The sequence below is a fragment of the Artemia sp. Qi Xiang Cuo genome, chromosome 9 (assembly GCF_049724085.1).
Source record: "Artemia sp. Qi Xiang Cuo chromosome 9, ASM4972408v1, whole genome shotgun sequence".
Taxonomy (NCBI): domain Eukaryota; kingdom Metazoa; phylum Arthropoda; class Branchiopoda; order Anostraca; family Artemiidae; genus Artemia; species Artemia sp. Qi Xiang Cuo.
In genome coordinates, this window is record NC_142802.1 from 43,982,767 (window position 1) to 44,222,799 (window position 240,033).

Sequence of the window (240,033 nt, forward strand, 5' to 3'; positions counted from 1 at the left end):
ATGAATTAGAATCATGGGAACGTATTTTCATCGTATTTTGCGTATTTTCGTTGGAAAACACACTGAAAAGCCATATTAAGAGCTATATTTGTGAGTTTTTCGTTAACTTGATCTAACTGTTAATTCCATATGTTTTGCGATGCCATAAGCTTCCTTAATGAATGATATGAACTAGAGTCATGGCAACGTATTTTCATCGTATTTTGCGTATTTTCGTTGGAAAAAACACTGAAAAGCCATATTAAGAGCTCTATATCTGAGTTTTTTAATTACCGTTCCATTTGTTCAGACAAGCCTTCACCAAGCTCCGGCTAGTATCTGAATTGGTATCATGGGAGGTTATTTTGATAGTTTTTTTCATATGTTATTTTTAAATACCTATGTATATACTTTTTAAGTTCTTTCGTTTTGTGGTGTTAAATGACACTACCAGTTTTTTATCACAGCCTTGACATCGTTACTTGATGAATATAAATAAGAATCATTGTAATGTATTTTCATCGTATTTTACGTTTTTTCTTTCGAAATCATACTGATATTCAAAATTAATTGCTCTATCTCTGATATTTTGACTGCCAACTCCATGTGATGAGAAAACCCGGGCCCTCACTCCTTGACGCGAGGTCAATTAGACCTTCCTACTGGACCTCCCTCATGATTCTAATGATTTTGCATCCTGGGAACGTAGGTTCATCGTATTTGGCGTATTTTCGTTGGAAAAAACACTGAAAAGCCATATTATGAGCTATATTTTTTAGATTTTCAGTGATAATCCCATTTTGTTAGCCAAGCCTTAACCTCCCTAATTGAAGGATATGAATTAGAGTCATGGGAACGTATTTTCATCGTATTTTGTGTATTTACGTTGGATAAAACACTGAAAATCCATATTAAGAGCTATATTTCTGAGTTTTTCACAGACAATCACATTTGTTTAGCCTAGCCTTAACCTCCTTAATTGAAGGATATAAATTAGAATCATCGGAATGCAATTTAATCGTATTTTGCGTATTTTCGTTGATAAAAACTCTGAAAAGACATATTAATAGCCATATCGTTGAGTTTCTAACAGAAAATTTCTTTTTTTTCGCACAGCTTTAACCTCCTTAATTTAAGTATATGAATTAGAACCATGAGATCGTATGTTCATCGTATTTTCGTTGGAAAAAACACTGAAAAGCAACATAAATAGCTCTATTATTTAGTTTTTCACAGAAAATTAGATTTTTATCGACAAGCCTTCACCTCCCAAATTGAAGGATATGAATTAGAATCATGGGAAGTATTTTCATCGTATTTTGCGTATTTTCGTTGAAAAACACACTGAAAAGCAATCTTAAGAGCTATATTGTTGATTTTTACAATTAAAATTCCTTTTTTTCGCCAAGCCTTGACCTCCCTAATTGTAGGATATTAATTAAAACCATGGGAACGTATTTTCATCATATTTTGCGTATTTTCGTTGGAAAACACAATGTAAAGCCATATTAAGTGCTATATTTGTGAGTTTTTCACTGAAAATTCCTTTTTTTAGCCAAGCCTTGACCTCCCTAATTGAAGGGAGGTCAATTAGACCTCCCTAATTGACCTCCTTAATGATTCTAATGAATTAGAATCATGGGAAAGTATTTTCAACGTATTTTTCGTATTTTAGTTGGAAAAAACACTGAAAAGCCATATTAAGATCTGTATTTGTTAGTTTTTCACTGACAATTACGTTTGTTTAGCCACTCCATGAAACCAAGAATTGAAGGTAGTTATAATATCAGACACGACAATACAGCAAGTATGATACATATTTAGTATTCTGATTTTACAGTAATGACATAGTTTTTTTATATTTTTCTTTGGAAATGACGCTTAAAATCCATGGTAAGAGCTATAACTGTATGTATTTCACAGATAAGTCTATTTGTGTTGCCAAGCTACACCCGTACGACTTGACGAATATTAATTCTAATAATGTGTATGTCTTTTAATCTTATTTTGGGTATTTTCGTATGAAAAAAACACTTAACTGACCTATCCAGTAATATATTTGTGATAAGTTAACGAATAAGTCAATTTTTATCGTCTCTACTTCACTTCACTATTTGAATTAAATGAAAAAGAATATGGAGAAAGTAGGTTCATCTTATTTGCCGTATTATCCTTGGAAAACACACGGAAATGACATATTAATATATATATTTTTTAGATTTACTCTTAAATTTCATTTATTTATACAAGTCTTTACCTCCCGACTTGAAGTATATGACATAGAATCATGGGAACGTATTTTCATCGTATTTTGCGTATTTTTGTTGGACAACACACAGAAAATGCATATGCACCAATATAAGGTGTAGTTTTTCACTGGACATGCATCTGGTTTCGAAAAGACTTGGACTTCCTTAGAGCAGGGAGTCCAATAGGACCTTTACCAGTTAAAAGACTAATTAATCTCATGAAGTCGTCCCCGTTAACCAAAGGTTCATCTCATGGTTTTGTCATGTCATGGTTATTTTCATGTCGTGTTTTGTCATGGTTTACCATTTCACAGTTACATTCTCTTGATTTTTCAAAGTTTATTTTGAATTTCTTTCGTGAAATGCAAGAGTTGGAATATTTTAGTAGTGTTTTGTCATGGTTTACCTTGTCACAGTTACATTTCCTTGATTTTTCAAAGTTCATTTTGGATTTCTTTCATTGAAATGCATGAGTTAGAATATTTCAGTAGTGTTTTGTCATGTTTTACCTTGTCACAGTTACGTTCTCTTGATTTTTCAAAGTTCATTTTGGATTTCTTTCCTTGAAATGCAAGAGTTGGAACACACACACACAAACACACACACACACAAATACACACACAAACACACACACACAAACATACAAATATGTTACCAAATTCCACACTATTGCACAGAAATACCAAAACCATAGGTTAGGTTAGGTTAGCCTATGTACGCGCGCGTACATAGGCTAACCTAACCTAACCTAATCTATGGTTTTGGTATTTCTGTGCAATAATGTGGAATTTGGTAACATATTTGTATGTTTGTGTGTGTATGTTTGTGTGTGTGTTTGTGTGTGTGTGTTTGTGTGTGTGTGTTCCAACTCTTGCATTTCAAGGAAAGAAATCCAAAATGAACTTTGAAAAATCAAGAGAATGTAACTGTGACAAGGTAAAACATGACAAAACACTGCTAAAATATTCCAACTCATGCATTTCAATGAAAAAAATCCAAAATGAACTTTGAAAAATCAAGAGAATGTAACTGTGACAAGGTAAACCATGACAAAACACTACTGAAATATTCCAACTCTTGCATTTCACGAAAGAAATTCAAAATGAACTTTGAAAAATCAAGAGAATGTAACTGTGAAATGGTAAACCATGACAAAACACTACTGAGATATTCCAGCTCTTGCATTTTACGAAAGAAATTAAAGATGAACTTTGAAAAATCAAGAAAATGTAACTGTGACGAGATAAACCATGACAAAACACTACTGAAATAATCCAACTCTTGCATTTCAACGAAAGAAATCCAAAATGAACTTTGAAAAATCAAGAGAATGTAATTGTGAGATGGTAAATCACGACAAAACACTACTAAAATATTCCAACTCTTGCATTTCAATGAAAGAAATTCGAAATGAACTTTGAAAAATCAAGAGAATGTAACTGTGACAAGGTAAAGCACAACAAAACACTACTGAAATATTCCAACTCTTGCATTTCACGAAAGAAAATCAAAAAGAACATTGAAAGATCAAGAGAATGTAACTGTGACAAGGTAAACCACGACAATAACACTACTTAAATATTCCAACTCTTGCATTTCAACGAAAGAAATCCAAAATGAACTTTGAAAAATCAAGAGATTGTAACTGTGCGAAGGTAAACCACGACAAAACACTACTGAAATCTTCCAACTCTTGAATTTCAACGAAAGAAATTCAAAATGAACTTTGAAAAATCGAGAGAATGTAACTGTGACAAGGTAAAGCACGACAAAACACTACTGAAATATTCCAAATCTTGCATTTCAATGACAGAAATCCAAAATGAACTTTGAAAAATTAAGAGAATGTAACTGTGACAAGGTAAACCACGACAAGACACTACTTAAATATTCCAACTCTTTCATTTCAACGAAAGAAATTGAAAAAGAACTTTGAAAAAATCAATAGAATGTAACTGTGACAAGGTAAAGCAAAACAAAACACTACTCTTTGAAAAATTAAGAGAATGTAACTGTGACAAGGTAAACCACGACAAGATACTATTGAAATATTCCAACTCTTGCATTTCAAACAAAGAAATTCAAAAAGAACTTTGAAAAAATCAAGAGAATGTAACTGTGACATGGTAAAGCACAACAAAACACTACTGAAATATTCCAACTCTTGCATTTCAACGAATGAGATTCAAAATGAACTTTGAAAGATCATGAGAATGTAAATGTGACAAGGTAAACCACGACAAAACACTATTGAAATATTCCAACTCTTGCATTTCAACGAAAGAAATTAAAAATGAACTTTGAAAAATCAAGAAAATGTAACTGTGACAAGGTAAACCACGACAAAACACTACTATAATATTCCAACTCTTGCATTTCAATGAAAGAAATTCAAAATGAACTTTGAAAAATCAAGAGAATGTAACTGCGACAATGTAAACCACGACAATAACACTACTTAAATATTCCAACTCATGCATTTCAATGAAAGAAATCCAAAATGAACTTTGAAAAATCAAGAGAATGTAACTGTGACAAGGTAAACCATGACAATAACACTACTTAAATATTCCAACTAATGCATTTCAATGAAAGAAATTCAAAATGAACTTTGAAAAATCAAGAGAATGTAACTGTGACAAGGTAAACCATGACAAAACACTACTAAAATATTCCAACTCTTGCATTTCACGAAAGAAATTAAAAATGAACTTTGAAAAATCAAGAGAATGTAACTGTGACAAGGTAAACGACGACAAGACACTACTGAAACATTCCAACTCTTGGATTTTACGAAAGAAATTAAAAATGAACTTTGAAAAATCAAGAGAATGTAACTCTGACAAGGTAAACCACGACAAAACACTACTAAAATAATCCAACTCTTGCATTTCACGAAAGAAATTCAAAATGAACTTTAAAAAAATCACGAGAATGTAACTGTGAAAAGGTAAACCACGACAAAAACACTACTTAAATATTCCAACTGTTGCATTTCAACGAAAGAAATCCAAAATGAACTTAAAAAAATCAAGAGAATGTAACTGTGACAAGGTAAACCACGACAATAACACTACTTAAATATTCCAACTCTTGTATTTCAACGAAAGAAATCCAAAATGAACTTTGAAAAATCAAGAGAATGTAACTGTGAGATGGTAAACCACGACAAAACACTACTAAAATATTCCAACTCTTGCATTTCAATGAAAGAAATTCAAAATGAACATTGAAAAATCAAGAGAATGTAACTGTGACAAGGTAAAGCACAACAAAACACTACTGAAATATTCCAACTTTTGCATTTCAACGAAAGAAATTCAAAATGAACTTTGAAAAATCAAGATAATGTAACTGTGACAAGGTAAAACACGACAAAAACACTACTTAAATATTCCAACTCTTGCATTTCAACGAAAGAAATCCAAAATGAACTTTGAAAAATCAAGAGAATGTAACTGTGATAAGGTAAACCACGAAAAGACACTACTGAAATATTCTAACTATTGCATTTCAACGAAAGAAATTCAAAATGAACTTTGAAAAATCAAGAGAATGTAACTGTGACAAGGTAAAGCACAACAAAACGCTACTGAAATATTCCAAATCTTGCATTTCAACGAAAGCAATACAAAATGAACTTTGAAAAATTAAGAGAATGTAACTGTGACAAGGTAAACCACGACAAAACACAACTGAAATATTCCAACTCTTGCATTTCAACGACAGAAATTCAAAAAGAACTTTGAAAAAATCAATAGAATGTAACTGTGACAAGGTAAAGCACAACAAAACACTACTTAAATATTCCAACTCTTGCATTTCACGAAAGAAATTCAAAATAAACTTTCAAAAATCAAGAGAATGTAACTGTGACATGGTAAAGCACAACAATACACTACTGAAATATTCCAACTCTTGCATTTCAACGAAAGAAATTCAAGATGAACTTTGAAAAATCATGAGAATGTAACTGTGACAAGGTAAACCACGACAAAACACTACTGAAATATCTCAACTCTTGCATTTCAATGAAAGAAATCCAAAATGAACTTTGAAAAATCAAGAGAATGTAACTGTGGCAAGGTAAACCATGACAAAACACTACTGAAATATTCTAAATATTTCATTTCAAGGAAAGAAATGAAAAATGAAATTTCAAAAATCAAGAGAATGTAACTGTGACAAGGTAAACCATGCAAAAACACTACTGAAATATTCCGACTCTTGGTTTTCATGAAAGAAATTCAAAATGAACTTTGAAAAATCAAGAGAATGTAACTGTGGCAAGGTAAACAACGACAAAAGACTACTGAAATATTCCAACTCTTGCATTTCAAGGAAAGAAATCCAAAATGAACTTCGAAAAATTAAGAGAATGTAACTGTGACAAGGTAAACCACGACAAAACACTACTGAAATATTCCAACTCTTGCATTTCAACGAAAGAAATTCAAAATGAACTATGAAAAATCAATAAAATGTAAAAATCCAAAATGAACTTTGAAAAATCAATAGAATATAACTGTGACAAGGTAAACCACGACAACACAACACTGAAATATTCCAACTCTTGCATTTCAATAAAAGAAATTCAAAATGAACTTTGAAAAATCAAGAAAATGTAACTGTGACAAGGTAAACCACGACAAAAAAATACTGAAATATTCCAACTCTTGCATTTCACGAAAGAAATCCAAAATGAACTTTGAAAAATCAAGAGAATGTAACTGTGACATGGTAAACCATAACAAAACACTACTGAAATATTCCAACTTTTGCATTTCAACGAAAGAAATCCAAAAAGGAATTTTGAAAAATCAAGAGAATATAACTGTGAGATGGTAAACCACGACAAAACACTACTGAAATATTCCAACTCTTGCATTTCAAGGAAAGAAATCCAAAATGAACTTTGAAAAATCAAGAGAATGTAACTTTGGCAAGGTAAACAATGACAAAACACTACTGAAATATTCAAACTCTTGCATTTCAAGGAAAGAAATTAAAAATGAACTTTGAAAATTCAAGAGAATGTAACTGTGACAGGGTAAACCATGACAAAACACTACTGAAATATTCCAACTCTTGCATTTCAAGGAAAGAAATCCAAAATGAACTTTGAAAAATCAAGAGAACGTAACTTTGGCAATGTATACAATGAAAAAACACTACTGAAATATTCAAACTCTTGCATTCCAAGGAAAGAAATTAAAAATAAACTTTCAAAATTCAAGAGAATGTAACTTTGACAAGGTAAACCATGCCAGAACACTACTGTAATATTCCCACTCTTGGTTTTCATGAAAGAAATTCAAAATGAACTTTGAAAAATCAAGAGAATGTAATTGTGACAAGGTAAACCACAACAAAACACTACTGAAATATTCCAACTCTTGCATTTTACGAAAGAAATTAAAAATGAACTTTGAAAAATCAAGAGAATGTAACTGTGACAAGGTAAACCATGACAAAACACTACTGAAATAATCCAACTCATGCATTTCAACGAAAGTTATCAAAAATGAACTTTGAAAAATCAGGAGAATGTAACTGTGAGATGGTAAACCACGACAAAACACTACTAAAATATTCCAACTCTGGCATTTCAATGAAAGAAATTCAAAATGAACTTTGAAAAATCAAAGAGAATGTAACTGTGACAAGGTAAAGCACAACAAAACACTACTGAAATATTCCAACTCTTGCATTTCAACGACAGAAATTCAAGATGAACTTTGAAAAATCAAAAGAATGTAACTGTTACAAGGTAAACCACTAAATAACACTACTGAAATAGTACAAATATTGAATTTCAATAAATAATTTCAAAAAAGACAATTGAAAAATCAAGAAAATGTACCTGTGACAATGTACAACATAACAAAAACCCTAATTAAATATTCTAACTCATCAATTTCAACAACAAAAATCCAAAATGAACTTTGAAAAATCAAGAGAATGTAACTGTGACAAGGTAAAGCACAACAAAATACTACTGAAATATTCCAAATCTTGCATTTCAAAGACAGAAATCCAAAATGAACTTTGAAAAATTAAGAGAATGTAACTGTGACAAGGTAAACCAAGACAAGACACTACTGAAATATTCCAACTCTTACATTTCAACGAAAGAAATTCAAAAAGAACTTTGAAAAAATCCATAGAATGTAACTGTGACAAGGTAAAGCACAACAAAACACTACTCTTCGAAAAATTAAGAGAATGTAACTCTGACAAGGTAAACCACGACAAGACACTACTGAAATATTCCAACTCTTGCATTTCAACGAGAGAAATTCAAAAAGAACTTTGAAAAAATCAAGAGAATGTAACTGTGACATGGTAAACCACGACAAGACACTACTGAAATATTCCAACTCTTGCATTTCAACGAATGACATTCAAAATGAACTTTGAAATATCATGAGAATGTAAATGTGACAAGGTAAACCACGACAAAACACTATTGAAATATTCCAACTCTTGCATTTCAGTGAAAGAAATTCAAAATGAACATTGAAAAATCAAGAGAATGTAACTGTGACAAGGTAAAGCACAACAAAACGCTACTGAAATATTCCAAATCTTGCATTTCAACGAAAGAAATACAAAATGAACTTTGAAAAATAAAGAGAATGTAACTGTGACAAGCTAAAACACGAAAAGACACTACTGAAATATTCCACCTCGTGCATTTCAACAAAAGAAATTCAAAATGAACTTTGAAAAAATCAATAGAATGTAACTGTGACAAGGTAAGGCAAAACAAAACACTACTGAAATATTCCAACTCTTGCACTTCACAAAAGAAATTCAAAATAAACTTTCAAAAATCAAGAGAATGTAACTGTGACATGGTAAAGCACAACAATACACTACTGAAATATTCCAACTCTTGCATTTCAACGAAACAAATTCAAGATGAACTTTGAAAAATCATGAGAATGTAACTGTGACAAGGTAAACCACGACAACACAACACTGAAATATTCCAACTCTTGCATTTCAACGAAAGAAATTCAAAATGAACTTTGAAAAATCAAGAGAATGTAACTGTGACATGGTAAACCACGACAAAATACTACTGAAATATTCCAACTCTTGCATTTCACGAAAGAAATCCAAAATGAACTTTGAAAAATCAAGAGAATGTAACTGTGACATGGTAAACCATAACAAAACACTACTGAAATATTCCAACTTTTGTATTTCAAAGAAAGAAATCCAAAAATGAACTTTGAAAAATCAAGAGAATATAACTGTGAGATGGTAAACCACGACAAAACACTACTGAAATATTCCAACTCTTGCATTTCAAGGAAAGAAATCCAAAATGAACTTCGAAAAATCAAGAGAATGTAACTTTGGCAAGATAAACAATGACAAAACACTACTGAAATATTCCAACTCTTGCATTTCAAGGAAAGAAATTAAAAATGAACTTTGAAAAATCAAGAGAATGTAACTGTGACAGGGTAAACCACGACCAAACACTACTGAAATATTCCAATTCTTGCATTTCAAGGAAAGAAATCCAAAATAAACTTTGAAAAATCAAGAGAATGTAACTGTGGCAAGGTAAACCATGACAAAACACTACTGAAATATTCCAACTCTTGCATTTCAACGAAAGAAATTAAAAATGAACTTTGAAAAATCAAGAGAATGTAACTGTGACAAGGTAAACCAGGACAAAACACTACTGAAATAATCCAACTCATGCATTTCAACGAAAGTTATCCAAAATGAACTTTGAAAAATCAGGAGAATGTAACTGTGAGATGGTAAACCATCTCGAGAATGTAACTGTGACAAGGTAAAGCACAACAAAACACTACTTAAATATCCCAACTCTTGCATTTCACGAAAGAAATTCAAAATAAACTTTAAAAAATCAAGAGAATGTAACTGTGACATGGTAAAGCACAACAATACACTACTGAAATATTCCAACTCTTGCATTTCAACGAAAGAAATTCAAGATGAACTTTGAAAAATCAAGAGAATGTAACTGTGACAAGGTAAACCACGACAAAACACTACTGAAATATTCCAACTCTTGCATTTCAATGAAAGAAATCCAAAATGAACTTTGAAAAATCAAGAGAATGTAACTGTGATATGGTAAACCAAGACAAAACACTACTGAAATATTCTAACTCTTGCATTTCAACGAAAAAAATTAAAAATGAAATTTCAAAAATCAAGAGAATGCAACTGTGACAAGATAAACCATGACAAAACACTACTGAAATATTCCAACTATTGTTTTTCATGAAAGAAATTCAAAATGAACTTTGAAAAATCAAGAGAATGTAAATGTGACAACGTAAACCACAACAAAACACTACTGAAATATTCCAGCTCTTGCATTTCAATGAACGAAAACCCAAATGAACTTTGTAATATTAAGAGAATGTAATTGTGACATAGTAAACCACGACAAAACTCTACTGAAGTATTCCATCTCCTGGATTTCCACGAAAGAAATTCAAAATGAACTTTGAAAAATCAAGAAAATTTAAAAATCCAAACTTAAATTCGAAAAATAATGAGAATGTAACTGTGAAAAGGTAAACCATAACAACAAAACACTGAAATATTCCAACTCTTGCATTTCAACGAAAGAAATTCAAAATGAATTTTGAAAAATCAAGAGAATGTAACTGTGACATGGTAAACCACGACAAAATACTACTGAAATATTCCAACTCTTGCATTTCACGAAAGAAATCCAAAATGAACTTTGAAAAATCAAGAGAATGTAACTGTGACATGGTAAACCATAACAAAACACTACTGAAATATTCCAACTTTTGCATTTCAACGAAAGAAATCCAAAAATGAATTTTGAAAAATCAAGAGAATATAACTGTGACATGGTAAACCACGACAAAACACTACTGAAATATTCCAACTCTTGCATTTCAATGAAAGAAATCCAAAATGAACTTTGAAAAATTAAGAGAATGTAACTGTGGCAAGGTAAACCATGACAAAACACTACTGAAATATTTCAATTCTTGCATTTCAACGAAAGAAATTAAAAATGAACTTTGAAAAATCAAGAGAATGTAACTGTGGCAAGGTAAACCATGACAAAACACTACTGAAATATTCCAATTCTTGCATTTCAAGGAAAGAAATCCAAAATAAACTTTGAAAAATCAAGAGAATGTAACTGTGGCAAGGTAAACCATGACAAAACACTACTGAAATATTCCAACTCTTTCATTTCAACGAAAGAAATTAAAAATGAACTTCTAAAAATCAAGAGAATGTAACTGTGACAATGTAAACCATGACAAAACACTACTGAAATATTCCGACTCTTGGTTTTCATGAAAGAAATTCAAAATGAACTTTGAAAAATCAAGAGAATGTAATTGTGACAAGTTAAACCACAACAAAACACTACTGAAATATTCCAACTTTTGCATTTTACGAAAGAAATTAAAAATGAACTTTGAAAAATCAAGAGAATGTAACTGTGACAAGGTAAACCATGACAAAACACTACTGAAATAATCCAACTCATGCATTTCAACGAAAGTTATCCAAAATGAACTTTGAAAAATCAGGAGAATGTAACTGTGAGATGGTAAACCACGACAAAACACTACTAAAATATTCCAACTCTTGCATTTCAATGAAAGAAATTCAAAATGAACTTTGAAAAATCAAAGAGAATGTAACTGTGACAAGGTAAAGCACAACAAAACACTACTGAAATATTCCAACTCTTGCATTTCAACGACAGAAATTCAAGATGAACTTTGAAAAATCAAGAGAATGTAACTGTTAAAAGGTAAACCACGACAAAACACTACTGAAATATTCCAACTCTTGTATTTCACGAAAGAAATTCAAAAAGAACTTTGAAAAAACAAGAGAATGTAACTGTGACAAGGTAAACCACGACAAAAACACTACTTAAATATTCCAACTCTTGCATTTCAACGAAAGAAATCCAAAATGAACTTTGAAAAATCAAGAGAATGTAACTGTGACAAGGTAAAGCACAACAAAAAACTACTGAAATATTCCAAATCTTGCATTTCAAAGACAGAAATCCAAAATGAACTTTGAAAAATTAAGAGAATGTAACTGTGACAAGGTAAACCAAGACAAGACACTACTGAAATATTCCAACTCTTACATTTCAACGAAAGAAATTCAAAAAGAACTTTGAAAAAATCCATAGAATGTAACTGTGACAAGGTAAAGCACAACAAAACACTACTCTTCGAAAAATTAAGAGAATGTAACTCTGACAAGGTAAACCACGACAAGACACTACTGAAATATTCCAACTCTTGCATTTCAACGAATGACATTCAAAATGAACTTTGAAATATCATGTGAATGTAAATGTGACAAGGTAAACCACGACAAAACACTATTGAAATATTCCAAATCTTGCATTTCAACGAACGAAATTAAAAATGAACTTTGAAAAAACAAGAGAATGTAACTGTGACAAAGTAAACCACGACAAAACACTACTATAATATTCCAACTCTTGCATTTCAATGAAAGAAATTCAAAATCAACTTTGAAAAATTAAGAGAATGTAACTGTGACAATGTAAACCACGACAATAACACTACTTAAATATTCCAACTCATGCATTTCAATGAAAGAAATCCAAAATGAACTTTGAAAAATCAAGAGAATGTAACTGTGACAAGGTAAACCATGACAATAACACTACTTAAATATTCTAACTAATGCATTTCAATGAAAGAAATTCAAAATGAACTTTTAAAAATCAAGAGAATTTAACTGTGACAAGGTAAACCACGAAAAAACACTAATAAAATATACAAACTCTTGAATTTCACGAAATAAATTAAAAATTAACTTTTAAAAATAAAGAGAATGTAACTGTGACAAGGTAAACGACGGCAAGACACTACTGAAATATTCCAACTCTTGTATTTTAAGAAAGAAATTAAAAATGAACTTTGAAAAATCAAGAGAACGTAACTGTGACAAGGTAAACCACGACAAAACACTACTAAAATAATCCAACTCTTGCATTTCACGAAAGAAATTCAAAATGAACTTTAAAAAAATCACGAGAATGTAACTGTGAAAAGGTAAACCACGACAAAAACACTACTTAAATATTCCAACTCTTGCATTTCAACGAAAGAAATCCAAAATGAACTTAAAAAAAATCAAGATAATGTAACTGTGACAAGGTAAACCACGACAATAACACTACTGAAATATTCCAACTCTTGCATTTCTACGAAAGAAATCCAAAATGAAATTTGAAAAATCAAGAGAATTTAACTGTGACATGGTAAACCACTACAAAACACTACTAAAATATTCCAACTCTTGCATTTCAATGAAATAAATTCAAAATGAACTTTGAAAAATCAAGAGAATGTAACTGTGACAAGGTAAACCACAACAAAACACTACTGAAATATTCCAACTCTTGCATTTAAATGAAAAAAATCCAAGATTAACTTTGAAAAATCAATAGAATGTAACTGTGACAAGGTAAACCACAACAAAAACACTACTGAAATATTCAAACTCTTGCATTTAAACGAAAGAAATCCAAAATGAACTTTGAAAAATCAAGAGAATGTAACTGTGATAAGGTAAACCACGACAAGACACTACTGAAATATTCCAACTCTTGCATTTTAACGAAAGAAATCCAAAATGAACTTTGGAAGATCAAGAGAATGTAACTGTGACAAGGTAAAGCACAACAAAACTCTACTGAAATATTCCAACTCTTGCATTTCAACGAAAGAAATCCAAAATGAACTTTGAAAAATTAAGAGAATGTAACTGTGACAAGGTAAACCACGACAAAACACTACTGAAATATTCCAACTCTTGCATCACAACGAAAGAAATTCAAAAAGAACTTTGAAAAAATCAATAGAATGTAACTGTGACACGGTAAAGCACAACAAAACACTACTTAAATATTCCAACTCTTGCATTTCACGAAAGAAATCCAACATTAACTTTGAAAAAATCAAGAGAATGTAACTTTGACAAGGTAAACCACGATAAAACACTATTGAAATATTCCAACTCTTTCATTTCACGAAAGAAATTCAAAATGAACTTTGAAAAATCAAGAGAATGTAACTGTGACATGGTAAAGCACAACAATACACTACTGAAATATTCCAACTCTTGCATTTCAACGAAAGAAATTCAAGATGAACTTTAAAAAATCAAAAGAATGTAACTGTGACAAGGTAAACCACGACGAAACACTACTGAAATATTCCAACTCTTGCATTTCAACGAGAGAAATTAAAAATGAACTTTGAAAAATCAAGAGAATGTAACTGTGACAAGGTAAACCATGACAAAACACTACTGAAATATTCCAACTCTTGGTTTTCATGAAAGAAATTCAAAATGAACTTTGAAAAATCAAGAGAATGTAACTGTGACAAGGTAAACCACAACAAAACACTACTGAAATAGTCCAACTTTTACATTCAAACAAAATAAATCCAAAATAAACTTTGAAAAATTAAGAGAATATAACTGTGACAAGGTAAACCACGACAAGACACTACTGAAATATTGCAAGTCTTGGCTTTCAACGAACGATATTCAAAATGAACTTTTAAATATCAAGACAATCTAAAAATCCAGAATGAACTTTGAAAAATCAAGAGAATGTAATTGTGACAAGGTAAACCACGACAAACACTACTGAAATATTCCAACTCTTGCATTTCAAGGAAAGAAATCCAAAATCAACTTTGACAAATCAAGAGAATGTAACTGTGACAAGGTAAACCACAACAAAACACTACTGAAATATTCCAACTCTTGCATTTCAACTAAAGAAATCCAAAAAAGAACTTTGAAAAATCAAGAGAATGTAACTGTGACAAGGTAAACCACGAAAAAACACTAATGAAATATTCCAACTCTTGCATTTCAGGATAGAAATTCAAAATGAACTTTAAAAAATCAAGAGAATGTAACTGTGACATGGTAAACCACGACAAAATACTACTGAAATATTCCAACTATTGCATTTCAACAACAGAAATTCAAAATGAACTTTGAAAAATCAAGAGAATGTAACTGTGACAAGGTAAACCACGACAAAACCCTACTGAAATATTCCAACTCTTGTATTTCACGAAAGAAATTCAAAAAGAACTTAGAAAAATCAAGAGAATGTAACTGTGACAAGGTAAACCACGACAAAAACACTACTTAAATATTCCAACTCTTGCATTTCAACGAAAGAAATACAAAATGAACTTTGAAAAATCAAGAGAATGTAACTGTGACAAGGTAAATCACAACAAAACACTACTGAAATATTCCAACTCTTGCATTTCAAAGACAGAAATCCAAAATTAACTTTGAAAAATTAAGAGAATGTAACTGTGACAAGGTAAACCACGACAAGACACTACTGAAATATTCCAACTCTTGCATTTCAACGAAAGAAATTCAAAAAGAACTTTGAAAAAATCAATAGAATGTAACTGTGACAAGGTAAAGCACAACAAAACTCTACTCTTCGAACAATTAAGAGAATGTAACTCTGACAAGGTAAACCACGACAAGACACTACTGAAATATTCCAACTCTTGCGTTTCAACGAGAGAAATTCAAAAAGAACTTTGAAAAAATCAAGAGAATGTAACTGTGACATGGTAAAACACAACAAAACACTACTGAAATATTCCAACTCTTGCATTTCAACGAATGACATTCAAAATGAACTTTGAAATATCATGAGAATGTAAATGTGACAAGGTAAACCACGACAAAACACTATTGAAATATTCCAACTCTTGCATTTCAACGAAAGAAATTAAAAATGAACTTTGAAAAATCAAGAGAATGTAACTGTGACAAGGTAAACCACGACAAAACACAACTATAATATTACAACTCTTGCATTTCAATGAAATAAATTCAAAATGAACTTTGAAAAATCAAGAGAATGTAACTGTGACAATGTAAACCAAGAAAGTAACACTACTTAAATATTCCAACTCATGCATTTCAATGAAAGAAATCCAAAATGAACTTTGAAAAATCAAGAGAATGTAACTGTGACAAGGTAAACCATGAAAATAACACTACTTAAATATTCCAACTAATGCATTTCAATGAAAGAAATTCAAAATGAACTTTGAAAAATCAAGAGAATGTAACTGTGACAAGGTAAACCATGACAAAACACTACTAAAATATTCCAACTCTTGCATTTCACGAAAGAAATTAAAAATGAACTTTGAAAAATCAAGAGAATGTAACTGTGACAAGGTAAACGACGGCAAGGCACTACTGAAATATTCCTACTCTTGGATTTTACGAAAGAAATTAAAAATGAACTTTGAAAAATCAAGAGAAAGTAACTGTGACAAGGTAAACCACGACAAAACACTACTAAAATAATACAACTCTTGCATTTCACGAAATAAATTAAAAATGAACTTTAAAAAAATCACGAGAATGTAACTGTGAAAAGGTAAACCACGACAAAAACACTACTTAAATATTCCAACTGTTGCATTTCAACGAAAGAAATCCAAAATGAACTTAAAAAAATCAAGAGAATGTAACTGTGACAAGGTAAACCACGACAATAACACTACTGAAATATTCCAACTCTTGCGTTTCTACGAAATAAATCCAAAATGAACTTTGAAAAATCAAGAGAATGTAACTGTGAGATGGTAAACCACGACAAAACACTGCTAAAATATTCCAACTCTTGCATTTCAATGAAAGAAATTCAAAACGAACTTTGAAAAATCAAGAGAATGTAACTGTGAGAAGGTAAAGCACAACAAAACACTACTGAAATATTCCAACTCTTGCATTTCAAAGAAAGAAATTCAAGATGAACTTTTAAAAATCAAGATAATGTAACTGTGACAATGTAAACCACGACAAAAACACTACTTAAATATTCCAACTCTTGCATTTCAACGAAAGAAATACAAAATGAACTTTTAAAAATAAATAGAATGTAACTGTTATAAGGTAAACCACTACAAGACACTACTGAAATCTTCCAACTCTTGCATTTCAAGGAAAGAAATTCAAAATGAACTTTGAAAAATCAAGAGAATGTAACTGTGACAAGGTAAAGCACAAAAAAACACTACTGAAATTTTCCAACTCTTGCATTTCAACGAAAGAAATCCAAAATGAACTTTGAAAAATTAAGAGAATGTAACTGTGACAAGGTAAACCACGACAAAACACTACTGAAATATTCCAACTCTTGCATCACAACGAAAGAAATTCAAAAAGAACTTTGAAAAATCAATAGAATGTAACTGTGACACGGTAAAGCACAACAAAACACTACTTAAATATTCCAACTCTTGCATTTCACGAAAGAAATCAAACATGAACTTTGAAAAAATCAAGAGAATGTAACTTTGACAAGGTAAACCACGATAAAACACTATTGAAATATTCCAACTTTTGCATTTCACGAAAGAAATTCAAAATGAACTTTGAAAAATCAAGAGAATGTAACTGTGACAGGGTAAAGCACAACAATACACTACTGAAATATTCCAACTATTGCATTTCAACGAAAGAAATTCAAGATGAACTTTGAAAAATCATGAGAATGTAACTGTGACAAGGTAAACCACGACGAAACACTACTGATATATTCCAACTCTTTCATTTCAACGAGAGAAATTAAAAATGAACTTTGAAAAATCAAGAGAATGTAACTGTGACAAGGTAAACAATTCCAAAACACTCCTGAAATATACCGACTATTGTTTTTCATGACAGAAATCCAGAATGAACTTTTATAAATCATGATACTGAAATTTTGACAAGGTAAACCACGATAAAACACTACTGAAATATTCCAACTCTTGCATTTCAACGAAAGAAATCCAAAATGAACTTTGAGAAATCAAGAGAATGTAACTGTGACAAGGTAAAGCTCAACAAAACACTACTCATACACTCAAGCTCTTACATTTCAACGAAAGACATCCAAAATTAACTATGAAAAATCAAGAAAATGTAAAAATCCAAAATGAACTTTGTAAAATCAATAGAATATAATTGTGACAAGGTAAAGAACGACAAAACACTACTGAAATATTCCAACTCTTGCATTTCAAGGAAATAAATCCAAAATTAACTTTGACAAATCAAGAGAATGTAACTGTGACAAGGTAAATCACGACAAAACACTACTGAAATATTCCAACTCTTGCATTTCAACGAAAGAAATTCAAAAATAAACTTTGAAAAATCAAGAGAATGTAACTGTGACAAGGTAAACCACGATAAAACACTATTGAAATATTCCAACTCTTGCATTTCACTATAGAAATTCAAAATGAACTTTCAAAAATCAAGAGAATGTAACTGTGACATGGTAAACCACGACAAAATACTACTGAAATATTCCAACTCTTGCATTTCACGAAAGAAATCCAAAATTAACTTTGAAAAATCAAGAGAATGTAACTGTGACATGGTAAACCATAAAAAAACACTACTGAAATATTCCAACTTTTGCATTTCAACGAAAGAAATCCAAAATGAACTTTAAAAAAATCACGAGAATGTAACTGTGAAAAGGTAAACCACGACAAAAACACTACTTAAATATTCCAACTGTTTCATTTCAAAGAAAGAAATCCAAAATGAACTTAAAAAAATCAAGAGAATGTAACTGTGACAAGGTAAACCACGACAATAACACTTCTGAAATATTCCAACTCTTGCATTTCAACGAAAGAAATCCAAAATGAACTTTGAAAAATCAAGAGAATGTAACTGTGAGATGGTAAACAACTACAAAACAATACTAAAATTTTCCAACTCTTGCATTTCAATGAAAGAAATTCAAAATGAACTTTGAAAAATCAAGAGAATGTAACTGTGAGAAGGTAAAGCACAACAAAACACTACTGAAATATTCCAACTCTTGCATTTCAACGAAAGAAATTCAATATGAACTTTGAAAAATCAAGAGAATGTAACTGTGACAAGGTAAACCACGACAATAACACTACTTAAATATTCCAACTCTTGCATTTCAATGAAAGAAATCCAAAATGAACTTTGAAAAATCAAGAGAATGTAACTGTGATAAGGTAAACCACGACAAGACACTACTGAAATATTCCAACTCTTGCATTTCAAGGAAAGAAATTCAAAATAAACTTTGAAAAATAAAGAGAATGTAACTGTGACAAGGTAAACCACAACAAAACACAACTGAAATATTCCAACTCTTGCATTTCAACGAAAGAAATACAAAATGAACTTTGAAAAATTAAGAGAATGTAACTGTGACAAGGTAAACCACTACAATACACTAATGAAATATTCCAACTATTGCATAACAACGAAAGAAATTCAAAAAGAACTTTGAAAAAATCAATACAATGTAACTGTGACACGGTAAAGCACAACAAAACACTACTTAAATATTCCAACTCTTGCATTTCACGAAAGAAATCCAACATGAACTTTGAAAAAATCAAGAGAATGTAACTTTGACAAGGTAAACCACGATAAAACACTATTGAAATATTCCAACTTTTGCATTTCACGAAAGAAATTCAAAATGAACTTTGAAAAATCAAGAGAATGTAACTGTGACATGGTAAAGCACAACAATACACTACTGAAATATTCCGACTATTGCATTTCAATGAAAGAAATTCAAGATGAACTTTGAAAAATCATGAGAATGTAACTGTGACAAGGTAAACCACGACGAAACACTACTGAAATATTCCAACTCTTGCATTTCAACGAGAGAAATTAAAAATGAACTTTGAAAAATAAAGAGAATGTAACTGTGACAAGATAAACCATGCCAAAACACTACTGAAATATTCCGACTCTTGGTTTTCATGAAAGAAATTCAAAATAAACTTTGAAAAATCATGAGAATGTAACTATGGCAAGGTAAACAACGACAAAACACTACTGAAATATTCCAACTCTTGCATTTCAACGAAAGAAATCCAAAATGAACTTTGAAAAATTAAGAGAATGTAACTGTGACAAGGTAAACCACGACAAGACACTACTGAAATATTCCAACTCTTTTATTTCAAGGAAAGAAATCCAAAATTAACTTTGACAAATCAAGAGAATGTAACTGTGACAAGGTAAACCACGACAAAACACTACTGAAATATTCCAACTCTTGCATTTCAACGAAAGAAATCCAAAAATAAACTTTGAAAAATCAAGAGAATGTAACTGTGAAAAGGTAAACCACGATAAAACACTATTGAAATATTCCAACTCTTGCATTTCACGATAGAAATTCAAAATAAACTTTCAAAAATCAAGAGAATGTAACTGTGACATGGTAAACCACGACAAAATACTACTGAAATATTCCAACTCTTGCATTTCACGAAAGAAATCCAAAATGAACTTTGAAAAATCAAGAGAATGTAACTGTGACATGGTAAACCATAAAAAAAAAACTACTGAAATATTCCAACTTTTGCATTTCAACGAAAGAAATCCAAAAATGAATTTTGAAAAATCAAGAGAATATAACTGTGAGATGGTAAACCACGACAAAACACTACTGAAATATTCCAACTCTTGCATTTCAATGAAAGAAATCCAAAATGAACTTTGAAAAATCAAGAGAATGTAACTTTGTCAAGGTAAACCATGACAAAACACTACTTAAATATTCCAACTCTTGCATTTCAAGGAAAGAAATTCAAAATTAACTTTGAAAAATCAAGAGCGTGTGACTGTGGCACGGTAAACCACGCCAAAACACTACTGTAATATTCCAACTATTGTATTTAAATGAATGAAATTCAAAATGAACTTTGAAAAATCAAGAGAATGTAACTGTGGCAAGGTAAACCATGACAAAACACTACTGAAATATTCCAACTCTTGCATTTCAACGAAAGAAATTAAAAATGAACTTTGAAAAATCAAGAGAATGTAACTGTGACAAGGAAAACCATGCAAAAACACTACTGAAATATTCCAACTCTTGGTTTTCATGAAAGAAATTCAAAATGAACTTTGTAAAATAAAGAAATGTAATTGTGAAAAGGTAAACCACAACAAAACACTACTGAAATATTCCAACTCTTGCATTTCAACGAAAGAAATCCAAAATGAACTTTGAAAAATTAAGAGAATGTAACTGTGACAAGGTAAACCACCACAAGACACTACTGAAATATTTCAACTCTTGCATTTCAACGAAAGAAATTCAAAATGAACTTTGAAATATCAAGAGAATGTAAAAATCCAAAATGAACTTTTAAAAATCAAGAGAATGTAATTCTGACAAGGTAAACCACGACAAACACTACTGAAATATTCCAACTCTTGTATTTAAACGAAAGAAATCCAAAATGAACTTTGAAAAATCAAGAGAATGTAAGTGTGAAAAGTTAAACCACAACAAAACACAACTGAAATATTCCAACTCTTGAATTTCAACGAAAGAAATTCAAAAATGAACTTTGAAAAATCAAGAGAATGTAACTGTGACTCGGTAAACCACGATAAAACACTATTGAAATATTCCAACTCTTGCATTTCACGATAGAAATTCAAAATGAACTTTGAAAAATCAAGAGAATGTAACTGTGACATGGTAAACCACGACAAAACACTACTGAAATATTCCAACTCTTGCATTTCACTAAAGAAATCCAAAATGAACTTTGAAAAATCAAGAGAATGTAAGTGTGACAAGGTAAACGATAACAAAACACTACTGAAATATTCCAACTTTTGCAGTTCAACTAAAGAAATCCAAAAATGAACTTTGAAAAATCAAGAGAATATAACTGTTAGATGGTAAAACACGACAAAACACTACTGAAATATTCCAACTCTTGCATTTCAATGAAAGAAATCCAAAATGAACTTTGAAAAATCAAGAAAATGTAACTGTGGCAAGGTAAACCATGACAAAATACTACTGAAATATTCCAATTCTTGCATTTAAAGGAAAGAAATTAAAAATGAACTTTGAAAAATCAAGAGAATGTAACTGTGGCAAGGTAAACCATGACAAAACACTACTGAAATATTCCAACTCTTGCATTTCAATGAAAGAAATCCAAAATGAACTTTGAAAAATCAAGAGAAAGTAACTGTGGCAAGGTAAACCATGACAAAACACTACTGAAATATTCCCATTCTTGCATTTCAAGGAAAGAAATTAAAAATGAACTTTGAAAAATCAAGAGAATGTAACTTTGACATGGTAAACCACGACAAAACACTACTGAAATATTCCAACTCTTGCATTTCAAGGAAAGAAATCCAAAATGAACTTTGAAAAATCAAGAAAATGTAACTCTGACAAGGTAAACCATGATAAAACACTATTGAAATATTCAAACTCTTGCATTTCACGAAAGAAATTCAAAATGAACTTTGAAAAATCAAGAAAATGTAACTGTGACATGGTAAACCACGACAAAACACTACTGAAATATTCCAACTTTTGCATTTCAACGAAATAAATCAAAAAATGAACTTTTAAAATCAAGAGAATGTAACTTTGATATTTTAAACCACTACAAAACACTAATAAATATTCCAACTCTTGCATTTCACGAAAGAAATTCAAAATGAACTTTGAAAAATCAAGAGAATGTAACTGTGACATGGTAAACCACGACAAAACACTACTGAAATATTCCAACTCTTGCATTTCAAGGAAAGAAATCCAAAAATGAACTTCGAAAAATCAAGAGAATGTAACTGTGACAAGGTAAACCACGATAAAACACTATTTAAATATTCCAACTCTTGCATTTCACGAAATAAATTCAAAATGAACTTTGAAAAATCAAGAGAATGTAACTGTGACATGGTAAACCACGACAAAACACTACTGAAATATTCCAACTTTTGCATTTCAACGAAAGAAATCCAAAAATGAACTTTGAAAAATCAAGAGAATGTAACTGTGAGATTGTAAACCACGACAAACACTACTGAAATATTCCAACTCTTGCATTTCAACGAAATAAATCCAAAAATGAACTTTGAAAAATCAATAGAATGTAACTCTGACATGTTAAACGACGATAAAACACTATTGAAATATTCCAACTCTTGCATTTCACGAAAGAAATTCAAAATGAACTTTGAAAAATCAAGAGAATGTAACTGTGACATTGTAAACCACGACAAAACACTACTGAAATATTCCAACTCTTGCATTTCAACGAAAGAAATCAAAAATGAACTTTGAAAAATCAAGAGAATGTAACTGTGACACGGTAAACCACGACAAAAAACTACTGAAATATTCCGACTCTTGCATATCAACGAAAGAAATCCAAAAATGAACTTCGAAAAATCAAGAGAATGTAACTGTGACAAGGTAAACCACGATAAAACACTATTGAAATATTCCAACTCTTGCATTTCACTAAAAAAATCTAAAATGAACTTTGAAAAATCAAGAGATTGTAACTGTGACAAGGTAAACCATAACAAAACACGACTGAAATATTCCAACTTTTGCATTTCAACGAAAGAAATCCAAAAATGAACTTTGAAAAATCAAGAGAATGTAACTGTGAGATTGTAAACCACGACAAAATACTACTAAATATTTTAACTCTTGCATTTCAAGGAAAGAAATCCAAAATGAACTTTGAAAAATCAAGAGAATGTAACTGTGACAAGGTAAACCATGCCAAAACACTACTGAAATATTCCAACTCTCGCATTTCATGAAAGAAATTCAAAATGAACTTTGAAAAATCATGAGAATGTAACTATGACAAGGTAAACCACAACAAAATACTACTGAAATATTCCAACTCTTGTATTTCACGAAAGAAATTCAAAATGAACTTTAGAAAATCAAGCGAATGGAGCAGTGATAAGGTAAAGCACAACAAAAAACTACTGAAATATTCTAAATTTTGCATTTCAACAAAAGAAATACAAAATGAACTTTGAAAAATTAAGATAACGTTACTGTGACAAGGTAAACCATGACAAAACACTACTGAAATAATCCAACTCTTGCATTTCAATGAAATAAATTCAAAATTAACTTTGAAAATCAAGAGAATGTGAAAATCTAAAATGAAAAATGAAAATAAAGAAAATGTAAGTTTGGCATGGTAAACTATAACAAAACAATCATTAAATAGCCAAACTTGTGCGTTTCAACAAAATAAATCAGAAATGAGCTTCGAAAAATTGAGAGAATGTAACATTCTCTAGCTAAACCACAAAAAAAAACCACTGAAACATTAATAGTCTGGACTTACAACGAACTAAATTCGAAATGAACTTTGAAATATCAAGAGAATGTAATAATCCAAAATGAACTTTGAAAAATCAAGAGAATGTAACTGTGACAAGGTAAACCACGACAAACACTACTGAAATATTCCAACTCTTGCATTTCAACGAAAGAAATCCAAAAATTAACTTCGAAAAATCAAGAGAATGTAACTGTGACAAGGTAAACCACGAAAAAACACTATTGAAATATTCCAACTCTCGTATTTCACGCAAGAAATTTAAAATGAACTTTGAAAAATCCAGAGAATGTAACTGTGACATGGTAAACCACGACAAAACACTAGTGAAATATTCCAACTCTTGCATTTCAACGAAATAAATCCAAAAATGAACTTTGAAAAATCAAGAGAATGTAACAGTGACACTGAAAACCACGACAAAATACTACTGAAATATTTCAACACTTTCATTTCAACGAAAGAAATAAAAAAATGAACTTCTACAAATCAAGAGAATGAAACTGTGACACTGTAAACGACGAAAAAACTCTAGTGAAATATTCCAACTCTTGAATTTCACGAAAGAAATCTAAAATGAACTTTGAAAAATCAAGAGATTGTAACTGTGACAAGGTAAACCATAACAAAACACGACTGAAATATTCCAACTTTTGCATTTCAACGAAAGAAATCCAAAAATGAACTTTGAAAAATCAAGAGAATGTAACTGTGAGATTGTAAACCACGACAAAATACTACTAAATATTTTAACTCTTGCATTTCAAGGAAGGAAATCCAAAATGAACTTTGAAAAATCAAGAGAATGTAACTGTGACAAGGTAAACCATGCCAAAACACTACTAAAATATTCCAACTCTTGCATTTCATGAAACAAATTAAAAATGAATTTTGAAAAATCATGAGACTGTAACTGTGACAAGGTAAACCCCGACAAAGCACTACTGAAATATTCCAACTCTTGTATTTCACGAAAGAAATTCAAAATGAACTTTAAAAAATCAAGCGAATGTAACAGTGATAAGGTAAAGCACAACAAAACACTACTGAAATATTCTAAATCTTGCATTTCAACGAAAGAAATTAAAAATGAACTTTGAAAAATTAAGAGAATGTAACTTTGACAAGGTAAACCATGACAAAAAACTACTGAAATAATCCAACTCTTGCATTTCAAGGAAAGAAATTCAAAATGAACTTTGAAAATCAAGAGAATTTGAAAATAAAAAATGAACTTTGAAAAATCAAGATAATGTAACTGTGACAAGGTAAACCACGACAAAACACTACTGAAATATTCCAACTCTTGAATTTCAAGGAAATAAATCCAAAATGAACTTTGAAAAATCAAGAGAATGTAACTGTGACAAGGTAAACCACGACAAAACACTACTGAAATATTCCAACTCTTGCATTTCAACGAACGAAATTCAAAATGAACTTTGAAAAATCAAGAGAATGTAAAAATCCAAAATGAACTTTGAAAAATGAAAAGAATGTAACTGTGACAAGGTAAACCACGACAAACACTACTGAAATATTCCAACTCTTGTATTTCAAGGAAAGAAATCCAAAATCAACTTTTAAAAATCAATAGAATGTAAGTGTGACAATTTAAACCATGATAACAACTTATTGAACTAGTACGAATTTTTAATTTCAACTAAAGATATCCAAAAAAGAAATTTGAAAAATCAAGAGAATGTAACTGTGAGAAGTTAAACCACAACAAAAAACTACTGAAAGATTCCAACTCTTGCATTTCAGGAAAGAAATCCAAAAAGAACTTTGAAAAATCAAGAGAATGTAACTGTGACATGGTAAACCACGACAAAAAACTACTGAAATATTCCAACTATTGCATTTCAACAACAGAAATTCAAAATGAACTTTTAAAAATCAAGAGAATGTAACTGTGACAAGGTAAACCACGATAAAACACTACTGAAATATTCCAACTATTGCATTTCATGAAAGAAATTCAAAATGACCTTTGAAAAATCAAGATAATGTACCTGTGACAAGGTAAACCATTACAAAAACACTACTTAAATATTCTAACTCTTGCATTTCAACGACAGAAATCCAAAATGAACTTTGAAAAATAAAGAGAATGTAACTGTGACAAGGTAAATCACAACAAAACACTACTGACATATTCCAACTCTTGCATTTCAAAGATAGAAATCCAAAATGAACTTTGAAAAATTAAGAGAATGTAACTGTGACAAGGTATACCACGACAAGACACTACTGAAATATTCCAACTCTTGCATTTCAACGAAAGAAATTCAAAAAGAACTTTGAAAAAATCAATAGAATGTAACTGTGACAAGGTAAAGCACAACAAAACACTACTCTTCGAAAAATTAAGAGAATGTAACTCTGACAAGGTAAACCACGACAAGACACTACTGAAATATTCCAACTCTTGCATTTCAACGAGAGAAATTCAAAAAGAACTTTGAAAAAATAAAGAGAATGTAACTGTGACATGGTAAACACAACAAAACACTACTGAAATATTCCAACTCTTGCATTTCAACGAATGACATTCAAAATGAACATTGAAATATCATGAGAATGTAAATATGACAAGGTAAGCCACGACAAAACACTATTGAAATATTCCAACTCTTGCATTTCAGCGAAAGAAATTAAAAATGAACTTTGAAAAATCAAGAGAATGTAACTGTGACAAGGTAAACCACGACAAAACACTACTATAATATTCCAACTCTTGCATTTCAATGAAAGAAATTCAAAATGACCTTTGAAAAATCAAGAGAATGTAACTGCGACAATGTAAACCACGACAATAACACTACTTAAATATTCCAACTCATGCATTTCAATGAAAGAAATTCAAAATGAACTTTGAAAAATCAAGAGAATGTAACTGTGACAAGGTAAACCATGACAATAACACTACTTAAATATTCCAACTAATGCATTTCAATGAAAGAAATTCAAAATGAACTTTGAAAAATCAAGAGAATGTAACTGTGACAAGTTAAACCATGAAAAAACACTACTAAAATATTCCAACTCTTGCATTTCACGAAAGAAATTAAAAATGAACTTTGAAAAATCAAGAGAATGTAACTGTGACAAGGTAAACGACGGCAAGGCACTACTGAAATATTCCTACTCTTGGATTTTACGAAAGAAATTAAAAATGAACTTTGAAAAATCAAGAGAAAGTAACTGTGACAAGGTAAACCAAGACAAAACACTACTAAAATAATCCAACTCTTGCATTTCACGAAAGAAATTCAAAATGAACTTTAAAAAAATCACGAGAATGTAACTGTGAAAAGGTAAACCACGACAAAAACACTACTTAAATATTCCAACTGTTGCATTTCAACGAAAGAAATCAAAAATGAACTTTAAAAAATCAAGAGAATGTAACTATGACAAGGTAAACCACGACAATAACACTTCTGAAATATTCCAACTCTTGCGTTTCTACGAAAGAAATCCAAAATGAACTTTGAAAAATCAAGAGAATGTAACTGTGAGATGGTAAACCACGACAAAACACTGCTAAAATATTCCAACTCTTGCATTTCAATGAAAGAAATTCAAAATGAACTTTGAAAAATCAAGAGAATGTAACTGTGAGACGTTAAAGCACAACAAAACACTACTGAAATATTCCAACTCTTGCATTTCAACGAAAGAAATTCAAGATGAACTTTGAAAAATCAAGATAATGTAACTGTGACAAGGTAAACCACGACAAAAACACTACTTAAATATTCCAACTCTTGAATTTCAACGAAAGAAATCCAAAACGAACTTTGAAAAATCAAGAGAATGTAACTGTAACAAGGTAAACCACGACAAGACACTTCAGAAATATTCTAACTCCTGCTTTTCAACGAAATATTTCCAAAATTAACTTTGAAAAATCAGGAAAATCTAAGTCCGACAATGTAAACCCCAACAAGACGCTCCTGAAATATTCCAAAACTCGAACTTCAATGAAATAAATTCTAATTAAAACTTGAAAAATTATGAGAATGTATCAGTGTCACAGTAAACCCCGAACAAACACTACTGAAATATTCCAACTCTTGCATCACAACGAAAGAAATTCAAAAAGAACTTTGAAAAAATCAATAGAATGTAACTGTGACACGGTAAAGCACAACAAAACACTACTTAAATATTCCAACTCTTGCATTTCAAGAAAGAAATAAAACATGAACTTTGAAAAAATCAAGAGAATGTAACTTTGACAAGGTAAACCACGATAAAACACTATTGAAATATTCCAACTCTTTCATTTCACGAAAGAAATTCAAAATGAACTTTGAAAAATCAAGAGAATGTAACTGTGACATGGTAAAGCACAACAATACACTACTGAAATATTCCAACTCTTGCATTTCAACGAAAGAAATTCAAGATGAACTTTGAAAAATCAAGAGAATGTAACTGTGACAAGGTAAACCACTACTAAACACTACTGAAATATTCCAACTCTTGCATTTCAACGAAAGAAATTAAAAATGAACTTTGAAAAATCAAGAGAATGTAACTGTGACAAGGTAAACCATGCCAAAACACTACTGTAATATTCCAACTCTTGGTTTTCATGAAAGAAATTCAAAATGAACTTTGAAAAATCAATAGAATGTAACTGTGACAAGGTAAACCACAACAAAATACTACTGAAATATTCCAACTCTTGCATTTCAAGGAAAGAAATCCAAAATGAACTTTGAAAAATTAAGAAAATATAACTGTGACAAGGTAAAGCTCAACAAGAAAGTACTGATACACTCAAGCTCTTGCCTTTCAATGAAATACATCCAAAATTAACTTTGAAAAATCAAGAGAATGTAAAAATCCAAAATGAACTTTGAAAAATCAAGAGAATTTAATTGTGACAAGCTAAAGAACGACAAACACTACTGAAATATTCAAACTCTTGTATTTCAAGGAAAGAAATCCAAAATTAACTTTGAAAAATCAAGAGAATGTAACTGTGACAAGGTAAACCACGACAAAACACTACTGAAATATTCCAACTCTTGCATTTCAACGAAAGAAATCCAAAAATAAACTTTGAAAAATCAAGAGAATGTAACTGTGACAAGGTAAACCACGATAAAACACTATTGAAATATTCCAACTCTTGCATTTCACTATAGAAATTCAAAATGAACTTTCAAAAATCAAGAGAATGTAACTGTGACATGGTAAACCACGACAAAATACTACTGAAATATTCCAACTCTTGCATTTCACGAAAGAAATCCAAAATGAACTTTGAAAAATCAAGAGAATGTAACTGTGACATGGTAAACCATAAAAAAACACTACTGAAATATTCCAACTTTTGCATTTCAACTAAAGAAATCCAAAATGAACTTTAAAAAAATCACGAGAATGTAACTGTGAAAAGGTAAACCACGACAAAAACACTACTTAAATATTCCAACTGTTGCATTTCAACGAAAGAAATCCAAAATGAACTTAAAAAAATCAAGAGAATGTAACTGTGACAAGGTAAACCACGACAACAACACTACTGAAATATTCCAACTCTTGCATTTCAACGAAAGAAATCCAAAATGAACTTTGAAAAATCAAGAGAAAGTAACTGTGAGATGGTAAACCACGACAAGACACAACTAAAATTATCCAACTCTTGCATTTCAATGAAAGAAATTCAAAATGAACTTTTAAAAATCAAGAGAATGTAACTGTGACAAGTTAAAGCACAACAAAACAATACTGAAATATTCAAACTCTTGCATTTCAACGATAGAAATTCAAAATGAACTTTGAAAAATAAAGATAATGTAACTGTGACAAGGTAAACCACGACAAAAACAATACTTAAATATTCAAACTCTTGCATTTCAACGAAAGAAATCCAAAATGAACTTTGAAAAATCAAGAGAATGTAACTGTGATAAGGTAAACCACGACAAGACACTACTGAAATATTCCAACTCTTTCATTTCAAGGAAAGAAATCCAAAATAAACTTTGGAAGATAAAGAGAATGTAACTGTGACAAGGTAAAGCACAACAAAACGCTACTGAAATATTCCAACTCTTGCATTTCAACGAAAGAAATCCAAAATGAACTTTGAAAAATTAAGAGAATGTAACTGTGACAAGGTAAACCACGACAAAACACTACTGAAATATTCCAACTCTTGCATCACAACGAAAGAAATTCAAAAAGATGTTTGAAAAAATCAATAGAATGTAACTGTGACACGGTAAAGCACAACAAAACACTACTTAAATATTCCAACTCTTGCATTTCACGAAAGAAATACAACATGAACTTTGAAAAAATCAAGAGAATGTAACTTTGACAAGGTAAACCACGATAAAACACTATTTAAATATTCCAACTTTTGCATTTCACGAAAGAAATTCAAAATGAACTTTGAAAAATCAAGAGAATGTAACTGTGACATGGTAAAGCACAACAATACACTACTGAAATATTCTTACTATTGCATTTCAATGAAAGAAATTCAAGATGAACTTTGAAAAATCATGAGAATGTAACTGTGACAAGGTAAACCACGACGAAACACTACTGAAATATTCCAACTCTTGCATTTCAACGAGAGAAATTAAAAATGAACTTTGAAAAATCAAGAGAATGTAACTGTGACAAGGTAAACCATGCCAAAACACTACTGAAGTATTCCGACTCTTGGTTTTCACGAAAGAAATTCAAAATGAACTTTGAAAAATCAAGAGAATGTAACTGTGACAGGGTAAACCACGATAAAATACTACTGAAATATTCCAACTCTTGCATTTCAACGAAAGAAATTCAAAATGAACTATGAAAAATTAAGAGAATGTAACTGTGACAATGTAATCCACGACAAAACACTACTGAAATATTCCAACTCTTGCATTTCAATGAAAGAAATCCAAAATGAACTTTGACAAATCAAGAGAATGTAACTGTGACAAGGTAGACCACGACAAAACACTACTGAAATATTCCAACTCCTGCATTTCAACGACAGAAATCCAAAAATGAACTTTGAAAAATCAAGAGAATGTAACTGTGACAAGGTAAACCACGATAAAACACTATTGAAATATTCCAACTCTTGCATTTCACGATAGAAATTCAAAATAAACTTTCAAAAATCAAGAGAATGTAACTGTGACATGGTAAACCACGACAAAATACTACTGAAATATTCCAACTCTTGCATTTCACGAAAGAAATCCAAAATGAACTTTGAAAAATCAAGAGAATGTAACTGTGACATGGTAAACCATAAAAAAAAACTACTGAAATATTCCAACTTTTGCATTTCAACGAAAGAAATCCAAAAATGAATTTTGAAAAATCAAGAGAATATAACTGTGAGATGGTAAACCACGACAAAACACTACTGAAATATTCCAAATCTTGCATTTCAATGAAAGAAATCCAAAATAAACTTTGAAAAATCAAGAAAATGTAACTGTGGCAAGGTAAACCATGACAAAACACTACTGAAATATTCCAAGTCTTGCATTTCAAGGAAAGAAATTAAAAATGAACTTTGAAAAATCAAGAGAATGTAACTGTGGCAAGGTAAACCATGACAAAACACTACTGAAATATTCCAAGTCTTGCATTTCAAGGAAAGAAATCCAAAATAAACTTTGAAAATTCAAGAGAATGTAACTGTGGCAAGGTAAACCATGACAAAACACTACTGAAATATTCCAACTCTTGCATTTCAACGAAAGAAATTAAAAATGAACTTTGAAAAATCAAGAGAATGTAACTGTGACAAGGAAAACCATGCAAAAACACTACTGAAATATTCCAACTCTTGGTTTTCATGAAAGAAATTCAAAATGAACTTTGTAAAATCAAGAAATGTAATTGTGACAAGGTAAACCACCACAAAACACTACTGAAATATTCCAACTCTGGCATTTCAACTAAAGAAATCCAAACTGAACTTTGAAAAATTAAGAGAATGTAACTGTGACAAGGTAAACCACGACAAGACACTACTGAAATATTCAAACTCTTGCATTTCAAAGAAAGAAATTCAAAATGAACTTTGAAATATCAAGAGAATTTAAAAATCCAAAATGAACTTTGAAAAATCAAGAGAATGTAACTTTGACAAGGTAAACCACGACGAAACACTACTTAAATATTCCAAATCTTTTATTTAAAGGAATTAAATCCAAATTGAACTTTGAAAAATAAATAGAATATAACTATGAAAGGTTAAAAAACGAAAAATAACAACTGAAGTATTCCAACTCCTGCATTTCAAGATAAGAAATCCAAAAAAGAACTTTGAAAAATCAAGAGAATGTAACTGTGACAAGGTAAACCACGATAAAACACTACTGAAATATTCAAACTCTTGCATTTCACGATAGAAATTCAAAATGATCTTTGAAAAATCAAGAGAATGTAACTGTGACATGGTAAACCACGACGAAACACTACTGAAATATTCCAACTCTTGCATTTCACTAAAGAAATCCAAAATGAACTTTGAAAAATCAAGAGAATGTAAGTGTGACAAGGTAAACGATAACAAAACACTACTGAAATATTCCAACTTTTGCAGTTCAACGAAAGAAATCCAAAAATGAACTTTGAAAAATCAAGAGAATATAACTGTGAGATGGTAAAACACGACAAAACACTACTGAAATATTCCAACTATTGCATTTCAATGAAAGAAATCCAAAATGAACTTTGAAAAATCAAGAGAATGTAACTGTGGCAAGGTAAACCATGACAAAACACTACTGAAATATTCCAACTCTTGCATTTAAATGAAAGAAATTAAAAATGAACTTTGAAAAATCAAGAGAATGTAACTGTGACACGGTAATCCATGCCAAAACACTACTGTAATATTCCAACTCTTGTATTTCAAGGAATGAAATCCAAAATGAACTTTGAAAAATCAAGAGAATGTAACTGTGGCAAGGTAAACCATGACAAAACACTACTGAAATATTCCCATTCTTGCATTTCAAGGAAAGAAATTAAAAATGAACTTTGAAAAATCAAGAGAATGTAACTTTGACAGGGTAAACCATGACAAAACACTACTGAAATATTCCAAATTTGCATTTCAAGGAAAGAAATTCAAAATGAACTTTGAAAAATCACGAGAATGTAACCGTTACAAGGTTAACCACTAAAAAACACTACTTAAATAATCCAACATGAGCATTTCATGAAATAAATTAAAAATGAAATTTGAAAAAATCAAGAGAATGTACCTGTGATAAGGTAAACCACGACAAAACACTACTGAAATATTCCAACTCTTGCATTTCAAGGAAAGAAATCCAAAAATTAACTTTGAAAATCAAGAGAATGTAACTGTGAGATTGTAAACCACGACAAAACACTACTAAATATTCCAACTCTTGCATTTCATGAAAGAAATTCAAAATGAATTTTGAAAAATCAAGAGAATGTAACTGTGACAAGGTAAACCACGACAAAACAATACTGAAATATTCCAACTCTTGCATTTCAACGAAAGAAATCAAAAAATTAAATTTTAAAACTCAAGATGATGTACCTCCGACTAGTTAAAAGATTATAAAACATTAATGATATACTCTAACTATTGCATTTCATAAAATATATTCAAAATTAACATTGAAAAATAGTTAGAGTGTAACAGTGACATGACAAAACAAGACAAAAAACCACTAAAGTATTCCAACTTTTGCATTTCAAGGAAATAAATCCAAAAATTAACTTTGAAAAATCAAGAGAATGTAACTGTGAGATGGTAAACCACGACAAAACACTACTGAAATATTCCAACTCTTGCATTTCAACGAAAGAAATCCAAAAATGAACTTCGAAAAATCAAGAGAATGTAACTGTGACAAGGTAAACCACGATAAAACACTATTGAAATATTCCAACTCTTGCATTTCACGAAAGAAATTCAAAATGAACTTTGAAAAATCGAGAGAATGTAACTTTGACATGGTAAACCACGACAAAACACTAATGAAATATTCCAACTTTTGCATTTCAACAAAATAAATCCAAAAATGAACTTTGAAAAATCAAGAGAATGTAACTTTGACACGGTAAACCACGACAAAACACTACTGAAATATTCCAACTCCTGCATTTCAACGAAAGAAATCAAAAAATGAACTTAGAAAAATCAAGAGAATGTAACTGTGACACGGTAAACCACGAAAAAACTCTAGTGAAATATTCCAACTCTTGAATTTCACGAAAAAAATCTAAAATGAACTTTGAAAAATCAAGAGATTGTAACTGTGACAAGGTAAACCATAACAAAACACGACTGAAATATTCCAACTTTTGCATTTCAACGAAAGAAATCCAAAAATGAACTTTGAAAAATCAAGAGAATGTAACTGTGAGATTGTAAACCACGACAAAATACTACTAAATATTTTAACTCTTGCATTTCAAGGAAGGAAATCCAAAATGAACTTTGAAAAATCAAGAGAATGTAACTGTGACAAGGTAAACCATGCCAAAACACTACTAAAATATTCCAACTCTTGCATTTCATGAAACAAATTCAAAATGAATTTTGAAAAATCATGAGAATGTAACTGTGACAAGGTAAATCCCGACAAAATACTACTGAAATATTCCAACTCTTGTATTTCATGAAAGAAATTCAAAATGAACTTTAAAAAATCAAGCGAATGTAGCAGTGATAATGTAAAGCACAACAAAACACTACTGAAATATTCCAACTCTTGCATTTCAACGAAAGAAATACAAAATGAACTTTGAAAAATAAAGAGAATGTAACTGTGACAAGGTAAACCATGACAAAACACTACTGAAATAATCCAACTCTTGCATTTCAATGAAAGAAATTCAAAATGAACTTTGAAAATCAAGAGAATGTGAAAATCCAAAATGAACTTTGAAAAATCAAGAGAATGTAACTATGACAAGGTAAATCACGACAAAACACTAATGAAATATTACAACTCTTGTATTTCAAGGAAAGAAATCTAAAATGATCTTTGAAAAATCAAGAGAATGTAACTGTGACAAGGTAACCCACAACCAAACACTACTGAAATATTCCAACTCTTGCTTTTCAACGAAAGAAATCCAAAATGAACTTTGAAAAATCAAGAGAATGTAACTGTGACAAGGTAAACCACGACAAAACACTACTGAATTTAAGTATGTTTCATCACATTCGAAGACATGTAAAAAAAAGTTTTTTAAAAAATATTGGGGGGGGGGGTTGGAGGGAGGATGGAGGGATAGGGGTTGGAGGGAGGGTAGAGGGATAGGGTTGAGGGATAGGGGTAGGACTTGGGGCCCAATATCAGAAGAAATTGTTTGTCTAGTATGCATCTCAAATCATCGTGGTATGCATATTCTCATGATGATGCCATAAAAATGCCCCGAAACATGTCACTTTTAACACCTATCAAAAATCCAATTGATAAATCGAATGTGCTTGAACTTGTTTCAGCTCAATGGAATGAACCTGTTACGATATTGTGACACTTAACATCAGTTGGGCAATGTCCCAGAAACAATTCATTGGATGTATTTCTAAAATCATATTATATTCAATGGCTTGTTGACTCATTTGATTAACGTGTCGTTCTTTTACCTTAGGAAATAAGGAATTTCATAAATAGGAAACGAACAACTACCATGAAAACATCACGCACTTTGAACAGAGATCAGCACGAGTTTTCACGGTAGTTGAATCCGGTCAACACACTGTCTGCTTGTATTGGCGGTAGTACTGTGCGCTTGAAAGCATTGTAGCTATATGGTGGGACTATCCGCTTGTAATCGTTACAGCTATATGGGGGGACACTCTGCTTGAATAGATTGAACCATTACTACTGGCATATAAGGTTTTTATAGAAGGCGTTGTCGTAGAAACTTCAAAACAGGCACATTCAGTTGGAAATTCAAAGGGCTAGTGCCCTTTTTAATAGTCGAAAGTGATTGGAGGGCAACTAGCCCCCCCCCCGCCCATCATTCCCCCAAACGCTTCCACTCAAAATTTTGAGATAGCCATTTTGTTCAGCGTTGTTGATTTCTAGATAGAGAATATATTCTTGAGGAGAACAATCCCCCATAACGCTCAGGGCAAGGGTTATAAGTTATGCCCTGGGTGCATATAAGTAGTAATCAATGTTATACTTTGCTTACTCTATGTTCCATCCTGTGTTATTTGTCCCACTTTACATTCCATGGCACCTTTCCAGTGCATGTACCAATGGATCTGGTTTGGTGGGTATAATCTATTCCTTGGCACCTTTCCAGTGCATGTACCTATGGATCTGGTTTGGTGGGTATAGTCTGGTTTGATGGGTATAGTCTGGTTTGATGGGTATAGTCTGGTTTGGTTTTTCCAAGAGAGTGATTATTTGACATTTTTGCAAAAAGGGATAAGGAATTCGCAAATTGGACTCTATGAACGATATTAATTAATGTTTTGAATAATAGGAGTGTGAATTATTATAATTAGTGATTGGATTGTATGACGGTGGAGAAAAAAAGGATTAAACTGATTAACAGTTAAGGTAACACCGAAGGGGTTGTTAACTCAAGTAATTTGTTACTTGACCTAGCTTTACCTCTCCGATTTGGTCTGTATAATACACAATTAACTTTTGAAAAGTATTGTAAATTTAAAATAGGATCTACCGTCCCCTTTGTTCCCTCATTTCTTAGGAACAGGAGTGGTTAGGAGAGGGGGTGGGGGAGTGAATTTTGGAGGTAACACATTCTAAATGAGAAATCGTAAAATAGCCGAGACAATGAACAAGTCCCAATATGGCAAGTATTTAGTTAATATAATGCTTGGAAGAGAAATTAAGTTTTGAGGGGGGTGTAAAAATGGTACTTATTTAATATCCCGGTAAAAATACGACTAGAAATGCCTCAGGAGAAATAGACTATTGCTTCTTTCTGAACTAATCAATATTCCTTGACAAATATTTTTTTTATTTTTACTGTATTGCTATTATTCAAAACATTGCATTATCTATGCCACATCAAACTAGCGAATAATTATCGTGGCTTTTTATTTTTTAAATTTTTTTTTAAGTTTAATTAATAAAATAAAAAATTGTTTAATTTTAGATTTGGCTAAGCTATATTTTGACTACTTTATAGGACGGGCGGGGGGTGGGGCCAAGTATTCAGTTAAAATAAAGCTAGGAAGGGGGAAATTAAGTTTTGAGGGAGGTGTAAAAATGCTATTTATTTAATATCCCCGGTAAACATTTGACTTGAAATGCTTCAGGAGAAATAGACTATTGCTTCTTTCTGAACTGTCTGGGGAGTGGGTGGGGGCAATTATTTAGTGAAAATAATGGTAAAAAGGGGGAAATTAAGTTTTGAGGGGGGTGTAAAAAATGGTACTTATTTAATATCACGGTAAACATACGACTAGAAATGCTTCAGGAGAAATAGACTATTGCTTCTTTCTGAACTAATCAATATTCCTTGACAAATATTTTTTTTATTTTTACTGTATTGCTATTATTCAAAACATTGCATTGTCTTTGCCACATCAAACTAGTGAATAATTATCGTGGCTTTTTAGGTGTTCAATTTTTTTTCTGTGTAATTAATAACATAAAAAAATGATGAAATTTAGATTTGGCTAAGCTCTATTTTGACTACTTTATATGAAGTGAGGGGGGTGGGGAAGTATTCAGTTAAAATAAAGCTAGGAAGGGGGAAATTAAGTTTTGAGGGAAGTGTAAAAATAATACTTATTTAATACCCCGGTAAACATTTGACTTGAAATGCTGACCAAAGACTATTTATATTCTTGTTAATTTTCGTTCCCCCAATTTTTCAAAGCGGATGTTTACAACGAATGATGAAACTAGCGTATCCAAAGTGATTTTATCTTCTTGACACAGAACGTTCCCCCAAAATTTCACATCTGTTTTGTACAAATAAGAGGACACTGGCCCGACCAAAGAGTATTTATATTGTTGTCACTTTTTGTTTCCCCAATTTTTCAAAGTGGGTGTTTACAACTAAGAGGAATGGCAGAAGGATGTATTAGCGAAGTTATAGTGGAGGGCGAGTTGCTAGCGAAAAACCCGTGTGGGTGATTTAAAAAAAAAAAAATTTTAACAAGAAATGACTGAAAAGTGTTTTGGGGGAGACGGGTTTATTGCCAGAAGGATGTATTAGCGTAGTTATAGTGGAGGGCGAGTTGCTAGCGAAAACCCCGTGTGGATGAGTTGAAATAAAAAAATTTAACAATAAATGGCTGAAAAGTGTTTTGGGGAGATGGGTTGATTGGCAGAAGGATGTATTAGCGAAGTTAAAGTTGAGGGCGAGTTGCTAGCGAATAATCTAAGCTAATAGGGGTTTTTGACCGTAAACTCTAGTTTTTTGTAAGAAATTTATGGAAAATACAATTCGTTGGTTCATAGGTGACACTTAACTCCAATTATGGATCGAAAAATAAACTATTTCTGTAGAATCTGAGCTAATAAGGGTTTTTGACCATAAAATCTTGTTTCCTGTAAGAAAATTTTGGAAAATACAATTTTCTCGTTCAAATGTGAAACTTAGGTCCATTCTCTGGTTCAAATGTGGAAAAACCCGTGTGGATGAGTTGAAATAGAAATTTTTTAACAAGAAATGACTGAAAAGTGTTTTGGGGGAAATAGGTTGATTAGCAGAAGGACGTATTAGCGTAGTTACAGCGGAGGGGGAGATGCTAGCAAAAAACCCGTGTGGATGAGTTGAAATAAAAAATTTTAACAAGAAATGGCTGAAAAGTGTTTTGGGGGAGATGGGTTGATTGGCAGAAGGATGTATTAGCGAAATTATAGTGGAGGGCAAGTTGCTAGCGAAAAATCAAAGCTAATAAGGGTTTTTGACCGTAAACTCTAGTTTTTTGTAAGAAAATTATGGAAAATACAATTCGTTGGTTCCTAGGTGAAACTTAAGTCCAGGTATGGATCGAAAAATAAACTATTTCTGTAGAATCTGAGCTAATAAGGGTTTTTGACAATAAACTCTAGTTTCCTGTAAGAAAATTATGCAAAATACAATTCTCTCGTTCAAATGTGAAACTTAGGTCAATTCTCTGGTTCAAATGTGAAAATTAAGTCCAGTTTTGGATACTCATAATAATGAGGAATGACGATTATAATTTAAAATTTTTTTTTCATAAAAGCATACTATTTTTTTTAAACTTCGAAATTATTCAACCTTATTTTTTTTTTTACGTATCTTAAAATGACCAAATATTCTTAAGGCTCAAACAATTGTACTCTGTGATCGGTCAGAGACACAGTGTGGCTTTCCCACTGGTATTCTATGTCCGGATATCGACACTACCTAGTCTATTGCATGTATTAAATCAGTATTTTTTACGCAGTAGAACGATAAACACATAAGTCATATCTTTTAAAACAGTGAAGATGGAGCATTTTAATAAAGTGTGTTCACATGTCAATGTTATTGTAGCATTGAATGCTGACAAGGAGAAGTATTTAAACTATGAAACAAGTAAAAATGGTAGCAGAATTGGAAATGTAATTGTGAATTGTCATGACAGTAAGGAATTTAATTTCTTAGTAGTACCAAAAAAATTCAACTCTTGTTAGGGTGGATATGCAAGAGTATATATACAGAGATGATAGCACTCAAAGAGAATACCAACATAAAATAATGGTTGATGAAGAGGGACTTCTTTTTGCCAGTGCTGGTAGTAACATGCTACCTCTTGTTGCACCCCATCGTAAGCTTTTGGGTATTAGCATTAAACGGATGATCAAAGAAGACATGCATACTCTTATAGTAATTTCATAAGTCATATCTTGTCGACGTGCAAAAATTGTTGCCTTTGTAAATATAATGGTGTAATAGACAGTGAAATTGCCGGAAAAATAAAAAGGGTATTTGAAGAAAACATGACTAAGGAATATAAAAGATCAATCGATGAAAAACAAAGTGCCAGCAAACGTCACTGCCATTAATCAAACAATTAATGAACCAAATAATAGCAAAGATGAAGTGCATATTGAACATGTGGATGACCCCCCATTAGAAATGTGTTCACATGCTAGTGTTATTGTAGTATTGAATACTGACAAGGAGAAGTATTTGAACTATGAAACAAGTACAAGTGGTAGCACTATCGGAAACGTATGCGTGCGTTGTCATAACACTATGGAATTAAATTTCTTTGGAGTACCAAAAAAATTCAATTATCCAAATGGTGGATATGAGAAAGTATCATTTCCAGAGAACTTAATACTCAAAGAGAATACCAACATAAAAATAATAGTTGATGAAGAGGGACATCTTCATGCTAGTGCTATAGGTAACATGCTACCTATTGATAGAACCTTTCTTCAGCTTTCAGGTATTGGCATTCAAATGGAAGCAAAGAGGAAAAGAAAGGCCTACTCTTCTACTAATATCATAAACCATATCTTTTTTACGTGCCGAAACTGTTACCTGTGTAAAAATATTGTGATAATAGACAGTGAAATTGCCAGAAAAATAAAATGGGCATTGTCAGAAAATATCACTATGGAATCAAAAGATGAAACGATGAAAAACAAAGCACCAGCAAACGTTACTGGCATTGATCAAACAGTCAATGAATCAAATAATACCAAGGACGAAAAGCATATTGAGCCTATTCATGAGACACCAGTAAAAATTGTGTATGATTCAAAATGGAATAATGATTATTCTACTGATTACGAACTAAGAGAAGACAATAACTACAATATCAAGAGAGAACATGGTGAACTATTTTATGGAACAGATTCAAAATGTCCAAAGTTAATCAGTGATAATAATAATGTATCATAATATATTTTTGTATTAAAATTCTACATAACATTATTTCATTAAAAATATTACATTGTTATGTGTTCATTATTTTTTAGAGTAAGATAGCATATCAAGCGTTTAGAATGTCTATTAAAACATCAACGATGTAAGAAAATGAATTTGCGTACATATATTGTGAAACACATGGGATAACATTGTCAAAATCTAGGTACCAGAATGAAAAATTGTAGGTAAGCAAGTAAGCAAGTAAGTAAGTAAGTAAGGAAGTAAGTAAGTAAGTAACAAACTCTTTCTTGAATTAACCTCTTGGATACACAATACAGATATGTACATGCACACGGAGACAACACACACACACACACAAACATACACACAAACACAAACACACACAGAGAGAGAGAGAGAGGGCACACACACAGAGAACACACACGCACAGAGACGACACACACACACAGACCACACCACACAGAGAGAAGAAACGACCACAGAGATGACGCCCACACCCAGACAACACACAAACACACACACAGAGACGACACACACACAGTAACGACACACACACACACAGAGACATGACACACGCACAGAGAGAAGACACTCACACAGAGACGACACACACACACACAGAGACGACACACACACAGAGATGACACACACAGAGACGACACAGAGACGAGACACACACACACACACACACACAGAAACGACAAACACACATAGACACGACACACACACACAAAGAGATGACACAAAAACACACAGATACGAAACACCCATAGACACGATACGCGCAAAGAGAGTACACACACACAAAGACAACAAGCAAAAAGAACGACACGCACACAGAGACAACACACACACACAGAGAAGACACAAACACATAGCGACGACACATGCCCAGAGACGACACACAAACATAGCGACAAAACACTCACGGATATTACATACCCACAGAAAACAAACACGCACATAGATGACACACACAAAGACAAACCAGACACACACACACACGTAGAAACCACAAACACAAATAGACCCGACACCCACACACAAAGACACGACACACACACACACAGATTTTAAACACACAGAGAGGATACACTCTCAGCGTGGACACACACACACACAAAGAAAAAAACAACAGAACCCACGCACAAAGAGACAACACACACGCAAAGACGACACACACACATAGCAACGACACACGCACTAAGACGACACACACTCAGAGACGACACATACGAACAGAGAGAACACAAATGCACAGAGATTACACCCACATACACACAGAGACGACACACACACACAGAGAAATTAAACAGACCCGCGCTCGTATGAACCACACAGAGATACGGCACACCCACAGTGGCGATGACAAAAAAAACGCAACTACAAACGCCCACAAAACACGCACACACACACACACACACAGAGAAGACACACGCACAGACACGACACACACACACACACAGAAAACACACACACAGAGACGACACACACACATAGCGATGACACACGCACTGAGACGACACACACACAGAGCCACTGTGTCACTGGCGCGCCACTCTAAGTGAACCTAGATCAACCCAACTTTTTGGATATCTCTCTCACTATGACTCTGTTTGTGTGTCGTCTCTGTGGGTGTGTCGTCTCTATATGTGTGTCGTCTCTGTGGGGTTGTCGTCTCTGTTTTTGTGTCGTCTCTGTATGTTTGTCGTCTCTGTGTGTGTGTCGCCTCTGTGTGTGTTTCGTTTCTGTGTGTGTGTATATGTGTGATCTCTTTGTGTGTGTTGTCTCTGTGTGTTTGTCGTCTCTCTGTGTGTGTGTGTGTGTCGTCTCTCTCTATATTTGTCTCGTCTCTGTGTGTTTGTCATCTCTGTGCGTGTGTCGTCTCTATGTGTAAGTCCTCACTTTGAGTTTGTCGTCTCTTTGTGTGTGTGTGTCGTCTCTGTGTGTGTGTGTCGTCTCTGTGTGTGTGTGTCGTCTCTGTGTGGGTGTTGTCTCTCTGTCTCTGTTTGTGTGTGTGTTGTCTCTATGAGTATGTCGTTTCCCTATGTGTTTCTTATCTGTGTGTGTATCTCGTCTATTTCTGTGTGTGTCGTCTCTTTGCGTGTTTCTCTTTTATGTGGGTGCGTCTCGTCTCTCTGTGTGTGTGTGTTGTCTCTGTGCGTGTGTATAGTCTCTGTGCGTGTGCCGTCTCTATGGGTGTTTCCTCTATGTGTCTGTGTCATCTTTTTGTGTGTCTTCTGTGTGTGTGTGTGTGTGTCGTCTCTGTGTGTGTCGTCTCCGTGCGTGTGTCATCGCTATGTGTGTGTGTCGTCTCTGTGTGTGTGTTGTCTGTGTGTGTTTGTCGTCTCTGTGCGTGTGTCGTCGCTATGTGTGTGTCGTCTCCTCTGTGCGTGTGTCGTTTCTATGTGTGTTTCGTCTCTCTGTGTGTCAGTGTCATCTCTGTGTGTGTGTCGTCTCTGTGTGTGTGTCGTCTCTGTGCATGTGTCTTCTCACTCTGTGTTGTCGTCTCTGTGTGTGTGTCGTCTCTGTGCGTGTGTCGTCGCTATGTGTGTGTCGTTTTTGTGTGTGTGTTGTCTCTGTGTGCGTGGTGTCTGTGCTTGTTTTCTTTGTGTGTGTGTGTGTCCTCTCTTTGCGTGTCTCGTCTTTATGTGTGTGTCGTCTCTGTTTATGTGTGTGTCGTGTCTTTGTCTATGTGTCTTGTATCTATGTGTTTTTCGGGTCTATGTGTGTGTGTGTGTCTAGTTTCTGTCTGAGTGCGTAATCTCTGTGTTTATGTATTATCTATGTGTGTTTGTGTTTTTATTCTCTGTGCGTTTTTAGTATGTATGTGTGTTTCTTATATGTGCGTTTGTCGTCGCTATGTGTGTGTGTCGTCTGTGTGTGTGTGTGTTGTCTCTGTGTGCGTTTCGTTGTTTGTGCTTGTTGTCTTTGTGTGTGTGTCCTCTCTGTGCGTGTATCGTCTCTATGTGTGTTTCGTATCAGTGTGTGTGTGTGTGATCTCTTTGTGTGTGTGTGTGTCGTCTCTATGTGTGTTTGTCGTTTCTGTGTGTGTGTTTGTGTCTCGTCTCTGTGTCGTCTGTGTGTGTTTTATCTCTGTGTGTGTGTGGTCTCTGTGTGTGTGTGTGTCGTCTCTGTGTGTGTGTCTTCTCTCTGTGTGTGTGTAGTCTCTGTGCATGTGTCGTCGATGTGTGTGTGTCGTCTGTGTGTGTGTGTGAGTGTGTGTCTCTCTGTGTGTGTGTCGTCTCTGTGTGTGTGTCGTGTCGTGTGTGTGTGTGTGTCTCTGTGTGTGTGTGTGTGTGTCGTGCTGTGTGTGTGTGCGTCTCGTGTGTGTGTGCGCGCGCGCGCGCGCGTGTGTGCGCGCGCGTGCGTGCGCGCGTGTGCGTGTGCGCGCTGCGCGCGCGTCGCGCGCGCGCGCGCGCGCGCGCGCGCGCGCGCGCGCGCGCGCGCGCGCGCGCGCGCGCGCGCGCGCGCGCGCGCGCGCGCGCGCGCGCGCGCGCGCGCGCGCGCGCGCGCTGCTGCTGCTGCTGCTGCTGCTGCTGCTGCTGCGCTGCTGCTGCTGCTGCTGTGTGTCGTGCGCGTGCGTGCGCGCGCTGCGCGCGTGTGCGTGCGCGCGCGCGCGCGCGCGCGCGCGCGCGCGCGCGCGCGCGCGCGCGCTGCTGCTGCTGCTGCGCGCTGCGCGCGCGCGCGCGCGCGCGCGCGCGCGCGCACACACGCGCGCGCGCGCACACACACACACACACACACACACACACACACACACACACACACACACACACACACACACACACACACACACACACACACACACACACACACACACACACACACACACACACACACACACACACACACACACACACACACACACACACACACACACACACACACACACACACACACGCGCGCGCGCGCGCGCGCGCGCGCGCGCGCGCGCGCGCGCGCGCGCGCGCGCGCGCGCGCGCGCGCGCGCGCGCGCGCGCGCGCGCGCGCGCGCGCGCGCGCGCGCGCGCGCGCGCGCGCGCGCGCGCGCGCGCGCGCGCGCGCGCGCGCGCGCGCGCGCGCCGCGCGCGCGCGCGCGCGCGCGCGCGCGCGCGCGCGCGCGCGCGCGCGCGCGCGCGCGCGCGCGCGCGCGTGTGTGTGTGTGCTGCTGTGTGTGTGTGCGCCCCTGTGTGTGTGTGTGTGTGTGTGTGTGTGTGTGTGTGTGTGTGTGTGTGTGTGTGTGTGTGTGTGTGTGTGTGTGTGTGTGTGTGTGTGTGTGTGTGTGTGTGTGTGTGTGTGTGTGTGTGTGTGTGTGTGTGTGTGTGTGTGTGTGTGTGTGTGTGTGTGTGTGTGTGTGTGTGTGTGTGTGTGTGTGTGTGTGTGTGTGTGTGTGTGTGTGTGTGTGTGTGTGTGTGTGTGTGTGTGTGTGTGTGTGTGTGTGTGTGTGTGGGTTGTCTCTGTGTGCATGTCTGTATTGTGTATCCAAGAGGTGAATTCAAGAAAGAGTTTGTTACTTACTTACTTACTTACTTACTTACTTACTTACTTGCTTACTTACTTACCTACAATTTTTCATTCTGATACCTGGATTTTGACAATGTTATCCCATGTGTCTGACAATAGATGTACGCAAATTCCTTTTCTTACAACATCGATGTTTTAATAGACATTCTAAACGCTTGATATGCTAGCTTACTCTAGAAAATAATGAACACATAACAATGTAATATTTTTAATGAAATAATGTTATGTGGAATATTAATACAAAAATATATTATGATACACTATTAGTATCAATGATTAACTTTGGACATTTTGAATCTGTTTCATAAAATAGTTCACCATGTTCTCTCTTGATATTGTAGTTATTGTCTTCTCTTAGTTCGTAATCAGTAGAATAATCATTATTCCATTTTGAATCATACACAATTTTTACTGGTGTCTCATGAACAGGCTCAATATGCTTTTCGTCTTTGGTATTATTTGATTCTTTGACTGTTTGATCAATGCCAGTAACGTTTGCTGGTGCTTTGTTTTTCATCGTTTCATCTTTATATTCCATAGTGATATTTTCTGACAATACCCTTTTTATTTATCTGGCAATTTCACTGTCTATTATCATATAATTTTTACACAAGTAACAGTGTCGGCATGTAGACAAGATATGGTTTACGATATTAGCAGCAGAGTAGGCTTTTCTTTTCCTCTTTGCTTTCATTTGAATGCTGATACCTGAAAGCCGACGAAAGGTTCTATCAATAGGTAGCATGTTACCTATAGCACTAGCATAGAGATAACACTCTTCATCAACTATTATTTTTATGTTGGCATTCTCTTTGAGTACTAAAATCTCTGGAAATGACACATTCGCATATCCACCATTTGTATAATTGAATTTTTTTGGTACTACAGAGAAATTTAACTCCATGGTGTCATGACAACGCACGCATACGTTTCCGATAGTGCTACCACTTGTACTTGTTTTATAGTTCAAATACTTCTCCTTGTCAGCATTCAATGCTACAATAACACTAGCATGTGAACACATTTCTAAAGGGGGGTCATCCACATGTTCAATATACACTTCATCTTTGCTATTATTTGGTTCATTAATTGTTTGATTAATGGCAGTGACGTTTGCTGGCACTTTGTTTTTCATCGATTCATCTTTATATTCCTTAGTGGTATTTTCTGCCAATTCCCTTTTTATTTTTCCGGCAATTTCACTGTCTATTACAACATTATTTTTACAAAGGTAACAGTTTCGGCACGTCGACAAGATATGGCTTATGATATTACTAGAAGAGTATGCATGTCTTCTTTGATCTTCCGTTGAATGCTAATACCCGAAAGTTGACGATGGGGTGCAACAAGAGGTAGCATGTTACCGCAAGCACTGGCAGGAAGATTTCTCTCTTCATCAACTATTATTTTTATGTTGGTATTCTGTTTGAGTGCTATCACCTCTGAATATCTACTCTTACATATCCACCCTAACAGGAGTTGAATTTTTTTTGTACTCCTAAGAAATTAAATTCCTTATTGTCATGACAATGCAAACATACATTTCCAATAGTGCTACCATTTTTACTTCTCTCATAGTTTAAATACTTCTCCTTGTCAGCATTCAATGCTACAATAACATTGACATGTGAACACACTTTATTAAAATGCTCCATCTTCACTTTTTTAAAAGATGTGACTTATGTGTTTATCGCTCTACTGCGTAAAAAATACTGATTTAATACATGCAATTGACTAGGTAGTGTCGATATCCGGACATAGAATACCAGTGGGAAAGCCACATTGTGTCTCTGACCGATCACAGAGTACAATTGCTAGAGCCTTAATAATATTTTTTAATTTTAAGATACTTAAAAAAAAAAATAAAGTTGAATAATTTAGAAGTTTAAAAAAAAAGTTTGTTTTTAAGAAAAAAAATTTGAAATTAGATCCATCAGTCCTCATTAATTATGTATCTCCAAAACTGGACTTAAGTTTCACAGTTGAACTTGAGAATTTACCTAAGTTTCACATTTGAACTAGAGAATTGTATTTTCCATAGTTTTCTTACAGGACACTAGAGTTTATGGTCAAAAACCCTTATAAGCTCAGATTTTACAGAAATAGTTTATTTTTCGATCCATACCTGGACTTAAGTTTCACTTATGAACCAACGAATTATATTTTCCATAATTTTCTTACAAAAAACTAGAGTTTACGGTCAAAAACCCTTATTAGCTTAGATTTTTCGCTAGCAACTTGCCCTCCACTATAACTTCGCTAATACATCCTTCTGCCAATCAACCCATCTCCCCCAAAACACTTTTCAGCCATTTCTTGTTAAAAATTTTTATTTCAACTCATCCAAACGGGTTTTCACTAGCAACTTCCTCGCCACTACAAAGTCGCCAATACGTCCCTCTGGTAATCAACCTATCTCCCCCAGAACATTTTTCAGTAATTTCGTGTTAAAAAATTTTTATTTCATCTCATCCCCACGGTTTTTACCATATTTGAATAAGAGAGTCGACTTAAGTTTCACATTTGAACGAGAGAATTGTATTTTCCATAATTTTCTTACAGGAAACTAGAGTTTATGGTCAAAAAGCCTTATTAGCTCAGATTCTACAGAAATAGTTTATTTTTCAATCCATACCTGGACTTAAGTTTCACCTATGAACCAACGAAATGTATTTTCCACAATTTTCTTACAAAAAAATAGAGTTTACGGTCAAAAACCCTTATTAGCTTAGATTTTTCGCTAGCAACTCACCCTCCACTTTAGCTTCGCTAATACATCCTTCTGCCAATCAACCCATCTCCCCAAAACACTTTTCAGCGATTTATTTTTAAAATTTTTTATTTCAACTCATCCTCTCTGTATTTTCGCTACCAAGTAGCCTACCATTATAACTACGCTAATAAATCCTTCTTTCATTCAACACATCACCCCACAAATCATTGTATTTATTGGATTTTAATTAAAAATTTTTATTTGAGCTCATAAACATGGATTTTTTACTAGCATCTGGCCTTCCACTATAACTTCACTAATGCGTCCTTCCGCCATTCATCTTAGTTGTAAAAAGCCATCTTGAAAAATTTGGGGAACGAAAAATGACAAGAATATAAATACTCTTTGGTTGGACCAGTTTTCCCGTAGTTTCAAACACCCGCTATGAAAAATTTGGGGATCAAAAAGTGAGAAGAATATAAATCTTCTTTGGTTGGGCCAGTTTCCCCCTTAGTTTTAAACACCCGCTTTGAAAAATTGGGGGAACGAAAAGTGACAAGAATATAAATACTCTTTGGTAAGCATTTCAAGTCAAATGTTTACCGGGTTATTAAATAAGTAGCATTTTTACACCTCCCTCAAAACTTAATTTCCCCCTTCCTAGCTTTATTTTAACTGAATACTTGCCCCCATCCCCCCCCCTCACTTCATATAAAGTAGTCAAAATAGAGCTTAGCCAAATCTAAATTTCATCATTTTTTTATGTTATTAATTACACTGAAAAAAATGTAACACCTAAAAAGCCACGATAATTATTCGCTAGCTTGATGTGGCATAGACAATGCAATGTTTTGAATAATAGCAATACAGTAAAAATAAAAAAAATATTTGTCAAGGAATATTGATTAGTTCAGAAAGAAGCAATAGTCCATTTCTCCTGAAGAATTTCTAGTCGTATGTTTACCGGGATATTAATTAAGTACCATTTTTTACACCCCCCTCAAAACTTAATTTCCCCCTTTTTACCATTATTTTCACTAAATAATTGCCCCCACCCACTCCCCAGACAGTTCAGAAAGAAGCAATAGTCTATTTCTCCTGAAGCATTTCAAGTCAAATGTTTACCGGGGATATTAAATAAATAGCATTTTTACACCTTCCTCAAAACTTAATTTCCCCCTTCCTAGCTTTATTTTAACTAAATACTTGCCCCCACCCCCTCACATCGTAAAAAGTAGTCAAAATAGACCTTATCCAAATCTAAATTTCATCATTTTTTTATGTTATTAATTAAACTGAAAAAAAAAATTTGAAGACCTAAGAAGCCACGATAATTATTCGCTAGTTTGATGTGGCATAGACAATGCAATGTTTTGAATAATAGCAATACAGTAAAAATAAAAAAAATATTAGTCAAGGAATATTGATTAGTTCAGAAAGAAGCAATAGTCTATTTCTCCTGAGGCATTTCTAGTCGTATGTTTACCGGGATATTTAATAAGTACCATTTTTACACCCCCTCAAAACCTAATTTCTCTTCCAACCATTATATTAACTAGATACTTGCCATATTGGGACGTGTTCATTGTCTCGGGTATTTTACGATTTCTCATTTAGAATGTGTTACCTCCAAAATTGACTCCCCCTCCCCCTCACCTACCCTCCCCAGCTCCTCAGACATTGGGGAACGAAGGGGCCGTTAGATCCTATTTCAAATTGACGATACTTTTCAAACGTTACTTGTGTATTATACAGACACTCATTGGAGAGGTAAAGCTAGGTCAAGTACCATATTGCCTGAGTTAACGAACCCTTCGGAGTTACCTTAACTGTTAATAAGTTTAATCCTTTTTTTTTTCTCTGCCGTCATACAATCCAGACACTAATTAGAATCATTCACACTTCTATTATTCAAAACATTAATTAATATCGTTCATAGAGTCCAATTTGCGAATTCCTTATCCCTTTTTGCAAAAATGTCAAATACTCACTCTCTTTGAAAAACCAAACCTGACTATACCCATCAAACCAGACTATACCCATCAAACCAGATTATACCCACCAAACCAGATCCATAGGTACATGCACTGGAAAGGTGCCAAGGAATAGATTATACCCACCAAACCAGATCCATAGGTACATGCACTGGAAAGGTGCCATGGAATGTAAAGTGGGACAAATAACACAGGATGGAACATAGAGTAAGCAAAGTATAACCTTGATTACTACTCATATAAGGTTTTTATAGAAGGCGGTGTCGTAGAAACTTCAAAAAAGGCTCATTGGTTGGAAATTCCGAGGACTAGTGCCCTTTGTAATAGTCGAAAGTGATTTGAGGGCAACTAACCCCCCTCTCACGCCCACTTTTCCCCAAACACATTCAATCAAAATTTTAAGACAGCCATTTTATTAAACGTAGTTTTAAGTTCTGGAAATTAAGTCTTTGAGGATTACAACTCCCCCAAAGCCCTCAGGGTAAGGGTTGTAATTTAATGATTCTTCGAATCCTTCATATTATTTCTTATGGAAGGGATGCTCGTATAAAATTTAGAGAGGGCTTATTTGATTGAAAATTGAAAGTTCTTGTTCACTTTTTAAGAGTAAAAAAAGATTGAAGGACAACTAGCCCCTTTCCGTCCTCCACGCCCTAAATGCATCAGATAAAATTTTTGAGATAGACATTTTTTTAAAATAGTTCAAAGTTCTGATAACAAAAAAACTCCGGTGTCGACACAGCCCACCAGGGCCCAGGGGTAGGCGTTGTAAGTAATGCCCTGGGGCATAACTTATTAAGGGGGGTTTATAACTTATGGGAAGGGGTTTTATATGGGAAGAACACATAGGATATCTATTATAATTATCCAATGATAAGGTTAAAATACATACTCTGTGATAGATGCAAAATTGCTTTGGCACCCAAACTCCTATTAAGGTCAATTCCAAACAGTCGTGATCCCTTTGTGTCGGCCAGTGGAATGGTCTAAGCCCCCTTTATGGAGCTATTTTTTCAATCCACTCATTGTTGTCAATCGCTGTCCACAAGTTATGCAAGCTGTCTATTGTTCATATATAAGGTTTTTATCAAAGAGGTAATCGTATAGACTTTAAAAAAAGCCTCATTCGATTTAAACTGAAAGTTCTAGATCCGTTTTTTAAAGAATAATCGGACAGTAAGCACCCCTCCCCATGCCATAAAAACTTGAATCTTTTTGCAATCAAAAACGAACAAAAATTAATTAAAAAAAACTTTCCGAAAAATAATTTTTTCAAATAAAATTAAAGGCAATTTTAAACTTAAGCTCAAGAGATACAAATAACTGTTAAAATTCAAACTGAAAACGACCAGAAATTACTATTAAAGAATAAATGAAACCCAAAACGAACAGATATTAAATAAACAATCATAGCAAAAATATATAATAAGTAATAATATAAATGAATAAATAGATCTTAAAGCGAGTAATGCTTAGATTGAACATGAAAATCAAGCTTAAAACGAAAACAAATATTTTGCTATTAAAGTATAAATGAAACTTAAAACGAACAGAAATTAATCGTCTCACTGCAGAAGCCTAAAACCTAGTGCGTCATTGGCGCTTTACTGAAAACAATTCTTTGAAATATTTTCACTTTTGTAACTTTAAGAAATACAAAATTAATTAAGATTTTAGGGAATAAATATCAGTTTTAAGTTTCATTTATACTTTAATAGGAAAATATTTTTTTTCGTTTTAAGCTTGATTGTCATATTCAATATAAGCATTACTCGCTTTAAGATCTATTTATTAATTTATATTCTTACTTGTTGTATGTTTTTTGCTATGACTGTTTATTTAATTTCTGTTCGCTTTGGTTTCATTTATTCTTTCATAGTAATATCTGGTCGTTTTGAGTTTGAATTTTAAAAGTTATTTGTATATCCTGAGCTTAAGTTTAAAATGGCCTTTACTTATCTTTGAAAATCTTATTTTTCGGAAATTTTTTTTTTTAATTAATACTTGGAAAAACGGTCATTAAAAAAACGCATAACACTTGGAAAAACCACTTAGATGAAACATTACATTTACTTTATAGATCTTTTTTTTATAGTTAACAAAATTGCCAGATACCTCGCTATTCTTCTGTAATTTTTTAGTAACCATATACCTAGAAAGAATTGTTTTCTGACTTCAACTAACGAAGAAACCAGTTTGTTCTCGAGTTTTACACAGCGTAAACTTGAGTGAGTGGCCCATAATGCATAAGTGCCAAAACTCCTTCCTCCTACGGAAATTAGAAAAATAAAACTCAAAAAAAAATATCAAATTTCGAAAGCCTTACTTTCCACGGGGGGGGGCTATTTTCCGGGGGGGGGAGGTATTTTCCGCAGGTGGTATTTTCCTCGGGGGGGGGCATTTCCCGGGGGATATTTTCCGCGGGTGGTATTTTCCTCGGGAGGGAGGGGAGGGTCTTTTTCAGAAGGCATTTTCTGGGGGGGGTAAATGCCGGCCACCCTCTAAAGGTGTGGCTGTTGCACCTTTCAACTATGTTGAACAAAATGGCTATCTCAAAATTTTGATTAGACAATTTATTTTTTATTTTTTTTTGGGGGGGAGGGGGTCTTGGGAAGGGGGCTAATTACTTTCCAGTACTGTCATTTGGGGGGAGGGGGAAGCGGGCAGTTTTCTACCCCGAACTGCTTGAAAACAAGGTCTACACTGTCCAGGTTTCTATTAAAATGTGTATGAAGAATGGTGCATAATTTGGCGCTGCATTAGGTGTATTCGAGCATTCAATCATTCTAATGAAAGGGCTATTACTATTCGATTCTCATACCACGAGAGGCTACGGGAGTTCCCGAAGGCAAAAAATGGCACTTGTGGGGATTTGGCTCTCCTCCAATCACTTCCGACTCTTAACAAAAATACTAGGATTTTCAATTTCCAATCGATTGAGGCTTCTCCAAAATATCTACGACCAGACTTTTCATACGAAGTAGTCGGGGAGAGGTATATAAATGTAAAATAAAATCGAAGATGTAGCGGCTTTAGTCCTTATAATCTGGGGGGAGGGGCAAGGTATACCATAGGATTATAAAAATATAACATAAAAAATTAATGTCAGATGGCAGAAAACCGGGGGGGGGGGGGCACTCTGCCCAGTCCTTGAACCGCTATTGAATTTAAGAAAAAAATCTCTTCACTTAGTCAGTGCTAAAACGTTGCTTCTGATGCAGAGAAAAATTAATTTAATCTCTAACCAGTGGCGGATCCAGGGCGGCGAGGGGGCACGCCCCCCCTAGCGTAGTCTAAAGTAGTGTAATTTACTTAATTAACTCAAGTTTGCGTTAATTAAACTTGCTCCTAACGCAAGTTTATTGGATCAATCTATTTTGAGCCCCTCTCACTAAATTTTTTTTTATCGGATCGACCTATTTTGCCCCCCCCCTCCCTAAAAAAATCCTGGATCCGCCCCTGTCTCTAACAAAGTGTCAAGTATATAAAACATTATGGTGATCGCGCGCATAACTGTCATAACAATAATTTATTTGAGGATCCATCATACTCAGTTAAGTAGAATAATACAAAAAAGAAAATACGTCCGAAATTTCATTAAGAAGAAATATTAAAACATACTCTAGTTCTTGTTTTTTCGACAGGAATGCTTACAGTTGCTGACATATTCATAACAATTGACTATTTTTTTATATTTTAATGTACATTGTTCTGTTTGTGAAATTTTTTCGTTGTTTCGTTTTTATTCTATATACTGATTCCACACCTAATTGAAAATAAAAATGCTGCATTTTTACATGACAATTTTCAACTTCTCTTGCAGGCTTCGCCTTCGCGCATTTTCGCTTCAGTCATCCGATAGAATTATCCGCTAGGTGGCTAGACCAATCAGTAAGCTTCAAATCTCCTTTGTTTAGGCGCCATTTTTAATATGATGAAATCGTTCGTCTGTTAAGTAGTCTGTAAAATTCTGATGAAAGGTCAGTTGAAATTGAAGAAATGTGAAGTAATAATAGCTTAAACAGCTAAAAACTACAAATCTTATTTTTAATATGATTATTCGCTCACATAGTGTCTAGTTTTAGGAAGTCATGCTGTCTTACTGCTCTTGCCACAGGAAAACAAGTTAGTTTATCAAAAGATGTTGTGTGATGACAGTGTTGCTGTAACTAGCCGAATTACGCTAGTAAACAAAACCTTTTAAATTTGGATTAAGGCCATTTGATTTTGGACCCTACTGCAGCCTAGTTGGTATAAATTGATGCTTCGGCAATCAATTATTCTTAAATTGAATAGGTTAGTGAATCAAGAATGATTGCACCCAGGAGGCTAGGTTTTAGGTAAAGTTCTACCAAAGACTTACGCATAAAGTGAATATACTGCTTGATGCCTTTTTTTATGCTGATTATTAATATAGTAATCATTTCTATCAGAAATGAATTTCAGCCCCCCCCCCCCCATATATATGACAATTCAGGGTATAGCCTATATTTCTACAACCTAACCCTGAATTGGCATATCGGGGGGGGGGGCTGAATTCATTTCCAATAGAAATGATTATTATATTTGTAATCAGCATAAAAAAAGGCATCAAATGGTGTAGGCCTAGGCCTATATGATTTTGTAGAACTTTACCAAGTTAGATTTTTAGAATCAGAAGACAATCAGCTTTCCATTAATATGCGAATAATACTGATACACTAAAAAGATATTTACATCAAAATAGGATAATTGGTAGGCCTATTTCCAAAAAGAGGTCTTTCTTTGTAAGTCAATAAACTAATCATTTTCAGTGAATAATCTTAAATAATTTTAATAATAAACATGTTGCTGCATAGCTTAGATTTTTAACTATTCATTGGCCTATACAAACCTTTTCAACTCTAATTTGATAACAAGATATGAGGTTTTAAGTTTTACATAATTTTGCTCAATTGGATACTGGTCTTTTCATTTCACTTGCTTGTCAAAACATAGACCACACATTGGATTTATGATGACAAATTACTCCCACTGGGCTGGCTCTAGTGAGAGATGATTGGGTCTACACTTGCATTGTGTCATACTGTAGTAAAAAAGGGACAGTCCAAAAACCCATTGCTATTTTTCCAAAATGCCAAAGAAAAGTGGTCTTTCCCAAAAAGAGGTCTTTTACCCTACACCATTCAATGCCTTTTTTTATGCTGATTACAAATATAATAGTCATTTCTATCGGAAATTAAATTCAGCCCCCCCCCTCTACGTGCCAATTCGGTTTGGGATTAGGCTAGGTTGTAGAAACATATAGCCTACACTGAATTGTCCTATATAGGGGGGGGGGCTTAAAGTCATTTCCAATAGGAATTATAATTATATTCGTAATCAGCATAAAAAAAGGCATCATGTGGTATATTCACTTTATGCATAAGTCAATAATATGATTTGGTAGAACTTTACCGGTTTTATTACTTTGCTTGGTAGGCTAGGCCTAGTTAAATGGGGATGAACAGAACACTGGGTGCAGTAAATTTTTTGTTATTCATATTATTGACTTACAAATAAAGTTTCAAAGTTTCATTTGTGAAGTTTCAAAGATATGCAAATACATCTCCTAACTAGTCTATAGAGACATTCATATGGTCTAAAATTCAGTAAATATTTACCAAATCATATTATTCACTTACAAATAAAGTGAATATACCACTTGATGCCTTTTTTATTTATTTATTTATCAGTACCAAGATACAGTAAGCTTTAACAAGCTTGTCACACTAAACAATTATAAAAAAGTCTATAACAATGTCAATGACATAACAAAAACATACAGTAGCTGAAAACATTGAAAACAATATTACTGAAACATACAATAGCATATCAACTTAACTGAAACATATCTGTTAATAATTGAAACCTACCAAAAAGTAAGCTTACAAAATAACTGAAAACACACTGTCACAAATCAGCTAATACATCTAATCTCAAAATGGATTGTGATAGGACCCAGTATAGAAATCTGTAGAGGCTAAACTACTTTTGAAAGACTGGACCATGGTACTTGCAACTATTTCTGATGGAAGTAAATTCCAAGTCTTCCACACTCAGCTAGACAGACAGTTTTGGCCTAATCTTTTGTGTGAACATGGTGGGTAAATTTTGTGTTGGTGTTGACGGGTACTACTGTATTCTGTAAAAGTGAAAAAATGAGTTGGTGTGGTATTATCAATATTCCTAACGATGTGGAATGTATTTATTAGGTCGGCTCTATCATGTCTGAACTGGAGAGAAGGCAACTGTAGTCTTTGCATTCTCTGGTGGTAAGGTAGATGACTCAGGTATGGTATGAGTTTGGTGGCCCTACGTTGAACTCTCTCTATCTCTCTTATTAAGAGGATACTATACTGATGAGCAATACTCAAGTACTGGACATACAGTGGATACATAAAGTGAAATCAGTGAATGAAGATTAAACTTAGAAAAAGTATGCCTTAGAAGTAGTAATTGGTAATTCACCTTCTGGGTGATATCCAATACATATTTATTAAATTTGAGACTTGAATCAAAACAAATCCCAAGGTCATGAACATATTCCACACTTGAAATTAATTTACCAACAATGAAGTAATGGTAATGTCAAGGGAGTCTATGCAAATAGTGCACAGCATTGCACTTGGTTTCATTAATGAACATAGAGTTTGCAGTACATCACTGGCCCAGAGCAACCAAATCCTCTTGAAGTAAAGAAATCTCATGTTCACTCATGACTGACCTGTAGATTTTTTACATCATCTGCAAACATTTTTATGGTTAAATTCCTAACAACGCCTGGCAAATCATTGATAAAAAGGCAGAAGAGTACTGGCCCAAGACAACTGCTTTGTGGAACTCCACTTATGACGGACATGGATAATGACAGAGCATAATCTACTGCAACTCCTTGGGTTCTATTTGTAAGATAATTTGTTATCCATGATTCAGTTTATGGGCAATACCATAACGTTGACATTTATTTATCAGAAGTGGAATGGAAATTTTCTCAAATGCTTTGGAAAAGTCAATATAAATACAATCAAACAAAATACCATTATCAGCCATCAATTGAAAATCATGAATCACCTCAAGAAGTTGTGTGTTACAAGATTGTCGTTTACAGAAACCATGCTGAGCAGAATACCATAAATTATTTTCCTCAAAATATGCCTGGATTCTACTCACCACAACAAAAGATTGATGTATTTGAAATTGGTCTGTAATTATTGAAATGGGACTTTGAACCATTCTTGTACAATGGCCTAATGATAGTTCTTTTCCAAGCTGAAGGACATTCACCAGATGAGAGACAAAGATTAAAGAGATATGTGAGTGGTCAAGCAAGCACTGATGTAAGTTCACTTAACATCACATTGGAAAATCCGTCAATATCTGGTATTTTTTCTCGATCAAGATTTCGGAGTGTCAGATAAACCTGCTGGACTGTAAACTCTGAATCATCAAATTCTTTTGTTAAATCTGGAGGAATAAACTGAGTGTGTGTTTGAGTAAAAACTGAACCGGAAGTGGATGATGGGGATTGTGAAACTTGATTCCTTCTCATATATTTCCAAAATCTTTTTGGGCAACTTTGGACTGATGCTATAACATTTCTCTCCACCTATTGACGATTTAAACGAAGGAATTTAGTTGCTCTATTTCTAGCTCTTTTATAATTTAACCAAGAATCTAAGGTTTTAAATCTTAAATGATCACGCCACGTATCACCTTTTTCTTTTAGCATTTGTCCAATATACCAAGGAAGGATCTGTCTATTTTTGAAAAACTGTCTACTAGTATATATTGGTACATATTGATCTTTACCTTCTATAAGGGCCTGCTTAATAAAATCAAAAGATGCATCAACAGTAGCATTACATTGCTGTAACTCCTCTCGTATAGAAAAAGATGAAATATAATCTGAAAATGCAATGTAATTTCCTCTATCATAATCATATTTGGGAGAATGATTTGGAATATCAGAACAACCTACCACACAATTTAGTGATATCACCAATACCAAATGATCACTTTTTCCTAGTGGTGGCAAAAACTCAACACTAGCAACATCATCTGGTGATTTTGTAATTACACGGTCTAAAACTGAAGGGGTTGAATTAGTGCGCAAATGAGTAGGGTTTTGAATGTGCTGATACAAATAATGCTCATGTAAAATTTCTAGGAATTGATTTTCAAATGACTCATCAGAAAGTTGTGTTGTACTCGATGTCCTATCAATAGAAGGTAGGTTAAAGTCACCAACTACTAGAAACTTAGAACTAGATAAAGAGACAGTGGATAAATACTGCAATATTTTTCTATTATTAAGTGAAGACAATTCACAAACACTAGGACTACGATAAATGGCTACAACTCTAAAAGTAATTGAGGACCCGGGTAATTTCACATCAACTACCAGGGCCGTATCCAGGATTTTTGTTCAGGGGGGGTTTTACTAATTGTTGACTTTTTTTTGGGGGGGGTTACTAATTTTTGACTCAGTTTTCGACTAATTTTACTGATTTTTACCTAGGTTTTACTAATTTTCGACTTATTTTCGAGTCGGTCGAAAATTTCGGGGGGGAGCCAAACCGGGTAACCCCCCCCCCCCCCCTGGATACGGCCTTGTCAACTACTAAGGATTCACTTATAATTGAAGAAATTGGGTCATTAACTTCAATATACTTTAATGAGGCATGAATATAAATGAAAATTACACGCTTATAATTAGTATTTATAATGAGATTATAATCAGGCACTTGCTGGAAAAATACATCTGGGTGCTGGCAGTTCTTTGGTAGTGATTCTGTAATAACAATAACATGGGGTTTGCGGGTTGATATTAGGGCTTGAAATTCATCAATTTTTGTAAATAAACAGTCTGCGTTTGTATACAGAACAGATAAATTACTTTGTTTGTTAAAACTATATAGAGGTAGGGAATACGGTTTTAAAGGGCCATTCTGTTCTTTGGGGTAATGACTCCCTGTTTTAGCACGTTTTTTATCACTATACAACCATTTTTAATTCCTAAATTTTGCTCACCAGCAGCAGCTCTTTTCTTGATTTCTTCTACTAATTCTTCTTCTGTGTAGCCAGTCTTCTTTTGAGGTATCAGCATAGAAACGAATGTCTCCCTTTTTAATGCGGGACTGTGTTAGGATGTCAATTTTAGATTTAAAGGAACTGACTGAGAACAGTAATGGATCTGGTCGATTGGATGAGGTGGGAACATTTGAGTTGGGGTTAGTGCTTGTCAGCCTTTGCAAATTGGTCACTGCACCTACATCAATTTGAAACCTGTTTTTAAGAAAAACAGGTAAGAAAAACATTGGAAAATCCATCAATATCTGGTGCCTTTCCTGGATCAAGATTTTGGAGTGTCAGATAAACCTGCTGGACTGTAAACTCTGAATCAACAAATTCTTTTGTTAAATCTGGAGGAGTAAACTGAGTGTGTGTTTGAGTAAAGACTGAACCGGAAGTGGATGATGGGGATTGTGAAACTTGATTCCTTCTCATATATTTCCAAAATCTTTTTGGGCAACTTTGGACTGATGCTATAACATTTCTCTCCACCTATTGACGATTTAAACGAAGGAATTTAGTTGCTCTATTTCTAGCTCTTTTATAATTTAACCAAGAATCTAAGGTTTTAAATCTTAAATGATCACGCCACGTATCACCTTTTTCTTTTAGCATTTGTCCAATATACCAAGGAAGGATCTGTCTATTTTTGAAAAACTGTCTACTAGTATATATTGGTACATATTGATCTTTACCTTCTATAAGGGCCTGCTTAATAAAATCAAAAGATGCATCAACAGTAGCATTACATTACTGTAACTCCTCTCGTATAGAAAAAGATGAAATATAATCTGAAAATGCAATGTAATTTCCTTTATCATAATCATATTTGGGAGAATGATTTGGAATATCAGAACAACCTACCACACAATTTAGTGATATCACCAATACCAAATGACCACTTTTTCCTAGTGGTGGCAAAAACTCAACACTAGCAACATCATCTGGTGATTTTGTAATTACAGGGTCTAAAACCGAAGGAGTTGAATTAGCGCGCAAACGAGTAGGGTTTTGAATGTGCTGATGCAAATAATGCTCATGTAAAATTTCTAGGAATTGATTTTCAAATGACTCATCAGAAAGTTGTGTTGTACCTGATGTCCAATCAATAGAAGGTAGGTTAAAGTCACCAACTACTAAAAACTTAGAACTAGATAAAGAGACAGTGGATAAATACTGCAATATTTTTCTATTATTAAGTGAAGACAATTCACAAACACTAGGACTACGATAAATGGCTACAACTCTAAAAGTAATTGAGGACCCGGGTAATTTCACATCAACTACCAGGGCCGTATCCAGGATTTTTGTTCAGGGGGGGTTTTACTAATTTTTGACTTTTTTTGGGGGGGGGGGTTACTAATTTTTGACTCAGTTTTCGACTAATTTTACTGATTTTTACCTAGGTTTTACTAATTTTCGACTTATTTTCGAGTCGGTCAAAAATTTCGGGGGGGATTCAAACCGGGTAACCCCCCCCTGGATACGGCCTTGTCAACTACTAAGGATTCACTTATAATTGAAGAAATTGGGTCATTAACTTCAATATACTTTAATGAGGTATGATTATAAATGAAAATTCCATGCTTATAATTAGTATTTATAATGAGATTATAATCAGGCACTTGCTGGAAAAATACATCTGGGTGCTGACAGTTCTTGGGTAGTGATTCTGTAATAACGATAACATGGGGTTTGCGGGTTGATATTAGGGCTTGAAATTCATCAATTTTTGTAAATAAACAGTCTGCGTTTGTATACAGAACAGATAAATTACTTCGTTTGTTAATACTATGTAGAGGCAGGGAATACGGTTTTAAAGGGCCATTCTGTTCTTTGGGATAATGGCTCCCCGTTTTTGTCACTATACAACCATTTTTAATTCCTAAATTTTGCTCACCAGCAGCAGCTCTTTTCTTGATTTCTTCTACTAATTCTTCTTCTGTGTAGCCAGTCTTCTTTTGAGGTATCAGCATAGAAACGAATGTCTCCCTTTTTAATGCGGGACTGTGTTAGGATGTCAATTATAGTTTTAAAGAAACTGACTGAGAACAGTAATGGATCTGGTTAATTGGATGAGCTGGGAGCATTTGAGTTGGGGTTAGTGCTTGTCAGCCTTTGCAAATTGGTCACTGCACCTACATCAATTAGAAACCTGTTTTTAAGAAAATTTTGTAAGAACTCATTGGTCATTGGTTTGGGGTGGAACACCATATGCAACTAAATTCATACGTCTTTTCAGTCTGTCATTTTTTTGTAGCACCATCTTTTGAACTTCAGTTTTTAGCTTATCAACAATGGTATGATTGACCATTTCCTCAACATTGGCCATGGACACCTTAGATGAGATAATATTTTCTAGACTCTGAACTCTAGCATTAATACCTTCAAGAGAGGTACGAATTTCATTTTGAAAACCAACATGCATAGTTTTCATTTCACTACAGTGCTCATTAAGAGCTGACTTCAGCAGCTGGGGAAGTTCTTGCTGGGCTGAACCTCTAGATTTACACATGGGGCATACCCAGGTGCTACCAAGTCGGTCATTCATTTTTACAAAGATATCATATTCAGAAGAGGACATTGATAGGCATTGTGCACATAACCATTGGTCACATTTATCACATTGTATAGCACAGGAACTGTTGTCAAGTAAACACCAAGCAACAGCACATTTATCAATGCCTTTTTCAGGAGTAATTGGTTTCTGACGTTTGTTACTTTGTGGAGGGGGTATCACACTGGTAATAGGCTACTAAACTGGCTGTAATTTCAGGACTTCCAGCAGGTGTGCAGATTCTATAATCAATAATCAAGTATACTGAAGCCACCACAACTATAGGCTACTAGGCAGCTGTCACAACTATAGGCTACTAGTAAACATAGCCAGCAATAATGCTCTTTCCAAATATAATACTCATTTTTGTTGGAAATGAATTTGACCCCCATCCCTATATATACCAAGCCAGGGTTTATATTTGCACATTAGGGGGGGGGGGGTAAATTTTATTTCTGATGTAAATGGGAGGTAAGTTTAAACTTTAACCCCACCCACCTAATGTGCAAATATATACCATGAATTGGTATATATAGGGGTGGGGGTAAAATTCATTTCCAACAAAAATGAGTATTATATTTGGAAAGAGCATAAAAAAAGGCATCAAATGGTATATTCACTTTATTTGTAAGTCAATAATATGATTTGGTAAATATTTACCTAAAATTCTTCTCAAATATCTGGAATTGCATTTTTAAGACTAAAACCAGAGAAAAAGGAACTGAAAATTAAGGTATAGGCTAGTGTTATTTTTTTCAAAATTCCAATAGGAGATGAGGTGAGATATGAGATATACATTTATTAAAAAAGAAAACAAACACTATTCGCCTTTCGCCTGCCAAGAAAGGCAATAAGCTTGAAAGGACAAGCGAGGTTATCACTCTCAGCTAATTAAACCTGTCAATTAGGGTGAAAAACCAGTATCCAATTGAGCAAAATTATTTGAAAATAAAACCCCTCACACCTTGTTACCAAAGAGAAATTGAGAAAAATTGTATATAGGCTATTGATCAATAGCTAGATATCTAAGCCATGCCTCAATATGATTATTAGCCTATTAAAGTTATTTACGATCAAACACTTAAAATTATTAGTTTATTGACTTTTTTTGAAATACCAATTGTCTTATACGAGTATTAGGGCTGTTTTTTAGCACTAAGATCTTTCATCTTTCTGCAAAGATTACCATTTTTTCTACTCATCTTTGTTCTAAGATCATACAGCTCACTCATGTTATCAAAAAGCACAAAAGACGCCCTCTTTCTGCCATATAGAGCAATGATGAGAGAACTTTGATGATATACTCATCATTGTTGTCAGACTGCTGATCAGAGCAGAATGATGAAAGATGTTTGCATAAAAATTACAAAAGATGTAAGATCTTAGCACATTGATGAGTGAAAAAACAGCCCTATTGATGTTTATATCCTTTCAGTTTTTCAGTTTTATTCACATATTAAGAGAAAGCTAATTTTCTTCTGATTCTAAAAATGCAGCTTTTATTGCTTGATATCTATTCTAGATCACAAATATTAAATAATATTTTTTCTTTTCAATCACTTTTCAAAAAAAGAGACCACATTTTTAATTTATGCTGACATTTTTGGTGAATTTCACCAAGAAGGTGGGGCTCTTGTTACTACCCTTACATTGCATCATGCTTTAGTAAAATGAGGGTGGTCCAAAAACCTATCTCTATTTTTATGGGGTGCCCAAGAAAAGTGGTCTGTCCCACGCCTACTGCTCATATTTGAAATTTGGCAGATTAAAGGTTATGTTTAGTTTAGCTACTTGCTTTTTCTTATTTATTTCTGTGATTCAATGTGGTAACATAGACAAAATGTGACACAGCCCTAAAAACAGCATGATTTTGAAACAGCCAAAATAAAAATTTTAGAAAAATAATGACATTCAGGTAAGAATGTCAGCAAAAGTGTTTTTATTTTGATTTCCTTGATGCATGAATAAAATGGTATAGTAATAAAATTCTTACAGTAGGCCTAGTCTCGGCTGAAGATTCTTTGGGAGATGGAACACAGCAAAAACACAAGATTGGCCCCATTTCAACCTCTTTCCAAATGTATAGGTTGCTATCTCAACAGCTGTACCCCCCCCCATGATAGAGGCAGATATAAAGATAGACTATTTACAAAATGAAAAAAAAAACATTATAATAACAACGCTTTTACTTTGTAATATATAAATATTTGTTGAATCTTATTTTCAGGGTCTCTTTCACTTTAGTCCACATTTTTCAAGTTTTGTGTGTAGTCTAGAGCAGTGAACAGCAACCTGCAGCTTGCAAGATGTATGCAGCTCTTTTGTCATCCAAAAATGGGTCTTGAAAAAATCTTTTGTCATACTTATTATGAATGTTTCTCAATCAAAAAGAGCTATAAGAAAAAAACAAATATAAATTCAGTGAAGCTTATTTTTCACAAGCCTGTCATGATGAATAATTGAGAATTAGAGGTTCTCCACATAATTCATATTCAAATGCTCACAGCAGCATATTTTAAAGTTTGCAGCAGAACTTTGGTATATAGTACATGGGTAATATTGCTGCTTTACTTTTGCATGCATCATGTCCCATTCTGCTATGAAATTGCTTATGAGAGAATTGGTGCTTGAATTTTGCTGTGCAAAGAATGAGAGAAAACAGCTTGAGGACCAAGGTGATCAATGGATTTGAATTCTGAGGTGTACTAGGTTTACTTGTGCAGTAAAGCACTGTATTTGACATCAGTCAAATCTTATTGATTGCTATCAGTTTGGTGTTAAGTTGAAAATACACTGTATTGTGTTTAACATTATGAGGTTTGTTTTGCAAAGGGCTTTGACCTGCTTCAATACTGCTTTCTAGGGCTATAATGAAAGAAAGATTGAGGTGGCTGAGGTGGCTAGATGTTAGTAATCTTCAAAAAGCAGATGAAGATTTGCTAGTTGTTTTTCCAGAGAAATGGCTTACAGATTGTTCTGGGTACCCGACTGACTGACTGTGTTTCAAACAGTAGGCTGTATGAAAAATGTAGTTCAATACTGCTTTCTAGGGCTATAATGAAAGAAAGGTTGAGGTGGCTGAGGTGGCTAGGTGTTAGTAATCTTCAAAAAAAATTTACCAGATCCCAACCCAATCAGGGTGGAAAAATAAGTTTATAAAAATTGTTGGTTTGATTCAAGGGCGGATCCAGGATTTTTTTTTCAGGGGGGGGGGTTACTAATTTCGGACTCAGTTTTGGACAAATTTTACTGATTTTTACCTAGGTTTACTTTTTTTTCAATAAAAGTACCAAAAAAGGGACTTTCAATGCTCCCCCCCCCCCAAAGAAAAACACATTTTTTAAAATATGGTGGGGTGTTTGGTGTTTGGTTTCCCCCAAACTAACAACAATTGTGCCACATGTCCCTCAAATAGTGCCAGATAAAGCCCTGAGTAACATCTATAGGCCTATTTGTATTTTTCATTTCTTGAATTGTTGTCTCTTTGCTTATGGGCTTTTCATTCTTAATCTATTCAATATCAATACGTCATTGAAAAAGAATGTGAACAGTTGGATAAATAAAATATTCAAGACTTGTTGAAAAACATTGACATAAATCAAAGGAAACTTGAAAATCTGATTAGTTAAAACTTTTTGTGTATTATTGCGTAGAAATTTTATTATTGTGGTATTTTTTTGTACTTTTGCATGCAGCCATCTAGCTCCATTGGGAGGTTGGGCAAAACGAATGAACTTTTAGAGGTTTTGCAAGTTCAGGGTGCTAGAATAGGTTTGAAAAATTATGTTAAGAAGACTAAGTCACTAAGGCTAGGAATAAGTAAAGATGAAAAGGTGACATTGTGTAACGAAATGATAGATCAGGTGGTTAGCTTCATTAACCTTGGTAGTATTATTAGTAAAGATGATGGGAGCAGTGAAGATGTTAAAAGTAGAATAGCCAAGGCTCAGGGTGTTTTTTCACAGTTCTGCAAACCAAGATTAGAATATTAGAAGCTACAGTAATGACAGTGGTCAAATATGGCTCTGAAGCATTGGTGCTCCAAAAAGCGGATGTAGATTTGTTATTTGTTTTCCAGAGATATTGCCTACAGATTGTTCTGGGTACCCAGCTGACTGACTGTGTTGCAAATAGTAGGCTGTATGAAAAATGTAGTTCAATACTGCTTTCTAGGGCTATAATGAAAGAAAGGTTGAGGTGGCTAGGGCACGTTGTGTGGATGAAGGATGACAGATTACCGAAGATTGTTCTTTTTGGCCAACCGTCTAGGGCTAAATGGAAAGCAGGTCGTGCATATCTGTGTTGGCCTCAGGCGGCTTGGTACTGTGGTGAGTTGTTAGTAGTAGTAGTAGTAGTATTGGAAGGGTGGGGTGATTGGGTGCATTGTTGCAATGGTGATCACTATATTGTTGCCGTTTGGGGAATCAAACGGCACTATTCTTCTGTTTTTATAGGGTTTCCTTTGGAACAGCCCACAGACTTGGCTGAGAAAACCTGAACTAGATTTTCTTTAAAATACTCATTCAAATGCATAATTACTAGAAAAGTGAGAAAGATGTAAATATTTCAAATGTGGAAACATTATGGGTAAATATATTGTTTCAAAACATCAAATGCAACCATTGAAAAACATGGACCAAAGTGGAATGGATCCTGAAAATATAATTAATGTAAGTCATCTGCACATTATTCAGTAAGAATTTGTGTTATTTCAGGAATTTTATAGCCTTATCAGGAATTCCTTATTAAGAATTTTATCAGGCTGTGTGTAGCCTTGGCTTATATCTACCATCATTTGAGGTTGTGTGCACTTGTTATGACAGGGAAGATTACATTTGGAATTGTGGGGAATTGAATGGTACTTCTCTTTTGCTATTATATTATTTGTAGTTCAATAGAGGAACCTTGGTGCACACTTACCCTAATTCCATTTTGAACTCTGTTGTTACTTACTTTTTTTAAAACTCAACTCACCAACATGTTTGTCATGCAAGTTTGTTAAATTCATAAGCCATTTTTTAATCACTTACGAATATTCAATTACTTTTAAACTTATCAGTATATGCACTCCTGATGACAGTGCGATACATCAAAATTCTCTTCTCTCCTACCACAGTTCATATAATTATCCAGTAAGCTTATCACAGATCATTTTTTGTCTTCGTTCTCGGTGCGAACAAAAAGCTCCTCCCACTTTTTTGTGCAGTTATTAATAGCGAATTTCCACTTGTTTCCGATTGTTTCGCGTAAAGTGCATTATTCGTAATAGCGGGTTTCCACTTGTTTCCGATTGTTTCGCATCTGACTTGTCTACCCGTGAAAAGATCTGACGCCGCTTATGTTTCTATGTTCTCTGGAGGACTCGCACCCCGGTCCGGGTTTTTATAATGGGTGAGATAGGGAATGATCATACTGGATAATTATATGAACTGTGTCTCCTACACTCCCACTCAATTATGCAAGAGTTGATAATGCAGTGGGAAGAACACTTGCCTATGGCCATGGTAACATAGGTTCGTATCTTAGTTGAGACAAGTTTTTGTTGTAGAAAAGACTTTCTAGTCTTAGAAAAGAGTAATATTATGAGTTTTTTAAAGTAGAATAAAAAATAGAAATTTTTTTCTGAGAATCCCTTCATTTTCACTTATCACAGGTTTTTGAAAAAAAAAACTTCTTTTTTTAGTTCATTTTGAAAACGTGTTTAAGAAAAAAATTACTAGTAGAATGAATATATCAGATGGAAAAAGAAAGAAAGAATAATACCCTAAATAATGAAAACCCATTAAATATGTAAAGTGTTGTAGTCTGGGATTAAGGGAGCTGGGGTGTGATTGTGATGGTAATGATTATTACATTTAAAAAGAATATTAAATGGTATACTTCTTTCTTTCTGGTCTCTTTTACCAAAAACAAATGGAACCATGTGTCACCATACACTTTTAACCCCCTTTTAGGGCTCAAAATTGGAATCTGGAATGATAGCAATTAGCATGTTTGGAAAACGTGTCAAAAGACACATTGACTGATATGTTCATATTTTATCTGGTAAATTAATTGATAGCTATGCAAAACAGATTATATATTAGTTACATATCTAAAATTTTATATATATATATATATATATATATATATATATATATATATATATATATATATGTATATATATATATAATATAGTACCCTGGCACGGCTACGCGGTAGGCTTGTATATATTGATTCTTGTTGTCACTTGTCTTGTAACCGCAGACAATGAGAACTTTGTTGCTTGTCTTCTAATCACAGACAATGTTCATCTTGATGTAATGGTGTCACCATAGGTTTGCTATAACCACCCTGGGAAAAATACGAATTATTCTTAAAGCTGTGACCTATTTATATCGTTTTTGTGGCCAGAAATTTTGATATGCCAGTTTTAAGAAAAAAAAACTAACAACTATGTAGCTGATTTTGAGGCCAGGACCCTGCACTCGTCACACAGAAAGCTTGAATATATTGATTCTCGCTGTCGCTTGTTTTCTAACTGCAGATGAAATGTGAACTTCTTGATGTCTTGGCATCAGATTAAGGATTGATGCCACCGGGGTGGGAAAACTACTAAAAACCATATAATTCTAATAAAAAGATGTGTTCAATAAATACACAGTTTCTTGTATAAAGGGAGTATATATATATATATATATATATATATATATATATATATATATATATATTCGTTATTTTTTGTTTTAAGTCATGTGGTGTCAAATAAGCAATAATAAGTGAGTTACGAAAGTCTGACGTGAATACAATTCCTCCTTTCTGATAATGCATCAAAGAATCATCCATTTTATAGAATTCGTTTTCTTCTGGAACTCGTTGTGATTCTCACTTTCGTGAGATCATCACGTTGTGATCATCACTCGTTTGTGATGTATTTGTTGTGATACTGGTTGTCAAATGTCTTCTAGCTGCTGATCTTGCCTGTGCTTCTTTTTCTTGCATCATTACCTCTGACTTTTTTCAGTTGAATTAAGAGATTCTGTTGTGAATTCAAATCCTACTCCCTGCTGGTTCCTTACAGACACCAAAATAACACGTTCCTTATTCAATTGCAATTTTCTGTTAAGTACTTTGTCATCTTGTGTAATTTTGAATGCATCATAGATAATAAAAACAATACGACCACTCCTGGGGCAGAAATGGTGCAATTTATGCTCTTGAAATGTGCTTATAAGTATGACGTCACATAGGATGTTATTTTCCGAAATAAATGCTCTAAACAAATTTTCTCAAAGTCATGACCCCTCTAAATTGTTCTTACAGACCAGAAAATCCCAGAATGCTAATTTCCCCCTAAATTATTACTTGTTTAAAGAGTATATATATGTTTATATATATATATATATATATATATATATATATATATATATATATATATATATATATATATATATATATATTATACTTAATTACTAGTCAAAGCATCATAAAAGTTTTGCCTTTAACCTAGGATTTTGTATTATATATATTAACTACGTGTTATTTTTACTTAGTCTTCTTTGCTGTGCGGATGGTATATGTCAAGTATTTCATTCAGACTTCTTGCTGCGGGCCTTGCAATGGTCCCAGCTCTTAGTGAACTACAACAGGAATTAAAAATCTCATCTCCAAACCATATCATTGATTCAAGTAAACTTGATATTGTAGATATTGGGAAAACGCAGTTGAACCTTGATTTTAGGCACTGTGAATATTTCCATACAATTCGTGAACTAAGGCATTCAAGCAAGGAATATCCATGTTTAGATCCAAGAAAATTGAATGGAATTCTTAGTCCTGAGAAAGAAAACTGTAATGGTGAGCCCCAAAAACTGATCAGTGTGGATACAGAAATGTGCTTGAATGAGAATAAAACAATAAGTAAATCCATAACCATGGGTCATATTGAAAGAGAAATGAATGAAAATTCTGAAAGGAAACGTGAAGACCACAGTGAAATAGACAGGTATCTTGAAAATATGGACTCTATCAGTGCACCCAACCATGTTGACGATATTTTGGATGTCATTGTTGATCCATCTAAATTCGAGCCTGCATCATCACAAGATATACTAGCAGTTCTAGATAGTCTTAATACTCCTCCCCTATCTTGTGAAAATGGAGATACTAAAGATGAACCTGAAGGAGTTGCAGAAAAACAAGACAAAGATGTATGTGTTTCTAGTGAAAAATCATTAGTTCAATACGACCTTAACTCCAAGCACATGGAGCTACTTGAGCGGAAGAAAAAGTTAACTGCCAGATTCAGACGGATTGCTGTACATGAAACTTTAAAGCATATCTCCTCAGAAATGAAGCTGTTCATGCACTATACAGAAAATAGTTCAAGACTGAAAGAAATCCGTGAGAAAATGTCAAAGTTTGGTCAAAATGAGTGTAATATTAAAGATACAAATGAAGAATGTAAGCTCCGAAAGTACCAATATTTTGGAGCTGGAAAGTGTAAAAGCAAAGAAGAACCAAAAATGGAAGTTAAATTAAATGACAAGATTGGGCGAAATATTAAGGATGTGTCTGAACGGTGGCTGTGGAACTTGAAGTCACTTAAAGTGACAAATGACAATTATGCCACAGATAGCAGCTCCGGTGGTGAATCTGATAACGAGGATGATCAGTTTTTTGATAAATGTGATAAAAAAGAAGGTGAAGGCTTGCAAAAAGAAGACCTCTATAGAGTTCTGTAAGTCGTTACTTTTTTATATTTTGGAAGTTTTTCCTCCCCAAATGCTAATAAAAAAAATACATCACGATTTGTAATAAGTAATGGCTAAAAGCACCTAATCTTGTTTCATTTTTATGTGGATTTTCTCAATTAAGGAAATAAAGCTTTTTTGTTAATAGTATTCAATTATTTTAGGGCTGGCCCCTATGTTCGTCTTGCCTATTATAATATCTTTTTACTTACATTACACATATTTTGTTGTTGTAATTGGAGGCTGCAATCTAAACTGTTTATGATTGTGAGGTCGAATATGTCATTGTCAGTGCCTGCTTGATCCCAACAACATTACCTGGGATTGGAATGAGGCCTATAACAAGAATATTATTATTAACGCAAGCATTATGTTGGCAATATTTTTTCTTCTTTTTTCATATGTCTATCTATCAGTCTAGATAGACAAGGTGATTTTTTTTTCTTTTTTGACTTTAAGAATTGTCCCCCAGAAAATAACCTTAAGAAACCCAGAGTACTGCTAAAAAATGGGACTTACTGCCAGTGCAGTTTATAAAGGAAATCTAGATTATGGCAGTGTGCTTGTTTGAGCAGTTATGTTTCATTAGAACAAATTCTCCTTAATTTCTGATAAAACATCTTTTTGGTATTTTTGTTGAAAAAATTGCTCCTGTCCCATAGATTTTGAAAAGTAATTTTCTTGTATTTACTTCATTAAAAAAAAAATATGAAAAGAGAATCCTTGTATCCCACATTTTTGTAAATTGGTGCCTCCAATTCTTGGCCTGAAGTTTTCTTTGGGGCTCTTTGTAATGTATCGATGCTTTCTACTCAGTGGACCATTAAAAACCTCTATAAAATACTGTAAAGCTGATATTAGAATGATGTATCAAACCAAAATCATTTAAGTGGAATGAACTGTAAACAAAGAGAAGACACATGCTAATTGTTACTAAAACCCTCAAAGACAGGATTTTTTTATCAATGCTTATGCAAACCTGTTTATGGTGATTTTAATGAACTTATGCGGACTGTTTGTTTTTTTTTTTTTTTTTTTTTTTTTTTTTTTTTTTTTGTAGTGATGTTTGTGTTCAAAGATGCAAGTTTGGGTAGTAGTATGACATGGTCAAGGTCTATAAAGTAGCAACTATGAACAGTTCAGTCTGATGCAAAAGATTTTCTGATAAAATGAATCCCTTGTAGCTGTTTATAGTAAAAAGAAGCTTTCCAAACAAGCTTTTTTCATATTTGAAAGAAAGTAGTTTAGCTAGATGGATTCAACCTTCTGGGGCTAGGCAGATGTAAAGCATTCTTTCAGCACTCTAAGAGAGTACATGTGCAAATGATCAGTTAGCAAGGAGGTTAGTCTCAGAGGAACACAAATGATTATATTTTTGCATCTTCATAACAACCTTGGCTAATACAGCATCAACAATAAAACGAGGGAACAGAAGTGGGATTTATAAGGCTGTAACTTTGCGGTTACGAAATCTTATATCGAATTCTTCACATAGTTGTTTGAGGTAAGGGGAAAAGACAAAGACTTTGTAAAAAAGAAGAGAAGTGTTTGAAGAGGAGAATCACCAACGTTGGCGTCTTGGTATTGAGGTGGGTATCCCAACACTTTCAGCTGTCTGGACTGCTATTGTACAAACCGAACATGCTACGTCCTCCATTAAAGCCAATTCCAACTAAATTCTTCCCGCGGATAACTAAATCAGACTTCCCGCGGATAACTAAATCAGCTTCGCCCTGTGCACGCCTGACCTGCAACTCCTTATATAACTGCTCTTTTCTGACGGTCAGTCTTGGAGACATCATTTCGGAACTGAATCGTACCTTGCCCTTTTCTTTCGTAAGACTTGTAAAATCTGCTTCTTAGTCTTGAAATCTGAGACTGAGAATAATATGCGAACAGGCCTTTTTCGGTATTGGTAATTACAACTTAGCTTTGCTGACTCCTCAGACGACGGACATTAGAGACGCTTATGTTAGGGAGCTCATAATCACTCGCAAGGTATTTTTTTATGTAAATTTCATTATTTGTCTGAGGGGGAACACCAAAAACAACAATATTTAATTTGCGACGCTGACGGTCTCTATCATCTGCAACCATCTGTTTAACTTTGGTTTCAAGCTGCATCTCAAGATCTTTTTCAATGTCTGAATCTCCGACTCAACCAAATTCTGAACAGAGTCCTTGTCAAACGAGGGAGACTGATCAAGGGTTGCAAACTTCTTTCAACATTACCAAAACGGTTTCCAATGTCAGATGTTAGCTGTTCTCGCAGTTCGGCAAATGCTTCTTTCACTGCATCTTTAACTTTGGTGTCCACTTCATTTACTGCACTAAGAGTTGACCGAAATGGTTTTTGAATATCGTCCAAAGACGCCCCACCTGCACAAAGAAAAGCCGTCAAAACACAAGTTGTGTTCCGCTATGCAAAAAGTGGGGTAGCATAGTAGCAATTTTACTTACCAGTTGTCATGGCCTAGTAAATTTGTTGGCAGATTTTGTCTGAAAATACCAGTGCTTCCTCTATCCCCGAATTTTAGTGGATTTTCCCAAAAATCTGTCTGCTCGAAAAAAAATCGGTTCCTCCGAAATCCCCTTTCTTTCAGGGTTGCCACCCCTAATGACTTATCGCTAGTGACAATCTACCCCTAGTAAATATCACTCACTTAACTTGACATATTTGTTTCACTACTTTCCACAGTCTGGTTACGTTCAGTGTTATTTTGAGTATCGATGCTTAAATTTTGTTTCTTTTGGTATTCTGTTTAATTTTCAAAAATCTGAATATATAACAGAGTTAGATTGAAAAACGATTTTAAAATGAAAAAGGGAAAGCATGGTACCTATGCAGAGAGAGGGGAAAGGATTTCATGATAGGTGAGGAGATATTTTCATTATTCAGCTATAAGTTAGATGAACATACCACTCGACAACTTTTTTTTTATGCCCTTTCAAAATATAACCGTCGTTTTACTCAGAAATTAAATGGACCCTATAAGATGATACCTTTTTCTCTGGCTTCCGTAATTTAGTTTGAGTCTTATATTCTTTTATTCTAGGTTTTGGGTCTGAATATATAAGAGAGTTAGATTGAAAAATTATTCTAAATGACTACAAAAAGATTTAATAGGCCTAAGAGTGAATAAAAAAATTATTCACTTTGTAACTACAAAAAGATTTAAGAATTTCATAACTTCTCTTAGGTATTAAAGAAAGTTAAAGCATTACTACAGTTAGGATTTATAATTAAACTATTTTATTAGAATTTGAAGTGAAATAAGGTTGAGGTTTATGATAAAGGTTGAATACTGTTAGTGATGTTGTCAGGTTCGTCATCATAGCCGACAATATTTAGGCTATACATCTACACCCAGTAGAAAACTGATCTTGACATTTAGCACCAATGCAATGCTATTATAGGGCTAATTTGTTTCATTCTTAATATTAAATTTTTCTTGGACAGTTAAAAACATAAAAAAGGGAAAATGATGTGTAAAGCTGCAATAAAAACGGCCATTCATTGATAATCTGGCATGGAATGCCAGGAATGAAATTAGCCGAGTAACTTCTACCTTTGCCTAAACAACTGGAACAGTAGGAGTCAAATCACCATCTTCATCAAGTACATGTAATGTTTTTGAAGAAAATGGTAAAGAGATTGTAGACAGTTTTGTTTCGCCATTAAGATACCTGTCAATAAATATTGCACTTTCTTTCTAAATATCCCAGAGTCATGTCGAGTAAAGTAGTAGAAACAAAGTTTACGCAGCTTTCAACCCGATCAAACGTAACCACATTAAGTATGAGATATGGTTTGCTGGATACTCGAGCAAAAGAACGGAATGACCAAGGGAATGAAAATTATCCACTAAAGAATTGAGAGAGATCTTATAAGTGTAGGACCTAGGCAGATATTCATTACCTTAAAGCTAGCAGGGGGGGATAATGGATAACAGTGTTGCAAACAATTACACATAAGCTGTTATAGTAAAGCTCTGCAGAATGTTATAATCAGTTAATCTTAAGTAGAACTCATAAATCACGGGTCTCTTTTAAGCATAGTGGAACAAGTAGTCAGTACAACCGAGTCATCACTATAACTCAAGTTATACATACATAGAGAAGCCAATTTTACAAACAGTATCTCTGGAATTCATGTAGACTATGGATAACAGAGCTTTCAGAAACTAGTGATTCCACATCCCCAACCCTGTTTTGCAGAAGCCTAAGTTAGGATTTATTTGAGATGCTTTGTATAAGCTGTCTTATAGTGCTCTTTGTACGACGCTGAGTAATAAACATTTTTTTGTAGACCAGAGAGAGCTGTATGGCGATGGGCAGAGGAACGGTCAGCTCTTGCATCTCGATGGGTATGGCTCAAAACTCGTGTTGCTGATCTGGAAAGGAGTATAACGTGGTATTCAAAACTTGAAAAGTAAGTTGAGTGTTAACATCTTTATTACATCTATTTTTTCCATCATTCTTCCTAGAGAAGATGAATACCCAAAAAACTTATCTGATGGTTCTTTGCTCATCTTGAACGTGTTAAAATTTGCCACCCTGAAACGAATATATGGCAGGTCAGTTCCTAAGTAGTGTAGGGTAGATAGCACAAAACATTTATATCTTCATACCATAATGTCATTTTTGTTATTGGGAGGATGGGAATTCCTCCCAAACTGTTGAATTGTATACATCTATGCTAATGGATTGAAGAATTGTATGGTTTTATCCATTAAAATCCATAGTGCATACAGGCCAAAATTGCTTGGGCTCTTAGGGCCAGTCGTTTGAATCGATCTTAAAGAGAGGGGACTTCACGAGTTGGTTAGGCAATGATCGTAAAAACAAAAAAAAACAAAAAAGTTTTGCGATTATTATTAGTGTTTATGGGGCAATCACTTGATGATAAACAGAAAATCATAGGCAGCGCAATAGCGCTGCCTAAGTAAGAGCGATTTGGACATAATGTGTTATTTATTTGTTTTTCTTTTAGATCGGGGCACTTTGTATAGACGGAGTTGTCGTAGAAACCTCAAAAGGGGCTCATTTGATTGGAAATTGCAAGTTCTAGTGCCCTTTTTAATAGTCGAAAGTGATTGGAGGGTAACCAGCCTCCCCCCCCCTCCCACGCCCATGATTTCCCCAAACACATCCAATCAAAATTCTGAGATAGCCATTTTGTTAGCATATTTGAAAGGTCCAGTAATTATGTCTTTGGGGATGACAATCCCCCACAGCCCTCAGGACAAGGACTTTAATGTATACTAGTTGACCATCATTAACAGCATAAAACTACCACAAATCACCATCAATAAATAAATTAAACTCAAAATGAGCAAAATTAACATGAGTAGGTCTGACAAACCCCATGCCTTCTCAAGACCAGAACATAATTTGTACTTTATTGAAACCACATTTTAAATATTTTCACTTTTTTTGCTTTAATAAATTAAAAATTCTTAAAACTTTTAAGTAATAAATGTCTGTATATGTATATTAAACTGGCAATCCACGGTCCTTTTTTTCAGTAAAGTGCAAATTATGTTCTGGTCTTGAGAAGGCGTGGGGTTTGTCAGAATTACTCGTGTTAATTTTTGCTCGTTTTGAGTTTGACTCGGTCATTTATTGAAATTTCTGTCCGTGTTGAGTTTCAATTATTTATTGATGGTGATTTGTGGTAGTTTTACGCTTGGTGTTCTAAGTACAATTTTAGGTAGCGTGTCAGTTTTTTTTTTTTTTTTTTTTTTTTTTTTTTTTTTTGATAAAAAAATTTATTGGCGATTCTTAAGTTTTGAAAAATTGGAAAATGTGGCGTTAATCGCTGGCAGAGAAACAACTAAAATATCTTACTACCCCAGCACTCTTGTCTGCAAAGGCAACCATAAGTTTCTGCAGCACTTCAATTTGCCCTTGTAACATAAATCTAGTTTGCTTTTCTCGTTCTTAAATTTGGAAAGGGTGCCTTTTTATTTTTGTCGTTAGTGTCTATCACGAAACATGGGGAAGAGTTCAGGGCAAGCTCTGTTATCAATGGGTATCCTAAGTCGTTGTATTAGTCATAAATCATAGATAATAACGTGTATTTTTTCTATTTGTTTGAGATCAAACCACTCAGCTTCTAATAACAAAAATATAATAATTCTACATAGTTCTTGTTAGCTGTTAGACTTGGATTAAAATATTGTCAAGTAATTCTAATCCTTCCCAATTATCTCATCAGGGAGTATCGTCAACACTGGCTAGGTTTTCTATTGTTTCTTGTTTAAACTGTAGAAATATAAAGATGACGATGTTGAGGTATAAAGAATGCGTTTTTCATTTATTAGCAGCGTGGCTTTTGTTTTTTGTTTGCCGTTTTTGCTTTCTTTATGTCATTATTTTGTATTAAATAGAAAAGTGTTTCCTAAAAAAAAGAAGAGTAGAAGGGCAATATTAAACAATTTTAGTAATTACTTACAAGTGTAGAGTAAACCCTGTCAATATCCCACTAATTCCTTTTTGAGCGAAACTCAAAAAGGAATCCGAAGACAAAACATTCACATAAAAGGAGTCTAAATTTTACTATGATTCGGAACATGGGAAGTTTTGGAAGTTATTGGTATGAGTAAATTTGGAGAATTTTAGAAAATGTGGGAAATCTCAAAAGAGATCGTAGTGAAAATTGTACTATTAAATTCTGGATACTCAAAAACCCTCTAAAAGAATTATCAAACCCCTAATTACAGAAATATCAGATTCGGTGTTTTTCATTTCATGTGTTTATATTTGTTTACTGTTGTTCTTTTCAAATAGAAAAGATCGTTACTTTGTTGGATCAGTGATCTTATTTTCGGAAACGGTCTCGTTTGAACTAAAATCGCAATTTCTCAAGGATATAAAACAAAAAGTAAAGACCAATATAAAAACCGAAAATAGGCAGTAGGTGAATTAAAACAAACAAAAATCAAAATGAATCAATTCAGTTCTTAAAAAAGTTCCAAGAGTTTTTTTTTTATTATACAATTTTACTATTTTAAAAGAACAGTATTTTTATTTGTCAGAATCTGTCCGTTTTTTGTTTTTTTTTTTGCACTGACTCAATCGGCAACATGGACATTCCGCTTTTCTTTGTGCGGATATTGAGAATCCTTGTATGACTCTGTTTCAGACAAAACGCAGATATGTCTACAAATTCTACCAAAAACTTAGTGTGAATGGCATCGAGGGGCTACAAGCCCTATTTGTAACACCATTCAAAAACATAATTGTTCAAGCAATTTTGGCTACAACAAGGTGCAACCTGCCCACCATTTCTGCTAGAATGCACCTGAAGAATGGTCAGTGTGTATAATTTGGAACTGCGTTGATGGCTGGTGGCTAAAAACAAAAATAAGGATTTGGGGAATAATTGGATCAATTAAGTCAGAAATTTAATTTATGCAAACAAACCTCTCAACCCCCTAAGAAAATCATGTTTTATTTTAGATTGATACTGGTCTCACGTATATCCCGCTTTCTCTCTTTTTCTAACTATCTTTTACTCTATCTGAAATGCGTGTGGCTATCTCAATTTTTATTTGGTGGGAGGGGGTGAGATCTCAAAAATTTTTATTTTGGGCCACAAGTTTACTTAATACAGGTATAATTGAAAACTGAGAGGCCTATATATGACCGTAAGAGGGGAGCGGTCCCTGACTGGTGTGGCTTGATGGAGAGCATGACTCATCCCTCCTGAAATGGGATTCTTTTTATATAAATGTTAGCCTTTAAATGCATTTAGTTCTCTGAAAAGGGAGGCTAGATAATAAAAAACATGACCCCCCCCCCCCCTCCCATCACCTGTGTCTGCAGATATGCTTGTAAGTATGGGAGTTGAGTGATAAATTATACAGTTTTCCCCTCCCTCCCTCCTGAGATAGTGATATCTTTATATGGATTGTTACCTGAAAATAATCTAGTTCTGTGACAAGAGAGGCTGGGTCAAAAATATGACCGATTTCCCCACCTGTGTTTGCAGGTATTTTTGTAAGTACAATTTTCTGTTGCCAAGTGTTGCCTATGCATGTTTTTATATTTTAAACCAGTCCTCTCCAAAGGATCTGACTTGTGCGCTTTCGTGAATAATAAGCTAGCTACTTTTGACTGTTCACCCTCTGTCCTATTTTTATCGAAGTTCTTCCTGTAGCAAATTAAAAGCTGAAAAGCAAGAAGTTCGCCTTGGACCTTCTTGTGATTGTGAAGCAAGTTCCAGTCGGGTACGTCCTATTCTCAAGTCTGGTAAATCGTTCCAACGTCGCCGACTAGTTCAAAGTTCTATCAAGACAATATCAAAATGTGCTATTTCTTCTAAACAGAAAAAACAGAAACCAGTGAACTGTGGCTGTCTCCTTGAAAAAAGTCCATGTTTTTTATGTGGTGGTGAAAATAAACAGATTAAAAATGTGAATCGCCGTGATTCTGCAAGGCTAAGGATTTCAGAGATAGACGGAGCTTTTCATCCAGTTTTGTCTGCAAGAAACGGTAAGTATTCTTCTACCATGTATATTTTAGATCAATCTCAACATATGATAAGTTTGCTTTTTTGGAAGGGTTTGGGCAAGTTGATGTCAACAACAGATATAAGTTGCACTATGGAAAGCTAACATGACATTACCAAATGCGTAAAATTTTGAACTCAGATAATAAAACTCATAGGAATGGATATATAGCTCAAATAAGGGTCTGAGAAAGTTTTCAACCTCAAACCGCTACTCCCTCCCTAGTTGTAATGTCTGGAAGATTTTACAAAAACTGGTTGTAACTTTGAACAAAACATGGCTGAGAATCCAGCCTTTAAGACCTTTATTCAGAGAATTGCCTATCTTTGCAGCCTTGCAAGCAGAGAAGCGGTGAATTCATGAATTTCAAGATCTTTCCTGGATCGTTATTTGAGATGTACACCCGCTTTTGAAAGTTTAATTCATGTAGTAAAACAACTGTTGATGTTGGTAAGCAGTGCGTAAACCGTAATTGTATTAAAAAAAAAACATCCCGGCCCTAATTGGGTGGTGAATCCATTCTAGGAGGTTTTATTCGTTTTTTCTCAACTTTTGAGGTTTGGAGAATAGCCAAAAACGGGAATTTACCTCTCCCCCCTTCTTGAAACTTAGTATATTAAACCTGAATGTTTCAAAATTCTCACTTCTAGCTCTTCTAATGGGAGAGAATATGTTAAAGCTAACAGTTAACATAAAACAGAACATGAAAAGATTTTTTTCAAAAAATAGTGAACGCAAAAGTATCTATGGTATATTAGGGGGCATATAGGATTAGGACCAGGATTAGAGGAGTAAGTAGGTTTTTCAGCCCTGGGTGGTAAAATAAGCTTTTTCCGCCCCCTCCTATTAAACTCTCCCCTTGGGTGGACCTCCACAATTATTTATTGTGTTTTCATTGTGTATACTACCTGCTCCTCACTGGGCTTTGGCTGATCTCTAAAAGAGTTTAGCCGAAAAAGACTTTCCTTATATATTACGTAAATTAAAGGATGATAGACCACTCCAAAGAGTTGCCAACGCCTCAGTCGATTTTTGCCGATCTTCGAAACTGTTTAATGGAAAATAATATGTCTTAACTTAGTTGCTAGGTCATAATATATATATGCTAAATCATTGCTCTCATAGAACAAATCAGAGGCAACACTATAGCGTTGTCTATAATGAAGGCCATATGGCTTCAATGTTCATTATTATTTTCCAGAGACACTTAATATGAAAGGGGTAGTCGTATAAACTTTGGAAGAGGCTCGTTCGACTGGAAATGGGTTTGATCCCCCCAGCCCTCAGGGCAAGGGGTATAAGTTATGCTAGTTGCCCATTGTTAACATATAATTTTCATGGAAGGGGTGGTCGTATAAAGTTTGGAGGGGACTCATTCGATTGGAAATCGAAATTTCTAGTGCCCTTTTTAAGAGTAAAAGTTGATCAGAGGGTAACCAACCAGCCGCCTCATGCCCTTTTCCCCGAAATCCACTATATGTCTTGAACAGTCTTTGAAACAACAAATAAAATTAAACGTGAATATTTGATATATAGTGATATTATATCTGGAAGCTTATCAGTTCAAGATTTTATTTCACTGTAATTTTGATTTTCAATGGTGTAATAAGTAATTTGTAATATAATTCGTTTTCAATAAACTACCAATGATGCAACACTTAGGGAAGGGAACAGTAGTCAAACTCTTGTTTGTAATGATTTCTGCTCATTTTAAGCTTGATTTGCATTCAAGTTAAGTTTTAGTTGTTTTAAGAATTGTTTATTCCTTTATATTAGTACATGTTGTATGTTAGTTTATTATTTTTTTTTTATTTCTCTTTGTTTTGGTTTTCATTTATTCTTTAATAGTAATTTCTGGTCGTTTTGAGTTTGAATTATTATACGAATTTAATTCTGCTAATCTTAAGTTTAAAATGGCCTGTACTTTTCTTTGAAAAACTTTTTTTCGTAAATTTTGATTTTATTATCTTTACAAAACAATGCATAGATAAATCCTGTTAAATTTAGCAAATATATGTATAAAATTCGTAACCAAGTCCACCTCTAACGATCTTGATTTAGTATGGTCTAAATAAAAGACAAATGCCTTTGTTTGTGTCTGCTATGGGAAGGTAATTCTGCATTCTTCAAAATCGGCAATAATACTAGCCAGGGTCAGGGGCGGATCCAGGATTTTTTTTGTGTGGGGGGGGGGGGGCGCAAAAGAGGTTGATCCAAAAAACTTGCGTTAGGAGCAAGTTTAATTAGCGCAAACTTGCGTTAATTAAGTAAATTACACTACTTTAGACTGTTAGGGGGCGCCCCTCCCCCTCTGGATCCGCCACTGGCCAGGCTTGTCAAAAGATTCGCCACTATCGGTCAAAACGTTTCTTTTGGTGCCATTTAGAAACTCAAAGGGTATTACAAAAAGTGTCACATTTCATTAGAGGTACTTTTGACAATGGAAATACAGAGGGGAGCTGAAATGGTATCTGGTAGAGTTTTAAAGGCCCACTGAAGGAATTTTAGGCTAGTCATTTTACATGAAAAAAAAATGTCAAACTTTGAACAAAGTGCCACACAAATGGTTTTGTACATCATAAAGTTCAGAAAAATCTGCAAAATAGCATAATAAAACTCCATGAAAATCTTAAACCAGAAAATGCACGCATATAGATAACTATCAAAATCGAACATACAGGCCTGAATTTTAGCCAAGAACCAAAAATAGGTGTTTTTGCTTTGAACTGGTTTTAAGGGTCTTTTACGATATATTCTAATCTGTTGAGAGTGAATATCAGCTTTAAAATTTCTTTGTACTACAATTTCTACCAACGCCCCTCCCCCAAAGAACAGATGAAGTCCTAATCTCATCGAAAAATGCCTGAGCATTTTCATTTCTTCAAAAATGTTTTGGAATGTCATTTTATACATTATCTTAACTGCTGAATTAAACAAAGTTTATCAATGGAAAACTTCACAACCTCAAATTTGCTTAGCCGAAACTTCTTAGGCCGCCCGAATTGATTCAAAAGTCCAAAAACATGTTTAAAACATCACGCATTGGAAAACTTGAAGCTGTGAAGTTATGAGAAGTCCCAACAAGGCATCTCTCGCAAACACCATCTATGAAAGGTGCTTCAATTTTAACCCAATGCCCTCAGCCCTTCTCGCCACCAGTGATCGAGGATGATTACATCACCAGGTACCATGGCAAGTGGAGCTATTTCATGGGACTCTTGTGAAAACTATGTGACTTGCTTGAGGCAGGAATTCAAAAATGAAGTTTTTGTTATTGAATCTTTTTCAGATAGCTGATCGACATGGGGACATCTCAATCTGGACTCTACTGCTTAAGGTTGGCACCTTGAAGATGGCGAATTTGTGTAATTCATGGCAGATGCAAAAGCCACACCAGAGTGGATGCTTAGTTCCATCAGAAGGTGCGTGTATGTTGAGTTGTCAAACAAAAATATAGCTCGTGTCGAAGATGTGGTATACGGTCTGCTATTGGCTGTCCAGAATATTTAGGCAAGAACTACAGGAGCATAAGATCAGCAGAACCAAGACGAATGTGAAGCTGAAGCAGTATATAAGCATAAATTCAAAGCAGAGCAATCAGCACTCTTATTCTAATTAAGGATGTGATACCAAATAGTTTTAATCAAATTTGTTTCTTACTTTTTACGCGTTCTGTAGTTTTTTACTAGTCATATTCAAAGTACAGCTTCCTTTTGAAATATTATTTCTGAACTCCAGGTAACCAACAGAATGGGTAAATCACACTGCTAGTGTTGGTGACGAACTAAAGGCTGGTTATTGGGTTGAGATTTGATTACACGGCTGTTTACACTTAATTTTCTTGTCTCATATGTGCAGTTTAGGAGGAAACTGTTCTCATTTTTTTTTTTTTTTTTTACCCTAAAAATATGCTTCGGGCATTTGGCTCAATTTTTGGGCAGCCTGAAAAACTTTTACTGTGAATTTTATGTCGTTGGGTTTTTCATGCCAAATTATGTGTATCTCAGTAGGTAAGATAAGGTACAGAACGATATTCCAAAACATTCTTAAGAAGAGTAAATTATCTGGCTCTCCCCCAATGGAATTTGGCTTTTTTGTGTTCTTTTGGCGCGAAGATTAAGTCTAAAGCAATTTGGGAAATAATAGAAACTTTTCAGTCTGGATTCTACCGCTTAGGGTTGGTACCTTCAAGAAGGCGAATTTGTGTCGGTCATGACAGATGCGCACCATGGTGGCTACTTAGTGTCATCAGGTGCACGTGTAAGTTGGGTTGTCAAACAACAAGGCAGCTCATGTTGAAGATCTGGGATATGATTCGCTACTGTCTGTTTAAAATGTTCAGCCAAGAACCACAGTAGTATAGGACCAGCAAAACCAAGATGAGTGTGAAGCTGAAGCAGAATAAAAGCATAAGGTCAAAGCACAGCAATTGGCGCTGTGATACCAATTAATTTCAATTAACATTTTTGGGGGGGCTTCTTCCCCATGGAATTTGGCTTTAATATGCTTTTTGGATGAAAGTCAAGTCTAAAGCAATTTTAAGCTGATATTTGTTCCAAGCAGGTCTGGATACATGATAAATGACACGGTGAGGTCTGAATGGAGAGTTAGCACGCTCTTCTTGAAATTTTCTCGAAACTAGCTCCCTACTTACCGTTTTGTGTAATCCATGGCTATGTAAGCACGAGCTAGTGATTGCATTATATTATTGTTAAATTTCCCACAAAAACTGAATTGTAGCGCACCGTTCTTTTCCTATACTTTTTGAAAAAGTGCGAATTCATGAAGATAAAAAAAATCCCCCTTCATGCCTCCTGAACGAAATCTTGTGTGGGGTCCTGTATGTTTTACAGTTTTGATAACGTTTGACAGTTGACTTCTTCAATTATATCCAAAATTTGTCATTTGGGAAATGTTAAATCATAGTACGATGCAAGCTAATGTATCTCAGTTTTATAGTTGTTTTTTTTTTTTGTTCTTTTTCAGAAATGCCACTGAGTATTCATATTGATTCGTTAATAAATACTGGAGAGTGGCGAACTTTAGTAAGAACTAAAACTTTATATGACACAGTCCTACATAGAAGTCATCCTCCCCCAGAAGCCTTGAGCTACCGACCTGAAACACCCCCGCCTCTAACTAAAACGGACTATAGGCGACAGCTGAGTAAATCATCTGGTTTACTCTATTCATATCTCGATAAAGGTAATATTTTTTTTAATGACATTTGTGTACTTTTTTTTGTGCTTGGTCTGTTTATTATTGATACTGCTTAGTTGTGAGAGAAGGGATCTTGGCGGATAAGTTACAGGTAAAATGTTCCTATTTTCCTAAATTTTTCTAAAACAGTCCTTATTGTTTCCTAGCAATGATAGAATTAAAATTTTTTATAAATATATAACTTTTTATCCTTGTATGTAGCCGAGAAAAATAAAACTAATACGTACAACTATGCCCTAAAGACAAATTGCCGCCACCCCCCTCCACCAAAAAACAAACGGCGAAAAGGAGTCACTTCGTTTGTGTCATGGGTCTCATATTTAGGCATAGTTCATTTCACCTTATGTAACGCCATTTGACGTTGGGGTATCGACTGTAGCATTGCTGAAGAAAGTAGAAAATTTATTATATCCCAAGAAGTCCGTTCTATGAATTTCTAAGGCCATCTTAATGGTTGGACCTAGTTAGAAGAAGTTGTTTAAGCTCAACTGCAGCTACGGATGTTCTGATATCAATTTCTGAGTTAATCAAAATTCGGCCAATCATTTGCCATGTCATCGTCGGGCATTTTTATTTAATTTAATTTTTTTTTTTCTATTAGGAGTTCTGTGTCACAGAGCTTGTGGGAATAAGAGCATAGGGAAGTAAAGAAGGCATAAAACTATGAAGAAAGATATGCTGAAGCATGTGCAGCATGTTTGTAAATCAAGTGCAAATAAACCAACTGGTAAAAAAACATCCCTATTTATGTAGGATTATGCAAAACGAGCGCTTTACTCGAAGCACAGAACCTGAAACTGAAAACATAAAAAACAAGAGCACTTTATTTTATACCGTGAAAGACATCCTAAAGCAACTCTGTTTCCACTGTATAAACAAGCTATATTGTTTCGCGTTTTGAGTAAAGCAATATTTTTGTATAATCGTACTTGGGCTGCAGTTCGAGGCAGCAATGCTGCTGAGCCCGTGGACGGTAAGTTATAACATGGTAGACAAATGCTGAGTCTCAAAAAATATTTGATAGACTTGCCTAAATTTGATTTACCTTATTTACCTGAACTTGTTCGGGTGAAATTTATATCCCATGTGGTAGCTTGCTGGAGTAGTCATCGAAAAGCCAAAGAGCAGAGAAAGACTTCCGTCAATCAATATTAGACCACCAAGTTTATCATTCCTGGCACTGGCAGGGTTAAGAATTTTGTGCTTTGACGAATCTCCACGTTATGAAACTTTGAATCTAGCCCATCAATCGAAAAGAGCCTCCTGCTACACACCTTAATGCAAGTCCTAGTATGCCTTTTTGTTTCTTATTAATTAGAAAAAACTTTTTCAACAAAATAATTTTTTTTAAGTAAAGAACTCCATTAAACCAAAAATGAACAAAAATAGAATCAAATAATCTACCAAACATACAACTACCACAAATCAGTATCAATAAATAAATGAAACCCAAAACGAACAGAAATTAAAATTAATAACAGATTGAAACTCAAAACGAGCAGAAATTAATATGAGTAGGGTTTTAAAACCTTATGCTTTCTAAGAGCCGGAATATAATTTGTGCTTTACTGAAAAAATTTTTTTAAATGTTTTCATTTTTATAACTTTAAGAAATCAAAAATTAATGAATATTTTAAAGAATAAATATCAGCTTATTTATATTAAACTGACAATGCACATTTTTTTTTTCAGTAAATTCATTTGAATTTTTTTCAGTAAAGTAAAAATTATATTCTGGCTCTTAGAAAGCATAGGGTTTTAGAACCTTTGCCCTGGGGGCTGTGGGGGGTCTGTCATCCTCAAAGAAATAATTTCCAGACCTTTAGACTACGTTGAACAAAATGGCTATCTCAAAAATTTGATTGAATATGTTCTGGGAAATGGTGGGCGTGAGAGGGGGGTTAGTTGTTCTCCAATCACTTTCGACTATTAAAAGGGGCACTAGCTCTTCTCAATTTCCAATTGAATGAGCCCTTTTTGAAGTTTCTACGACAACACTTTCTATAAAAACTTTATATGCCTCCAGGGTATAGCTTGCAACCCTTGCCCTGTGGGTTGTGGGGGGGGGGGGGGGTTGTCATCCTCAAAACATAATTTCTATCTGGAAATCAACTACGTTGAACAAAGGGCTATCTCAAAATTTTGATTGGACGTGTTTGGGGAAATGGTGGGCGTGAGAGGGGGTTAGTTCAATCACTTTCGACTATTAAAAAGGGCACAAGCCCTTTCAATTTTCCAATCGAATGATCCCTTTTTGAAGTTAAAAAGGGTTAAAAAGGACTATAAAAAACCTTATATTGCCCCAGGGAATAAATTACAACCCTTACCCTGAAGTTTGTGGGGGGGGGTGTCATAATCAAAGACCTAACTTCCAGAACTTTCAACTACGTTGAAAAAAATGGCTATCTCAAAACTTTGATTGGATGTGTTTGGGGAAATGGTGGGCGTAAGAGGGATGGTTAGTTGCCCTCAAATCACTTTCTACTATTACAAAGGGCACTATCTCTTTCAATTTCCAATCGAATAAGGCCTTTTTGAAGTTTCCACAAACACTTTCTATATAAAAAAACTTACATGCCCCCAGGACATAACTTACAACCCTTGCCCTGAGGGTTGTGGGAGGGCTTGTCATCCTTAAAGACCTAATTTCCAAAACTTTCAACTACGTTGAACAAAGTGGCTATCAAAAAATTTTGATTTGTTTGGGGAAAAGATGGGCGTGAGAGGGGGTTATTTGCCCTCCAATCACTTTTGACTATTAAAAATGGCAGTAGCCCTTTGAATTTCCAATCGAATGAGCTTTTTTTCAAGTTTGTATGACAAAGCTTTCAATAAAAACCTTATATGCCCCCAGGGTATATAACCCTTGTCCTGAAGACTGTGGGGTGAGTGTCCTGCTTAAAGATATAATTTGCAGAAATTTCAACTGCGTTTAACAAAATGGCTGTCTCAAAATTTTGATTGGATGTGTTTTGGGAAATGGTGGCGTGGAATGGGTGTTCGTTGCCTTCCAATCACTTTCGAATATTAAAAAGGGTTCTAGCCATTTCAATTTCCAATCGAATGAGCCCTTTTGAAGTTTCTACGACAACGATTTCAATAAAAAAAAACTTATACCCCCCCCCCCCAGGGCATAACTTACAACCCTTGTAAGTTAAGCTTGTAAAGGGCACTGACCCTTTTCATTTCCAATCGAATGAGCTATTTTTGAAGTTTCTACGACAAAGTTTTCTATAAAAAACGTTGTATGCCCCAGGGCATAACTAACAGTCCTTGCCCTGAGGGCTGTGGGGGAGTGTCCTCCTCAAAAGCATAATATCTATATGGAAATCAACTACGTTGAACAAAATGGCTATGTCAAAATTTTGATTGGATGTGTTTGGGGAAATGGTGGGCGTGAAAGGGGTGTTAATTGCCTTCCAATCACTTTCGACTATTAAAAAGGGTTCTAGCCATTTCAATTTCCAATCGAATGAGCCCTTTTGAAATTTCTACGACAACGCTTTCTATAAAAGAAAACCTTATATGCCCCCAGGGCATAACTTCCAACCCTTGTAAGTTACGCTTGTAAAGGGCACTGGCCCTTTTAATTTCCAATCGAATGAGCTATTTTTGAAGTTTCTACGACAAAGTTTTCTATAAAAACGTTGTATGCCCCCAGGGCATAACTAAAAGTCCTTGCCCTGAGGGCTGTGAGGGAGTGTCCTCCTCAAAAGCATAATTTCTATCTGGAAATCAACTACGTTGAAAATAATGGCTGTCAAAACTTTGATTGGATGTGTTTGGGGAAATGGTGGGCGTAAAAGGGGTGTTAATTGCCTTCCAATCACTTTCGACTGTTAAAAAGGTCCCTAGCCATTCCAATTTCCTATCGAATGAGCCCTTTTCGAAGTTTCTACGCGACGTTCCCTGGTCTAAGAGAAAAGAAATAATACATTGTGCCAACATCGTTCTTTACTCAGGCAGCGCGATTGCGCTGCCTATGATTTGTATTTTTGTAATTAAAACCGGATAATTTTGGCATATTCCTTGTTGTGTGCTTGACAACATACCATGGCTTGCCACACACAGGGTTGCTTCTAATACTAATTAACCAGGGAGCGTCGCCCTTATCCTTTCTCCTATATTGTATTTCTTCTAACTTGTTCACTCGAAATTTGCTTATGAGATGTTTTGCCGTGACTTAGACAACTATAACTTTATAAAACTGTTCCAATTTTCCAAAGTAGTTACTTGCATTCTTGTACAAAGGTAAATTTTACAGGGCGGAGGGGCTCAGGGTATTTTTGTGAGTGTAGAAGGTATCGGATGCCATAAGTACTATCACTAGGTTGTTATATATGTAACACTGATTGGGATGTGTATATGTTTTAACCCAACTTCATTGGAGGTCTCTGTAATTGAAACTAGGTTAATTTTAGCATACGTTTTTTTTTTTTTTTTTTTTTTTTTTTTTTTTTTTTTTTATTATTATTATTATTATTATTATTATTATTGCCCTTCCATGACACAATTCATTTGGCTATTCATATATACAAGCTTTAATTATTAAATAATCAAAGGATGTTGCTCCGGCTCTTTGTATCATTTATCATACATTGGGCCGTTTTCTGACTTCTTTATATGTAATTAGCCAGATATCTTACCGTGACATAGGACAATGTAACTTTATATAAATTTTGTAAAAAAAAGTTCCTTGCATTCATGTATAAAGATGTATTTTATGGGGAGAAGGGTCAAAGTTGCTTCTTTTTTCGGGGTGCGGTTGTGTCTGATCTTTGAAAGTACGGTTGTAGATATTAATTTTCAGTTTATAGATGTTCTATTTTTCAAGAGTGAGGGCGGAGGGGCTGGAGGTGATTTTAGTGAATGGAGAGGGAAAATGCGGACCCCGTCTCCTCCATGTAAAGGTACAATTACCATTCGGTTTGGGCTGTTCTCATTGGAATGCATGTATGTTTTTAGACCATCATTATACCAGTTTTTCAACGTAATGGTTCTTTTGTTAAATCTCGAAGGACTTCCCCTGGTACTTGTCTGTTAAACGGAACGCACTCAAGAATTACCCTGTATAACAAACATTTAACAGAAACCGGTGTCCCTTCCTGGATTGGTTATGATTTGCTTATTTTGAATAAGGAAACTACGATGTATGTATATTTTTATTAAATATTCAGTATATGGCAGCGGTTAGGGGTTGAGTTAGATATGTAGTATAACTTGTTCTGTGCGGCCTGTTTTTCACAAATCTTTATCATAGCTTCCATAATTTTAGTTCTAAAGTATTATATTATCATCATATTTTGGTATATTTCATTATGATTAACCTAACTTCACTCATTGAGTGTGATCCGTTTAACAGACAAGTGTCCCTCCCCTCCCTCCTCTCAGTCCTTTTTTCCGCTGTGTATAGACTGAGCGTCACTAAGTATACAGGTTCTGGAAATGTTATGTTTCAGCAAGCTTGATTGAAGATTTGGAAGACAGGCATTTCTGCGTGTCGCATTAAAGGTGACAAAATTCGTGTTAGAACTACGATGATTGTTGAGAAAGGATGTTAAACTTCGTATTTCCCTTTGTGAGGCATTTGCTCAGCCCTTTTTATGTGACAAAGTTAATTATTACTTTTTTTTATTTTTAGGTAGCAAGAGTCACACTCAGTTAGATAATTTGGATTCTGATGCAAGCTGCACTTCTTCGTCATTAGCAGTTAGGGAAAAATTACAACCTAGTGACTCCACCCGGCATAGGAAGAGAGTATTTGGTAAGCAATTTCTCAACACATCTTTATGGATTTTAGTTGTGAATATTATGTTTAAAGATAATTTTTCAATATTAACTTTTTTGCAAGTTTTTTTTTTCAATTTCGTCTGGAAGTTTTGCTACGTTTGCTTTTTTAAGAAAGTCTTTAGACATCAGTCCCTCTTGACAGCCCAGATAGTCATTATTAGATTCATTCCATATTAGAGAGCTTCAGCACGTGTATGAACATCTAGATTTTATAAGGCATCGTAAGCTAAAAGGGTAATTTTGCATTTTTTGTACTTGGCTTTCTCATTGTCAGTACCTGCAGTTTTTTAGTCATTGAAAGTATGTTTACAAACTTGGCTTCTATAAAATTAAACGTAAAATCGATTGCGTAAAGAAAAAACTGCCTTTAGTTGATTGAAACTCCTAAGAATTATGTTTATGACAAGTTTACGACTCACTAAAAAATAATTCTGGCATTGGCTGCCGATCGGCTGGCAAACTGGTAATTTAGCTATTTGTCAATTTTTTTTTTAGGCAAGAACATTTCGCGCAAATTTTATAAAGATTAATAACAAACATGTTTCAACTATTCAAATAGGCCAATGTATTAAAGCAAATAAATTAAGACAAATGAGTATGGAGAGAAAGAGAAATGCAGCGCGTGGCCGTAGACAAGATTGAGGATCTAGTTTGAACCTTCCCCCTCAAAATATGAGAAACTTCACTGGGGTAAAGATCTATAAATGGCTTCAAGAACTAACTCGTCTCCCTCGAATTAAGTTTTAGGCACTTGTCTGTTTTGTATGCTAGTAAACTCTTGGACACTTTAGTATTCCTCATAATGGCTTTCCAGGGGGCTCATACCTATCCAAACAAAGACTTTTTTAATGAGTACACACTTGGACTAATTGACGACCTTTTGGAAATTTTTTGGGATGATTTTCATTAGCCTAAATCAAAAGGAGCTATATGTGTTAGGAAAGTCAATCTTTAAAGTACCAAGGACACCAAAATGAAAACACATTTAGCCCTCTTAATCTATTTTAGGTCTATTCATACCTGAAAATCCGGGTTTCCTACGAGTTTTTGTTTAGCTGTTATTAGCATTTTTAGTTTGAATAACTTCGCAAAACAGTGTTGTCAATAATAAAACAACGATAAACTTCGGAGCTGAATAATATTAGCGAAAACTATTTCCTACGAATCCGACACTGTTTTTCATTTGTGAAAATTCAAATTTACAAAATCTGTTGATTGTTATATATATATTAGTGAAAATACATTTTGTGGAAAAAATATGACCTCAAGTTCAGAAAGTGACTATTCTGATGTGTCAGAAAATATAAGCGCTAGATGGTATGCAAGATACCATTTCAGGATACTTGTTCCAGCTAGACCCCGACGCCGTGCCGGCGGATCGACCAAACGCCGCCGACGAGAGGCTTGGCGCCACCGAACTGTCGTAATTCCAACGGCGCGCCGCAGGCACGCCGCCACCGACAGAGGCGGCGGCGTTCGGTCGATTTCAAATTAATTTTGCGGCAATTCCTTATTGCGTAAACCGCAAATTCGGAGCTATTCCTTCTTGTGTGGTTTAGTATTTCGATTTTCCTGATTAGAAACCAAGCAGGGCTTGTACTATCCCCGAATTTTCGGGTATTTCCCCGAAAATCTATGTGTCACCCCGAAAAAAAATTTGGTTCCCCGAATCCGCGAAAACAACGCAATCACGGTGCCACCCCTGGCAATTTATCACCAGTGACTTTCTCTGCCAAATATTACTTGGCATACCATGATTCTTCACTAGTCTCTTGTTCATTAATTTTTGTCTCTTTTGTTACTTTGCATAAATAAGAAAAAGATGTAATTGCCAATATTGCAATATACACAGATCTTCATATGTTGACAAAAATCAGGATCGTCTTTATGAAATGAGTTCAAATCATTTCGAATGCAGTTTCCCAATCGTTATTTCTTACATCGTTTGTAGTCAAGAATTTTATTTTCAAGTTGAATCCCAAAAAAAACCATCTATTCTGACAAAATTTAGCTAGATACTACGCGATGTACAAGTTTTGGTAATTAAAGATTGAACTGGAAGTTACATCAAACATATAATTCAAAAATACGTTGTAAACTATTGACTCTAGGAGGGGGATAGGGGTATATCATTTTTATTTGATAATGCCTCATTTTTTTTATTGAAAGCGGGGATGCCAAAAGGTTAATTATTTTTTTCATTTAAAATGGAGACAGAAGAAAATGATATCAAATTCCCTAGGAAACCATTGAAATATTTTGATAGACTCAAGGCCCCCCATTAGGACTTGTTCATTGTCTTGGGTATTTTGCAACTTCTCATAGGCTCCTGGCCTAAATTGGCTGTTGTGTGTGCCCCCTGTTAATTGTATTCTTTGGATCTTATTGAATGCCACGGCAAATCTATGACTCAGTTTGCCAATAATTTGGGGTATATCTGAGTAATTTTGACATTTTTGTTGTTGTCTTTGTACCCCCTTACTCATACCCTCAATTTTTTCAAGGAACACTAAGCTTTTTAACGTTATTTTGCATGTTTGTTTGAACCATATAGTGACCTAGTTAATTATTAAGTAACTTATTTTTCTAATGAAAGCTGAGACAGAATCCTATGAATGTGGTATCCAGAGGGGGGGAAGTATTAAATTTAAATGATAATATCTCGAATTTTTTTTTATTGAAAGCAGGGATCACCAAATTTTTTTTTATAATTTAAAGCATAAACGTTATTTTATCAAGGTGGTATCCAGAGAGGGGGGGGAGTAGTGAGCTATAATATTTAAATAATAATACCTTTATTTTTGTAAAAGAACGGGTGCCAATAAGTTAAATATTTTTGTTATTTCAAGCACAGACGGTATCCTATCAAGATAGAATAGAAGAGGGGGGGGGGGGCATAGGGAGCGATTATATTTAAGTGATAGTACATTGATAGTACATGTTTTTAATACAATATATATTTTTAAGAATCCAAAAGAGCACAAAAAAAAACAATCAATATCAAAGTCACCCATTTCAACTGTTTTTTAAATGTGATAGGCAAAGGGCATTATAAAAAAAAATTAAGCTTCTAAGTTCAAAGCTATATTCAAAGTTTTCTGATTAGCATAATTTAATATTAAAATGGCCTGGCCAAAAAAATAAGACACACTTATAGTCATAACTCAATTGCAAATCCATATATTGCTAAATTTATAGAGACTCCCTCCCCCCTCCCTCACTCCATAATGGTGAAAAATATACCCTGAATTATAAATCAAATCAACAACATATTTTTGGTATATAGCCTAGACTGCAGTTTTCAACAAAATTTAGCGTTTCAGCACAATTCAAAATAATAAGTATTTTTCATGCTATTTTATAATTATATAATCACTGTACGGGGACAATTAATTTTGAGCCATGAAGGGGCTAGAAGACTCAGAACAGCCAATAGAAACCTAGTAACCCTATGCTCAAAAATTTGCTTCTTTAATTAACTGGCTACGGAGAAAAATAGGTCATATGTAGCTGACTAATGTTTGAAGCTGACTTAGGCTATATATTTCCAGATTAGGGGGGGGGAGTAAAGCATAGGCGAATGGTATCAACTTCAAAGTCTAATAACCATAATAATTTATTTATTATGAAGTAACTAAGCAAGAGTCTTTTATTCAGGCTCATCACTAAACAAAATATAACCCAGTTGTGCTGATGATCTGTATCTGGTAATTATGTCAGTGATTCCAATCCTCAAAATGTAAATGGGTCAAAAATAACCAGTAAGCAATGATAAAATAAAAATTAGTAAACTAGAAATATGAAGGTGTTATTCAAATTCTAACTGAGGTAACTGCTCCACCCCTTCAAATTTGATACCACAAAATTATGTGGCCTAATATTGAATTAAAATACGCAGTGTAAATTGGCAAATACAGACAATACAATATATATTGTATATGATTCATAATACAATAATATATATTACATAATAACAATGACAGATAATGATCTAATAGTATTGATTTATTTAATCAACATTTGTCATTCCGAGAAGCGATGACTCTCTAATTTTGTTCTTAATATAATTCCTGTTTTGTTCCACTAAATTTTTTTGGTACTGTTCTAATATATGGGCAACATGCAAGAATGCAACTTGAGAAAAGCCAAGAACAGATAACATTACCCAGTAATTTCCTATCTTATGCTCTATAAACAAGGGGTTTGTCACTCCAGGAACTATATTCAAGCTTTATTTTTTTGGGGTTTAGGAGGAAAAAAGGTATCTAGGTTAGTTTAGGTTAAGTATTTATTATATGTTATGCTTTACCCCCAACCTCCTAATGTGCAAATATACAGCCAAAATTTGTTTCTAAACTATTATATTTTTATCCTATTTTGTTTTATTTCACTAGCATTAACCAAACTTCACTTCTCGCATGTTCCCCAGATATTAGAACAGTACCTTTTTTTCCTGCATTGCTTTAGTATAACAGTGTGACATCCTTTTCACTAATAAATACCCATAATTTTTTGAAGTCCTATTGGATATATGTTCTGAAAATTCAATCAATTATTATTATTGTTGCTGGTCTGCCTGTGAGTATTTGATGTTCATATGTCAGTCCTAAAACTCAGCTGCCCTTGTCTGAGACTATAGGCAGGCAGACCTTATGTCACTTGTGCACATGCAAATTCATGCAACTTGTTGTGTCAACTAATTTTGAATGAATTTTGTGTTAGTGTAAATGTCTGAGCTTATAAACTGGGTTGCCTGTCTCAGACTTTAGGCAGGTAGACCCTATGCCACTTGTTCGCACACAAGGCAAGGCAACTTTTCAGTGAACCAATTTTCAATTAACTCTGTTTTAGTGTAACTGTCTTGGCTTACAGATCTGGTTTTCTGACTGAGGACTGCAAGTCCATGTGAGTTAGTGGTCATGTTAATCCTAAAACTTGGTCAAATTACCTTAGACTCTAGGTGGACATGCCTGCTTGGAAAGTCTGCTTGAATTATAATAGAGATGACTAAGATTTTTGGGCTGACTCACAACAGATAATGTCTATGGAACTTGCTGATGAAGAAGCATCCTAAGCCTAATTTTCCTGTCCACATAAATTATCAAGGTTGGCTAAGTTTTAGGATTGATATGTGACCACCAAGTTGCCTGAACTGCGATTGAAACTATGAAAAGCCATCTGTATGACTTTGTTGTTTTCTCTATGTATCAGTGGGATAATGTAATTTCTTTTGTATGACATTTTAGTGGATCATATATTAAATAAGAAAACCAAAAAGCATTCTGTATAACTTTATTCATGTTTCTCTATAATAATTTGATGTTTAAAAAGTCATAGAGAAGACTTTATATCATTCTCCATGTTTAAAGGAAACACAATAGGCTATTGCCTATTGTTTTGATTTTATAGTGCTTTGTATATAAGAGTAAATGACAATATTTGTTGCTTAGAGTATAAAGAACCAATGACTTTAATAGGCCTAGTCAAACAGTGCTCACCCAAGTAGGCTAATTTGTATTTCTAATATAAAAAAAGAATAAAAGGTATATGCTACTATTATATAGTAACTATGAGGTAGATTTATATCAAAATATTCAAGCAAATCACACAGCCTACTAGGTGTCTTACCTTAGCCTACATAAGGTAGGCTATCAGTGGAAGTCATTAGGTCTTTAAAACTACCAATAGGGTAGCCTATATATTGATACTTCCTTTTAGAGTCATTAATATTTACCTTTAAACTGCTTCATGGTTAAAAGATCCTGGAATGCCAAAAATCCTAGTAACATCAAGATAGGCCTAGTCTAGCCAAGCTCTTTTCAAGAAGCATTCCTTAAAAAGTATTTTTCAAAGAAAAGAGCTCTGCTAAACTAGGTTCCGATTTCTGTTTTACCAGAACATACAAGAAAACAACACTTTCCAAGGTTATACGCTAATTTATTTTTTTGGGGTCATTTTCTGCTGTTTAACAGCACACGTTCTTTATTTTTGAAATTGGCCACGAACTTGCGTATTGGAATACATTATGTGAACAGGGGATCTTTCTCCTTAAAAAATGAATTATCGGTTTTTCACACTAATTTAAGACGTATATGGCTGTGTAAGTTTGCAATTGACCAATTTAATGAATTAGTTTTCATTTTAGGTGTCCTTGGTACTTTAATATTTTGGGAAAGGCTAAGAATGTTGAGTTGAAATTTCCATGGGTCTTGGAAGGGAATTAAGGGAAGCTGGGAAATCTGAGATGGAGGGCTCTGGATGGTGAAAGGGCGCTTTATATTTTGTTTTTTCTGATTATAAAAAAATGCACGCTATTAACAATTAAGGGGAAATATTCTAAAAAGACAAAAAGAGAAGCCACCCTCAAAACTCGATTGATTTGGTTTTTTCACGTATGTATTCACTGGGCCGAGGGAATTCGGAACACACTTCCTAGTCCCCGTCTTTGGGAGGGGGTAGAGGAGTCTACATTTTGTTGATTTAAATTTGTTTGTTATTTTGCTAATGACTAATTATGGCTAGTTAATGACTTTGTTTTGTCAAAAAGTTACTTTAGTGTGCCTAAAGTTATTAGGCCTACTGGTCACAGAATATGGAACAGATTATTTACCTATAACAATATACCTCTGAATCAGAGTGAACGTAGTAGTGTTGACTTAGCAAAGAGCGATGTGTCTCCCTTGCGTTATTATTATTTTTTCTTTTTGGCTCACTTTGTAAAGAACTCGTGGTCGTAAAAACTAGGCACCTTGCCTTTAAGAGCAAACTTATTGCAGTCAAAAGTGACCAGAGGGCAACCAGTGCCCCTCTAATGTTCACCTTCTTAGACTAATGGCGTGGGATCAACACTGAGATTTCACTGCGATTGGTCTAAACTCCAAAGTGCACCTTTTAGGGGGATATGTTTAGTGCTACCTTATACCGGGTTTGGATCGAGTATCTTGGTCTGATGTGTCTGAAAAATGTCGAAGCCCGATATTACGATACGATACTCTGTACGAAAAATTGTAAAACAACGAAGAAACCGTCTGTTTTTATGCTGGCAATTAAAATGAACAAGAAAGGACAATAACTATGAAACCATGGGAAAAACTTTTTCATGGCTACAAGCTGTTAAGAAATAATAGATCATCAGCATTGTCTGCGCTTAGTTTATTCCTTATTTTGCCTATTGGCTTTCCCATCTTAGAAAAAAGTTGTTTCAGTGGGACGGACATTGCGGAACCCAAAAAAGAAAACTGTAGGAGGATCGAACACTCGGTTTTGTTTTTCTGCCAAGTAGGTGGATCAGAACTCCAATCTTGAATTAGCTTACTCTATGTGTAAGTCTACAACGCTACAAGCACTAGACACATGTTTCGGAGCTGCAAGTTCGTATGCCTCTACGACTTTGTCTTGGCGGTTCCAGGGTCCTTTTTTTGATTGGATATATTCCCAGTTTCCTTGCAAACGAAGCCTGGTCAGATTCTGAATGGAGCATCTCTAATAATTTATTTTAGACTATTAAATGAGTTGTCAAATAAAATGTTCATTTATCTAAATCTGGAGCCAAGATAAGTTACGTATCCCTGGTGTGCAAAATTCAATAGTCCCTAATGGGTAATCCATGGTTTGGGCGATTAGATGTCGCAAATTGTCAATATCAGCTACCAACTCTTGGACGACTGCTTCCTCGGTTATTTTCTTCTTCAGCATACCGATACTTGGCATTTTGAATTCTACGCTTTTCACAGTTTGGTGTTTTGACTGTTGTCTGGCGAGATTGCTTCTTTTCGAAGTTTGTTGCTGGCGAGAGTATTGTGCCAGAACAACAGGATAATATCTCTGACGTTCTGAATCAAAGATTGAAATTCTGTGCATTTATTTTTTTGTGAGTCAAATATAAAACCAAGGTCAAATCAGTTAATCATTGATTAAAAATTTATGGTTGGATGTTTGTAACCAAGCTTGAATCGATTAATAATGCATAGCTTTCTTTATAGCCTTGTCGGGTTAAAAAAGGGCCAACTTCTAAAGATATTCGTGGGAGTTCAATCTGCCATTTGATCTTTTTGACCTTTTCTTTTCTGATATCTGACAGGACCGAAATAATACAACAAAATTCAATGGTTTTCCAAACATTTATTGGTCTTAATACGCTAAAAAGACAACGCACACGCATAGCAACAATAGATGCAATGTATTACCCCTGTATTGCATAAACATTTGTTGATATTCTGCGTGAATAAAGAACAAACAAAACGCAACTTACTTTAGTTTTCACGATTAACTAAAAACCGAGGTTTTAGTCAGCTGTTTCAAAATGGGCTTTCAAAAGAAGTTTGAATGTAAGCGTTGGATTTTGACATGTGATGTTAGTTGTAACTTTTTAGTTAAAAACGTAATGAAAACAACGCGAACGTATTACTCGTGGTGATCTTGGTTGTCGGGATAACTCTAAGGCTCAGGCCGAGTGCTAACTGCGCATTACGCTGAGTGGTAAGCATAGGTGCTAGGCTTCTTTGGACTTGACCAGCTAAAGCAGTAAAAATCTTTAGCCCAAATCAAATCTACTGCTTTGACTAATTGTATCATTTTTTTTTTAAGTTTATCTAATGTTTTTACGCTAATTCTCGCCCGTTTGGGCTGATCAAATTCGTTAGTTAGACAAGCGCAATATTTACTAGCTTGGCTCGTAAAAATTAACCCTAATGATAGAAAGTCTTTATTTTTGTATCCGAATTACCAATATCTTCCAAAAGTTTTGTTCCACCGATGCGATACCACTGAGAAACGATATATTTTATCGTATCCATTATCGGACACCATTAGGCATTACCCAGCCAGTCCCAGAGGCAAGTGCCCCTAAATATGGAATTGGTCCATTCTACATAGACACATGTCAGAGGGACCGTTCTAGTTTTACCCGAGCAAAGAGCCACTTTAGAGGATTTATCTTCTTTTTTTCTCACTTCTTATGAAAGGAATGTTGTAGAAATTTAGGAGGAGGCTCATTTCGTTAGGAATTTGAAGTTCAAATAACATTTTTTAGAGTTGAAGCTGCTCAGAGGGTAACCAAGCCCCATCCAGTGCCCATTTTTGCTACTCATTCTCCACTTAACCCCGGAAGACTTCTATCAAAATATTTAGATAAACATTTTGCTCGGAATCATTCAAAAGTCTAATGGAGATGACAAGACATCCGCAGTCTCTAGGTGATGGCCATAAATAATGAAAGTCGGCAATCGCTTGTAAAATAAATTTTTACAGTGAAATAAAGAGGGGCGTGTTTGATGTTGCCTGTTTGATTGGCTCTTAACTTTCAGTAATCGCTAAATGAGCCAAGAAAATTATATATTTTGTTTGGGAGGGGTAGAGTGCTGGTGGCCCAGAATAGTCCAGAAAACTTCTTGTCCTGGCTAGTGACTTCTTACCTGACTACCCAACTTCTTGCCCCTTGAACTTACATCGTTTTGTCCGTGATTCAAAAGGAACCTAATATGAAAAAAAAAAATTATTTATTGCCACCCTAATCCGTGACAATAAATAAATTGATTTTTTGTTTAATTTGTCATATAATAAGAATTCAAAAACCAAGAATATGCTGGTTCCCAATCAAAACTAGACATATTTATCAGAGTATAAACTCTTCAAGTTCAAAATTTGGTCCAGAAAGTAGGCTATTTATTCTGCTTTGTGGGAATTTAACGGATGGTAACCACCTGGATAATACTATCTCCAGTGCCTTAAACCATCATTCCTAATATAAAACTTTCTTTTTTTTTTTTTTTTTTAAGAATAAAGTATTAATACATACAGTTTTCAAATGATGTAAAGTTTTGGAGTTTACTACCGTTTGGGAGGTTGCACTTAAAAGTAAGAATATAAGTGTAAAATTGACCGTAACTTAAATATATTTGATAAGTGATGTCAAATGACCAAATTTGAATGCAAATTGGGGGGGGGGTACAATATTAAAGATGGGGGTAGGCCCAAGAAGGTCTTATTTATTTTAGTTCTAAATCTATCAAAGTACACATTGGCAGTATCCACAAGAAGTTATAATGACATTAATTCCCACACCCAGATTGAAATAGCTTAATAAAATCACATTTCCCCCATACTCCTAACCTTCTCTGAAAGCCTCCTCGTTGGAGGAAGAGTAGTGAAGGTACGCAGAAAAACTCCTAGTGCTGAAGTCTATCCTAAATGAAATAGTTCCCCCAAAAACCTTGGACCTCATGAACCACTATGAACCCCCCAGTCAAAACAACTATATTTGAAAATGACTTGACAAGGCCTTTCTAATGATGTCACATAACTATTTTTGAACGTGATAGTACCAAATTAGAGTGACTGGCGTATTAAAGAGGCGGATTTTATTTTTGATATTCAGCAAGCGACACATCGTTTGAAAGCTCTCTGTCTACTAGACATGATTCTAGATTAATTTCTTGCATCCACACTGAACGGATCAAATTCCTCATGCCTCCAACCTCCTATCAAACCTTTCCACCTCAACCAAAAATAATGAATAGGCAAAAAACAATCCTGGGATTAACGTCTTTCCCTAATGAAATATTTTTCATTTCCCAGGAACTCATTGGCTGTATCAACCGCTGTTCCTGCCAAATTAAGTGCCTTCCAAAAAAGGAATATAACAAATCCAATTCCTGTCATAGAACTCTCGGCAAGAACAACAGCTTTTGAAATACACTTGTCGAGAGCTTTCAAATGAAATGCCACATGATATATTTGAATCACAGTTCCTATAATTATCCAGTAAGCTTATCGCAGATCATTTCTGGTCTTCGTTCTCGGTGCGAACAAAAAGCTCCTCCCACTTTTTTCTGCATTAACGGGTTAATCTGTTTCCAATTGTTTCCAACTAAGCGCATTATTCGTAATAGCGGGTTTCCACTTGTTTCTGATTAGATCACAGTCCGACTCGTCTACCCGTGAAAAGATCTGATGCCGCCTATGTTTCTATCTACGAAAACGTTCTCTGGAGTACTCTCACCTTGGTCCGGGTTTTTATAATGGGTGAGATAGGGGAAGATCATACTGGATAATTATATAAACTGTGATTTGAATATAGTATGATATGCAAACATTAGGGAAGCTGTGGAATTTCACAGAATGTGTGTTTTATTTTTAGCTAAAAAATGTCAAAGCATGTATAATTTAAAAACTCTTGTTTTTAGATTGAAAGATTTGTCAACAATAGCTGATAAAAATCAACCTGATAACTGAGGTTGTTTTCCCTGAAACTGTCATAATTTGAACGGAAAAACTTTAACTAAATTGTTGCTTCACTTGGCAACCAAAAACTCAAATTTTATTAGCCGTCATGTTTTAGCCAAATAACAAGGAACACAAATAGGGGATTGATTTGTGTTTTTGTTGATCAGTGAAATAACCATAGAATTAAAGCTTAAAATGGAACGGGGAACAGCAACTGTCCCTAAATTGAAGTCAACTTTACCTTACAAAATTACTTATATTCCTAGCATCAGGGTTGCATCGTTAGGTTTGAACAATAACAACCTAAGATAGTGACATTCACTCTGTATTGCATCCTCTTTTGTTTTAAACCAACAATTTTAGGCAAAATCATCATAGATCTAAAGTCGTTTATCTGATTACTTCTAAAGTTGTAAGAATTGCATCATCCCCTCTTAGGCAGGACCCTATCTTGAAAATCAATAATATACATTCTCACTGATATGGCTTCTAATATAGTAGTTCACAGTGCCTAAGTAAGACTGGTCTTTATCTTGAAATTAAATAAATACAAACATATAAGTTTTTTCAACTGAAAGTAAGGAGCAACATCAGAACTTAAAACGAACAGAAATTATTGTGGATATGAGGGGGCTGCCCGTTCCTCAACCCACTTTCTTTACGCTATATTATTAAGTTATTTAACTATACATATCATTAAAATTAAAAGTCCCTTGTGTTTGATCAGTATTTCTTAAAGAATTTTGACAAAAAGTTAAGTATTAACGTAAAGAGCGAGGGTTGAGAAAGGGGCAACCCCCCTCATATACGAAATAATTTCTGTTTATTTTAAGTTTTAATGTTGCTCCTTACTTTCAGTTGTTTTTTAAAATTTAAGTTCTGACTGTTTTTTCAAATCATGCCGTGAAATCCCAATCCTTGACCTCCCGCGTAGAATTTACTCTGGAAATTTTTTAACGGAATATTCTCACCCGCAGAAATACCCTCCTAAAAGTTTCTATGTATTTTCTAATAACAGATTCTGCATGTGAACCATCGGCGTAATTGCGTAAATTACGGTCCTCTCCCCAAGACTATGGGGCACCGTGTCATCCCAAAAGGCATAGTCATTGTACTTTTCAACTGTGCGGAATTAAATGGCTATCTCAAAATTATGATCGAGAGTTGCGGTCACTATTGAGCCGAGTCGATCCCTACTTAGAGTTCATTACCACGAACTGTTTGAAATACATAACAAAGAATCAGTTTAAGGTCAATGCCAAGAAAAGTGTAAGATAAGGACTGATGCAATGCATGTTTTGCAAGACAAGAAGCAATTATCAAGATGAAGAAGGTTCTAGTGAAGTATCTTTTGGAAGCAAGACATGAAAACAAGAAAAATGATAAAAATTTAACCCAAATGCTGATTAAAATCAAACATGGAAACAACCCTTGGCTTAAATGTGTATTCTGGCCTACTTTTAACACATTTACATAAAAATTCAGAAAAATGGCTGTTTTGGCAAGTCATGTTTTACAAAATTAAGATTTTAGAGATCATTGCTGTTTAATTGAAGTTTCCCTAATTTCTTTTTTGTCTTGAAATACTTCCATCGCAAAATAAACTGTAGAATAACTCAACCACTGAAGAAAACGCTCTAAACGTTTAGAAATGCTATTTTACATTGAGGAATAACCATTTATGCCCTTTATTGGGGCCTTATGTTTAGCATAGATTTTATTTTGTTTATTTGATAATGTTTATCTTATGATTTGCATGGTAACTTTCTAGAAACCGTGCTCTTCTTAAAATAAATACTCTGCTAAATTATATACATGTTAATTTAATCCGAAATACCTATAAAAGCCACTTACAAAGGTGCTTCCTGTTTATTGAAAATTCTGTTCACTTTTTTTAGTAATGTCTTCTTGAAAACAGCCTATATACTAGGTATCGGCTTTTGTAAAGAAAATACTCTGGATATACAGAAATATCTTTAGTATATTCAGAAACATGTAAATATGTGATTCTTAAAGAGTTATGCTGCTTATCTGAAGCTTTGCTCATTTATCAAGGAGGGAAAACGAGCTTCAATTTATGACTGTATTCTGGAAGCAAGTTCGTAGCAAATTTTAAAAATCAAGAACGTGTGTTACTAATCAGCAGAAAATGAGCCGAAAAAAAAAATCAGTTTATAATCTTAGAAAGTGTTGCTTTCTTGATTGTTCCGGTAAAAGAGAAGTTGGGACCTAGTTCAGCAAAGCTCTTCTTTGAAAAATAATTTTAAGCTATGCTTCTTGGAAAGAGCTTGGCTAGGCTAGGCCTATAATTGATGTTACTAGAATTTTTGGCACTCCAGGGTCTTTTAACTATGAAGCAGTTTACATGTAAACATTGTTGACTCTTAAAGAAAGCATTAAAATGTAGCTATTGCTAGTTTTGCAGAATCAATGACAACCACTGATACTTCATGTAGGCTAAGGTAATATACCCAGTAGCCTGTGTGATATGCTTGAATATTTTTTTATATATCTACCTCATATTTATTATATAATAGTTGTCTATACCCTTTATACTTTTTTGTTGTATTTTAAATACAAAACACTTTGACAAACAACATCAGTTAGCCTACTATCTTGCCATAACAGCAAATTAGATTCAGAGCTGTTCAGTTGGGACAGGGCAACCAGTGCTGCTGTCCTGAGTGGCAATGCAGAGAGTTTGCCTGTTTTGATCAGATTTTCACTTAGACTTGGCACTATTAACCCTAGGAACAACCGTGATTGCATTCGAAAAGTAGATAGTGTGTCATTCTGGGCCATTTCAGAAGAGATTTCTTCTTGTTTGAATAATAAATAAGTTTTACTCACAATAAAGCATGATGGTAAAAATTTCAGTTCCAGCAATTCTTGACAAGTAACATTTCAAAAGTGTAATAGTTCTGCATCCAACTTATTCTTGTACTTGAAGGTAGTTTAAATTAGCATAAGAATAATAGGCTGATGATCTGTAAATATTATTTTACCTCAAACAGTTTTTAGTAGGAATCTGTAAGGAGTTAGAAACTTTTGCAAACAATAAATACGTATTTTTAATAGAAATTAATACATCAAAAGAATTGTCTTTTGATGCTGATTCAAAATATATATATAGGACATACAAGATTCATCAAGCTTAATGGTGTCTATAAAAAGCTATAAGCTTGAGAAAATTTGACTGCTCCGGCATATCGGAGAACTATTATAGACATTTCAAGCTTCCATCTTAAATTTAGGGTTTTTCCAAGGAAAAAGATTATGGGTGCATGTTTTTTGTGTTTTTATTTTGTTTTCTCCATGAGTAATTGCATCAGACTAGTGGTCTTTGATTGTTGGGTTAGGGGTCATTTGAATGGAAACTGGATTTGTAATGCTGTTTCAGTGACTAAAAAGATTATGCAATCACCAAAATGTGGTTGTTTTGCAAAGAGGGCCAAATTTGCCATTGATTGTCAATTCTGAGAAAGCACATAAATTTACAAGCTTTAAAAAATTCATAGGGATCTTCTCAGTTGCCAAGAATGTAAAGCAGTACACTGGGGCATTTGTACATGAAAAGTAATCAGTTTAGTCCATATTAGAGAAACACTAAACATAGGCATTTATTATCTTAATCCTTGTCTTAACTAAGTTGATTTACAAGATTTTTCATGAAATTATATGCAGCAGCATATGATTATGCATCAGCTATTAAAAAAGATGGTTGGTGGGTATTGTGTAGGGGGGAGGGGTATCACATGTTTTAAAGAATACATTTCAATGCCTAAATTATCTAGCTCTCCATGGGCCTTCGCACAAGTATAGGTAAGAGTGTATGTATTGGGGGGATGTAGGAATTAATCTCATCTTACTTCATTTAAACTAAGCCTGAATAAGGTTGCTTTGGTAATAGAAGTCAATTGTTGGTTCAATGGGAATGCTGATTTTTTTACTTGATAAACAAAATGGGCTGTTTAACATGTATGCTTAAACTAAGTATTCAGACCCTTTCAAATCTTTCTCTGATCTCTTGTTAAACAAGTATTAACTAAACTGTTAAATCGGAAATTATGCTTTAGGGTATCAATGTACTCTAACACAAGACAAATATTTGGTAAATTTGCAGTTTACAACATAATTCAGGTTAGATGAAGTTGAATGTATCGCTTGTTTTTTTTTTTCATTCTCTTTTATAATTCAATAATAACTTCTAAATTTACCAAATGTACCGTTGATTGTCAATTATGAGATAGCAGATCAATTTATGGGCATTGAAAAATATATATAATCCTTGTCTTATCTAAGTTGATTTTTGGAGCTCCAAAGGTGCTCCAAAATTATAATTTTCCCTTTGTAAGCTAATGATCAAAATTGTGAAATAGGCTACCTGCATTTATGTAGGCTATGCCTAATTTAGATAAAATGAAGCAATTGGGTTATGCCTAAATTGCTTACCATGATGATGAACCTTTAAATAAACTTCTATACTCCTTAGGAATCGTGTTATTGTCATCTTAGATAGAAGCTACATGCGTTGTGACAAGGGGCTGGAACATATATCCTGAAATGGTAACGTACATACCATCTAGCAATTGGTCACTATCAACTGCATTTTCTGACAAATCAGAATAGTCACTTTTAGAACTTGATGAGCTTATATTTATTCATTAGGTAGATTTTCACTGATATAGGAATCAACAGATTTTGTAGATTTGAATTTTTACAAATGAAAAGCATTGTCAGATTCATAGGAATTAGTTTCCGTTTCACAGTTTTCTTCTTTTTTTTTTCGTTGGCAACTATTTGCAGTAACCTCGGGTTTTCAGGTATAAATAGGCCTAGGATAGATCTAGAAGACTAAATATGTTTTCATTTTTGCCACAAAAAGGAAAAGTCATAGTAGAAAACCTTAGTAGGCTCACAGATCATATTCAAGATGCTCTAGATTCCATTTAAACTCTAGCATTTGAATTTGCTTTCAGTCGCATATTCTTAAAGTTTCATATTTTACAAAAAGTTGGAATATCTTAAGTCTTGTTCACAGTTACATAGCTCTCTTGAATGAGGTACATAGGCCCTGTATTCAACAGAGCTAATTGCAAATAACTTCTTGAGAAAAGCTTAATTATTATGCTCCATTGGATGCGGTTTTCAACATCAAAATGAATATTCTTTAAATTCTTTAAATAAAAGTCGTGTGTCTTGGAATTTTTTTTTAGAATAAATGAAAATGTTTTGGACCTCAGTCAAGGCCTCAACCTAAAAACCTTACCCTGAAACAGAAAATTTACACCCGGTATGCAGATTCATTCAAATGGTCTATTGTGAAATCACTGGAATATTTAGCACCTTGGTTGGTATTCAGTTAACAAGAGAATTAGATGTATTTTACATTCTTCATAAAATTGTTTAGAAATCTGGTTATTAAGAGAATACTTACATTTAATAAACTACTCGTCTAACAAAAAAAAAAAAAAACTTTCCCAGTATAGATCGATGATAGTGTCCTGGATGCTCAAACAAAGTGTCTTCCTTCATGCATTCTTGGGAGAATCGATAGGTCTCTTATTTGTTATACTGATGACATCTTGAATCTCAGCCGTACGATCCAGCGCATTGAGCTGAATTTGAAAATCCTCAAAGATTCAAAAATGTCTTTTAATCCTGAGAAAACCGAAGTTGTCCTTTCCAATTGGCGAAATCCCTCTACTTCTTCCCTAAATCTGGACGGTTCTCTTGTTAAACCCGCAGACCATATTACATACATGGGCCTTCCAATTGGCACATCTATCGGCCACACACGTCCTTTGCTGATTTCTCACGTTCAAGTTCTTTATTAATCCATGAAAAATGTTTTCACAAAACTATTAAATTAATGACCCACGGGGAGAATAACTTGTGTTTGGGTTTATATACACTCAACAATAAATAAATAATGCTATCTCCAGATCCTGTAATAAAAATATAGCTCTTCAACTCTCCGTAGGGTAACAACAAACAAAATCCGCATAAAATCAAAATAACCAAATAAATAAAGTGAAATGAGGAGCATCCACCCCAGAAAATGAATCAAATGAACAATTACTGATTAAGGGACTCATTAATCTAATTTTATTATAAATAAACGATTTATTCAAACCTACATATTTGAAATTTTTTCTAATGTATAATAATGTTCTGATTAGGTGAAAAACCGGATATTTCGTATTTTAATAAAGCATAACAAACTACACAACTGCCACAGGTCCAATATGCATGCAAAACCTGATTATCATCCTGAAAAAAATTATTATGCAAATAAAAACACTCAGGAAAAAGACCTTGAACGTGTTTAATAATATTATGAACAGAGTGGAAAGAAGAAAAAAGATCCAGTGGAAGAATATTTGAAATTTGATACATACATTTTGTTGACGATTTATCAGGGTAAGAAAACACGCTAGGCAGGCAATTTTTCAATAAATTCAGAGCTTTATTTTGTTGCCTCTGAAGAGGAAGAATATGAGTTTTAAAAGTATTCAAGAAAATAATGGGACAGTAATTTATATATGAATGCACTAGAGAATGATAAAGAAATTTCAGGGCAAAAAATGGCAGAACAAATTTAAGATGATTCATCATACCAATATTTCTTGCAAGTTTCATTCAAAGATAAATTACATGGCTTTTAAATGATAAACTTGAATCCAGTATTATTCCGAGGTATTTAATATCATAAACTCTTTCAATTTCAATAGGTGTGCCGTGAATATTAATCGTCACAATTTCCGATGCTATTTTCCCGGTTTGAGAGTAGGTGATGAATTTGGTCTTATTACAATTAATAGTCTATTTATTGCTCGAGAACTATAAGATAAGCTCCAACAGTGCTGGTTATAACCTAAGCTTTAAAGATCTAGAGTCGGGGCTGCTGACATTGCATGCCGTGTCATCGGCGAATAATATGTTAAGGCCAATATCATTGATGCTATTACTGATATCATTAACATAGAGAAGAAATAGGAGTGGATCCAAAATAGAGCCTTGTGGGACTCCGACTGACTGAGATTGAGATACTGATGAGGAAGAAGTATCACCTCCGTCTACATACTGATTTCGGTTTTTTAGGTATGACATAACTAAGTCATTAACTGGGCCTCTTATGCCGCAGTTATCAAGTTTAGTATGCAATATTTTATGGGAAATCGTATCAAACGCCTTTTTAATGTCAATAAAAATTGTAGCAAGAATATCACCTTTGTCGAGGGCGTCGTGAACAAACTGAGTCATTGCCATAATAACACGTTCAGTAGAGTGAGACTTCTGGAACCTAAACTGCATCGGACTAAAAAATCTAGATTTCATTAGAAAGCTGACTATACGGTTATATAGGCACTTTTCGAGCAACTTCCCAAATGAAGACTGGATTGAAATCGGCCGATAGTTTGTTGGGTACTTCGGATCTCCTCGTTTATACATAGGGATAATTATTGCAGACTTGAAACAAGAAGGAAATCTTCCGGTTTCAAAACAGCCCATCGATCCCTTCCGAAGATCCATTCTTTAAAAGGTTTGTTGTAAGTAAAAGTTCATCTGGGGTTACAGGAGTAAGAAAAATAAAGCAATTGTGAGACGGGGGTAGATATGATTGAAAGTCCTCTCCAGTTCCATTATCCAGATGACGGGCCAGATTGTTTCCAGCAGTTGACGTGGTTTCCTCGCCAATTTTCGTAAAGTGTATATTTAATGCATTGATAACTTGCACTTTCCCTGTAGCAAGTTTAGTTCCATCTTCAGCTATTAATTCATCAGGAAGATCATGGGTCTTATGCTTTCCTAAGCACTTATTAATTATTTCCTATGTCTTCTTGGGGGACCCTTCTACTTCAACAAATGCTTCGACGAAGTAATGACTTTTTGCTGATCTTAAAATTTTTGTTAAATAATTTTTGTATCTGCGAAATTCAGCTAATTTAACTTCAGATGGATGCATTAAATATGCCTTATATAACATATTCTTATTTTTTATTGATACCAGCAATCCAGGAGATATCCAAGGCTTAATCGCCTTTATACTATTTCTTCTTGATATTTGGCGGAGAGAGAAAGCATTATTGAAACAACGTTTAAACTGATTCACAAAAAAATTCAGCAGCAAAATCAGGGTCCGAAGGCTCTAAACAAGAAGAAAAGTCACTTGAAGAAAGCAATACTTATATCTTTGTCGAATCATTTAAAAATGTTTCATAAGAGGCGAAGACATCTATATTATGATGAGAAATAAACAGGGATATTAGATCAAAAATATTTAGTAACCCGCGACAGTTCAAAAATGCCATTCTAAAATTAGCGCCTTTATTTAAAACTTGGGTGGGGAGTAGATATTTATTTTTTGGGATAGAATGAACCATCATATCAAAAACATCGTCATCTTTGCATAAATTCTCAAATATTTTACCTAACTCTAGGGGGGGGGGGAGCTCCTCGAAATTATAAAGTCTATCATCCATTATCTCGATACTGGGTACAATTATTGACGAGAAGTGACTTACCAAACATACGGAAAGTCAAAGAAGACACAATTGTTGCCAAAACTTCATTTGAAACAGACAAACATAAACAAAAAACTAGAACTTTATAACATGAAAACCTAACGTAGCGAAAATTAGTAATAGCGTGACACAAAGTAAGGAAATTAAATATAACAGTTTTGATAACAAAAAAAAACAAAGTGAGAAAAACCCACATAATGTACTTTACCATATTTTTGCGAATGGGCCTCAAAAAATAAAATAATCATAATCCGAAAAAAATCATAAATTATCAACTAACTTAACAACTAGAGCACTAAACAAAAAATAAACAAAGTACTCCACAATATCTTATAAATATAAACCCAGATTACTACTATCCTATTCAGTTTTTGATCAGCTCTCTCCCATATCACCGAACCATTTTTTTTTTTTTTTATATCAAGCCGTACATGGGTTCCTTTATTTTTAACCCGAGAAGCAATAATCATTCCAGACTCCTTCATCTCTTTTGCTTTAGTGATGAATCCTGTGCGTAAAGCGTTAAGTGCTGGAGGAAGGTCCGTGCAAATTTTTATTCCAGAGCCCTTAAGCTTGGATACGTTTTGCATAACTAGATAAGCTTCAGCTTCATTCCCGAGCCTAATTAGTTACTGGATTAACTAATTAGGCTCATTTCTTGCGCTGGAATCGTAAAAAGCAAACTAAGTTTCAATGGTTACCTTCTAGTATCCATTTACAACGCCACAACCCTTCCACGGATGCTTTACATTGCTCCTTTCTGGAAGTTCTTTACAGTTACAGATAAAAAGCACCTACGACCAATTTTTTTCAGATTTGCTAAATATCTTTAACATTTGCCCCCTTGGACAAGAAACCGTAAAATCATTCACTTTATATAAGTTAGCTGACCCTAACATTAGAAATAATAAATCACTATCACGTTTTCAAAGTAAATTTCATCATCCATGCTCATAAATTTGTTCACAATACTTTGTTTGTATTAATGTAATGTATGTATATTTTTTTTTTTATGTTATATACTTGGTTTTTAAATATGTGTGTGTGTTTTTTATATATTTTTGTTTCTTTAGTGATTACTCCGTCTATGTACCTCTTTTTTATGGGCGATAAATTAATAATAATAGTAATATCAGGGGTGGGGTGTCAAGATGATCTTGCGACCCCATAGAACCTTTGAAACCAACCAAAAATATTAGATATGCCAAGAATTTTCTCTCTGTAAAAGGATGTCAGAGTTTATTGAGCTCTGAAGAACAATATACGAATAATATTAATGTAATTTGTTTCAACAAGTGCTGTTGAACGTAATTAAATAATTGCAAATGTCCATTGAATGCACAGAGGCTCCCAGTAGAAGTAACTAATTCGGCAAGACTACCAATACCTTTAAATACCTTTTTTGAGTACATTTAACAATTACCTGTAAAATGAATCGTACTCTAAAGGCCCCAAGTCCTAGCATTAAGAGAAAGGTCAACATTAGCTCCTCTCAGCAGGCATGGCTTAGAATTTTTCTTCAAAGAAAAGGGATTTGCTGAATTTGATCTCAATTTAAAATATTCACTGAAAAAGTTCAAGAATGCGAATTTCAAGTGCGACATGGCAAAACTCTGATGTCATGTTTTTTTTCGCTGGTTTTTCAGGCACTTTACTTTTTTTTAACGTGACACTCGCTGCTACCAAAAACTGCATAACTGCTTATGGAGGTCTTTTTCATCCAAAATTGAATTCCAAGTTGTTGTTTTTTTCTAATTTTTAAGACATCATATAAAGGAGATAATATTGCTTGAATTGTTCTTTGTTCCAATATTATATCGTAACTTGTTGACAATTTTAATTAGGATAATAAAAAGTTACGGCTCAACCAATAACTTAAAAGCTAAAATGTTTGGAGGGGGGTTTAATTTATTCAACTTATTACCGACTTGCACCTCTCTAAGGAAAATCTACGATTATAAGTGGTATTTTTAAAGTTTAATAGCTTTAACTCGCCATTGAATAATGTTTTGAATCTTTAGATGAATCAGACCAAGACTGCACAGACTCTCCAGCTTCACCTGCCCCATCTACTAGTAGTGCGGAAGGATCCAGATATCAAGATCGGAGCATGCAATGTGACATAAAGTGAGTATTTCCATACTCTTGAGAGTCCCCTATTTCTACGATTCACTATTGCCTAGGGATTTTCCAACACATAATTTAGTTTTTTCATTCCTATTCCATTCTTAAACTTAAGCGTGGTGATGGATTAGTTAAGAATTTCTCACTTTTTTTTACTTTTAAAATTTTTTCTTTGAAATTCGAGATATGTACAGGCCGTTTTAGATTTCATGATTTCATCCAGATGTTTTTCTTAATTCTTAATTTGTTTTGTGTGTTTATGTTGTCTGTTGAGGTATTCAAGCGCTTACTGCTATTTAATGGTATGATTTATAAACTAAGTTCATACTTTCGTAAGAGCTGGTGAGTTTTGAAATGGTGTAGTCAGCGCTCGCTAGTTCTTTTAGAGCTCTCAGTGTATATTAAAACCTGAAAATATTAATATATATATATATATATTATGTGCTCTCTTGTGTGTGTAGTTTTGAATATACTCTCTTGTTTTTATCTCTAATTGATGGGATACGTTTAAATCTGTCGTAAATTTTCTAATCTTCGCAATTTCTAGCTAAATTGCGCTGTTAAATCTACTTACATAATTTGGATGACATACATTCTCATGGGCAAACTTTTGCTCTTGGGAGCCTTTCTGATACCTTCTTTGTTTCTCAAGTATTGTATCTGTTGTATGACCTAAAGTAAGGAACAGCATTAAAACTTAAAACCAACAGAAATTATTCCGTATATGAGGGGGTTGCCCCCTCCCCAATGCCTCCCTTTTCACGCTAACGTTTTTAATACTTAAAAAAAAGTTCTTGTTCTAATTAAACGGCCCTTGTGTTTCAGGAGTCGTTCTTAGAGAATTGAGACACATGTGCAAACGTTAGCGTGAAAAGTGAGGTAATGAGGAGGGAGCACCCCCCTCATGTACGTTATAATTTTTTTTTGTTTTAAGTTTCAATGTTTCTCCTTACCTTCAGTTGGAAAACTTTTAAAATTTATTTCTGACCGTTTTTCGAATATTGTCGGGAAATCCGGGTCTCCTTCCTTGTAAAATTCCGTACACCCCTCTCCCTCTCCCTCGGAAAATTCCCAAATGGAACGTTCTTCCCAGTTAAAATATCCCCCTGTCGCTCCTTACTTACAGTTCTTTACCATGAACTTAAAAAAAAGTATCAGACATGAAGAAATCAGATTAGGAATATTTAATGTTGTTGCTTCACTTTGCAAGAATACACTAAATGTTCAATAACCATATAGATACAACGCAATAATAAAGGAAAAACCCATGGACTTAGAAATCAAATGTAGTGCAACTTCACCGCTACTCATGTTTAGCTTAAAAAAATATATCAGCTTATGTGCCAACCTGTGCAAAATAGACCCCTTTCCAACCACCGGTATTGATTCAAAACGTGTTTTTTAATGAAATCGTTTCTCTCTACTAGAAAAACTCGCTATGACCCTACTTCCTTATCTATGGATCTGACATGTATATGTTTACAGGATACGCGTGTTCTAGGTTTTTTTTTTTTTTCTAGAGAGCCCGTCGTCTTATATATAGATTTACCCTATTTGAGCGTTCATTAACTTTAGTTTTTAAACTGATCACCAATCACTTAATTTATCTTCTGAAAAATGTTTATTCAAATCACAAAATTTGTAGAATTTAGCGAACATTTTGTGTTCTTTTTTTAGTGATATTACTTGAGTGATTTTAAAAAGTGACCAGCACAGAAATGTACAAACTTTGTTTTGGAACAATTTCGGTACAACTGGATATTCTGAGATGGCACTTGTACCGCTTCCAGCGGTGTCGCAAATACGTCCTTGTCAATCGATTAATTTATCAAGTAAACCTTGTGCATAGCTGTAACACACCTATTAGAGGAATGTATCTCTATTGTGTAGGATATACCAATAAATAAGGGAAGAAAAAAGGAATAATATAAAAAAGCAGAAAAAATGCACAGAAATTATTAGATAAATAAAAAAAGTAAAGGGATATATCTGTGTCGGGCGTCATGGCCCCAGAGCGGAAATTAAGTAAACAAATAAAAAAGACATCAAATTATCTTTCTCTCTCCGCTTTCCAGTTCAAGTACTATCTTTTCTATTATGTTGAACTATGAATCTGGGGTTATAGATTTTAGGTTTACGAAGTCTACTTAATTTTTAAATTTCGGATTCAAGTGATAACAACGAATACTCCGCACAAAAATACCTTTCTACTGATTGTAATTATTATACTGCCTGATGGATATTTGATCAGGAAGGGCGAAGACAATTATTTCGTTAATTAAGATGTGAACGGGAAAACGAGCAGCGCCAGTGAAGGCCAAATTCCTTATTAAATGTGGTCGGGTTGGGTAGCCTACATAATATGTATATGTCTGTACCTTAACGTAACATACTTGGGGAATCACCTTCAAGTAATAACCGTTCCTTGAAATAAACCTAGGGAAATCGTTCCTGCCAATTTTCGTTCTCGAGGGAAGAGCTCGTTGTACATCTGGAAGACCTAGGAATAGATGGTGTGATAACTTCGGAAGTGACCTCCTACACTTTTTGAAACTAGCTTGCGATCGGATGTCATACAGGAAGCCCCATGAACATGTAAAGATAAGGCCCCAACACGAGCAAAAAGTATGTCTGGACATAAGTAACTCAATAGGGTCACCATGTTACAAAGTTTGGAAAGCACTGATCTCTTTCCTATTTCGTTCTATTGTTTGATCAATTGAAAAATTTGCCCCTCCTCTAACGTGTTCTTTATTTTAAATATTTTAAATGCCGGAAAAAAGCAATGACTTTAGAGATAGGAACCAAGAACGGTTTATTGTCAAACCAAGGCGTCGATATCTAAGCTAAGCGAACAGTTCGATAATTATTTTGCTTTAATTTGGAAAATACTAAAGGTTAATAATATTTTGGCGCTTGCCTAGCAATAAAAAAACGATAAATCTCGTCGTTTGGACCTGATATCGTTTTTTTCTAGGGACTTCAAAAAGTTGTGATCCAGGGGTTCTGAAACTTTGAGTAACGCTATTAAGGGTTATTCCAAAGCATCCTTTTGAATTTAATTTTTATTGTGTCATCATTTAAATATAAATTTTTATTTCATATTCTGTCAAATAGCATTAAAACTGGTTTCACGGTTCATTCCTGTTTAATTAGGAAATGATCAGATTTTATCTTTTGCAAAGCCACTGTATCCCAAGTCAATTACTGATCGGACTAATTTGTTGTGACTCGAATCGCATCTAGTGTTGCTTGTGTGTTGTACGTCTGTTTTCTTTTTTATGCTCTGTGCCTAACAATCGAGACAAACCAAGATTTGATTTTGACTGTAATGACTTTGGAATGACTTCAACACGCCTTCTATTCCGTTTTACTCAGACAAATAGATTTATTTTTGATAACATGCCAGACGGTAACTTTGACGCGGACAAGTATTATGGTTTTTTTTTTGTACAGGAACGGGTCATTTTCTGTAAGAACGAGTTTTTTTTTTCTTAAGTGTTCGGGATGTCATAACCTTTACCTCTGGTTTGTTAACGCGTGCATATGTATCCTAGTAAAAGAGTTGTTTTCATGGGCTCTTTTGTTAGCAACAGTTTTTTTGTTGTTTTTCTTGCCTCCTTCCAGTTTCTTGGACCTTTGGCCCAGGGGTGTCAATTGTGAGGGAGCATGTGGCCCCTAGAATTTTCCCCTCCTTGATTTTGAGAACTACGTTTTTTGTTAGTGTTTTCATTGAAAGATACCTTTTTATGGTTTTTTCATTAAAAATAAAATCAAAAACAACAAAATCCCCTTCCAGATTAATAAAAAACCTTCCCCTCTCAATTTACTATAATTGATGCTACTGCTTAGGCCCTTCTAAACTATCTCGTGTCGCCTTCCTCAAAAGCTTGCAACCATGATACTCTTCTGTCTTTTCTCTTTATTTTTAGTTTTTATTTTTGGTCAGTTGTAGCTTGTCCATTCTCATGGTTTCCAAAATAACTAATTTTACCCTTAAAGCTGCCTATCAACTTGGCTATTTTAGTACGTTCCGTAATTTTATCCGTTTTTGCCGTTGTGCATTATATCTCTTTTTCAGACGAAGGGGTGGTTATAGCAACAACCATATAGTCTGGCCTTATGCCGTAGCAGCTTCTACGCGCGTTCAGGTTCTCCAATATAAAGAAATCCCTACACCAAGCTGGCGAGAAAATATTGTATTACCAGATCCAAGCATTGTCAAAGCCGACATGGTTTGTCCGATTCCTTTTTGTATTCTTCTTTTTTTGTTTCCTTTTTGCTGGTTTTCCTTTGATTAATTTTCCATAGTTTGGATGTATTAAGATTTATTAATTTTAAAAAGCCAAGTTTTTACGAGGGAAGTAAAGAGCGAAGTTGAAACTTGAAACGGACGGAAAATCTTTATTCCCAGTCTGTCTAATTTATATCAATAAAACTAGTGCAAATTAATCAACTGGTGATATTTCCCTATATTTGTAGGATTACATAAAACTGACGCTTTACACAAAACCCAATTATAAAAAAACAAGAATATTGATTTAAGAGTCAACAGTACATACGAAGGCTCACAACAAATACTAATCTATAACGCTTTTCACAAGTCTTACAGTAGCCAAGATATCAGTAACTTTCAGTATACAATTAAAATTATCTTAAAAACTTAGGCATAATAATTATAATATATTTAAATTCATTAAACAACAAACAAAATAATGGAATGATTTATCAGGTATCATCTTTGTTTCACCTTGTATTTCTCGAAATTAAGAACCTATCAACCGTAATATGAACTCTGGAAATCCAGTTATCTCTTTAAAAAACGGAGATTTTCAATAGTGATAGAGTGATACAAATTCAATGTGATCAAATTATTGTTTTCGTTTCAAAAATTTTGGGAAGAATTACCTGAATTCTCCTACAGAGCTCATTTCATTTGTCTTTCTTCCTCTTTGGATGCTCAATCTTACGTAAGGAGAGAATATTACGGTGTAATTGTCAAGTATATAATTTGAATAAGTAATCCTTCTTTTAACGTATAACTTTGAGTAGTTCCAGAACCACATGCCTACAGTTCTCCAACCACTTAGTGGCAAGGGGTTTTTATCAGGGGTGTAATTTGTTATGGGACAGAAGGGCAGACTGCCCCTCCCAGACCTCAGTTTTCCCCCAAACCCCAGTCCCCCCCCCCCCCTCTGCTGAAATTTAGTTTATCCAAAAATGTCAAAAGTAAGATAAGTCTGTATATTCAATCATCCACTGAAACAGTTCAGTTTTCTTTAGTACATTTTTACCTTTTTCATTACTATATGACTCGTTTTTCAGTTTTCTCTGTCATTTTCACGTGATTTGCAAAAATTGGTTCCAACTTTGACCCCCCCCCCACACATGACTTTGACAAAATTACGCCATTCGTTTTTGGTGTGAATTTAGTGATCTACTAATAATGTTGTTGCAAACCATGAACTGGATGACTTATATTCCCTTTTGAATCAAAATGATTGACAAAATACATTCCCGGAGCATTCTTTAAAAAATAAGTGCAAGATAAAGTGAATTTATCTGAAAATGATCATATATAAGGGATAAACCGTGATTGAAAAAAAAACAATCATGACTCGAACGAAATACACTGTAATTTTAATTTTAATTTTTTACTAAAAGAAACACGCCTCTAATAATCTAATTTTATATATTGGTGTTTGTAATTTAATTGCGTAGCTTATTAAGGGGACTTGGAGGAGGAACATACGGGAGGTGTTCTTGCAAAACTCTATTTAAGTGTTTGAACCGTAATTACTACCGTCATGATATCGTTTTATACATCCAAGCTTTTCTACTTAAGAAGGGACACGGAAAGTGTTGTTTTAGTGTTACATCACACTTACGGATGGTAGAATTGATAAAAAATCACGTAGATATGAGCAAGAGCTTTCAAAGGAGCCATTAAACGTTGCTCTAAAAAGTTCTGGTATGCCATGAGCTCCAGCTTTTCCACTTAGGATATGGCACCAAAAGTGCCGTTTTTAGTGCCATTTGGAAGTTGCTGATGGTGGAATTTATAGTAAGGACGTAGATAGGAGGAATGTCTTTTATATTAGCTATTACAAATATGTCTAAGATACCCGCGATACCAATACCCCCATATCAATACGCCCGATACAGCGTACAGCCCTTTCTTCAGGGACTATGGAGGGTCATATCATCACCAAAACCATAGAAAGTGGACCTTTGAACTATGTTTATCAAAAAAGCTATCTCTAAATTTTGATTGGATAACTTTGGGGGGAGGGGGGGGGCTATTTGACCTTCAACAAGGTCGGTCACTTAAAAAAGGCACTAGCAAAGATAATTACCGTTCAAATGAGTCACTAAACATCTCTACGTTGTTCTGGTCATTCGCTAGCCCGGGTGGAAAAAAAGGAAAAAAGGAGGCACATCAGTGTTACCCATGCAAAAAAGTGATTTCCTTGGTGTTCAAGGTGGATGCCTGCAATTGTCTTAACAAAGGTTTTCGACCATGCTGATTCTAATAGTGCACTTTTATTTTGATCTGACGCCATTTTCAAGGGGTTTCAGACTCTTTCGAAACCACAATAAATTTCTTTTCGCGATAAACTTACTTTAAGATTAACCGAAACAAAAGTTACTATTCCTGATTCAGTGACAGATGGCAATTTTTTTTACTAGGCAGTTTTTAAAAAAACGCGTTTTTCAACTTTTGGTTACTATGGGCTGTGGTTCGCTCTTTTCTAGGTTGCAGCTACTGCTAAAACCATGAAAAGAGTTTCAGCCCGTAGTAAAAGAATACTAAAACAAAAAGAGTGTGCAAACAACAAACGACTTGAACAATGGAAGAAGGGGTGATCTGTTTGAAATTTGGATAGTATGGGAGACAAAAATATAAATGATTAAAATAGATATTGTATAGGTTATTGAGATTTGGAGCAGTGACTTGTGTGCACTACATTGGTCAGGGGCTAAAAAAAAAAATTTCTTAAGCAATGCATTCTTATCTTTGTTTGTGCAGCTTGAGTGTCAATTTTATCTTTTTTGAATAATTATTTTCTCTTGAACCGGAAAGGGAATACAAAGGGTGCCATGGCTTAATAAAACTAGAAAAAGAAGAGACTGCCATGGCATATCAAAATTGAGGTGTAGGGTTTTTTTTTTTAATCTCAGAGCTCAGAAGTGACTTGATCATGGTATAGATTGCTACTCGCTTAACTTTGGCTGAAGACTAAACCACGGGCTAGGATATATCAAGAGTAATAACAGTTTTTCAAAAAAGGATTACTTGGATCAGACACTTATTTGTTACGGGGGCTAAAGATCAAGCATTTTGTTTCTGTTGTGTATGTTTTTTTTTTTTTTTTTTTTTTTTGCAAAATTTTCTAATATTTTATTTCTGTTTTGGCCCATTTTGGTTTCCCACTTCCCATCTCAAAATCAATAACGCTGGGAAATTAATTATCAGCCCATAAAGTACATAAGGAGAAGAAATTGTTGGGCAAGATGATTTGTGTTCTTAGTCTACAAAGAAATATTGCGTGCTTCAGCTGGCATGTTTGAAAATTTGATATGTTGTTTTTGTGTTGTTTTTTTTTGTCCCTCCCATGCTTAGCCCTTAGCGTCAATGCTTCTATTTCCAAAAGTTCCTCTTTCACTTTCTGCTCAATATTTTGTTTCTGTTTTCCTTCCTGGTCTCTGTTCATTTACGAAACTAAATAGTATTATAGAAGGTTGCTTGCAGTAACTGAAACACATTTTTATAGGAAGAGAATACTTGTGATATGGTCTACAAGCTAAGACATGATCGCGCGGAAATTTTAGAGCGGCGAAAGCTGTATTCAGTGCCTGGTTTAGCATTCCCAGCTGCTACGTGTAATGAACCGGATGGAAGAAAAGGCAGAAGTGATGCAACTTCTTTAGGTATTTCTTTTTAGGTTGATTTTAATAGCATAATAATTGGCAAACCCTTTTTTGGAATGGGGTATTGTGTCGAACGAGGTAATAACAGATTTTTTATTTTTAGTAGTTCGGGCCTTGGGGTTTATGTTGATCCCGCCATATGTCGCTACTAGATCACGTTATTCTGATTAAAATCTTACGAACATTTTCTTATTACTTTTTTTTACAAAAACAAAAAAAAGATCATCCATCGTTTCCTATGGAGTTAGCTGTAGTGTGTACGGAAATTAATTATGTTTGGTCTATTATTAGTATAGGAATCTCGTCATTTCTACGGATATTTTAAGTTTTCTCTGCTTCGTTTTCAAAAGCACTGGCAAACAGAAGTTTCTTATGGTCTCAACCAGGGATCGATGGCTGGCTATCGTTAAAAAAGTGGTTTGGTAACACACTTTTGCTACAGTAGGGGTGAAGGTGGATTTTAGGGCAATCAATGGTGGTGATTCCGAATATTTGGACGCACTGGCTCACAACCGTGTAGAACAAGTTGATATTTGTCTATGTGCCCAAAATTGGCATCGTTGCACAGCTTATTTTCTGAAGCTCTGAAATCGACAGCGATTTATGACAAACTTTCTGTATTCTGAATCGCAGAGATAAGAAATCTTGGGGGTATTTTTTATTATTTTTTTTATGCTAATATTTTTTTGTCGAGAATTTCTTTAAGGCAAGTTTACTTTTTTTAGGTTTTCTTCATTATCTTGAACATTTTGGTGTGTTCTTGATGACGATAAGTTTATATTTTAGGGTGGCCGGCGTTTACCCCTGCGGAACCCGTGGAAAATAAGGCTTTCCAAATCTGAGAATTTTATTTGAGTTTTATTATTTTCGTAGGGGGAAGGCATTTTGGCACTTGTGTATTATGCGCCACTCACTCAAGTTAACGCTGTGTAAAACTTGAGAACTCGTCACTTCTTCTTCGTTACTTTAGAAATAAATTTGGGCTATATATTTGCATATTATGGGGGGAGGGGGGTAAAGTATAGCGGGTCCGCATGCAAAATGTGTTAACTGTAAGTATTCTGCATACTAAATAGATAGATAGAGGAGTATATTTTAAAGCCAAATATACGGCCATGAACATAGTAAAATAACATAAATGAAAGGCACAAATAACATCAACTTTGATCAGCGATCATCATAAAACACTTAAATGAAACACTACATTAACTTAATAATAGTTCTTAATAATTATAAAAACGGTCAGTGGGAAAAAAAAATTAGCACTTGGAAAAAACACTTAAATGAAACATTACATTTACTTTATATATTTTTTTTTTTATTTTTTTTTTGTTATTTAGTTAACAAAATTTCCAGATACCTAGAAAGAATTATTTTCTGACTTCAAACTGCCAAATACTTTATTCCCCCGGTAAATACCCCCTCCCCGTGGAAAAGAAGGCTTTCCAAATTTGAGAATTTTACTTGAGTTTTTTTTTCGTAGGGGAAAGGAGTTTTGGTACTTGTGTATAATGGGCAACTCACTCAAGTTTACGCTGTGTAAATCTCGAGAACAAACCGGTTTTTTCGTTAGTTTTTTTTTCAGTTTAGCCCGAGACAAGACAAAGACAAGTGACAGAATATATGGGAAATGGTTGGGAAATATATAATTTGGGCTATATATTTGCACATAGGGGGGGGGGGGTTGGTAAAGTATTTGGACAGTTTGAAGTCAGAAAATATTTTTTTCTTGGTATGGCCACTAAAAAATTACAGAAGAATAGCGAGGTATCTGGAAATTTTGTTAACAGAAAAAAAAATCCAGTATAAAATAAATATAATGTTTCATTTAACCCTTTGATGCCTGAATATTGAAAAAAGAGAGGAAAAAATTCCGCGCCTGTTTCTGTGCTTTATTCAAGGTCATTCCGCAATGAAAATGTCAAGGAAAAAATTTATTGATGAAAGTGAAGAAACTACAGAATGGTTCCCACAGGCAACATCCGGCAGTAACAGCACATAGTCACACATCGCCTAGCTAGTGGGGTAAGATAGGAAACAGTTTCTGTTTGGCGTGAAACACAGCCACTTCGCACTTTATACACTTCACCTTGGAGTGGGCTTGAACACAAGCTCGGCACCTCTGTTTGCTGTCTATCCAAGCTGGAAAGTGTTCCTGGCCGTCGAGTCTCGTCGAGTCTGGTGGGCGGCAACTATACTTTCTTTTCTTTTGGGATAGAGCTTCGTTTAGTGGTCTACCTCTCGTGTCGCTGAGGATGCACTAGACATTGAGGCGCGTGCAACTTCCGTTTTGAACTGCAGCAAGTTTATGGGTTTTCGTCCAGTAGGAAGACACCTGCGATATAGGATCCACCCATTTACAATGGAAAGGTCAAACAAGAAAGAGAAATTTCGCATGTATCACTTATTTCGAGACTTAAAGTCAATTCTGTGCAACTATATCAGCATATCGGCAAGATCGACACTACCCATAAAGCAATTGTATTCCTTCACGCAGTGTGGTCTCTTCATTTCTATGGGCTCTTTTTGCCTGCCATCCCACCTGTCACAGGTATCTTCAGGATCCACAGCTGTATAGGTTGATATCAAGTGAACCGGCTTATTATCAAACCACTTCACCACTACAACATTTGACTGCGTTTCCACCTGCCAGTCATACGAGCCTCTTCCTTGCGCTTTCATTTTGCTATCTAGTTCCAAAGCGCAGTCTTTTAACCTGTTTACTCTAACTGTAACCAGTGTAAGTATACTCTGGTCATTTAGGGTTTGGGCCAGGTCTAGTAACGATAACCAGTTGTCGTAAAAGAGCTTGTAGTTCATGTGGTTTGGGATTCCCCTCGCAAGTACAAAGTCAGCACCGACCACCAAATCGCTTGTATCAACTGATTCCGTGCCAGTGTATATTTCTAAATCATACACAAATCCACTTAGTCCCGCTCTGGAGATGAACTTGTATCCCCACTTATATGGTTTTTCGGATTTTACTGCTTCAGCAATATTCGCTGCTTCGTCGGAACTATTTGCTCATCAATGACCTGGTGTTCTTCCGGATGTATCTTCATGCAGTTGGCTCGAACCTTCTCTATCAAGGGACGAATTTTATGAATCTTGTCGTACTCGTAACCAGGGTCTCGTAACCAGGGTCTCCCTGAGGCTTGTGCGATACATTGTCATTGAAATGCAAATACTTTTTTATCAGTTCAAATCTGTCACGTGACATAGCATCGGCTATCACGGAGTAACGAGTTCCGTTTGACCAGTAGCTCTGATAGGAGGGCATTTTCACTATTCCTGTAAACGCAAGGACTCCCAGGAAACGCTCAATGTCAGTCTAAGAAACGCCTAACTGTTTGCCATCTTTCTGAATTGCATATATATTCGTCTGATCGCGTATGTTGCTTACTACTTCTTTATCGAAAAACAACCTGAGATATTCCAATGGGGTCTTGCCGCTCATTTCTTGGTCGACTCGAAGTTGATGTTTCCACAGAGTGTCTGGTGGGACAAAATCTACTTTCCTCCAAGCAATGTCTCTTCGTCTCATTGGTTTGGAAGTAGGAATACTTGGGGCTTGTTGTGGTCGGGTTTCTTCACCTCCATTAGCTTGAGACTCACCTGACTGTCACAGTCGTTGGCCTCAATTCGGCCGGTTTCTATTTCAGCTTCGAGCAGTTCTTCTAAAAATTCGCCAGGAGGAACAAACTGCGGATCAGATGGGTCTTTATCTTCACTTAGCAAGTCTTCCGGGTCAGAAGCATCATCTGAACAAAGAGCAAAATTCACAGCTTTTTCCAATGAAATTGGGCGTGAACGTAGTTTCTTCATAATTTTAGAGTACTCAAATTCCGCTATTTTTGCTGCAGTGGATGTAGATTCGTCCATTGCAACCCTAGAAAAGACATATTGGTTGGGGAGCTTAGTCAATCTTACTAGTTGTATCTACAGGAAGTTTCGTAATTTAGCTACAGAAAGTTTAGTATTTTACTATTGACAATGGCAACCCCAAGCTCAAGCTGTTCCGGATGGTTCCTTAAAGGTACAGATCCTATTTAGCATGGTCGAACCATCAGAAATTATAAGATAGTGGCGTAAAAACAGTGGTTACAGGATATCTTAGCATATCTTACTCTCTATACGTTCAGTCGCCTGAAATGTTCCCATTTCTGACGGATGGTTCATCTAGGAACCACGATTCTTCGGGCCCCTACTTTCGCTTAATTTCCTCATTATAGATGCAAACGACACTTCATTTAAACTATCAGACCTTCCTCTATGCCAGGCCAGGGAAATAAAAACTAGAAGAAATTATTACATTGTCAATTACAAAAATACATGCCCACCTTTGTGGAAAATCTAAGGAGGCAAAAAGTACTTACTTCGACGGTGATTATCTCACCCAAAGGTGGACATCATAAACTGACAAAAATACTGGGAATTGAGCTCTTTGACTATCACACAGTGGTAGCAAATCCGAGGGGCTAGCTTGTTTAACTTTTATACTAAAAAATCCTTACATTTGTGGTTCCTGTGTGAACCTTCAGGAATAAAGGGGTTTTGTGTTGTTTTTTTTTTTAAATGACCGTTTTTCCAAGCATTAATTACTATTATTAGGTTAATGTAGTGTTTCATTGAAATGTTTTATGATGATTTCTGATCAAAGTTTATGTTATTTGTGCCTTTCATTTATGTTATTTACTGTGTCCATGGCTGTATATTTGGCATTAAAATACACTTCTCTGTCTATCTATCTAATATGCAGAATATTTGTACCAAACACATTTTGTATGCAGACCTTCTCTACTTCACCCCCCCCCCCCCCCAATATGTAAATCTGTAGACCAAATTTATTTCTAAAATAACGAAAAAACTGGTGTGTTCTCGAATTTTACACAGCGTAAACTTGAGAGAGTGGCGTGTAATACACAAGTACCAAAATTCCTTATCTCTCTACGGAAATAAAAAAAACTCAAATAAAATTCTCAAATTTGGAAAGCCTTATTTTCCACAGGGGGAGGGGTATTTACCGGGAGGTAAACGCCTAGAACCATATTTTAGATAGATTACTTGTGCATTTTGAAGCCAAACAACCGCCATGCTGCTTCTGGAGCATTTATCGCGATAAAATTTACTCATATTGAAATACAAATGCAATATTATTCTATACTAATTCCCCCAAAGACTCCTAGGCCTGTAAAATAATCAACGAATGATTTTATGGCACCGTCGTTAGAATATTCTCTTGTATTCCTTTATAAAGATGTCTTAATAGATATTTCATCAAACAGTTCGTGGTAACGAACTGTAAGTAAGGAACGGCCCGGCTCAATAGTAACCGAAACTGAATTTTGATACCAATAGATACATCATAAGAATTTGATTTTTATGCTGATTTCAAATATATAAGTTTCATCAAAATCCTGCGAAAATGCGCCTTATTTTCAAAAAAAGGGGAAAACATCCCCTAAAATTCATAGAATATTAATGAAAATTGCGCCATCAGATTCAACATATCAGAGCACCCTACTGTGGAAGTTTCAAACTCCTATCTGCAAAAATGTGGAATTTTGTATTTTTTACCTTAAGAAATATCACGGATGAATGTTGATCGTATTAACCCAGGGGTGATCGTATCAACCCAGTGATCCTAGAATATCGCGAGAGGGCTCATTCGAACGGAAATTAAAACTTCTATTGCCCTTTTTGGGTGACTAAATAAATTGGAGTCGAAAAACCTAATAAATGTATGGGGATGACTTAATCCCCCACAGTCCCCGGAAGAAGGGCTGCAAGTTATGAACTTTGCCCATTGTTTACATATTGTTTTGGTTATTGGTACTTATACAAATGTTTTCAGGGGGTATTTCTTCTGTTGGGGTGGGGGGTCGTAGGTTTACTTGGGAAGATTTTTCAATGGAGATAGGGGAAGGGAATTTTCAATGGAGATGGGGAGGGAAAGGGGCCGCCGGATTTTCTATGAAGGGGCCGCCAGATTTTCCAGCATTATTTAAAAAAACAGGTCAGAAATTAAATAAATAAAAAAACAAGTTTATTCAACTGAAAGTAAGGAGCAACATTAAAACTTAACAAGAACAGAAATTATTGTTCATATGAGGGGTTTCGCCACCTTGTCAACACCTCGCTCTTTACGTTAAAGTTTTTTTAATACTTTCAAAAGAGCTATTTATTCTAATTAACGGCCTTTGTGATTCAGGTGTCATTCTTAAGGAATTGATACAAAATTTAAACTAGCGTAAAGAGTGAGGTATGTACGAGGGGGCGAACCCCCTCTTATACGTAATAATTTGTTAATATTAAGATTAGCATTCCAACTTTGAATGCATTCCCCATGGTTCTAGAGGGTCTCTGAACATTCACCATCAACTATGGTGAACTGAAGTCACTGAACACAAAATAAACTGAAGTCTTTAGTCACAATAGCATGTAGTGTCCGGTTGATTTTAATAAATGAAATTTACACACAAACGAATCTATCAGGATCTTCATTGTCATTCGCTTTACTTTCTGTTTTGAGTATAGGTCAAATATGAGCGTGTAGTAATCCATATGGTACTTGTATATTATTCAGTACACACTCAAGAAGTGAAGTAAGGTTAATCATAATGAAATATACCAAAATATCATGAAAATACAATACTTTAACAAAATTAGGGAAACTACAACAGAGAATTATGGTGGGGGGGGGGGCACAGAACGCATTATATTAAATACCTAACAAAACGTAACCCAATCAAAACACCATCTCTATATATTAAATGTTTAATAAAAATATATCTACAGCGTAGGTTTCAACTGAGCCTGATCTAATTTTCTTGAATCTTGACAGGCATAAACCGGTTATTGTCTGATCTGTAGATCCAAATTATCGAGGGTGTACCTTATAATACGGAAGTACCATCCATGTTTCTGAAACTTGGCAATATGAAGTCCAGCAGTCAGTGTACATAATTTTTTTCTTTTTTCATCCATCAATGCTTGAAGTTTCATTTTTGAAACTTGAGAAACAAAATCTGATTTGAACTCAGGAGATTGCCTACTTTCGACATCCTCCACAACTTTTGATCATTTAGGGTCGCATATCATAGGTACAAAGTCAGCCTCTCCATGATTTCTTACTATTGCTATAAGATCTTGATAGTTTCGTATCTTGTTCTGAGGACTACCTTCAAATATCAGCGGTAGAACCTTGCTCTTTGTCAAAAAGGATTCCTGCTTCCAAAACTTGATTTTGCCAGGGATAGTATTAAACCTATGTAATTATCAACGCGTAGCGCATTTCGATTCACTCTTCAAACAGTAAAGATGATTTGTCTCAGTCTTAGTTTAAGCATCAAAATACTGCCGTGCTAGTCTTGCTGGAGAAGGAAATTAATTAAATTTTTATGCTGGATAACTAGGTCTCTAACGGAGGTTCACATTCTGCATTAAGGAAAGCAATGGCTACTTCATTATCCTTAGAGCATTATCTTTGATCTAAACCATGATCTTGCTTATTATCATTGCTAGTGTTGTTGGCTCAGTGCAATTCAATTCCGGATCTTGAATAGCCTTATTCAACTTGGAATAACTTCTTACGTGCTTGAATAAACGAGTTATTGTCAGCCTTATACCCACTTACTGCCTTCAAATCGGGATTGCACTAGCCCTTCAGCATTTTTTGCTGTGCATACTCTTTCCGGATTAAGAAAAAACAATTTTTAATTTTTCTTGGATTTTCATTATGTGGATAAATGCATCCACTCTAAGATACATATTTTACAGTTGATTCTGAAACAGTAGGCTAAAGATTATAACCGGAGGGATGTGCCATATTGTCTTCAATTGATGTAAAACCAAATGACCTATTAAATGATGCTGTATTTTCATGACAATTCTGCGAATGACAATGTTGAGATGTCAACAATTTTTGGAACAAAATAGACGTTGGAATCTATTGATGAATTTGAATATTTTCATTTTCTCGAAAGTTTCGTTCTCATTATTTTTCGAATTAGATATCTCCATTCTTAGCTAATATTTTTCGAATAATCTCCTTGGCAGCATTTTCTTTCCCCGGCTTTATAAATAATTGAGTGTATGTCTTCTAGATGTCTCAAGATTAGTTTCAGTCTCAAAGTGTCTCAAAGTGGAAGATTAGTTTCAAGCTTCCATTTTTTGAAAATTATCGGGCATCTTCTTGGTTCAACATTAATCTCACATTCCCTTAGTTAATCTTAGTTTTGCTCGAAAAGAGTTTGGATTGGAAAATCGTAACAGTCACATGTCTTGCACTTAAAATTTCATCATATCTTTTTTTGACATTTTAAGCTTATTAGAAAATTTTGTGCTACCCGATCTACAGCAACGCGTCATAATATCCTAAACTCAAAAGTACTTAGTTTTTTTATTATATAAAATTTTTTTGTTTTTGTTTTTCAAAATCTCGGCTCTTAACTTATTCAAACAGGAATAGTTTATTGCTTCGAAAAGAATTCTAGGTATATCATTTTGTATGTAAAGTTCAAAAATATTAGCTGTTTTTTCCCAGAAATTAAGTTCTTGTGCAGTAATTTTTTAAAGTTTTGTTTTGCCTGGAGCACCAACGAATCCATAAAAAAAGCTATTGATTGAAAAACAGCCTGTCTGGCTTACCTGGAAAATCCTTTAGTTTTGAAGGTCAATTCAATCGGACTGTCCTGAACTCATAAATTTTTGGCATTTACTCAAAAAGAAGGGGGAAGGTTTTTATGATTCAGCATTATATATAAAATATTTGCTCACGTCTCTCACCTATAGGGAAGAGTGTATAAGGACTTGGTTTATAGGAGAGAGTAAAAAACAAAAAATACACTATCATTTTCTGGGGCTCTTTTGGATCTATTTTGAGGTATGATTCCCCTTCCCTCCCTCCCCTTTGTAGGCTGATATGTATGAGGATTTCAACAGTTTCAAGTCACTCTGTGCTAAGGGCCAAATTATACTATGTAGTGTAGAATACCACCTCTCAGCCATATTTGATATTTCGTTGTGTCATTAATGACATCTCTTGTCATGTTTTTATTGTTTTGTCTTTTACTCTGTTTCTCTATGGCTATTCTTAATATGTTTTAGCCACCGCCGTATGCAGTCGATTAGGGGGGGGGGCATCCGGTTTAACTTCCTCTCTGGATTTTTGTTATGATTCCCAAGTCTTTCTAGCGAAAATACAAATATCCGGGTATGTTTTGCCCTCTATAAAAATAAAATGAAAATAATCCAGAGAATGTGCTGACGGTTCTGAAAGGCTGAAAGTTCTCGTAAAGATATTCTTTTGGCAAATCCCCTCCCTTGAAAGAATATCTGCTATATTCTCTCTCGTGATCTCATTAAAAAAAATCTTCTGTTTCTAAGATCTTCTCCAGGATTACTTGTTTTCCTTCAAAATCATAGGATAAAGTGTGCCATGATTTTATTATTACTACTACTACTACTGACAAGTCACTGCAGTCCCAATCCGCCTAAAACCAATGCAGCTGCATGCACACTTACTCCTCAATCTATTCACAATTGCACCCCCCCTCCCTTCCCCAACAAATTCCATTTTCTTTTAAATCCTTCTTCACGACATTTTTCCGCCCATTCAGGGACGACCTGCTTTTCGTTTGGCCCCAGACGGTTGGCCAGAAGAGAACAATCTTTGCCATTTTGTCATCCTTTATCCATAAAACGTGTCCTAGTTACTTAAATCTTCTTTTTTTTCAGCCCCCTTCACCTTCCCCAGAAAAGATCCTCGCACGAAAGTTTGTTGCAACTAATATAATATGACATAACAGCCCCTAATTGAGAGACTCGCTTATGGGGAAAGTACACTGTACCCTTGTTCCCTTAAATATGATGTCCGAGGATATTTCTTAAATAATTATAGACCGACTAGATCCATGTAAATAGTGGAAATATTTAAATTTAAGTTTAATATCTGATCGGGTTGTCCACGTATAACTCAAACCAGCCAAAGAATTGGAAAGTTTTTTTTTCTTTTACAGGATCTTTACAAGTGACCTCTCTGGTCCTCTGAGTTACCATTATATTGGTTCTGAGATTACTTTATCATAAGGTTCGATATGAGTTTTTCTTCTTTGTTGTAGGCGATTTTACTGAGCCTGAAGAATCCTTTATTGTACCAGATAATCAACGTCGTTTGAACACTAGTTCTATGAATTTGAGGAAAAGAAACCCGTCAAGTAGTCTGAAGTCGGGAGAGGATTTCTCATCAAGTATTGGAACAGAGGAGGTTAGTTTCGCTTCTGGAATAAGGGGAAAAGTCACTAGCTCAAATCGATTAACTTAACGCTAAAGGGAGAATGATCTACAAAAAAAAAAAATTTTTGGAGATATTTTCTAGTTCTGTTTCGTTCTGGCCAAATGTGGTGGGGGGATCTGCCATTTTCATGCTTTCACAGTACAGTGAAAAGGAAGAGAAACTGCTTTCAGCAATCGTCTTTCCATTTCTTGTATGATAAGAATAAGAAATATCTGAAACAAACTCGACATGTTTTATGATTGAAAGAACAACAAAACTTTTACTTGAGTACAAATGAGACAATTTATTATGAACAACCTGTTAAATTGAAATTTGACAATTAAAGTTGCTTTATTTTTGTCTTTGTACAAAAAAATAAATACATTAATGTTGTACGACTGGAAATTACTCAATTAGTTGTTGTACAAATTACTCAATTATGCTTAAAATATGGGAACTACAAGTTTCATTGGAGTATAGCCTTTATTTCATTTTGAGACATTCAGTGAAAAGGGGGTACTTTTCCAAGACACTAAGTTGATTGATATGTATATAGCAATGGTAACTTCGATGTCCCATTCTCAGGGAATATCCTGTTATAGTTGCAATAGATAAAACAAGAATGTATTTAATATTTTGAGTATGTCTAATACTTCAATAGGGGATCTTTTATTTATGAGAAATTAAGTTTTGTCGAGTAATATCAGCTTTTCTGTGGGTCATTTAGTTGTGTTTATACCCCCCCCCTCCCCCACCTTCTTTTTTGGCTAATAGAATTCTCTGTACATCCAAGGTAACAGGTTCTAATATATTCCTGATGCGCAAGCTCTAGTAAAAATCAAAAGTCCCAGCTTCTTTTTGTCTAGATCTTGAGCTTTATAAGTCTTGGAGCTGTACACCTTCATTTATTACTCAGAAGGTAACAGGAATCGAAATATAGTGAACGAATAAAAATCAACAATAAGAATTATTTGTTTTTCGTTTACTGGTGTCTAGTTAGCGTAAAAGATAAAATAAGAGGCTTTGATGTGTTGTTTTCTTTGTTACCAAGTGTCACCGTAATTAGGAACTTACCCTTTTACTATAATTTATTAGTTGCTAGTCTTTATCTAACAAGGACTTTTAATTCGACTTTGCTACCTCTTGGTCTGGTAAGGAAACCTGAAATGTTATTAACTGATATCGAAGGTTTTCTATTTAACAAGCCATCTTAAGATATGCTTAGCATGACTAATTTGTAAATAGTTTTGTAATTACAGTTTTGTTGCAAAAGTCAAATGAGGTTAAATTGCTTGAGCAAAGAAAAAGCATATCAGTAGTTATGATGAGTTGACTGTTCATAGTGCTTCCTTTGACCCAGAATAGCGATTGTTCGAAAAACCATTCCAGCCAAAATGTATTTGAATTTAATTGTATAATCGACTCAAATATTTAAAATCAAAGTTTGTTTTCCTTTCTTGAATTTGGGGATTGTGAGATATATGGAGGGAGGTGAGGGATTTTATTAAACACCTGAGGTGAAGGATCGATGGTCTTCTAAAATTTTTCGGAAAGAGGGAATTGATGCCCAAAAAATAGGCTGCCGATTGTTCACGTATTCCTATGTAAGGTTCTGGTTTTGTCCATTTATAAATTTTAATTGAAAGGGAAGAATTGCCACTTCCTCAACTTTATCCTTTCCTTGTATAAATACTGTCAAAATATTATCAGGTATGGTGATGATAGTGTTGTGTGTATGGTGACGATCGTGGTATCCATGGCAAATTAATAAACCAGATATGTATCAAAGTTTATGATTTTAAGGGTGATTTATACCCTATAAGTGAATAGAAACCGCAATAAAACCCTTGGTTCATAGAAGAAGGCAGTGCATTTTTTGATGGTGCCAAGATGAGCTGTGGCGTCTACTAGTGGGAAGGGGGGGGGGGGTCTTTTACCAAACAATGAATATGAATTTCATAGTTTGCATTTTTATCACGTGTTCTCCATTGCATTTTGAGTTTTCACTCCCAAAATCTTTTTGGTGAGTATGAATGAGTCTAATCATGTTTATGGACGAATGTGTGGGAAACTGAGTAAGTAATAAGCTGTTGTGTTTCCTCGTGTTCAATTACTTACTGTAATCTCTTTTAATATTATCAATGTATTAACTATGGCCCAGTAGGGCTTTTAGTCCTAATAAATCATATCATATTAAGTTTATTGTGTTAAAGTAAGAATGGTTGTGAATCTATTTACTTGCAGGAAGAAGAGTTAGGTTTCCCTCGTCGCCGTTTTCCTCTGTCTGAATACGCATACCAAGCTCTCTTAAAGGAAGCAGACAGTGCTGTTAATGGTGAAGATTCAGTTAGAAAGAAACGATTGAAGTTAACACCGGGAATGGTAACATATCCTTTCTTTAAGTATTCGCTGTTGTTTGTTTATACAAATAACAGAGAATTGAGCTTTAATTAATAGGATAGCAGGTTTCACTCATTGACAAATTTAGTCTCGGCACATCATAATGATACTAATTTTGGATTTAGAACCCTTCTCTGTTAATCATACATATGTCGAAGGTGCTTCTTCTACTCTTATTGAGTCCAATTATTAATTATATTTCTCGATTTCTTTGTTCTTTTCTATGTTTTGTGTGTTGATAGTATTTACTGATTTATTATAGAGGAGGGAGGAGGTATTTCTTCGAAGAAAAATGTTCACTGTTTGCGAATGCTCTGAAAACATGGTTTTAGGACAAAAAAAAAGCAAGAGTTTCAAGTACAAAAAAAAACTTAAATTTGGTTAATAAGTAAAATTCAGGTAATCTGATAGCCCCAAAAGATGTGACTGGGGTAGTATATTTTTTTTACCGCTGTGCAAAATAGTAGAACTCTCGAAAATTTGTTGAATCCTAACGATATACTCTAGGATCCTTTTTCAATTTTTTGTTGTGTAGCTTCTTTATGCTTTATAGGGCAAAAAAAATGTCAAAATTAAAAAAAAGGGAGGGGATCTCAAATCAAAAAGACCCATTTCGGTTTCCGCTGTAAAGGTAGATGATATTCAAAGATTTTTTATGTTAAACTTGTTTTTTCTTTATTTTAATACCCAAATAATTTTTGGGAGCGAACACATGTGTTTTTTTTTATGATTTATCAAAATATTGCAAAATATATACATTCGAAACTGAAAGCGACGAGACAAAATATAAACCTCCTCCTTGCAGCTTGTAGCAAAACAAGATAAGAAACATTTGCTATGCCAGATAATACAATTAAGATTCCATGGATTTTCGATGTTCTGGTTTTTTCACAAGGACTCAAAACTTGGAGTGTATTCCGATCAAAAGGAATGCACTTGTTAAAGGAGTTAAGGACTTGTTAATTCCGATCAAAGGAAGGAATACCTTGTTAAAGGAGTGCATTCCGATTAAAGTTGCAATATCATGTTCAATATCTTCAAGAAGCTTATCGAGGAGATCTCAGGTTCTTTAATACAAAGACAAGAAGTCTTGAATTTTTCCAAGAAATTTGGTGGCGGGTGTTTTTTTATTATTATTATTATTATCTTTAAAGGGTGATCAGATATAACTGGACGTCTTAGAATACAAGAGCCAATTGGTTTGAAGGTAAAAGTAAAATCATAGTCCCCTGTTTAAGCAAAGAAAACGGATCGTGCCACAGAAAAGTGTATGTCAAACTATTTCTGGAAAGTTAGGAGGGGATATACCCCCCAAGACCTACCCTCATTTTACATATACGAAATCCTTCTTTTTCTGAAAACCGGTTTACAAATAGTACAATACTGACATAAAAGAATCGGCTTTTTAGTGTTCTATTTTCGGTTGACTCTGTTAAATGCCATCTGTATAAATAAAGCTTCGATGGTAAAAGGTGCTGCTAAAAATGAACTGAGAGTATTGTCATGAAATGTTTGCCAAACCATTCCGTGTCAAGTCAAAGACTTTTTGACTTTATTAACATAATGAAAAAATTGTAATAATTACAGATGTAAGATGAACAATCCCACTAAGCTAGGAAAAAGTTTAAGAACTTCGACTTCAGATAATCATAATAGTATTTGTTTATTCATTTCAATTTAGCCTTTTTAAAGATACTTCTGCTAAAGGGTATGGTCTTCACATTTGTACTCTTAATCTTTCTAGGGCTTTCGATAGTATTGTGCATAATTAGGTTCTTTACTCTCTTTATAGTCATGGCATTCACCATTATTTATTTTTCTTCTTAAGTTTTGGTATAATAAATCTTATCTTTGAATTAAAACTAGTGGTGTCCTTTCTTCTTTTATTGTCCCTGTTCGTCGGGGTGTATGGCAGGGCGGAGTATTATCTCCAAGCATTTTTAGATTTTGTATTTCTAGTATTCTTGAGAATATTTCTTCTATGTCTTTTGTTGGGTTAACTGCTATTTCTTTACGCTCTTTAGCGTAAAGAGCGTGGTATTGACTAGGGAGCGAATCCCCTAGCATACGTAATACAAATATACGAATATAGAAGTTCGTAACGTAAGCCAAAAAAAAGTAAAATTTATATGCAAATTTCGTTTCAATTATTCATGTACAGTGAGCCAAAATCAAAGCTGCGGTAATTCAAAAACTTTCAGAAATTAAATAAAGAAAAAACAAGTTTTATTAACTGAAAGTAGGGAGCGACATTAAAACTTAAAACGAACAGGAATTATTCCGTATATGAAAGGGACTGTCCCCTCTTCAACGCTTCGCTCTTTACGCTGAAGTTTTTATTGTCTTAAAAAAGCAGATTTGTGACTTGAGTCAAACTTTACCGCAAAGAGCTAGTCGTTGAGGAGGGGACAGGCTCTTTCATATACGGGATAATTTCTGTTCGTTTTAATTTTTAATGTCGCTCCTTACTTTCAGTTAAAAAAAACTTTTTTTTATTTAATTTCAAAAAGAACCCAAACTTCTGTTTTTTCAGGCTCAGAAAATTGTCCCGAAAAATGGATTCCTGAAAATACAAAAAAGAAACCGAATGTACTGTCAATGTAAAAAAAAAAACACACCAGATTGTTTCTTCACCAAAAATTAAATTTTATGCTTGGTCCCGATTGAATGATTTGTTGTGGATTAACCCTATGATAAATAAACTAAAATCAACAGGTATTAAAGGATGACTGCTAGCTTTAATATTTATTTGTGGATGAATGGGGTGCAGTCAATGTAGTTTTACTGTAGCGTGATCGAAAATGTAGAATTAACTGGGAGAAACTAAGGTGGTGGGTAGCCCCTCTACGAAGTATTTCTATTTACTTAAGTCTTAATTCCTCTAAACTTGCATATCCAATTGAGTTAATGCTTGAAATAATAAAAGTCAAATGTGACACATTAAAATCCAAGATTTGTTTTTTTGTGTTAGACAAGGGGTGGATGGTTGGGGGTTTTGGGGGTTAATACAACACGGTTACAACACTCGAAAAAAACAACATATTCTTGGGTTCAGGCATAGAATCGGATAATATTGTTGCTTAAAAGGCAGTAGATCATGTACTGATAATATAATCTTTCTCTCATCAGTTCTAAAGTTGTAAGCAATATTTCGAACAGAAGACAAATTACCAGCTTGTAAATAAATGGGAAAGGAAAGTACAACCGGGGGAAGCTTAAGTTAACTTCCTTCCTTCAATCGTAGTTGATGCTGTTCGTAAAAATCGATTGGGAGTAGATTGATGCTATGGTAATTTAGCGCCAAAGGCTTTGCTTCACTATAGTGGACCGCGTTAATAGGTTCCTCTCCTTTCTTTTTTTTATCATTATCTAGCAGCATTTTCACTACTATTATTTTTCGTATTTGTGTATTTTTTTAGACAAGCCCTTGGCCTACTATTGTGTTTTTTTTTAATATATGAATTATATGAAGGAGAAAAAAAAATTCAGGTCGACTAACTGAAGTGGTGCGAACACTTCTATGCTCAACAAAGTCATTTAAACCTGTTTTTACAGGCTAAAACGAACTACTCAGTTTTAACATAGGTGCACTTCACTTGACTTTTATAATCCAATGACCTCTGGTTGAATCATCAAACAGTTCGTGGTAACGAACTGTAAGTAAGGAGCGACCCGGCTCAATGGTAACCGAAACTGTAGAAAACGGAATTTTGATACCAATAGATACATCAAAAGAATCAAATTTTAATACTGATTTCAAATATATAAGTTTCATCAAGTTTAGTCCTACTTATCAAAAGTTACGCGCCTGAGAAAATTTGGCTGATTTTCAAAAAAGGGGGAAAGACCCCCTAAAATTTATAGAACCTTAATGAAAATCACACCATCATATTCAGCGTATCAGAGAATCTACTGCGGAGGTTTCAAGCTCCTATCTACAAAAATGTGGAATTTTGCATTTTTTGCCAGAAGAAAGATCACGGATGCATGTTTATTTGTTTGTTTGTTGTTTTTTTTCCAGGGGTGATGGTATTGACCCAGTGGTCCTAGAATATCGTGAGAGGACTCATTCGAACGGAAATTAAAAGTTCTAGCGCCCTTTTTAAGTGACCAAAAAAATTGGAGGGCAACTAGGCCCCCTCCCACACTCATTTCTCTCCAAAGTCACCCGATCAAAATTTTGAGATAGCCATTTTGTTCAGCATGGTTGAAAATATGATAAATATGTCTTTTAGGATGACTTAATCCCCCAAAGTCCCCAGGGGGAGGGCTGAAAGTTATGAACTTTACCCAATGTTAACATATAGTTTTGGTTATTGGGAAGTATGCATACGTTTTCAGTGGGGATTTTTTCTGATAGTGGGGGGGGGATTGGATCGGGGATTATATGGAAGGATCTTACCATGAAGGAAGTTTTCATGAGAGAAGAGCCATTGCTATGAAGGGGGCGCCGGATTTCCCAGCATTTTTAAAATAAATATCAGAAATTATATATAAAAAAACAAGTTTTTTAACTGAAAGTAAGGAGCAACATCAAAAATTAAATCGACAGAAAACATTACGTATATGATTGGGTTCATCCCCTAGTCAATACCTTGCTCTTTAAGCCAAAGATTAGTTAGTACTTTCATAGAGCTATTTATTCTAATTAACGGCATTTGTGATTAAGGGGTCATTTTTAAAGAATTGGAACAAAATTCGAACTTTAGCTTAAAGAGTAAGGTATTGACTAGGGGGCGAACCCTCTAATATGCGTATTGAAAACGTAGGAAAAAAGAAGATCGTTACGTGAGTAAATTCGTAAGTTGCGTATTTTTATTACTAATAAAAACGTTCATAAATGAAATTAAACAGGTTTTGAGAAAGACATTTAACCAAATAAAGGTAAAATTAATATTCAATTTTTTTTTTATTATTCATGTACGTTTAGCCAAAATCAAAACCTGTATTAATTCAAAAACGTTCAAAAATTAAATAAAAAAAACAAGTTTTTTTTCACTGAAAGTAAGGAACGACGTTAAAACTTAAAGCGAACAGAAATTATTCCGTATATGAATGGGGCTGTCCCCTCCTCAACACCTCGCTATTTACGCACAAGTTTGTCTTTCTCACAACTCTATTTTTTTTTAAACCATAAAACAATTGTGCGTAAATATTGAGGTGCTACGGCGCGGACAACCTCCTTCAAATAAGGAATAATTTCTGTTGGTGTTAATTTTTAATGTCGTTCCTTACGTTCAGTTAAAAAAAAAAATCGTTCTTTTTTTTTTTAATTCCTCTTAAAATCCGAAGCGGAAAATGGTAACTAAGTAAAACAATTTATACGAGCTGTAAAATATGTGTAGGTTTGTTAGTATATACTTTGAAATAACAGATGAACAACCAGTGTTTGAGGTTAAAAGCATAGAATGAAGTTCTTTTTTCACCATCAAGCTTTTATTAAATGACTTTGACTTTATATGTGGTTGTGTAAGTGCAGTTTTGTCTCTTGGCTTGGAGAGCGACTCGAAGCTTTCAGTTCTGTTTGTTGGGGGGGGGGGGGGTTACAGAGATTTGTAGAGAGTGACGAAGTATTTTTCCTCCAGTCCTCAAGAGAGTTTACGTGTTGTTTGTTTTAAGAGTATGTACTACGGTCTTTTTGCATTTCATGTCTTTCATCCGACAGGTTCTTTGGGGTTGTACATTATAATCGTCGATTAAGCATGTATTTACCTTTGAATCAAAATTATAGAAGAAAAAAGTTCACCGCAAAGATTGGAGCAAAGAAGAATTTATATGTTGGGAATGTCCATGTTTATAGAATAGACAGAAACCATCAAATGGTTCAGCAACATAAAAGATATTAGAGCAGATGTTTTTATCATACAAAACATAAAGGCACAAGAACCAAGCATAACATAAAAGAACTTTGAAAAACTAAATAGACATGCCTGATAGCATTTTCAGTGTGCCTAGTAAATAACCTAAGGCTACCAGATTACTTCCTGCTTTTTCTAGGTATATGGTGTAAAATGTTCAGTTTTTCAGTATAATTATTATGCGACATAGTAGTATTGAAGACATCCCAATTGTACTTCGTGCTTCCTATATTAAGAAAAAACTATCAACTTTTCATAAGAAGGGACGAGGAAGAGACTCTCCGAACTCAACAGTAGACTTTACGGATGTATTTGTAAACTTAAGGTAGAATAATTAGCATCATTATTCAGTAGAAACTGAGTATCAAATGCACTAAAACGGGCTTAAATGGTGTGAAGTAGTTGACAAACGATAGCAATCAACAACGACACTGAAAACCTTCCCAGTTTAAACTTTTCTAATTTGTGAGCCCAAAAGTTTTATCCAATATACAGGATGTCCCAGAAATTGGTTTATCTGTTTAAGCAATCCCAAATTTAGTATATTGTAAAACCAGCTTATATGAAACGCACAATTGTTATCTAGGTCGCCAAAACAGTTAGCATTAAAGTATCTAGAATCTTTGCGTTGCGGCGCGAATTAATGGTCATAACCAGTGGCGGATCCAGAGGGGGGGTGCCCCCCTAACGTAGTCTAAAGTAGTGTAATTTACTTAATTAACGCACGTTTGCGTTAATTAAACTTGCTCCTAATGCAAGTTTATCAGATCAACCTATTTTGTGCCACCACCACCCCCCCCCCCTCCCCCTAAAAAAGTCTTGGATCCGCCCCTGATCATAACATCAATTTTCGATTAGGCTCTATTTTTTTTTTTTTGGTTTAGCAACTTTCGGTTAAGCTTGTATAGTGACACTAAATTTTAAGTAAAACATCCCTTTATCCAAATTCGCGCCATAGACCGCACGTATTGATATTAGAGAGAGAGGGGATGGAGCACAAAAGACTGAATTGTACAATATAAAGTAATCGTCACTGAATGCATTACCATTTCTTTTAATTTCAGATTGCGGAAGAATGGATGAGCTATGGAGAAAGTGACGATGATAAATGACAATATTTTAGGTGAGGGCTTCCTTGAAGTATTTTGCAACACCGTTAGCTATCGGTTAATCGTGTGTCAAAGTCAAAATGAAAGACGATTCAAGTTCCAGAAACTGCTCAGAAGCTGGTGCGAGTGCAGACTATTTTGGTCGAGTCAAAACCAAACAATATACATAGGATGACGTTGCTTCGGGTTGATTTCCATCTCCGTTATGTTTCAGAATCCCTGTTTTGTTTTTGTTTTTTCGTTTTTTTTTTGTTTTTTTTTTTTAAAATAATATCAGTTAATAGGAGTCCTAGAATTGATTCCGTCTTTTTCTTTCTTTTTCAAATAAAAGAACTTTCAAAAATAAAAGAACGGGGTTGGTTGGTAATGCAGATACAGATTAATGTTCTTTTTTTCTCATAATCCATAATTAAAAAAGAGGGTCTTGTACAAGGTTCTATTTTTACTGACTGTTTGAAAAAATGAGCAATCAATTTTGATTGTGTTTTCTTCAAAACAAAATATAATACTTAAATAGTTTTTCATAGAAACTACAGGGAGAGTTTCAGTGTGATATTTAGGTTAGTAACTTAACGTAAAAAAAAATTTTTATGCCAATAACATGATCTATAGGGTTATATTTTATACATATTACATAGTATTCAGTTTTAATTTTGTTTAAACGGATACTTATTTTTATGTGTGGATACATAATTGTAAGCCTACAATTTATTTTCTTTCTAATAATGAATTATTCAAGAATAGATTAGTTTATTAAGTTGAATGATTAATTTAAATACTAAGAAAGGAAAAATCAAACTCGGCTTCACAAGATTTTTTAGTGTTGCTAATTATCTAAAATTAGGTCTACCTGTTTTGCATAAGTCTTCTTTGCGACTGCCTAACTTCGCTAGGGGGAATTATTTTTATTAATGAATGACCCGATTCTTGAGATAAAATATCACTTACTTGATCAGTGTGTAAGGATGTGGTACAGAAGAAAAGGCTGAATATATTTGTTTGTAAAGCTGTTGCTTTTGTTCGACGAATGGATAAGTGATGTAAATTTTTGTTATTATTTTGTGCTCAAAGAAATGTTTTTAAGGATTCCTTTCTCTATTTTTTCCCAGCGAGATAGTAATTCATTCGTCGATCTAACTGCCTAGTTAGACTTGTAAATATTTCGTGCAACTGTTCACATATTTTGATTCAAGTAAAAATAGTTGGGTTAGTTTACATTCTAAATCAAAGTACCTAAGTTAATCGGTTTTTCGTTCTTTTCTTTTTAACGTGGAAAGTACATGTTGCTGTGATTTATTGCTGATTTGTTTCATAATGCCTTAATAATAGTATATTTACCTGAATCTATTTAGGTGTATAAGAGTTTAATTGTTCCTTTAAATTCAGTTGTGCTTATTTGATTTTTTTATTAATTAAAATAAAATGTCAAGCTGAACATGTGTATGATTAAATTTTCAAATAATAGTGGTGAGTCTCCAGAGAGGCTCACAGGTTTCTGACTGGTAAAAAACTGCCTTGTTTGTATCAACCTCGCTCCCGCAAAAAATGTTATCGAATTAGCTATTAGAAGCCGAATCGATCCAGAAGACGCATCATTTGTTAGATTTTAGTGTCAGACTACTTCATTTACTCTTTATGTTTTATATTCGTTAGAATATTCCACTGAAATGAAAATTAATATCCAAAAGCAGCACCAGACAGTCTGGATTGAAACTTGCTTAAATACATGAAGAATCAAGCACGTTGACACACTGAGAATTCACAGATATCATATCTGATGGCTGGTAGATTGATATGCAAACCCTCATTTTATTTTTTTTTTTTTTTTTTTTTTTTTTTTTTTGTTAAATATTTTTGAAACAATGAAAATGCAACTTGGGCTATACAAATTCAAAAAAGGGTTTTAAATTTCATTATAGATTGTAAAAATGGTATTATATGAATGTCTTCACGTAAAACAGTGAAGTTTTGTTTTTAAGTAAAAAATATACCAATGCTTTGCAAGCTGCCGAACAAAGCGGGTGGAAAGAGATGTCATGAATATGGAATTCCCGAGACCGTTATGTGTGAGGGACAAAGGCCTAAGCGAATAGAGATGACAAAGAATTTATAATAAATTCTACGGAATTGTTTCAGAGCAACGATCATGCATATATAGATATAGATACATTTCTCACAATAGCCCCATGGGCCATGGATATTACAAATACAACAAAACATAATAAGTACAAACACTTTTGAAAATAGCACTACAATAGAAAACTTTCCCTATGTCTCATCCCCACACTCACAAAATTTCCCAAATTTTTAATATCCACTTTGAAACTACTTCCTATTTTATTTTCTAAACAATCTCTATGCATGGCATCCCTCCCAAAAATTTCCCTTATAAGTACCCTCAGTTCTTTGCAATAACACATAAAATGTTCTAAATCTTCAGACTCCCCGCAAATCGGACAAGTGAAGGGACCACTCAGTACATTAACCCTCCCTAAATACTTTCTTCTCCCCCCAGAAGCGGCATAAAATTCCCCCTTACTGATAAAACCCATTTTAAAGTATCATTTTAGAGCTAAAATTTTAGATATATTCCTTCTCCCCAAGTTTCTTTAATTTTCTATATATTCCAAGGGATTTTGACCTAACCTTTTCTTCTTGCCAAACCTGGATCTCTTGATCTTGTAGCACCTTTTCTACAGATTTGCAATCAATCCGGTTTCCACCCCAGGTCCAATGCCATTATTCCACCAGCCTGATATCCCACAATTGTCTAGTATACTCTAAATTTGCACAGGCCATGAATCTTTTCTTTTATCCAATACCATTCCACTGAAAGCATTTTTTGTTAAACGATAATCCTTCATAGCAGTAATTTTTTCCCAATAACCTACCATGCGTTCTAACCGTTTATTTCTTAAGCTAAAAAGACCCAGGTCACCCTTTATAACAATGCTATTAAACTTTTTATATAACCCTATTAATCTTTTAAAATAATAAAGCTGTATTCTCCCTATTTCCACTCCCCTTTCGTGTCCCCATATCTCTGCCCCATAACGTATAGCATCAGGTTCTATTCTACTTGCAAAAATACGCTGGGATGCTAACATTTCGAACAAACGTCACAACATCAACAAAAAAAATTATATATTTATATAATAGTAATGAGTATATAATAGTTTAGAAACAAATTTCGGCTATATATTTGCACACCAGGGGGGTGGGGTAAAGCCTAGCATATATTAAATACGTAACCTAACCTTGTTACCTTTTCCCCAAAAAAAAACTAAAGTTTTAAAATTTTGGATGTTGTGACGGTTGGTGGTTCTGACGAACTTTTTTGTCGATGTTATGACGGATTTTGTGGATTTCCTGACGGTTGGATGTTATGTCGCCTTCCCAATACGCTTTTGTAGCTTGATATCCTTTGCTCCTATATCTTTAACACAGCTCTTTAAGAATATGCCAGTTAAACTTTTACCTTTACTTGACATTAGAGGTATGTTTCTTGTTCACTTACCATTTGAAACAAATCTACAGCCTAGGTAACCATGCTCCTTCACTACTTTTATAACTCACCTCCGTAATTAAAATTTTCTTCAGATGTCTTCGCTCCCCTTGCAAAAACCATTACCGCTGACTTCTTTAGGTTTCAAACCAGTCTCTTTTCCTTAAAATACTTTTCTACGCTCTTTTATTTGCATATTCTCTCTAATATTTGCCAATAAAGCTATATCATCGGCGTACAAAAGTGCGGAAATTTTTTTTTTTTTTCAAATAATTACTGTTCACTTACTTTCCTTTTCCTTAAATAGCTTTTCAATGTCATTAATGTACAACGAAAATAACTTGGGTGACAAAGTACAACGTTGTTTAACCCCTAACTTGCTAAATATTTCCCTCGATGTTTCCTTACCAACCCGAATTACAAACTTTACCGTTAAATACATTTGTATTAAAATTCGCACAGACTGACGCGGCAATTCTAAATTAATCAAACAACGCATGGGAATTTACCTATTTACACTATCGAAAGCACTTTTTATATGTATGTATGATATACGCTGGAAATGCGACGTACCACACATTACATTTGCATAAATATTCCATGTATCTTAAATGATTTAAAGGAAATGGTATTTGGATAAGAATATAATCTGAGCACAAGAAACATGATAATGAACTTGCTTATGAAAAATAGATCACGTATGCTTTGGGAGAGCTCAAGGACCGAGCGTAGCGAGGGGAGGGAAATGACTTCCGGCTGTATTTGCGAATGCTGAAGCGGTCAATCAAAGCGAAGAGAGGAGACATCGTTATGCTGTATTTTGAGGGCTGAAGGCTCGAGTAAAGCTACATAAGCATATACTAGTGCCCTATAAAGTCCATAATATAAGCATATAAAGTCCTTGGCTAATGGAGCCAGGTCCAGGTGCGCCATCAAAGTTTAGTTTTTATCAATGTTTTAGAAGTTTTTATTACACATGACTGTTAATCTAAAGTAATACTTATTATTAGATATTGCAACACCAATCCGCCTAAAGCCAACGAAACTGCGTACGATCTTCTTCCATAACGACTTATTCAAAGCTTCTCTCTTTGCCTCCTGCCATCAATTTCGAATTTTCTTTAAATCCTCTCTTATTGCCACTTTCTATACCTTTTGGGGATGGGACGTCCTGCTTTTCGTTGGACCCTAGATGGATGACCAAAAACATAATTTTTGTGCTTCTCGTCCGTGAAATGTGGGCTAACCATCTTAACCATTATTTCGTTATAGCCCTAGAAAGTGGGGCTGAATTGCTGCTTATTGTTTGATATGCAGTCAGTGAAAAGAGTGCCTAAAACTATCCTTAGAAGTCCTCCAGGAAATATTTAGCAAATCTCTCAGACTTTTGGACCACCCAAGTTTCAGAGCCTAACTTGACAGCTGTTAGTACCGTAGCTTCTGATATTCTGATCTTAATTCGCCGACTTATCTTCATATTCTTAAAAGTAATTTCAACTGCGAAAAAAATACCCCGTACATTAGCTAATCTTCTTTTTGATTATTCACTGCATCCAAAATCTTTACTATTAATACTGATCGATTTGCTCGGTTCCTAACATCACCTCTTTACTCTCATTTATTCATAGTCAAAGCGATGCAATCTTCTTTACACTAGTTTTCAAACCTATTTTGGTGCCATCTTTTAACATTAATTCATTTTCGCTAATATTATCATCTAGGAAACTCAAATTATCTGCACCATCTAAATCTACAATTTTGGCTTTTTCGTTTGATACTATGCTCTCCCATAGCATATGCCATATTCCTTAGGACAAATCCCATCATGAAAATTCATCTGGACATGGATAGGATACGCCAATGCTTTGCTCAAGTTTCCACACTTAACTAACTACTAAACTCGCTTCCTACCTCATCCCACGCAATATTATTCTCATATAGTACACATTACTATATTCCTTGTATAGTACACATTATCATGTGTACTATACAAGGATCAAATGCCTGTTCATAATTTTTTAAACGGGGGAGGGTGTTTTTTATATAGACTCTTCAGTTATTATTAATCTAGTAGTGAAGATTTGTTTGAATAATTCTGTCCCCTCCTAAAACCACACTATATCTCTCAAAATTAATCTACAACATCTTTTGGTCTAATAATTATGATCATGTTATGTAATTTACTCCCAACTTAATCTAAGCTATTGCCTCTGTAATTACATCATTCATTCTTATCACCTTTTTCAAAAATAATTCATAATTTTCAATAATTGGTCTCCTGCAACTATTATTTTTCAAAAACTCAGTACCTGAGGCCTTACCTCTCTTTGGCTCCTTTAGTACTCTAACTTTACCTTTCAGAATGAATCTTCCTTCACTTCCAAATCGTCGAAAATTTATTCAGTCTACTTTACATAATTTCTTACATCTTTATCACAGTTTCACATATTCTCAAAACGTCCTACCCATCTATTATTATTCATGTTTCGTTTCCAAGTGCTCTCGGACAGTCCCTCGCCAGTTCTCAACTTGGAGTCTATCAACGCTACCTGGACCTGGAAGGTAAGGAAGGTAATTTGCATTCCTAATTTCAGTTCTAAATCGGCCTTAGACAGGACTTGTTTGCTTCTGGTGAGGTTTCCAATTTTCTGTTGTCACCTGGATGCTTCCCACAGTTTTTAGCTGAAGAGCTGTGTTGTCATGTTTAACTTCCGGGAATAGAACTCCTTATGAGCCGTCTCTATTTATGTTGATGCTGAAATTGCATCATAGAGACATAAAGAGAGCTAGCCTTATTTGTTGTATTTTCTCAGATGAGAATAGTGTCTCCTGGGATTTTGGAATCAGCTTGATAACTATACCATCATGGATTGTTTTTTCTATAGTTTGTTGAGCAGAGCAAGGGAATAGATTGTTAGGTTGTTCGATATTCAACCTCTAGGGTTTGTAATGGATGGATCTGATTTTAACATTCAATTAAGAAAAAGGGCCAAATAAATATAAGCCATTAAATGTAACAGGTAAATCAACCAAAATACTTGAACAAATAGAAAAAAAGATAATAGCCATAGTCTTACTCGAAATCTGCGATTCCCAAACTTTTTTTTCTCATAGACTACTTTTAAATATTTCGCTGATTGTGGTGAACTCACTATAGCCACATTTTCTTCCATATTCCAAAACTCGACACAAAAATTTGAAGATTAAAACTAACTAAGGAAATTTGCGCTGTGGCTGAGTTCCAACCAAATTAACAGTTTTCGAAAAAAGAAATTGGGAATTGGTTGGCTAATTAATTAATTCATTGTGCTTTGAGTGCATGTGAAAAAATTAAAGTTGGCGAATCAAAAAAGTGATTCCATTCAACTTTAAAAATTTTGAAATGTACCTATAGCACCAGAAACCAATCAATCCTTGCTTATTTTATTTGAACCCCCCCCCCCATGTGCAGTGGTAAAATGAAATAAAAATATTATATTTTCTTCTGTTTCATTTATTAAAAAAATAATTATTACACTATTGTTTTATTGTTGTTGCAGTGGTAGCTGCAACCTAGTAAAGGACGAACCAGAGTCCATGGCAACAAAGAAAGCCTGAAACCTAAGAACGGTGTCGGATCAAAGCAAAAAGTACACCATTTGAATTCCCTTGGCCGAAAACCCTGTACAGGAAACTTACAGTCCTTTGGCTTGAACAACAAGGAAAATCCCGTTTTTGCATGAGAATCGCCATCAATGTTCTCTTTTTCTCCGCAGCTAGCAAGGTGTTGGAACATCATAGAGAGCTGTTTTTAGAGTTCATGTTGAAGGAAGTTGCAACATTTATTCGCTTTTGTAATTAATGAAACATAAAATCAAGCCTGAAGTGGTAGCTACAACAAAGGTGAAATATCTGGAGAAATGCAAAATTGAAGGACGGAGAAAAAAGAAGAAGACAAGGGCAACAAAAAGTGAAAACAAAAAAAAGACCACTGTCACTAAAAGAAGGTGAAAATAAGAAGTAGAAAAGTTGACATAAAGACATGTTGGGAAGAAAAGAAGGAAGGCAATCACATTAAATTGTGAAAGTAATTATTTTCATACTTTATATTGAAGACCGAACTCTAGCCCACAGTAACAGAAACATTAAAATAAAATGTAAATTCTGAAAAAAAAACTGAATCATCATATACATGATGATGCAACACACGCATGTTGTGTCAAGATAATATAACTGGAGTATATTTTGTCAAGTAGCTTCTCTGGTGTATGATGTCATATTTGAGTGACTGTGCTGTCTGATTCAATGCGGTTCGTTTTTTACTATTCCAACTAAAAAAAGCTGAAGGTTTTTCTTGTGTGCAATATTCCTTATCTTCATTATATGGTGAAAATTATATTGTAATATAATGACTGTCGTCATATAATGAAAATTAAATATTACTAATGTGACTTCTACAACGACAATCGCAAAATACTCATAATTTCAAACGCGAGAGATATCCTTGATGTGTCTGAAGTAAATTTGGCCCTTTTTTGTCCACTGGTTTGTAACGAGACTAAAACTGTTTTTTTTTTAGAACAGATATGACGAGAGAAATACTCTTCAAAAGCTTTTTCGGAATTCCTCACTGTCCAGGATATTTTGGGGGTATTTCTACCTGCATTCCAAATGTTTGACACCTTTTTTTTAATTTCACCTTCAGCTCGTCATTTGTGCCATGTTCGACTTGCTCCTTTTATAATATCACGTTCTCCACTTCTGTTTCATCAAATGGATTTTGATCTATAATAGAATTCTCACATACAGAATATCTTCAAATATGAGTTCGAAGTCATCCTACAGGGGAAAAATATGTTGAATGTTTCGACTTTTCCTCTGTCGAAATTTCGTGCCAACAAATATTTTGCTTCATAAATCCAAATTTTACAAGAAAAGGGGAAATTACATTATTTTTATTAAATTGAGGCTATCCTTTTGTAAGTTAATGTCATTAATTTTTTTGAGCAAATCTGTCAGATACGTGATGTCTGCCTTCAAATTAATGTGGCTTGCTTTTAAATCTGGGTGTTTACCTTCCAGAAACTCTAAAACTGACTCAAAAAGTGAGTAAAATATTATTAAACCTACATCTTTCGACAAACAGCGTACTTCAGTATGTAAAAGCAGCCACTAGAAGTCTTCATCCTTTTCTTCGCACAGTTATACTAAGAAATGCGTATTCAATGCATTGGGTCTTATTTTATCATTCACAAATTAAAGCGATTGGTAAAATCTATCGTTCAAATTTTTGCCATTTGGTGTTTTTTGTGGATGACACAATGAATTGCAGTTACCTCTAGTATAAATCTTTTAAAATGGCTTATAAACCCACGATACCACCCGACTATTGTAAGGGCTCCATCTGTTACCATCGAAATGAAGTTTGTGAACGGAATCGATTTTTCTTTTAAAAAATTACTCAAGATATTAAATATTGATAAATCTTTACTGCCAGTCTCCGAAGTTTCAGTGAATAATTGATCTTCGTGGTTTTTTTCGTCCATGACTAATCGAACGTGTGTCAATAATAATGCTTCATTGCCGGATAAAAGCCGGAGCCGGATCATTGCCGGAGTTGTTTGCAGGTAATTACACAAGAAACCTTTAATATCAGCACTCATTTTATCAATATGGCTTTTTATAGTGTTGTTGCTCAGAGGAATTTTTTCGAGAATGTTAAATTGAGGTTTGTGCAGAAAAGTTTTTTAAACCTCTTTAACAGCGGCTAAAATCAATTGTTCTCAAGCGGTTTGCGGTTTTCCAGATTTCGCTATTAGTATTTTTCGTTTTGAAATCTTGAAAATAAACGAGTAAAGTTTATTCTTGGCACTCGTATCTATATTGATGAAGAATTAAACAAGTTCATGCGAAACTTTAAGCACACGCACCACCAATTCTATTTCGTCCCTTTGTAAGTCTCGACACATTGTACCGACTATGGAATATACAAGTTTTATATATAACGGTTAATGAGCTTCTTAAAATATCATTTACCTATATCGATAAGGAAAGCCAAGTCAAAATTTTGATTCTTAACTGTCTAAGCGAAATAAAGTTTGTGGAACCCTACTTGCGAATTGTGAACCCCAATTTATTTTTGTCATGCCGACGTTGAACGTAGACCCCTGTCGAGTCTCCCGTGGACCCCTGGGAGTCCGTCTGGACTACTTTGGGAATCAGTGCTCTAAATTATAGTAAAAAAGAGAATTATTTGTATCTATGTTGAAACTGTTTTCGCAATTTTTGAACTTTCAATTTTTTGCTGGTCCTCATCTTCCTGATATGCTCTTATTAAAGCAAAATAGAATAGTATTTATAGATGCCACTATTTAGCAAGGACTTTAAACATAAAAACTCAACATGGTTGCACTAAATCCTATAGTTTATTGGGCTCAAAATCAGAAAGATATATTTCTCAAAGTTGAACTGAGGGATGTAAAGGTGATTGTACAGGTTCTTTTTGATAAAATCCTAGGTGAGGTACTTTTTGCCATCTTGAGAAGCAAATGAGACTAACAGGAATTAGGCCTATTCTAGGCTAAACTCTGCCCTTGGAAGACATTTTGAAGCTTTTTATCACACTCTTGGTTCTTTTTTTGGTTAAATTCTACTTGTTTAATATCTACGAAATCATATTATTGAGTTAGGACAAAAGTGAATACACCATTCGATGCCTTTTTTTATGCTGATTATGAATATAATAGGCCTAAGAATTTCTGGTCAATATATACGAAATCATATTATTGAGTTAGGACTATAGTGAATAAACCATTTGATGCCTTTTTTTATGCTGATTGCGAATATAATAAGCATATCTATCGTAGATGTATTTCAGCCCCCCCCCCCCTTTATATGGCAACTCATGGTTAGGTTTGGTTAGGTATAGCCTATATAGGGGGGGGGGGGCTGAAATACATTTCCGATATATAGGCTATACCTAACCCAACCTAACCTAACCCTGAATTGGCATATATAGGGGGGGGGGGGCTGAAATTCATTTCCGATAGAAATGCTTATTATATTCGTAATCAGCATAAAAAAATGGCATCGAATGGTGTATTCACTTTAGTCCTAACTCAATAATATGATTTCGTATATATTTACCAGCATTTCTATCGGAAATGGGTTTAAGCACCCCCCCCCTATATGGGCCAATTCAGGGCTAGGGTAGGTTGGGTTAGGTTAGGTATAGCCTATATAGAGGGGGGGGGGGCTGAAATTAAATTATAAGAGAAAAGATTATTATATTCGTAATCAGCCTAAAAAAATGTATTGAATTGTGAATTCACTTTATTACTAACTGAATAATATGATTTCATAGATATTGACCTTCTACTTTAGCTACTTTTGGCTATCTTGGAAAGGGATTGGGTTAGAAAAATGAAACTTTCAGGAATGAGTCTACAGGCTAAAGTATGGATCAATATTTACCAAATCATATTATTGAGTAATGACTAATGTGAATATACCACTTGATGCCCTTTTTTAACATACTCTTTACAAATATAATAATAATTTATTTGCAATCAATTCAGGTTATATTTTTTCACCGTTGGGGGGTAGGGGGTTATTTTTTTTGTGATTCCACTTAGAGGTACTTTTAAACTTTCAACCCCCCCCCCCCCAATGTGCAAATATATACCCTGAACTGGTATATATGGGGTGGGGGCTAAAATTCATTTCCAACAAAAATGATTATTAGGCCTATATTTGTAAAGAACAAAAAAAAGGCATCAAGTGGTATATTGATTTCTTTTTTAAGTCAATAATATGATTTTGTAGATATTGACCAAAGTATGTCCTGTGAAGGTATCTTGAAATACCTACCTCCACTCCTTCTCCCTCTAGAGGATCCTGACCTTTGATGACCTTTAAAAATTTGTGTGGTATGAAATTGAAACCTTGCAAAATAGATCTTCTGCTTAAATGAAGTATGACAAAATTGTTTTCAGCTTCACAACTTTTCTCAATCCCAATATATAAGGTTTTAAAGATATGTAAATACATTTCCAAAATTTTTGAGATAAAACATTGATAGCCTATGGCTTGAAATTCTACTCAAATAACAGGAATTGCATTTTCAGAAGTAAAGCCAGAGAAAAAGAAACTGATAACTGAAAATTAAGGTAAAATGTTGTTCTGTCAAAATTTCAACAGGTATACACCTGTCATGCAGGCAAATTTCAGGTCCCTCTAGAGAGAGGAGTGGAGGTAGCTGCTTCAAAATACCTTCCCAGGACATACTTTAGCCTGTACACCCATCCCTGAAAGTTTCATTTTCCTAACCAAACCCCTTTCCAAAATAACCAAAAGTAGCTAAAGTAGAATTTTACCCTTTTTTTAATGGCTGGCCCCCACAGAGAAAAACACTTTGAAGTTGTAGAAACTACTGTTCTTTAAAAGTTCTAATACTCTCTTGTATGATTTCCAAAATTGCATCACTTTATTCACCCCAGTTCCCCCCAATGTTAAAATATAAAGCTCAAATTATTTTTAAGTTCTGGTAAAGCCTCTTACTACTGGTAGAGCTCTAGTTTAGGGGCTTTTTGATATCCAGGAAAACAGTTGAGTTAAATGAGTAAAGCTTTCAGGAATGAATCAAGGGCCTAAAATATAGGCTACCCTGGGAAGTGGGAAGGCTCTGTCAAACTAATATCTCTTTTTTTTTCTAGGGCTTAGAATATTATATGTTAATTTTAGGTTGTCTATTCAATTTTTTTTCATTGGTTTTAGTTTTTTTTTTTTTTTTTTTTTTTTTTTTTAATACTATTCCTATTGTTTAAGTAGAATTTTAAGCCATATAAGACTTTTTGAAATAATGATCCTGTTTTGTTGGTCATAGTTTGTGAGTCTAGTACCAATCTCTACATTTATGCCAGCATTTTGCAGTAGTTAATATTATATACTATTTACAATGCCACCAAAGAGACCCCAAAAAGGGAACAGACAATTGTACTGCTTGTGACTGTAATTTGAATAGGAAATCAGACACAATGAACTGCCATGTTTGTAAAAAGTGTGGTTGTGTAGTGACTGCCTAGATATAAGTGAACCTGAGTACAATCTTCTCCCAAAAATGACCAGACATTTGGGCTGTGAATACAAGTGTCCAGTTTGCAAAGGTAGCACCAGATCTGGCATTAGCAAAGCCCAAATTCAGAACAAAGCTAAGTTAAAGCAAGACATTGGCAATAAAAGTTCATAAATTTTGAAACACATGTTGCATCCTTAGAGCAAGCTTCTGGTGCCCCAACTAATCCCAATCTGCTTTGTAAATTAGTTGAGTCTGAAGTGAGGCTTCAAATTTGAGTCTGAAGACAGTCTTAATTATCAATTAGAAAGCCAATTGAAGGGGCTTATCATTTAGCACAGAGATCATCAAAGACAAAAGTTTAATGTTGTTGTGTTTGGTGTTGCTCTAAAGCCAAATGATGAACAGTTTATATGTGAGTTCCTGCAGCATGAATACAGTCTCTCAAATGTTAAGATTTCTAATGTGCACTGACTGATAAGCTTGGGCAAACTTCCTGGGGTTGGCACAAGTACCCAAAATACACTCTCCTGTCATGTTCTCTGTTGCTGACTTCAGAACAAAAAAATAAAATGATTTTACCAAAAAAAGAGCTGGACAAATACAGTTCCATGATGATGTTTCCATAGTAGACCATATGAAAAGAGCATAGCTTTACAAGGAAATCCATTCCAGACAAGAAAATGGTAAAGGAGATCTAGTAATCCAAAAAAATAAGATTGTGTCAAAAACTCTGGGGCATGCAGCATCAGCTGCAATGCAAATAAACTAGCTGATTCTCAGTTACCTGTATATAGCCCTTGCTCTAGTGAAATTTTTTAGATGTTAGTACCAGTATTTATGATGGACAGTCAGATAAACTTATTACAGTGCTAGATCATACACTTCTAATTCTGATGACCCTGTGAGTTTTCAACCCAATGCTGTAAATGACCTTAAATTGCAGCTAGGAGCAATCTAAGGATTTCTCCTTGTAGAGCTCCAGAATGCTGACTAGTTGTATTCAAGTTTCACTGATGACCTGGTGCTGTTCCATCTTCAGTAGAATCCGAATTGATTTTACACTTTTTGGAAGAACACTCATCATCTAACCTTTGTTTAAAAACATCACTGGACTCAGCAGTAACTGTTTCATTATATAGTTTCTTCCAATTGTTGACAATACCTGTTGAGAAAAATTTAGTACAGACTTTAGCAATTGTAAACTGTTTGACAAGTTTCAGGTGATGATCTTTAGTTTTTGAATTGGTATCCACAGTAGGGAATAATCCTAGGAGAATATTAGCCCTTAATAACTTAAAGGCTAAAATAGCATCCCCTCTATTTCTCCTGTAAAAAAGTGTAGAGAGATTCAGCTTTGATAGTCTTAAAGGATAGGAAAGCTCTAGTATGCCAGATATCACTTTAGTAGCATGTCTCTGCACATCTTCAAGAACTTTATGTGTTTTTTAAAATATGGAGAGGCAAGAGACATTCCAACTTCAAGTTTAGGATGTGCAAGTCCCTTATAAAGAAGACTGATGACTTTAGGGTAATGAGAGGAAATAGTACACTTAATCAGTCCCAAGGTCAAACTAGCCCCAGCAGCAGATCTCTTAGCATGATTACTGAATTTTAGTTCATTGTCAATAGTGACACCTAGATCTTGCTCATTATTTATAGAGGAGAGTGGGTGGCCTAAGAAAAAATAAGAGCAGCAAGGATTCAGTTTGCCAAAGTGAATGATACTGCACTTGGCAACATTGAATTCAAGAAGCCAAGCCTCAGCCCATTGACCCAGCAGTTGAAGATCATTTTGTAGAAGGGCATGATCTTCACAGGACAAAGCTGGTCCAAGAAGCTTCAGGTGATCTGCATAAAGAGTTGATTTACTGCTGATAATGGAAGGAGCATCATTGATGAAGATATTAAATAGTGTAGGACCCAAGACACTTCCCTAAGCAATTCCACTCAGAACATGCATTGAGGATGAAAGAATATGATTACCAGAGTCATCAAATAACTGAACACATTGATTGTGCAAATAAAGAAAATCAAGGATCCAGAGCAGGGATTTCTCTTCAAGCTTTACTGCATGTAATTCAATTGCAAGTTGATTGTGACACACTTTGTCAAAAGCTTTAGAAAGTAGAATCAAGTAGAATCATGTCAGCAGGCACCCTAATATCAAACAACTTGGTGAAGTTATCACATGATTCAAGGAGATTGGTCTCAACAGATCTTGCAGAACAAAAGCCATGTTGTGAACTGTGTAAAACATTGTTTGCTTCAAGGTGTTTAACAACTGCAGAATTGATTATTCTTTCAAGAACCTTAACAACTGCTGATGGGTTGATAATTTTCAGCAAGGTCTTTTCTACCTTTTTTTAAAAATAGGTATGATATCTGCAGTTTTCTAGTCCTGAGGTAGTCTAGAAAGTTTTAATGGTAATTTGAATAGCAGGGAAAGAGGTTGATACAAAACTGTACAACATTCATGTAGTATACATGGGTGAATGCCATCTGGGCCAGCAGATTTATTCAGTTTGAGGGATGTGAGTTCCTTTAGAACCAAAGTATCTGTAATCAGAATTGGTTCCATATTATGTGATACATCATATAAAGGAGGTGTAGGATATACAATACTGGAGTTGAACAAAAAATACAAAGAGAAATATTAGTTGAAAATTTCAACTTTCAGTTCAGGATCAGTGACTGATTTACTATTGTGCAGGATATCTGGGATTGTGCATCTGCTGCTACATTTTTGAGTGGCATAACACCAGAAAGATTTAGGGTTATCCTCAACTTCCTTAGCCAGTTTTTCCTCAAACCTTCTCTTCAACTCCTTTATTTGGTTTGTTGTTTGATTATGAAAGGATTTGAAGACTACACATGAATAACAGTAATTAATTGTTTAGCACTAGTGCTCAAGGCACCCATGGTAAAAATAGTGCATTGCAAATTGTTTTTAGTAATGTTGACTGCTTAATCTCAAAATTACAGGAAATTAAGTGTGCAGCATCTACCAGCAGGGTGGATGCTTATGCTTTTTGTGAAATTAAGTCAAAGTAGACAGGTATTCACCAGAATGATACTCAGATACAATTACTTGGATATAAATTGTACTCCAACCTAAGTAAACATGACAGAAGAAGTATATCCATTTGTGTAAGGAACTCAGTTAAGGTAGGGCACATTGACATTAATTCTGATTGTAAACCATATGTAGAACAAGTATGGATAACTGTTGACCTGGCTTGTGAGCCCTTGAGAATTGGTTGCATTTTTAGAAGCCCTAGCTCCCCCATCTTTGAAGATTTCCTCCTTGCTTTAACTAATTCAATAGCAGTGAATACCAAGATGTGCAGGAGTGGGATTGTGGTTGGTGATTTTAACCTCCCATTAGTTCAATGGATAGATGTTTGTGGTCACTCCACAAGTGATTCTATTATGCCATTGCTTGAATGTCTAAAAAACTTTCTTCATATCAGACTGTAAATTTTCCAACTAGATATAGGAATGGTCAAATGGGTTCATTGCTAGATCTTGTTCTAATTAGCAACCTTGAGTCAGTCTTGAGTATGTACCACTCAGTGCAAGTGACCATATTGTCATAAGCTATAGGTTTAGACTATACCCAAAAAATTATTATTTAGAAAACATGTATATACAGATAATAGTCTAATCCAAAAACAACTAGCAGAAAGCAGTTGATCCTTTATTGATGGAATGAGTGTAGAAAATTCATGGTGTGCAATTAAAAGTTTATTGCTTGATGTTATCAATAGACATTCATCTACAAAGCAGATACACAAACCCGAAACACTCCCATTTATGTCAAAGGAATTAAAAATGGCCAGGAACTGAAAAAAAAAGTTTTGGAGGTTGCATTTGTAGAATGTAAATAATGCAGTTCATTACAAAAGATACAAACAAGCATGCAACTAGGTGAGGAATATTTCTAGAAAGATTTCAGAGCTGTATGAGGAGGTAGTAGCTTCCTCAGATAAATCAAATCCTAACAATAACTCCAAGATACTTCACCTATCTTTTCAGGTAGATCTGATGGTCATAAATTCTTAGAGCAAAAATGGCTTGCAATTTCCCCTTTTTTTGTGAAAACTACCACCTCACTCCTATCAGGAGCTAATTGTAGTTCATGTCTTTGCAACCAGATTTAGATTTTGTTCAACATGTGTTGTCCTACTTCCAACAGGGTTATAAATCATTTTGCTCTCTGAAGGGATGCTAGATCATCAGCATATGCCTGGATATATCTGGAATGTTGCTGTAAAAGCCACCACATCTATGGGAGCTTACTCCCCCCTGAAGGGCATTCCTTATGAGAAGTTTTGATCGTTTAATTCTTTTCATCTATAAATCCACTTATTGATTTCTAAGCATGTGTAAGTTCCATTTATGAATGGATTGATCTGTTCTTCCATAGGTATTTCTATGGCTTCAAATGTGACATTATTGAATCTACCTTCTATATCTATGAAAATGCCCAGTGCATATTCCTTGTTCTCAAAGGCTTGCTCCAAGGGCGCCGGCAGAAAATTTTCTAGGGGGGGGGGGGGGGGCAGACGCGAAAGTAGCAGTGGTGGTTGGGTGACAGTGTAGGGGATTTAGGGCACCAAACCACAACTTTACCCCAAAGAGGATGAATTTACAATTGATTCAAATCCTGGGAAGCTAATTGATTTAAAAGTATCAATAGCTATATTTTAGGCTTCCCAGTTGCAAAAAGAGTAATGCCACACGGTGGCAGTACTGGATTCGACCAAGTTGATTCGCTTTATTTGTAACGAAATTAGGCTACGTTTGATGATCTGTAATTGCGTATTAGTTATAATGAGGGCGGTGAGTCATCGTTTAGGTGGGGGTAGGGTAGATTCCTATAAAAGTACATTTTAATGGACAAACTGCTTACTCTTCATGAGGCTTCAGATAAATTTTGAAAGAGGTAGGGGAGAGTAGGAATTAATTAAAATGTTTCTCTATACAGCTAATATGTTACATTCCAATATCTACTAGCACAGAGGTGGAAAAGCCAAGGCAGGTCATCATCAGCCCTGCCATGAAATTTCTTTGGGGTGGCAAATACTGCTAGGAGCTTAGTTTTCAGCAATTTTAAATGGTAATATTTTTCTTTTTCTATTTATATGAAGTACTTCAATGTATTTAAAAAAAAATATATGTAATGTTTTGATCGATATGGAAAACCTATTGTAGAGGTTGTGATGGCTTCAGTTATGTAGAAGATCAAATGTCTCACAAAATGTCCATCCATGCAAACAATAATACTCCTTTTCATCCAACCGAAATTCTTTAGTACGAGATCTCTGTTTGGATTTTGATGGGTAATCAAACATTTCATGGTAACAAATTGTAAGTAAGGAGCGACCCGGCTCAATAGTAACCAATACCCTAAAAAACGGAATTTTGATACCAATAGATGTATGAAAAGAATTGGCTTGTCATGCTGATTCCAAATATATAAGTTTCATTAAGTTTAGTCTTGCTGATGAAAAGCTACAAGCCTGAGAAAATTTTTGAAAAAAGGGGAAAGACCCTTTGAAGTCCTAGAATTTTAATGAAAATCACACCATCAGATTCACCATATCAAACAACCCTACTATAGAGGTTTCAATCTCATATCTGCAAAAATGTGGAATTAAATAGGAGAGGGCTCATTCTAACGGAAATGAAAAGTTCGAATGCCCGTTTTAAGTGACCAAAAAATTGGAGGGCAATTAGGCCCCCTCCCACGCCATTTTTTCCAAAATCGTTCGATCGAAATTTTGAGATATCATTTTTGTTCACCATAGTTGAAAGGCCCAATAACTATGTCTTTAGAGATAAAATGACCCCATATAGCCCCTAGGGAAAGGTTTTAAGTTATAAAATTTGCCCACTGTTTCATTTGTTATTGGGAGTATGCATACATTTTTCGGGTGGGGAGGACGAATTTTTTGCTGGGAGAATTTTCCATGCAGAGGGTAGTTTCCAGGGGATGAACTTTTCAGGGGAAATTTTACACTGGGTGAATTTGCCAGAATTCATATACTTTCTTTATATGTCTTGCTTTCTCTTTATCGATTCAATTTTACGCGTGAAGATGTCAAGGTAATCGTCTGGGATAAGTTTTCGCAAGGATTCAATGGTCCAGAGGATATTTCTATGGGGAGGGGGATTCTCCCGTGGAAGTGGAGCCAGGTATCCTGTCGTTATTAAAAAAACGATCAGAAAGTAAAAAAAATACAAGTTTTTTCAACTGAAAGTAAGGAGCAACATTAAAACTTAAAACGAAAAGATACTATTACGTATATGAGGGGGGTTGCCTTTCCTCAGCACCTCGCTCTTTAAACTCAAGCTTAAATATTGTCCCTTTAAATTTTTTAAAAACGACTACTGAAACACAAAGATCGTTTAATTACAACAATAAATAGTTTTTTTTAAAGTGCCGAAAAACTGTAGCGTGAAGAGCGACGTATTGAAGAGGGGGCAACCCCCCTCACATATGTAATAATTTCTGTTCTTTTTAAGTTTTAATCTTGCTCCTTACTTTCAGTTGAAAAAAATCTTTTTTTCTTTATTTCATGAAGCTTAGAGACAAAGACAATATAAAAATGAAAAAAGTAATTGATTACAAAGAATACACAAAACAATAGCCTACTTGTAGAAACTAAGATATAAACTCCCAGCATTCAGTTCTGTTTAGCAATGCCAAAGTGTTCGACGGATATTTTTTAAAAATGTCGACAATTTTAAACTTAGTTACAAAACAACAAAATATTTAATACCTTTAGACTCAGTGTTTATAAAAAGTAACGTATTATCAAAGTAGTTTGTTCAAAGTAAAACATTAAAACAAAGATTAAGAAAATGAAATAAAATTATTTAATTCAATTTTGAATACCAAAAGCCAATTTATTTGACACCTTTATACTTCATAACTGTAAACAACTAAATCTTTTTCAAAGTGACAACTAGATAAATACAATCACTCCTGGAAAAAAAATTATATTAAAACACAAAAACGTATCCGTTCAGGGGGAAAATACATAAATTCCCAGCATTTCGTTCAAAGGAAAGATTTCTGATTTTAGTGGCTTCATATATCAGCTCAAGGGTACTGTTGCAACGCAAGCAAAAGTTGATTGCATATTCTTACCGAAATTGCCCCTTATTAAGTTGTATTCCTCGTTTTTTCTATAATTATACAAACTTTCCTGTGTTCTAATAAGTGCACTAATTACTAATAAACTAATTCATATTTAGGATCACCATAAAAAGCAGAATTTGATTGAATGCTATCAATAGTTAGGCTCTTATACTTTTGTTATTGACAAGGATTGTTATCTACTTACCATTCATTACTATAAAGAATTTGATTTTTTTTGCTCCAACCTAATCATATAGAAAAATGTTTGTGGAAAACTTGTTAGGGGTCACTCAGTCACAAACCAAAACTTATATTTTTCCTTACTGAGGGTCAAAATCTATTGGCAGGCAGCCAAAAAACATTTCTTTCATGGTTTTTCCCTATTCTGCTTTCTTTCCTTTGGTTTCCTTATAATTACTTTATAGTCCCAAATTTCCAGGAGGAGGGTATGCCCCCCCCCACTTTCGGCGCCCTTGGCTTGCTCCACATGCCACATCAATGGGTGTTTTGGAGCTTCAGTGGAGCTTCCTACTTTGAATCCTGTTTGTTCTTTAGAAATCATGTCGTTGGTAACTGCATTACTTATCAGGCACCAATGAATAAGCCATCGCATTACTTTTAACTGAAAGGATGTTAAAGTGATCGTTCTGTATGACCAAGCGTTTGAATAATCTTACTTCCCTGGCTTTAGTATGAAAACGCCTCTTGCTTTTAGTAAGACCCAATGAACATAGTCCAAAGCAAGGTTTTGCTTTGTAATCCTAATACAATGAGATTAGGGCATTGGGAGCATTATGGGACATATCCTATCATCTGCAGGGGCTTTCTAAGGTTTTAAACCTTTCACAGCTTTTTTGACCCAATCCTGTCTTACTATTAGGGGTGCCAGCCTCTGTCCTAAGCTTAGGTTACTTTTATAGGTTGGCACAGCATTAATTTCATCTGGGTTATTTGTATAAATGCTTCCAGGATGCAGTTTAGGGCTTCTTCCAGTTCAATTGTAAGAGTGTCATCAGCTCTTAATACACTCCCCAAGTGTGCACAGTTATCTTTTTTTTAGAGCCTTTAATAGCTTAGTATTAGCTTTATCTGATTCTATACTTCCATAGAATTTCCTCTGTGAGATCCTTTTTGCCCTCCTTATTTGTTTTTAAAGAGTTTTTGGCCTTCTAAGTATACATTCCAATCCTTGGGAACGTTTCTTCCAATAGCTATTCTTAATAGTCTTTGTGTAAGTTTTTAATTAAGTTCCAAAGTCTACCAAATATTCGCCTGAAACCCGTCCTCCACTGGCGTTAAGGGGGTTGCTTGTTTGAAAGCCATATTCATGTTTTCTGTAAGTCCTTTCGCCACCTATCCAGGTCTTCCTCAGTCTCTTCAATAATATGAGGGCAAAATTGCAAGTTGTTTAGCCAGCACTGTATTATAAGTGAGCCAATTCGTCTTTCTTATATCCCTCGTAAGCTTTCTATGCTGTTGAGATATATCAACGTTAAATCTCATAGGCAATAGTCTGAGAATTATAGAACATTCTTCGCATGCAATTCTTTTACCATGTTTTCATGTTGTGAAGTGGTCAATTTAAATCAACACTTTCTTTCTTCTTCTTGTTACGAAAGCGGGAAGCAAGCCCTGGATGCATCAGGCAGGGCTCTACCCAGCTAGAAACTCCAACAGCTCTACACCCTTCCCATTTGCATTAGTGCTTCCCCACAAAGTAGGCTATGGTTTGTGTCAAATGATATAATTACAGGAATTCTTTCATCTTTACAATATTCCACTAGTTCCACCATTAAGATTTTTTACCATTACAAGTTACAACATCTCTAGAACAATACTTAGATAATTTCCACCTATCAATATTTCTTGAATCATAAATACATGATCTGGGCACAGTGCTTACCTCATCTTGGACATGGACTTTGGCTCCTTTGATTCTCCCCATGATTTTTCAAATGATGGCCCGGGGTTCTAGCACCATTGCTATGAATGTCTAAGCTTCTGCCAGTAACCTCCCTAGATTATAAGAGGCTGCCTGACAGAGTTGCAGATTGATCTGCCAGCATTCTAGCCCTGTGGCTTGTGTGCTGGTATCATTTCAATTCATATGTTTCTGGAGAATTCTGCTTTGTCCTCCCCTGGGGTGGACTCTGCGGTGATAGTGGGAGACAGAAGTTCGGTTTCTCTATTTTTCTGAGCCAGTCTGAGCCAATTGCCACATGGAGATGTATTTTTTCCCTCCTTGACGTGGATGTTGATTAACTCAATTTACTCCTTAGAAAGGAAGTGATTACAGGCCAACAAATGGCCTATCAGCTTCTCTGGTGACCGGAACCTTCAGATCCTAAATGGAGGGATTTATCTTGAAGGGGTATCTCTCAGGGTCAGAGCTAGGTATCCCTGCTCCAAACTGTTCACCACCTCCTTGACCCATGATGCTGTCTGCTCATCTTGGTATCTAACCCTCACTTTGCCATCCGTTAATCCCGTTGCGGCAAAATCAGGACCAAAGCCCAGATTACCCTCTAACTTTGACCTCAACAGCGTCTATTAGACAGACAACATCTTTCTCCTTAAGGGACTGCCAATTGCACTTGATGACCTTGACAATAATCACCCCTACAGCGTTGGCAAAGTCCCTTTTCTCTTTCAATGCCCTAGAAGTCTCTTCCTCCTCTCTACTTTGAGGCGTCGTTTTTCTGGAGTACCTCTTGTGGTTTGAGGCAGATTGCCTCTGCCCCTTTTTCCCCCTTTGGTTGAGGGAAATCGCTGGCTGGTAACCTCCGCCCAGGATCCTGTAGAAAATTCTCCTGCAGGCTGGCCGTGTACAACCGCCTGACTTCCCTCCTTTCCCTTCGTTTCCTCTTCGTTCCCAATGCACCTCTGTCAATTGGGCTTATGTCAAGTTTGACCCCAAATCGGGCTCATTTTCAAGTTCTGCGAGAGATCAGCAGCTCTCGTCCAGTGCGTTCTTCTCCCCTTTAAAACTTTGCTAGCCCTCCAGAATTTCTGGTTTCAGTCTACGAGATATTTTCTACATGATAGTTTCCAGGGACTCATTGCTGCTTTGCAGCAGCTCCTCCTCATCCACACTCATGGTTTCTACTGATGGGGATGTACAATCTTTGTTTTTACTCAGGCTTTCGATATTTTCCATCTGATCAAATAAAAAAATTCTCTTTCTCTTAGTTTTTGACTGCCATTCCAGGATCCCATCTCGCGCCCAAGTGTTTGTCAAGCTTGGACTAGGGCGCGTCCTCAGAGGAGCCCTCCCCCCGCCCCACACACCCTCAGCCATCCTTACTTCTTTGCCATCTAGTGCCTATTGGGTGCATACGAGATAATTCACCATCTGAGAGGGCAGTCGCCTAAGTGGCGAGCTCATGGTCTAGGCCTCTCCTCAAATGGTGGCCTCAGACACAGAAAACCGAGTTTTATCCCCACACACTTCCCCTCAACCATGGACAAAATAGGATTAAGGAATGCACAGTATTGGGGGTGGCTTAACTTAGCTGTATCAGGCCCCCATCCAAGGTCATAAAGGTGGAACTGGCTCTGAGGATTAGGGCCAGCCAAGAGACCCAACTGGCTGAGATGCAGGAGGGAGCATCTGACTTTTGTTAAAGAACGTGTACTATTCCCTGTGTAACAGATGTTTCTGGCCTTGGCCTTGGAGTACTCATCCGTCACCCCCCACCATTTGTGGGTCTGGGTTTTGGGTCCTCTCAATCACCCTCCGCTGTGTCTGGCTCCAGGCTTAGGATCATCTCCATCACCGTCCAGTATCCTTAGCCCCAGGCTCAAATTTCACCTGGTAGGCTCCAGACTCTGCTACCAGTCCCAAACAATGTATATCCCAAGACCAAAACACCATCCCCCAGTACCCACTAAAAGCCTGGAACATTCTGGGGAACTATGGGAAGGTGGCCACCACTACCCTCTTCTCAGGGGACCATTAAGGCTCTGAATCCATTCCTGGGAGTATTATTCACCTAACTCATCTACTTCCCAAGATCAATAGAAGCCCCTAATCTAAAATTTGGCTCGAATTATATATACCGCATGAATTTTCCTTCTGCATGTTGCCCTTAATGTTGCTTCTTTGCTGTTAAATTAACTTGAAAAAAAGTGATAGTTGATGACCTATGCTATGAAAAGTTTGTGGAGTATATAGAATTTGAATTATATATTTGAACACTAGGGTAATGGAGGTAGAGTAAACTAATGTGCTTTTAGGAATGATATAAGTAAGTTTTTTTAAAGTAGTTTTGATAATTTTATAGTGTTTCCTTCTGAGGGACCAACCACTAAATTAGTACCCAACTGTTCCCATTTCAAAGGGCTTTTGATAAACTTGGAAAAAAAAAAAACTTTCAGAAATAGGTCTACATCATACATAAGACCCAAGAAAGTGCTTTAAACCTCCTAAGTTTTCTAAACCCTGGTTTATAATATTTTGGAAGCATGTACCTTAAATTCAAACAAAATCCCAATATGTTTTAAAATTCTGCTCAAATAATTATTTGGGTATTACCCCCATTGTCTGGGCTCTTAGACAGTGCCTTATCTCAGATCAAATATTTTGATATGTATCTGTTGTAGACATGGACAGTAAGCTTCTAATCTTGGATATGATGTAGATAGTTGAGGTTGGCTGATGGTTTGGACAGAACTAGTTAGGTTTGGCTGACGACAATCTAGGCTAGGAAAAGAATCTAAAATTGCTAGTGTTATATATGGTTGAAATATTCAGTTTAATTACAAACTTGACTAAGAAAATTTAGACAAATCCAGGAGAGAAACAATTCACCTTCTAGATTTAAATTCACTCACTTCCTTCTGGACATTGGAAGTATTAAACCAGGACTGGTATAATAGAGGTTTTACATTGATTTAACTAGTGGAATGGTGACTAGCTGTTCAACTACTGGGTATTTTACCCTATTTTTTTTTAAACCTAGATTTAAAGAAGCAGAGGCTAAACCAAAATTAATGAAAATATAATTTTTTTTCAATGAATAAGACAGATGTGACCTGTCTTCTATGAGTAAAACTTACAAAAGCCTACATAAAAAATTAGGGTCAATATATACATAATACAAGGATCCATAACTGATATAAAGACAACATGAAACGTACTACTTGTTTTTTTTTTGTATGCTCTTTCCAAATATACTAATTAAGACAGTTGGAAATGCACCCTCTCCCCACCTTATGGTCTAATATGTAGCCCTAATAATGTATTTTCGTCATTAGATCTATGCAATCATACCTTCTAACTCCTATATTAAACCAGTTATCTTCTCAGTTTGCAATAAATCTCCATGTGTGATTGAGAGCGTAATTTATCAAAATAATCTTCGAAGTGATTTTAAAAAGCTTGTAATAATGAAAGGAAACGTGATAATCTGATTAGTAGAAATATCCTGGATATTATAAAACAAGAATTTCGTTTTAGCTCTTGGCCCTCACTCTCACAGAAAGTTGAAAATTATTCTTTTAGCTAACCATCAAAACTGTTAGTTAATATAATTTCGTCTATTGGCTGTTCTGACCACTTCTTACTTTTTGTATAATTTACAACGAATATAAAGCTATTCCAAGTTTTTAACTAATTTATTATTGAATTTATAAGTATCTCACCTTTTAGGATGAAAATGTTGTGCTTCTGGAAGACTCATTAAAATTTGAAGCAACTGGATTTGGTGCTGGTGGCTTAGACAAATACGCATTTCACTTCAGTTTCCTCGAGTCCATAAATCCTAGTGTAAGTCAATAGTTGATTAAACGATCAGAACTTTTACGGTTTAAATCTCTTTCTTAGAGAAATTTTTGTAACTGTTCAGCAAGTCAAGAACATCAGGGATACTGTACAAAATTAATAATCCATCAAAATGTGAAATTCCTTGGTAGGTACATCGCAATGGGAGAACTTATACGAACAGCGGTGAATTTTATTTGGTGGTGGTGGTGGTGGTGGTGGGGGGTCTAACAATACAAATAGCACATTAATACAGATTGCATATTCGATAAGTATTTATTGTAAATACTTACTCACATTTTCGTGAGAGAGCACTTAGATTGAGGTCAAAACTAAAATTAGTTTGAACTGTATAGGGTTTGAACTGTATAGAGTTCATACAAAACACATTAACGGTCAACGTACTTGTCCCGTCACAAAGAATAATTCTGCTTTTATTCCTAGGATTATGCTTTAAGTGCTGATTTCATTCTGGACTTACAAAGGATCTCTAACCAACTTTTGTGCTGCCACTTCCTTGTCAAATACCAATTACTTGTTAAAGTTAAAAAAAATTCAGATACCTGAGTCTTCGAGATGATCTGCTGTCTCTTATACATAGTAGATTAACGTCACCTGGGTTTGACTGCGTATTGCAAATTCAACTCAATATCTTTCTATTGAACTAAGAATCCCACTGTATCCGTGACTGTTGATGAATTCTGAGTGAAAAATTTGGGCTCCAAAGATTGAGTTTCACAGTCCTATTCTCAATATTACAGTGGATAATTTATGCTCAAACCAGCCCTCTTTCAGTATTCTACCACCACTGGTTTGAAAGGATCACCCATGAAAAAAAAATAATAAAACCTGCAACCATGACTTTTCTTCTTAGGAGAATACGAATTTTGATACTTTAGTAGACTTCAAATTTATGCTGGAGTGTTTTCCAATACATTTTGTTTCATGGTGTAATTTCAAGACCGCCTCTCTTTCTGGCTTTGTTTCCCCCATTTTTTTTTTAAATGATGCGAATTTTCTTATAGTAACAGCTTTTCTTGGGTACGAAATCTTGATGAATTTTGCATATTTCGAAGCACTATCAAAAACAGATTCTCTTGTATACATATTGCTAAATAAATACGTTTTTTACACTCTCTGTTATTTTTGGCACAGGTTGCACTTTACATCCCCTTTTTTTGGATTTGGCAAAATTCTTCGTAAGTTTTGGCTAAAGCCAAAAATAGACTAACAAAACCCCCCCCCCCAAAAAAAAAATGTACAGGTGCATGTTAGAAAAATTAGGGGAAAATGAAAGGGATACATTTATCAAAGAGTTTGTGGTAATGATCTATAAATGTGGAGCAACTCGACCCAATAGTTACCGAAAATTTAAAAATGGAATTTTGATAACAATTGAATTGGTTTTTTATTCTGATTTCAAATATATAAATTTCCTTAAGTTTAATGTTGCCTACCAAAAGCTGCGAGCCTGACAAATTTGCCTGATTTTCGAAAAATTGGAGAAGCACCCCCAAAAAATAAAGCGATCTTAATGAAAATTACGCCATCACATCCAGCATGTTAGAGAACTCTACTTTAGAGGTTTCAAGCTCATGCCTACAAAAATGTGGAATTTTGTATGTTTTGCAAGAAGAAAATTGCAGATGCGTGTTTTTTTTTTTTTTTTTTTTTTTTTTTCCAGGGGTGATCGTACCGAGCCAATGGTCCTGGAAGACGGTGAGATGGCTCATTCGAAAAGAAACCAAAAATTCCAGTGCCCTTTTTAAGTGACCAGAAAGATTTGGAGGGTAACTAGCCCCCCCTTCCACGCCCTTTTCCCCCCTCAAAAAAAAACTTTTCGCATGCTGACCAAAGGTCTGCGTTGTGCAGGTACCGATCTCCTGATTCAATGCCTTCGGCCGGGAGAGTAATGCGTGGTTGGGGGCAATTCATCCGACGCTTCCCTTTTCCCCCGATCAAAATGAAATCCGATCAAAATTTTGAGATAGCCATTTGATTCAGTAAGATTGAAAGGTCCAATGTCTCAACCTTTGAGGGTGATATGACCCCCCATACTTAATGAGGAAAGACCTATAAGTTATGCAATTTGTCAATTGTTCACATATTGTATTTGTTATTAAGAAATATACAGGATTTTTGTAGGCAGAATTTTCTGCGGGGGGGGGGGGGGGATATTTTCTATGGGGAGGGATTTTTCAAAGGAAATGTTACAAAATGGAGGGGGGTAGGGTTTTTTCTAGAATAATTTGAAAAACGGTAAGAAATTAAGTAAAAAGAAGAACAAGATCCTCCAGAGCCATTGCTGGTGCATACGGTGTTGACATTAAAACTTAAAATGAGCAGAAATTATTCTGAATATGAGGGGGTGGCCCCCTCCTCAATTCCTCCCTGTTTACGCTAAAGTTTGACTTTTTCTCTCATTTCTTTAAAAAACACTGCTCAAACACAAGGGCTGTTGAGTTTGAATGAGAAGTATTTTTAAAGAACTTCAAGATTTTAGCAGAAAGAGCGAAGGATTCAGGAAGGAGCTGCTCCCCTCACATACGGAATAATTTCTGTTCGTTTTAAGTTTTAATGTTGCTCCTTACTTTTAGTTGAAATAACTTGTGTTTTTTTAGTTTAGCTTAATTGTTAGAAAAAGATTGACTTTAGGTTGCCTAATGCAGAAAGGGAAATAAGATTAAAGAACGCTCAGAGGGTACTGGGATTCTTTCCAGTACTGGATATTATATCACGGTAGAACACACTACTAGTAGGGGGCATTTAAAAAAAGGTTGACAAATAAATAAATGAAACATAAAAAATTGAAAAGGGAGTAAAATCGACACAACCAAAACTAAATTTGAACCATTACTGAAAGAAATAATAAAACTTTAGAATAAACAAAGAAAAAAGAACAAATCTGCAATATTAGTGAAACCTCAACTCAACATAGAAATGAATGAATATAAGCTTATTCATCTTGAATTTTAGATTTATACAATTTTTTTAGCGTCTTTTAGTTTCTCAGTGGTAGAGCATTGTCCCTTCCTTCTTCTGTCGTCTTTGGTTATGACATATACGTAAGGGCGTACCAATATTCGGATTAACCAATCTAATAACATTTCGGGCTTCTATGGCATGGAGATCAGCATAGGCTTCCGTCGATGAAGATTCTTAATAGTTGGCCTTCTTTTAAGCCTTCAGTATTTTTGTGCATTGACAATAGATTGGGCTCTTGACTCTCCCTATTTTTTTTTCTTTTGGCAACTTGTAGACGATTAAGTTCAGCGTACCGCCACGCACCTTTATATCGAAGATTTATTAGTTATGAGTGTAGTTTGTTCTTGAACCTCAACTTTTTCACACAATACAGTAATTATCTCATCCTTAGCATTAGTGGACAGTTTAAGTGCATTGAACCGAGCTATCAACATCTTTTCGGCATGTCCAATAATTTGCTTAACCACCTGATCAAACACTGATTTTGATACAGCCGTGTTTTGTTAACGTTACCATAATGTTAGCGGTAAAATTGAATACTTTTTTTTTGTAAAATCATTAGAAGAACTTTTACGGAGGACAAGGAGGACTTATTCCAAAGGCTCTACGCTTCGAGTAAATCACGTAATATCCAAATGTTTAATTAAAATTCCAGCTCTCTCAGGAATTACCCAATCCAATTAAAAGCGGTTAAACAGGCATGCCTATTGCCTGAATGAATGGTCAGTTTGCACCTAGTGTACCAAGGACATTGAAAATGAAATCTGATTGTTTGAATTGGTTATAAAAAGATTTCGATATGCAGTAATGCTATGACAGAAGTGGGCGTCAAAGTAAAAAAAGAGAAACCTGGTGGCAAAATCAGCAAAAATAAGCTTTAAACAAATGGCCACCAAACAGTTTGAATAGATGTCACTTCCCTCTGCAGGTGTAATTGATTTTGAGTTCGTTAATGTCTGAATTTTGTACGGGTGAAAAGTGTTGTCGGATTTGAAGAATAGGTTGTGCTTGTTTATTTCCACGGTTTAAAGTGGCAAAACTGACGAAAATGGGAAACTGCACTAAAAACTTCATTATTTTGAAACATGTTTTCAGGTACGGAAAGATTTAAGATTGTTCAGGGAGCAACCAAAGAGATTTTATTTCAATGTGCAAAGTAGGTGTATGCAATTTATGAAGACAGTCACTGTTTGAACTACTTTTGGATTTATTTTTAGAAAAGCAAATATCGAGCAACAGACAGACAAGTGGAATTTTCCCTAAGAAAAGAGAATTGCGGAAAATGGTGGAAAAGATTAACAGAGGAATCACTGAAACTGCCATGGCTCAAGGTGAACTCTTCTATTACATTTATATTTTACACTTGTTTCAAACAGTTCATCTTAACCTTTTAGAAATCAATTCTAAGGGTAATTACGGTAAAATATAAATAGACGAGCTTGCTATGTCAACATTACTGCAAAATTTAACTTTAATTTCAGAAACGAAAACACCACCCCTTACGCAACTTACGCGACTTACGCGAAGTCACAGCTAAACAATTGAAACCATTCATAATTAATTAATTCATTAAACCCAGTGTTGATACTAAAGGTGACAAGTTTTCGTAAGGAAGTGACACAGCTTATGTGTTTACTCAGACTGTCGATTGGCACAAACTCACAGAAATTAGGAGGGGGGATATCTAGTAAAAAAATTGAATTGGTTCTAGAAAACTTTTCATGTCGTGACTTGCTGTGGGACTCTCTCTTGATAGATAGGTTATTATCCAGAAAAAAAATGCATTCTTCTGAAAACTGAAATACCAGCTGTGCCAGATTTAAAGCTTTGACGCTTGTAGGCCTAAGTGTTTTGTCAGTCCGTTTTTACGACATTTTCGGGGAAATTTCCGAAAATTTGGGAATATCCCAGAAAATTCGGGGGTAGTGGAAGCACTGAACAAAACATAACTGATGAGCCAAAAATTATGAAAGAGAGAGGTGATACCGATACTCTCAGCTGCCATTCTTGGGAGACATCTGACTGTTTATAAGGGGCAACGGTATTCCTATATTGTTCTAAAATCACTTCTGTGAATATGCAGCGCGGCGGCGGCGTGCACCTGGCACTTTGACGATAAACCACATCAGTCCAGTTTTGTTAAGAAAAAAATTAATGATAATTTATTGACCCCCTGGCGTTGTGCGCTCCTAGTCCTGGGTCTAGTGAGCCTATTGGTAAATCTGGGCCTGAATACCAGTAATGAATTTGCATATGTAAATACTTGTTTTTCAATCCTGCAGATTAAGGAAAATCACAATTTTCCTTAATCACAAGGGATACATTTATCAAAGAGTTTGTGGTAATGATCTATAAATGTGGAGCAACTCGACCCAATATTTACCGAAAATTTAAATACAATTTTTCATTTGGGGTAAAGATACCATTAATCTAGGCGTGAAACATACGAAGCTAAAATGCAAGGTGCTTTATTTTGCAGCATCTAATTAGGTTTAATTAATTAAATTGTGGTAGATTATTCAAAGCCTTAGAATATATGAATAGGCTGAGTAATTGAATGGTCCGGATTATGGAATGCTTATGAAAGAGTAAAATTATTCATAATTATAATTTTGACGTCTTCTACGTCATTGCTATTTTTTAATTACCAGGGCTGCCAAGGGCAGACTGCTCTGGAGATGGTCCTATTTAGGGGCTCTCTGCCCCCTAAAATATGGGGAACGCCAGTGAAAATTAAGTTGGTAGGTCATAGTATTGGTTAATTATTCGAAGCAACAAAGTGTGGGTTGAGTTTAGATGTACTGAATGTTTACAGGTTAAAGCAGGTATGTGCGCAGAAGTTGTTTTAGAAGGGGGATTCAAAAAAAAGGATAAATAATTTCAAAATGTAGAATTTTGGAAAAAAAAATGAGAAAACAACAGAATTTTGGGAAACAGCCGAGCCCAGAGAACGCCATCCTGTATCGGATACAAGGATTGAGTTTTCACTGGATTGTATTTGCTGGCTTTGATTTTTCTTATTCTGAGATTTTAGTAGATGGAATTGTGGCCGGGTAAAATTTTGCGGGGGTTGAATTTTGCGTGAGTTGCGTCTTGCCATGTTGAATTTTACATTGGTTGAACTGTAATTTTTTTCTCATTTCCTTGGGATCGCTAGATAATTTAAAACTTAGTGAAACTAAAATGTGTTTGAAGAGCCACAAAACTAGCAGTTTTGGGAGCAAGGTTCATGTTGTTGGGAATCACAAAAATATCATGTGATTAGAAGAAAATGTAAAAACGAGACTACAATCTTAAAATACTCTCCAATAAACTTGCCAATGAAAAGCGCCAAAGCTCTAGGTAATTGACCGGCTGAATATTTAAGTTTTATGTTTGGCAAACGTTTGGTGACATAGAACTTTCATTTAATATTTGTAATTTCTGTTTAAACTGCTAATTTATGTAAGTCATTTGAACTATTAATTTTTCAATAAAGTTTATTTTTTACAACTTAAAATGTACCTGGGAACGACCCAAATTGGATCAGGCATGTATTCTTGGGACCCAGCCCCCAAAAATCTAGGTCTCTGCCTTATTTCTATATCTTCCTTCAATTTTCATGTTCGTTTTGTGTGTTAACAATATTGCGACATCCAGTTCTGTTATAAAAGTCAAAACGCCTTTTACAGTGGCAATAGAAGTAATGAAGTGGTGCAGAGTAAATTAAAAAAGGCATATTAAAAGGTTAAGATTTTTATAAGGTAATAGTAGAGGGTCTTTCTACAGTGAGTAATTTGAATTTCCGCTCTCATCAATTCCTCATCTTATTTATCTTTAGCCAATATAAAATTTAGTTGGAATTTTAAATGTGTGTTTGGTATTTTTTTCTTTTTTTTAGATTGACTTTGACAAATGGAAGAGCCCAGAAGATTTTGAAGAAGAAACCCGAGATATTCTACAAGATAGGCCAGATATTTTGAGACAATTACAGGAAGATGAAGAAGTGTTTGAACCAAGTAAGACTTATGATTAGGATAATTTGACTTTTATTTGAGACAATTAATTACAGTAAGAAAGTGATAGGATTATACAGTTATCGTTTTTAGATTTTCAAACATGTCTTTCCTGTGAGTGGCGGTTCTTGGACTGGGCCGGGGGGGGGGGAGGTGCTCCCCCAGTTTTTCTGACATCTGACATTAAATTCCTTTTATTATATATTTTTTATACTCCTATAAATTACTTTGCCCCCCCCCAGGATTTTGAGACCTAAAACGGCTACTGTTTCCTGCGATTACATAGTCAGAAGTTCTGAAGAGAGATCAACAATGAATCACCCGGGTAACCTTTGTTTAATTTAGAATCTCAACTGATGCTATTTTCGGATTAACTCTGTGTGCCTTCAAGTAAGAATACACAATATAATGAAAAAATCGTGATCTTTTCCTCTTTTATACAGTGAACACAAACATTTTCTACTTTTAAGTTCGACCTATTTAGTTAATAGGTGGCAAAAATTCAGCAGGGTTTTCGTGACCTTCACTTTCGTTAGCCTTTTTCTTGTATTGCTAAAAGCTTGTAAGTAAAAACCTTTAAGTGAGATAGATAATATATTTATTTCACAAAATTTCCATCACAAGCTCCAAAGGCCCGAATTAAAATCTCGGGATAAAAAAAACAACCAAAAAAACAACAAACTGAAGAAAAAAATAAGTATCAAATGAAAGATAAAAAAGACTAGTTAAAAAACATTAAAAAAAGTAAATTTAAACGGATCATTTAAAACGTTAAAAAGGAAATGTGTGAATATATACAAAAGTAATAAAAAAAAAGAGAAATACGGGATGTTCTATTAATTTTTTCAGCAATCTAGTAGACAAAAGTTTTTTTTTCATATCTGGAGGTAAAGCAGCGAATCGGGGACAATATAGAAACGGGTTTAGAAACAACCTAAGGTGGGCGGAATCTGGTTGGGGAGTGTCTTTGGGGAAAAGGCTTTCAATGCTAGGGTTTTTGTTATTGTATTTTTGAAAAACGGTGGCATAACGCAACTCCTGTACTCAAGCGTCACCAAACTTAGTATTTTTAGAGAAGGGGATATGGGACCTTACCTGCTTTGAAAATTATTCACAGGGCTTTTTTTGGATGGATTCGATTTTGTCTTATTCTTCCGGGGAGGTGCCAGGGTATCAAACTGACAAGTATATTCAAGATGAGGATTGAAAAGGGAAGTATACTCCTTAAATAGTGGGAATTGGACGCCAAATTTATTTAGGAGCTTAAGGAGGGAGATAGACGCATTAGCTCTGTGGATGATATTTTTAACATGAATAATATCCCACCTTAAATTTTAAGACATTGTGACGCCAAATAATTATTGGAGAACACAGAAATCTCAGGAGGGGTAAAGTTAATAAATAGGGGGTGAGGATTTAAGGAAACATATTGGCATTATCTTAGACCGAGAAGGGTTTAACCTCATGTCTAAGTCCAAGGCATCATGTGTAATGTCACTGAGGATGCTCATTAAATTTCTGAAGCAGGGTTCAACAACTGTTTGGTCATAAACAAATCTTTACCTGTCAGAAATTTTTTTAGCGAAGTTATTGATCATAATTGAAAAAGGGAGGGGGACCTAGGAGAGTACCTTGGGGTACTCCCTTGTGGACACGGAGGGGATTGGAATGATGACTCTGGTCTTTGACTTCTTGAGATATATTTAGTAAGAAAGAGACAACCAATTTGACCTGGGAAAAGTCAATATTGAAGTGAGTGACAAGTTTCTCAACTTATCTATTATGGTTAACTCGGTCAAATGTTTTTTCAAGATCGATGGGAATTAGATTAAGCCAGGAACTAGGCTTATCGAAAATTTCTCCAATGTAGTCGATAATAAAAACAAGGTAATGGGAAGTAGAAGTGGATCTGAGGCTCCCAAATTGCCTCACGTCAGTAAAAGGTAGGATTTTTTTCTTTTAACCAATCTGCAAGGAATCTTTTATGTAGTTTCGAGAATATAGGAATCAGAGAGATAGGGCGAACACCTTCAAAACTAAGCTTTCTGTCTTTCTTTTTTAACGGGGTTATGAATTATGTTTCCATATTTGTCGAAATTGACTGAATCTCGTTGAAAAAGACAGACAAGGGATTTGAAAGAAAGTCACTGAAAGCAATAATAAAAGAAAATGGGATATTCAGAGGGTAAACGTTTGTTTTCCTTAGTTTCCATTTTTCTTCGATCTCGACGGAGAAATAGAGGGGAAAGAAGGGGGAAAATCTTCAATTGGTAATTGATAAGACAATGCTGGAAGGCTTTGGGCCATGGAAGCGAAGAACCTGTTACGGTTATTAGCGGTAACTTCTCGGGGCTCCATAGGTTGAAGTTAAGCTGGTTAAGACTCCTGCCACACAACTTTTTATCCTTGGAATGCCAATTTTTGGGTTTATTATCTGATCAAGCTGGTTCACGAACTTTCCTTTTTAGTGTTTTTCTTAGTTTATTAGCTTCATCCTGTTTACCGTTTCTGAAAATATTTAATTTATTCCTAATTAGTTTTTTATGGGTTGATTAATAAAGGGTTTATCACTGGAGCACTTTTTAAATATTTTTTTTCGGGGAAAGAAACTAGATATTTATCATTCAGTTTTTTGTGGAAAGTAGCAGTTTTTTCATCAAGATTGTGTAATTTGTAAACCTTGGATCAATTCTCAGTACTCAGTCATTTATCAAAAGAAAAAAGGTTAGGCTTGTAAAGAGGGCGGCAAGAGCCATTAGTTATTGAGAAAGAAGGCTTAAAGTTTCAAAATGACGGAAAGATGATAACTCCCACCCAATAGGAGTAAAGCTGAGGGGGGACTGTAAAAACTACTCAAATTAGTTAGAATAGCATCAAGAGAGGTGTTTCCCTTAGTAGTTGGTATTTTAACTATTTGGTTCACTTTGAGAGATAAGAAAATTGAATACATCTTATGGTCATTGGTGTCGCCAGCTAAAAGAAGTCCAACATTGGGATTCTTATTATTAATACAATCCGCAATTGTCTACAATTGCTAGATAAATTTGCGTTTTGGGGCAATATTTTGGTTTGGCGTGTAATAGAAGACATCTATTGCAATAATATCTAAGGGATGGGATAGCACTTTCGGTCGGATACTTAGCTAAGGAATATCGTCATGCTCGGATAAGCTAGGAACTGAATTAATTTTGGAGTAAAGTTATCTCTAAGTAAAACCAAGACATCACCACCTTTTTTTCCGAGTGGGGGATCTGAAGGACGGAGCTTAATAAACCGTGAATATTGTGCCAGATCAAGGGACCCCGGATCATGGGACTGTAGTTCTGAAACAGATATAACGTCAATTTGATTCAATTCTGGTAGCACCTCGAGTTCGGTAAGCTTGTATAAATAAAGAATTTTGGTGCTAGTAATTAAAAAGTTAGGTAATTTAAAATGACTTGGGTAAAGCGACAGTGGATGTGTTTGAGTAGTTCTTGGGAAGGATTTTAATGTTGAGTTTTGGGACCTCAGAAAGGCAAGGTTAAGGGTGAAATTATCTAGTTTCCTGAAAGGTGGGGAAAAGGACAAGGACATGGACGCAAAGCGATCACGAAGGTAAAACTGGTTTCCGGTTGAAGGCAAAGGAGCTACAACAGCTATGAATAATGACAGCTATGAATAATTTTCATAGGCAAGAACTCTCAAACCTGGTGGTGGGGGGGGGTGGAGGGTCGCAGATGCTTTCTGTGCTACCCACAAAAGCTCGGGCCTTGAACTTACCCTCCATCACGTCTGATACATGTGGGGATTTACACGATTTGTCTATACGTGATAAAACAGAACAAAGGTCAACATGATCAAAACCACATATCAGACATGTAAACAACCGAATTTGTAAAAACCTGCACTGTTTACAAAATATGCAAAAAACGTGATAAAAGTGTAAATAGCGACGAAAACCACACTGCTTTTCCATCATAAACAACAAGTAGAACAATAGGGAAATTTTTTATTTATATAAGACACTGGAATGCAACTTTAAATGAATATTTCGACCCTATATCCAGGACTCGTCCTCGGCAAGATAAAAGAAAAGTAAAAACAAGGAATATAAAAGAACTCACATTAAAATACAATCTTTAAAACTAAAATATTTTCTCAAAACAGTCCTAACTTTCCTGAAGTAATGATGCAATAATGATGATGTAATGATGCCTAACTTTCCTGAAGTAATGATGCTAGGACGGTTTTGAGAAAATATTTTAGTTTTAAAGATTGAATTTTAATGTGAGTTCTTTTGTATTCTTCGTTTTTCTTTTTCATTTGTTTTGCTGAGGACGGCCCTTGGATATAAGGTCAAAATATTCATTTAAAGTTGCATTCCACTGTCTTATATAAATAAAAAAATTGCCCTATTGTTCTACTTGTTGTTTGTGACTAAAATGGTTGCAAATAGCATTTTCTTTTCTGCTTATTCTTACGTTTCCTTTCTTTTCATCTTTCACTAGTTTCTCAGAAATAATAAATTCATTATCAGATGCATAAGATTATCAATAACCTTGTTAATCCCGAGGGATTGCTCTCTCAGAAAATATGTACACCTGATGGCGCGTCCAAAGCGTGGCCGAACTGTGCCAAGTGCTTTGGGGACTGTGCCAAGCGTGGTAGAAGCGTTCAGCACATGCACCGATCCGAGATGTACACCATGTGGTGTGAAGTCAGCGTCCCCTCGATTAATCCTTACAGCATTCGTGTTGTTATCTGCTGACAATTTATGTATAGAACCGAAAGTCATTCTACAATTTACGTACTGAAGAGCTTGATTCGTTGCCATAGTAGCAGTAAGTATTTTTAGCTCCTGGGATTTAGAACAGTTGTTGCTAGAGTTACTCAACTCCGATACTTGTTCTTCATGTGTAATAACAATTGCTTCATTGTTTTTAAGTCATTTTGTAATTTGGTTATTATTGTCTTAAGGCTCACTTGATTATTTTGTAGAGTTAATAACTCATCTTGCGTCACAAGAAAATGGAAATTACCGGAGTTAATATCTTTACTGAGTTTTAATTTTCAAATCCCTTTCGTTGAGATGTCATTTCTCTTTATTAGATTATTTACGAACATGTAAATTTTTTTCTTTTCAAATCAGCTGTCGCTGCATTATGAGTTGACTTATTCTTAAATTGTACATTCCTTGCAGGTTCTTCTGGCTGTTTAATATACTTGTCACTGTCAGCACAAGGAGGGGGGAGGGAGGACTTGGGTAGCTTAGTTTTTCGAAACTGACTTTGGGGTAGTTGATTTTGCACCAGACTTTGGTGAGCACCGTGGTACTTTAGAGCCAGAGGGTCGAGAATGTGGTCTTATATGCGTTTCAGAACCATGCTCAGAGGAAGCGATGTAAACAGAACCACTCACCACATTATTTTCTCTTCTCAATTGATATGCCTGCACACTTGGAAGGAAACTATTGTTTACATCGACTGCACTAAACCGTGTCACTAGCAGCACGTAATCTAACCGCCAGAACACATTTGTACTTGATAGATTTTGACATATTGCCAAAGTGAAAAATTATCCTGTTTATCTAGCTCTGAAATGGTCAATGGCTGGAAAGAAGTCATTGAATCTGCATACTTCAGTAGATTGTGAAAAATTGGTTTTTATCCAGTATATTAATACACAGCTAAGTTCTACTAGGTCTTTCTTAAGGTTTGTTAGAAAATTGAAAAAAAGAAAATCCTTCTGCTGTGTGTCAGGCAGGTTTTTCTGACAAATATTAAGAAGGACCTGTTAAAGCTTGGCTAAGTATTTGTATACTGAAAAAAACCTATATTTTCCTCCTTTTATTGATTTCTTTTACTCTATTTATTTATCTATCTTTTCTTTGGCGAAGGAAATATTATAAATTGAAATAAACTTATTAATCATTAAATTTTGAACATTTGCAAGTTTGGAATATCGCTTGCCTGTCTTTATGTGCATTCTTGTTACAGCCTCTATTTTTATGTTAAATGTGGCAATTATGAAATCAAATGTACATTAGTTTGCTCAGTAGTGCAAATGGAGGCCAATTCCAGACAAGACATTATAAAAGAAGCATATAATTTCATTTTATTTTTTGTATCAGTGAAGACTGAGTTACAGGTTATGACTTTATAGCCTTCCTGATTTGTTTAGATATGTGAGAATGAAAGTTCGGAACGGAAGTTAAGTTTTTTTTTGCAATGGATCCCATTTTAGAATTTTAAATTTTGTAGGTTTAGTTTTTGTTCTTTTTTTCCAAATATTTTAACAACAGTGTTCCCTTATCTACCGCTTTTACGAATGTCCGGATCAGTGCAAGACTGAAAAGCATAGAGGAGATGTGCTTTGCTTAATCTTACAAGTGTATCGAATTTCTCTGTTTGATCAATAATTTCATCAATTAGACGGGGTTGAACCGGGCTCGGGTTGAACCGGACACTCTCAATTACTGTGACATTAATTGGCGAGAAATTCCACGAAAATTAGTAAGAATGCCATTTAACCTTCATATCTCAAGCAAGATAGTTTGGTAGACTGATCCTTTCAGAAGTTAAACTGCAAAACTATTTTAGGTAAGTAAATTCTTGTCTGGAACCTTGCTCTTCTTTTAATGCGCTTTTTCCAGATGGCTTTCTCTTTCGGGTCGTGATAGGGGGGGGGGGGGGTGATGATTAGGACATTTTTTTTCGGGTTGAACCAGACGGTGTCCGGTTCTACCCTATATAGGTAAGAGTAGATGATTAAAAAAATAATGATTTTTTTTTGTCAACAAACCTGGACCAAGACTCTTCAAATTTTACCAAAACAATATTTACCCAGATAACATAAGAGAAGAAAGGTTGCTTGTGGATTTCAACACCGTGTTAAATTTTTTTTCTCTATCTATCTATCTATCAATCAATCTCTCTATCTCCGTCTCTCTCCCTCTCTCGACTCTTGTAGTGTTAAGAGCAGTTGATTTTTTTTTATTTCTTTGCTTATGACTCTGTTTTTTTTAATTCCCAGAAAGTAAAGGCGAAAGACTCTCAGAGACCGTGATCCACATCACGAAAATGCGAGAGAGTTGGTCGTAGCACATTTAGGAACAAGGAGGTCAATCCGAGCAGCTGCAGCTCACTTCAAAATGAAGAAATTGTTCTTCTAACCTTTCTACCACATTGTTCCCTCCCAACTCCAACCCTTAGATATTGATGTTCTTGGTCCTTTCTAGAGTGGTTTCAAGCTAAGGTTCAATGAATGGCTCGAGTTAAACCCTGAAAGAAGGGCGTCTATTCCCCAAGTGGCTGAGCTTTGTCCTACGCCCTACCTAGAAAAGTTTTCTCTGACCAATAAAATTTCTTCTTTCAAAAAGGTTGGAATCTGGCCTTTCGATAAAAATATGCTGGGTGAAGTGTATTTCCTCCCGTCTAAAGTGATGGGTCGACTTATTCAAGATTAAACAAGATCAAATCAGGCAAATGCAACAGCCTTGGAACATGATGAAATTTGCCAGTCCGGGGCCAGGGATGATATTTCTACAATTGGGTGACCAACTGGCCCTAGTCCTGCTCCCAGGCCATCTACCGCAATGCTAGTTTGTCACAATAACCCTAGAAATGATTTGACCTTTCCCGCTTATAGAAAGTGCTCACGGAAGCTCTCGTAAGAAGAGCGAAACTGGAAGAACTGGGATAATCACGGACACCCAAGAAAGGAAAGAGATTGAGTCGAAATAGGATGGAAAAGGAGATAAAAAAACACCCCAAGGAAATGCCCGCGGTGAATCTCAAGCTGAATGAGTAATCTGATTGGGATCATTGGTGAAGAAGACAACCGTGATGATCAGCCGTTCAACCCTTCTTCCTTGTCAGTGGGAGATTACGTCCTTGCTAAGTTCCAGCTAAAGAAGGCAATCCGCTGCTACGTTGGATTAGTTCAGGATATTGCAGAAGCTGAAGCTATCATCAATTTGATGCGAAAGAAATGCGAAAAGTTTGTCTTCCCTGAGTTAGAACATGTTGCAAGTGCAGATTTTTCTGATATTTTCCAAAGTCTGCCAAAACCTTTATCCTGTGGAGGATCCAGCAGAGTGCTTCACATCTTCCGCTTTGAATTTGATTTCTCACCACACAATATCTCTTAATCAACTAAGATGAAGATGTTCTGTTTTCTTTTAAATCTTGATTTCAATAATTTTGTTCAGCTGTATTCAAAGTAGAGAAACTGTTTTATGGAAGAATTTAGTGTTTCTATAAGACCTCAAATAGATTTTTGGCACATTTTAGCTTGTCTGGTTCAAGGTTCACCATGTCTGAACCAACCTGCCAGATGGGGTTAGTTCGGACACTAACAGAAAAATATAAATGCAAATTTTGATAAAAATTTGAATAAGAAAAATTGTGAAAAAAATCTCAAACAATCCTATTCTGATAGGTATCTAGAGAACATCAAATTTCCATTTTTCTTTCATAAACAAATGAGATATTTGGGATTGTCCAATTTTTTCCGATTCAGCCCCGATCCCCCTAATGATTCTGCAAGTTTTAGTCTTTACCATTGGAAACGCGTTTATATTAAGCATATTCCAGAAGTTCTATTCAATTTTTTTCTTCTTTTTTTTTATAATTCTTGATACATTCTATGATTGGTACTCGTAAATGAATACAGACAAGGTTGTACCCACGATTTTTGTTCGGGAGTACAAAAATCTTAAAAATACACATGGAAAATTTGTTTATATACAATTTTGTTACGTTTTTACGAGTCAGACAATTTTTTGTAGGGAGAGGGTTAAAACCCGGTAACCCTCCCCTGGATACTCCCTCGTATACAGATAGTACTGAAGGCTTTGAAATTAATTCGTAGTCGGAGCTTCCATTGAAAACGTTGCAGAATCATCCACAGACTTAATCCCTTCCCAATGTTCAAAGCTCAGCCCTCGGCCTTCTGTGAAGTAAAAAGTCCTTCTTCTCATGTGTCAGGTAATACAGTAAATTTTGTGCGCATTATCCGGAACGTGCTGGTTTATTCAAAGATTTCTTGTTTTTTAGTTAACTATCGCCAAGTTTATTTGTTCGTCTATAATCTGGCTCAGTTTATTGGATTTCTGTACATATTCGTAGTCATGATGATAAATTATGCCAAAAAAGGACCAGGTAAGTGATTTCTTTTATCATTTTTTAGTTTCCAAGATATTGAAGAAATATTTTAATTTAATTATAAAGGAATATTTAGTTATTAATTAGTTTCCGACGCGAAATATCTGGTTGAGTATTTAATTTATAGACAACTAGTTAATATAGGTCTTCTAAGAATTAACAATCGGGTAACTTTTAAGGCTAGCTCTCAGGCAATACAAATTTCATGTTAAAGAGGTTTCATTTGCATCAGAAGTTCTCCAGAATACCCCTTCTGGTAAAACGGTTTAAAATGTTAGACCAAAGAAGTCCGGTCATTTGAGGCAAAAAATGGGTTCAAATTCGGTATGAGAGATAAGAAGCTTTGAATACATATACATCTTTATGACAGCGGTCAGGTATAGTTTTGAGACGTGGACACTTCAAAAGGAAGAGTATTTTCCCAACGAATTGTCTAAGGATAGTTTTTAGTACCAGTTTGACTGACCGTATGTCAAACAACAAGCTCTTCGACAAGTGTAGTTCTATCCCTCTTTCTAGGGCAAAAAAAGAAAAGGTCGAAAAAGGTTTTACGAATGAACGAGGACAGATTGCTCTTTCTGGCCGCCCATCTTGGACAAAACGATAAGCAGGTAGTGCGCAAATTTGGTGAGAAGAAGTCATAAGGAAGGACTTAAAGGAAATTGGAATTCCATGGAAGGGGATAAAGTATGAAGCTCTGAATTGATTAGGGCGGAGGAGAAGCGTGCGCAGAAAGCGCACAGATATTTCTTGGGTTAGATATGTCTTTGGGCCAGAAAAAATCTGCCTTTGGAGTACTTCTTAATAAAATTTCGTCGAACCTTTTTGTTATGCAGCATATGCAAGATGGCTGCAATAAACAAGAAATTTTTACAATTCGGTATTTCAAGTTGATAAAACAGATTGTCAACGAAAATCCTATGCTATTGACAGTGTTGTTTTTATGTGAGAAAAGTTACAAATTGGTATTTATGTTTTTTTTCATTAACCAGTTGGATTTTTTTTAGTTTGTAATTGACGCTTTGATCTAGATTTGTTTTCATAGCCTCATAACGTTTTCTTCATTTTTGTGCATTAGGTTAACTCGGGGCAAATTTAGATGCATTCTTTATTCTCTTCACTATTAGGCACATTTATTGTGAAGAGAGTTCCTTTTTTTAGGCGATGGACGTTTGATTTCCCCCATGACATGCATTTGTTCTGCCACTATTTGGACATTCTCTGTATCCTCTTTACTATTAGTCACACTCATTACGAGTTTGTTTGCACATGCACAAATGTATAAAATATATTTTGAGCATTTTATTTTGTTTATTGGAAAGGGTTGCTGGCCACTGCGAAATTGTCAATGGCTTTTTGCCAAACAAATATTTTGAAGTAGGAGGAAAGTATTTTTGAAAAGTAAGTGGTTGGATGTCGTTGGGTATTTTGTATATAGTAATGTAACAGAGTGAAATGTAAGGGATTTTGCTCACACATTTTAATTAATATATCTAATACTCTTATTAGGAAGCTTATTGACAAGTACTCACCTGCGTATGCAGCCTGTCCCTCGCCTGCGTATGCAGCCTGTCCCTCGCCTGCGTATGCAGCCTGTCCCAAGCCAGGATAAAGAGGGAGGGTTGGGCTGTGGGCTTGCGACCCACACCTAGGACCTGAAGAACCCGCTGTCGGGGATAATTCTAACTGAAACCGAAACATCAAGTTTGAGCCTTAGATTTTTGAACCTCCTTTTGATGACGAGCTCTGCAAGCCCACGGACAAGATTTATGAATGCGAAACAACACCTCAAATTTGGTTTCTGGAACGTCCGCACAATGTCTCAAGACTCCAATACTGAACAAGTGCTAAGAGCACTGAAAGATTACCATCTTGACCTTCTGGCTGTGTCAGAAGTTCGATGGCTAGGATCTGGATCTAATAAACTGGATGGAGATGTAACCATTATATACAGTGGATCGCAGCCAAAGTGTGAATACGGAGTAGCCCTAATGATGACAAAACAGACTTCCCAAGCTCTATTACATTGGATACCGGTGTCACCTAGAATCCTGAAAGTCGGCTTCATCGGTGCGCATGCGAAACTGTCAGTAATAGTATGCTACGCACCCACCAATGATGCCACCGACGAAGCAAAAGACGAATTTTACAGAGCTCTCAACTCCGTGGCAAACGACATACCACGGCATGACATGGCATGTTTTCTAGGAGACTTTGACGCGAAAGTAGGGAACGACCATTCGTTTTCCCCTGAGGTTCTCGGAGAGCATGGCCTGGGCCAGCGAAACAAAAACAGAGAACTACTTATCGATTTCGCGCTCCTTAACGACCTAGTAATCGGAGGTACCCTATTTTCTCATCGGGATGTATACAAATATTCTTGGATATCTCCCGATGGCCATACCCGAAATCAGATTGACCATTGTCTTTGGAGCAGGAAGTGGAGATCAAGCCTACTTGATATAAGGGGATATAGAGGAGCTGACGTTGGCTCAGATCATAATCTGATGGCAGCAAAAATCTGCCTCAAATTGAAAAGAAATAGAAAAGCAAATAAGGCTCCCTTAAACCCAGTCTTTGACTCGGAGAAACTGAGGTTGAGAGAATTCAACCAAGCTTTTAAACTAGAGATGCGGAATAGTTTTGAAGCCTTGTCTTTACTAGATGATGCTGATAGCAATCAATACTGGGAAAGAATAAAGTTGTGCTTTCACAATGCCGCGAAAGCCACCATTGGGTACCGCAAGAGCCCAAAAGACCAGTGGCTATCTGACCAAACATGGGAACTCATTGAGACAAGAAAAAAAGTAAAAGCATCACTTATCCAAAGACAAACCCCCGACCAACAGATCCTCAGAGACAATGAATACAGAGCCGCGGATAAAGAGGTAAAGAAGAGTGCCAGAAAAGACAAGAGAAACCTGCTGGAGCGAAAAGCAGCGCAGGCAGAAGAGGCGGCGGAGAGAGGTGATTCAAGAACCGTCTATAACATCACTAATGAGATTACTGGACAGAAATCCTCTATTCAATATGGACCAGTAACAGACACCGCGGGTATCCTGATAACACATCAGTCTGACATAAACGAAGTTTGGGCCAGTCACTTCGAGAAGCTGCTAAATAGACCTCCACCAGAGGATCCCCCAGAGATCCCAGCAACAACACTGTTTTCCTTAAATATCAGCCCGGATCCGCCGTTATCCACTGAAATTATAGCAGCAGAAAAGAAGCTGAAAAATGGGACGTCGCCTGTCGAAGACCGTATATCGGCGAAAAGGATCAACGCGACTGTTATGACCTGCATCAAGTTCTGGACAGCGTTGTTCGTAGTAATCTGGACGACCACCAAAGTACCTTCAGATTGGAAACGCAGCACTCTTGTGAGGATCTTTAAGAAAGGCGATACGTCCTTCCCAGGCAACTGGCTAGGAATCTGCATGCTTTCCATACCTAGCAAATTTCTGAGACACATTTTACTGCAGAGAATCAGCTTGCAGCTCGACAGACACCTTCGCGACAAGCAACCTGGATTCAGACCGAACCCTTCATGTGCAGAATTGATATTCACCCAACGGCTATTGACGAAAGAAAGTAGAGAATGGCGCTCTAAAATCTATATGATATTCATCGATTTTGAGAAGGCATTTGACTCAGTAGACCGCCAAAGTCTGCGGAAGATCCTACTGCATTACGGAATCCCTGAAAAGATAGTCTCACTGATTGTTGGGTTTTATGAAGATAGCGAGTGATGTGTAAAGACACCAGATGGCCAAACCTGTTTCTTCCGCATTATGTCAGAAGTTAAGCAAGGTTGCGTCTTGTCACCGCTACTTTTCGTAATTGTCATTGATTACATACTGCGAAGTACAAGCACAGACGGAATCCAGCTAAATCCAGAAACATGCCTCAGTGATGTAGACTTCGCTGACGACATCACCGTCCTAGAATCATGCAAGCAAAGACTCCAAGAACTCCTTGACAAAGCGAGGGAGAGAGGCGGCCATGTCGGCCTAAAAATAAATAATGAGAAAACAAAATGCATGGCTACCACAGATTCACCCCTGAGCATCACTTGCGGAGACCAACACATAGAGCAAGTTTTCCATTTCAAATACTTGGGAAGCATAATAGAAAGTACCGGATCGACCACAAAAGAAGTGCTCACAAGAATCGGCCAAGCCAATGGGGCCTTCAATAGATTACGGAAAGTATGGCGGTCCCAAAGCTTCTCTATACGGCTAAAGTTACGACTCTTCAATAGCAATGTTATGCCAGTGCTTCTTTACGCTGCCGAAACCTGGCACCTAAACCAGGAACAAGAGCTAAGAATACTTGCTTTCGAAAACACATGTCTCAGAAGAATTCTCAACATCCGTTGGCAGCAGAGAATAACAAACCAATCCATCCGTGACAAGACTGGCCAGCCTCTTGTGACACATATTATGAGAGTCCGCCGATGGAGATACCTTGGCCACGTACCGCGTATGGACAATTTCTGACTACCAAATGCAGCACTCCATTAGCAGCGATCGGGTCCACGCCGCAGTGACAGACCCAGAAACTCCTTGTTTAAAATGTACCAGAGATATCTCCGTAACATGCACCCATCAATCCAACCTCAGTGGGAGGACATACTTGCAGCAGCAAACCAGCGGGAAGATTGGCGGCTCCTTCTTGATGCCCTGGGTGCCTCTGGAGGCACAGGTGGATCTAAGGTCTAAGGTAATTGACAAGTGCAATTTTATAAATACAGAAGTCCTCATGTGATTTATTTGGCTTGAATTCCCTCATTCTCAGTCATTTGGTTTTTCAGGTAGATCAATTTCTCAATCAATGAGATAAATGGGGGAAGGTAAAAAATAGGTTTGTCAGAAAGCTAGTAGCCTAGGTTACCGATCTTGTTTTGAAAGTCATTGTCCTGAAAGGACAAAAATTAAAATAAAAACCGTTAAAACTATATAGCAAAAAATAGACGTAAATTTTACCATTAAAAGAATATAGTCAAATAGTAAAATGCAGAAAAAAGAACTGATGCCTCTACTCATACCACATCACAGATGTGCATGGACGACAACGCACCTTTACTCTATGGTCTAATATCAAGAGAGATAGCCAAAAAACGCACAATATTCATAGGATAACCAAGGACAGGACGTGTCGTGATAAAGAAGCAAGTACAGAAGTAAATTGAAGTAACACTCCATACAAGAGGATATTTCATTTAATAAAAATATAAACAGGCTATAAATGCAACAATTATAAAACGAGAAAGTAAATAGAAGCAAGTAAAATCATAAATTATCTGAATTTGGGAATCCTATCCAGAATTACAGGATGGGCACACCTGCCCCACCCCTGTATGTTAAATAGTGTTCTTATGTAAATTACAATTAGAAAATATTTTTTCCTGATTTAGGATTAGGAAAATACAACTTAATTTTACATTAACATAAGGTTCGTATCCATCGTTTTGATTGACCTATATTTGATTTGATTCAACTATGAGAACAAGTATTTTTATGCTTTATTTTTTCATTTAATAACAAAAAAAAAACACATTTGTATGTAACTTTTCACGTTTCAGGAAGAGATCTTCATTGGTACCCGCCAGAGGTGGTTTTAGGAGGGGAGGACATAGAACTTGCCCTGGGCGCAGAAATGTTAGGGGTGCAAAATTTCAAATAAATAATCTCATGGTTATAATCATTTTGTAATTTTAAAAGTTTTATTTTTATTAGAATAAAGTAAAGAGTTCAGGTATTAAACGAAAATATTTAATATTTTGTAATTAATTAATAAAATAAGTTAAAAAATAATAATTAAAATAATTAATAATAAATAAATAATAATTAAAAATAAATGATTAAGTAATTAATAAATCGAAAATAATTTTATTAATAAATTAAAATTTTATGAAAATTTTGCCTGAAAATTTTGTGGGAGACGGGGGGAGGGGTGCTAATCAAGATTTTGCCCCGGGAAAAAGAGAAGTTAGAACTGCCACTGGCACCCGCCATTACTAAGTGTGTCCTTGGTGAGTTTTTTTTCTTTTTGCTTTGTTAGAATTAAAGAAATGTTTCATACTTCATAATTCCATTATTTTAGTCGTTTGTTATGCTTCATCAAAATTTAATAAAGGTATAAGTAAATTAAGATAGGTCAGAACTCTGAAAAATTGAAACCTCTGTATTTGCAAGATGTTTCTATACTCTTTTCTAATTCGTGTTTTTCAGATTCAATGGAGGAAACCTACACCAATGTAGGCGAAGTATTCAAGTTTGTGCAACTGATGGCTTTCCTAGAAATATTGCACGTGTTGTTTGGCTACACTAAAGGGGGATTAATGGCGTGCTTTATTCAAGTGAGTTCCCATATGTTGTGAATCAAGCTTTCTTCTTTATTGAAATAGAGTATAAATATTTGTGTTGTTCCACTTTAAGTTCAAACAATTCAAAACAAAGTGTCCAATCATTTCCTCATGTTGTGTCTGTGCACTAAAAAATTTAAGAAACCACCGGTGGGGCTTAAAAATCATATTACTAACACTAATGCCTTGATTTCCAAGACTAGTGAATGAATCCAGCTTCTGCATTACGTAATTGGCGCGAGCTATGAGGTCTTGGAAGTTTGCCTATGCAATTGTTCTTGCTGTGTCATCTATTAATGTTTTAAGACTTGCACCACAAAGATAAAATCTGACCGTATCAAGATACACTAGAAATAAAAAGGGTTCAAGATAGGTCCTTGCAGTGCTCCACAGTTTACTTGGGATGCAGAACAATCCATATCATGAAGTACAATCCGGATTGATCTTAAAATGCAAATACAAACATGATATCAATAAACTGAAAAATCAAATAGTAACAAAACATTATGGAATTTGTCAATAGATGTATATAAATTAAACTAGAATCATATTGTTACAAAGGTAAAAAATCTAAAGGTTAAAATGTAAAAGGTAGTGTTACACAGGTGAAGGCTGGTTTAATTGTCTAATGAAAAGGATTATAGGCACGCCACGCCCGATATATTGAACCCGGTTCTTTTTTGTCATGCCATTCTGCTGATATCTGGAGTCTGGTCTTTGCAAATGTCTCTAAGAGCTAAGAAAATGAATTTGACGTGCGTCAGTTATGGGTCCGATATGAAGATCTTCATTTTTGATGGATGAGGAAAGGCACGAAAGCTAGAAGATAGCATAATCCCAAATTAATTTAATTTGACAATATATTTATCCAGAAGTTGTGTTTGCTCAGTCCTATTTCAAGTAAATTTGATATTTATGGGTTTTCGAACTCACTAATTACAAATGTAAAACTCAAAATGTCCTAATACAGAAAAAAGATGTAACCTACATTTTCCTTAACGGCTTTTCAGTTTCTATCACAGCTGTTATTTACGCGTTTAAGGATTTCAGGATTCAACAACTTTATTGAAAATAATTCATGCCGGCTTGACGACCGGTTACAAACCAAGCACAAAAGTATGCTTGAAAAACGCAACCAGTACACAATTACTAAATTATACAACTAACACTAAACAACCAAACCATCACTGAAATAAACACAAATAAAGAACAATAAAAAAGAGAGATAATAATAATAATAATTACTGGATAATAAATATAATTACTGAATAATAAATTTAAAAAAGAAGAAAACGAATATATTATTAACAGAAGAAATACCAGAATTACTTAAATTGTACTCTCTCGTCATCCAGCCCCACACTCACCAACCACCCGCAAAGATATGCTTCTTTAACCGGTTTTTAAATTGCGGCACACTTTTCGCTTCCCGAATTGAGCCTGGAAATGTATTCCAGGCTACCGGGCCCGTTTGCCATGCCACATGGCTAGAAAGAATCGTACCTCTTGGCTCACTTACCAAGTCTTCAGCATTTCTCGTAGCATATCCGTGATAAAATGAATTAAAATATTATTAGTGATTTGAATTGAACAAATGAATTGAACAAATGACTTAAAAGTATTAAAAACATCAGGCGCAAAACCATTCAAACTCTGAAACACAAAAATACAAATATGAAATTTTCTAATGTGACCAACATTCAAAATCCTAAGTTTCCTAAAACTCGACTCTGTACTTAAAATTCCTGTATCATACTTACCAATTAACCTCACTTTTTATTTTGCTGAATCTGCACTCGTTTCAAATTGCGCGTAAAAATGACTACCCCAAATCATACATCCATAATTTATATACGGCGCAATCAGAGAATGATAAAAAATAACTAAATATGAGAAGGTAGAAAATGTCGAAAATGTCTTAAAATCCCAAGGCCACGCGCTACCTTACCTTAATGAGTCTTAGGTACCCCACTTCCTCAACCCGCTTTAGTAAAGAACCATCTATTGCTATTTCACTGGGAAGATTTGGAGATACACCAGTCCGATTAATCAGAATATAATTACTTTTTGCCACGTTAATGCTAAGTAAATTAGTGCATACAAGCTCACTCAACCCTTGCAGAGCTCTGTTTGCTTTCTGGACCAATTCTTCAAGGGTCTTCGCTGCCACAACAAGTGCTGTATTGTCGGCAAAAGATGCCATAGATGCACCAGGAATGTAGAACCGCATACTGTCGACATACAGTAAATACAGCAGGGGTCCTGAAACGGAACTCTGAGGAACTCCACATGAAACAAGAAAAAGCCTAGAAAACTTCTCTTCTAGATTAACCTTCACTGACCTACCATTTAAATACGAACTAAACCAATCCAAACATCTCTCTTTTATACCCAAATGTCTTAATGTATCCAATAAACTACTGAAATCAACGGGATCAAACGCTTTTTTAAAATCTATATAAACACTAATACAATACTCACCCTTTTCCAATGTTAATATAACATTTTCTGAAAGATGTTGTACAGCATGCGAAGTCGAATGGCCCTTTCGGAATCCGAACTGGCCATCATACAATGCATGCAGGCTGGTGAGGTGATCATAAAGTCTTCCATGAATAACTTTTTTATAAACTTTTGAAAACACTGGCAAAACAGAAATAGGCCTCCAGTTCGATATATCCTTTTTAGTGCCCCCTTTGTAGAGAAGGAGAATCTGCTGTTTTCCGTAATTTAGGAGAAACTCCCTTCTTCATTGATAAACCTATTAGGTGCACTAGCACAAGAAGGATTTACACCAGAATTGATCGAATCGTCTTCAGGTTAACACCATCCAACCTAGCACTGTTGGATCCAATGGAGCTGATGATCTTTGTTAATTCAGCTGAATCCAGGGACGAAATTCTATTTTCATTCCCACGCCCCACTCACCAGAAAACGACTTACCGTTCACAAGAGCTTGGGAATTTATAGTTTCCGCTTGTTTCTTCGTACAATATTAGTAAAATAATCACCAAAATTTTCACACAACTCTTGGTCTTCCCCACAACCACTTGGTCTTGAGTTCTCCGAGGTCCGCTAACCAGTTAATTGATAACTTTCCAAGTTCTTTTTGGATCTGCTTTATTTTCCTAAAAAAAAAGTCGAGTAATACTGTTTCTTTTTTTTTTTCTTTTCAGTGAGTTTGCCATATTCCGAATTTGTTTAAAATGAGCATTATCTTCCTCCTTTGAAGATCTCAGACAATCCCGAAACGCACTGTCACGCTGTTCAAATAAGTTAACTAGCTCTTCATCAACCCATGGTTTTCTCGGCATATTTGGTTTCTGTCTGAGTGTCCAGCGGACAAGTTTTAACATATGCAGTAGTTATGATGCTACTAAAATGCTCAAAAGCTTCACACGGGTCTTCCTGGTTCAAGACAGATTCAAAAGATGTTGCACTTATTTCTTCTTTAAACTTCCGAACGTTTTCAGGCTTAATCTCTTGAATAATTTTATTTTGCTTTTTCTGGCGTGACACTTGTAAATCTAAACTAAATACCACTGGAAAATGATCAGATGCCGAATTCACTACAGTATTAGAAAACGCCTTTCGGATATACTTGAAAGAGACAGACACATTGTCAATCAGGGTAGCAGAGAGATCCGTGATCTTAGTAGGAATTGTTACTGTTTGAGAAAGATCATTAGAAACCATAAAATTAAAAAAAATCTAAATTAAAACCACCTGAAGATAAAAGATCAAAATTAAAATCACCCTTTCATAAAAACTCTTGCTGTGATCTCTTAACCATCATTAGAAGACTTTCGAAACCTTCTGTGAAATCCTCATACGATGCACTTGGAGGTTTATAAACTGCTGGTAGGATAATTTTCCTCACACCAAACCTCGTACCAATCTCAATTTCCATATATCTCTTTGGCCTTGTGCAGTAGAATTATTTAAACGGTAGTGGTAAATACTGTGAATGTCATTTTGCGAAAACCGGTAACTCCCATTTTCTGTGGTATGATATTCGTAGTTGTTGCTTTCAAATCTTCACCCGGTAACTGCTTCATACTGTTGAAAACTAGGCTATCTACGAGCTTTTCTTGTTCAAAATCGTCTATTCTACTTTCCATCTGTGCCACGCGCTTTCCCAGCCCTTGAATTTCTGCTTTCAAACTTTTGTACGACTGTAATATGCTCTGAAACTTTGGTTTAAACTCAAAGGACACTGAAGCATAGATTTCACTAATTGTCGTCTCGCACGATTGCTTTAAGGAATCCCCAATTTTCTGTTGTTTATCCCCGCACTTTTCTAAAACTTTCTCCGTAATTTTTTCATCATTGATGTTTGCGTTCTTGCAATCTCATCCTCGCTTACAACAATTCTCTCCAACAGCTGAGACGAGCTCGCTGGCTTGCAAATTACAAAGTAGTAAGAAGCCACTAATTACAAATATGAGGATACAATCGCACCAAGAATATCCCAAAAACCCAGTATCTCACGAGATGGCTTCCATTTTCCACTGCAATTCGTATCAAATGAATTCTAAGGCTGTTGAGCACAGATGTTCGGCAAATAGATTCTATTAAAACAAAGGCACACTAAAATTTCGTAAGTTTATTAAAAAAACGAACAGTAGTTAATGAAAAAAAGTGTTTTGTGACGAAAATTTAAAACCGAATATCCAATTCAAAGCGACCATAAATTAATTTATACCAGGTATCAAACTTTGAATCATGAAAGGAAGCCTAAAAAAACAGAAATTAAAAGGAACAAAGAAGTCAAATTTTAAAATGAACATACATTACCTTATCAATCCCTCAAAAATTATTGGAAGAAAGAAATTGAGTCTTATTTGACTGAAATTACGGCAAGCTAAACAAACTGCTTAAGTTATATAATTTCGGAGACCACACTGCCTTTCCATGACGATAAATAAAAGGTCAAATAGGGATAAAATCCTTTTAATAGACAGTGTTTCACAAACAGTGATAAAATTTCACCAAAAATACTTAATGTTTCGTCACATATGAAGTGACCGTCATCAGTAGTAAAACTAAACTAAAACAATTAAAAACAATATTTTATATACGAAATAAAATAACACTACATATGTAAAAGGAATTACAGTATTAAACAATATGTAGTTTTTTTATTTCGTATATAAACTGTTGTTTTTAATTGTTTTAGTTTAGTTCTACTACTGATGACGGTCACTGCATATGTGACCGAAATATTTAGTTTTTTTGTGAAAATTTTATCACTGTCTGTGAAACACTGTCTATTAAAAGGATTTTATCCCTCTTTGAACTTTTATTTTTAGTATATTTTAATTAAATATTTAATATATAGAATTGGTATTTTGGTTAGGTTAGGTATTTAATATAATGCGTTCTGGGCGGCCTGCTTTCCATAATTTTCTGCTGTAGTTCCCATAAATTTTTTATAAAAATATTGTATTTTCATCATATTTTGATTTATTTCATTAGGATTAACCTAACTTCTCTTCTTGGGTGTGCTCTAAATAATTAGCAAGTACCACTTGTAAATTATTCAGAACACACTCAAGAATTTTGATCTGCAAGATCTGACCAAACTGGTTTAGCTATCTGTATTCGGAGACATTTAGCTTAGGCTCAGTGGAAAAACTACGTTATAGGTATATTTTAATTAAATATCTGATATATAGAATTGTGGAATTGCAATTGAATTGTGGAAGTGCAAGATCTGACAAAAACCGGTTAGCTATCTGTATTCGGAGACAATTAGCTTGGGCTCAGTGGAAAAACTACATTGTAGGTATATTTTAATTAAATATTTAATATATAGAATTGTGGAAAAACCCTTAGCTATTATTATTCAGTTTATATACACAAGCCTTAAAATTAGTTTTGTCTTGTTTGATCAGTCAGATTTCTGAAGAAAAGAATCCTTAAACTGTCAAAAAGAACATTTATTTGACAGTAAAAAAAACATTTGTATTATGTTTTGTTACCAAACTAGAGGACTCAAATTTCCTCGTCCAGGACCATGATAGACTAGCTACAGTGCTGTGCTTAGGGACCAATCAATCGTTTGATGTATTCATGTTTTGTATGTTAATATATGTTTTATGTTTGTTAAATGTTTTTAAGCTCTTTTTCTTGAAGGTACTTGGTCGTTTTATTGTGTTGTTTGGTTGCATTAACTCTGAGCCTCGGATGCAGACAAAGCCAGTGGTTTTCTATTTATTTTTTATTTGGAGTCTTGTTGAACTTATCCGGTAAGATTCTTATTATGTGACTTTATTGACTAAATTCGAAACTGTGCTCAGGGATGGGTCATCCTGAGATCAGTCTTAAAAACCTCTTCCTACCCTCCCTCCTCCGTAAAAATGAGAAAATAGAGGTCTAAAAATGCATGTACTTCGTATTTTGACCCACCCCATTACCTACTTTGAAAAATCCCCAAAGAATTGTACCAATGTGTCCCTATGTTCATGATTATTTGAAGTGTTTGCAAAGCTTTGAATGATACAATTGTATGTATCCCGAACCCATTTATATGTGTTGCTATTAATTCTGTCGTGAAAGGATTAGTTGCTGAAAGTAATATAAATACAACCCTGGAGTGCTTTAGAGCAGTTTTTTTTTATATTTTACGTGACTCAGTATTCATAGAAAAAATCTGAGGAGTCAAATTTCTGTGTTTCTGACGTTTGGTTCTTAAATTTTTAAACGAAAATGCAATACATCTGTCGATTATACATTTTTATCTTTTACATTTTCTATGAAAATGCAAATTTATCCCATGAAGCATATCCAGGATTTATTTCTTTTTACGAGTATGAAAGAAAGAAGTTTCACTCCTTTTTAAACCCTTCTAGAATTATCAAAATATTTTCTAGTAAGGAGAGTGCAAAAGATGTATGTGCAAAACTAACATTTATTCCAAGACCTTAATTTTATGAAATTTGGAAAAAAATTGACCATAATATTGTAGCTTGAAAAAAGAAAAAAGAAGGGGGGGGGGGAGTGGATTCATCTGCAGAAGGTTTAGAAATTGGCTGTTTTTTAGCCAGGTAAATACATTACCTTGCCCAAATCATAGAACTTTTGAGTTTTCTTCAATAATTTTTAATGTTGTCTATAAAATATGCAAATCTTAAGATTTTTTTCGAAGCCGTTTACCCCCCCCCCTCTCTCTCTCTAAAAAGAGAGAACACATATGTATTGCCCGTTTTCAGAAAAATTTTCTCTCAATAGACAGATGCATTTCTGTTTGTCTTTTACGCGTTCGATTCATAATCTATATTTGATTTGGAATTGACTAAGGAAAGGAATTATTATAATTTCGGTTTTCAGCAGTCTAAAACTAAAAGTGGCTTTTTTTGGCTGACTGTAGTCGATAAATGGAAGAGCCCAAAGTCCTGTTTTGAGGTAAGGTACCTCAAAGATTATATTAAACACCGAGTAAAAATTATATGGCGAGATCTATTATAAACATTATATGGCGAGATTTATTATAAAATTATATGGCGAGATCTATTATAAAAATAATATAAATTATATAATATATATATAAATTATAAATATAAAAATTATTTCTCATGGGGCTGCTGACACATTGGAAACCAACCCATCTCCATTCCACCCTACGCAAAATTTCTCTTGGCTGTTACCCGGCTAATCTCTAAAAATTGTAGGTTTTGTTTTTTTGGTTAGTAGAAACGTCTTGCTAAAGCAGGTCGACCCTATCGTAAAAGGTTTAGCTTTTTTCAAATTACGCCAAAGCCTATTTTGCATCTTAACTTGTAGGCATTATCGTTCCTTCTCGGCGTAATTTTAGAAATGGATTTGAAAGAATTGTTTCCATAACTTTTAATTGTCTAAGTTGCTCTTTTAGTGTTTAAAAAGTTCGATTCTTTTTATTTCTTATATTTTGAAAGTAAAAGAATTATTCGTAGGCTATTAATTTTGTTAAACATATTTTGTATCAAATTCTGTTAATGTTCAGGTGTCTATTTATTTGCAAATTGAATTTATTATTAGCATTTGAAAGTCAAGTCTTGACATTTGATAGTAAAGTCTTAATGTGTCAAGTCTATAATACACTAATAAAGTTATTCTTAACTTTGTACTAACTGCAAGAAGGAAATTTAACTATTTTGTAATTCTCTAACTTCAATGTTCATGTGGCTTATCTATATAACTTGTTAAGTTTATTAGTCGGATTTCATGCAGAATGACCTATAGAACTCGAACGATGCATAAGTCGAACTATACGTAACTCGAGATAAAATCGTGGTCCCGTTAATTTTGGGTTATCGAGAGTGACTGTTCTAAAACTAAAAGCGTCACAAATACATCCGAGTCTCTTTCGTAATTTCGGCAAGAGACATATAAACTTAACTGTCCGAAGTTTATATTTTTAACCATAAGTTTCACGGATCCTTCAAAAACCTAACAATATTCCTCACCCTGCTAATTTTCTGGCAAGAATTTTTTTTAGCTGTGTGTCCTTTCTCCCTTCAAGCTTTAAAGTCTACAGTGGTCTTGTAAGCTGACTTTTGCGGAGGGTTACTAGGGCCTCTAAGAAAATGATGAATGTTGAACAACCATAATATATACACATTTTTAACCTCCAGATCATATTCCATCTCAAATGCCATATTCTCTTTGAGTCTCTCGGACAAGTGAGATTTTCAGTAGCCAGATGGTCTAGTCCTAGCTACTCTTCTCTCACGAAATGTCAAATATAGTTAAAAAATTAGCAGTTTCTGGCTATTTAATTGCCGAAAAAATCAAATAGCATACATTTCTAATACTCAGGCAGTGCATACTGAAACTTCATCTGAATTTGTAAGTATGTTTTTACAGATAGAATGTATCTGTAATGTAAGACAAAACTTAGTTTCTAATGTTCAGATTATATGTCATAAATGTCACTTAATGACTTGGCTGAAAGCTTTTCACGGCGCTTTTGTAGGCTTATTCAACATTGTCCTTTTTCCAACTTTGAAGAGTCAAGCTTAGAGACTTGCTAATTTAGTTTCGTTAATTTTGGGTAAAACTAGAAGATTAATGTCTTCTAAAAAAAAAAATTAACTCGGAAATTCTGACGAAAATCTAATTTTGGGTTTTGTATTTAATAATCATAAGGTATTCAAAAATAACTTACAAAAGTTGTTTTTTCATAAGAAAAAGTTTCCTATTTTCAATTTGAATTCTTCAAGTGAACACCCGCGAAAGACTACAATTACTCCCTAAGAATGCCAGAAATTCTAAGTATTGACGAATCGTACTATTTGGCCACTTAGTTCTGAGGAAGACCGCTAGACGATGGACCATATTAGAATTGTCGACTGAGTAAATAAAAGTGAGACTTAACTACTTTGAATGATCCATGATGAGTTTTTTTTCTCTGTTTTTTATCATTTCTGATTATTTTTCTTTCTAGATACCCTTATTACATGTTCAGAGTTTACAATATTGAAGTTAGCTTCTTAACTTGGTTGAGATATACTATTTGGATTGCTCTATATCCTCTTGGTTTCCTTTGTGAAGGTGTCGTCTATTTAAGGTAACTTTTTCAGCCGTTCTTTCGTACTGTTATTATTACTTCTGACAAGTCGTTGGAATAGTAAGCCAACTGAGATCACAGCTGGGCGTACCCCTTAAAACAGTATGACCTTGAAGCAGACAAAATAAGAGACAGAAATACATAAAATAACAAAGAGCAACATGCTTTTCTCGACCCGAATGGAACTTTCTATGAAGTAATAATTATTTGCTAGTTGCTACGTAATGCGAAGCCAGTACAGTAGTTTGAGTGGAAAATGGTTTTCTAGAGTAAATAAAAGTAGTGAAGGAGTTAAGGAATGCTGTAGTTCATTACCTATCTATTAATGATGTAGATAGGGGAGTAAGGCAGCATCTGTAGTGAATTATCGGGTAAATCTTTGTTTGCTCTTTATTTATGGATGATATAATATTAGCGGCGAAAACTGGTATTGGGTTGCAAAAACTGTTAGATCTGACCAATGTTTACTTAGCTATGAAGAACTTAGTGAATGTTGATCGTTGGATGTCTTAGGACATCAAATTATTTGTTAGTTGAATGCTGTTTTTTTGCCTCTTTTTGGACGGTTTCTGAAGATTTGGGCTAGCCATAACCCATAAGAATAAGATAATGAGAGAAAAAATATTGCGAAAACAATAAAAAAATAAAAATAAAAAAGGGGTTTATGGCCAGTAAATGGAAAGAAAAGACGATAAAAATGACGGATATTTCACCTGTATAAAATTAGGCATCTTCAATGCTAAAAGTAAAAATAATCGAAGACATAACCAATTAAAAGAAAAAAGATATAATCAACCATTTATGCATAGATCTAAAAAAAAAATTCAATTATAAAAATAAAAAAAAACAAGCCAATATGTATATACAATTGCTACTCTATGCTCCAATACAGCGTAGATATAAACAATTTTAGCAACTCTCATGACCGCACAAAAGTAACTGGATAAAAATAATAAGAAAACGAATTTGACGTGAAATTAATTATTTTGTTGGGGAATTATCCGTTTGGTGGCATCCAATGCTGCTATTCTTCTTGATCCTGTATTTACATCTTTTATTCTATAAGACTAAAAGACTACGAAGATACCCACGAACTAAAACGATTTTTATTCTATTTAGGAATCTGGTGGCTTAGCCATAAACTAAGCCACATTTCTTTATAACATTACCCTTAGTAATATTTTCGAACATCAGTATTATGGAGAATATGTAGTCTTGGCCTTCACGCTTATTTGTTAGTCTGAAGGATACGAGGCAGCAATCTCTGAATATAGCTGTTTTTCCAGATGTTGAAGGAAAACTTGAGGAATTAATTGAATTTTTACCAGTATTGTAATTGTTATGAATAAATTATCATATTAAGCTTTTTTTTTAATTAGGGGAAATAGAGCTGAATTTCCACCGCGTTAAGGAGAATATCACAGGGTAGTAAAGAAAGCATAGGAGGCAGCAACTTTCCCACTCTAGTTCAGATTTTAAGTAAATATGTTAAAATTCAGTATACTGTTTGATATAATCTTCAAGGCTGGAAATACTATTATAGAAAGTTATCATAATTTGCTGTAAGTCGAAGTACCGGATACCTTTGAGACAGATGTTAGTTTTTGGGAGGTGAGGCAGCCTGCCCTTTATATGTAATGTGCCATGTTGGAGATTACGTTACGGCAAACTGTGGGAATTTGCTTTGAGTTTAAAGAATTAATTTCTGGGAAGCAGATATTAGATTTTGTGAAGCAAGCTAGTAAGCCCTGTATAATTTTTAGTACAGCTGCCCCAACGTGAGTTATTGTTGATGTGTTTTGATTAGGATGCTTGCGCGCTTTTCCTATATAGCTTTTACAGATTTTTATTTTAGAGATTCATTTTTGTGTCATGTGAAATATTTCCTTATCCGCCAAGTTTGTGAGTGGATAAACTGCATTGATATCACCAGCAACATGTGGAATTAGCTCAATATCGTACCATATCGATGTCACTGAAAGTCCACGATAGCAGGTGAATATCGAAATTTATAACTGAAATACCAACAAGGGTAACAAGGTCTATATCTCTCAAGATGGGAAAAGTGTTGCTCGAGTGAGATAGTAACTCGAGTAAACGCATTGCGGTAAATTAGAGAAAGTGGTCAACAAGGCTATAACCTGGATACACAACACTGCAGCAAAGAACGGTTGAAGGCCTGTGTAGGCCCAATCTAAAAAAATTATGGACTGACAATAGTTTTCACTGTTCATTTCCCTCTATACCGGTATAAGGTAATATAACCCAGGTGAAACATTTATTTAGAGTTCCAGTGAGATGTACTGAACTAGACGAAACTCTGTTTTTTTCAGTTACTTAATAATTTAAACTTAAAACGAACAGAAATCACTATCAGGTAATAAATTAGGCCGAAAATGAACAGATAATACCACAAACAGGGGAAGGGTTACTGCCCCATAATCCTTATATAGGCCGGATTGTCATTTGCTTTTTACTGAACACAATTTTTATTTCTTGTAGGGTGTTTCTATTTGTGGTAACACCAAGGAAAAAGAAAGAGAAGCGCCATAATACTCAAGACTAATGAAAAAAAAAAAAAAATATGGACTGATTGTTTAATATAAGAAATTATGAGTGATTTAGTCAATTTAGTTTGTCGATTTAGTCGCTTAAAGATATGTCGCTTTAAATATTCCAAAAATTTTTTTGTCTTGGTCTTTAGCAATGGTTGCGGACTATATCTAAATTAGACTCGCTTTTACACAATATTCTATTCTTCGTTTCTTTCTAAACACGATGTTGGATCTTGGAAGTTTTTTCATGTTTCTTAGAATTTTTGCTTTACACTTAGTACCATATAATCACTGGCTCAATCCTTCTTCTTTCCTCCTCTATGCCACAGTAGTTTGATTATCCAATGGCGGCGTATTTTGTTTTTAGGACAATACCGTATGCAGAAGAAACTGGAGTATTTACAATATCGCTACCAAATGCTTGGAACTTCGCATTTCACTTCCCTACTGCCATACGTACTCTTTTGCTGTGCTTCTTTTTCCCAGGTTAGTAGCTAATAAACACTTGGATTTAATCATGCCTATATTTTGAGAATTGATAAATTACCTGGAATTCCGTAGATTTATTATTATTAATATTAATCGAAATGTTTCGTTTTTCGAGAGAATTTCTGAAGCATAATGACTTAATACGGTTTTTTTCTAGAAAGCACTCCCACTCAGCAAAGGCAATGGTGGTTAAGGTTGTGGGGAGGGGGATGAGTCGAAGCAACATGATATAACCCCTCCCAAGAGCTTCTGATGATGTGCTTGATTGATGAGGGTCGAAAAAAAGGTACCGATTTTGTTGGCTGTTGAAAGGATATAATGGAGAGTAAACTACCATGGAACATCGTTAAAGAGAGACGATACGGAAACTAATAGTTAGCTATGCTTTAGAGAAACTATTATAAAGGAATATGGGTGGTTATTAGCAGGTAATTACCTAGGGGCTTAGGAGGCGGGTTTTTAGTTTACTCTACAGGAGTTGGACGAAGACTGAATAGCAGCGTTTCCATTTGCCGCCTGATTTGAATTCGAATTCGATGTATATAGGTTGCAACAAACTGTAGAGGCATTTTTAATAACCAAAAAGAAAGAAAAAAAAACTTTAATAATATTAATTGTTTATGGTTTGAAGAAAAAAAAAAAACTCTGCAGCTAATCCCCTCTCATGACTCAACACTTTAGTAACAAAATCCTCAGTACATTACAAAAATTTATATTCGTCACGTTTTTATAGTTTATTCCAGTTTAGCTGTATCCTAGCCCCCCCCCCCCCCTAATGCCTGGAACATAGCACTAGGTTATATACAAAAATCACACGTTTTGTTGGATGTTTTTTTTTCTTTCCAAATGGTATTATGAACCAACTGCTGATGAGAAGCAAGTCAAAAAAGTAATACAAACCATCAAAAATCAGCGAATTTGTATATTGCTTATGTACCGGGAGTAAAACACGATATATTTGAAATACCAAAATAAAGTTCCTTCTTTAATTCGGACTCCTATAATTAAGCTAAATCTAGTTTCAAAAATGAAAAAGTCCTTAATCAGCAAAGACAAGAAACTGCAGTCTTTGGATTTCGCTAAGACAGTGAGCAATAAGAAAAGTGCTACGCACAATATTTTTAAGGACGTTTAAACGATAAGAACCGTGTGAACGCCTAAATCATCAAAAATATTTAAGACGTATTATTGGACGAGGATTCGCGTCCTGGGGCACGTGAGCCAATGGCAGGCAGTCCCTAGAGCGCAGGACGAAAGAACTGCGTTTGGGAGTGGGGTAAATGTGTTTTTTAATTTTAATATGAAGTGAGATCTGAAACGTTTAGTACGAAATTATTTTGGTCACCATTATTGTCTTTGAAGTGACCCATTGCTGTACAACTAAGCATGTAAGTTTAATAAATCTATTGTCTTTTCATAAGTGTTCGTTTCTCTTGTATGTCTGAGTCTAGTCCGATAATAGGTAACTAGTTCGCCAGTCCCCAAGGTAAATGCTCCCAAAGGAATCTGATCTCCAAGCGGCGCTATAGGAGAAATCTCTATCGCCACGAGCAAACCTTTTCAATTACTACAAAAATTCTTCAATGGTACAAATGGCGCGTGTCGGAAATTGGAGGAAAACTGCGAACTAGTTAGGCTGTTTAAACTTTGTAATTCAAATTTAATTTTTGGAAAGATACAGACATATAAGAAAATTGATTAGGCCTATAACCGCTAGGCTACTATAGTAAACCAATTTTATCTATTTGTATATAATAGCAAACCAAAAATTATTTTAATTAAATTTTAATTTAATTTTAATTAAACGCAAAAAAAAAAAAACGAAAATATTGATGATATTAACTAATTAATATTATTGCAGAAATTAGTCGCAAAAAATATATAGATTTAGAAATATATCCCGGAATAAAATGGTCAATAAGATATTGACGAATTTAATATCCATATAACCCAGTTCGTACAATTAACAAAAACAGACGTTGAAGCATTAAAAGACATGCTGCTTCTACGATTAAGAGGCCAGGACTTAACCTTTCTAAAACAGGTCGAAAATACAATAGGCAGTAACGGCAACTTGACAATAAATACGGTAGATTGCTTATTAAAAGCATTCAAAGAGAGATTTATAGAAACCAGTTCAATAAATAAATTAAAACATGGAGCAGTGAACTTTGATTTTTCACAAAATATAAGGGAATATCTTGATAACATACGCATTTCTGTAGAAGCAAAATACGGAAGTGGTTCGGGGCAACTGTATGAAAAAATCATACTAAATACCTTTTTGCAAGGGCTACCCCCAAAACTATATAGAGTAATAATATCCAAGAATATTCAGACGTTGGATCTTGCAGTCCAAGAGGTAGAACGACTAATTTAAGTTGATAAAATGGTTGCTAATCATAGTAATAAAAAAATAAACAGCCTAGGCGACTCAAACGCGACCCTAATCTTCAAGGGCGATCAGACATCCCCAAATTTCTTTCCAAGGGATAACTCCCCATTAGCACAAAGAAACAAAATGCCAGAACCCAGTAGGCAGAAAACAGTACGTTTTCAGCCAATTAACCCCACAATAATAAGGTGCTATAACTGTAATCGTGTTGGCCATATAGCAAGAGAGTGCCACTATTTCACCAATACCATACCAAGAAATACTGTCGATAATACGCAAAATTACGGTCACCATTTGTTCAGGAGAACAAATTTTAGCACTGGTCATGCACTAGACTATAGCCAGGGGGGATTGCGCCAATCAGTACCTTGTAATACGTACCAACCAACGGTGTAGAACTCTTTCCCCACCCGTCAAATTAGTTACCGTAGTGAAAACCCAACGCCTCGACAATTTCAACCTAATTAGATACGTAAAGCTAGAACAATTGAATTTTGGCAGATGAAACATGAACTCTTTACAATAAACCTTTACAGGAAATCAGCGCACTCACACCTCACTGACACGAGGCACTAACGTTACCATAATAATACCTGTCAAAGACTGGCAGACGTAAATCATTTAAATATGCCTACGGAGCCTAATACGTCTGAATATCTATTACAGGCACCGAGAAATGAAATAAATTCTCAGGGAAACGCTTCAGGCCCCTCAGAAACATAAGTTGGACCCCGAGGGTGCCAAGGATATTTAATAGGTCCAAAAAAATACTAGTGCCTTCTTGTAGTGATATTATTAACAAGTTACCTATATTTAATGATTTTTGTGTAGAAAACGTTTACTTTACGGCCCTAGTTGACAGTGGTGCTACTGTAAATATCATAAACTCTTGCGTATTCAATACGTTGCCTCTGCACATTAGGCGACAAAAGAACACTAATAATCCCAATTTAACAAGTATTACAGGCCATAAATTAAACGCAAAAGTGTCAATTTGCCTAAACGTAAAAAGAGACAACAGAACCTTCATGACAAATTTTATTATATGCGATAATCTCCCATATGAAGCTATTATAGGGGCAAATTTTCTAAGGTCTAATAAAATACTATTAGACGTAGCCAACGAGAAGTTTGTATACCCAGCTAAGGTGGGGGAAAATATTTCTACCTTAAGAAATCGTAACAGAGGTTACGAAGATAACATAACAGTAAACAAAAATTCTAGTGGTATAATGTCGAAGTACTTTGAAACCCATGTCTCGCAAAGACATGGCATAATTGGAAATTTGTTCAATTATCCTGAAAAATATCGCAGAAATGAAGCAAATTTAAATAATAACAGTATTGAATCTGAGAAAATAAAAATAGGAGATATGCGACAGTACAGATCAAATTAAATTAAGAAAATAGTGGACTTGTGGAAAAACATAGTAAAACCCAACGCGACGCCACAAGATGCCGCAATGGCGCAGCATAGCGCCAGCATGAATCTAATAAATAATGAAAATAAAGACAATGATTACGGATGTGCGATAAGGAAAACGAAAACCCCTCCCAAAACGATGCAAAAAATTCAAATATCACAAATGATCGAGCCAGTGATTAGCAAATCAGAAATATGGTTTGCGACACCGTCGGAAATACCCGAACATCTGTTATGCGAGGAAAAGATTATATATTATGACAAAGGAGAAGGTTTTATTTGTGTAACAAATAACCATGAAAATAATACAATTACAATTAAAAAGGGGACGTGTTTAGTCCAAATCCAGGTTTTAACGGAAAATGATTTAAATACATGTGAAAATTCAAAAAGAAACCTAGTTAACGGTAGTAAAACTTCAAATAACTAATATCCTTTGACTAAATCGCAATTTTTAAACAAATTTAAAATGGATCATATTACGTATATGGAATTTAATAAAAAATTATGCTAATTATTATGTACTTTTATGTATTTATTTTATGAATCTTAAAATTACATCGGTATTATCCAATTTTAACAGAAGTAATTTTTAACGACTGGTAATCCCGTAGCAAAACAGCCATATCGCGTGCCATATAAGCACAAAGAGTGGTTAAAAAATAAAATACATGAATTAGAAATGAACGAGATTATACGCCCAAGTATAAGTCCGTATAGTTCACCAATAATATGAGTACCAAAACAGAATGTAGATTTTAGGCTCGGTGTAGATTATAGTGATCTCAACAAACCCGTATTTAGCGACAAATTTCCATTACCAAGAAGAAACGAACTTCTTGAATCAATATCATAAAAAAACAAATTATGTAACTCTTTGGACCTTTCCCAAGGCTAACACCAAGGGAAAATAGCCGAAAAGGAGGTCCATAAAACTGCATTTTCAGCATCCGAATATGGCTCTTATGAATACTTGAGGGCACCATTTGGGCTTAAAACAAGTTCAAGCGCGTTATGTAGACCCCTATTGCACCTGTTAAGAGGATTAAAGAATATAATTCATTTTGTTGATGATATTATATGCGTGGGGGATAACATGGAGTAGCTCCGAACAACTTTAGCTAAGGTGTTCGAGAAGTTCAGGCAAGTAAATTTAAAATGCCGGCCCGAGAAAGTTAATTTATTTCAATCCAAAATTAAATTTTTAGGAGTAGTAGTTACCCAGGGAAAGATATCCCCAGACCCTGATAAAATAAAATGTGTTGAAAACCTCAAGCCCCCAGAACTATGAAAGAATTAAGGGGAATTTTAGGACTTACTGGCTACTTTAGAAAATTTGTACGCAATTATTCCCAAATTGCGAAACCTCTCACGGAATTAACGAAAGGAAACTCCCATAATGTTACCTGGTCCCAGGAGGCTCAAACTTCCCTAGACCAACTCAAAAAGGCACTCACTTCTGAACCAATTTTATCACTCCTTGATTTCGAAAACGGAAAATTCATCGTTACCACTGATGCTAGCTCAAAGGGCATAGGCGCTATCCTTTCTCAAACAATCCCAGTAGAAAACCCTAACCCTCTACAGGGAACACCTAAACAAATAGAACAAGTTATATGCTATTCAAGTAAAACTTTATCAAAGGGCGAAAGCAGTCATTCCGCCACAAACTTAGAATTATTATCTATTATCTACCACTTGGACAAATTTAGGCATTATTTAATTGGTAGAAAATTTATATTACGATCAGACCATACAAGCTTGCAGTACCTACACACATTTAAAAACCACACGGGCATTCTAGCTAGATGGATCATGAAAATCCAAGACCTAGATTATGAATTTTAAAATTTAAAGTGAAAACAAAACGCAGCTTGCGACTTTTTGAGTATATATCCAGAGAATAACCCGTCGGAAACTGAAAAAAATGAAGTTAATACTATCAATGCTAAAAGCAAACATGGATATAAGAAAAACAAAGTCAAAGACGCAGTAAAAGAAAATAAGATTAACTATTGTCCCTTGTCTTTGGAAAATATAAAAAGAAAGCAAAAAAAGGACGAAATGTGCGTAGCACTAATCGATTATTTTGTGAATGATAAGGCGTTACCAGATAAATTCAAAACTCTTAGAAAAGAGATAGATAATTTTTACTACGACCTTGATGAAGAAATACTGTGTAGGATTGTGACTGCTGAGACAAATAGAAACCAAACCTCGATAATACCTGTATTACCACAAAACTTGATAGGGCCTGCATTTGAATATTTTTATTTGGACACAGGTGGACATTTAGGAGTTATGAAAACGTTCCATAAGTTAAAACAATACTTTTACGTACAATCGGCACTGACAAAACTTAAAGAATTTGTAAGTACATGCGAAGCATGTAATTTGAGAAAAACCCCCCCAGCTTATCCAAATCCCCCAATGGGAAGGGTCCCAGTAGCAAAGTACCCCTTCGATATTATCTCATTTGACCTGTACGGGACAAATGGAGGCTTACCTGTTTCTAGCAGAGGCCCTACGTGTATTCTTTCGGTTGTAGATCATTTTTCCGGATTTACTTTTGCAAAAGCATTGAAAAATCAAGGTGATTATGCCACAAGTAAGGCATTAGCAAAATTATTTTTACAATTTGGAATTCCTAATAAAATTTTGAGCGACAACGGGAGCAATTTTGTTGCAAAAGTAACAAAATATTTAATGAGTTTCATTAATATAGAGAAAATGGTGACAGCGCCGTACCATCCACAAGCTAATGGAAAAATAGAAAACAGACATAAAATATTCTCGAACGTTCTAAGTATTTATACTAAAGACAAGAGGAGCGACTGGGACAAATTCTTACATTATTTAACCAACGAAATCAACACTTCTTATTCCTAAACAACAATATAAAATCATTTTTATTTAATTTATGTTCTATTTTTTATAATCCCTTATTATTAGTTTTTTTAATATCGGCTATTCTATAACGACTCAGAAGATTATAAACAAGAATTCATAAATAGGATGAGGAAAACTTATAAGATAGTGAGGCAAGAGCTGGAAAAATGTAAAATAAACCAAGAGCTAAGAAACCAACCCAAAGTTAAGGGGAATATAGATTTCAAAGTGGGAGACATCGTTTACCTAAAGAACGAGGCAAAAATGGAAGGAAAAAAACTCTCCAACGAATATTCTGGACTGTACAGAATAGTCAAAAAGTACGATAATGAATATACCTTTAAAATGGAAAACCCCGATAGTGGAAGAACTTACAAGGCGCATATTAGCCGAATAAAAACAGCCAAATTTCCAGAGAGATGGGTATCCCATCCCGCTTCGACTGATTCGTCAGATTCGGAAAATGAGCCCCCTAGGTCAAGACTGGCAGAGCTAAAACCCTTTAATTTCAAACAAGATTATTTTGAAAATGAAAGTGATGAACAAAACTTTGAAGAATTTTTAGCAATGCAAAATCTAGTTGTTCCTAAGAAAAAATCCCTAATACCAGGATTTTTTCCTAAAATTAAAACGCCAAAAAGTCCAAAAAGTTATTCATCGGCGAGCGCGGGAGATTTAGATTATACAATATCTCCAAAAACACAATTCTTCCCCGATAGAATCTCGACCCCATGTCCCCCCAAAAGATTTCCAGACGATATGGTTTCCCCTGCAACACCAATAGAAAGGCCCCTGTCATTACAGGAAGAATTAAACAGAGCTGTAGAAACCCCCGGTATTACTGTGAAGAAAACTCCTCCCAAAGATTTAACAAAAACAAACCTGCGAGAAGCTATGGATTTAATAAATTTTCCCATAAAAACGAGTCAAAGTACAGTGCCCAGGAATAAAACTCCAATGGATGACCAGCAAGGTCGATATCATGATATAACTGTGTCCAAGGTCAAACCTAAACACGACTGGACGTGGACTTCACGGAGGGAATCCCTATTGCAAAGAATGCCCCATCCCCCTGAAAACATGACCTTCAAACACTGGAGGAACCCCGCAAAAACTATTGATTCCTCCCAAAACTCTCAAGAATCTTTCAAATCCCCCGAGTTGAGAACTCAAGGCGAGGACTTAGAGAATAAACCTTCTACTTCCAGAGGAGCAGAAATTTACGAAGGAATGGCAGGTGATACCACAAAAAGTGCCACCTCTAAAAGTTCCAATCCAGATTCGTCGGAAACCAGTTCAGAAGAGTCTGATGGTGAATCAGACCAAATAGTAGCTAAAGAAATAGGGAAATCAAGGCCGACCTCAGCAGCCGCACACGGTAAAAAAACAATATTAAAAGGGCATGAATTTTTTAAAAAAAAATACAAAAAATTTGACCTTATTTCGCTAGACAAACCTAAAAAGAAAAAACCACAATAAACAGTGGATAAAATAACGACACAGTCAGGTAGAACGGTTAAAAAACCCGACAGATGGAAATATCCCTGTTTAACGTAAATACAAATTTCAAAGATACTAAATTTAACACTGTAATAAATTCAAAAATTTGCATTTAGAGTTAACCAAGTAAAGATTTGATTAAGTTTTAGATGTTTTATTTTTGTTAGTGTTATTTGTATGACCTTTCAAAGGATAATAGAAAGGTTGAAACATAAAATAACAAAAGGTAGGAAGCTAGTGGTCTACCGAAAACGACAACTCGCGTTGGACCACGTCTTGTGGGAAGCCCGGGGAGGAATTCAAGGCCCATGATTGTTTTGTAATTTTTTTGTGCGTAAATGAACGTAGAAAGGGACATTTCTCAGTCCTTCAAGTGTAAGAAATTAGTATTTTTATGCCAATCAGGGCCAATCAAAACAATACTTAAAGGTTGAATAGAAACTTCTGTGAGCTAGTTAAGTTTTCGTTTTTGGATCAGAATGCTTTGAAAGAGAAACAGAGAGTTTACTTTCTTATAGCTCCGAGAAAAAAAAAAGCGTTTTAATTTCATTATATTATATCTATTATATCTTATATTATATCTATATATCTATTGCCTTCCACGCGAAGATTGAAAAAAAAATTTTTAATCAAAAATAAATCAAATACGCCTAACTTGACTTAAAAATTTGATAATCTGACACTATTCTTAGCTAGAGCTTGATCTGAATCGTGTTTTGCTCTATTTTTAGGCTTTTAATGCTTAGTCTTCCTTTTTTACTTGCCGTTTTGTTCATTTTTCTTGGTTAAAATATCAGTCAATTTCTTATTTAAATATTCTAATAATCAATTCGTACTAAATTTTTACTTTAATTATTTATTAAAATATAATCTCTCAATAAGTTATTAATTAAAATTCAATTATCTCAACTAAACTAATTAGAACCTGATAATTTATTTAAGTTAGACTAGGGCTTATGTTTAACTTGAAAAGACTGTGCTTAATTTAGTGAAAAACGTTTATTTTTGTCAATTTTTTTTCCCCGGTTTCTTCTCTTTTTTTAGTTTATGCAAAATTTATTTGAGCAACATGTACATCAAATTATCCAATTCTGATATAGTGAATACTAAAGAAATTTCCTCTTGAAACATATATTTCTTCACCACCATTATACCCGTACAAATCTAAACCAGTTTTCAGTATATTTTGATAGAGCGACTTTATTTTTATTAGCTGAAGTAAACACGACTAATTCGGAGCGTCGGGTATTTTGAAAAGAAGTTTAGTTTTTAAACTATGAAATTCAGTAGGCTATACCCTTATATCTGCCAGCTTTATAAAATCAAAAAAAAACTACCAGTACAGAAGCGTCTAATTATATGAAATATTTCATCTTAGTGCAGATTATAATTATTTTAGGCCTACACATTGCTCATTCATGTGTTTCTTACTCGAGGAAAAGATGTACTAATAGCCAACTATTGGTAACTATAACCAAACAACCTATTGGTACGTTTATATGTAGAATTTCACGGCGGATGTGAAATTATATCTCAAAAATAATATGTAAAATCTTAAAACCATTTGATCAGTTAAGATACATGGATTGAAACCCTGTGAATGTCCAATGGCGACTAAGTAAAACCCACAAGGAATTCCCTTCTAATGGAAGGTGTTTCTCGCTTAACGGATTCTAATAAGACTTTAATATAATATTTATTCATTTAGTTCTGAAGGATTTGCTCAAACAATAGCCTTCTAAAAAGATATTGATGTCAGTTCTTCATTATGCTTATATTCTTTGCCAAGCATTAACTGGAATCTACGGAGGCAAGCTTTGAAATCCTGCATCTAATGACCTTATTCGAAAGGCGAATATGAGGCACCAATGTTGACTTGCAATTACGGAAAACCAAAAGAAGAACACGGGGAAACAGCTGAAATGCTGAGAATAAACCCGGAACCCCATGAGAACGTCCAAGCCAAGAAATAGGGAAGACATCGGAAAACTAGTGGGTATAGAGGTCTCCACTAGTCCTTGTTATGTCTTGTCCCCTCATTGTAGTATCGTTTGCGTAAAACCGTGTGGTTATGACGCTGCAACATGCGTTTCTTAAACAGCACGGACTTGCGTGAACAATGCAGGCATGAAAAGTATTGTAAAAGTAGACCTCAAACTTAATAATGTAGGGTAAATTATGTTTATCTCATATCGATATTTTCGTTATCAAAACAAATTTGAAGAAATTTCTGTTTTAGATTTTCATTGTGAATACCAATATTAGTGTATTTATTTAATTCTGTCTCACACGTAAAAAATTATAACCCAATTAATTCGTGAATTATTGTATGTGTATTTACTTCAAAAAACATGTGATTCTGCCGCGTTGTTTTTATTGCAGGAAAGTAAATGGACACTTTGGTCATTGAGTATTACAATAAGCTGCCCAGTACAGATACGACCCAGTAACATCTATTTTAGCATATCTCAACCAACGAAGAGTACTCACCATGACTCCAGGCAACTTCATCCCAGCTTCGTCTACGAAAACAACAGTCACCTTCGACCGTCGTTTCTTCGACCGTGAACCATATTACATATCAGGTAACACTATATTTGAACCTCAAGTGTTTCAACGAACTATATAATCACACAAATGCTGAGAACTCTATCGATCAGAACAAGATAAACGATATTTAACGATATTTGAAGTTAAAAGATACTTAAAGACATTTGAAGATATTTGAAACTGAAGTTAGAGACAATTTGAAGTTTAATTCTGAGAACTCCATCGATCAGAACATGATAGACGATATTTAAAGTTAAATGATACTTAAAGAAATTTTAAGATATTTGAAGAAGAAATTAAAGACAATTTGAAGTTTAATTCTGAGAACTCCATCGATCAGCACACGATATTCAACGATATTTAAAGTTAAATGACACTTAAAGACATTTCAAGATATTTGAAGACGAAATTAAAGACAATTTGAAGTTTAATTCTGAGAACTCCATCGATCAGCACACGATAAACGATATTTTAAGTTAAATTACACTAAAAGACATTTGAAGATATTTGAAGCAGAAATTAAAGACAATTTGAACTTTAACTCTGAGAACACCATCGAGCAGTACAAGATAAACGATACGTAACGATATTTGAAGTTAGATGATAGTTGAAGAGGTCCGAAGTTGAATTTAAAGACTATATATTAAGAGAGTCACTATAGTATGACGACAACCCGTTTCACAAGGCACAAATGAACAATTTTACGCGAGAATACATTCTCTATGTGCCTCAAAAAAATCCAAAAAATGATATGCTGAGAAGAAAAACACCAACACCTATAGTGGGAAGAATCATTTCCCAGTTGACTATTAGAACGATATTTAACGGTCATTTCCCAGTTGACTATTAGGGAAAACTTACCGTGTAAAGAAAACTAGACTCGAACTGTTCCATGAAGAAACCATAACGTAAGTGCTTCGAAATTTTTGCCAGGACAAAAGGAGTGAAGGACCGTAATTTACAACAGAAGGGTGTAGTACACTAAGGACACGAAAGGTGATGAATAGATGTGAAGCTACATGTGTTACTTCCTAACAGCTTTGACAATGCAAAATCTAAATAGTGAAAGTGTTTTAATGTCATCAGTGAATATGTTGAACCAAATATTGTATGTTATAAATCATTCATGTATGTACCACAAGTAGAATTAGGTGTAATATTATTATGTTATTCATTTAACGTTGTGTAGATAGTATTTAGTACGTCATATAGACAGCAAAAAAAAAGATAACTAATTTAAAAGTCTAATCTTCCAACCATTTCTGTAAAATTAAAATTAAAAATTGTTAGATATAGAAAAAAAAAAAAAAAAAAAAAATCTTTATTATAGTGTAGAACAAATAACAAAAAAAAAAATAATTACGGGGTAATAATTTTATTTATGGATATATAATAAAATAAGAAAAATAATCTAAAAATTTTAAAACTCCTGATAGGCAGTAACTAATGACGGGGCGTCATTATTTCATGGGAAGGGTGATATGTACCGGGAGTAAAACACGATATATTTGAAATACCAAAATAAAGTTCCTTTTTTAATTCGGACTCCTATAATTAAGCTAAATCTAGTTTCAAAAATGAAAAAGTCCTTAATCAGCAAAGACAAGAAACTGCAGTCTTTGGATTTCGCTAAGACAGTGAGCAATAAGAAAAGTGCTACGCACAATATTTTTAAGGACGTTTAAACGATAAGAACCGTGTGAACGCCTAAATCATCAAAAATACTTAAGACGTATTATTGGGCGAGGATTCGCGTCCTGGGGCACGTGAGCCAATGGCAGGCAGTCCCTAGAGCGCAGGACGAAAGAACCGCGTTTGGGAGTGGGGTAAATGTGTTTTTAAATTGTAATATGAAGTGAGCTCTGAAACGCTTAGTACGAAATAATCTCGGTCACCATTTATTGTCTTTGAAGTGACCCATTTCTATACAATTAATCATGTCATTTTAATAAATCTCTTGTCTTTTCATAAGTGTTCGTGTCTCTTGTATGTCTGAGTCTAGTCCGATAATGGGTAACTAGTTCGCCAGTCTCCATGGTAAATGCTCCCAAAGGAATCTGATCTCCAAGAGGCGCTATAGGAGAAATCTCTATCGCCACGAGCAAACCTTCGCTATTACCACAAACAATTCTTCAATGGTACACTTAGGTTCATACCCAGGCATTAAAGGGTTAGTGGAAAAGGTTGCAGGGTTGTATTGGTGGCCATTTTGCTATTACTGCTTAGTGTTTAGCAGAGAAGGATATAAACTGCACTGTTACCAAGTCAAGTATAAAACGCATGGAAACTAGCGTAAAAAGCAGAGCCGCTCCCAGTTTTAATAAGACAATGTTTAAAAAAAAGTCCCGAAAAAGAATTTTTTCAAAGAAAAGCAAACAGCCATACTAAACTTACGACCAGCAGAGATAAATTCCTATAATAATTCAAACTAAAAAAAGTCAGAAATTACAGTTAAAGAGTAAATGAAACCCAAAACGACCAGCAATTACATAAACAATCATAGCAAAAACTAATAAAAAGTACTAATATAAATGAATAGATAAATCTCAAAATGAGTAAAGCTTAAATTAAATAAGCAAATCAAATCAAACGCACAAAAATCATTTTCAAACAGGAGTTTGGCTACTGCCCCCTTCCCTAACTAAAAGTCTAAAGCATGCTGCATCATTTGCGTTTTATTGAAAACTATATCTGTCTTGTTCAGTCCTTGGAAAGAACTAATAAAATTAAACTGAATATTGGATATATAATGATACTAATGGCGGAAAGCTCAGCAGCTCAAGATTTTATTCTCTATAATTTTATTTTATTTTCAATGTTGTAATCACGAAAGAAAATATTTGTAGTATGATTCGTTTTTTAATATAATTCGTTAAGCGGTTCGTACTATCGCTTTTCTAGCAAAATTGCACATTTTCTTTATTATCGAGTCACTGAGAAATTTTCTACACGTTTTTTCTTTTTGTTTGTCATAAAGCCTCTTTTTTAGGCAGTTACAAGCATAATCGATGAAATCCATTTTTTTAATTATCATACCGTATGACACCTTTGCAATAGTTTGTGAATGGGTGCAAGAATCACCATCAGCAATAAACTTGGTATATTTTGTTTATAATTCCTATACGAAGGAGTCTTTGAGTAAAATCTTTTCACAACACCACGCCCAGATAAATTACTATATTTAGTACCGTAGCTTCCTGTCAGCTATAACACATGCATCGAATATTCCATAGGGGTCAATTTTCCATCTACCTTCAGTGCTATATACTTTACCATTTTCTAGCAAATAATTGCAACGAGTCTTTTCTAATGGCTCACCAATAATTCTTTCGTATTTAGTGTTTTTTTTTCTGACGCACCAACTATAACTTCTTTGTTGATATTAAAAAAAAAATTCTACTGAAAGCTCGTAGCAACATATAACTTAGAAACAACAGAAATTATTCCATATATGAGGGGAGCTGCCCCCTCCTCAATACCCTTCTCTTAACGCTAAAGTTTTTTAAGAACTTTTAAAAGAAGTTCTGATTCCAATTACACGGCATCGTTCTTAAAGAATTGAGACAAAAGAATGCGTAAGAGCGTAAGTGCGGGGTATTGAGGAGGGGCAGCTCCCCTCATATATGGAATAATTTCTGTTCTTTTTAAGTTTTAATCTTGTTCCACATTTTCAGTAGAAAGAAACTTGTTTTCTTTATTCAATTTCTTATCGTTTTTTAAATAAACCCAGAAAATCCCTCCCTATGAAAAATTAATCCATACAAAGTTCCTTCCACGTAAAATTCTTCCGCCGGAAAATAACCCTCGGACAATTCTATTCTCGCTGGGAATTTCCCCGAGAAAATTTCTTGCTCACGATTCCGCCTGAAAAATACTCCTTAGTATACTTTCATTGAAGAAAGACTTGTTTTTATTTAATCTCCTATCCTTTTTAAGGTCATGGGGGATTCGCCCTGGACGGGGGAAATTCACCCACCCCATAAAATCCCCCAGAGAATTCCAATTCGGCTGAAAAATTCCCCCGGGAAGTTCTCCCAAAGCATCCGAACATGTAAAATGGGGTCACCAACGAGAAGTTAAGACAAACAAAACGAATTTCGTATACGAATTCTAGCAAATTCCCTCCGTGTAAAATTTCCCATCGAAAGTTCACCTCTTGAAACTTCCGTCCCAATGGGAAATTCTTCCCGTAGAAAATCCATCCCCAGGAAATGCCCCCCGCCTCCCCCCTTGAAAAATGTCAGTCTACTTTCCTATAACAAATAATATAAACATTGGGCAAAATTAATAGCTTGGGGCCCTTCCTCCGGTGGTTCTCGGGGCTCATGTCATCTAAAAAGACATAGTTATTGTACTTTTCAACTATACTGAACAAAATGGCTATCTAAAAATTTTGATCAGACGAGTTTTGCGAAAAAAGGCCGTGGGAGAGGGGATAGTTGCCCTTCAGTTTGTTTGGTCACTTAAAAAGGTAATTAGAACTTTTAATTTCCGCTCGAATGAGCCCTCTCGCGATATTCTAGGACCATTGGTTCGCTACGATGACCCCTGGGGGAAAAAAAAAATTGAAAAATAAACACGCATCCGTGATCTTTCTTCTGGCAAAATAAAATATGAAATTCCACATTTTGGCAGATATGAAATTGGAACCTCTACCTCAGGGTTCTCTGATATGCTATCTTTTTTCTTTGACTTTTAGGGTTTGTTTCCACTCTTTCGAAAATCCGGCAAATTTTCTCAGGCTCGTAGCCTTTGATGGGTAACACTACACTTAATGAGCATTATATACATCAAAATTCCGTTTTTTTAGGGGTTCGGTTACTATTGAGCCGCGTCGCTCCTTACTTACAGTTCGTTCCGACGAACTGTTGTGATTTTTTTTATAAAAAATTGTTTTTTTTTTATAAACTGTTTGATTATGACAGAATTACTATTTTCTGTCCCTTTCTGTCCAATCTTTTAATTGTCCAGTCGACTTTCTGTCGTTTCAAGTTGACTAGCCGTTTATTTGGCAGTTTCGATTTTTCCTCTTCGGAAGTACTACTGTTGCTAAATTTTGTACCTTTTAGGGATATCACTGACGTTTCAGCGTGAAGCGGAGCCTCTTCTTCGCAACTCTCACGCTTGAAGATAAATCGAGAGCGTAAACCCGCAACACACTCTCTGTCATACACCATGATTGAAATAAGATTAAAGTCCTGAAACCTACAATACAAAAAAAGGCACAAGTTCCTCTGAAAAAGAGGTACCCAAGCATTCTACAGTTGAGAATCATCCCACAAAGTCAGTTGGGGGAATAGTTTGCATAGATATATGTATTCCATGAAAGAGGAATGTCAAATTTTGGTACTCGTTTCGAAGTGGGACCTAGCCATTTGGTTCGCCCGTTTTTTTTATGCTAGGGGCCAGGATAAAATCAAAGGGTCGAAGTCGTGGCGCTCTTAATATACAATGTGATTTTTGTTCCTTTTTTTTAATTTTAATTTGTCTCTTGGCTTTTCAATGGCACCACTGTAGCGGTGCCTAAAGTAAAAAACCATAAGGCTTCATGTGTTCTTATTATTATTTTTTTTACTAAAGCCACTTCGTATGGAAGAAGTGGTCGTATAAGCTTCGGAAGGGGTTCATTCGATCCGAAATTGGAAGTTCTAGCACCCTTTTTAAGAATCAAAAGTGATCGAAGGGCAACCAGCCCCCCTCCCACGCACTTTTCCCCTAGAGACATGCGGTCAAAATTTTGAGTCATTTTGCTAAAATAGTCCATACGTCAAATAACTATAACTCGGGGGTTGACATAACCCCCCAATGCCCCCGGCCAAGGACTGTAAATTATGCAAGTTGCGCTTTGTTTGCATATGCGATTTTTTATTGCAAAAGGGGACAGGGGACGAAAGGGGACAGATTATTAAAGTTGGAAATTTCAAAAACTGTCGAATGGGATATTAAGCTAAGATAAAAGAGACACCATATATATCCTGTTTGTCGGAATGGCCTGTCCATAATATTTCAGCTATAGGCAACGGTATTAAGTTGAAACTCTCAGAGAATATAAAAGGGAGGTGCTGTACTTAATCAAAATACCACTTTCCGCATCCCAGTTGTCAAAAGGGCGTTGTGCAATATCTTAAGTTTTTCTTTTATTGGAAAAAAACGACTTTCCATCATGGGTTTCCAAAAAGGGTTAGGGTATTAAGGTAGAACTTTAAGGAAATGCTGAGAGGGATGTCGAACACAGTACAAAAAGGCTTTTAGCTTCAGTTGGTACGCTGTGCCCATCAGCGGTTAGCGAAAAGTTTTATACCTAGTTTCGTAAATAAGTACAACGAAAATCAGGAGGATTGATTAGTTTTTTTTTTAATATTCAATTTTTAATGTGACTATAATGCGACTATGCTTTTTATAATGTGACTAATGCTCTTTATTATGCCTATACCAAAGAAATTTGGCTGTGCCATGAAGATTTTGGTGAAAAAAAAAGTTTATATATCTATCTATGTACATGCTGATGCTGGTAGTCAAAAGGGTGTATCAGCAATATCTAAGAAAACGCTGAAGGCATTAAGTTGACATCTTTCAGGGTATGTTGTGGTAGATGTTGAAGGGTGGTCAGAGGACAACCAGCTCCATTGCCCTTTTTAAATGTCCCCTCCCCTCAAAACTGACTTAAATTTTGAAATGGCTATTTTTTCAAAAAAGTCAAAGGTCTAATAACTATGTCTCCGGCGACACCTTTCCGTTGAAATCTTTCAGAGTATGTTGAAGGGCTATCGGAGGGCAACAAACCCTCCCTTGTCCTTTTTAAATGTCCTCTCCCCTCAAAACTGATTAAAATTTCGAAAAAAAACACTTTTTTTTCAAAAGATTCGAAAGGTCTAATAGCTATTCCATACTCGACAAGGATTGTAAATTATGCAATTTGCGCATTGTTGATATACTGGATTTATCACTTGGAAAAGGAGGAATGTTTGATTATGTGTGCGTCGGAAAAGCTTAGGATATTAAGATGAACCTTTGGGGAAAAACTAAAATCAAAAAACTAAATCAAAAGATACTAAACGCATCCAGTTCATCAAAAAGGCGTATCTGCAATATCTTAAAAACGACTGAGGGTATTAAGTTGAAACTTTCAGGGCACAGTGAAAAGTGGTGGGAAGGCAACCAGCCCCCAAGCTCGAGCTACCCCCCCCCCCCCCCACCAAAGCCATCCGATCAAAATTTTGAAATTTCTATCTTGTTCAGAATGATTTAAAGTTCAAATAAATATGCTTCTGGGAATGACATAGAACCCTCCCCCCCACAGACCCTGGGGAAATGTTTGTAAGTCATGCAAGTTGCTCATTGTTAACACACAAGTTTTTTTTATTGAAAAAAAGGGTGCATTTTTTTTATCATGGGTTTCCAAAAAGGGTTAGGGTATTAAGGTGAAACTTAAAAAAAATGTTGAGAGGGACAATGAATACAATCAAAACATTATGTACAAGCTGGCTTTCAAAAGAAGTATCAGCAATATTTAAGGAAAGGATGAAGGTATTAAGTTGAAATCTTTCAGGGCATGTTGAAGAGTAGTGAGAGGGCAACCAGCCATCCCCCCTGCCGTTTTAAAATGCCCCCTCCTTTCAACACTGATTGAAATTTTGAAAAGAGTTATTTTGTTCAAAAAAGTCAAAAGGTCCAATAGCTATGCCTCTGGGGATGCCATTTCCTCACAGTTCCAGGGCAAGGATTGTAAATTATGAAATTTGCCCATTATTTACATGCAAGATTTATCACTAGAAAAAGGGAGATTCTTTGAATCTGTGTATATTCAAAAAAGCTTGGGGTATTAAGGGGAAACTTCAGGGAATGTTGAGAGGTATGCTAAACTAAATGAAAAGAAACTATGTGTATCAAGATCATTCAAAAAGGGGTATCTGCAATATCTTAAGAACGGCCGAGGGTATTAAATTGAAACTTTTAGGACATGTTAAACAGAATGTTGAAAAGTGGTCAGAGGGCCACCAGCCCTCCTCCCATGCCCTTTTTAGCTGCCCAACCAAAAGACATTCGAAATAGCCATCTCGTTCAAAATAGTCTAAAGGTCAAATAACTATACCCCTGGATATAGGGTTCTAAGTTATGCAAGTTGCCCATTATTTATGTATAAGGTTGGTTATTGGGAAAACGGGACATGTTTGATCTTGGGCCCCTAAAAAGCCTTAGGGTGAAACTTTCAGAAAATATTAAGTGGGATGCCTGAGAAAATCAAAACACTATACGCAGGACGGTTGGAAAATAGAGCGTCACAGCAGTATTGTTTTGTTTTCTGTCCTCTTTCATGCAGTATTGTTTTGTGTTCTTTCCTATTTCACCAGATTTCCTTTATTTATATATTAGTGAAAATATTTAGTTTCCATTTTCATAATCCATAATAGCTACATCGTACTGTATGCTTGCAACACAAATGCTTGTAACACTGGCAAAAATACAGTTTTTTTTAAGAAATAATAATCAATATTTTAATTCAATCATTTTCGACTCTTGAAAAGAAACTAGAACTTTCATTTTCCAATCGAAAGAGCCCCCTCCTAAGTTTCTATAAATACCCCTTCTATATAAAGTTGTCTCATCAAAAAAAGAAATACATGGAAGACACTTCGTTCCTTACTTAATGCCCAAACTTGGGGCACTTGTATATTTTTATATATCTAAGGCACCCGTGTTGCCAAACGGCAGACTTAAACATTTTTAGAGAGTAAAGCATTTCTCCATGTTCTTTGCATAGATAAGGCACAGATCTTCTTAGATTTTTTACGGTTGAATAAGCAAATCAAGAAATGTTAATTTCTTCGTTGGATAGTTAAAGGATAGAATTACCTGCGGTATGACCCTTTTTAAAGGTCTTGTTTAGACAAACGTATTTTGTGGAATTGAAAGCCAACATTTACGATCTTCTAAAGCAACACGTTATGCTAATCTATGGTTACGCTCGTGTATTGGGAGGAATGGAGATTTTCCCTTATTTTGGTCAAAGCACCCCCTTTCCCTGGAAACTGTTGACCCAGATACACTTTTGATGTTTTGACCCACCCATCCCCTCCTTCTGCAATGTACCTAATCTATAATTTATGATGAATCATTTTTCTTTTCTAGGTATGTATACTACAATGATACATATGCAACGACAAAGAAAGAAAAAGCTTGGTCCAAGCTACTTCCGTCAAAAAGGCGAATGATTGCCATGACTCACACAGGAAGATATTCACTTTGGCACCAATGTTTTCGTGTACCCAGTGATATGAAATAAGGAGGATGTAGCTAGATGTTTAAATTAGATACTAGAAGTATAAAAACGAGCATCTGTTAAATTGTATGTTTGGACTTTTTGTATATCACAATACAAGCAGAGCCAAATACTGTGTTTACTGATCTTTAAATCATCGTTTTTTTGCTTTCTTGTGGAATAAATTGCTACTCTGTCTCAATTTTACTGCCTAAATATCTGTTTCTGTCTTTTCGCTTCGTTTTTCCAACTAGCTGGAAATCACCTTGGTTCACTTGATTTTCTTAGATATTTATATATTTTTCCTTTTTCATCAAATATCACTAGACTCCTGATCAAGGAGACAGCTTGTACTTGGTTCATCACTGGGCTAGGAATGAGCTCTTGGAGGCAAAATGCGATCAATACAAGAAATTTAAGCATTGCCGACATAGCAGCAAATATTATCAGGGCGTATGAGGGGAGATTGTCTGTCTTTTCAATCAGGAGAAGAAGATAATAGAAAATAATTCCAATCCGCTAAAATTTTAAAGTGACTACGTTTACACTTGAGTAGAATGATTGCAAGGGCGTATGTGAGAAGTTTTTTAAATTGCCGCTTTTTTACCGTTTCTGTTTTGGCTAAAAACAGAAACGGTGCCGAAACTCCATAATGATTCATTCTTTATGAGCTTGAGTAGAATCATTGCAAGGGTGTATGTATGTACTTTATGTAGTATGTTGTTTTTAAATTGCCGCTTTTTCTTGTCGTTTCTGTTTTGACTACAAACAGAAACGGTGACGATACTCTATAATATTGATACTTCATGAGCTTGAGTAGAATAATTGCAAGGGTATATGTAAGTAGGTTTTATTTGCCGCTTTTTTTTACCGTTTTTGTTTTGGCTAAAAATACAAAATGTGCCGTTACCTCATAATATTTCATTCTTTATGATCTTGATTAGAATGATTGCAAGGCGTTAAGTATATAGTCTATATATATGTAGAATGTTTTTACCATGGTCTTTTCGAGGGCATTTTCTTCACCCAGATTAATCCTTACATTTAAAGAAAACCGCATAGGAACTTATAAAGCTAGGGTTCAAAGATATGCTTCTGAAAGGCTGCATTATTATTTTAATGTTTATTCTTTCGGTTTCCGTGTTTTGTGGGTACTCCCTTTTCAACAGCTTGCTACTGGCTTTTTGCCATTTTTTGCTTCTAGTCATTCAAAAGCTCATTTGTTTATTTTTATCCAGCTATTTTCGTTAAATAAATGCATGTAAATACAATCTAGGCAACATTATATAAATGATTATTAGTTTTCTACGAGAAAACTAATTTGAATATGAAAACAGTTGAAAAATAGCAGAAAATCAATAACTTTACATGAAATGAGTTAACTTCTTTTATTTGAAAAATTACTAACCACAAATTTTGACGGTTATTCTTATTAAATTGTAAAATAATAATAATTGAACATCGCTAACAATAAAATGCACACTCTGATCTTGGAGAGAGTAAATTTACGATCTTGCCCTCCGTGACAGTCCAAGTTCAATTCTGTTCGAAATCAACCTACAACTCTGTTTTGAACAAGTATAGCTAAAGATATACGGCGTTAAGAATCTTTGTTGATAAAATGATAGCTAAAGTCGTCCCTTTGTCAACATTTCACTGTAGTCGAGACGGTACGTCGCGCTGATGCTCGACGGGAGTTTTCAGGTTTATATCCCATCCAAAATGCCCCCAATAATTTTTTTAGGTCTTTTTTTTAGGTATTTACGGCTAGTATCACTTATCTGTGAAGTTTATTAAATAGTAAATATAAAAAAGAATCGCTTGAAAATACCATAGTTATCCTTTTGTTTGACGCTTAAATAGATTTCTTTGTTAATTTTTTTTTCCTTTTCCACGTCTGGTGGATTTCCCTTTCGCACCTGTTTTGCTGCCACCTCTTCCACCATATTTTGCCTCTAACTGCTCAAAAAAGCCATTCATTTGTTTTCCACGATCCGACTGTCGTTGTTGAATGAGAGCCTGCAAACCAGACAGATCTTCGGCGTTGTCGTGTTTCTTCTTTTTTTTCAAACCGAGCTCCTCAGCAAGTTCCTCGGCTTCTAAAGCTTCGTCAGCATACTAATAAAGAAAAGGAACTCACTAGCCTATGTAACTTGAATGAACAACAAAACACAAAAAATCTTCTGAACACAAAAAAAAAACCGTTGTTTAATCAAACATGTGAACTAGCCTTACGAGGAAGGCCAGAAAGACCGTAATATTGATCAAAATTAGCATGGCCATTCAGACCACTTTCTATTATTCCCCTATATCGCATGTATAAGTTTATAATACATCTTTTCTTTATAAAGCACTATAAAACTTTGGTATACATACATACATACACACACACACATATATATATATATATATATATATATATATATATATATATATATATATATATATATATATATATATATATATATATATATATATATATATATATATATATATATATATATATATATATATATATATATATATATATATATATATATATATATATATATATATATATATACATACTGGGGCCGTACCCAGGAGGGTATGTGATAAGAAAAGAACTTTAGATTATGCTAATACGGCATACACTTGTCAGCTAATACTTTCAAATTGTAAAAAAATTAACTATTCGATTGGCAAAACGCAGGAATCGTCAATAGTGGCTTTAACAGAAATTAGATAAATACGAAAAAAAAAAAAATTATGCGAGCATTAAGATCTACTTTACTACTAGGCTACCAAATTTATTTTAGAAAAAGGCCCAGTTTTTGTCGGAACATGATAAAAGAGAACATGATTTCGTTCAGAGATGTTTACTGATGCTGAATCACACAGTAAAAATTTCAGCGCCCATAGTATTGACAATCTTTAAAAAAGATAGGGGGGAAGGGGGAGTGAGAAAGAGAAAAAATAAATCTATATAGCGACTTTTTTTTAGAGATGACAAAGGCATTTAAGCTAAGACCCAGCAGAGCATATTCAACAATCATAACCCAAGAACGGTGTGCGTGTAACTGAACCCCTGTAACTGAACCACCGTGTAACTGAACCACCGTGCAACTGAACCCCCGTATAACCGAACCCCCGTGCAACTAAACCCTCGTGCAACTAAACCCCCGTGCAGCTCAACTTAATTTAAATGAACCCCATGTAACTGAACTCCTACGCAACGAAACCACTATACAATTGAACCATCGTGCAACTGAACCACCGCTCAACTGAACCCTCGTGTAACTGAACCACTGCACCGAAGCAGGTAATTAACCTTTTTGAAACTAAACGATAAACAACTACGAGCGTAGAAAATACCACAAAATAAAAACAATAAAATAAGCAAAGTGGTAAAAAAAAAATTACAGTATGTAGACGGTAAGAGCCGCCGTTTACCCCCCCCCCCCCCACAAAACAACATCCCTTAAAGAAAATACTCCGCGGAGAATAACACCCCACGGAAAATACCCCCTCCCGGAAAATACCTACCCGTGGAAAATCTCCCCCCCCCCTCCCTAAATAAAAATACTTCTTACGGCTGGGTAGTCTCCAATCACTTTCGGCTTATAAAAAAGACTAGAAATGCCTGGGGATTATCAAACAATTTCTACCTCCACCCTCCTGTCGTCTCCCCCTTAGAGCTAATTCTGTATTTATTTGAAGGCTCAATGAGAGCTGAGATGTTTTGGCATCGAAATGAACCCTTTGAGGTATTTCCCTCTCTTCCTAGCTACAAAACAATCAGTTAACCCCATTGCAGAAGTTTCAGTTCCTTTTTAAGTTTTTTTGATTTGTCTATCGCTTACAGATAGTATTTGTCATTGGGAAACATACAGAAATTTTTTGTGTGGGGGTTTTCTGGAGGAAATTTTATGAGAAGAAAGTATTTGAACGGAGGCGGGGGGGGGGGAAAGATTTACACATAAATTCCTCTTTTCCACTTCCCTTGGAACTTCTCTAACTTCTTCCCTTGGAACTTCTAAAAAATAACACGACTCAAAGAAGATTTTTAAATTTTGAAAACCATAATTTCCGCGAGAGGGGTGTTTTCCAGGTGATGGGGTTTCCGTGGGTGGGAAAGGGGAAATTTTCCGCGGGAGGGGGGGTAAACGCTTAGACCCATAGAAAGTGTCAGGGTGAAGGGAACCCCGATTAACAGACATAAAAAGAGAAATAAATCTGGATTTCAGAGTTTATGACGTCCGATCTTTTGTTTTTGTGACAACAAAACAGAGCATTTTTATAAATCACCTTGACAGTAATTTATATAAAGGCTAAAAAAGAAAAAAATTCCAACAATGTTGAACATGTAAAGATTCTAACCTGTGTTTTACCCAATTTAGGTACAGCGGTTGAGTTGCATGAGGTTTGAGTTGCAGAGGGGTTCAGTTGTATGGTGGTTCACTTGCATGGGGGTTCAGTTACACGGGGGTTTAGTTAAACGGGGGTTGAGTTGCACGAGGATTCAGTTGCATGAGGGTTCAGTTGCACGGGGGTTCAGTTGCACGGTGGTTCATTTGTACGGTGGTTCAGTTGCACGGTGGTTCAGTTGCTTGGGGTTCAGTTACACGGTGGTTCAGTTACAATGGAACCCCCAAGAACAGTAACACCAAATGTAAACCGCTGGGCCTGGATGTGGCGTGTAAATCTGCATACTGACCCAATCGCATCGAGGTGTTGTAGAGAAACAAAGTTAGTTAAAACAATTGTTATGAGAAGTCTGTTTTGGAAGGAGGCAAGGCACAAATTACTTTATCAATGTGAGAGTCGTGTTATGCGTCCCCATATGCATGAAAATGGGATAGCATGTCTAAGATTCTGGTTTTGGACTGTCCCAAGTGACAGATTTCATATAATATCTTACTATGATTATTGTTATCGTTATTATTACGAAGATAACCAGCTAAAAAGTTACTTACTCTTTTCCGGCGAGATTCTTTCTTCTTTTTGCTCTCCCTGGTGAATGATTTAAAGCCTTCCACTTCGTTTTTCTTTACCATGTCTAGAAGAATTTCTCTATATCGAGGCTCATCATCAATAGTTGAGCACATTACAGAGTCCAGAATTACGTCCATATCCCCTTTACTTGAGATGTAAATTGCTTTTAAATCTTCTCTTTCTTCTTCGGAACCTAGAAATACATTTGAAAAAAAATATAAAAATCAGACAACCTTCGGCAAGTAATATTATTGGAGAAAAAGAGTAAAATTTTCAACCAAATTTCCGCCTCTTGTTATAGGAGCCTCGGTCCATATGTGTTCTCATGGTTCCGAAATTATTATGCAGCAATTTCTCATTTCTTAGTTTATAAAATTAATCTACAAATTCACAATGAGATTAGACAATAGATAGTATAGTATATTTAACACAAGAAAATCCCACAGGGCCGTGGACACGAAACAAAAGAGAACAACATACAAACAGAATTAAAAGATTCAATTTAAACTTTTGAATAAAACTATTAAAACGAGAAAAACACAATTCAAAAACCCTAAAGCAAACAAAGACATCAGATAACACCCTCATCAAGACAGATAGCAAACAAAAATGATTTACGACAAAATTTGCGGTTAGAAGACAAGCGACAGCGAGAATTCCAACGAATCCCACAAGAAAATGAAGCACACGAAATCTGCTGTTAGAAGAGATTGACAACGACCATGGTCAATTAAATGAAAATGATGGGGAGTGGAATCTGCAGTTAAAAGACAAGTGACAGCGGGAATTACATCGAATCGTAAGTGAAAATGACGCGCAACGAGCGAGAATCACAACGAACTGCAAATGTAAAACTGAATTATGTAACAAAATAATTAAAGCAAAAATAATAAATGGAGACAAATAATATATATATATATATATATATATATATATATATATATATATATATATATATATATATATATATATATATATATATATATATATATATATATATATATATATATATATATATATATATATATATATACATATATAAGCTTAACGAATCCGAAACGAAAATAATACACGACAAAATATGCGCTTATAAGACTTGCGACAACAAAGATCACAACTAAGAACTTTGTAAAGCTTCATTTAATCAATTTAATTCACTTGACGCTGTACAGACTTATGAACATTGGTGTATAACTGCGCAATTACGCATGAAGAGGTGCGGCAACTGGCTTGACCTAAGTATCATTATTATTAAGGGTAGTGGATTGAGTGAAAACGTAAAAAATTAAACAGCCAAGTTGAAAGGCTTAGAAGAAAAGGTGAATATGTCTTAGAACTAATATTAGGGTACTATAGTCACAGGTATTATATCATTACATAATGGTTGGGCATGAATCTGAACGCTTCAAAAGGTTGAGGAAGATATATATTAAATTTTTTCTAGAAGAACTGTCTAAGCATAGCTTTAAGTACTCCTTCGAATGATTGTATTTCAAACAATAAGTCGCATGAAGATCTGGTTTTAAGAAACTAGAAGCCACAGTACTGACAGTGGTTTATTATTGATCTGAAAACTGTGCATCGACTGGTCAAGGAACTTAGCTAGATATTTTTCAGAGCAATTGTTTCAGAATATATTTAGGCACTCTTTTGACTGACCATATATCAAACAGCGAGCTACACAGAAAATGTGGTTCAATCCGACTTTCCTGGGCTGTACTAAAAGAAATATGAGGATAGTTAGGTCACACTTTACGAAAGAAAGATGATACTGCTATTGCTACTACTAACAACTCATTGCACAATCAAGCCACCCGAGGACAAAACAGCTGCGCAAGCTCCTCCTACATCCCGAAAGGCTTAAAGCTTGAGTCTTTCCCTCTTCCAAGGAGTTCCAAATTCCTTTCAATCCTTTCTTATGACCTCTTTCCACACCATTTTGAGACAACCTGTTTTTTGTTACGCCCCAGATACATGGCCACAAACTACAATCTTTGGCAACCTATCATTCTTCGTCCATAAAAAGTGGCCAAGCCAACTTAATTTTTCTTTCACAATAGCCCTAGAAAGTGGGATCGAACCACATTCTTCGTAAAGCTTATTTTTTACGTACAGTCAGTCAAACAAGGCCCTAAAATAGTTTTATGACGATACATCAAGAAAGTATCCAGCATATCATACTCAAACTGCCTAAGTGCGCGCGGTTCAGAGCCAAGCTTGACTATTGTCATTGCTGTAGCTTCCAATATTCTAATCTTACCTCGAAGCTGATCTTCCCATCCTTCTAGACCTTTTCAACTTCAAAAGAACATTCTGCGCCATAGCTATTGCATCCATATGCCTCCACGATATTTACTAATTTTAGTACCCAGAAAAATCAATAAAGCAGATGAGATAATACGATGGTGTATCGTATCGAAATAAAGGGTACCGATAGAAATCATTACATGCAAAAACCTTTATGCTACAAAAACATAAGCGATTAACATGAATGGAAGGAAACCAGGAGCAAATCTTCACTGATGTGCAACCACCCTCACCTTCCTATCAAGAACCGAAACGTTTAAATTGGCAAGAATTAAAAAGAACATTTTTATAAAATATTTATTTTTGTTATAGCCACGATACAATCAGAAAAAATCTTTTTAGCATCATTCCCTGAAACCAAACTGAAAAACGTGCTAGGGCTGACAAATTCTTTAGTTGAAACCGTTTCCAAGGAGGACATAAAACTCCTTATACATAAGGGGATACTATCAAACCTCTGATTGTATTCACTGGATTTCGTGGGAAAAAAGAATCAGCAAGCTACTGATGCTACATTAGATGCCTGTGCGTCCAGAAATTAACAGACTGTTACTCAGTTTTAGAGCACCAACCCAGGTACTGAAGACCTGACAATAGAGAGAGTCCCTCATTTATTCCTAGTCTAGGCGATTTATTTTTCTTAAGATCACTCCGCAAACCTATGTGCACCCTGGGCTCTCAAAACTTCCAAAAGCTCATTCATTTCGCTAATATTTTTATCTTAAACACTCAAAGCACCTGCATTATCTAAGAAAACGAAAGTTTTACCTTCCAATTTGATACCATGTTCTCCCATAGCCTTTGCTATGCTCTTTAGGAAAATTTCATCAAAATAAATCTTCTTAACAGGAATGGGACACAACCCTGCCTAGCCTAATTCCACACCAAACACAATGCTAACCTCATTTCCTACCTTAACCCCAGCAACATCATCTCGTACATAACATAGTCATTTTGGTGTACTTCTCTAGTATACCACTACCATACAAAGATAGGACCTTAACTAGAGCTTTTCTATCAGATGAATCTAATGCTTGTTCATAGCCTATAAAACTATGGAATAAAGATGCTGGTGATTCAGACTCTTTCCAATTATTAATCTATGAGTGAGGATTTGGTCAACATATCCTCTCCCCTTCTTACAACCGCAGTGTTCTTCTATAAAAATTTGATCTCAGCACCTTGCAGTCACATAAGTATCATCATTCTAAGTAATTCGCTCCCTACAGAAATCAAGATAATACCTATGTACATTCATTCTTATCCGCTATCCTATAAAGACTTTTAATTTATGTTTTCCCAAAATCACTCAGTAATTCCCTTTTTTCAAAGATCCTATTCATAATCTTCGGTAATCGCCATTTTTCAAGAAGTTCATTTACCACGTTATCGCTATCTATGACCTTATTATTTTTCAGTCCCTTTAGTACCGTCTCTAACTCGTCCTTGCAAAATAGATTCGGAAGTAGAAACTTCATACGAGATAGTGAAAAGTGAGCCTCTTAATGAGATGGGATGGAGGAGGGGTGTGTCCAGATGTGCTGGTCTCAGGCACCTGGGCACTGTGATGGGCAGTCATAGTAGAACAGCAAACTATCTGATGTAATAGGTTATGCTGACCCCACAGCTCTTTTCACACCAGTATTTATCTTAGGTTAGTCTTTCCAATAAAAATTTGCAGATTCTTCGAAAATATCCTAAATTGATTGAATATAAAATCACCTGAAAATTTACATTGTAAAATCAGTTTTTAGAATATTTTTGAGAGCCAAAACATATTTTGTTCACTTTCTTGGGCTCTATCTTAAAATTAAAGTTTTAAGTTTCATAATGATGAATCGTAACAAAAATTGCTAAAAAACAATGAAGGAAATTAAAGCAAATATTAGCTGGTAACATTATCCTTTCATTTTCTTGCTTATAACCCATCACACGGTTCTTTTTGTTGTTCGATTGTCAACCTTCCCTCTCTAAATCTGTTACCTTAAACCTTTGCATGATCAACAAATTCCAGTCAGATATTGACTATCATCATCAAGAATGCCCTCTAACTAACCTCATTCTCGCTGTTAAGTCAGCTTATGTGTCACCTTGTTTTCCTTTTGTATTTCTCATTCTTCCCATAAGCCTCTCTCTAAAGTTATTCCTTTTATTGGTAAGGATTTATTATTCGATTAATTCTTTCAGGGAGAGGGGGGGGGGGGATTGTGCCCCTAGATTTGTTTTCTTTTCCCCCTAATTTTGAAAATAACTTTTTCCGGGGTATACTCATTGAAAAATACTTTTTTTGGTAATTTAATTGAAAAATTGAAAAAAGACAAATCCCCCCCCCCCAGCAAATTCCCGTATCCGCAAACACCTCTTGTTCAACACCTGTTCTTAATTGATTTTTATATCCTTGTTTTGTTTGTATTTATTTTTTCTACTGTATTTAAAATAAATCGCGTAAATTTTTCAACTGATTTATAGTTATCATTAGAAAAACAAAGACAGGGAGCTCACCTTTATATTTTTCTTCAAATTTCTTGATGTCATCTAAAGAAACTTTGGGGAAAATAATTCTGAAATATTCAGACCAATCTCCTTCACGGTCAATGAAGTCTTCATCTTCCACACACCCTGGAAAAGATCAAAATATCAAGCTAAAATTACAAACAAAAGATATATGAGCAGAGGACGGAGGTGATGTTTTTCAATTTAAGAAAATAAGCTTAATGTTAACACAATTTTTTCAGTCGTCATACTTAAATACCAAACATTATATTTAAAACCTCGGAGTCTTTTAAAATGCTCCTTCTCTTCAAGCGGAAATTTATATCCTTGAATGGTCTAAGCTAATAGGTCTGATGCAGCTTTTATACACTATAATTGACATAGTAATTGGGAACATGGACCTCCCCCCCCAGACTTTGAAAAAACACATTTTTGGATGGATTTTTTTATTGAAATGCTTTTTTTTAGAATTAACACTGAATTTTTTTTAATCACAAATTTACTTTTCCCTTAGATTCTGAAAAACAAATTTTCCCCCCTCCTCTTAATTTTCATGGACTGACACTACTGACGTTATACAGGTTAACTAAAATCACATTATTACTAACCAAAAGCCATCTTTACAGGATTCTCAGATTCGAAAAGCCTAACCATTTTCTGACAGTTCAAAGTTCATTTCTAAAGTTTTTCAAGTTTCTAACCTGAACATTTAACTCTTAGTTCAATGTACAGTCGATCAAACGTGCAAGCACTTATTTTGATTTATGCATTGGTGCATTACGGCTATTGAGTGTACATTTTGTATAATGTGCAAAAAGAATTTTCATGAGGCCATATAAGCTGGTCTGTGAGGGTATGCGATAAAGCGAGAATTGTATGGTTTAAGTTAGATACAAAGGTATCAACGGTAGTATTTCCCTGCAATAGAAACTAATGAGAGAAACTGCATTGAACTCATAAAAAACTGTTTTTGGTACAAATCAACCGTAGCAAGTATACAAGTAGCATTCATAATACGATAAAATAATTTTTCTACCATAAACTTTCGATTATACCCGGAATTGGGTGGTATGGCAACTACAAATTCAGGCAAAATAGCAGAAAATCAACAAAGAAGTATTTTTGACAGGTTTTATTCATGCCGATTTACTATACTAGCTTATACTATTTACACTTTACTCCCTAACCCTGTCTTAAAAGGCCAGTTACCGGGTTATCTTAACCCAACTAGGCCGCTAAGTACATGGAATTGCTATTGTGCATATACACTATGTGTATATGCACTTCAGTTCCCTGGAGGACCGCAGATGACCTAACTACAGTTAATCGCGACTTTGCTATATTTCTTATCAAAGTGAAGACATTTATATATTTGCCCTGATTTAGCCAATGCCTGTAAGAAAATGTTTAATTGAAAAAACAAACCAAAATAGTCATAACTAGAATATTGCTTCCTTGAATGTTTGATAATGAACCAGCCAAAAGTTTTTCGCTTTATGATTGCAACAGCAAAAACCGCAGCAAGTCTATGATGTCACAGTCTATGCTACGTTAAATTATAGATCTGATCATAGACCATGTTTTAGATAAACACGAATGTCTTGCACAGTCAGAATAAGATGATATTACTGATCTTGAACAGACAAAATAGACGAAATCCAAAAAAAAGAATACACCGTGCAAACTATGGGTGCTAGAAAAAAAAAATTAAATCGACATTTAAATTTTGCATGAAAACTCCGATTGGGTAATATTCCGCAAAAAACTTTAAAAAGCCACTACGCAAGAACTACGGGCGACAAAGAAATTCTTAAATAATATGGAACCTAGGATATAAAATTAGATAAGAAAGAGCTGCAATTTTACATTTAACAAAATCATTATTAATCAAACAAACAACTCAATGAAGCCCTATTCCTATTAGGACTCAATGTAAGTTGGACTTTTAACTCCTTTATTTATGCGGCAATGTTTCTTCCTGCAGCTAAGATGGTATTACATCATTAAGGCTTTCCATGACACATACTCTAGCCTCCAAATCCGTCTTGAAATCCAAAGAGCCAGTACTCCGAGATAGAAGAATTCTTGTGCTAAAAGGAGACTGCCAAGGCGCAGTTTCTAATTCTGTTTGTTTAACAACTATGTTGTTGAGCCCAAAAGAACTTTGCACGCCTTCATAAGTTTCAAATAGTATCAATGCATCTCCCTTGTTACACCGATCATATCCTTAACATTAGTCGGACTTCTGAAAGGCTTTCTGAAATTTTTGTCTTGGTCTGGAATTTAACGCTGGGAAGTATCGGTGTCCTCGTTTCCAACTGATGTGACACTAACCCTCTTTTGTTTTTCTATGGTTCCGTCGATAGAAGGTATCACGTATCAGAACCTTTCAATCGGTTCATATCTTTCCCACATCTATCCATTTCTGATAAACCGAATGTCTCGTAGAAATGCTACTGCACACGGATCCATGGTTATCGCAAAAACTCGCTACAACCGACACTTTCTTGTACCTTTTTTCAGTTCATTCGCCCTTTCCAATGTACTGTAATCTGCCCCTCTTTGGAAAATACTTACTAAATTAGATAAAAAAAAACCTCGCTTAAGCTTCTTCAGGATTACTTAATAACTTCTTTAACTTCCTTCCAAGGAACCAAAATTCAAGAATGGTCTGGAGGTTCAGAGTCGGCAACCCTAAGGAACCTGTAGCTTCAATAAATGATTAAAGATAGTAAAATTTCCTTGGTAGCCTCTGCTAGTACAACGTATATGGTCGAATTTGTACATAATTTAAATATGATTTACTCTTATTTGAAATTTATCTAAGTGCGGTTTCATTACTAGCATAAAGCACTTAATTAATTCGAGTTCTAGATGGGTCACATGTCAAAAGAGTTTGAAACGGTGCCAATAAAATGGAGCTTGAAACTCATCAAGCCAAACATTCCAATGGTAGCTATTCTATTTCCCAACAATGAAAATTTTTTGGGTCATTAGAAAGTTTCAGATGCGATAGGCCAATACGCTAAACTAGAGTCAAGATGAAGCCAAGGCCAAACAGAGGCAAACAAGCCAAGATCAAAGACCAAACAGAAGTCAATCAACCAGCTATTTAATACCCTATGTGGTCCTAGATGCCCCCTACTCCCAGATGGAATCGGACAAAAATTTCACGAGGAATAATTTAATCGTAATGATCTGAGACTACGGAAAATGTTCCTCAATGACGACAGGGCCTGTGGAGCAACAGAGACAAGGACCTAAAATTTATACAAATAGTCAATTTAAAACAGAGGCCTCATGGGTACTTTTTAGTAGAAAGGTTGACATCTCATACCTGCATGAAATGAGGATCATGTGAAGATTTTGGAAGACATAATTTTGTGGCTCTGAAGCCTAATAATTGAGGCCTTGGGGATTCTCCCAGAAGTTCTTCTGACAAACTAGGAAAACTGTCTACGCGATCCCCTGCCTATGCAAAATAGGACCCTTCCGAAAGTTTTGTAGGAATACCAAAATGCTATTATATCAACATTTTGTGGCGGACATTGGCCTTCATTAAGTGTAAAGTCTATAGGTAAATAAAAAAAACTTCACCACTGTAAAACGAGAAGGAAAAATGTAGACTGTCCTAGGATTTCCACAGACATGCTCACAAATAGAAGATTTAATGTAGTTAATTAGTTACTTCCCCCTCTATGCGCTGAAAGCAATTTTTAAACATTACTTAGAACAGAATTTCTTAAAGATGAATTTGGAAAATCAGCCGAGAGATCTTCTTTAGAAACTTACTAAACAAATGTGTGTTTGTGCCCAAGACGGAACGTGATTTTCCCCAAACAAAGAAGAATTTTAGTGCTATGGGTCTTGATCTTTTATTGAAAAATCTTTGAAAGATTTATAATATAAACAGATGAATCAGTATGACTTGCTATGAGTCTGCTAAATTGATTAACCTCCCCCTTTTTCAATTGAAATTCTTTGATTTCAACAAGAAAGGATATGATCAATTCTTAACGTCATGTCATCACAAGGAAATTCAAAAGAAAAGAGAAAAAAAATTAACTCTCATCAGATAGCTAGGTTGTCATGCTGAAATCAGAAACATTATTTACTTTTTCTTTTTTAATTTTTCTAAACAGCTTGCTAAGAAAATTTTATTGATATGAGTTCCAATCCGCTCATATTACAAAGCTAAATACATAACGGTATCACAATGAAATTACTACTATTGCTGTCACACTTAATTATGCCAGCACAAAGAGGGAGGGGAGGGGGGTCCTCCAAAAATAAGTCCAAAAGATCTTCTTAAAGAAAGAGATTAAAAAAGGTCAGCTTAAGAATAAACTAAAACCCAGCCTAAATCGATACTTACTGTTTGTCATAAACATATAAAATATAAAAAGTCTTCGTAAGACAATGCAATCTGGAAGTTACCTGTATCATCATACGCAGCTCTTTTTTCTTTATCACTTAGAATGCTATACACTTTGCCCAGAACTTGAAATTTCTTTGTGGCCAATTCTTTTTCATTGTCCTTTGAACGGTCTGGGTGATACAATAAAGACTTCTTATAATATCCCTTCTTCACTGAAAGTTAAAAATAAACATAATAATGAAAGCAACAACATCCTATATTGCACTATTAGTTTAGTTTGCAACTCATCATACAGAAAAGCTGATTGCAAGCAAGCTGTTATTGCAATTAACTCACAAGTAAACAACAAAAGTTTTAGTGATTCTTTCTCTACCTCAAATTTTTTCCACAATTTGCAATAAGTTTGAAAACATCATTTCTGAAATCATTGGTTATTTTTCTAGCACCCATTACTATTTTGGATATTTTTTTTATAGTATGCCAAGTTGAAATCCCCCCCCCCCTTTACCTAGACAATAAGTATTCAGAAATCGTTGTATAGAAACTATGGATTAAAAAAAACAAAACACGGATATAAAATTTCACGGATGTAAGAAAAGATTAAATTTTTGAATTCAATAGCAAAGCTTAAATTAGAAAACATTCCTAAACAATTAAACCTTTTTTTTACAAACAAATAAAAAGAATTAAGCCTTGAAAATTTTTAATGAATTGCGTGAACCAATATATAAACAATGTAAATTATTCTTTGTTTTCGGCGGTGTCATTATTTTCTTTGCTTAATCTATAGGGGATTTTTTGAAAATTTTTTGGCCTTTAAGTCAAATGAGCATCAGCAATTTGGGTTTTACTGCTTGTTATTTTTAAATATGAACTAGTCAATATTGTTTTGAATATCTGTTACATATCCACGATTAGTTCTACTGATTTTCTGTATCATCATCTTACGATATTCAATTGATAAGAAAAACTAAATTTCGGCTCGTACCTTAAACAGACGGAAATAAAAAATGTTTCCTTAAATTGGTGCTTCACTCAATCTTTTTCTTTTTTTTGTGTTAATTTGGTATGTTCCTAGTAGTAAGAGAGGTGCTGATCCAGCCAGTGATTGCGTAATATGCCTTACCACGGGCCAGGCATCTATATATTTGAACCCTACACCTGAGGCATAGATATGTGTGTAAGTTTTCAAGTAATTGGGTTACCAGGGTCATTTGCAAAGAGGTATCATTTCTATAGAAGCTATAGTAATTTGAAATATCATATGGAATTTGCTTGAAGGTATATACTTTGCGTACGTGCCCGTACCAAACAGGTTGGTTATAATCTGTTCTGGTTCAAGTTTTTTCTGGAAAAATTAACTGAATTTCTATTTCATCATATACAAGTTTTTTTTTAGGTTAGATCCGTGTTGGAAAAACCGGTATATCTTTTTTAGAAGCAAATTATTTTTTGTATATATTCAAGTTTCAAATTAGATTCCTCAACAGTTTTGAATAGTTTATTGAACATAGCACAATTGACATTTTTCGTAAGCATTTACATAGAAAATTGATAATTCAAAGCAATTTCTGGTGAGTAAAAATTTTCTCATTATTATAATAAAAAAACAAATTGTCTTGTCATTAAGTTAAGGAAGAAATTCTTTCCTTACACTAGAATTAAGGCTACTTATATACCTAGAAGCCTATTGTTTTTAGGAGCTGAAACCTCTAAATAATTCTCTTATAGGTTGAAACTTACGGCGGCTTTTTTTTTTTTTAGGGGTGTTTTTGAAAATAATTCCAGGCCAGTCTGCATTTACGGTGTTATTTTTATAATTATCAGTTAACCTTTTTATGGATGTTTTTTAAAAATTGCTTATCTCTATTTAAAAAAAAAATGTTTTACACTACTTTAAATGCCTAACATAAACTGAATTATTTTCCAAACCCAAAATGCATTTTTTTTTCAAGGAAGTGGACACATGCAATACCCCCCCTTCTGAAAAGAGGGCAAGATATAGCGAAGGTATATTAATGCAAGCTGCAAGACCTTCAGTTATCAAATTTGCTGCTAGAACTACACACGACCTGGACCAGCCAATGGCCGCGAATCTTTTAATGACAGGGTCCTCTGACCCCAGTGTTAGCTCCATGTCAGCTGGAAGGAACTTGAAAAGGGAATGGACTGCTTTATATAATGCCTCAGCTCAGCCTACTGAAGATTGTGAGCTTAACCCCCTCAAGTTTTGCCAAGGAGTTCAGATATAGAAGCCCAGTCAGAATTTGTAAGCATATACATAATTTTTTTTGTTTCTATCCCTATTTTCAAAAATAAGGTAAATTTTCTCAGGCGCATAGCTTTTGATGAGTAAAACTTAAAATTTTTTTCTAAAAACTATTTAATTTTCTTTCATTAACAAAATTACCTGGTATATATATAAATTAATGCTTATCATGAATTTCGATAACAAAAAAAAAACAACCTTACATCGTAACTTCTAACCAAGATGCATTCTAATTAAATAATTCCAATATTCCTTTTAGATAAAAACTAACTATTTGAAAAAACGAAAGCGAAAACAATTTGCTACTACACAGTTGACGCGCACTTTTAGACTGGTATTTTTGCGCTAATGCATTTGCATACATCCGCTACCTTATCAGATCTACCATCGCTTTTTAATCCGATTTGAATTCTAAGTGGGTCGCATGCAAAGCAGACTTTAAATAACCAGATGTCTATCTTCGATAAGCAATTTACACAGGAAAAAACGTTTTTTGATAATTTCCAAATATGTCTTCACAGCAAATTTAAGAAACATTATTTGGGCGAACCCGTTTTTGGTCATTTCATTGAAACACTTAGGTGTTCTCGAGAAAGAATTTGTGGCTGTTCTATTTAAACAGTGTTGTGAAGTCTGATACCCCCCACCTCTAAAGGGGATCGATCCGCCGCTCTTGACGAGAGCTCCCCGGTCCCCTAGTTCCACCCCGGGAGAGGGGGGAAGAGGGGAGGGTTCTAAAAAAGGACCATCTAACATTTTAATTGCACTTCAATTGTTGATATGGACGGAGAAAAAAGTTTTTCTCTCTTACAAACATTTATTTAGCCCAGGTCAACTTCAAACAAATCCGTTGGCAAAAGACACAGGAAAATACGGATTATTGAGAAGGTAGCACCATCAACCACCGACATATGGGATTAGTGTCCGTTAACTGGAGACGAGGAGCAAATGTTCATAGAGCATACCCTGTCACTTGAACGATGGTCAAATTTCGTTGAGAATCATAATGAAGAGGCTAAAAACATTGAATTGGATCAACATTTTACATTTTTATTCTAAAAAAAAATTTTAGTAATAAAACCATTAGTTTTTTTATCAAGATTCGTGTTTATTTGTTTTTTTTTTCAGGGGTGACTGTATCAGCCCAGAGGTCCTAAAATATTAAGAGAGGCCTCATTAAAATAAAAATCAAAGGTTATAGTGTCCTTTTTAATTGTCCTATGTATTTTGATGGCAACTAAGCCCCCTCCTAGGATCATTTTCTCCCAAAGTAACCAGATTAAAAGTTTGAAATTACCATATTTATTCAAAAAAATCTAATAACTATCTCTTTGAGGATTATTTAATCCTTCACTGGCCGGGGAGGTGGAATGAATTTTTTTTGCTTTGTCATTTTTTTTAATTTATATTTTTTTTTGGGGAATTTTAAATCCGTTTTCATTTTTTTTTTGGTGGCTTGGTTGGGTTGGGGGGAGGGAGTTACATGGTAGGGTATCGCCCAGGAGGAATTTTTCATGGGGGAAGAGAAATTTTCTATGTAGGTGGTGGTGTCAGATTTCCCAGCACTATTTAAAAACGATAAGAAACTAGATTTTAAACTAAAATTTAAACTAGAAACTAGTTTAAATAAATAAAACTTTCAGTTGAAAGTTTTTCAACTGACAGTAAGGAGCAACTTTAAAACCTAAAAAGAACATAAATTATTTCGTATATGAGGGGGTTCACCCCTTCGTCAATACATCACTCTTTAGGCTAAAGTTTGTTTATTGCTTTCAAAAGAGCTATTTATTCTAATTAAGCGACCTTTTTGATTCAGGGGTCATTTTTTAAGAATTGAAAGAAAATTTGAACTTAGCGTGAAAGGCGAGGTGTTGAGGAGGAGGGAACCCCCCCTCATATACGTAATAATTTTGGTTCATTTTAAGTTTCAGTGTTTCTCCTTACTTTCAGTTGAAAAAAATTTGCTTTTTTTTAATTTAATTATTAACAAGCGTTTAAACGATGGTTAAATTTCATAGAGAATTATAATGAAGAGGCTCAAACAATCGAATTGGACCTATATTTTGCATTTTTATTTATAAAAAAAATATTGCAATAAAACCATTAGTTTTTTTTATCATTCTCTTGTTCTAACTTACCCTTCTAACAATAAAACTACATTTTCCTGACTAAAAAATAAACAAAAAAAAAAAAAAAAAAAATATATATTTTTTAACATGTTCAGTTGACGTTATGAAAGACATAAGGCAATGTAACTTTTTTTCTTCTTTTAATTGTTCTAGTGGTGGTGGTGGTAGTGTGACAATGACAATGAGAAATTGACAAAGTTTATTAACTATAAAAAATTTACATAAAAATAAAACTTTTTTTTTCTGCAGATTAAAAATATAGCACCACCAGCGACACCATTGAGTGATGAAGCAACTATATTTACAGGACCAATTCTGTCACCACCAGCAGAGTTCAGGGATGAAGCTACATTGGTTCTAGAGAATTTGGAGTGGGAAGGAGGCTTCCTTAACGATGTGTTTGGGGAAATGGCCAGCCTGGATGACTTAAGCTGTGATATTGACATGCTTGAGGATCCGGGGTGGACAGATAGTTTCATGCGTGAATATTTAGGTGATGTTACAAGTAAATCTGAACCGGGTCCTCATAACGAAATTCCCTCATAGGACAATACAAGCTGGCTCAACCATTTGTTCCCGAACACATTGGAATATGTACTAGGGGACCTCATGCCACATCCCCCCCAATATGATTGAACAGATTGGGGGTGGTGTTACTGACAATTCTCAGTCACCCACCACCACTCCACTTAATGCTATAGATAGAAGTAGTAGTACAACAACAACAGCATCGCCTCGTCCGGATTTTTTTCTGTCCAACTCTGCCTTGCATCACACATTGGTCTACAGCACCAAATTCGGTGACCCTTTCAACTCTCTAGTGTCGGGGGATATAATAACAGATCCCCTGGCCATTAAACATTCATATACTGATAAGATTCGAGCCATTCTTGAACAACAAATGGGGGTGTGGGGAATGGGGGTCAGTTTAAAAGCATCAATAGCACTAAAAATATTTTTTTTAAATGAAAGCGAGGGTGAGATGTATTCGAAATACTTGCACAAAGAGATGTTG

At 34.9% G+C, this 240,033-nt stretch overlaps 3 protein-coding genes across 8 annotated transcripts in view; 2 read left to right on the forward strand and 1 right to left on the reverse strand.

The window, feature by feature from the left end:
• Positions 1-54,645: 54,645 nt before the first annotated feature.
• nsl1 (non-specific lethal 1) lies at positions 54,646-141,332 on the forward strand. 4 transcript variants are annotated; one of them, XM_089094598.1, is made up of 12 exons: positions 54,646-54,664; positions 69,722-70,908; positions 75,231-75,353; positions 79,086-79,420; positions 84,424-84,642; positions 90,299-90,421; positions 112,220-112,325; positions 116,404-116,557; positions 120,098-120,254; positions 130,376-130,521; positions 132,775-132,912; positions 139,853-141,332. In XM_089094598.1, exons 2-12 carry the CDS (start codon positions 69,746-69,748, stop codon positions 139,898-139,900), a joined length of 2,712 nt encoding a protein of 903 aa, XP_088950724.1. In that variant the 5' UTR covers positions 54,646-54,664; positions 69,722-69,745; the 3' UTR covers positions 139,901-141,332. The 4 variants fall into 4 exon arrangements, with proteins under 4 accessions (XP_088950724.1, XP_088950723.1, XP_088950722.1 ...); XM_089094597.1 differs by lacking the exon at positions 54,646-54,664 and adding an exon at positions 54,668-54,786; XM_089094596.1 differs by lacking the exon at positions 54,646-54,664 and adding an exon at positions 54,681-54,835.
• Positions 141,333-149,738: 8,406 nt separating this feature from the next.
• On the forward strand, positions 149,739-220,670 carry Hacd2 (3-hydroxyacyl-CoA dehydratase 2). Its single transcript, XM_089094050.1, has 10 exons — positions 149,739-149,864; positions 165,255-165,371; positions 169,568-169,681; positions 172,231-172,348; positions 181,384-181,488; positions 187,725-187,852; positions 193,997-194,109; positions 197,286-197,408; positions 200,331-200,449; positions 220,339-220,670. The coding sequence occupies exons 1-10, from the start codon at positions 149,784-149,786 to the stop codon at positions 220,419-220,421; spliced, it is 1,101 nt and encodes a 366-aa protein (XP_088950176.1). The 5' UTR covers positions 149,739-149,783; the 3' UTR covers positions 220,422-220,670.
• A 1,571-nt stretch (positions 220,671-222,241) lies between these two features.
• LOC148948689 (dnaJ homolog subfamily C member 9) overlaps positions 222,242-240,033 on the reverse strand; it is a 34,662-nt gene continuing 16,870 nt past the window's right edge. For all 3 annotated transcript variants that reach the window (XM_089094051.1, XM_089094052.1, XM_089094053.1), the window contains exons 3-6: positions 234,680-234,832; positions 230,252-230,368; positions 225,424-225,635; positions 222,242-222,586 (exon numbers count right to left, since the gene is read on the reverse strand). In XM_089094051.1, coding sequence (XP_088950177.1) covers positions 222,341-222,586; positions 225,424-225,635; positions 230,252-230,368; positions 234,680-234,832 — 728 coding nt within the window. In that variant the 3' untranslated portion in view covers positions 222,242-222,340. The remainder of the gene's footprint in view (positions 222,587-225,423; positions 225,636-230,251; positions 230,369-234,679; positions 234,833-240,033) is intronic.

Bases quoted from the DNA above. Each gene is read 5' to 3' on its own strand.
- nsl1 (XM_089094598.1), top strand. From the start codon at position 69,746: ATGTCAAGTATTTCATTCAGACTTCTTGCTGCGGGCCTTGCAATGGTC. The intron at 75,354-79,085 runs GTAAGTTGAGTG...TTCTTCCTGTAG, and splicing joins TGGTATTCAAAACTTGAAAA to CAAATTAAAAGCTGAAAAGC. The intron at 90,422-112,219 runs GTAAGCAATTTC...TTGAATCTTTAG, and splicing joins GCATAGGAAGAGAGTATTTG to ATGAATCAGACCAAGACTGC.
- Hacd2 (XM_089094050.1), top strand. From the start codon at position 149,784: ATGGTTGCACTAAATCCTATAGTTTATTGGGCTCAAAATCAGAAAGAT. The intron at 165,372-169,567 runs GTAAGTCAATAG...ATTTATTTTTAG, and splicing joins TCGAGTCCATAAATCCTAGT to AAAAGCAAATATCGAGCAAC. The intron at 194,110-197,285 runs GTAAGATTCTTA...TTTTCTTTCTAG, and splicing joins AGTCTTGTTGAACTTATCCG to ATACCCTTATTACATGTTCA.